Below are 243,675 nucleotides of genomic sequence, written 5' to 3'. Positions count from 1 at the left end.
TCATAGTCTGTGACTAAAAACCGTGACACTGTCTTTAGATGTGAGAGGATGTCAGTCTTTCAAAAGTCTTTTCAAAGTCTTCTGGTGTATGGTTATTACTCTCCCTGACGTGAAGAGCCGGTGGGCTTCTGTGGTTTTAAATGCTTTGAGAGACTCTGCAGAATAGGAAGAGGGGTTGTGTATCAGATACAAATAAATGTAAGGAAAACACAAATTTGGTACGTTTCTGCCAGTTTAAGTGGGGCCTGGAGTTCGAGGGGAAACACTGTCGCGGTAACATTTTCTCTTCCAAAGTAAGGTGAGTAATTTTAGCCATCTTTCACCTTTATTTACCTTTGTGCTGAGCAGCGATGGCAGAAATTCACAAATATGGCGGCCACAACAGAAAAATCACATGACTGAAACCCTATAGGATATAATGAACCATGAATGACGAATTGTTAATCGCAGTTATTTATATGACAATTAATCGTCAGCTCAAATTTCATGATCATGACTGGTACGAGACAGTTTTTGTTAAACCTTTTTGCTTACATGCTCTTCTGTGAGTTTGTTAGCTAGCTAATTTTGCTAAGCTAATTTTCAAGATAAACAGAAATTTGACCAGGGTCACATTTTTCACATGACTGTGTTCAGGTGAATCAGCACAGTTACACAGTTCAAGTGAATTAGCACAGTTGCAGTTTTACTAGGAATTTTTCAGCAATACTATTTCCGCTCCTGAGCATAACTGACACGATTACAATCAGTGGCTTCCATCAAGCAACGCTTCTTATTCATGCGTGAGCTAACGCTGCTCTGTCTCAGCTCTCTAACTTCTTCATACGTAAGGAGTGTGCTGTAGACGTAATCCTGCGGTAACATAAGCTTCCTCTTTTCCTTTTTTATAGCGAGTCACAGAACAGTAAGCATGTGAAAGTTGCTCTATATCAGCAGGTTCCACCAGCACTGCTCTGAAAGCCTGCCATCTTTGCTTTTAACAGTCATTTCTTGGCTGTGAAGAATTGAAATTGTACTTTTTAAATATTCTTCCAGAACATGGTTTTATAAACGGAAAGGGCTTTACAGATCTTCAGTCACTGTAAACAATGTGCCGTTCTACCGTCTTGAACTTTAATAATCCTCAGAAACACATTTTGGTGATAAATAAAACAAGATCACCCTCCAATTGTCATCTGTCCAAACCTGCTTCTCCAAAGTGAGGAACTAACACCTCCACTGTGAGATCACAATATTCCCTAAAGCTGCTCAGCACAATCACAGCCTGTTCTAGGTCGATAAATGTTCTGGGACAAACAGAGTGGCTGGTGTCCGTTCATAGCGGTGTTACATAATTCAATCATTTCATTATGCCTGTTCAAAATTAGTATATATTATCTTTGACCTTTTTGGAGCAAAGTTCTTTTTCCTGTGTTACAAAGTTCAACCAAAATCAACATTAAAGTAGACCCTTCATCAGAAAGTAAAATAAACTCTCACTTTTTCATTAGTTTGGCTCTTCTTACACCTGAAAATATTTTTCTGGGACACAGTTAATAAGTATGAAGATAAGATAAATAATTCAGTTCCCGAAAGCTCTTGGCTTAAAGACACAGAGTCTTAACTATACGTAATAATGCAGTTTCACAGTTAATGCATGTTTCTGCATATTGTTTTTAGTGTACTCTGTTTTGTCTGAAGCAAGTCACATTTCTGATAGATATAAAGGGTTTTATTCAGTAAATAGATTGCCCAAGAAAACTGCATTAAGAGCAAGTAGAAGGAAAAAGAGGCACCATGTCAAAATTTAACACCTTTTTATGTGCTAATGATTTAGCTCCCTGCAAGGTCTGCTTTACTTGTTACTGTCATCCTACATCATATTTGTACACACTGGTTCCTTAAAACAGATAACCCACAGGTTGTTTACATCACAGCAGACTCAACAGACACGCTCACAGATGGTCTGGTTGGTTGGATGGATGTTAAAGGCTTAATTTAGGTTCTCCCCCTCATATAATAAGTCATACTTAGCAGCCCAGTTTGCAGTTCCACTGAAAGATGTAAGCTACTGTTATCACAGAAATATAACAATAAAGAGCCAAAAGGTAAGGATTCTGACACAGACACACTTTAATGCACATACGCATGAGCTTATGCATCAGAAACAAACTGGCCCACATTACTGAATTTCAAATTTCCAAACTAAATTTATAGATTAACAGGCACACCAGAAAAACTTTTTCAATAGTGCTTCAACACTACAATCAATTTCATATCAATAAACATAAAATATAAACAAAAACAGTATACCAGGGCCTGTCTCATAGAGCACAACTTCTTGCTTAGTCAGTCAACTTTAAACTTTGGTTCAATTTAACCCTGAATTTTATGTCTTAACTAGCAACCCTGGAGGGGGGGGGCTTTAAGTCCCTGTCCTTTTGTCCTCAGACTGTACAAATATGCTACTGGTCAGTTTGCTCAGCCTCTCCTCAGGAATGGGTCAGCCTGGCTTCCACCAGCGTCTTTGGTTTTGTGCGTCCCCTCTAGAATTTGATCAAACACTGATAATGCCTCTAGAAGAAAGCTTCACAGTCCATAATCTGGTTAGTTTGAACAACAACCATTAATAACTTTTCTAAATCAAGCTCTTTGTTAACAGATCTTGAAGTTTGAGGCTAGGTGGACCTCTTAAAGACAGTTATAACTCATGTATCTCTAGTAATTAGATACTAGTTTAGTAGTTACCCCATAGCCATATCTATATGCTGGAGGCTGGGTTTCAACACCCTGGTCAGGCAGAAATAGAAAAAATCTAGACTGCTTTGGGAAAGACTCTCAACACTACATTTATGAGACAGTTTAAGAGACAGTTTCTCTTGCTAAGCATGGCTGCTATATGCTGTAAATTACATTAAAATTAATTCACGCCCAGGATGCACATTTTTCATTTGAGACCCTGCTCACAAAAATGTCTGTGCACAGGCCCGTGTCTCAAAATAGTGAGTGACTTTTAAGCAGGAAACATCGCCATGACAACTTCTGCTGCACATCCGACAGCTCTGAGGCAGGTTAATGCTGACTTCAAGTTCACAGACTTTTGCCTTTAAGTCTTCACAGAGGTGATGAGAACGGCATAATATGTGTTCAAAGGCTTTTGGTCAGTAACAAGATTGAAATAATACTTTTTTTGTTTACTTTTGTTTTTCTGTTGTCACAGAGAAAAAGGTTATTTTGCATTACTGCAACAAAATACAGACCAGAGGATGCGCAATGAGATGAGTAGATGAGTAATGCTGTTATCCAGTTAGAATCGTCTTACAGCATATCCTCTTATCTGGTATTTCACATGTAGATTTCTATTGCTTTTGCAGAAAGTCTGAGCTCATCAAAAATCCCAGTTTGCCACTAGTCATTAAAACACTGTGGTGGGGTTCACATGTGTATCGTGTAAGTACGATAAATTTTGGGCAAGTGAAGAAAACTTTTGGACAGAACTCCTTAAAACAAACCTGCAGTGAGAACAATGCTGGCAGTAAATTAGTCTGAATTAGATTAGGAAATGATGGGACAGTGTTACTGAGGAACACGTAATGCCTGACCCAAGTTATCTTCGTCATCTGGAGGGTGGTGCTGTTTTTATTTCATTCCTGAAGATGAAAAACTTTTGAATTAAACTCTGGAACATCACACTCACAGCTCAGTGGCAGAACTATCAACAGACAGATTTATGCTGGCTTGAAGGCAAGCTAATCTTTATTTGTTGTTTGATTGTATTTGTTAACACTCTTTTTAATGATGTCTAATGATAAATAACAAAACAGAACAATCAGTTATCCAATGTTAACTAGTTAGCTGCTAACAGTTGACTTGATAAATCAGTCAGATTAAACTGGACAGTGCAGGGTTCACATTTGTGAATATTATGCCATTCATTGTAATGTTGCATTCAAGTTAGCTTAAAAGACGACGAGGCTGGGGTTCAACTCCTCGCTCAGGCAGAAATGGAAAGATTTAGGCTGCATTGGGAAAAATGACTGCTAATGCTACATTTACTTTCCATTGAAACATGATAGGACAGTTTCTATTAATAAGCGTGGCTGCTGTATGCTGTAAATGAATATGCTGCAAAAATGTTGTGTAGCTTTAGCTTTAGCTTATCTGAAGGGACATGAAAATCTGCCGCTTTAACATCGAGGGACTAAACGACTTCCCTAGTTCATCACTTCTCAAAAATGTCTACACTGAACTGGCTTGTAGAGCCCGTTTATGTTTTAAATGTTTCAAACATACGTCTGTGTGCTCCTAAATTTTCCTTTGTGCTACTGAACTTCTTAGTACAAGTGTTATGGATGCTACCAGGCTGCTCAAGCTAAAGGTTTGATTGATGTTACAACAGTAACTAAAGACGACTTTATCAGAATTTTGTAAATGATGAATTAACACTTGAATCTCAACCAAGTGTATAATACATAAACAATGTAAAGCCAAAAACTGGATTAACAAAGAAATTTAACCCCCTTCATGAATCGCGTTACCCACGACCGTATTTGTTTGGTTTTGTGAAGCTGAAGCTCAATCAGGAAACCTGACCTAGTTAGCTGTGCTTTGTGGGACAGACCCAAGAACTCTGAACTTCAGCCATGATATGAATGTATGAAAATACACATATTCTGAATATCATGTATACAGTTCAAAACATGCATGAACATGTATTATGTACTCTATTGTAAACATACTGCGAATGAGAAAACAGCAAAGAAAATGACCCTCTTGCTGTGATTTTTGTTTACTTCGTTCAGTGAATCTTTTTGCTGATCTGAACGACCGTATACATTATACACACACATCACTCACCCACCACCACCAAGCACGATAGGTGCATTGTGCCTCAAGGACCTCAGTTCATTCCCTCCATTCTGGCAGATGGAACTTCCAGGATTTCTTATGACTGTCTTCTTTAAGTGGCTGCCTTTTAAGTTCTTTGTTCACATGTGTTATCCATAATGAGGAGTTCCCCTTCATGTATGGGTTCCATCCTGTATACGTTCCTCAAAGTATTTTCACTCAGTATGCTGCATAAATGTATCTAATTGGCCTCCAGCGCTAGCTCTTCTTGTCTCTATTGTTTATGTCAGTTCCATACATGAGAAGTCTATACTTTGTATGATGTATACTTATATGAAAGAAGTATATATTTCTGCCTTCGAGCTCAGTGATGGTTTTAGTCGGGAAATGTTTTTGGAAATCTGCTTAAGAAAAAGAAATGCTGGAGCAGAGGCCGGTTCCTGCCTCAAACCTCAAATGTCAACCATCAGTAATTGTCAAGACAGCAGTCCCTGAGAGTTACACCACATACACTACAAAATCAATAATTGTTTCAATCGGTTTTTGGAACAAAGATGAGCATATAGACATACACAAGGCATTAGTAAGGTATAACACTTGTGCTCATAACATAATAACCCGTACAAACACCTTTGGCCTGACATTTCCTCTTTCACCCTGCGGTTTGATGGAAATTCTTAGGAGAAACCACAGGTATTCAGATTTCAGTTTTGGTCTGGTGCAGCAGCGTCACCACTGAGGTTCCTACAGTATTGTCGATGGGTGCCACAGTTTCGTTAGAGTCCGTGCTGTAGCTGCCCTCGCATTTACAGCAACAGAGGGTGTGGCTGCAGGTCTCCACGACCTGTTGGATGCCTCGCTGGGCACTTTCGCTTACAAAGCAGTAGAGCACTGGGTCGGCCACACAGTTCAAGCTGGTGAGCAGCAGAGAGAAGTGGTAGGGGTTGAATATTTTCACAGTAAAGGAGCAGTCATGCTCTAAGGCTGTCCGCACCAGTAAGAAAACATGATACGGTGAGAAGCACACCAGGAAGATGATGATGGTGCTGGTCACCAAGTTCTTGATTCGGGTCTTCTGAGTCGTCTGTGTCCCAGCGCTCTTGCCCACCGCCCGCAGCACTCGGAAGTATGACAAGGATAAGATCCCCAGGGGGAACAGGAAGCCCACAAAGAAACGGTAAAGGTTGACCTCCCGTTCCCACGGCTGCATAGGGTAGTGCTCGAAGCACAATGAATGGTTGAATGTGTCTGTACTTAGTTCCTTATGGTGGATGAAGACCATGCTTACGCACAGTTCTTTGAGCCACACCACAGCACTGACCAGCATCGCCGCCTTCATGGTGCGGAGGGACGAGAAGCGCAGCGGGTAAACCACAGCCAGGTAGCGGTCGATGGAGATGCAGCAGAGGAAGCCGATGCTGATGTAGATGTTCTCATAGAGTAAGAATCCAAATATCTTGCACGCCAACTCGCCATACTGCCAGTTATCGCCCTGCAAGTAGAGGCAGAATTCCCCAAAACAAAAATATTACTCGGAGCAGTAGAATCATTTTTTTTGTCTGAATTTTCTTTGAATATTGAATCTTTTTTCCTCTGATATGATAGAAACTCTTCACTTTATAGATACTGCTGAACTAGTACACTTGAAAACAAAACGATGTCATGGTTATAATCATAAAAAATGTCAAATGCATCCATAACTAACAAAACTATCAAGGAAGCTGAAATGAAGAAAAATAAGATACAATTAACAGGCATTTAATTAGAATTCTGGGATGCTTGAGCCTCAGTCCAAGCAGTAAATATTTCCCACCCATTTCTAGTAAAGCAAGACCACTCTGAGGTTTTATCTAAATGCAAATATAAATAATTTGATATGCTAATAAAATCAAAATACAAATACACACAGCATGTCTCTGAACACCCCTACCCAGGGTTGGGAGGTGATGGAATACATGCAACAGCGTTACATAATCACAATACAAACAAGGTAATTGTTTTCCATTACAGTTACAGAAAATGACAGTAATCAGATTAATATACATTATAAAATTGGGTGATTACCAGCAGGATTACTTTAAAACCACTCTTATCGCTCATGCTGATTTCTTGTCTGTGTACGTCTTTAAAATGTGTCCAACAGTGTAGACATTAGACATTTAAAATAGAGTTGGGATGAAAACCTATCCATCAGAGAAAATGAATCTGAGAACGTGAGTATGTGGCTATTAGTGATAGCCTCATATCAGACTAAAACATGTAAGCAGCGTACTCAGCTTGGAAAGCCACATCATTTCTGGGAATTCAGTTTGAAGGGTGGGTTACCTTGCAGGACAAAACAGGAACATAAAGCTTATGGGGCCAAAATATTTTGTGACATTTTTAAAATGGATGTACACATTTTTGTTTACTTTGTTTTTGGTTAAAGGTGCAGTGTGTAAAATTTATTGGCATCACCCCTCCCTTTCCAAGCATGTAGTGGAACCCACAGTGGCCATCAGGTTTTCTGCTGTTACCTGTCCTGATTTTGTTTTGCTAATTTATGTTTTTTCCTCTTTCACTATGAGGATTTACCCTCCTTTGCATTTTTTTCTTTGCTAAACAGTAAGCACGACTGTCCGCCTGTCACTTCACAGAGCACAAAATAGTTGCAACATAAAAATGCATTCAGTCTGAAGAGTCCATGTGTCAAACACAAATCAATTCAATTTTCTGTCAATATTAGCATGCACTACAGTCCCCAGCATGCACTGCCACGTAACGTGCACTCTGACTCTCCTATCCCAACAGCGGCCTATGGGACAGCGGTTACACCTCAATTCTACACAATTGTCACCAAATGCACTAGCTGCATTTCAGCTGCAGTTCAACCAATATAAACACCTAATGTCAGCTTAGCAGCTCAGAAATTTAGCTCAAGTATTAATGAACATAATGCAAAGAAAGGATGCCAGGTGTCTAGTTCAAGCAAATAGGTAGGTTTAAGAGACCTAGCTCCCGGGGACATTTAAATTTTGAATATTTCAAGTATTCATGTAATATTTAAAGGTCTACTGCAAGTGCCTGTATTTTACTGCTGAAGTTTGTGTGTGTTTTCCATTTCCGTTCTGGGCTACTGTAAAAACATGGTGACGCAGCATGGCAGCCTCTGTTGGAAGAATCCCTACATATGAAGGGCTCATTCTAAACTAATGAAAACACAAAGATTAGTACTCACAGGTGATTATACACAAATGAAAACGTGGTTTTGTACAATGTATTTCACTTCTGCTAATAGTTCCCCCTAAATCTCTCTCACTGCACCTTTAAACTGTTCTTGATCAAGCAAAACAAGAGTAGTAGAAAGTACTTAGATTATGCTACTTTAATGTAGTAATCATTTGGATTAGTTACAAGTAATTTATTTATTTATTTATTTTTACAGGTAATCATTAATCTGCACCAGAATACATTTGTAACTACACCTCTCAACCCTGCACCTACCTGAAAGAAATACTGCAGCCAGAAGGGCAGTGAGGCCAGGTACAGCAGGTCAGACACGGTCAGGTTGAAGAGGTAGACGCCTAGCTCATTGCGGGCCCTCAGCTGCAGCCATGCGTGGTAGAGCGAGTATGCGTTGGCAGGAAGACCCACCAGCAGGACCAGGATGTAAGTTATGGGGAAAAGGTACTGGTGTATCTGGTATTCGATGGTACAATTCATTTTCTCCTCAGACATGTCTGTCATAGCACGCTCCTGTTTGAACCATGCCCACCGACTGAGGAAGGGGTGAGTGCAGCTTTAAGCACTCAGATTTGTCTATTGTCTCTCAGATATCTCTCATCAGATCTAAAAGAGACAAGCAAAACAATTTCATGTACACTTGTAAACAGCTGCAGTACTGATATCACTGTAATGACTGCTTTAACTACTTCTTAAAAAAACATAATGAATAAATAAGCTTCACACACTTGCAAACCATGTGGAACGGGTTTGCAAGTGTGTGAAGGTTGCACCGATAAGGGAACTGTGAGACAATGACAATAATTAACATTTTTAACTACATAGCTGCTGATGCTGATATATGAGCATTTATAAAATGTAGAAACTAGGACTAGATCCACCTGGATTAGCATGATAGAGTAATAAACACATCAGAAAACATTGGTTTGTCAGTCACTTATCTGCTGACACCAATGTAATTATGAAATCATTGCACCTTCCAAGTTTGTATTATGATACGCAATTTCAAGAGTTAAAGATGGCATTGTACATGCAAAATCTCTACGGCAGCTTGTTTGTCATGTTGTGCATTTTTAAATCATGCATTACACAGTAGTACTCTCAAACGTATGCATGCATCTCTGTATGCTACTCTAGTCTAATTCCAGATTAAACTCTGATAAAACAGTGAAGGCTGTGGAGTCTTTCAAGTTCTTGGGTAATACAATCACCCAAAGTGAGAGTGAGATATAAATAGCAACACTGTTGATAAATGATAAAAAAAAACAAACAAAACAAAACAAAACAAAAACTACAGTACATGTAATTCCCCAGCCAGCTGCAGTTCAACCTGCCAAAGAGCTGCTGGTTCAGTTCTTCGCAGCAATCCTAGACTGTGATCACCACCTCATTTAGTTTAACGCAGCTATGCCACCAACTGTGACAGTGCATCAGTAGGTCTGGAAAAAAAATGGCCATTTGTGGGAGTTTCTTTTAGGGATGTGCACGGGCACTGGGGTACTTCATTAACCATTCCATGTGGCAGTTATTCATGGCTCATCATGGAAAAACATGGAAGATATGCTAATAAAATGCAGAAAAATACAAATTTTATGTTTTGACAAGACATATTTGTGAGTATGTATACATTACATTCCGCTTCGCTACTTTCCTAGAGTGAACATATAATCAGATAACGATATACTTGCCACAACATAGTGCTACACACTGATTTGCATAGTTGGCAGCAGTGGGGTCACTTGTGTGGAGCTGCAGTTAGCCATGGAGATAACATTGCAGCTACCAAGCTAGCTAACTCGTCTAAAACAAACACTAAAACAAAAGCAAGAGTAAAATATAGCCCCCCACCTGACTGCATATAATGCAGTCTCTCTTTAATGTGTTTATTTAAAGGCAGAGGGGAGGAAACATTGAGGATGTGACTGAGAAGGCAGAGGTAGCGTTGTTGTTGTTTTCCTCCCTGCAGTTCACTGGATAAATATTCATTAACTATTGCAGACACTCAAATATCAAAACTAGTTAGAATACACGTCCCTTGTTTGTTTCCTCACGCCATAACGCTCATGCACAACCAAGGCACATAAGCATTGAGATATTTGACACATTATCTTTAACATTTCACACTGTGTATGATGAGCTACTGTATAACGGAAAACAAATTCCTTATGTGCAAACTAGTCCTGCACAATATGGACATAAAATGCGACATAAAATACCAAACAATATTGTTCAAAATGCAAAATAAAAATGAGTAGTAATAAAATACTAATAGCTTATTGGCTCATTTGTGTGTGTAATAATGTAATAATGCTGTTATAATGCTAAAAACAGCATTACTTGAACAGCTTTTTCAATATATGCCTACAAAAACAAATAAGTATACATTTAATTATTTAAAAAGCTCCTTATGGTGATGCAGCTTTGTTGTGACAGAACCCCCAATGTTTCACACACATTTTACACACAGCTCTGAGACTGACAATAGTCATCTGTGCCTGAGAACAGTCAATAGGCATTAAAGCATTTTTACAGACTAATAGTTGAGGATAGAGTAGTTGGTGAGCTGTGCATGTAAATAGTGTAAACTGGCTCTGTAAACAGTGTGGTTAAGTCACTCTGTAATCCCCCGCCAAAAAAAGTACTAATATTAGAAACAACTCCTACTCATCTTAATTGCGTCACTCAGATCTGCGCAATATCTTAAAATTTGACCCATTCGGTCATTGCAGCCCTTAAGAACATGTCTATCGCAGGAACTCATCATGATAACAATAGTAACATGATTAATCATGGAATGGCCAACAAAGCCAATGCTCTGATATTGATATGTCAGTCTAAGACAATACAGTACTTAGGTTCATTAATCTTAATAAATACAAGGAGTTACAAGTACCTGACTCAGTCATGAAGAGGATTTGCAAATTGCACCGAGACAAATGCTGCCGGTCACCTAAAAAAAGCAGAAGCATTTTGTCTGTGAGTAGCAGTCCATTGTAACACAGCAAATTTATCAGCTTGATGGAAAAACAGTCATCAGCAACACCTCCACAGTCTTTTACTAACCTACCGACCAGGTGATGAAAAGCTGTCAAGTATAACAGTCTTGTGTCCTTGGCTGCAGAGTCTAATCAAGCTTGCTGGAACAGCTCATAACAGAGTTCACATCAAACATGAAGGACACCATAGCCTATTGCATCACTTCCTCACCCACACTATGAAAAACCTACTCATGCTTGAAGTAGATAATAGCGTTGCAGGGCCAGGCAAACAGTGGGACTTATTTCACACATGAATCCGCCTCGCTAATTGCGATTCTAATCAAAGTTTCCAAACAACGTCGGGCGGTCTCCATCAATGACAGAAAATAGCCACAACGCCCACAAATATATATTCTTTTGTGCTCTCAGATAGATAAACAAATGTCACAAATCAAAGTTTTAGCATGTGGGTCAACTTATACCATGTTTTAAAGGGCCCCGGTCATGGAAAACTGAATTGGCCTTCTTTGTATCAATATTAGAACACTAGACAAAAGATCCCTATGTAAATATCAAAGCGCACACTTAGTGCATCCCTACTGTTCCAGATCTTTCTAATCTAGAGTTTGGAAATGTTATATTGGTCTTGTAATTGAGGGGTGGAAAAGGCTCTTGTTGTTGATTCTGTGGTCCACAGTCGTCTATCCTTAACTGCTCATTTGGGACCACTGGCACGAGAGAATGTGAATGGCATCGGCACCAGGCTGCAGTGTGGCCTGAGGGCAGCAGTCTGATCACAGCCAAACCAACATTCCACACACTAAAGAGCCACAAGAAAGCGCAGTCACGTTGTGAGGGAGACCCAAATATCCTACAAAGGAATCATCACACTTCTCTCACTGATGCATCACAGCCAGGCCTCGTTATGTTCACAGCAAGAAAGAAGCAATGTGATTATTCAATTTTTCGAGAGGATATCAGCATCATATCAGTATCGGCAGACGTTTGCTTAAAAATATATCGGCATATGATATATCAAACTATTATTTCTTGGTGTATTTATTTGTTGGCGTATACTTAAGTAGCTTTTGAGAAATATTGCTAAATTTCTGCCTTTTCTATTTTGACGCAGAGAAACCTGTTCATGCATTTGTTACAAGCAGAATTAATTACTGTAATGCTCTTCTTACCGGGCTTCCAAAGAAAACAATGCATCCTCTACAACTTGTACAAAATGCAGCAGCAAAGATCCTAACAAAAAGAAAAAAAAGAGCTCATATCGCTCCCATTTTAAAAGAACCGTTGATAGATTTCAAAGTTCTTCTTTTAGTTTTCAAGGGTCTAAATAACTTAAAGCACCGGCTTATGTCACAGGAAGTCTGTCTGTCTATGCTCCACGTGTTAGATCTGAAAATACTGGCTTCTACAAATACCTTTCACAAAATACATAAAAAGTGGAGAACCCTTTTTATCCTGCTTCTAAACTGTAGAACTCAACTCCACCTTTTATTAGACAGTCAAGCTCAGTGCTCACGTTTAAGAAACATTTAAAATGAATCTCTTTAACTTAATGTTTGATTACAACTCTGTGTCTCTTGGTATTTGTCTTTGATCAGTGTCATTGACTTATGTGATTTGAAACTAATGCGTATAGTTTCTTCTATTACTGTTTGTCCTTCTACTGTGTCTGTAAAGTATGTTGAGCTGCCACCAGTATGAAAAGTGCTCTATAAATAAAAGGTATTAACATTATTATTATTAAAATGTTTAGTTGGGTTTAGCTGGGTTTGATACATAACATTCATAAAATGTAGAAATTGGGATTAAATCTACTTGGATTAGCATTACAGAGCAGCATTTATTTGTAGAGGGTTACAAATACAGTAAAATGAATAAAATGCAAATATTTTAGCACAGCGCTGTCTAAACTAGAGTGCAACAGATGTGTCATTAAATACTGGTTTGAAATCTGTTCGGATGTGTATAGCTGTTTTAAGCAAATATCTGCAAAATATTCATATGATTTGTACAACCCTATGACAAATGGTGGATATCGACATCTGCCTACAATTCCCATAATGGTAGTTCCTTAATAAAGAATGCAGTAGTATTTTTAAGTTGTCAGAATCAGGCTGTGCTTAATGAACAAAAGTAAATGTAGTTAAGAATATAGGAGTGATTCACCTTATTAGTGTCTAATATTCAATATGGATATACAAACAGAGTTTGGCTGTAACGGAATACAAGTATAGGTAGGCTAATATTCAGAATACGGAAATTAAGTATCTGTATTCAGTCCAAGTTTCATTTTGTAAAGGCAGTGTTCAGAATGCACTTACCTTTTACATTTTTTAGAAAATACTTTTAGAATACTTACCCTCTAAGTTAAAAAAAATATATAATCTTTAAAAGAAGCACCATCAATGCTCATTTATTAACTATTTAGAATCAGCGCAAGGCAGATAGCAAACATGCTCATTAGACAAACTCTAAAGAGAAACTCAATTAATGGCTTCTTTTCAAACACTGAAGTTCCTGCTAAAGCCTGAGTAGACTGATAAACCACTGTGATGAGAAAGTTAATTAATCTCAGTGTTACTGAGCTCTTTTAAAGTTACGATCAAACTAATCGATCATCTCCTCAGTAAATTTGTGTTGTACTGGACTCATGTTCAGGGGGTTGTGGGCACAGCAGTGGACTGAAGCAGTGTGAGGAAAAAAAAGTTAAGAATTTTATAGAAATTCAATTTAAACGTTAAGTAAATTTTCATGAAACGTGTTTCAAGGAACAGAATCATTACATGAAGAGCGAAGAACAGTGTGAATTAAAAAATAATAATAATAATCCAATGTGCCTGTCCAAGATTTACTGTAAATGTATAATAAATGTCTTATAAATGTAGTCTGAATATGTTACTTTTTATGTATTGGAACACATTTAAGATGATGTATTCAATATTCAGGCATCACTACATTTTTAAAGTATTTTGCCCAACCCTGTATACAAATATTCTAAAAAGCCATTTTATCCCCTTGAACATCAGTTCTGAGGGACATATAGTTTTCTTTTGACATTTTAGAAACTTTAGGAATCACCTTGTAAAATAGCTTCAGTAAAGCTATAAGCAACAGCAAGTACGTCGAAAACGCCGTCATTAGCTCAGCTCTATTACATTTATCTAGCTGCAGTTTCACCACCAGTTACAAAGGAAATGATATCGATTTTGATTTTCACACAAGACTCTGAATAAGTAGCGTAGCAGTTACGTGGAGAGGTAATACACGTGGTAGCCTTCAATTTATTATACATATCTAAAAAGTCCTTTAGCTTTCCTGTAATAATTAAAAGCTTCTACAGTTCATAACAAAAGACAAAAAATAGCACTATCTATCCCTGTAAAGACTCATTGTGCCACTAACGACCCCTTGTTGGTGGGAGGAAGCGAAGTCAGTTCCACTGAAGCATGAACAGTTTATTAGCTTAACAGAAAAGTAATTGATTTATCTGTGTTATTCCCCAGTGAAAATATATACATACATACAATATAAAACTAAAAAAGAGACGAATTTATTTATTTATTTATTTTACCTTCTGTGTTTTCCTAACGGTCGTCCTGTCGCGTGGAGTCTTAGCACAGGCGAAACGCAACTAGTCCAACAGTCCTCACAGCGAGAGCACTTTCTCCTTCACCATCACCATCATCATCATCATCTCTCAGCTTCCAGCCAAATTGTACGAGCACACATCATCAGCGCGGCTCAGAACTGGAGAGATAACATTTCGCGGTTGTTCCGGGAAGCGCGAGCAGGCAATAAAAACGCCAGTGAAGCCATCAATTCAGGGCTCGACACGGAGCCACAGGCTGAGAGACTGATGGAGCAGAAGAAAGCGCAGTTCTGGACCTCCTCTGCTCAGCCTGCCCTCCAACACGTGGTCTGAGGAGAAGTGAAGTGACTGGCGCTTCATTCCGCTTCAGCTACAGCAGAACATTAGGCTAGAACATGTCACTTCAGCCAGGGTGGGGGGTTGGCTATTATTTCCATTGCGAGCAGTTTCACCTTAGACGTACACGAGAAAAGCCTTATTTGTCACTTGTCTCATGTCTCCCATTTCCGCCGTCTTGAGAGGGTTCAGAAGAAAATGACATATGACAGTATTTTCTCCACATAAGAGCGTATCTGATGATACTAAAATCGAATGTGGTCCTCATTCTTTATAGCGCTGTTATTGAATTTGAGGAGTTTCTTCCAATCAGTAGTAAATCTGAAATCTCATTTATATTTGTAAATGTATTCATTAGGCTTGTGCGCAATTCTAAGCTTAACGCAAAATAAGATGTATGATATTTGTGCTCAGACTTGTAAAGAATGTCACTGTAATTTGAAGAAACAGAATGTAGTATCTACCCTTTTATTTTAAATTATATTTTACCCATATTGAGTGTTTACACTGTAAAAGAAAATATGCAACTTTTTAAATAAAACAAAGTTTAATGAACTTCAAATAATAAGTCAACAAATGTAAAACAATTATTTTTCTGTTAATAGTGGTTTAATGACCTCAATTTTTTTTAGTTAACCAGGAAACATACATTTTTAGTTAAAAAGTTGCAGCATTTCTTACAGTGTATCAGCTTATTACCATCTGACTGTATCCCCCAGTCCCCCCATTGGCTGTGATTGGCTATTAGAATCTTGCTTTCTAATTGGCTGTTTGAAGCAGACATGACTGGCTATAGAAATCCTGCAATCTCATTAGCTGGTTAAATCCTGTGATCTGATTGGCTGGTTCCGTCCTGAGATCTGACTGACTTCTTGAATCTTGTGATCTGATTGGCTCCTGAAATTCTGGGAACTGACTGGCTTGTTTGAATCCTGTGATCTGATTGGCTGGTCTAACCATGTTATCTGATTGGCTACTGAAATCTTGCAATCTGATTGACAAAGTGAATCCAGACTCAATAGCGGGCTGTTACCTAAAATTCCATTTGTGAATTAATTTAACTGCATTATGCTCCTATTCTGAATTCAGATACTCTATATATGCAATTACGACCAACATGCTTCATGCAACACATGCAGAGCTTGCACATCACACAAGTCTGTACCAAATGCATGTGTTTAAACCAAGCCCCTTGAAGGTTTCTTGCCCTATAGGTCTGCACAATGCTGACCTCACCAAAGTGTGGACTTTACCACTGAGGAGGTACCTCTCTCCTAGCTCCTTATTTTGGATGGAGCGGGGAGAGCAGGGACTCTGGGCCAGAGCCGAGCCTTGCAGTGCCAGTGCTGGGAGGTGCTAGCCTCTGCACTGCACTGCTGCTGACAGCTGGCTAGATACCTGTCACAGCAGAATGAAAAGTCCTGAGGGTGGAGTTGGATTGATATTCAGCTCCTCCCATCACACATCCACTGGTTCAGGGGTGGAGTTCTGATCCAGCTCAACCAAATCACTGGATTTTCTTGCATTTTGCAGCTGCTGCTACCAAAGACTTGATATTGATGAAAACTTCTCCTTTCTGATATAAATTCACTCCATAACCCCAAAAAACAATGCAAGAAATAGTTACTTGCGGGGGCATCTTTAGTCAGAATCGCCTTCTGTAAACTCCTCTGTCTTTAGTAGCGGATGTTTACGCTGCTAGCGCCTGCCAAATGTTGGCATGACTGCCGTTAAAACACTGAGGTAGGCTATTAAGCAGATGCTCTTATCCAGAATCACTTATTAGGTGAATGTAGACTGTCCTAGCCAGACTCCTAATACATAAACTGTAACAGTCTATCACTGGGGTTCAGTGCTTTTCTGGGTACGTTTTATGTTCTAATGCGTGTCCGCAGTCCATTAACATGGATAATTTAGGCATTGGCCGTTCTGAATCCCAGCCTGTGGTCAACTCTTTTTGACACACATCAACTTTAAATACAACCACTCACTCTTCTGCAATCATCATGTTTTTCTAGTCATATTCAACCTGTTTTTCTATCAAGTTTTTTAAAAATTGCTATACAAAATTTGATTTATATTGAGCATGCCTATGAATACTAACCCACAAGTCAATCATATATTAATAATAATTAGGCTGCTTGCTTTACAATTGTATTTAACTCATTTTTAATCTAGTTTTAAAAATGGGATTTTTATTTAGCATGCATACAAATCCTAGCCTACACACCTGTTATGTATTGATAGTAAAGAGTGGAAGAGGACTCTATTTTCAAGAGTTAGCTCGATATGTGAAGAACGAAAACAGTTAATTCGGAAAGTCTTTATTACAAAGAGTTCAGTTTTTGGACAACAGCTTCTTCTATACAAAAGGACAGAGACACTCGTATCAATCACAGTGATCACACACACACACACACACACACACACACATCATATTGGGCGACTACTCCAAAAAAAAAAAAAAAAATTAAAAAATCAAATAAAAAAAACTTCACAGGTAACAATCAAGGTCTTTGTGAAGTAGTGTATGAAAATGGTGCATGTTTTTACATTGGTAACCGAAAGTGTGTTCAGATTGTGCCCCGATTACAATAAGTGCACTCATGTGGGTTTGCTGAGGGAGAACAAGAAGCACCTCACCTTACTGCCCTGACAAACAACACGTAAGCCAGAGAGCTTTTTCCTCAACACATGAAAGGTTAGACTAATTTAATTATTTGTACAATGTCCGAGCACCTATGGGAGCGATTCCTTCTTTTTTCCCCTCTTAAGCTTTTACAACATGGCAAAAGCCATGCTAATGAGGAGTGCCACTAATGAAACAGGACAGATCAGGGTGCTGTTCTAAACATATGCAAACAACACAGTCTACAAATTGCTGTGTGCACTGGGGCTTCCCTGCTTTAATTACACTGTGCCGTGTTTGTCACAACTCAGCTGCACGCTCCATATACTACACAACAAAGTGATTTGGGGGCAAACATGCACAAACACACACAGTGTCATTTAATTTGGGAGACAATAAATAAACCAGCACTTCAGAACATGGGAAGTTTTGCAGTGTTACTGGTACAGTAAAGACTAATCCAACACTAAAACAAACTCAAACCTAAGCAAAGAAAGGGCAAATGTGTCCAGTGTTAAGACTCCAGTTTAGACTCTGCCTTCTCCTGCTGGCATAGTGCTCTATCAATGTATTTACATATATAAAACCCACAGGTGTTGAAAAGTTAATTGTCTGATGACACACCATGTCTAGAAATGCCCCTGAGGACTAGAAATGCCTCAAACATAAATGAAAAAAACCCGAGAAGTTTTCCTCTCCAAGTCAACATGTCACTTCAGTGTAGAAAGTCCTGCTCTCTTTATTCTTCACCACCAACTTCATCTCAACGCTCTTTTACTTCCCTCTCTCTCTCTTACTCTATCATTTTCACCCTCTAGTTCATTATCTTCCATTTGTGTGCCCTCGAGCAACAGGCACAGCCAAAAGCCTGGTCCCTTAGCAAATAGGTGGTAACCCACAGCAGCGGAAAGGAGTTGAGCGCTAGGCTTGTCAGCAGGGAGCGAGAGCGAGGAGCCACTTCCAGTAACCGATCCCACCGAGGCTGTCTGAATGATGGACTTGCGCTGTCCCCTCTGCTTCCTAAAGATGGATACTGTAATTACTCTGTGATTATCCAGGGAGCGGTCCCTCACGCAAAAGCCCAATGTTTGATTTGCGCATTCAGAATAGAACTCAAACTGGCCGGCGCTGCCGTCCGCAGAGAGCTGCTGGAAATCAATGGTGTTCAATAGAGGAGAGGAGGGGGGAAAAAAAAGGAATACATTCTTAAGCTATGTCCATTCCCAAACACATTCCTTCGCCAAGCTTTGTATGAGTCCTGAACGTAGAACTGGGAGGTTTATAGAAAGCAGGCGAGCACACTCTGCATTGTTGGTTCAGTAGGTTTCACAAATGCTTTTTGGGGCTTTTAAATCTATTTGCTTTGTAGCTTTATCAGTCAAAAGTCAACAACCATCGCTGCCCCCAAATGCACTGTAGACAGAGTTGGCTGCAGCCTTCTGAGGGAGTGCTGACAGACTGACCTCACCTTAACCAACTCCTTTAGGTGGATGTCACCATTCCTTAAAGCCCTGATTAAGAATGTGAGATTGCTTGACCTAATTGTACAATGTCCAGGCACCTATGGGAGGGATTCCTCCACCTGGGTTACACGCAGCCATACTCATACCACACTGTCTGTGGGTCGTTGTTAGGGTCTGGGGAGGCCGGGGTGCTGATAGGCCGCTCCTCTACACCACAGTCCGACTTCTTTAGTGGCACAGGGTCAGCGTGCCTGGGCTCACGGTGCTCCTCCACCTCCTCCAGCCTGAGACTGGAGACGGCCCGCACGGGGGTCACTAGTGCCACCTCGCCGCGGTGGTGCTGTGGGACTGAACGTCCCTGAGCTGTCCCGGAACGGGTTCCTGCTGCACTGGGACGGCCTCCATAGCCCCAGTCTGCCTGAGGGGAGGCGGAGGATGCAGGCAAGAGCAGCTCATCTCTTGACTGGGCCAGAGAAAAGCGGCGGGGGTCCACCGACAGGTGGGTGGGGTCTCCGCTCACGGGCCTGGCAGACTGCGGCCTGTCCCGTTGTCTCCTCACGAACCCTTCAGCCTGACTAGGTGATCCCCCCTCAGCCCGGTAGCTATCAGGACCGTTAGAGTGGAGGAGGTCAGCTGAAGCCAGGCTGAAGGTGCGACTCAAGCTGCTGCTGCTACTTAAATTAGCCCCTCCGCGAGGTCCCGAGTGCTGCAGAGATGTTGGACGGCTCCCGGTTCCACGGTTAGGGAGTGTTTGAGACTGAGAAAGGGGTGTGGAAACCTCCGAAGGCCGGATGCTGGGCTTGACGCTGTGTCCTGGTTTGGAGGCTCGCCCGTCTCCTCCAGATGAGGTCGTTTTGACCGTTGGGGTGACATAACTGGTAGGGGTTTTGGCTCCGTCCCTCAGAGGTGCTGGTCGGCCTGCTCTGGTGAAATAGTCTGTCATCAGGTCCTCCCGACTCCCTGTCTGCACCTAGGAGAAAAAGAGACAAATATTTAAAAAGTAGTCACATACACAGCCTCGGGCCAGAACTATAGTAGCAGCTTGTTTGATTACAATAAACATAGGGCCAGAAACTCATTCTGTTTCATGTGCTTCAGGGCACAAACATAAAGCACTGTGAAGGTTGCTTGTTAAGTATTTTACACTGACACATTGGGCAGGCTGTGAGAGAGAGAGAGAGAGAGAGAGAGAGAGAGAGAGAGAGAGAGAGAGAGACACATGCAGAGCTATGCAGAGAGAGATGGTGGTAGATAATAAACCCCAGAGTATGTGCTGGCTTCCACAGTGACGTCTGAGCATATGCCTTCTGTGTAGTAAACATTTTTTTAGCACTTAGTGACATTAGCTTAATGGGCATCAATTACAAAACATCAATGCACTTTAAGCCCAAGCCAGGCAGAGCAGCTCAAAACAAACATCAAATATCAGATGGAATCAATAAGAAAGGCCATAAAAAGGTAGACACTATTGATTTTAGGTTGACTTCAAAAGTCCAGGGGAGGCTGTTGCTATGCCATAGCTGTGCTGGCAAGGTGCAGCCACAACTACCAGAAACCACAAGCTAGATTAGACGAAAGATGTTGGGGGGCGGGGGGGGATCTCACTGTTGACTTGAGGACCTGAGGCAGATCTGAGACAGGGTAATTTTCCATGCAAAAATTGCAACCTGCTGCAGAGCCATCGTTATTTATGGCTGAACCATCTTAACCCGTAAGGGTCTCTAATGGCCCTTAACTGTGTAAATAAAATGCCACCTTGAAGACGCCATAAATTGCAGACGTTTCATTCTATAGGTAATGAGATCCTGGCAACAAGAGATGTACATAACAACTGAGGCGAGCCTAAGTTTGCCTAGTTGTGATTTCAGTGTAAAGGTTAACTTTTATGCTACAACAAATTCATGTGCTGCCTCTGATGGGTAAAAGCATAGTATTCAAAAAGAAATTTTACTACATCTTAAAAGCTTAAAGAAGACCGAATACACCATTCAAATGAAAAGCTGACACTGAACATTTAGCCATAACTAATTTAGTTATTAAGCAAATAATTTGACGGTTAAATCTGCCTTAGTGGTTTCAACCATTCAGGATATGTGGTTGATACATGCTAAATGAATGCAAATGCATGAATCTGCAGAATCAACCGGACATTTTGTCAACACTTCACTCTCAATAACTGCACTCACGTTCAGCAGGAACGATGCTAAATCAGTAAGAACAGCATATTTCTACTGTTAAAATGTAGGTTTATTTATTTAATTGAATATTACAACATTTAATAAAACACAATACTACTACTACCAATAATAATAATAATAATAATTATAATAATAATAATAATGATTATTTCATTATTATCAATAGTAGCAATTGCGGTTTGTGGTGACAGATAAATTACTAATAAACACTGACTAAGCTGTGCTTAAATGAGTGTATTATCACTTCTTAACACAGGCCTTTCTAATTTTGCACCAATCAACATTTTTGTTTTCCTGTGTGTGTTCTTACAGTGGGGGGTGAGAGGGCATTGCTCTCCTGCAAGAACTCCTCCAGGGTGACCATCTCACTGCCCGGTGAGGCAGGGCGGACGGGGCCAGGGCGTAGCTTGGAGCGCTGAGTGGGCGGAGTCTCACAGGGTAAGGTGGAGCTCCGAGGCAGCAGAGAGGACTGACTGAGACGAGAGCCCTCATGACTGAGCCCGACTACATCATCACTGGAGAGACTGGCAGAACGGCCCTGCAGACGCTCCAGAGAACCTACAGGAGAGAAACACACAAACAAAAACCATCAGAATCAACAAAATGGTGAGATTGAGGAGAGAATGAGACACGACTAACAAGGAAGGAAGGGCCTTGTCTCAAAACTACGTCATCTACCTAGTCAGAAGTTAAAAGAAACATACACTTTAATTATATTACTTAAATACAACTGTCTTCAAAAAGACAATCTGCACATGGAGTGTTGACAGGGCAAGAAAACAGACCTGCTGACAATTTCAGAGGTGTTCATTGATGGTTCAATAGTAACCTTGTATTTCTGCAATTTGAATTTTTCCTTGCAATGCAATTTTATACAGGGGAATTCCATCAATGTTTCAAAAAAGTTGATATATCACTGAGATGGAAACAATCATTCAGAGTGGTCTGATATGAAATAGTTCACTGCAGAGACTTTTATCGGACTGATTTACAGTGGTGGTGATAGGAACCAGGGGTTGCCATGTCTATGAACCAAATACAGCCATTTTATTTACTATCAAAAACCACCAGTGAACCTACACGTCTCAAGTGTTTTATGTGTAATGCTGATAATCACAAAACTATCATAAAACAATGTCTCAGGAATCAGGCAGCATATTCAGAACTATTTCATTTAATAACTTTTTTGAGGGAGCTTTTAGAGGCATTAAAGGCTTCAGACATCTGGTTGGCTGTGAACAATTCTGACTCAGTAAGATGTGTATGAGCATGTTGATACTGACAAAAGCAAAACAGTACTACATCTCGAATGCGTGAACTAAATCACCTCATTGCTAGGGGACATGATGCTAGGAGGGTTGCTGAATTAAGTGCTTGTGTGCATCTATGAGTAAATGTGTGGCAGTGCTCTCAGAGGGCCACCCTGCCCCATATGTGTTGCATTTGATGCTACAGCCACAAAGCTGTTGTGTACTGACTAGATGTCAACAAATGTTTTCCATCTAGTACATGATGCTGGTTTTTCTCCAAAAATGATTTTATCCTGGTCTTTTTGTTATGACTAATGTGATACATTCACCATCATTTGAGGTGTCTCATATGGCTTGCTTAATCTCCGTGCCAGTAGTATTACAATCAATCGCAGTCTGCACAGTCTGTACTGTTGGGACAGATAATGTTAACTAAACTAAACTGACTACTGACTGATGTAGATTCACATACCTACATGACACAAATTCTTATTTCTTTAACTAAAAGGAAGCACTAGAACTGCACCATATGGACAAATAATGTGTGATACAGTTGTAGGATATCACCATGATGTGAAATTATGAATTAAATATACATTTTCAGTGTGTCTATGACTGGATGTGCAGCAAGTACAGACCCTTATTTTGTATATTTAATGTTTTTGTTTTGCTGTGTATCTTACATGTATTTTCCTGCTGATTAAAAGAGCATCACTGTAACCTCTTTAAAAAACAAAATGACAAATCTCTACTTATTACTGGGCAAAGTACAAAATAAAATTAATTAAATACTTACAGCTACCACAGCTACATAACTGCAAGCATATCTTTCTTGCACTGGGCTGCAGCCCTTTTGCTTTTATTTAGGCCAATAAAAACAAACAAACAAACAAACAAATAAATAACTAAATAAGTACATAATTATTTGAAAAGCTCCTTATGTTTTCCCCATGACATCTCTGATATCACGTTTTCCCCATTCTGATGGTTTATGTGAACATTACCTAAAGCTGCTGGCTCATATCTGCATGATTTTATGCACTGCTGCCACACGATTGGTTGACATTGTTCCACAGACAGCAAGCCTGTCGTTAGACTGTGGACGTAATGTTACACAATGTTATAAAACTAATGTGGCTGAAAAGAGTTTATTTTTCTTGGCTGAAAAAACTTCAATTAAGCATGTAGATGTGTGTCACATGCAGAGATCCAGCGGCAGATACAGTGAAGTTGACCTGTCATATGAGAACAATAGTACATGAGTGGGCTTTCGTAGGGGGGAGCTCACGCACCTTTGGAGTTGACAGGAGAGCTGCTGCTGGAGGTGTTGCGGCTGTAATCGGCAGAGCCAGGCCTGTGGCCTGCTGGAAGGACAGAAGGAGGGACAGATGAGGGATGCTTATTTGTTTGTCCACACAGCTGAGTAAATGAATGCCAGAGAAAGGCAGCAGTGAGGCTCAACACTTATTGATTTCAACTGGGGCTCCTACCTGCGTTTCCATGGCCACCAGACCCAAAGCCAGCATCAAGGGAGTGCAGACGCAAGTTCTCCTCAGAGATTAATCCTGCAGAACACAGGGAAGTGAGAATGAGTAAGTGGTGGCTGCATGTGTGGGACTGTGTGTGGTTCATTAGTCTTTTTTAATATGAAGTCCCTTCGCAGAAGATGTGAGAAGCGTAGGCGTATAATCCTAACCTCTCTCCTTCATTAGAGTCACTGAACAGAGTGACAGGAAATACTAGTGAACAGTGTCAGAAAGAGGAAATTCAGATGATTCATTACACTTTCAGCAATGCTACCAACGTCATAACACGTATATGGAAGCAAGGTAGTTTCTGTTCTTCTATGTTATTCAAATTAATTTTCACAGGATATTTTTTGCGTCATACAGTGCATTTTTTTTCAAGCATTTATTTTACATCATACTGTGCATTTTTCAGGCTTTTCTTCTGTATCATATCAAGCATTTTTACAAACTTCTGCATTATACCCAATTTTTTTCAGGCTTATCTTCTGCATCATACTGTGGATTTTTTTCTGGCTCAATTCTGAGGCGACAAATCTTAATCTAGTTTACAACCTTAATCATCCTATAAACCAATATATGTGTTCCCATCAAAAAGTGTTGCAGTGTTTACGTTTCATGCATAAACAAACATATAAAAAGCGCAGTAACATTGCACTGCAGCCTGAAGCTACTACTGTCTTCCTGTGTGTGTTTGGGTTTCCGTCCCGGCTTGCTTATGCAAGTGGATGGAGACGGAAGAACATTTCAGGCAATTCAAATAAACATTAAATCAGAGCGAAATCGCTGTTCTAACAGCAAGCTTAGTTAAGTGGAAGCCTTGACAGAATTATGCTTGTAAGATGACTCCTCTCAATGACAGCGAGAGCAGGGGTCAATCTCGCTTAGGTTTTATCAGCAATGTGTGCATACAAAGTGAAATAAAAGGTTTAATGACCAGCCAAAATAAGCCTGCTAACACAAAACACACCTAAAGCCAATTTTATTTAGGAGTTTGAATGTGTGTTCTCTTATCGTAATACCTGCAGAATGAGTTACAGATCTGCAGAAGAGTTTTCCAATCTCAGATATTAACCCTTTCACGCCCACAGACTTTAAAAAGTACAATAAAGAAACTGGCCCTCAATTTTTTTCTGTTTCACAGGAATAGCTCAAATTTTGCTTCAGGCCACTTTAAGGCTCCGCATATCCAATCAATATTTGACCATTTTAATGAACCCTATATATTTCATTCAAAGTTGGAAAAACAAGGGAAACATCCCAAAATAACTTTGGACTGTCCTTTCTCTCATAAATCAAGTCACATATCAAATTACATATATCCACAAGCCATATATTATTATTATTTGACTTGTGTGTATTGTGTTGCCATGCACGTGTGTGTATATTGTTCTAATACAGAACGGCTTCCAATGGAAATGTATTGGGTTCTCTTAGGCAGCACACACTAACTGTGTTTTATGTTTGCGTGTAAGGAGGTAATTTAAATAGTGATTTGCTATGATATTGGCCCATTCTTTCAGTCATGAAAAATGATCAAATTGTGACAAACAGAACATTTATATTTTATGAAAATATGTAAAATTTACAAAAACATAATCCTATTAGACTAAACACTGCATATAAAATATTGAAATAACCCTTTAAAGCCAATCAATACAGCATATCATATCATATCATATAATAGTATAGATACATGGTTTTAAACAGTTATTTAAACCTGTATTAAGACCTTTGTTAGACTAATAGATTATCAACATGCATTTCTGTTCGTGTCATGAACACAGGAGAACAGGGTATAATTTCAGAGTTTAGACAGTAATTTGAAATTCCACTACAATATATAACTAAATGCTACAGGGTGAGGATCTGTTTAAATTTACTCTGCAAAAACATCCTTGCTACATGTGAGTGATGTACAAAATGACTTCATTAAATAAAAAGTTTTCTTTTGGAGGAATAATTTGCAGTCAAAAACAGAAAAAAAAATACACTGCAAAATGTCATAACAAATCTTTATATTTCCTCACAGTCAATCACCCAGTTACCTATAGGCCTGCGCCCTGTCCGCGAGCTGGGGGGTGTGAAGCCTGGTGCAATGCGGGAATTATGGTCCAGTGGGGTTGAACAGGAGGCTCCTGGCTCTATGGCCCTCCGCCTGACCATCAGCTCCTCGTGTCCATTCACGTTCTCACTGCTGTCCCCTGCTGGCCTGTAAACCTCTCTGCATCTGGAAATGCCACTGTCACTAAAACCTGAGAAGGAGGAGGAGGAGGAAGAGGTAAAGTCAGGAGCTACATTAAATAATATCAGCACATAAGACTTAAACACAAACTGCTGAGCTCCTGCAGACGCGGTGAGCCGCTGCATGGGAGAGCGTGTTAGGACAAACGCTTGCACATGTAAGTGTTAGTACAGAACACATGTAGCACATTACTAGGGCTGTCACAATTACTCAAACAAATCTGCATGATCATAAAGCATACTGTTACTGCTGAACCACAATTAACTTTACAGGAAAACATATTTTCAACTTAGAATGGAAATTACCATTTAAACATGCATTTTTCCAAACTGCATTTGTATATACTGAAATCTAGGAAGTCTTTTTAAAGGCTTCTTTGTTGATCATTTTCTATTGATGTAATCAGGAACCTCAGCAAGTCTCTACATGGTTTGTTATTGTTCAAACACTGCATTTCTGTTGTTTGGCCATTTTAAAAACTCGAAAAATTATCAAAATAATCTGCAGATTGCTAATATAATCAATAGTGACAGCCCCAGACATCATACAGTCAACATGCAGGAGCCTGGTAGGATTTAAGCATATTACAGTTTGTCGACAAGTCAACAAGCAAATCCATCAGGTTCAGAGCATCTGCATCTAAAATCCTATGAGAGCCATTCTAACATTCAGTGTGTTCATACAAGCTACTGCAACTAACAAAGGCACAAATGAGATTAAAAAGCAATGCGCTTGATTGGAAAACATCCTGCACTTCCTGATATCACATAACAATAAACTATGTGATTCACTGCCATTATGGTTGAATTATTAGCATCCGTTTACAGCATAATATGGTATGAAGTTCAATACGACTACCATCAGCAGTTTTCAATCAACTTTCAGGGCTACACCAAAAGTGGTGCTATACCAGCACACCAGCAAAAGAGGTTACTGCACACATTTTTTTTTAACGATGGCAGGAAAAAACTGGTCACAGAGAAGGTGGCAAGCAGGTGTAATGTTAACCACCAACACATTTCACAGGAAACAGAATACTAAAGCTAGGTTGCACAAGCTTACAGAGAAAGCACTGTAAATATTTTGCTGCAAAGTTGGGCATTTTTAAGTCATTTGCTTTAAGATGGTCAGATCCAAGAACAAGCAGCTCTTTTAAGACTTTTCCAGACTTAGTCCTACAGTTCCATAATCTACAAACATGTGATATGAACAAGTGACTTTTCTTGTATAGTTAGGTTCTCAAACCTGGATGTCACAAGATAAATTAGGGGGGTCACCTTTGCTAACAATCTGTTAATTTTCTGTACTGGCTGCTTGTAACATTCTTAACACTGTTAACTTAATGTTCTCAGCTTAAAAAACCAAAATACTACAAATTTTTATTCTAAATTATCACTATATTACTAGATTAAGTAATATTTGAAGCCAGGCTAGATTGTAATTGTAATACCAACCACACTGTTTTACCTGCCAAACTTGTATGCTAAATTATTACTATATTACTACATTAAGGAATACTTGAAGCCAGCTTAGATTGTAATTATATTACCAAACACAACAGATCATGACGATATCGTTTATTGAAATAATGCTCCAGACAATAATAGTTGTCTAAATCTACATTACTTTCCAAGCATAACTGTCTGTAGTTGCTGTCTGAACAAAATCTTGCATTTCTATCTCTGTTTTTCATCTCATTTGAAAGTGATGCCCTTTACATTGCGCAAAAAGTTCATGAATACTGGACAAATAAAAATGGTCCAAAACTGCTTGATAAAAGTTTTACATTAACTCACTTCTCCTTTCCCCATAAAGTTGCCATTTTGGAGATACAAAGTCCATCAGTTTTATATACAATATGTAAAACTGCACTTCTTGGCTGTTTAGATAACTGGGATTTTACATTTAGCTGACAGTAATCTTCTCTTCTTCAACTGAACTTCCTGTAACTGGCCAGTGCACTCAGTGGACAGATGGGAGTGCTGCAAAAACCCGCATTTCCTGTGCAAAGAGAGGGCAAAGCCATACCTCTGGCAGGATGTGCAGGTGTGAAGTTTTCTTGTTCTTTTGAAAGCTGTGCCAAGACAATTCATCCAGCTAGCATCACATCATCATCTGGGTGGCATCTGTTATTTCCCCAGACACACCTCTATATCTCTCTAGAACAGCGTGAGCAGTGAGGTAGGCAGCACTGTGGCAGCTCAGGCACAAATCTTTATTTATTTATTTTTTTATGTATTTATTTATTTATTTTTTTAAACTTTTCCACCCCACAAACCCACTCTCCCTCAGACAAGAGTAATCACTGTCTAAACCAGCTGCACCAGGGCTGTCAAACATCCTTAAATGATGGCATATTACTCAAGCAATCCTATTTTCAAGCAATTAATCCAACACCTTTGTCAAAGACTGCTTATTCAGTGCATAGACGTGATGCTGCGGAGGTCAGTTAGGCACATGTGTAAATACATACGGTGTTTGCAGATTAAAATCATGGTGTATTCATGCATTCACATTGTATGCCAAAGGTCAAATGCACTGACAGTAAACTGGACAAGAAGACAAATAGCACAAGAGGCTGAGTGAGAACTAGATGAAAAGTATAGGGAAAAAAAAAGTTCAAGCAGTGGAAGCACATAAGTGTGCTTAATCAATTTGAGAATATGGGGTAAACACAGGCTGAGGGAAGGAAACACATATACAGATCAGGTGCAGATGCGCAGAGTGTGGACTGGACAGTACAGGCCATACAGTGCCCTCCACAAATATTGGCACCCCTGGTAATCATGAGCAAAATGAGCTACAAAAAATATTCTTAATTACTTATCCTTTTGATTTTTCATTCAAAATATTAGCAAAAATCTAACCTTTATTTAAGGTATAACGACAAAGAAAAAACTAAATCTGGCACCCCTTGGATTTCTTAAGAGTAAAATCTTACTAAAGGAAAAAAACTCTGTTTTAAGTTCACCTGAGCAATTAGGAACACTTTAAAGGGTCAGCCATGACTTCCTGATTCACTGCGGAATACATATGAGATGAAAAACAGGCCAAATTCAGGCCAGTTTGCCAAATGTTGCTGGAACTTTCAGTGGGACTGTCTTCTATGGTCAGATGAGGCCAAAATAGAGTTTTTTGGCAACAAACACCAGAGGTGAGTTTGGCGTGGACAGATGGACAGTCATTCTGACTGTGAAGAATGGTGGTGGATCTATGATACTGTGGGCCTCTTTTTCTTGCAAAGGCCCCAAACAATTCATTCGGATACATGGTATCCCAGACTCCATCAAGCACCAGCAGAAATAAAATTAACCTCTGGAGAGATTCTGTATGGGGGAATGGTCTGAGATCCTTTATATGTTCCATATGCCATGTGTTCTCCAGTCTCATTAAGCATTACAAGTGAAGACTCAGAGCTGTTATCTTTACAAAGGGAGGCTGCACAAAGTATTAAATGAAGGGCTGCCAACAATTGTGGCACACAAAGATTTGAGAAAATTATTTCCTAATAAGATTGAGTTTTTTTTGTTTGTGTTCAATCACTGTTCTTTACAGAAAGGTTAGATTTTTGGTAATATTTTTGAATGAAAGATCAAAATGATAAAGAAGAATGTTTACCAGGGGTGCCAATATTTGTGAAGAGCACTGTAGCTCACTCTTGCGTCTCTATAAGCAGAGCCCTCCTCTGATTAACTTATCCCTCATGCACCCCCTTGCTCCACACACTCAATTAGATTTCTATTGACTGGCCTGTTTAACACATGGCCTGCAGCTTTCAGTGACTGCCGTCACACACAGAGCCATTCATCTTCTTCATCCTTGGCTAGCATCGACACACAAACCCCACTGGTAATGTCAGGACAAAGTGCTTCTTTATTTTAGAGCTGGAGGTATGTTGCTAACAAACCCAAAGTCAATAATCAATCACCCAAATCTTTTCTGTAAATATATTCCTAAAACTTCCCTTAACTCACTCAATACACATCCAGCTCTTCTTTAGGCCAGAAACATATGCCATGCATGTACGCAAATACAGACGCTGAAAGTTAGGCAGACACAGTTTCAAGCATTGCTGCATTTAAAAATGTGTTACAGCGCAATTCAAAATGCAACACATGCACAAGCTGCATTCTGTGCATGACAGCAAGGGGCACTATAGTGACAGCCATACAGTCAAGCCTGGCTAAACTGTCTTGCAAGGCAAGACAAGTTTATTTATAGAGCACTTTTCATACACTGCAGTCTTTATTTATATAGCATTTTCATACACTGTAGTCTTTATATTCATAGCACTTTTCATACACTGCAGCCTTTACTTATATACATACACTAGTATGACTTACTAAAAAATAAACAAACTTCAGTGTATCCGAACGCTAAGGGCAGCCAGTTTCAACAGCAGAGCCCGTATTCCCGTGTATATGTTTGACAGTGGAGTTGGATTCTCCAGGGAAGTCAGAACTCAGCACAACACCTGTTGCCTAAAGTGTCGCCCACTGCATTTAGTTACACAGTGAAGTTTTTCATTTTTATAGTTCACAGCAAGTCATACTGTGTCCTAACCAGATCGACAAGCCTGCACGACCTTAATGAAGATCAGGATGCAGTTCAAGCGGGTTTAAAAGAGTTTTGGGAATGTATTTACTGTTTACTGTTGGGTGACTATTGACTTGCAGTGTTTGTTAGAAATGTAGCTCCAGTGCTAAAGAAGAAAACTTTGGACACCAGATATGTCTCAGCTGATAGACTACATCTGGGGTACATGGAAAAGATTTACATTTGATTTTCTTCTCAAACTATTGCGTTAACCTCACTAACGAAAGAGAAATAGCTTTGCCCTTTCAGTCTCAATAAATTAAATGATGTAGCTTTTGTAAAAAGAATTTTATAAAGTCAAGACCATTTTGTAAGCCTTGACATTGTAGGTTAGCTCCGTTTTTCTCTGTTATTCCTACAAAGTCATTTTTGACCTTAAAGCGCACAAAAAACAAACACGCACACAAGCAGGTGGCACAAACATCACTCAAGGAGCAAGAGCAAAGCCAGATGCATTCAGGTGCTCCACTTCAACACACAGCTACTTACGGCAACGTTCTACTCAGATCCCATTGGCCTGGACATCAGGGGTCCCCATAAGAGCGCTCATGCAGAGTTCAGCCTCTGTCTATGTGTGCTTATGTGTTTCCCTCGTGTGTGGACTGAGTTACTGAACCCAAGTAGTGTACAGTCATTATGCTATTATGGCTGTGACATCAGAAATACGTTCTGCGGTGTTCTTTGGCATTTGTTTGTTAGTGCGCACATTTATAAAAGAACTACAGAATACATCAAATTATTAAAAACAATCAAAATTCTAATTAAATAAATAAAAAAGACAGATTTAAAAAAAATCTAAACGCGAATAAACTGGAACAACGAGTGAGAATGACTGAGCTTATTGAGAGATATTATTGTTATGATGGTGCTGATGATGGAAGGTAATAGAGAGGCTAAAACTGGCCGATGTGCGAGAGCGACTCGCAGGGGGAGTTGGGCATGATGACGTCAGCAGAGGCCCAAAAACGCAGCCGTTTGGCCAGAGAGGGCCGTGAGGGTGGGGTTCGCGGCACCCGCATTTTCTCCTGGCTCTTACTCCGCAGAAAACGGAACCGCTTAGCTGTTGCAGGGGCTGAGTGTGTGTGTGTGTGTGTGTGTGTGTATGAAGGGGAATGAATTAATGTACATACAGCAACACCCAGAGAGGAAGAGAGAGAGAGAGAGAGAGACGGGGTCAGTGGAAGAGAGAAGATGAGTCAGAAAGTTAACACTATGAATGAAGTCCCAGCACCCTTAGAAGAAACAAATGCATTCGGATTAAGATTAGATGAAATGCATGCAAGATCACATATAGGTTAAAATGACTGACTTGGAGAGTTTTAAAAGACAGAAAAATGATAAATGATGCTAAAGATGAAGTCTAGAGGAATGGTTAGCAGAGCAGAGTTCTAGTGAAGTTTGAATGTAGGGATGTGGCCCCCTTGTGGAATAAAATGGTTATAGAGAACTAACGACTATTTCGGGTTTATGAAATCTTGGGTGTACGGTCAAGAATAATGCACTATAGAATGAATATTTCCAGTTCTAACATCTGACTGGTTGAGCCACTGTAAAATACTCGATATACACATATATGAATGCATACATTAACTGAATTCTGTAATGATACACCAAGTTATTGAAAACCATTGTGCTTTATACTACGGTTAACAAATGAAATTGCTAAGTTAAACTTGGTAGTTTACTACTAATAAATTACATACTAAAAATTGTATATCATCATACTGCATTTTGTCATAGTTTCATAAAAGCAATGCATTTACTGCTCTATCCCCAGTGGGATATCCAAATGTCTCAACACTTCATTTTCTGTACATACTGACTGCACTTTGGGCAGCTGGACAGGCAGTGTGGACTCACCTTTGTTATTGGTTGGGGGTGAGAAGACCGGGGACTGGACGTGGTTTTCCTCCACTGAGTGGTTCACTGATGAGTCTAGGCTAAGACGGGTCTGGCGAGGGGGTAGTGGAGGGGGAGGAAGAGGTGGGCTGCTGTCAGGGCAGTCTAAGGTGACAGGGATCTCTGGAAGAGGAATGTCTGGTGCACTGCGGATTCGCTCGCGAGTGCTCTCCGGCCTCTCACGGGAAGCATCCTTCTTGGGCTTAATCAGCTTGGCTATGGCTTTAGCTCCAACCCAGTGGCTCTTCCTGCAACATGAAAACACACACAAAAAATTTAATATTATATACACACACACACACACACACACACACACACACACACACATCATGAACAACAATCATCCTGGATCTATGAGGCTAATGCAGCTAACAAGCAATGGAAGATAATATTTAACACTTAGCATTCTGCACACTGTTTGCTTCAAGTTACTTCATGCATACTGAAAGCACAATGCTATACAGAACCTTTACTTGTTAGCTACATTGACCTCATAGTTAATGACTCTATTTTAATGTATGTCAACTATTCAAATGTTCTTGAACGCAACACGCAGCTTTTGTACTGTTCCATAATGTGTTTGGGTGAAACACTGTACTCAGGAGGGTCTCTGAGCTAGCCGAGCATCTTGCTTAACGATAGGTGGGCATGGTGGATAGAGTGAGTGAAACATGATATTATTGGTTCATGTTTCTCCTCCCACTGGTGCACAGTGATGTAATCAAAACTCAGAAGACATTTTAGAGGCAAAGGTAATTACAGAAAGTAAAGATAAAAGGTTTTATCCTTTAAATGATATTTGATGAATTGTGCTTAACATGACCAGTAACATGAACCAAGGCAAGTGAAGTGAGGTTAAAGAAATTTTGATTTTAGATTTTAAACTGGAGGGCTAATGCATGCGTAATGCTAAGTGTACAGCCAAGGATGAGCTCACTTTTTAGGAGTCGGGTCATAGAACTTGTACTGATCCATGATCTTCTCCTCCAGCTTCTCCTTCTGCCTCCGTAATGAGTTCAGCTTATCACTGCAGCCCACAGAGAAACAGGTTAAAACCACGCAATCACAACATGCTGGAACTGATGCCTCAACTGATGTCTACAACTGACTGTTCCAGACACTCACATGTACTGCTTCTGCTCCTCGTGGTAGAGCTCTTTGCTCTCCATGGTCCTCTCCAGCAGAGTTTGGTTCTGCTGGCTCAGCATCTGGATCTGGCTCAGGAGGTGATGGTTCTCCTCCTCTAGGTTCCCCTTCAGGCGGGTCAGCAGCTGCACAAGCACAGACAAATATTTCACACTCAACCGCTGCTTCCTGTAAACATGCAGCCCAGCAGCCCAGTACACACAGCCAAGAGGAGAAGTTTCAAAGGCTCAGCACTGGGATTTACTTATTTACTGTGCTGTAACAAAGGCTAACAATGGGCCTCTTGCCAAAAATCTTAATTTTCAGAGTTGTGGGATGTTGTTGAAAAAAGTACATAGCTGAGTGACAAAAGTCATATCAATTATTAAATTACAGTTAATTACAGATTACATCTCTAATTAAAGCTAAAACAGATTTTGTTGTTTTGTTTGGTTACAGAGGGTAATGACATAAAAAATAAACACTACTTTGCCCTGGAATTGTTTTTAACACTTCTTGACTGTGCTATGATCGTGTGTTGACGTATACCATAACAGTTACTTATAGGTGTTCCTTTTTCTTCTTAATTATAATCATATTCATCATTATAGGGCTTTTTTGCTATTTTTGTAATATATTGTTAAATATTGTGTAAAACATTAAAATAATATATTACAAATTATTAAACAAATTGCATATCAGACTAAATTTTAGTGACAATGGGAAAAAAGGAAACAGAATCTCTAACAAATATCTATTACTAATGCTGTTAACATTACTTGTTCTTGTGTTTTAATATTAATAAAGCATGTATAACTGTAGGCATACTTTGTTTGCAGTTTTACTTTTGAATTGCTCCTTCTGACATTGAACCCCCCCACCCCCCACCCCCAATGTCTATTTACAAATGAGATGAATGCATGTTTGGAACGGTAATTTTTGCCAAAAGGTGCCAAAAAAGCATAGAAGGCCACACATTTGTCTGAAAGTGTTGTAACTAAAATAACATCCTACAGAAAAATAAAAAAACAGGCAAATGCCACATGAAAATAAGTCGTTTGCACTTTGACATGTTGATACTAACATGATAATGTTACACAATAGCCTCAATTTCCAATTAATTTAACATCAACGCTAAATTAATAGTCAAGAACTAAATATGTCAAATATCAAAAACAGCATAATCTCAACATAATACAAAATGAAAATTTAAAAACAAACAATTTGTAAGCAAATGTTCGCTGCGCCTGCTTAAATGACATTTTGTTGATTTTCAGAGTGAAACTAAGTGAACACTTGTACTTATACTTTTATTTAGAAAATCAACAAAACGTCATTTGACTGGCGGTGTTTAAACCTTTGCATACGACTGTATGTGTAGGAAGTTTTCATGTGTAGGAGAACAGCAGACTAATTGCTGTAATATGACAGTTTTGAACCAATCCAAAATTCTCTTTGTGTCTAAGGGAAATATGTCATTATGGAACACTCAGTTGCCACTTACAAACAAATCTGAGATTCAGGCCCAATCCCATTTCACCCCTTGCCACTACCACTTAGCCCTTACCCCTCCCTTTTGCACATTCATGCCTAGGGGCAGGGTGTCCTGATTTTTGTTGAAACATATATAGAAGGGTAGGGCGAAGTGTTAGGGCTACATGGCCCACCAAATGTCTGAAGTCTCGGTAGCTAGCTAGCTGATTTTCCCATTTCACCTTAGCTGACGCTGGAATGTAACTGCTGCATTATTTAGGGTGGAATGGGGAAATCTGAACAAGAAGCTGGCAAATAGCCGACTTCAGATTCATATAACCAAAGACTTAGGAGTGGGTGATAATATATAATTGGTGCACCTCCCCGCCCTTTGAAGGTATATGATTCCCTAAATTAAACTAAAGCCCAGCAGTGAGGTTGCTGAACTTTACCCTCCTCTGCTATCACTGCAGACTGGCAGGGTTGCCTACAGAGCACCGCTAGTAGCCTATTAAAGAAGTAATGTTCTTTTTTATTTGAGGGTCCCATTTCATATAAAGATTTCAACCACTACAACTTGTAACTCAGCTCCAAGTAGCAAGGTGACATTCGAAAACAAGGGGTAGGGGTAAAAATAAGAAATGGGATTGGGCCTTAGAGTTGCAGTCAGTCCCCCTCTCACCTCACAGTGGTTGTCCAGTTTGGTCATGGAGATGTCCAGACCCTGATGCTGCTCTTTGAGCTGATCGTAGCGCGCCTGCCAGCGGTTCAGCTCCAGCTGAGACTCATTCAGAGACGTCTTCAGCTCCTTGGTCTGATGCTGCAGACTGTCATACTCCTGCTGCAGCTGCGCATGCGTGTGTGACAGCCTGCAAACACACAGCCATCATACATCACATTAGAAATATGATAGAGAACTACAGGTGCACATGTACAAGAGCATGTATTGAAAAACATTGATAAAAAAAGGGAAGTTATTTTCCAGTACAATGGATCTATGCTCACAGTTCACAACAACTTGAATATGATACGTGATGTAAATGTAATTCATTACAGAGTAACAAATGCACTTAATTATGGGACTGCACACTAATATATTAGCAATTAATGTGCTCCAAACATTCAATTGTAAGCAAAATCTTGGTTAAATTATATTTTGATTTTTCCTAAGTGAAAATAAGTAGACATCCTCTATAGAGAACACACTTCTGCATATTTTAATGCAGAATTACTGTTTGTTGGCTGTATCTAACATATTAGAATAAAATAATAGAATATTAAATGGGGCCTTTATAAAAGTTATGGCACATATTTTATGCCATGTTTTATTTTTTCTAATTGTTAAAATCAGTAAATAAATACAAGTTGTGCACTAAAATTTACAGAAAAATGTCATATATGTGTGTTGTCTATAGAGGAAGTGCTAACTTATTTTCACTTAGAAAAATCAACAAAATGTAATTTGACCGGGGGTGCTCAAACTTTTGACTGTAAAAACAACTATAATAACTTCTAAAGGTTTTAAAACTTGACATCAGTAACTACTAGTACGTGTCCGCAAGAACACTACAGTAATATTGTTTAACCAGCAGAGGGCAGCATTAGCCACTTGATTAACTGCCAGAATCCCTTCTTAGCTTGTACTACAGCCTTGAAGCAAAACTTGTGTGTATCTGTGAGGTCAGTTTGTAAGGCTGACCTGTCCATCTCGTCCCTCAGGCCGCGGTTCTCCTTTAGAATCAGAGTGTTTTTGCGGATTTCCTCGCCTAAACTCTCCCGTTCTCTCTGCAAAGACGCCTCCAGTGCCTCCATAGCGTCCTTCTGCTCCAGGAGCACCACATATCTGCACACAAACACACACACACACACACACACACACACACACAAACAGTTTAACACGGAAAGTAGCCTTCCTTTAGTGCACAACAGCTTCACACACGTTCACACAACACAATATACTTAAATAGATTTCTAACAGTCTTCACCCCCACTTTATGAAGCACAATGCAGCTGAGGGGGTCATTAGTCAACAGTGGGGGCATTAAAAAATGAAAGTCATGAAATATTGAGCATGGGTGACATGTGGTCTGTAGAATGCAGGGTGAAATCCCATCAACCCTCTGAGGCTCACGGCTGGCCGGTATCACAGCTGATTGGGCCCCTGACACCCGGCTGCTTTATCTGTGAGCTCTAGGTCTCTGGAGACCCACTGCTGCATTATTCATGAGAGACAGCAAAGGAGATACACACACACGCACTAGTTCTAAGCCTGACTAAACACCGCTCTGTTTTTCACCTCACTTCCATAAACAATAGGGAGAAATTTCCACTGAGCAGCATGGAAAAGTGCCGTGACGGGCACGTGTGCACACATTTGTGTGGATGCACTACAAGCACAAGCTTATTAATGTGTGACATGGACACAGACATAGTTAAAAATAAGGAAAGAAACACAAAACGCCTATTCCCTTTTACACAGTGCTGGCTCTACTGGGTCATCGCTCTCAGAACAAAACACTGTCTGTTTTCAGGAATCAGAAATGGAATAATTACTTTAAGTACAATGTATTGTAACATCATCGCATGCTTTAAGTAACATAATATACACTTGTCATTGCTGTTTTAGACATCAGAATTTTTAAGATGTATAAAGGGTAATGTATTTTTGTAAATATTTATATAATTATAATGCCTTATGAACGCATAACGTTATGTTATGAGTGTATGTACAGATTCTTGCAGACATGGTATTCATGTAAAGTGTTTGCAAAAATGAAAAATGAAACATTTGGTCCAAAAGAGACAATATGTATAAAAGGGGTTGTGATTATAAATAGCACTGATCTGATACCAGGTATTGAGCAGATAACAGCACAGAACACTGAATTGGACATTAGAGGAGAAAAAAGGAAAAGGAAAAGCGAAAAAATGGTATATATATATATATATATATATATATATATCAGGAAAAAATAACATAAAACATTAAATGTGGCCTGTGCAAAAGTTATTGCACATTTTACATTTTATATGTTTTGTATTTTTTTGTATTCATTTTAAACTTAGTAAAAAAGAATAAATAAAACTTAAACAAATCAACAAAACATGTAATTTGACCTGTGATGTTCAAACTTTTGCATATGACTATATAAAATACACGTTCATTTTTCAATACGGTCAGATACTATGAAAAAAATGGTTACACTGGAATGTTTCTGACACTAGGAAGCCAAACAGTGGCATCAACAGTTCAGTTAAGTTAAAGCAATTACAAAATCCAAGACCGGAAACTGAACTTAAGATCTGGATTTGAAGACATCTGGTCTAGGGATAAAAATCTTTACCAGGAGGTTTTGCCAAATAAATCTGTAATAAGCAACATTTCATTTGATTTGGTTTACGCACACTTAGAAGTTGCATTTTGTGTATTTAAATTTATTCATCTTCTAAGAAATTTACTCGTTTGTGTTAATTATGCTTTCACTAGGCGCTGCATTTGTTTGAATAAATGTCGATTTCCCATTTTAATTCTGCGGAAAAACAGTTTTGTATAATGGTTCAAAAACAATGCATCATATAGCCAAACTGTGATACTGTAAACATATAAAAATTCTCATGTAACATATCACAGACTCTCATAGGCTGACCTGGCCATTATAGTGAGATCGGCACAGCAGGTCTGGCTATATAATGCTGTATGTAATACTCCTATCTGAAATGTTTAAACAACAGTTATAATAGATACTTACAAAATGAATTCTAAGGCGTGTGTGCAAGTCGAGATTAAAAATGCTAAGCAATAATGTTAGTTTCACAAATGCAGATACGAAAGCAGATAAATTTTAGGTTTAGATGAGAATAAGCTGTTCAGACTGTGTCCTCTGCAGATTACTTATGTGGCAGAAGCAAAGCATTCTGGTTTCTTTGGAACAGACTTCAAAAACGACTCCAGTATGATCATATTAGATCAGGAGCTGCAGCATTAACATGTAGTGAGGCCACAATAGACCCATTTTGTTCAAACATATACACTATATGAGGAGCAGTTTTTACCTCAATACATACACACAGACTGTGTGAGATTATCTGTGTCACATTCTTAGGTTTAGCTCAAAAATATGTTTTGCACAGTACAGCTTTGCTGTCTTGGTATCAATGTCCACCCACTTCAAGCTGTAAGTGACCATTATAAGTCCTTCACTATTGTTCTGTCAGCAACCCTCACAGCTCAGTCACAGTGGCGTCTCCGTATAGACGAGACATGATTCATCACTCTAACATTACACACCTGCAGCACATACACAGGCAGCGTGGATGTCGCGCACTTTCGACACTTTCCATCACCTCACGCCTGAGCTAACAGACCAGCACAGGTCATTCTCCTAATGGAGAGAAACCTGATCATCAAGCTGACCTACGTTTGAACACTGAAATGATTTTTACATACTTTCTGTCAAAAGTTTGAGAACACCTAGCTTTCAAACATGTTTTAATGGGGATGCACAATCGGAATCATCAGATTTTCACTCAAAACACAAAACTGGCAATCGGCCAATTAATTGTTTCTATTTTGGCAGAACTGAGTTGCACTTTTATGATGTAAATACAGTGAGACAGGTAGGTGCAGCCACGCTGTATTTGAATGATGCTGCTACACCTATACCAAAATGTCATAGCATGATTATTAACACATTTATATTATAATATGACTCATTGTACTAAATAGCCAGTCGTCTTCTGCTTTCAATAAAGCACTTCATTTGATTCATGTTATTAAATAGGCAAATGACCAAAAAACTCAAATGCCTGTTTGGCCCATTAAACAGTGAATAAATGTTGTTTATGTTGCAAGTTTGGCTAATAGAAAACACACAGTGTGCGGTACAAAAAAAAGGTTAATAAAATCGTCCAAAAACAAGAGAAAACACAAAAGAAACTGGAATCCAAATGGGTCATAAAAATGAATGATCGGTGCTCCTTAGTTTTAATAAAGGAGATTTTGTCTGTTGTTTTGCTAATAAATTAAACAGAAAGCTGTTTATATCTTGCCTTTTTTCTTTGCAAAAACTGCACAGAAAAAGGAACAGCTGACAAAGGTGCTACCTTGGGTATTATATCCTACTCCACATGTTTTATTGGGTTGTGATGTCAGCTCTCATCAGCATTCAAACCATTCGGAGTTTAGACTGCCTTTAGGTCAAAAGGGTTTAGAAAAGAAGTCAAAAAAGGCTGTCTAAACAACATCGCAAACAGTCTTCATTAAATATGCCGGGAGACAATATTACCATCAATATTAGAAAAAGAAGACACATATTTAAAAAGAAAGAAAAAAAAAACATGGCCTATAGAACTAACTCCTTTAAAGCCTTTAAATGCCCATGCCATGGAAAACCAGAAAAGTTTGACACAGTGTGTAAATATTGTTCAAGTTTCAAAAAGTAACATTAATCCTCAGCACATACTGTCCATATATGGAAGCTGCAAAAAAGCCCATTTTGAAATTTTGTGAAATTTTGTGAAAAACAATGTGTTTACGTATCTCTGCCTATTTGGCCTACAAGAGTTTAACCTATCCACTTACGCTGTTAGTGTTTCAGTCTGGACTTCTTTATGAATGACAAACAGTACAGGTCAGCCAATAAGAACAGAGACAATTTACAGTCTAGTAGTATAGCAAGTAAAGTATAGTAAAGGACAAAAATAAATTGAAAAATGGTCATTTAAAAAATGAACTGTGTTTTTTGGTAAATAAACCCACAAATACATCATGTCAATTTTTACTATAAAAATGTAGGATTCCTAAAAATCAGAACTTTAAAATTTGGCCATGCGGTGCTGCTGAATAACTTCATGCAGCGCTCACTCGTGGCACATCTTTGATTACCTCGTTCCCTTTCAAATGAAACTAAGAACATTTCAAAAGGAGACTAAGTGTACCCCAACGGTCCCCCCCTTCAGGCAGAGTATAGCCGTACAGTAGCTGTGTAGGTCATGTTGCACTATGGAAACGTATACAGCAGCAATGCTGGTACTGACTTGTTCTCCAGTGCTCTGTGCTCCTGCTCCAGTGCTCTCTGGTTGCTCTTCAGAGCGGCATGCTGGGAGATGAGCTGCTCGTACTCAGCAGCCTGCCTCTCGTGGACGCCCATCAGTCGCTCATGGTCATGCGTGACGCTGTCCCGGGCCGCCCGCGCCTCCTCCCTCTGCTTCTGCAGCACCTCCGCCTCTGTCTCCACAGCCTGCAGCTGAGTCTGCAGAGCCCCGTACTGAGACAACAGAGAGGCGTTCTGAGAGCTCAGCGTGGAATTCTCCACCTGGACGCACACGCAGAGAGAGAAATATTAGTCTAGGGTGAGTGGTCAAGGGTGACCACTTCATCACAACTGCTACTTTAATGACCCTAAACTTCAGAGAGCTGTTTTCTTATTTGAATCCTGAGCCATGTGGACCAACTCCAACAGACGAGCACTCAACTGTTGAACATTTAGTGAAATCTGAACTGTAGATGTGCTCAGGCCTGTTTATCTTTAATCCTGCGCTCACCTCGCCTACACACACTGTCTACACCTGCCCAATACAGTATTTTGTAATAATAAACTGTGTCAATCCAAATCCTGAAAACAGGCCTGTCATAATGACTACACAATTATTTAAGCTGACCACAATTATTTTCCACAGTTACATCACACAAACAGAATTTAATTTGGGTGCATTTTCATCTGTTGGTTTGAGACAAACACATGCAAATGAAAGAAAGTAGAAAACTCATTTACTGAGACACATCATGGTTCTTGTGAAAAAAACAAACTTCTGCCTGATGCTATAACACCTTTAGAGGGCAGCGGTGAGTAATGTTTGTTTACTTAATATTTATTAATATCTGTAGAGGGCAGCAGTGAGTAATGTTTATTTATTTGGATTTATTTAATGACACCTTTAAAAGAAAAAGTTCTGCGTTCACTACTTTTTTGTGTGGTAATGCACAGTTCCACTTTGAACACAGACCACTTTGGGACAATCTGCATTTACGTATGTGAGGAGATGAGTATGAGTATGCACTGACATGGTAAGGAAAGAGGGAATCTGCGTAAGTAAGAACCCACAGCCTAACTGCATATTTCATATGATTCTTGTAGGCTAGCAATTAATGCTCAGTAAAATTAAACCCCTGTAGTGCTGGTTACCTGTAGTTTGGCGGTGTCTCTGTGCAGTGTGGTGTTCTGCTCCTGCAGTGTGGAGGCCTGTTTCTGCAAAGCCAGGGTCTGAGCGTTCAGCTGCGAGTTCTGAGAGTCCAGCTGCTTCAACTGCTCTTTCAGGAGGTGCTTCTCCGTCTGCAGGGCTGCATTCTGGGAACCAATGATGAAAATGAATGGTTAAGAAAAAAATCTCATTTACACAGTTTTGCCTTAATCCTAAATGTAGTTAATCAGCCAAGACATGTTTTCACCAGAAGTGTGCTTCTTTAATTTTGTGATTGGGATATGAGACTAGCAGCTATAAAAATGGACAGAAGTCTGAAAAAAACATGCTTTCTACAAAACCCTGGCTTCTACTTCTGTTTTAGCTATTCTTTATCTATTAAAATCAAAAAAATATAACAGTACAGTTTACAGTGTTAAAAAAAAAAACATTAAGTAAGATCACTTAACTTGGCAGAGTTTGAAAGTATTAAGGTGTGCAACTGGCATGAGGCTTCCAGTATTTGTTAGCTACACTAGCCTAGAAGTTCTAGTGCAAAACTAAGGAGGCAAACCTCACATACCATATGTCTTGAATTACAGACTACATTTAAGATAATGATAATATTGTATACCTTTGTTTTTTTTAAATGTTATTACTTTGTAGCGAAATTACAGCATTTTTAAAGAAATATCTACATAATCTGTTAAGATGCAAATAAAGTAACGCAGAGTGGTTTGATGTGAAATATGCCGTTCAAGAGATACTAAGAGTCCAACTCTTTCAGCGTTGTGGTGATAGAAAGCAAATATCCGAAGCATTTGATGCCTCTAAAATCTCCCTCACAGACAGTTATTACCAGACATTGTTATGAACACACTCCCTGATGCCTGAGAAATGGTTTTATGATAGTTCTGAAGTAAGATTATGGCCTAATGTGTATTTTTTAAAAGAACATTTGTACAGTAAATAAAAACGTGTTCTGTGTCTCTGTGCTCATAACTTACGTTCTTCTCTACATCAATTAGTCTGTCTTTGAGTTTGAGCAGCTCAGCGGTGGCCTCTCTCTGCTCCGTCTCCCATTTCTCTTGGCTGGGGCCACACCGGCCCTGCTCCACTGCCTTCTGGGAGATTTCAGAGTGAGCAGCCTCCTCCTCCTGCCTCTGCCGTAGGGCCTCTAGGGTCTTCTTCACCTGGAAAGGAGGAGTCATAAGTGGATCAGCATAAATAAAGGTGAAGCCTAAGTCCATTAAGTAGCTGTGTTTATGTATATGTATTTGTGTACTGTGCTCATACAGTAGTGAGCTCAGTGCGCAGTTGCTGGTTCAAGCTGCTGCTCTCCTCCAGCCGAGACTCCAGGCCCTGGATCTTCTCCTCCCTCAGCTCCAGAGTCTTCTTTAGTGTTGACTCGATCTTCGTCTCCAGGATTTTATATTTACTGAGGGGTCACACAGCAACTACTGTTAAAACGTTTAGATCTTACAGCAGTGCAAAATCAGCCAACAGATCTTATCATTAGCACAGAGCGGGGGGCTTATGAACAGATGACCTAGTTTAGCTGTGCTGTGTAAGAGTATGGAAACTGAGACTGCAGACTGAGCTTATTTTCTATAGCCATTTCATTTTTTCCATCATTAAATCACCACTAAATCCGCTATGGGCCAAAATGACTCAAATGAAAAGAATCCATGCAAGAGCAACTCAAGAGCATTCACACATGCACACAGCAGCAGATCTTATAGTGATTACACAGTGGTGATGGAATGTGACTGGTAATAGTAAATGTCTTTTGACATTAAGCGATTAGGAGCAGCTTGCGTTTCACTGAGCACTAACAGCCGTTGAGGAATGTAACTGTTTCCGCCCAGGCTTGTTAATCCTCTCTGATCACACTCTTCAACACATTACAAACAACACTTACCAGAACCCAGTCACACCATTCAGACCTCTATAAAATAACACACTGTGAGACAGACAGACAGACAGACAGATATATATATATATATATATATATATATATATATATATATATATATATATATGAAGAGCGGGAGAGAAAGAAAAAGAGTAATGGATAGAGAGAGAGGGGGACAGAAAAAGAAAGAAAGAAAGAAAGGAAGAAAAAAAGAAAAAGAAAGAAAGAAAGAAAGGAAGAAAAAAGGAATAGAGAGAGCAGGAGAGAGAGAGAGAGAGAGAAAGAGAGAGAGAGAGAGAGAGAGAGAGAGAGAGAGAGAGAGACAGACAGACAGACAAAGAGAGGAGAGATATAGAGATATAAATGAAGAGAGATAGAAATAAAGACTAACAGAGAGAGAAGGGAGAAAGGAGGAGAGAAAGAGAGTGGAGGGAGGGGGGGGTCCCCCTGAGACGACTCTCCAGGGTACATTCCAGAGAAGATTAATCAAAGAGCAGTACAGCCTCCAAACAGAGTGTTAGGCTGCTCTATAATTACACGTGTACCTTTATAATGGCCTCTATATGAGAAAATGATTACATGTGCTCCACCACACACGGCCCTGGCCTCGCCCCTCTCAGCACAAGCTTAGTCTGGGTCAGTACACCACACTATAGCTAGAGGCTGAGGCAACACACACTCTGAGGCAGGTTAAGAAAACAAGAGTGCAGAGAGTGAAGGCTAAATCTGAATGAACGCCACAGACAGAGAGAAGAAGACTAGCGTGAAACTGTCACTGGACAGTGGGTTATGCCCTGTTAACTCACCTGCTCCATCTGGAAGAGAAGGCAGCATTCACAAAACAAACAACCAATGGTCGGTAAAACATTCCTTTCATACGTACAATGCAGAAACTAAGCAATACTTTAGAGAAGTAAGTATCAGAGGGGTCACTGCAGTGGTCTGGTCACTTACTTGTCCTCACAACTGTGCTCTTCCTGTAGCAGCTTCTCTCGATTCAGCCCGATCTTCTCTAGTTCGTGACTGAGCTTCTCCAGCTCGTTACACTGTTGCTGCACCCTCAGCTTCTCATTCACCAGCTCCTACAGCACAGACACACAGCTTTGGGTTAACAGTGGTTACTAGACATTAACTACATTAACTTGAAGTTATTGTGCAGTAAAGAGCAGTATGGTTAAACAGAGCTGATAGTAACACAACTATATATATATATATACATATATATATATATATATATATATATATATATATATATATATATATATATATATATATATATACATATATACATACACACACACAGGATTCAAACAAATTAGCCTAGGCCTGGGCAATAAACTTAGTATAATTACAGTGTTTCTAAATCGATAATGCACATCTGTGGTGTTTTTCATAAAATAATCATCCTGTTCCTCAATCTGGCATTAGCAATAAAGGTTGGGAAGGGTGAAGTCTAGCTTTGTGTTGCAATTACTATGAGTAAAAAGGTTACAACTGTTCACATTACCACTGTTTTTTTCAGAGCCATGTGAACACACAAACCTTCTGAAACCGGATCTGAGACACTTTTACACAAGGTCCCAGATCAAATGCATATGCTGAGAGATCAGAATTAATGTGTTCTGTTCCACTGCACATGCACCGAATGTGGTTCATTCATGCGACACTATTGTTTTAGATGTGCGTATGCAGGTTGGGCGCAGGTGGTCTTCACTATGATGACAGATATGGGTCACTTTTACCCCACAAACGTAAAGTCAGAAAAATCAGAGTTGAACAATGAGGCTTAAAACGTGCATGTAGCCTTAAACAGTGAGTGGCTAACACTGTTTAACCTGGCAACACTGTCAATATGTACATTTGTTGCATATATATATATATATATATATATATATATATATATATATATATATATATATATATATATATCTTTGCAGGAGAAGTAAAAACATTCTGATAACACTTTATAATAACAGGCCTCAATAAATAGCAATTTAATAATTATGTAATAGTTTGTTAATTACTATTAGTAATTATATAATAGTTACATATACATTAATAAATGGTACCAATTGAACTACTAACCGTTTACTTAGTGACACATAAATAATCCGTAATTATTCTGAATTGTAGAAGTCCAATCATTCATTAGAGTGTGCTCTTAATGATTGTTATTTCATACTTATCATTTAAAAATTATATAACTTGAAATATTAAACATCTACTTAGTTGAACAAAAACAATTCATAATAATTATTGAATTGTCTACACCCTGTTTTAAATGATTAAGTATTTTTTTTTTTTTTTAATGTAGCATTAAGTGGTTAATATACAGTTTAAACATTATTAATCATTAACTGGGCCACTATTATAAAGTTGTTATAATGCATGTATTAAGATGTGTTACTTAGCACAGGTAAACATGATACACTTACAAAAAAACTTGTACAATGCTTTGAATTGTCAATTATTTTGTATGTAGTGCTTATTAACATGCAGCAATTTTATAATCATTAACTATCATTTACAAACTATATAGTTATATATATGGGTTTGTTATTATAAAGTGTTCTCAAAATTCTTATTTTAATTTTAGACCATTTGTGTTGGTCCATTGATCATAAAATGATGATATACTATAAACAGAAGCTGGTATTTTCAAATAATGTTTAAAAGAATAAAACAGCAAAAATAGAGATATCCACATGGAAAATAGATTGTTCTATATTTTATATTGCCAAACTTTGTAATGAATTTTGCCAAGATTCATTCATAATTTACATTTATTTAGCGTTTATTCGTCTAACTTTTTCATCCCAAGCAATACACAGATATACAATTTTCCTTGCTTTTGCTAGTGCCAGACTCTGTCAGGAGAGCTACAGCAACCACTGCAGTACCTCTCGGAGAGTGGCCAGGGTCCTCTTGTCGATGGTGACCTGCTTGTGCAGATCTTTGTTGTCCTTCTCCAATTCCTTGACTCTCCCAGCAGCTTCTCGGAGCCGCGCCAGCTCCCTGTTCATGGCTGTGCCCTCTTTCTCCATGCTGCTCAACCTGAGTGAGCTCTCCTCCAGCACCGCCTCCTTCGCTTCCAGCTGCCGCCTCAGCCTGTGTGCCTCCTTCTCTAGCTGCTTTCTCTCTTTTTCTGTCTGGCCCAACTCCTGCTCCATGCACCGCCTTTCCCTCTCTGCCTCCTCTGCTCGGCTCCCTGCCTGCTTTAGCTCCTCCAGCTCCCTCTGGAGCTCCTTGCTCTGGTTCTCGGCCTCCCGCAGTTCACTCTCCAGGTCCTGGATTTTAGCAGCACTGTTGTCCAGGCTTTGCTGCAGGCGTTGGTTCTCCTGACCCAGGCTGCTGCAGCTGAGCTCCAGCCTCTCACTGCGCTTGGCCTGGGCCCGGAGCTCTTCCACAGTGCCCTGAAGCTCCTGTCTCTCCCGCTCCAGCTCACTGTGCTCCAGCTGCAACTGGGCAAGGCGAGCAGCGGCCGGCCGGAGGCTCTCCAGGGCGCGCCGCTGCTCAAGGTTCTCTTCATACAGCTGCTGACGGTCCTTCTCTTTTGCAGCAAGGCGCACGTTAGCATTTTGCGCTGTGTCCGCCTGCTTCTTCAGCCGCCGGTTGTCCTGTTCCAGGATAGCGTTTTCGCGTTCCAGGGCCTCAGCACGCTCACTGGCGATCCTGAGCGAGGCTAGCTCTCGCTGAAGCTGCTCGCGACCACGTTCTAGACGTGCCACCTCCCGCTCCATCTCCTCACAGCGCTCACTGCGCTCCCGCAGGCCCTCCAGCTCCTTGGTGGCCTGACGCTTATCAGCTTCCAGCCGCACCAGCCGGCTGCCCGTCTCTGAGATGGTTTGGTGGAGGACGCGGTTCTCTGTCTCCACCTCCCGCACGCGGGCCTCGCTGTCTGCTTGGGCACGCTTTTGCAGTGCACTGACGGCCTGATTCAGGTGCTCCTTTTCCTGTTCCAGCTCTGAGATCTGGCAAATACAAATACACCATCATTATTTGTACACAGAAATGCATTCTTACATTTTCTATCAAACAATGAAAGCTTATACTCCACTAATTGGAGAACTACATGAGTGCAAGACTTCCAGCTTTTGGATCAACAGCATCCTCAATTCTCTCATTACCTACATAGTCGATCAGCCAAGACATGTCTGGTGCCCAAAGTTTGCTTCTATAGTATTGCACATGAGCTTTGAGGCCACTGTAGTTAACAAGTTGACACTACATGGCCAAAAGTTCAGTTTTTTTTTTGCCTCAGCTAACTGATAACAGGTGTATAAAATCAAGCACATAGCCATGCAATCTCCATAGATAAACAATGCCACAGTGGGTCGCACTGAAGAGCTTAGTGACTTTAAATGTGGTACTGTCATAGGATGCCACCTTTGCCACAAGTCAGTTACCTATATAACTATACTATATCTGTCTCAGTCAACGATAAATGCTATTATGAAGTGCATGCACCTAGCAATAACAACAGCTCAGACAAGAAACAGTAGACAAAGCAAACTCACAGAGTCCAGCATAAAAAAATTGCCTATACTCTGTTGTATCACTCACTACAGAGCCACAACTGGCTCTGGAAGTATCATCAGCACAAGAACTGTGTGTCAGGAGCTTCATGAAATGGGTTTTCATTGCAGATCAGCTGCGCACAAGCCTAAGATCACTAAGTGCAATTCCAAATGTCGGCTGGAGTGGCGTAAAGTGGTGGCAACCCCCACATACACGCTCCAAAATGCTATGCAAAGCCTTCCCAGAAGAGTAGAGGCTATGGAGCTGTGCAAAATGCTCAAAATGCTGTGCAAAGTAAGGGGTCAACTCCATAATAATGCCTATGTTTCTGGAATGGAATATGAGCTTGTTGAACATAGGTGTGATGGTCAGGTGTCCACATACTTTTGGACATATAGCGTAGCTTATACCAAGGTGCAAGTCTAAATAATCACACATATGCCCTAAACCATAGAAACAGAGAAAAGCACAACCAAATAGTGTCTGAAACCACATAAACAAGTACATTTAAGTCTATCATTTAGCAACTCAAGGTGATTTGAGGTAAATATGCAATGATTTAAGCATACCGTCTTAATTGGTGAGAAATATGATACCTTTATTATATTAACCTTTGCAGCTCTAGTGCAAAACTTAATGGGCCCAAACCATTTTTTTTGCTTTTCTAAAATAAATGTCTGATGTAATATGTACACATTGTTAAACTTAAAAACGTACCGTCAACTCCCCAGTCTATATGTTCCATTATCTTTCCTATATGGAAAATAAGCTGTCAAAACAGCCTGTTTGACAATCATTGTTGTTATGAAGTCACGAAAACACATTTACATATTCCTGCCTATCCAGCCTACAGCAGTTTAGCACCACCCATTCACACTGAAGTTATATGCAGTGATTCAGCCTGAACTGCTTCTTGAATGAGACATTATACAGGGCAGGCAGTCAGATATCATTTACATATATTACTCTTAAAGGGACAGTAACACAATCAGCCTGTTAAATTGTAAAGAAAAGTTGCATATATAAAAATGAATTGTGTGTTTTGTACATAATTGGACCTCATTGGAAAGAAAATACAATACACAAAAATGTAGAATGTGGGCCCTTTAAGAGGCAAGCTTTGGACACCAAACAAGTACTGGTTAATTGACTACATACGGAATATGGGGGGAAAAATGCGTAAACAAACTATTTTGTAAACACCCGTAGAGCGAAATGAAGAACGCGGCCCTTACTTGTTTGTCTTTTTCTGCCTGCAGCGTCTCCAGGGCTTTCTCCAGCCTTTGCTTTTCTTTGAGTAGCTCCTCTCCCAGGCTCTCCATGTCCTGTGTGGTCTGCTTCTCCTGGTCCAGTTGGGTCTGGAGACGCTCAAGCTGAGAAGAACAGACCGCAACTTGCGTCACAATACCATTCAAACAACATGAAACGCTTCAGGCACAAGGCTATGGTATCATAAGGAGCCAGGAGAGCCGAGATGTACCTTCTTGCTGAGGCCCTGGTTCTCCCTCTCTAGCTCCATGGCATGGAGCTGGCCTTCTTCCAGGCTGAGCGACGCCTCGCGCAGCTCCTGAATGGTGCTCTGCAGGCTCTGGTTCTCTTTCTCCAGCTTCAGCAATCGGCTGGACGTCGACTCGTTCAATTCAAACACAAATGACTTGCGCGCTGCAGGAGAACAGAAGCATTCTGCACTTTCACTTTCTAGTACAAGGAATTCTATCAAGCTCTGATATGAGATCAGAACATGCCTCAAAGGCTCAAAGAGCTAGACAGAGTTCAAGAACCATTAAGCACTGAGAAACCTCAGCACTACAAAGGACAGCATTTTAAAAGACTTGTTATGAAGGCTATAAATGGGTAATCTATGTGCTTAACCCAAATATGTTAATAAATAATGTTGGATCATTCTCAAAAGGAATTGTGATAGAAGGGCTTACTTCTTTTTGAGAACATCTGATGAAGGAAAGTCCAAGTAACTGTTATAGAACATATTATCCTGAGTGTGCAATCTTGGGCATTGTAGTGGGGAGGCATTCATTTTTAACACTGGCCAAAGTACACCAGCCTATCAAGGTAAAACATTCAGATCTATCTCTCACATATATTGTTGATATGGATTTAATGGCCAACTCAATCAGCAGCTTTAGCATATCAACACTTAATGCAACTAAATATAACCTGAGCATTGTCTTTATGATTGATTTGTTTTGATTTATTGCAGATTTAAATTGAACTAATCATGCTGCTCTCTGCAAACAACTGTAGAATTAAGTGCAGTGTGTCTCATCTTGATGGCAGCATAGGCTACAGGGAGAAACTGTTTAGAAACTCAAGCACACATAATGTTCATTTCTTCAAATCAAAGGATGGTGAACAGGCAACTGTGACAACCAGCACTAATAGATCCATCATGTCATGCACCCATGCTAGGCTGAGAAGAAGGGGGGTTGGCGTGGTGTGCCCCCAACCACCCTTTAAATTACGTTCTGGAGCTCCCGAATGGAGCAAGCATCTAAGCGCTAGCCCTATCATCAGTTGTCATGAGTTTGATCCTCGGCAATGCCACAGCCATCTTTGGCTGGGAGTCCAAGAGAGCATAACTGGCCTCGCTCTCTATGGGTGGGTAGGATGGATATCTGTTGTACGAAAACTGACAGCTAATGTTCTCTTCTAAGTGTGTTAAGCTGTCCAATCAAGTTGCACAAGAAAGTAACTTTATTTATGTGACACTTTTCTAAGCCAAGTCTACAAAATATCAAAGCATACTAAGACTAAACCTACCTAAAACAAACTGAAACAATAGAAACATCATATACGACAAACATAAAAACTCCACACAATTATGTATTGCATTTGATCACAACTCTTAAGCTAACTTTACCTTAGCGATGCCTGTTTCAGTTTTTACACTGAGCTGAGTGTGGTCTTCCACACAGCTGAATCCAAAACTTATACAGATTCCAGATGATCAAGATTATGTCTGTCTGAATTATTCTTTCCCAAGTTACACCTTTTCCCCATCTTTAGCCTAATAAACATGACTGAGTTACTGCCACTGTCGTTCTCAGTGCAGGTTTGTTGTGAGTAGTTTTGTCAGAGTTTTCCCTCAGTGCTCAGAGATGGTTGTGATTACCAAACATTATTTTGCCAAAAAAAAGCATTCAGTGGTCCATGCCATGCATTGGGGTGCTGTAATATGCATAACTGTCTCTTTGACTGACCTTCATTGACCTCATTGTTCTTAGCCAGCTGCTCCAGCTCCCAGCCCAAGTGAGCAGACTCGTTCATGCTTTGCTTCTGTGAGATCTCCAGCAGCATGTTCTCTTCCAGCAGCTCCTCCAAACGTTTCTTATCACTATCCCTATCCTGCAGTACACAAAAGAGCAGGCCCAATCAGCACCCATTCAGCCTTACACCCACACGTAATCAGCACCGACTATTCTACTTACAATCTCCATGTCGTGCAGTTTGGAGCGAAGGTGCAGATTCTCCTTCTCCAGCTCGTGTAGCTTATCACAGCGCCCCCTAGCTGTGCTCAGCTGCTCCTCTAGCATGGCCTTAGTCTCGAGCAGAGTCATGTTGTCCTCTCTCAGCTCCTACAGGAGAGACAGGGGAAGATATGTAAGAAAATAGAAGGATAACACAGTTAAACAGAAAGAGTCAGATGCCTGTCACTGACAGCTGTGGAGCCCAGCTGAGCCTTAAAGCTTTACGCCTGCCTAACAAAGCCAGCAGGGGCTCTCAGAGCCAGACAGCATATAAAGGAGCTACATTATTGATGTAGAGGTCAGTTAACACCTCTAAACACAGTATTATTTCAAGACAATGGCAAAATGAGGTTACCTCCACGCGGGCTTTGTAGAAGTGGACATCGTGCAGTTTCTCTTTGAACCGGGCCAGTTCTGTTTCAAGCCTATCCACTCTCCCTGCACGCTCCCTCAGAGCGTCTACCTCATCACGATATGCCCGTACAGACCGTGCCTCGGCCAGCAGCTGAGTGTTCTGTACATAAACGAACAGTTAGTTCGACTCATATACATAATACATATGCATAACCACTAATCTACAGAAGCATATCGTTGCTGTCCAAGAAAGTATCTCCAAAAACTTTACAGGAGAAGGCAAAAACATTTATTACATGTAATGTAAGTTCATGTAAACAGATTTTGTTCCAAGCAATTTGGGAGCATTTGTATTGGTACATTCATTATAAACTTTTCCCACAATGTCAAGAGTAGCTGCTGTGTTCAAATGATTTTGAAAAATTAAAATCAGAAAAAATAAATAAATTAAGTTTGGAAGCTGAAGATAAGGATTGATATTAACACTTAATATGAGGCTTAATACCAAGATTAAGGTATAGCCCTCCATTTAAAGTTATTGGAACCACAGCGCATTTGCAGTAGCATGTTCTACAGCATTTAAAACATATTTTTTTTATTTTTCTGAAGTCTAATGAGGAAAGGCCCGAGCAAGGAGTGCAGAAACAGCCAGGACACACTAACCTCTTGCTTCAGTTTCTGCATCTCTGCATCAAGCCGTTCCAGTTCATTCTTGGTGTCCATCAGGTGCTCAGTCTTCTCCTCTCTGTGTGCAAGAGCAGATATGTTTTATATATATTTTTATATATGTTTTTTAACTGGATCATCCAGTGCCTGAAGAAACCATGGAGACATTTATGAAACCGTTATGCAGCTGATGTCTTGTTGAAATACATATAATTCTATGCTCACTCTGACTAATGCAAAGCAGGTATTTATGGGGATGCGCCGATATGGGATATTTTGGGTCAATGCCAATATGTAATATTTTTTTAAATTTACATATCTGCCAATGCATTTATAAAACATAAAAATTGAGACATGTAACATTTATTTCAGCAGGATGTCAAATGCATTAAAATAAATATACTGAAGCCCAGTAGCTCAGTGTCCCCTAAACATTCTGCTCTTTCAGAATACAACAAATATGTCATCAAATACTGGTTTGAAATATTGGTCAAATGTAAACAACGGTCCAGTGCAGGTAATTTTTTAAAGCAATTATCTGTTGATACTGATATGATTCTGGTATCATTGTGCATCCGTAGACATTTATGCTATCAACAGAAGGATATAGTGCTGTTGCTCACAGTTCTTGGCGGGAGCGGCGCAGTTTGGCCTTGGTGTCAGCGAGCTCCACTGCCAGGTGCTGACGGTCCTCTTTGGAGAGCACAGAGAGCTGGGAGGGCCGCTCAGGGCTGGAGAAGCTCACGGGGCTAGGGGGCTGCTGGGACTGCAGGTAATCCCTCTCCTGGGTCAGATCCAAAATCGTCTAACAACATGACACACAGCAAATTCAGTTAGACTCTGGATTCAATCACAGTCTGCTCCATAACTGAAACAGCTTTTGGGACATTCCCTAGTCCAGCGCTCCATAGTAACTTCATCAAATAATGTGAAATCTTTTTACATTTAAATTGAATTGCCCTTTTACAAAAAATAATAAATAATCTGTTTATATTTCAAAGATAAACAAATTAGGGAGCTCAAAATTTTGCAGAGACAAGGTAACATGTCTTTTACATACAGTGTCATTAATGAAACTAAAGCTTTAGTGCAGAGAGTAAACAATCGTTAAGTCAGTTGACTGGGCTGAATATGGGCCAGCTATGGGCCAGCTACTTGGTATCAATGTAGGCTTATACAAATTAGCAATGTACACTCATAAAAACCATCATATTCAATAAACACTTGGCACATACAACAAACCTTGAAAACATGATGTGAAATAAAGCTAATAGAATACAGAATTTTACAGACAATTTAATTAAAAAGTCCATCTCCTGCAGTTTCCTTATACTTTATCTTTTCCCCTGTGGTCCACTTATTATATTTATGTGGTTTTACATACCAAAAACAGTCATAATTAATTTTTACGTGATCATTTTTCAGGCTCTCTTTAACCCTTATTAATTAAAACAGACGCTTTTGTTACAGTGCCTTTAAAACTGCTAACTTATATGTAAATGAGATCTGTCTGGGCTGGAACACTCATCATGAATGGGCATTGCTAAACTGCTCCAGGCTGAATAAGTAGAAAAATGCAAATGCACTGGTTTTTATGACATCAAAAAAACGGTGTTTTGCAGCTTTGTTACTATGTATGGACTGTATGCAGTGTGGAGTGAATGGTATGTTTTGAAATGTTTACATACTACATCAAACTCTTGTTTAAAAGAAAAAAGGGGGGGAAATTCAGTTTTCCAATCTATAGGTTCTTTAATGTTAATGACAAAAAGCCCTTTGCCCAACAGATGAGGGAAACCCATTTGTTCACCCAAACACATGGAGCCGAGACTGAGCTGAGAATCAAAGTTACCTCTGAGTACTCATCCCTCTCGTCGATGAGCTTGCGGAGGTGAAAGGCCATGGTTCGGGACAGAGGATCCAGCTCTTCAGCCGGCAGCTCCCCCACCTCCAGCCACTGCAGGTCCAGAACGTTCTCCTGGTTGTGGGTCACCTAAACAGAAAGATGCTTAGACCTTCATTGACACTAAAACCTCAGATTTTTAATCAAAACTTTGACTGAAAACTCAAAAGGATTTAAAATCTATGCAAACCTCTTGGATATGGGAGACTATGGCTGCTTGTGTTTCGATGTCTAGCAGCTTAATCTTCTCAATGATCTCTTCTTTACGCTCGCACTGGAGATAAAAAATACAGCAAAAGAGAAAGAAAGGGATGAGTGCTGGTGCACAAAGGCATGTCTGGTTCTGCCATGCGTTTTCTGCTGAGGTTAAGACTTGCCTGTAGTTTTTCAGAGACAAGAATTAGCTAAGCATTCCTAACTGGGATTTGATGACAATGATGATGATTAGCCAGACGAATGCTTTACAGGAGATGAAAGGGCTGAAGTCAGACACTTTGGTCTTCATTACATTAAAGACTAGGAAGGAGCTTCTCAGGATGAAGCAAGAGGCCTTTGTTATTGCTGTATTAAAGCTGTATTAAAGCTAAACACTACAGAGATTCAGAAGCACTCTGGTATGTAATACTGCTTCAGTCTATCCATGCTGTTTACCATCTATACAGAGAACAGGAAAAACCTGTGGAGTAAGAGAGGGAGCGAGAGAGGGAGAGCTGGAGAAAAAAGAGCTGTGTGGCATAAGAGATAGAGCGATAGAGCTAGAGTAAAGCAGGCAGTGAACAGCCGGGACCTGCACAGAACAGAAATCAGTCTCTTCCACAGAAAGAAATCTTAGCTGAAGTGCAGAGGCTATAATCAGACTGATTTATGAAACTCTTTGTGAAAATCAGTGTTTGTGTTTGATTTGGAAGGGAAAAGGACAGGCATGTTCAGACAGGGTGATTCTACTGCTGCTTCCTGGTTGGAGGTGTGGAAGCGAAGGGCAAACGGCTCAGTTTACCTGAACAGCGCAGCCCAGGAGCAGCAGCAGCAGCCTCTTCATCTCCTCCATGCTCTTCCCTGCAGACCAAAATTATTCATCAGCATCAAGCATAAACACATACATTGGAGGCTCAAAGTTTGGAAGTCCATGCCAGTTTGTAAGAGCTTTACAGATTACTGTGTCTCCCCATTCTTCTTTGCAAAACCTACAAAATCTGAAAATACTACTTTATAAACAATGCAAAGTTCAATGCACTTTTATCATCTTGTTGTAGAGTAAGGTGAAAAAGTCAGAGACTACCCTTTTGCACGCACAATTTACATTCAAAATGACCTTTAAGGCCAGCTTTTTTTTTAAATTCTGTATAGGTACATGGTTAAGACATAAACAAAGTCATTCAGTGTGGTTTAATGTAAAATGCTTCGTTGTAGAGAAACAGAACCAGAATTTTTCAATGTTGGTAACAAAAACCATATGTCTAAAGCACTTAATGCCATTAAGAGCTCCCTCACAAACAGTTATTGCATGAGACTGGTTGTGCATACACTGCCCGAGTTGTTTCATAACAGCTTTTAGATAAGATTTTGGCCTAGAACATATTTTTAAAAATCCAGCAGCGTGTTGTAACGAAAAGTAGCAGACAGAAAAACTTTTTTTTCCAGATTTATCACTGTTTTATCACTATCAACATTACATTTAAAACTCTACATGTGCTGGTTCACTGGTCGGCAAGTTTCTCTATAACGCACATCCCATTTCCCATCAAACCAACCTGAATTACTTTGTTTACATCTCTGTGATTTAATTACCGAAAACCTTCAAAAAATCAGTGGAATTCCCTTTCAAGTAAAAGTTATTCATTCACTGCAGTGTCAGACATTTGCGCCCCTTACTGCCATGTTAACTCTTCCATCCTTCCAATCTTAAATCCAGCAGTTATTAAAGGAGTCATTGACATTGTGGTGCCCTTCAAAGAAACAAGCAACTACCCAAACACACCTCAGCTACATTGCAGATTTGTTTCTCATGTGCACCTACAATGGCTAAAGGAGATATTTCTGATTAGTTACAAGATAATCCACTTGCATAACAAAGCGAAAAGTCAAAGGAAAAATAACTGACAAAAATAATTTTCCAAAATTAGTGTTAAGAAATTATTAAAATTTAAAATGTTAAAATATTATTCTAACAACTGTGTAAGACCTGGTAGACCACCAAAACTGTCACCATCAGATACACCGTACTTAAAGCTTTGATTTTTGAGACAGTGGAGAAAATCAAGCTCTATCTTTGCTTCCTAAGATTCCTAAGAACATTGTTTAAACCATTTATATTGATGATAAGTGTGGTTTTGCCAGTAATAATAAAATATGATATATGATGTCTTACTAGTAGAATAAAAGGCATAAATACATAAGCATAAATACAGTAAAAAAGTAACAAGAATTTTTTAATTTGAAAAAAATAGCCGCTGTCTTGTGAGCTCGTTTGAAGTACAAAGTTTGCTTTCAGATTTCTCCTGGACGCCCCAGCCATCGCATGGATTTCTTAAATTCCATCACCATCACACTTGATTTAGCATAATCAAGCACTGACGAGCCAAATCAGGTATTAGGTAACTAAGTAATACTAGTCTTTCTTGAGGAGAAGATTAGAAACAGTTATATAAACACATTGACATACATAAAAACACAACTTGCTGCATTAAATGTTATTTGTATTTATTCTGAGGAAATAAACAGTTACTTTCTGGACAAATTTGCACACCACTGCCCGTTTTCACATTTTTTCCTGATTCAGAAAAATGAATTACTAATGGTCAGTTTGACTGGAAATCAAATGAATGAAGGGTGGTCTTTGATTTTTGCATGGTACTGTATGTGGTGCCTTGTTGAAGCAAAAACTTTTCAATGCATACTTTCAACAAATGACATTTATTTGATGAACATGAAGCTGAGTGTCAGAGAATATACTCAAAGTATCAGCAGCTGTTTTATCTTTACAAAACCCTAATTTAACTGAACAGTGTTAGTGAAAAATCAAACTCTAAAAATGTTAATAGGCTTGGCCATGACCTTTGATCCCTCAGATGGTGCCGCATTAAAAACCAGAAGGTTTCTGTAATGGACATCATCACACGGGCTCAGAAAATACTATGACAAACTGTTGTCAATAAACACTGTTTGTTGCTACATCTACAAATGCAAGTTAAAACTGCACTATGAACAGCGGAAGCCATATGTCAACAACGTCCAGAAATGCTGACAACTACTCTGGGCCAGAGGTCATCTGAAATGGACTGATGAACAGTGTAAATGTGTATTGCTCATAAAAATAATGGGCGTTGTGTTCTCTGGGCCAGAGAAGTAAAAGACCATTCAGATTGCCACCAGCATGAAGTTCAAAGGCCAGGGTCTGTCATAGTACTGTGGGGAAGGAATAAGTGGGTAACTTGCATTTATGAAGGCACATTTTGGAGCAACACATGCTGCCTTTAAGTCATCCAGATTTTGATTATGTCCTACCAGTTAATCCCTGATGACAGTTCTCTGAAGCCCCCCTTTGCCCCCACTGCCTTACAGTAGCCCTGAAGCCACAGGCTCTGTGCCACGTTTATTAGTCAGTCCTGACCCATTATTAGTGGGTCAGTCTGCACAGCACACCACACATGGTTCAATGTGTGCAATCTATTACACCGTGGCTTCATTTTTTGCATATGTCACACACATCCATCACAGTTTATAGTCTGCCAGTCCTTCAGCTGACTGAGTCACTATTCTATCTGTGTATCATACAAGTTTATAATGCATAATTACAGGCATAATATTGTAGAGAAAAAGGAAAACAGATGTTAGTTTTATGACAAAATGCTTAAATGGCAAAATTTAGACAGCATTACAATATAATTACTTAAAGGGCCCATTTCCTACATGCTTGTTATAGTTTACTGTTTTCACTCATGATGTTCCTTGGCTGCCCTCCTCCGCACAGGTTCAATGTGAAAGGGTGGGGTTAAACCACTGTAGGTCAAAAAGGTAGATATGTGTAAATGTGCTGGTTTTTGTGATATTACAAAAATACTACATTCAAAACGGACTGTTTTTGAAGTTTCGTTTCCACTGCAGTTTGAACTGCATGAAATGTTTAACAATGTTGACATATTACATTAAATACTTTGTCTTTTTTGACATCAAAACAAATGGAAAAAGTATGAAGTACAGATTTGAACCTGTAACTATGGGATTATGTAAACTGAATGTATAGCAAAAAGACTGCAGTAACTAGAGACTTCAAAGCATTAATACAAATAAGGTGTGTACATGTGTGCGTGGCGGGGTGAGTGTTTTTCTGCCCATGTGTCTTGGACTAACACTCTGGGGAGAATAGGAGGGAGTTGTCATGGAGACCGTGCCCTGCCCTGCCCCACAGCGTACCCCATTCATACAGAGAACAGAACTCACTGCAATAGAGCTGAAGCACTTTCACTATTACTGTCCACTCTTACTGTAACCGCACAGTAACGCACAAACGTCACCAGCTTTGATGTAATTTGCATGCCCACGCATGTCCATTCATTTCTGCACACAAAGTCAGTACTATTCCTCATATGGATATGTTTCCATAAACACATTTATCTTCATAGAGTTCTTTTCTACAACATGCTTTCTGTATTATACTATTAGGCCATATAGCTTTTCAATGATAATGTATGGTTTAAATTCTCCAAGCAGTCTATTTTACAGTAAGAAACATGATAGATGCACCCATTTATATGCATATTTTGCCATATAGTATATTTATTATTTAATACATTAAGTCTTTTTCTTTAGCTTTTTACAATCAAATATCTTAGAAACCCTGAAATGCTATTCAAAGCTTTTGTTCATTAAAGCCCATTTTTACTGTTTGGTCTTTTGTCCAAAAGCATTGTTACTCGATTAATCATCAAATTAATCAGTGGATTACTCAGTTGCTAATATAATCCATAGCGCCAGCCCTACTTAGCAACTAATGTTTGGTCAAGGATGGGCCGTCTGGGCTACCTGCCGTTATTATCTGAAAAAACATATCGTGAAAATCTCTGGTCTGGTTCTCGATTACCCATCACAGGAAGCAAACGAAGCTGCGGGAGTGACTGTGATAAAGGTTATTTTGATCCCCTGCAGGAACCTGCATGCAAAACCAGCATGCGTCAGACTCCCAAGCACATACAATCAAAGCACCACCAAAAATACAACAGACTGTAAACACAAACCAGCAGCCGAGCCACGCTCAGCGTCATCCCGCTGATCACTATCTCACCACAGACTTGCAACACAAGGGCCTCATCGTCCACTCTGTTTTTAGCATCGCAAGTGGTCAGCAGTTATGTAACAGACTGAATAAAAGACAGTGTACGAGTTAGGATCAGCTGCAAGTGGTCTTAAAGTGTGAAAGCCATGTAATGTCTTGTAATAAATACTATGGCTGACCTAACACAGAACACTTAAGCTACACTGTCACTTAGACATTTTGCTACAAATAGCAAAATTCACATATCAAAGCAACAGCTTGACAAAAAAATCTAATGCCCTCACATCAATTACTCAAGATATGTTTGGATTCCAAAGTTTTTCTTTACTTTTGTTCTTTCCAAATTTTTGCCCATTTAATAGAAACAGTAAGTCACTCAGAGTCATGAACATAATGATGCCTACTTGATATTACTTCACTCAGTGCAGTTTCAGGTTAGTATGTGATGATGCAGACATGCAGCTTGTGCAGTGATAACTGGTGCGTCAAAAGCTTCCATTACCTGTTAGCTGCAATAGCTTTGTAGCTCCAGTGCAAAGCTAAAGAAACAAGCTTTGGACACCAAATAGGTCTTTTAACTACATTAGAATTAAAGAAAAAATTGGGCAAATATAAGTTAATCCCACCCCCATCCTCCACACTGTCACTTCAAAGTAATCTGAAAACAAAACTTTTTTCCCTTATTAGTTTATGTTTCTGGCCGTAATTATTAATCTCGACTCATCAAATAATTTAAAAGACAAAATTGTTTTACTGTAATCTTTCATTAAAGATGAACTCAAGGGTTAAATTTATTGTCATCTATTAGGTGTAGCATCTACTCTCAACTAACGCTCTGAGTTCAGTTCATGAAGGTCTTCTTAATTAGCTCATTAGATGAATCAGGTGTGTTTAATGAGGCAGTGTGCTCAAGTCTGTGGTGTTTTGGCCTGCAAGGACTAAAGCCTGACACATGGTTTCGTGGATGCTGCCCAATCCAGTACCGCACCAAATCATGGCCTGACAAGCCTCTTATTGCTGAAATCTTTGTCTAGCAAATGAAGAACTGCCAAGTGAACAACATTGGTTGCTGTTGCAGGCTCTATTTAACCGGTTTACACCTTATATCCTCTGTAACTGAACTATTTTCTACCCTCACTAGATGAGGCCAGCAGGTAGCTAACATGCTAACAGTCTGTTTGGATAATACTGAGAAACAGGCTTCAAATTTAGGGCTTTCCAGAGGAGTTTTCAGTTGTTCACATACTTTGAAAATGCCTGTTGCCCTTTACATTGTGTGTAAATTTCATGATGAATGGACCAAAAGAAATGGCCCAAAATAACTTGGAAAAAAAGTCTGGTTATTTTGACTTATATTAAAAGTTTTTTCGTTCTCCTGTAAAGTTATCATTTTGGAGATATGAGGTTTTGTTCTGACAGGAGTGATATACAGAGTAAAGAATACTTTACATGTATTTACTTTACAGCTTTACATAAGCTTCACTAGGGGTGGGAATCTCTAGGCACCTCACGATTCGATTCGATTACGATTCAGAGGGCTGCGATGTGATTATAAAACGATTATCGATGCATCTCGATGCATCTTTTTTTCTATATAGCATTTATATTTTCTCACTGTGTGAGCTCAAGTTTCGAGTTCAAGTTTCAAGTTTATTTGTCATTTGCACAACATGTCAGGACATTTATGCATGAAATGCTTGTGGTGAGGCTCAGCTAATCACTCTACAGAAAGTAAATAAGTAAACATAAAAATACAAGAAAAAACAACTGAAATATATTAAATATACACAAAATATACACAGAATATAGAGACAATATACATTTTAAAATGACTAAGTAACTCGGTGTTGTTGTTATTTAAAGTGACTTGGTACTTGTAAAGCAAAGTATTTGTAATGATCCATAATGAATTTACTTCCAATATCTTCTTTAATAAAACAAATGGAAGTGATGTGGCAAGTGAACTAGAAGGCTCTCATTCAGTGCTCTTGTTTGGAGCACGAGACGCTGCTGCTACTCATCTGTGATAAAATGCGCAGTTACGGTGAAATAAGATCCTGTGGTAATGGATCTCCACGCAGCACGTTACAGCTATTCTACCCGTTTTCTTTAGTGATTTTAGAACTTCGGTTTTGGTCTCGTTGTAGAGACGGGGGGGATCGCTGTGTTAGTAAAGTATCTTTGAGACGGGACATAGCGCGAGAGCCCTGTTTTGCAACGACTGAGAACCCGGCGTGCAAACTGCAGGTCACATAGCAGCGATGCGTCATTCGCATTTATAAGCAGCGCAGTTGGTTTCCTGGTACATTAAATCTGCAACGAGAGACTGTCGCACACTAAAAAGTGGCGAAGCTGAAGTCGCTTCTCTTTCGAATTCTTCCGTTCCATCTTAAATGGTGCCGCATTTACATTCGGCGCCTCAGTTAGAATTTAAGGTGGAACGGGTAAATTCGAACACGAAGCTGGAGAATAAGAAGCAACTTCAGCCTCGTAAAACAGTCGAATCAGTTTTCTGGCGGAGATGGGAGGAAAGCGGCTATAGCTGAGCTAAAGCTTAAAGCAGAGCGAAGTAAATCTGCGTTTTCGTTTATATTTTTAGCCCATACTAAGACATTATCACATACTGAGACATACTGGACATTAAACGTTGTGGCTCCCCAAGGTGGTCTGATTTTTGATGAAAGGACAAAATGGCTCTTCTTATCATTTGTGTTGTGACTCCTGATCTAACCTGGCTTTTAATGCAGAGGGAGCCGGTCGGATTTCTCACTCATCCAGTTGTGTTTTTTTTTTTTATGTGCCGCCACAGACTGTCCGGGCGCTGCACTTCCGCACTTCCAAGTTCCGCCTTTTGCGTTCCGTCAACATTATGTTATAAATTAAATATTTAGAAAATCGATTTTTGACATATGAATTGATATGAATTGATTCAGAATCGTTCACGTCCGCGTCGCGATGCATCTAAGAATCGATTTTTTCCCGCACCCCTAAGCTTCACTTGCCGTGTTTAAGCTAGCATTACATATAACATCGCCACAAACTGATGGCAGTAGAAATTAGCCTCATGCTAGCAGCTAATTAGACATTGCAAGGCTCCTTATAAAACAAATTACAAGGTCTCAGCATTAAACACTGCCATATTAAACACATACAGTACAGGCTTGTGCAAGCTGGAATTAGTTCTGACCTGCTGCTTTAGAACAGGAGAAACAAGTAGGGAAAAATCTCCCTCTTTACTGTGCCTTCTTCTCTGCATGTGGTAGCGTTAGCAGTTTCTCCAGGTGATAGCACACCATCCACTTCATGAATTATGAATATTACATATTACTTGTCATGTCACACTACATTGCATTGTACAACTTGGACTGTATCTTTTAAATAAAATGATTTAGTCTTCATATTCTACCATCCCAGTACAAGAAATAGGTGATACATATTAAATGAATATATATCGAATGATGTAATGAGTAAAGATAGACAGTTGTGAGCACTCTGTATGCTGAACGGCCGAGGCTGTCAACAGCTGCTAACAAACTCTCTCTCTCTCTGTCAGTATCTGAGCTGTGTGTCCACTGATCAAGCCAGCGATCTGTCAACAGCAGGTCCTGCAATCAGCGCTCAGCCTTGGCCAGGCCCCTGCAGCGTCCTTCCTCCAGTCCTTCCCTCTTCCTCCAGCTATTATGAGCCTAAAACATGTGCTTCCTCCCCCTTAGAGGCAGCGTCCAGGTCCGCAGGTGAGAGCTTGTTTATGACTGCTGGACTGCCAGTGAGGGAGGAGGCTACTCCAGGAAGCTACTGCCCTTGGAAAAGGGAAACTGGGAACATTCTTTATCTTTTGGGAGAGACATCGGACATTACCTATCATGTAGTCTTAAAGCTATGGCTCAGTGAAAAATTTATCAGCATATTGATATAAGTTTCCATTTTCTTGCTAGGACAAAAAGAAAATAGCTATCAATGACAGCAATGACAATCCAAAGACACAAAAAACTCTGTTCACTACCTGACAAAGGGTCCTTAGCGATGGTCAGTACGTTGGGCAAAGTCATCAGAATGAGCTGCTGTAGACTCTCCTGTGTGGGGAAAAGAGAAGAGAGCTTAACTCTACAGCTCTGTATGCATAAAATAAACAAAGGAATTCAGTTTAGATCCAGCAGCTAGTCTGCTGCCAGTTTTATTCACTCTCCATTGACTGAGGAGCTGACCATAAGTAGAGGTCATGTTAGGGCAGTGGGACGAATCCTCCACTGGCATGGAATGCCTGCATTAGAGCTGTTCAGGATTAAACAGGCCTGGTGCAGGCTCCAGCCAGCAGGGGAGCTGACTGAAGCAGGCTGGAAAACACAAGCCGAGGTCATAAACTAGGATCTCCAGTAAGGTGGGAACAGAAACTTTGCTGGAAATGGCAGGCATTAGCAGGCATGTTTGGGGAGGGGAACTCATCACAATCAACAATGATTCAAGCCTGGGGTGATAGAAACAGGATGGGCAGGACTGTATTCATACAGAACACAAAATAATGTGCGCCCATAGTACAGTATGAATGTACAGTGCTTTGTGAAAGTCAGAGACCACTGTTCTTTTATTTAGTTTACATTAAGCATAGCCATTAAATAGAAGCCATTCATTATTCAGATTAGATATACATTGATCCAATTGCACAAAGGAAAAATTTAAAAAAGCGAAAACAACATGTAGAACAAAAAAATTATTAAAAGATATAGAAAAGTTGGAACTCCAAAGACCACCAAACCTTTCACCATCAGATAAACAGTACTTAAAACTTTCATCTTTGAGAGAGGAGAATATCAAGCTCCACTCTTGATTCAGATCTGAACAATTCCACAAGTACTTCTGTCCATCCTTCCACTGTGAGAAGACAACTCAGTGCTGTGTGTCTGAAAGAATATGCAGCTGTCAAGAAGCTGTTACTGAGAAAAAGTGATAGATAAAAAGAAGAAAATTTGCACTGAATGTGTTTGGGATTACTTGGATCATGAGAAGCACAATATGCAATCAACTTCTCAGACTGAACTTTGCTTTTGGTGTGTAAAAATATCCCTGCATTTCTTCAAAAAACTGAAAGCAAGTCTAACCAAAAGAATGCAATAAAACAAAGTGTATACAAGAAAATCCTGAAAAAATATATATTGAAAATGTTATATTTACTTATTATTATACATCTGTGTAATATTCTTTTAAAATACACATTTGTGCTTTTTTCCTGAATCTGAAAAAGTAATAACTTGTACTCAATGGCCATTTTGACTGGAAATTAAATTTTTAAAAAAATGGCGCTCTCTGACTTTTGCACAGTACAGTACAGAACACTAAGTCTTGGACACAGTGCTGTTTTACTCTTGCATGCCAACACAGTGTTCCTGAAGAAAGTTCAGTGGTAGTACTCATCTGTGCGTATGTACTCACGTGTCCCAGTGGACCTAACCTCAGGGACAATGGCCTCCATGGCAACCGAACGCAACACTCAGTGTACACAATAGACAAGACCTAACAGGTTCATATGACCTTAACCCCTCATTCCATCACATACACACGCAGAGACAGTTATACTAGCAATACAACCAAATAGCCAGTACTGAAGCTGTGCTGTTAAACGATCACTGTATACAGCATATGGGTGTGGTGGAATGCAGAAAAGAATGAGTATTCACTGAGCTGAAAGCTAAGATGTGGATCTTGATGGGAAAGTTATGGGAGAGTGCTTAGGATTTGCCCCACAGAATAACATCACATCAGTGATGGTCCCTTTATACAGAATTTGAGTGACACAGATGCTGTTTTTAGTTATTAGAAAACTGGTAGGTGTGGATGAAATGGCAATACAATATCATGATACTTGAAGGCATTTTCATGATAAACATGTACAATGATATTTAGTTTTTCTGAGGGTTGATAAGTTGGACTAGACAGAACGCTCCAGCAGTACTATCAAAAACAACGAAAACTTTGTTGTGCTGCAATAAACTTAGGACTACTTATGGTCTCTGAAACATTCAGTTATTCAGTTATTTAACTACAGAAGATATCAGCAATATGCTCAGAAAAGCATATGTGGCATGTTTGTAATGTAGTTATCACGATATGATAAAATACTGCCCACCTTTACCTTCTAGGACAATATAATTAAAAAAATTTGTACAATGCTAAGGAGTCTTCTGAAGTTGGATTGGTGCATCCCTACATAACGTAAAGTGTAATATCTTTTTTTTTGTACTTTGGAGAAGATAAACATTCATTCACCAATTCTTTTTTTTCTTTGTTTGAACACTGGATGCTATGTACACATCGATTTTACTAATCCCCCCTCATTACATACTGTCTCAGATGTAGCACTTGATTTACTCTGCAGTTAAGGTGCATTAGTGCTCCCCTGAGTACCAGCGGTAGAGGTGGTTCAGATAAGTCATCCATTATGTCAAAACTGGATTAGCTTGACCTCTTTACAGGACAAATCACACCATATTAAAGCTGCCTCAGATCCACTACAAGTCACCAGTGTAAAGATGAGTGAATAAGATAAACAAAGCAAAGACTACGGAACTGGTGGACTCCTCTCAGTTTTTAAAGGGATATACTCCTGATGATAAACAGGCAACTAAGAGGTTTAACAAGCCAAAGAAGATGCTATGGTCAATAAGAGTGGTCAATTGACTTATCCATGCTCTGCCTACAAATGCATTTGTTTGTAGTAAATGTTGTAAGACGGGACTAATCTAATCTAATGACCTCCTATTATCTATGGGGTCAATTTGACCCCGTTCAATGTTTAACGTCTAAACACTTTTTTTAAGCACCTGACACAAACTTGGGTAACAATTTTAATTATAATCATTTTCTGGAGGTTCAAATCGCTGAGGTCAAACTGACCCCAAGGATGTCAGTGAATTTGAAGATAACTGAAGAGATTTTATCAAAATAACCTAAATTTAGAGTGTTGCTTACTTCAAATGAGTTTCTAAAGGCATGTGAGCAGTAACAATAGTGTAGAACAGACATAGACTTTTGTAGTGTAACTGAGCATTAGGGATGTGCATGAGTATTTGAGTGATTGGTTAACAGTTCGAGGTGCCAGGACTCAAACTTTGCTATTATGAAATGCGAGTGCCTGATGGTCAGCAGTTTGCTAAGGGCACATCATTAAGGATGTGACATAAAAGGCGGAGACAGAGCAGCTTTTATGGCTAAAAAGGCCATATGTCCAGAAAAGAAGACAATGACCAGCATTACAGTCTGAATAGGGCTCATGTTATGCATGGAACTCCATGGAATTTTGCTAAAATTGCCAATATGTAGTCAAAACACCACAGCAACGTTACTTAATGATGAGGTTGTGACAACCTTGATGAGACAACATGCTGGGTTGCCATTGTTTTTCTCTTTCTCTGTGGTTAACCAGATATCAGTTCGTGAATTCGAATTATGGTTGCTCGAATATCATAATTCATTGGAGTGCACATGCCCAGTTGGCATGGTGGCAAATCGGTCACTGTCATTTCCAACCTGCCTAGTTTCAATTAGCTACAAATGGAGCTGCACAGTTTTGGCAAATTATCTGTGATGTTTCTGACCAAAACTGCAAATGCAAATTACAATTGTGAATCAAATGCAGTTAAATTTTCTTAATTAAGCTTCAGGACTATTTTTTGCCAAGAAGACTAGCATTCCCATTGTTTTGGAGTTGAATCTAGATTGCTGAATGTAGTACGCTAGACTCCCAGTTCACATGCCCTGTATTATTAGATTAAACTTCCCCATTAAAAACTTTAGACAATGTTGAATAATGAAGTATTTATAATTGCAGCTCTTGCAAACTGAAAACTGCACTCCTTCAAACTGCGATTTTGATTGAAATGGTTAATCATTCAGCCCTGGCTGCAACAATATAATCCAGCTCGGCAGTACAGCATTTTAAACCAGAAACTCTAAGTTACCAAAGATACTGTAAACACTGTGCTACAATCTTCCATTAAGTTAAATTATATTTTGACCAACATTAAGTGAAGCAACAACATTTCCTATGGGCAGATCATGAAGAAGCCACTTAATGTGCAGTAGTCTCTTTAATAAACGAAAAACACTAGAGTGGAACACACATATAGGCCCAGTACTACAGCTACAGCTTTCTAGTATCTGATAGAAGCTGAAATCATATGAGCTCACAGGACCAGTCTGCTGCTGAGATGGTGCAGTGGTTTCCTATGACATCATCTTAAATCTCTGGCCTCCCTACAGACCCCCAACTGACAGCTTAATCTGGCCCTGAGAGGAATGAGTCCCGCAGGAGGGCTTTGTGTTCAGGAGCTGATGGGGACCGCTACTCTCCCTGATTACAATAGAGGCTCCTCAGCTGAGGCCCAGGCCTGGCCAACACTGTCTTTGTAAGGTAGGACCCTCTGAATGGCCTATTGGTTTCTCCTGTCATATGCTTGACCTTCCCTGCACTTCACACAAATACAAATAGTTCAGACTTCTCAAGACCACCTCCTCTCATCACTCATACCAACACACACTACATTTCACTGATGACTGAGTGTCCAGCACAGCAGTCGTGGTTCTGACTTCTCTGTAAAGAGTTTTTCAAATGCATAACTGCAAACTGTCTTCATAAACCAACAAAGATCCATACTGAGAATCTGTCAACATTGTATTGGATCACGAAAGCAGTGAAAGCTAGTACTGAGCTAATAAAAGTGGTTTCTTTTCAAGCTAACTAATAGCAAATATGGAATTATTATACACACACACACACACACACACACATACAATACATACCATACAATACATACCATACATACATACATACATACATACATACCATACATACATACCATACATACATACATACAAAAATAATATACCAATGGCAAACAATGAAATGTGTTGTACTTCATTCTCCTAAACAAAAAATAGAAGAGGGACAAAAATACCTAAAGCTTTCTCATGTGTTCTTTTTTTATCCTTAACTTGCGTGGACATCATTTCATCAATTGCTTTGAATCCAGAGTAATCCTATCATTCTTTTGTGTTCAGGACCACTGGTTCGTGACTGTTTCTTTGGTGACCACGCACCACAGCACTCAAGAGAGCCTCTGGGAGATAAAAACACCAGTGGCTTCATCTGACAGCTCAGTGGCATCTGCTGCTTGAGCAGCCTGCAAGGGAACAATTAGCTGAAAGCCTGTGCGTTCCAACACGAAAGACAGGAGAAAACCATTACACTATTTGATATGACAGCCATAGAATTATGAGGTGGCTAATATCACTATGAAAAGGCATGGCGTCAACACTTTCCTGCTACTTGAGATGATTATTATGAGTGCTACCACTCCTAAGAAGGATCATTATTAGCGCTGAGGCATCTGCCAGACCAGGAGGCCTTTGTGTTTCTTAGCATCATGTTACAGCTAACAGCTGAGGATGGAGAACACTGAGGAGGATCAGCTATCACTGTATCTTCTATGGCCTGGCTGATAACCATGTCTACTGAAGCTAATTCGACTGGACTGCTTATACAGTAGCACTGTCACTACTACTGTCACTACACACCACACACACACATTTAGGCCAAAACATAACCTCAACTTTAAAACTATTTATCAGACACCAGACATCATATTAATAACCATATCATATAATAGCTGTCTGTGATGTAAGAGGCCATTTAACTCTTCAGACGTCTGATTCCCATCAACACCACTATGACCAATTTTGACTCAGCAAGTTTCTATATGGGTGCATTTCACATCAAACCATTCTCAATGACTGTTCCCCTTTAAGCCCTTAAATGCCAAATGTCCAGCCTCCATTCCTCACTCTTGTTACTTAAGAATAACACATGTACTTTGCCCTTTTATAACAGAATGACACTCCACTGCTTTCACAAACCCTGAGCTATCCCAATGAAACAGACAGCAACCGTAAATTAAATATTAGCAGTGAAAAACAGATGGCACCCATATCTGAGCACATACTGACAGCGAGAGAGACCCTAAGCTGTAGTTCTATCAGACAGATAGCATAACAGACCAGATGTACATGCACGAACACGCACGCACACATTCTCTCTCTCTTGCACAAACACACACCCCTATCTTAATTATTAACAAGTGAAGATCAATTTCCCAAAGCAAGAGAGGTGTAAGTGCAGCTTGCGGAGAGCTTCTGTTGTATAACTATGAAAAGTCAGCATCAGAAGCGGCACTAATGCTACCTACAAATGAAGGAAATACCTTAACACCAGACACAATAGAGCTGATAGATGAGATTAATGATATAGACGTGAGGAGTGTTGTGTTTGGCTGCCCTCCTTTACCTGTACAGCTTCCCTCAGTGACACTAGAATGCTCTTCAAACAGCACTTTCCACATTTTCTGCTTTATTTTCAGGAAAACAAAGTGGAGAGTGTTAGGATCTGTCCTACATTCCGCAATCCCAATGGACATACAATAATTACTGTATGGAAAATGCAATGGAAGGATAGTTTATTCGTACTATGCTATTGTCTGATTTCATGACCTTCCTGGAAAGTTTCCTCAGTGACCGAAAACTTTCATGAGGCAATTTCCTCTGCCTCTACAAAAGAACAACTGCTCTGTTCCATCTGTCTGGTTTAGAACCTCTGGGACCGTCCGATGTGGGAATTTCACACCTCCTGTCTGTCCACTCTCCTGCTGGCCTTAGTCCAGGGCAGTAGGATCAAAATGAGAATATTATGCTCATACTCATTATAGTAGGTTACCACTGGAAATTACCACATTTTAATACAGCTGCAAGAAACAAAGTAATCCAAAAGAAATTTACACAAAAGGTAACTACACATCTTTATTGTTCATTTATTAATCATTTAACAGTCCCTCCAGAAACTTGCAATCACAAAATTCACACAAATTAATCCAATCCTTGTGGACCACAATTGAAAATGCACAACTGTCTCCCACTTTTCCACCATAAAACTTGATTTCTGTGGACTTTTATTGACGATTTTCACTGCATTGATTGTTGCAAAGAATGTAAGATGCTGCATTCAGACTAGTTCAGAGTCAGACAGTACTGGTGTGTGTTCTACTGAAAATGAGTTAGAGAAAATACATTATTGTGCTACTTTTTCTCAACTTACTTGAATATTTGACTGCTGCTTGTTCCGTTTACAATTAGTTTCATTCCATAATTTCTGCATAAAAAGCTAAAAAAAATGGACTTTCAGACTATGTATGTTGGTCCACAAACCTATACTTGATTTCCATTTTTTCCTGTCTTGATTTTATCAGGACCTAACTACATTCAAAACAAACTGACAACCACAAATTTCTACATTTATTGCAATAGCCTGTAAGCACACAACTCAGCTTTTGTCAAAATACTGAGAATTTATATAAATATGATTTCAAATCATATTTATTTTGATTGCATGTATAAGATAATGCTGTTAGGATACATGTGATGTTTTTTTGTTGCGTAATTAAGCTAACATTAGCATGGTGGCACATTCCTTGTCATTTCCTGCAAACCTGCAAAGTTTTACTTAGCTACAACTACATAGTCCAGTTCGGCAGCATAACATTTTAAACTGGAAATTCAATGTTATGTAGCCACTGTAAACAAAGATTGCCTAAGTATGTCATTAGGTTGATTGGGATCTTTGTTAATATTACGTAAAACTTGTCTCACCTGGAAACACTTGATAGAAAAGAATGCATTTGTGGGTGAAGCATGGATAGATCACACATAACATTCATTAGGGGCAGAGGAGGAAAGGCACAGCGTCATACTGTGAAGGGTGGAAAGAGAAAAAAGGGTGAGTGCACTTCAAAGATGAAAGGAGAGATGGAGAGAGGGATTGTGGAGGAGAGATATCAGAGGAAGCAGTGCATGCCCCACCCTCCACCAATCAATGAGACAGCATAGGATCAACACAGTACTGTCAATCACACAACTCCCTCAGGCTGTTGAGCAATAACGAACTCTCTGATTGCGCAGTCACTTTGGGAACCATCCAGCAGACCTGTTGGGTGCTTTTGAATTCCATTTCAGAATCCCAGACCAGCTTGCAGATGGAGAGACGATAAGAAATTAAGGTCAAACCTCTGCAACTCCACACAATGCAATACTTGTGTATTACCAGCTATTGTGGGCTTTTCAAAGCTTACTTGGTGCCCTTCAACTGTTTCCTCTTTGATTCCCATTTCAAGCAAATATATTGAATGCAAGGCAAGGAGGCTGAGTGCAGAGTGAATGGATACAGCCTTATCACAAAGAGGGTGTACTCAAAACAGCCAGGCTAGGATAAATACAACGTTCTGCTATAAAAAGGCCACTTTGTGTTCCATTCAGAGACTCCTAAACTCCAGACAGTGTGGAAAGGAAGTGAGGACAAAGGTCACTACTGAGGAAGACTGTCGACACTGAAGTGCACAGAGTAATTCACACGCAAACACACACCCTCCAGAGCGGAGGTTTCCTGGTTATTGTGGTAAGTGCTTGAGCTGTGTTTGTTTACCTTCTGCAGGTATAAATATACAGTAACAGCAGCATTATGCTGCAGCGCTTCATGTGTGACCAAGCTGTTTGTGTTGTAAACACCTGCAGTTGTAGTCTATATTGCCACTGATAAAAGCTGGAGGTCTATCTATGTTAGGCTTATCTATGTTCATTTATAATGACTGACATGGCTGAAGATTCATCACACACTATACATACTCTCATGCAAATCAAATTTACTAAATTAAACTTCAAAGAGAAATAGTACCTTATGCATTCCTTGATGTTCCACATACACACGTCTAAAGCCTAAAGTATATATTTTAAAATTCATTATTTGAGAAGTATAGGCAATCTATGCGTACATATTTTTCTAAGGATTTGAGTGGCCTTCATGCCTCTTCTGGTGGCCTCAATGACATAATAATAATAATGTTAAAAGGCCAAATAGCTTTTGCCCTTAGCTACCAAAATTTAAGGCTAAATGCAAGTTCATCATGTCCTCTTTTCACGTTGACAGTCCTTTTGCATGAAGTGGGCATCTTGCTTCAAGGGCCCAAACCATAGAAAACTGAACTGTCCACGCTTTGTACAACACAAAAAGAGCTTGATGTAAGACGTAGACATTGTTTTAATTTTAAAATATACTGTTAACTCCATTCAGTCTATATATGGATATTTAGCTGCAAAAATGGCTCTTTGTAAATTCACTGTTTTTATGAAGTCACCACATATCCACCTACACATCCTACAGTAGTTTAACCCTGCCCACTCACGCTGAAGTTATAAAGAGTGCTTTAGCCTGGACTGCTTTTTAAATGAAACTCAATACAAGCCCACCAATCAGAAAAGAGGTAATTTACATATACCAGTTTAAAGGCACAGTAACCAAAACAACCTATCGGCATCAATGAGTATCACTATCAGGCGGAAAAAAATTAATCTGTTCACGTAACAAATCTACCCTGAAATAGCATGTGCTCACATTGTGTGATATGATGTTAGCTGTGTTTTTCTTCCTGTGGGGTAGTAGTGTGTTTGAATAGTTTGAACATGATAGCCTACTTTTAGATGCTCTTCAGTGCTTCAATTGAAAATAACTTACTTCAAGTTCAATATTGGTATCGGCAGAGAAAAAGTGATATAGTGCCGTTTCTAATTACAGCTGTTTTCACTGCATAAACAGAGACATCATAAGTGGACCTAAGAAAGAACATGAAAAAAAAGCAAAATAAAATATGTAAAATGTGGGTCCTTTTCATCATCTGTGTGCATTTTCCGACCTCAGCCTCAGATTCAGTGCACTGAGGATGATTGTGGTGTACTTTCCATTTGCTCCAGTTATATTTTTTAGCTAGATAAAAGATCTGTTGCCAGCATGTCTCTGCATCATCCATGATTTCCACACACAGAATTAAATTCCAAACACCATAAACTACTCATTGGAGTCACATAACAACCTCACGGCAATTTACATGAAGGAAAACTGGAGAGAGAAGTCTATGTGTGGAAAAAAGGCAAACGAAGTAGGTGTAAAGGGAAGGCAAATGTGCCTCCACCAATTCAAAAAGGAGTAATACATGGTCAGTGGAGCACACCCTGATAAGAACTTCAGTGCTACAATGACCCATATTGGAGCACAGCCTGAGGCCTGCAGTTCAGTGAGCAGTGGAACAGCCCTGCACAATCAATATTCAATCCACCAGCCTGACACCAATCATCGCTTGAGGGGGTCAACTCACAGCAATTAGCGATGACACACTGTGCAAGCAGGTTCATTTCTACAATAATTGTTCTCCTGCCAAAATTTTTCAGCTTAAGCACAAAGTTGCCTCTGAAAGCTATAAGAAGTCTGAATGAGTAGAAACAAACCATTCAAACCAAAAAAGGGTACCAGACCACAATCCCTACGGTTGCTTTGGCCCTGTTCTCAAAGCCCTTTCTTTAAAACGGCTGATGCTGTAAAGTTCCTACCCTGCTGCTCAACTCAAAGCCCTTTTATAGATGCCACAGAAGCCTTGAGACTGGAGTGAGTGGGCGCAGAAACATGAGGAGAATTCAAAGCAACATTACCCACCACCATTAATCAAAGATAAGAGTACAATCAACAGGTGGAAACAAAGGGAGCAAACACACACAGAGGCCAGGTGAGGGCTGCAACCACGTGACTAAAACCTCACAGGGCATGCCACAACTTCCTGTTACATGGGCTTCTCCTCAGACTGCCTTTTGTGTGCTCTCTTTATGAAGCACCACAAACAGATAGAAAGGGTGGTGTGCTGTGTTCAAGCCAAGTTCAGGTTTGAGGAGTCATGAAAAATCACTCATCATATAGATTGGGTGTAGAGGATGAGTTTACAAAAAAAAACAAATAATAATAATAATAATAATAATAATTGTGTTTGTTACAACACGAGTCATTTTAGAGCACGTCTTGGGGTTATTTCACAAAGCAAGACTTTTCAAGGTACAAAGTGAAATTAAAAAGTGCCCAATAAACAGGCTCCATGTTTTGGCTGAGATACAATGTGAGAGAGAGAGAGAGAGAGAGAGAGAGAGAGAGAGAGAGAGAGAGAGACAAACTCACTTTCTCTGCTTATTAACTCAGAAGACAACAACAGGAGAGTGAGAATGAAAGAGAGAACAGGAGACGAACGAAAGACAATGAAAGACAAATAGAATGAAAGAAAAACAGAAAAAGAAAGAATGCAAGAGAAACAGAAAGAGGGAAGAAAGACACAAAGGAGGAGAGGTAAGAAAGAAAGAAAGAAAGAAAGAAAGAAAGAAAGAAAGAAAGAAAGGAGAGAGAGAGAGAGAGAGAGAGAGAGACTGAATGAGAAACAAAGACAGAAAGAAAGACAGAACGAAAGAAAAAGAGGGAGAGGGGGAGAGAGAGGGACAGAAAAGGAAAGAGAGCGAGACTGAAAAAGAGAGAGAGAGAAATTGAACGAGAAACAAATAGACAGAAAGACAGAGAGAGAGAAAGAAAAACAGGAAGGAGAGAAATTAGCAGACAAAGAGAGAGACAGAATAAGCGTGAGAGAAAGAGAGACCAGTAACAGACCGACAGAAAAAAACAGAAGGAGAAAGACATTCCAGACTCCGTGGCAACTCCCTTGGTCACTTTCTATTGACCCAAAGTAGCGGACACCTCCTCTCTCTTGCCCTGCACCCCAGTCTCCATTAAACAGACGCAGCTCCGTGGAGCTCCCCAGACTCAGTGACTGTGTAGGTGTGTTCACAGTTCAAACAGCCCTCATTAAACACCACCACCAATATATCTGTGCGGCTTACCGTACCAGACGACACAGCCAGTACAGCTTCAGGGTTTAACTCATTACTTTAATCATTTACTTTTAAAAGAGGGGCTGATCTTTGCCCAGCGGCCCACACGACAGGTCTGCTATACATGATCTGCTCAGAGGAAACAGATGTCTATCAAAAGACCAGGAGAAACCACACGAAAGGCTACAACTCTTCCATATGGCAGTTAAAACACTGAGGAACCTTCACCCAGCAGCAATCTGGAACAGAAACAATGACTGACATCAGCTCCACAATAGAGGCCACACAAACACAGCTCACCCACTAAAACAATAACTGCACCACACTGACCCAGTTCTGCTTACGATCACAACTTAGCAGCAAACACTATTCATGAATTAGTCAATTCTGCATGGGTTCAAATAGTAATCAGGTGTGTAACATTATTTATCAGGCGTAAAAATAAGACTGTTAATACATTTGATCATATTTATTACGGCCCAAAGGCAGCCAACTTTTAGGTCTATATGTTGCTGCTTTTGGAACAAAACCTTGTATCTCCATTTTTGCCGTTTTTCATTTTTTGACATAATTTGAAAATGCCTGTTGTCCTTTATATTGTGTGTAAATTTCACAATGAATGAACCAAAAGAAACAGCCAAAAATTACTTGGAAGTCTCATTGAATTGACTGACATCAAAAATAAAGTACGTTTTTTGCTTCTCCTGTAAAGTTCTCATTTTGAAGATACAAGGTTTTGTTCTGACAGAAGCGATATACTGTCTGTAAATTCATTTAATGAAACGCTCTACAGGTGAACAGGGTACCTTTCTAAAACAAAAGATAATCATAAATTATCTCTGAGATGATTACTGGCAGATTATTAATGACATAAGTACTTTAGGTATTTAAGGTTTTTCAAAAAAAAAAAATTCTATATGGATTTTTTTTACTAAACTTGAAAGAAATGGTCTTATTGGGTCAAAATGAAAAAACACGCTAAAATAAACTGGCTTTGAAAGTAGAGATCAACTGATTTTGAGAAAAACAATTTTAAGAATCAGCATTAGCCAGAGATAGATGAGAAAACGTGTCATTTGTGGGAAAGTTGTTGTTCGTACAAAAGAAATTGACATATTTGGATATTCAGAAAGGTTCTACAAGAAAAAAAGCCATGTGCAGGCATAGCTAAGCCTTCAATGTTGCTAACTTTAGCATATAGCATAATAGTCTGATGTGAGTGGATGCAACTGACAAAAACACTGAAATAAACATTTACAGTTAAAGAAGATGTCAAAGATACAATTTATCCAAAATTAAAAAAAAACTGTTTACATTTACTTTACTCAAGGACAGCATGTGTACAACTGCATGACACCTACATAAGCCATTTTAAGACAACCAATATAAACCTACATTAACAGTTATAAAGGTTTATTCCGACAAACACTAGCTGCTTTAGTCAATTTTGATATCATTTCAGCCCAGAAAGTGTTATGATACTGAGGCACTGGGGCTTGTTGGAACAAGCTTTCATTAATCTAAATGTATAGGTCAGTTGTCATGAAAGGCTTATGCAGGAGTCATGTAGAGTTTTTTTTTACATTTACATTTACGGCATTTTGGCAGACGCTCTTATCCAGAGCGACTTACAATTTGATCATTTTACACAGGAAGGCGAAGGTAGTGTTAGGAGTCTTGCCCAAGGACTCTTACTGGTATAGTGTAGGGTGTTTACCCAGGCAGGGATTGAACCCCAGTCTACAGCATAGAAGGCAGAGGTGTCACCCACTACACTATACCAACCACTGGTATGGTATTTGGTTTTTGAATACTGCCTTTCAGTAGTGTTACAAAAATACGATTGATGGGACCAAAATCATAATTTCTGCCTGTAGTGTCTTCCCTTAAATTCAAATAACAGCCTGCAAAACAACAGAGTTACTAAGCCTGAGTGTTACGACGGTCTACTATTAAAGCCTGTATCTTTTACTCAGCATAACTGCAGCACTACCATCACTCAGTACAAGCCTGTCTGACATATAGGTCAGAGTTTTGGTCTGCAGGTTAAAAAGGTTGAGCTCAAGCTTAGCTATCATATATATTATGTTACACAAAGAGCGAGGCAGGCTTACGTCATGCAGTTGGCTTAGTTACGGGTTACAAAATCTGTATGCATGATGCTACTCAGTTTATCAAGCCTAGGTTTATTCCTGTTCAATTGTGTGTACATTCACTGAAGAGCTACAGTGCTTCACACTACTCTGAAACTGTGCCAGAACTCATATCTATGTAGGTTAAGTAAGAGTGCACTCAGATCTGCTCTGCAGGCAATGCTTTGCTGTCAGTTTCCATGTTGGGTTATGGGAGGTCCAGGAAAAGGGGGATGCAGTAAATATACTCGGGAAGACAGAGGAGAGAGAAAAGTGAGGGTTTAACACACATGTAAGGGCTTTGTTTCTGGCTTTCCCACGGCAGCGTGTCTCAAGAGGGGCTTTCTAGTGCTCTGGACTGGAAGATGCACACTCGTCTGTGCCTTCCAGAGGTAATGAGAGTTGTCCAAGTGGATGTGAGAGAGAGAGAGAGAGAGAGAGACAGACACAGTTGACATATCAGAGGTATGAAGGATAGAATAGGGAAAAGATGGGAGAAGAGAAGAGAAAGTAGGAGAGAGAAGGCAAGAAAGCAACTGGAGGAGTGTCTGAGGCTCTGGTTGCAGTCTCCAGGGCTGTACAGGTGTGTAGCAGTGGAGAAACTGTACACCTCTGGGAAAAAGACGTTACTTAGCCTATGAGCACATAAACGAACAAAGGGAGTTAGCAGGCTAACTAGCAATAAAGAAACCCATTCCCCTTAAAGGAACAATTCCCAATAATAATGTTCCCATTATTACTTTAAATATATGCCCAAACTTTGCTTCTTTAGCTTTGGACTTGAGCTACAATGCTAATGTAGTTAAACTGGAAGCTTATATCCAATTAGCATCACCCAAATGGTAAGTCACACTGAATCATCTTACACGTATTAATTCATCTCAAATATATGGTTTATAGCAGACAGTTACCTATAAAAATCGACAAAAGCATATCATAGCTAAAACAGTAGTATCAGCCAACTTCAATTGATAAATAACAATGATTTAGGCGTGTAATTTGCACGATGCTAATACAGGGGTACAAGCTTGTTGATTGTTAGCTACATTAGTCTCACTAAAGAAGATAAATTCTTAGACCAAACACATCTTGGCTGATCAAATATATTGTAAGTTGGATTTTTTGTTGAACTGTCATTTGAAGATTGTAGTACATAGAACTTTGAACAGGCACAGTATTAAGACTAGTGTCATGCCTCACAAAATCACAATGGTCCCCAGTGAAAATGCTTACAAGTGTTACTTAAAGACGCGTACCACTGATTTTTCAAGATTTTTGCAAAATTTAACAATGTTGAGATGTGAACAAAGCCAGTCACTCAGAGAGGTTTGATGTGAAATGCTGTGTTGTAAAGAAACTTAAAGATTGAGATTTTCTTCACAAAAAATGTGACAAGAATCAGCAGTCAAAATGTCTATGATGCATACAAAGCCATGTTATTTGCTATCTGAAACAGACAGTGAACCAACATCCATCCATCCATCCATCCATCATCTAAACCGCTTATCCTTCTGGGTCGCGGTGAGGTGCTGGAGCCTATCCCAGCTGTCATTGGGCGGAAGGCAGGATACACCCTGGACAGGTCGCCAGTCCATCGCAGGGCAGACAGACAGACATACATACACATTCACACACACACACTCACACCAAGGGGCAATTTAGCATATCCAATTAGCTTAACTGCATGTTTTTGGACCGTGGGAGGAAACCGGAGTACCCGGAGGAAACCCACGCAGACACGGGGAGGTGAACCAACATGTATGTTCAGAATTGTATTGGTAATTGTAAAATATGAGCAAACTGGTACACATCTTTGGGTACTGTTTTGCCCTACAACACTCTGCATACACCTTTCTGCTATAAAAAATATGTTTTAGGCCAAAGCCTTATCTCAGAACTATGGTAAAACATTGTATCAGGCATCAGGTAACACACTGGTAATGATTTCATGCAATAGCTTTCTGTGAGCATGTTTTTCGAGGCAATAAACTCTTCAGACGTCTGGTTCCCATCACCACCACTGAGGGCAATTCGGACTTGGTAAGTTTCTGTAGAATGGCACATTTCACATCCAACAGCTCTGAATGATTCTGACAGACCACCACAGTTACAGAATCCCAGCAGTGTCAGTGTCCAGCTGTTGACAGAGAATATAATCAAACTGAGCTCTTCAGAATGAAAGAGGTACAGGAGTGGTTCACTCAGTTCACTCTATATGAAAGTGAGTGAAGGCAGTTGACCACTTCAGATATGTTGAGATGTTTTAGCCAAAGAGTGGATAAATGCTGACAACAACAGTTATACAACAAACTATTTCTAATATACCACTGGTAACACTGCCACTATGAATGGAACCATAAACAAACACTGGTCAAAGGGGCAACGTCTGTGGCTAGCGGTGCTTTGGCCTGCTCTGGTTCATTACACCCAGACTCAGAGCAAGGGCCCCAGACAGGTCACATCTTTCATAGCGCAGCTTGGAGAGGAGTCAGCTTACAGTGGCTCAGCTTCATACACGCTTTTCCTCTAGACAATAGACTGGGAGGATCCAACATGGCACCCCTCCCCCCTGGAGGCCCTTTGTCCTGGTCGCCTGCACCTCCGTCTCTCTGAGGGGACAGTTTCTGGTGATTGAGTATGCAGACACTGCAGAGCTAATCTAATTTTTGGGGGTTGGAGGGTTAAAGGGGGGGAATGTAGACAGATCCCTGCCCATGAACACGGCTGGCATGGCGGGGCCCCTGACCTACAGCATGGCAGAATAGCAGCACATGGATCATCCTGATCAGGGGTGGCACATATTTACAATTCCTCAATGAATCTGGGGCAGTGCTAGTCTGCATAGATTAAGCCCCCAAATGTGCCATGGGCTTTAGGTTTAAGGCTGAATCCAGGCTAAGCTGGATGAATTAATATTTTGAGCAGTAGGTTTGGAAGTTAGGCTTAATCCGGAATGCCACCACGCCCCTGACCTAATGCACCATATCTAGTCACCTAAAGAATATACTTTCTCTTTCAGCAGTACTGAAACACCTACCACAGAGTTCATACATGAAGCTAGTATAGTCAGAGTTTTATATCAAAGCCAACAAGTCCCTCTAGAAACCTGTGATCACAAATTCATGCAACCAACCATTGCAATACTTGCAAGGGCTTCCAATTTTGTCCAATTACTGCATTATTTCTGCATTAAATATATAAACACTATAGGTTCACAATTATTGTAAGAGATGCAAAGATGATCACATCTGTCTTGCAACATCGTTGTGCACCACAAACGAAAGTCAAAGTTTTTTTTTCATCATGAGAATTTTTCTGTGAGCGATTATATAATAGATCGATAATTATATCGCTAATCACGCTAATTATTTTTAGCCTATAAATCGCCCAGGCCTAGTACAGAGTCACAAAGTGCTACTGAATGTTCTACCAAATAAGCCTTAGAGCGCTTTATTTTACTTCTTTTCTTCAGTTTTCCTGAATTCGATTGTAGCGATATGGTGCTTATTTTGTAACAATTCAGCCTAACGATTCAGTTAAACGTGACGGTTCTGCTCATATTCGCAAATCTTATGTTGTACTACTCTAAAACACGAGTGCCTGAAAGTGAGCATATTGCCAAGGATAATGACTCAATAAAGCAGGCAGATGTAGTGCGGCTTTATTGCTAGCAAAGCTAGCTAACTACTCTGGTTGATGCTAGCTAGTTCCAAAAACAATGGAAATATATTTCTCTGACAAATTTACATGTTGGCACATGGTCCACTAAGGAGAAAATACTTGAAAATACTTGAATACTTGAATTGTTGAAGACAATGGGTCACTTCTTAGCTTTGTTAGCTTTTGTTGAGGCAACCTGTGTTACTCATCCAACACAAAAACCTATCGAGGTCCCTCTGTTGTTTTCATTTCTGCTATATTTTTGTCCAACACCAGAGCTATCACCTAACAAGGTAAGCCTACAGCCCCATTATTTTTGGCCTGCTAGTACCAATATAAGATGAAATTCAAGGTTTCATGTATCAGCATCAGTATCAGAAAAGAAAAACTGGTGCTGTGCTATCTCTAGCTGACAATACATGCTGAACTGACTTACACAAGTGTGTAAAACATTTGCTGTTCTGACTTCACGGAAATGATAAGATATTGCATAAGATATACAAGATATTGAATAGCTGAAAGTGATTTGCCTGTCTGCAGATCAGCTAATAAGAAAGAAAAAAGTTGGGGGAAAAAAAAAAAGACTCAAAGCTGACAGGTCAAGGGTCCTTAAATCATCCTGCATAGTCCAGCTCATTATGATGTATAATTATAATAAATAGATGAAAATGTTTTTTACAAGTTCAGTGGTGAGAAGTGTTTTTCAGCTTAACTTAATCATGTTTCATCAGACACGTTTCCTGCATGAGTGACACCTACGCACACTCCGCTGACATCTCAGAACCCAACAGCAGCTCAACGGCTCAATCAGATCTGTGTCATGTAACTTTCTGATCAGTAAACTTTGCAGGTCACAGACCAAATTAGGATCTTATGTTAATGTTAAGCTTGCTTATATTGTCTTCTTGCCACAAAGTCATGCACATGAAAGAGCAATCTCCACCCACTGCTTATCTCCCAGACCTCCTGGGCCTATCACAATAATTAATGGGTGCGCGGTGATATCTTTGCAGGGACCAATAGCAACAGCCAGCAACATGATGGTTTATGGCTATTAGGAGAGGCTCCGCGTGCATCAGAGTGGTTATCTCGATGACGAAGGTGCCGAGGGTGGATTTTACACCAAAACTGAGGTCAGCAGCAGCAGCTCATGTCATAAGCAAAAAATTAATATTTCTCATATCAGGGCAACTCTAGTTATACATACATACTCTATGAATTCTAAAAGTTTAAATGCACTACCAATGAAAAAAGAGAAAAATCTTATTTTTAAGTAATGTGGTCAGCTATGTGCCTTTCCACCCTGTGCCATGTGTAATTAGCAGATCATGCACTGACTGGCCAGGCTGAAATAACTTGAAATTAAGAAAGAGCTAACACAACAAGCAACCATGGCAGTTCTGAAACAGAGACGCTTTGGGCACTGCATTATTACAGGGATTTGGAACAGATCCATCACATCGATCTACTAAGATTTCAAGGTCAATCTAACTTTGCAGAAGTAGGATGTAAACAAATTGATCTGTCCTTACATTTTGGAAGTAGGGCTGGATATCCAATACAGTATTGATGCCTCAGATTGAATACTGATACCAAAACTTCAATGTACACCCCATATCATTCTAATAAATATAAATAACTCACACATTTTGAGGAGAGTGCAGTTTGAACTTACCTATCCACGGCATGAATTCATTTTAACCTAAAATATTTAACAACTAGTATGACAGCACAGATGTTAAATGGGCTTCTGGGATGTCTAGAAAACTCTTAGTTGTATAGTTCACATCTTCCCAAGAGTATTACACCTCAACGCTTATTATTCAGTAATTACATGCAAGACAATGCTAACTAAGTTATTCTGAATGGGCCCATATCTTTTCTTTTTCTTGTATGAATTTTTTTGCCCTGATAGCCATTTCCAACCTCTCTTCATTGTGCCTAATTCAAAAAGAAGTCCAGGTTACAACACTCCTTATAACTTCAAGGTGAATGGGAAAAGCTAAACTGCTGTGGGCTGAATAGGCAGCTATACATAAATGTGTTGGTTTGGATTTGCTAGCTTTATTGTTTCATTTTCAAGCAACCAATGTCAATAACCTCCAAAGACATCCATATTAGCTGATTAATCTCAGCTTTTAGTTAATTCTTTGTTTTGTAGAGATGAGAATGTAGCTAGCTGGCTACCGAGCTCACTAAGCTAAAAAAAACTTAGCAAACAATAGCAATTGCTAGCTAAATAACTACTTCTAACTTTAAAAAAGCCTATATTTTGAATTAGTTAGCAATACACTTTTAAATTAACTTTAGCTACTCTAATTTCTTACCAAATTGTTAAAAAGGTCTAAAGGCTAATTTAACTAGGTCTCATAGCCAAGCTATAAGCTCTCTAAACTTGGGTAAAACATGGTTTGATCGGTTATCTCACATTTACCAGCTGCACTGATTGGGCTGAGTGTGTCTCTTCAAGCAGAAACTTTTTACTTTATACACCTTCAACTTCTGCAGCTACAACCTCAGCTGAAGATGTACAAACTGCATCTATATGCATCTATATGGTAAGTGGACCTCATAAAAATGTACGAGTGTACTACAAGGTGGCCAGAGAGTGTATATTGTATATGTATATAGCAGTATTGTAAATCACAATCAAAATAGTGTCCTTGGAAACACTTATCACAAGTTTGCAATATACAAATGAACCGTCCAAGAAATCACAAAATATTCCTGACCATGTCCAACATTCCAGGCAAATGTGTTGTGTTTTCAATATACGCAAAGCACATAATAATATGCAGCAGTTGATCTGCAATATGGTATTTCTTCTGTCCACATTGCGAAGCCCACATATTAGGCAGCGTTATCTTGTATGGGGCAGTTTAAGTGGAGCTACACTGTTTCTGGAGAGGGTGTAAGAGTGGAGAAGAGAGTGAGAGGAAGCAGACTGGCATCAGGTTCGAATAACAGAGAGGAAAATGAAAAAGGATTTTAATCTAAAGTGAGAGGGCTAATGCATTACAAGAGCTAAGCGTTTCCGCTGACCACTGTCCGGATATCCTCAAAACAGCTCCTGAGGGGGCTTTAGAGCCTTTATTTATCAAATTACACCAACCCACCCCCACCACACAAGAACCTGCAAGTGAGGGTCTACAGGGTTGTGATCAACATAAGCTAAGACAACACATCTGTTCTTGATCAGGAGTGCAATGACCCACACAAGACCTCCAGATGTTGCCTTTCTGAAGCTCCCCCATTCACCCACATTTCAACAGTTAGACTGGACACTTCACATGGTCTTTAGCTTAACCTCATGAGACAAAACACACACACACATACAAACACACACACACACACACACACACACACACACACACACAACACTGGCACTTCTTTGCTATTGTAAAAAACCTTGTATCTCTGAAAAGGAAATGCTTTATGAGAAGACTATCTTGCTGGAACACCTCAAACACTACTACCCCACAGGAAGAAATACACAGCTTACAACATATTACACAATATATGTGTGGCTATTTCAACCTAGATTTGTTGCAGGATAGGATCAGATTCATTCCTTTTTCCTTCCAATATCCAATCCAGCATTTTCTTCTGATACACTATATCGGATTAGTGCCATCTTGAGTACAATTTTATTTCAAGTAATTTTTGTACTGGTAATGTTTGTTTATTTGATGTTTGTTAATAATACCTTTAGAGGACAATGGTAAGCTTGAGCTGTTTTAGCTGTTAATATTAACAGCTAAAAAGCAAGACAGCTAATCAGTTTATATGTCCACTTTATTCTTGTACTAACAGTTGAAAAAAATTCCAATTATTTCTATGGCAATAAATAATCAGCTAAAATTTCATGATCATGAGAGTGCTTGTGTCTCGACAGCCACTATGTTGTACTACAGAACAATGGTGTCCATCTATTTCACTTTCAGAATATGAGAAAAGTATAGCTGAGCAGGTTCTTGCCCAATGCGTCTGAGCTGATAGCCTAAGGGACACTGGCTACACACAGAGGATCTCTGTTAAGACATGTATAAGTGCTTTCTTTAGAGTGCATTTACCCCAAAGTGAGCACACCTCTAAATAACCACACATACTGAAATATATACACTGTTACTTCTAGCGAAAACCCAAACAGAGGCCCTACAAAACAGTAGCACTCAGACATCTGAGTGCAGAGTTTCAGAGAGCTCTAAAAGGAGCACTGTATGTGTTAGATTCTCACTGTCAATAAAGACAACATAGCTCTACAACTGAGAGGCACTTCACACAACATTCTGAAAAATAACAACCCCTTGAATGAGATGACACCTTCTCTGATATGAACTGAGGGTGAGGTGAGAAAGAGCGAGCAAGTTAGGAACGTCAGACACTAAAAACACAAACCTAAAGAAAAACTGCAGTAGAATGTAATTATATGTAGTTAGGCATGCACATATTCCCTGCATGCTTTTTATTATTTATAGGAAACTTACATATGTGTAAGAGAAAATAACAAACATGTAAGGCATGTGTACACACAGTGCCTTGCAGAAGTATTCAACCCCCTTAAAGGGAATCAGACTCATCTTGATTACAAATGATACTTCATGCTGTGCCATAGTTTATTAAAAAAGGACCCTAAATATTCAACCCATGTGCTGTGAAACCTTCAAGTTTATACAGATGAAAGATAATGCTCCTGTACACTGCCCTGTGAGGAGTTGGGGTGGCTAGAGAGGAGCCATTAGTGAAGAAAAAACAAAATCAAAGCACAGCTAGATTTTGCTAGAAAGAAAGCATCAGATGGACTCACCTAAAATGTGGGATATGGTTTTGTGGTCAGATGACAGATTTTTAGCCAAAATTCAAAAGGCTGTGTGTGGTGCATATGTAACACTACCCATTCGCTAACCATCCCAGCAGTGAAGCATGGGGGTGGCAGCACCATGTTGTCAGGATACTTTTCCTCAGCGGGGACTGGCTATCTCGTTAAAACTGAAGGACGTATGGATGGTGCAGTGAGACAACCTGCTTCAATCTGCAGAACAATGATCCCAAGCACAAAGCCAAAGCAACACAGGAGTGGCTGAAAGGGATGAATGATTTTTTTTTCCTCTGTTGACAAATAAGAAATTTTACTTAAGAACATACTGATTTGTAATAAAAATACTGGCTAGAACAATCTGTGTAAGCATCATTTGTAATCTGGCGAATCTGATAACTTTTAAGGCGGGTTTAATACTTTTGAAAGGCACTGCATTTGGATGTCCTACAGTGTAGCAGTTGAGTTGAGAAACTGTACGGTCAGGAAAGGAATGCTGGAGGAGAAGGGTCAGCCATGAGATAGGGTTTCAGATTTGGCAAACGGCTACTTAAAGGCCGAGGCACTGCCCAAAACCAACCAAAAGATTGCTGGCTTACAAAACCAACTCACGTCCACCCACAAAATTACACTCGCTTCCTAGAAATGTCTTCTCTGAAATCGTACATCACGCTGCACGATGAAGCTGCTGCATTTGTTCTAAAAAGTGCTTTGCCACACTCTCTCACTTTTATCCCTCTCTGACTCACTCTGACTCCTATCATTACAATCATTACAGGTCTAGTAAAACTTTCAGAAATTCAGAGACCACCCTCAACCACATTACGTCTTTCCAGCTCTATGAAACACTTCATGTCAACTTCAGTGGTTTCACCCCATAAACTCTCACAGTAGTGGTCACAAAGTATTGCTTGTTGTTGAATAATAAGATGCACAGATGTGCTCCACGTCCTCTTTATAAACATCAGCACACGTACACAGCCACGGTGTAATCTAACCCTCAGTGTATCGATGATACACTATTCAAAGTGTCCAGGAAGTGAGATGCTGTTGAAGCAGGAAGTGGTGCAGTGATCTTACCTGGTAGTAGTTTTTGATGTGTCTGATAACAGTGCTAAGGTTCTGGATCCTTAGGTTGACATCGTTGTTCACCTGCTTGTTCACCCGGTGGTTTGTAGGATTTGGATCTCTGTTAGAAAGACAGTCAACTTGTTAATATAATCATATATATCATAGAATATAATCCACTACAGATGACTCTGCAAACAAAAACAGACATGCTGTAAACATCTATTGACTTATCAACCAAACTAGGGATACATGATGATATCTGAATATCAGTATCAGATAACTGCCTAAAAATGTAAAAATGTCAGCATTGTAAAGATGCTGACCAGTATTTGAAACTGATATTTGGTGTTCAGGCAACACTGGGCTACTGCACTAAAATAGCTGCACAGTATTCATTTTATTGCGTTTGAACCTTCCTAGAAGTGTTACGTTTCTCTGTAGTGCTATTCTGGGTGAATCTACTGCCAATTTGTACTTTTAGAAAATGTTTACGTAATCAGCATTGGTAGATATGAAAAGTCATATGCAACAGTTAAATATGGCATTTTTCTGCAATTATAGTGCACATTTTTTATTTGATGAATTTAACATAAAAAATAAATAAAATATAAAACGTGCCACACCTTTTGCACAGGCCATATTTTATGTTTTATTTTTTCCAATATGTTAAACTGAAAAAAAAAGAAATAAATAGTAATTGTGTGTTAAAATGTTCTCTGTAGAGGATGTTGTTAACATTTCACTTAGAAAATCAACAGAACATGTCATTGACCCGGGCGCCCAAACTTTTGCACACGACTGCATACAGAAAAATATTGGATATTGTAACTGGTACTGAATTCCACACCAAAAATAAACGTATCGTTGCCATCATGTCAAAACTCCGTAACTCCATTCTTATTTTTTCACGATTCAAAAATGCCAGCTGTCCTTTACAATACATGAACATTTCATGATGACAGGCCAGTAGAACTGGCCCAAAACTGCTTGCAATGAAGTCTCGTTACATTTAAGAACACTTTGAAAATCTCCTGTGAAAGTTAACATTTCTCAGTGCATGTGTCTGAGTTTTTATAATATTTGTCATGTTGGTAATAGTAATATAGTGATAAATCTTAGAAAATGAGTTTTTTGGGGTACTATTTTGCCTTACAACACCATCAATACACCAGGGAGTGTATTTGTAACCATTCGTGTGCTAACTCTGTGAGCTAACTTTTTGAAGCATTAAACTCTTCAAATGTCTGGTTCCCATCACCACCACTGCAAACACTTTTGACTAATTTTGTCTAGAATGGAGCATTTTACATGACTTTGTTTACACCATAATGATTTCATTTTGTGGAGATTATTTTTATAAAATAGACATAATTCCTTTTTAACTTCATGCCCTCTAGGTACAGCTTTCCTTTAAAAAAAAAATAAAAATCACTGTTTTATTTCCATGTTGTGGAAGTGGTCAGGGCTTTAGCTGTCCGTGCCGTGTGTGTGTGTGTGTGTGTGTGTGTGTGTGCGCGCTGCATGCCTGGTGGACAGTCTCCACCACACGCACGTTGGCGCTCCCGCACAGGCGTTATTTGTCCTCCCCTCATTTACATTTGCTTTGTGAGACTGGCATGCAAATCCTGCCAGCCTGGCTCACAATTCCTACTTGCTTGTGAAAGAACCATAGTTAAGAGCAGAGACCGTTTTTCAACTCTGCTGTCGCCTTCAAATGTTTTGTGTAGCCCTCAGGCCAGGACAACTGCCATGTGATTCACCTTCAGAGCCTTTTTACAGCCATAGACACAGCGACTGACAGAGGGGCCGGGAAAAACAAGAGCTAGTTTGGTGAGAGAATGTGGGGAAAGGGTGTGTTTGGAGTGGAGAATGGATAGGGTGCACGTAAAGGCCATCTGCCAGATGGGATTTGTTAGCATGACGGATTTTTTACCACAGGGGTCACTTTGTACTATACTATATAGATCTGAAGATATGCTGATAAGGATATACGTATCACATACCTGAAATGAGCTGCAACATTATTACAGTATACTAAAACTACAAAATGGACTAGAGCTAATAAAATTCTACACACATCTTTTACATTTAGATACTGTTCAAAAGTCAGACACCCTGCATTTAATTAACGTCCTTTAAAACAGCCATTAAGCTATGCAAGTTATTTATTTTTAGCATCAGAAAAAGTCAGAAAAACTTATTCAAATTCACAGAAGCCTCAATAACTACTGCCTAGTTTGTCCAGCCTTTGTCTTTATTACAGCTTCCATTATTTTTACAAGACTTGTTTCAGTTTTTCAAAGAAATCTGCTTGGATATTTTTGCACACCTCCAAAATTCAGTTTTAGAAGTTATTTTTGTATTTTCTGCTTGTATTTTCTGCTTATCATGATCCAAGCAATCTCAAACGTATTCAATGACACTGAGGTCTGGACTCTGGAGTGGTCAATCTATTGTTCTAAGAACAGCAGCAGATCCTTTGTTTGTTTTTGCACATTCTGTTCTTCTTTGTTAATTTCTTTCTCCTCCAGTAATGGCATCTTGACAGCTACACATCCTTTCACACCCACAGCACTGAGTTGCCTTCTCACAGTGGAAGGATGGACAGAAAGACCTGTCCATTTTTCTGATTGTGACAGTTATGCTGGTCTACCAGGTCTTGCATGGTTGTTGGGAGTCAAATATTCTTTTAATAATTTTTCCACTTTTTTCCCTCTGACTTTCCTCTTCCTAATGCATGTCAGCTAGTATTTCTAATCTCTTTAGAAATACATACATACATACATACATACATACATACATACATACATACATACATACATACATAATCTAAACCGCTTATCCTTCTGGGTCGCAGTGGGGTGCTGGAGCCTATCCCAGCTGACATTGGGCAGAAGGCTCATTAGAAATATATAATAATATAAAATAATATGTACTTAACAGCTGTTTTTCTTAAAAATAATTTAAATGAGAGGTGGTCTCTGATTTTGCACAGTACTGTACATATAGAAATTGTATGCACGTGTGTGTAAACGTAATGAGGAGACAAACCTACACCTAATGATGCACTGCAAAAGATCACAAGAGACAGGAAGAGGTGTGAGTATTCTTAGTATTTGGTTTGTCACCCTGTTGCTGTAAGCACTAAAGCTGGCATGGACTCGTTTGCAGGTTTGTGCAACAGTCTCTGAAGAAAGGCTTTAACATGGTCATTTTCACCATCTTGCTTTAATGTGAAAAGTGACCAAGAAATTTCAAATATTTCTTCTTCATTTTAATTTAATCTTGGACTTCTGAACTCCACTGTAGCTCAGGTCATTTGTGTGTGTGTGTGTGTGCATACAAACATATACACACACACATAAAACACTTGACATCTATGAGCTCTATTACAGTAATAAAGGCATCACAGACAGTAACACTGTTCAATCTGTACAGGATTTAACAGGACATCTTAAACAGGAAATCAGAGCAGGTGTAATAAGGCGCACACACAGACACGGATGCCGTCTGAGAGGAACTCATGCATAACACAGTCACACGCGTCATCCGCTAATCTGACGGGGGCATTTTACCCCACCCTGACACACAACCCCCCCCTTTATGAGGAAAATATTTTCTTTGTCTGAGGGAGGACAGTATTTAAGCCTACTCATTAATAAAGAGGAGGCGTGGGCAGCTTGGGGGAAAGTGGGTTAAAGGACATTACTGCATGGGGGGCAGGGTTAGCGAGGGGCACTACGGTTAGCACAGCTGGGAAGAGCACAAAAACACAGACACAGAGCAAGAGAGTGGGACAGAAAGAGGGAGAAAGTGTAAAACTGACTCTCACGACCACGAAAGAAAGAGTGCAGTTCAGTCAAGTGAGCTGCACTTCTAACATAAAAAAATGAATATTTGTTTTAAACCACAGATTCCCAGCCCTGGTCCTGGAGTAGCCCACCCTGCACATTTTAGTTTTTCATGGCTCCCAACATACCTATTTCAAGTCATGAAGGGCTTGTTAATGAGCTGATTAGTTTGATCAGGTGTGCTGGGAGCAGGGGGAAGCACTAAAACGTGCAGAGCAGGCGGTTCTTCAGAACCAGGTTTGGGAACCACAGATTAAGGGTCAAGCTGGGTCAAGTAATCATTACCCAGAAGTGACCATAGTTGCCAGCTTCACACACTTTTCTAGGCTGTACGATTGTGATTCTGAGAGAAGTGCAACAACACTATGAAAAGTTTACACGTAAGGAAATGAGATGCAAACTAGTATGAATGTATCACAACAAACGTATCACAACGAACGTATCACAACAATTAAAGTTCAAATCTGCATTTTTTACTTTCATGTTCACAAACTTTAATACATCTACAATCCAGAATTTACAGTTAAGGTACAGATTCTGATAGCAGTACAACAATATTGCCAAAAGTTAGCACATAACAAATTGAAACACAGACTTCAAGTTGATCTGAATGAATGAAAAGTACAAAAGGTAGTCAAAATGCAAATTTGCACATCTAAAAACTGAATGAAGACCCCAAAATGACTCATGTAACTCACTTTTTATAGTTGCACTTTAATAAATTTAAAAAGCTGATGTACACTTTCAAAATCACAATTCACGAATACAACATGTTTTGGCTTAAATCCTCCTCACTCCTTACTAAACGTTGGATTTATTGTCTGGTGCAGTCTGAATAATCTTCCTACAGCTCTGGACAGCTCACATTAATGCTGCATTCACATCTGCATCGAAGAAAACATCGTTCTGCCAGTGAACATGTAGTGAGCAGAATTGCCACTCAATAATGCCTATTGGGTTTGTCTAACACTAGAGGGCGCTCCCGAGCGAGTCCAAAATGAATGGGTTAATATGGAGCATTTGAACAAAATCAAAGTTTTAAGTGCTTTTTAATGTAAAAAAATGCATTAATGTCCTGAACATACAACAGCGGAAAACATTTTAACATCACTGTTAAAAATATTTTCGAACACTTCTGAATTTCAGTTATAGGACTTTTTAACGGTGCCTCGTGTATGTTCATTAAGTTTTCTTTGTTTTTTGTTTTTTTTTATTAAATACATCGCTCTACTTTCCAGAATTAAAGGAAGGTCCTAGACAAATGGTCAAAAGCTGTTTTAATAATTTATTTTTAGCCGTTAACGACATTCAACTCCATTCACTGAGGACTCACGGGCGTCCTCTGACGTTCTGCAGAACGCTGTCACTGGTACATATTTTTTCAAACTTTTTCAAATTTTTAAATTATTTTTTATTATTTTTAAATTATTTTTTATTTTAAATTACCCACTCCTTGTTGATGCCTCAGCAGCTTCATGAGCAAGTTCGCAAAGGCTTCAGAAGCCACGGTTTACAAAGAATGTTGTCAAATAAGCAGTTTTAGCTCGAAAATGTGTTTTGAGTTACTGGATAGGAACACTTTTTCTCAAGGGTTCTGTACAGATTTGAGCAGGGCAGTGTACTTTCAGCACTTCTTCAGCTTTAATACTGCCACTTTACTGCACATATGGAAACTTTTCCTGGAGTGTCAGAAGTGGGTATGGGCAACCTGACATTAAAGCAACGTATATTTGAAAAAAATAGCTGACAAGTATGCAACAACAGGATATCACACTACCTACTATGACCTGCTAAACAGCAATTGCCTTGCAAAGCCACTTTCAGAGCAGCTCCATCATGTTTCGTATAACTTCACAAATTTTCTGTCTAAGGACTTGCAAAGCACAGACTTTGAAAGCCACCTGTGTCACTCTTTTTACACACACGCGCTACTTCTGAGGTGACAGCAGAGCAAACCGAAACTTCTCAAGAGCCACTTTCAGTTAGAAAAATGGCGCCAAATAAAAGGTCCATGCAGTGACCCCTTTGACCCCTATCTTACACCTCACTGTCCCCATTGAGCCTTTACTAGCAGATACAGGCTGTTAAACACTGAAGAGATTCAGTAATCAAACAAAGACAGACACTCAGCTTCAGGGCCCATTAAAAACTAAGACTGACAGTCTGATGAAGCGTGAAGGCACTGATGGTGTCTCTGCACAGTTTGATATGAGGCAGAAGGGGATAGGATGTGGTTTCAGAACGACAAACGGTACAACAGCTGCAAGATTAAACCACACACACACACATACAGACACACTACACACTGCTGGCGGGAACACTCACATGTGGGTCATGATCTTATGCAGGAAGACCCCATCCACTAGCTCCATGAACATGGAGAGCTTGTCATCCGAGTTAGAGGCCAGTGGCCCAAAGGTCTTCACCTGAAAAACAGGAGCACTTTAGTTAGGGCAGGATAATATGATTAGTGCATATCAATGAATGACGCTAGGCCTGTCACGGTCATGCAGTCTAAGCTGATATTTCATTTGCGATTAACTAATTAACTGACTCATGTTCAATGTTAAAACCTATTCGGCCTACTTCCTAGCTTCCGATCATCAACTGATGACAGACACAGCACAAGCTCAAATAAACAAACGTAACTCACGACTGACCTCTAAATATATTATAGCACTGGCCAGAAGTAATGCATAAGGCATGCCTTTCCTTTCTTGCCTCTCTTTTTATTTACATATATGGATAAAAACCAATTCCCATTCTGTTCGTTGCATAACTGTATGTAAACGTATGACGTATGTAAAAGCTAACAACTGCAGAAAATTGTGGTCAGCTCAAAAAATCCAAACACACTGACAATACCATGAACTGTTAGCAGTGGCCCGAGGCCTTTCATGTGGAGGCTCTGTGTAGCCCTCTGAGATGAATTATTACATAGAAAGACAAAGGCCAGAGGATACAGAGAGAAAGCAGTAGGGTGGTCAGCCAAACAGGACGCAAGGCCAGGGTGAAGGGGTCATGGGAAGTTCCACAGGTTTCACTCAAATATTCTCAGCGAGTGCCATCGTCTTCCCACAAAACAGTTAAATACACTACACATCAATGTTTCTCAATAACATAAGATTCTGCTGCTGGGCTCTGGACATCACTTTTGTGTTTGTTACAAGATCATAAGGCCTCAGAAACACTGTAATGCTTGTTCATGTTTAGGAAGAGGGAAATATGGGGTTTGATTATTTGAACGAGCATCCTGAAAGTACATATATACATACTGTGCGCAGAGGTATTCAGACAACCTTTCTAATTAGTTAATTATAAGGTGCACCCACTGCTGACACATGCATCCAACCGCATACACACAGCTTCTAAAATCTATCTTAATCTACAGAAATACACTGGCAGTAGAACAGGATGCTCTGGAGCAGCTGTACATTCGCCTGAGGTCACCAAGACCAGTGCCAAGTGTTGAGTAGAGCGGTATAAAGCTCTACTGGGCTGTGGAGCAGTGGAAGTGCATTTTCTGGAAAGATGGAACACCATGCAATACTATTGAGTGGAGCTTGAGGGGCATTTGAGATCCCGAACTAATCATCTAACACCAGTACCTGACTTCACTGATGAGTGATGTGGAAGTAGGGGTGGGCGATATGGCAAAAATATATCACAATACTTCAAGATATTTTTTACATACACTGGAACAAACAAAATAGAACTTGTAATGCCACATGTAAAATACAACAACAACAATAATAACCACTACAATTATTTTATTCAGTGTTTTCCAAACTGCACTGCACTGAATCCAGTTAAACAGGCCTAACTGTGCTCACTCCGTAATGAAACTTGTAGTTGGCCAGTGTTCCTTAAGTACTGATGAGATATTAAAGATGTGCTCAGTAAAGGGTATTTTGACATAATTTATAAGGCTAATAATAAAACCTCCTTACATTGCCCACCCCTGTGTGGAAGCAATCAAATAATCACAGCAATGTTCCATTTTCCAGTGTTAGTGCAGGAAAGGGGGGGATAATCTCTCCATAAGTATCCTTGATTTCAGAAGAAACGATGGATGAGCAGGTGTCAAACTTGTGACATACTAGTGTGTGCATTGTACAGATAGACAGACAGATAAAACTCAAGTTTCAAACCTATATAACACCATGTTTACCAGATGCTCAGCCCACTAAAAGGCAGTTTAAAGGGATTTAATTGATTATTCTACAGCATCTATTCAGGCCTGAGCCAAAGCATGACCTCATCTGCTCTTTTCCCACTAACACTACCAAAATCCAGATAAAGAAAAATCCAAAGACGTAAACTGTTTAAGTCTGCTGGTCTTGGCGGCTGCCAATTTTAGCCTACTTTTGCCGACTAAAGCCTCACAGAACTACTAAATTCTGGGTAATCCACAATTTAGGTCTTCCAAACCAGGGCAGGGAAATCAGCAGGAAGGAGCAGGTGCCATGTCTTCATGTCCCATCTAATTCCTTTTTACTTACCCAAACCACCAGCGGGGACTCCATGAAGTTCGCCATCAGTTCAGACACGGTAATATCCATTTTGAGAAGCTGTAAGAAACTCCAGAAGCGCTTGAACACGTGAGTTTACTGCCTAAATGTAAGTGCACACATTCCTGGACGTTACAGGCTCCACAGTGCTGCTGCTGGCGGAGCAGAACAATCAGAACAATGCCGCTGGTGCTGGTGATCGCCCGGAATCACGCCAGCGGCTCAAGTAAGAAACATAGTAATCCTGCACGGCTAGAAGGACGTTTTCTCCAGAAAAGGCAGACGTGAAAAAACACGGTACTTTCCATCCACTTGAGCGCGGCGCTGTGGCTGTGAGATGTTCGCTGACAAACTTTTACGGCACCATTTCCGACTGAAGCTCGAACAGAGCGATCAGAGGGTCCCGGACAAAGTGAAGCGCAGACTACAAACTAACTACTAGTCTCACGAAAAGATCCACACCGCGAATAAAGAAGGGGCGATCTCAAGCCACACATCCACACCCTGACCTAATAAGCCAACGGGTGAGTGTGTGGGAAAAGTTCAAAGGAAAAGTTATGGCCGCGATAGATTAAAGTTCATCTCCAGCCCGCTCTCCACTCCTCTCCTCTCCTCTCAGCTCAGCACGCTTGGCTTGCGTTACTTTGTTACCGAGCATTCAACCTGTGCTCGGCGTGAATAGCGCGGCACAATGACATCCCTGGGAGCCAATCAGAAACGTGCGTGCACCTAAAAGGGGTGAGAAGATAACCAATGAGTGACTCCTGGGAGCTGGGGTTCATTCAAAATGACGTAACCAACAGATCAAATTGTATTGCGGACCACTGAATCTCCACGTTTTAGCTCAGTTGCTCCCTCTGCTGTTTAATCTTTACTCTTTAGTCCTCAGGGCCAACCAGACCGTCCACGTTCACGTCCCAGCCAAATAATGACCTTAATTGCCCCCTCCACACTAATTCTGCTCTCTGCTAGTGTGCATGTCTAAGCTGGCTGCCAGTACACCAGTACCAGGTATTTAGTGTATTTAGTGGCCTTGTTTAGCTGTACTGGGGGCTTGGATAAAGCAGTCTGTCTCATGGGCCCCCAGAACACTAGGACTGGGTTGACAAGTGGTAGTGCTCTCTTGATGAAGTATTTTGTAATTACCTCATGAATTCAATGTTATTTTAATGCATTTATTTTAATTACTGTACTCCTAATTTAATAAAAGATATTTTTGTGGATGAATGTTTGTGGGAAAAAAAAACACCACACATTGGTATGGAATAAAAAGCCATCCCCACCAAGGAGAAGAGAAAAAAAATTGTAGTTTCTGGAAGCAGAATGTTGAAACTTTGAATGAATACCCCAAAATAACAACTTAATATCTCATATGAATGACATTGTTTCTCAATTAATTTTGCAAAGTAATATTGAGCTACAATGTTAAAATAAAGACTGGTTTTCTCAAACTTTTGATTTACTGTATATAATGTAGTATTCTGAAATATTTAATTTTCTCAAAATGTTACACATAACTTTTTTTAAATTTTGAGTTACTATGTTGAAATAATGACATTTTCTTGACATTACTGATTTCCTTGAAATTTTGAATTATTATGTCAGTTATCATTTAGTATCTCAAAATAATGACGTATTTTCACTGCATTTTGACATACTAAGTCAAAATAATGACGTAAATATTTAATTATCTAATATTTTCTCATTATTTTGACACAGTATGTTGGGATTTCACTTCAATAAATCAACATCCAGAGAAATAAGCGATTATTTTCAAGATACTTTGTGCATATTTGGAGAAAATAAGTAATTATTTTAAGACACAAAGTCAAAATGTGATATACTGCTGCCAGAAACAGAAGGAGAAAAATAAACCCTAGCAATGTTTTCTCCTCTACCTGGTGAGAACAGGTTTCCATAGATTTGGCATGTCTTACCACCAAATCAAACTAAAGCTTGATACAGTAGCAGCTTTTGGAAAATGATAGGAACATATAAAACATTTGATATAAACAAAAATATTTTTACATATGAGTGAATGTGACTTTCAATGTATTCTGAACACCAAACAAATGACAAACTCGACTGCAAACAAAGAGTTTATTGATTCTGCAAAGTTCCTCTCTTCATACTTGGCCTTACTGTAAAGGTTTCTGCACTGAGTATGCAAATATGAAAGGAGAGAAGAGAAAGTGGAAAAGATAGATCAACCCTGAAGTGAGTGACACAGACATGGATCACACAATATATGTTCCAATACTAGAGTGTTTCTAACAGACCTTTTAATAATCACACCAACCCTGTTAGAAACCCATTCTGTTTACCAGGAAGACAGAAGAATCAAGAGCGTGTTAAAACTGACCTAAAATGTACTGACTGGGCAGCCCACGGTACGGAGTGAGTGTTAAGCAGGTTTAGTACACTGAGGGGTGCTGACTGAAACACATAAGAAGAAGCATTTCAGCCAGCTCAGATCTTATCATTAATGACACAAGATATTATACATATTCTTAACAATTGTTATGCACTAAATATAGATGTGATTTACAAGTATTTATGATCAACTGTCTGAGAATTTTACATTTTTTTCTATACAAAATTCTGTATCCCTGTTGGATTTGACTAAAGATATGTTTTCCTTTCCTTTCCTTTGACTTTGCTTCCTCTCGTATTACATTCATACTGACTTTACACATTCTTTCCAGGTACATTCTGAGTAACTGCAATGGGAGGACTGCTGTGTTTCATTGGCTGAATGGCACAGACCAAATACTACATTTGCATAACTTTACATAATGTGATATTAATATGTTTGTGATGAAAACGAGACCGGTTTACGCTTTTGTCAGCTGTAGTAACAGCACTGGCCAATCGAGATTAGAGATCCACAAACCAAAGAGCCTGAGAGGTATGAGAGGGTAAAACATGGTATGTAATCACGTAGCACCATATTAAATAAACACATCCGTTCATGCATTAAAAACATATGTTTAGGCATACTGGAGGTTTAAGAGAATATTTAGTACCCCTTCATCCTCTGCCTTACAAGCATATTACTCTATTATACCAATCCTAATTCCATTATTATTACCATAATGGAAAATAAAGCCACTGTTAATACTTGAAAAATAATAATGCACACTGACCACTGTGCTTACTGCATTTGTGCTGATTCTATACAGTAGTGTACAGTGTATAAACCAAACCTCACAACTAAACCTCTGTATGGCTTACAACAAACTCTCTAATGTCCAATTCTATGTAAATTCTACAAGTTCCAACACAAAAGAGCACAGTATCACATTTCGCAACCATTATCTGGAAGAGTAAGGCAGATTGACAAAAAAATGCTTATTATGTGATTAAAATATACTACATAATATAAAGAAAGCATGCTCAGAAGAAGATCAAGTAATGAAAACAAAAGAGAAAAAAATTTACAATCTTTGGTTGAAGTGTGAAAACAGCATTCTGGTGCTTTTATTTGGATACAATGTGAATCTGGTATCTATTTTAGGGGAAAAGAGTAAAAGTAAAGAAAACATGGACCTTCACAACAGTTCACTGGCTTACATACAGGCAGGAGTGACATTTTCAATCATACAAATGAATATAATGTTTAAAAAACTCTTCTTTTCTCCACCTGCCCACTGTGTCCTACGTGTTTTGTTCTTTTTGAGGTCCTGGAGTGTTGGGGCTCCCCTCACTTCTTCTTGGTGAATAAACTGAACCTCTTCTCCTTGTCCTTCTTGGCAGAGGGGGCTTCTGGCATGGTGGAGGAGGACGGTGGGGGTAGGCTCCGGGCTCGAGGCTGTGAGGGTCCTGCCACTGGTTCCTCTGTATCAGGCTGTGCTGCCTTCTCTATGGCCTGAGTCCATGTCTGCAGCTCATCCTGTGGAAGAACACATTGCACAGTTAAAAGATGTTACTGGCTCTGCTGAAAATTTGACTGGGATTACATTTAAGTGACCGAAAGATGAGTGAAATCGTCATGCTTTGAGAAAAAAACTGACCTCATCTTTACACTGGAACAGGTACTCACTGCCGTCTCCAAGCCTAAGAAATACAGAGAAGAGCGAACAGTCAGTGGTCACAGTGTTGGTCACAGTGTACAAAATGTAGCCTTTTACCTCATTAACAACAAAACACATTAGCAAGGCCTTTGTGACGCTTCAAGGGTGCTCGAGCCCTCGATCAACCATTTGAGGTGGCAGTGTCTGGATACACAACTAACTATTTGGGTATTCATTCCATTTCGTATTTCTGTTCATGAAGTTGTCTGTGGACAGTAGTCATTGAAAAATCCCCACCTGACTCCTGAAGAGTGTTTCTGGTCTGTTGGTCAGGGGTATAGAGATTTTTCTTCATTATGCTATGTCATCAGCTGTGGAGGTCTTCCTTGGCCTACCAGTTCGTTTATGGTCACTAAGCTCACCATTTCTCTCTTTCTTCTTAATAATGTTCCAAACATTTTAGTAAGCCTAAGGCTTGGCTAGCCTTCTAATGGTTTCCTTGACTTTCACTGGCACAACTCTGGTCTTCATGCTGACAAATAGCAAAAGCTAAAGGTAACCAAAAGCTTATTATGAAGACTAAATGATGAAAGCTCTCTTATACCTGCACTAATGAAGCAATTAAATACACCTGAGTAATCACAAAGATCTGTTAGTCCATATGTGTTGTTACCTACGGTTAAATGGCTATATTTGCACTGTAGACATAGTGACCCCTTGTTCTTATCACCACTATGAACAACTTCACATCAAAACATTCTCAATTATTTACAACAATTGAATGGGCAAAAATTTGGAAAATTTGGTGGAATTCCCCTTTAACTTTTTAATTCTTTTAATTCTTTAGCAAGAATCTGAGGACATTAGAAAATAGCATCAATAATGATAATAAATAATGATAATACTGGTTTAAGCCGTAACAAATACTGATATTCTTACCATAATTTAAACACCTGTTTCTTCTTTTTGTAACTGGTCAGCACCTCACATGTGGCATTGCTGAGTGACAGCGGGTCTTCACCATGGAATGTGACACCATGGCTGTAGCTCTTGCCATCCTTGTAGGCCCAGAGCTGCCCAGGTTTTAACACACAGTAGATGTTGTTCCAGGACCTGAGACAAGAGAATAGGTGACAAAATCTGCATTAAGATGCATCACAAATGCAAATTAAAGGGGAAATTCAGTTCAGAGGTTTTTCAAAAACCTCTGCAAGTTGGCTTTAAAAAGCTTGTTGTCTGGTTCCATTCACCACTACTGTGAACAATTCTGAGTTCACATTAAACCACTCTGACTGACCTTGTTTACATCTTGAACATTTCATAATGCAAAAAAATTACAAAATCAGTGAATTTCCCCTGATGATGGCTTCATTTTTGGCTACAGTATCCTCAATTTTTTATAACATTTTTAGAAAAAATAGTTCAAACCCAACAAAACTGATGTCAGATTAAAATCAATCACCTGTTAGATGCCTTTTTATTGGGTCCCTCCATCTCATGTTTACGTGCTAGTGTTCCCTCCAGCAGGGTTGCCTGAGGTCGTGGAGGCTCCACAGGGAGAGTGGCAGCTCGCTCAGTCTCCTTGGTGACCTGGATGGATGGGTCTGTGATTGGGTCCAGTTCCAAGGAGCCACTCTCCTGAATTTCTGAAATGATGGGCACTGTCGAATCTCCTGCGGTGCCATCACCGTGACCTGAGCTGGGCTCCACTGCTGCAATGCCAGACTAAACAAAAACACAAAATTAAATATGCAAAGTAAAGGAAAAGCTTGGGAAATTTAACACTGAAAAAGAGAACAGTATGTTATATATCATTTTCTGAAGAAAACCTATAATGTCTTCAAAATGATCAATTTAACTGAGAAACAGAAAACATTATTAATTTAATGTCTGCTTATATCATTAAAAACAATATTAAAGATTTTCTCTATGAAATCTCTATTGATCCATCCAACATAAAATTCAACAGCCACAATCTTAAAAGTTAATTTCCAAAATGGTTCTTGGCTTGGGTGTACAGATCTTGTTGGTACAGAAAATGCACATTATGTGAAAGGTTCCTTTGTGCTGAAAGGGGTTAATTAACTTTAAAAAGGTTATTCTCATTTATATCATAAATATTGTATATTATAAATGTACACCTATGTCATTTCACATAAAGTGTAGAAAATTCAATGCTTAATCTCTACGCCTGTCATTTTAAGAACATTTTATGAAGATTGTTTGTGGAGCCAAAAACAGATTTTAAAAGAATCATCTATTGAAAGGTGGTTCCTATATGGCAGAAACAGTGCAACAAACTGAAATCTTACATTGCAATCCTTCATTTTGAAATAAAATCTGTATTTTTCTGAGCTGGACCAGCATATCATTGGAACTGTAGAATCGAGATATTTTTAACATGTGAAATATCAAAAATCTAATCAAATCATAAAAAAAATGAAAATGGAGTGAAATGGAGTAGAAAGATGATTAGAATCTTTGTGAACTAACCAGAGACGGTTCCTCTACTGTGTAGAGTTGTGAAGACTCCTCTGCAAAGCCTGTGTCTTCCTTCCTGTGGGCCAGAGTTATGGGTCAATAAGGTAAAACTGAGGCCTGGAGCATGAACTGTAAAGATGTGTCTTGTATTTGATGTTACCTGCTGTCCTTTTCCTCTTCATCTCTGTACTGCTGCATTTCTTCACGATACTTTCTAATCTCAAGCTAGGACAAAACAATACCCAATAACTATGTGCATGAACACTGTCTCACACAGTTTGAAGACACCTTGCCTTCTTCATTCAACATTTAGTAAGGTAGATTTTGTTTAAAACATGATTCAGTATTCCCAAAGTAGAACTTGTTTGTTTCTTCAGTTTAGCAGTTTCCGCAAAGAGAAGATTTAAGCAGCTTTCTGTTTGATATGTTAAGTTATTGCAAACCGACATTTATAAAAAACTGCCTGAAAAGCTAATGACAACCATATACACATAGCACTAATTCCCTTACTCTTGTCAGGCGCTCCAGTGCAGAGAAGCGCTCCTCCCAGGCTGCAGTGGACTTCTCAAAGGCCTCGTGCCTCTTGAGGAGCTTCTCCACCTCATCTACGGTCTTGCCGAGGTCCCTGCTGGCCACATATGGCTCCTGAGCTACCAGCCAGGCCTCTGCCACAGATGCATCCCGAGCAAACTGGCACACCTCCAACACTAGGGGGAGACAGTACTGTAACTTGGGGAACTGTACTTTACGAGTGAAGTGTAATTGTATGTGATGATGCTTGTGGGTATAACTCAGAACCTGTTTACACCTGGTCACTTCATGTAACTAGTATCTGGATTGTATACTGATAAGTACACATGCATTTACACTTGGTAGTTAAATGCATCTCTGGTTAGTTGAACTGAAATCAAATTGCTGTGTGGGACATAATATGCAAATCCCCTCGTTACGTGGCAACCAATTGTTTATCCTTTCAGCCTCTTCATCTACAGTTTGTTTTGCACAGTAGTGTCTGTCCATATTGCTATTAAGCATTTTATTTTGTCCAGTCCCCAACTATTTGTGCCCTCCATGATTATCCTCCTTGCAGACATGAATCAGTGACGTACTGCAAGGGGAGGAGTTTCCGTTGTACTGGGAGGGGTTTTGGTTGTTGAATGTGTATTGGGGAGAAGAATGCGTTTACACTGCTATAAGATGTGGCCCAAATATGTCTCAGACCACCTCCTGAAGTGATTTGAGTGATCAGATTTGTATCTGTGTCTTGGGTGTGTTTACACTTGCATTTTTATGTGGCTTGGCCTTATCCAGATATAATCCTGATACTTAAGACGCATGAAGTGACCACGTGTAAATAGGGTCTCAGTGAACACCTACTCAGGCTAAGGCAGTCCCATGTGCTGTCCCACTTCCATAACATTTCTTCCTTCTTCTCTTTCAGCTGAATCAGCTTCTCTTTGATCTATAAAAGACAGGTGGGACAAAAGACAGACATGACAAAAACGCAATGAACAAATCACAGCTTCTGGACATTCCTCTAACAAGTAAGCCCAAACACTGTTCTTTGTCTTCTCACCTCATCTGAGTCTTTGTGTTTCCGTGCCAGGAGGGTCCGACCTAGCACCTCACAATCATTGAACTTTGGCTCTCGAGTCACAATCTCTGCACGGATCCCTTGGTGATACTTCATTAGTAACTCCACTGATGACACATCTCTAGAGTTGTGAACAGGACAAACTCAATTAGAAGTTCAGGTGATGCATGACATTTTTAAAGATGGCACAATTCTACTTTTTCTTTACCAATAATGATACTGATATTGAAACCTTTTCTATCAGCTGATTCCAGTATTTCTGTAAAAACTACTATGTTTTTTTAAAAAGTTATTTTTAACTGAAGCTCTTTGTTTAACCACCTATAAGTAGGCTATCATGCTCACACAACTGAAGATTTGTTACAGGGTTAAATCAGATTCATTCTTTTTCTCCCTCCGATATCTGATCCAGGATTTTCTGCTGATAACTGCCAAGTTATCGGAACGGTGCCATGTCTAGACACTTTGTAACAAAACTCAGTTTATTCTTCTCCTGCAGGACCTCCTTCTCACCTTGGTTTCTCTAGGGTTTCTATCTGCTGGATGATGCTTTCCATCCATGCCATTAGGTCCTTAACCATGGTGAAGAAGCGGAACTTGCTGGCTGTCTCCTCTAGCTGTTTCCGCCTTCCTGCGCAGGCAGCAAGTAGACCCTTCCAGGCATCTACCACCTCCTTCTCTGTTGTCTGGATGGCAACAGCCTGGTCCCCAGCATACTGGGCAAACAGACGAGCTGCTGTCTCCTGGCACTGGTGTACCTGCAGACAGAAATATACAAAGAGAAAAAGAGACTTTACATTTGATATACATCTGATATGGATAAGTTGAAACATGCACTGGTGCTATCTTGCTTGGATTACTGTAATTCTCTATATATGGGTTTTTGTCAGTCTTCCTACTACAATGCTACTACATAGTTACTCTGTGATCCTATCTCAAAGATAACAGATGTTAGCCTCACTTCATCACCTCAATTTTTCTGTTCATTTTAGAATCCAGCAAATATTATAATGTTTATTTTTTAAGATGTTTACAGACTGCCTTCCTCTTACATTACCAGTCAGCTAAACGTACTAGTTCTTTCTTAGTTGCAATCAAAATCAAAAACCTTTATCCTTATCAAATCTTATTCAGGATTTTTGAGGCAAAAAGGAAAGAGGGGTAAATGGTAAGGATGCTAAGGTAATCCAAGTATTCAGTACTTGCTTTACCTGTTTGCCCAGAGTGCTGATGTCTCTTTCAAAGGCAGCATGCATGCGATGGAAAGACTCTGCTTTACTGAAATCCTCTCCCAGATCTTCAGGAAGCTCATTCTGTTTCTCATTGATCTGAACCACCAGCTCCTTCCCATCATAGAAGTACCTGGACAAGGTGACAGGTAATAATTTATTCTTCTGTACTTCTCCATTCCATGGCCGCAATATACAGTGGATACAAAGGAAAGTGAACTTGTTATTCTTTTGTTATCTGTATTACGCACTGGATAGATGCGAAATGAAACACTGGGTCGATGAAACCTTGACAGATAACTCACTTAAGAAGGTCATAAGAAGCAGTGAGGAGCTGGTTTCGGGTGTCGATGAGCTCCAAGAGATCCGCCCAGCTCTCGTTCACTCCATCCTTCCATTCAGCCAAGGTAACTGACTCACTGTGGCCAGCCTCTATCAGCTCATCAATGATCTGATTCACAGCATCCACCCGCTCTTGTCCCACAGTTCCTGTCTCCCTTGCAAACTCCCTGAACTTATCCCGCAGGATCTGAGGGACATTCAAACAGTCATGTGATGCAAACGTGAGTGAAAGAAAATAGGTAATAGCATACACTACTGCTCAAAAGGTAAGTTATACCTAGTCAGCCTTGAAATCTGACCAGCACCTTTGAAATACGAATCAAATGCATTCTGATTATTAATACATATAGGTATGAGGTGTAATTCCTATATGTCTTGGATCACGGTTTGTGTGACTTTGTGTGTTCTGCAGTACCGTGACATGGTCAAGGTCCTGGCCCATCTCCTGTGATGAAGCCACCACATCACGCTCAGCAATCCATTGCTCCAGATCCTCCACTTCCCGGCTTAGCAGGAAGTGATGGTAGGTGTGGTCGAGTTTCTTCCTTCGGTCTTCAGCCAGCTCCTTCAGCCCTGCGTACTGTTTATCCACCTGACCCTGTCTCCTGATGATGGCCTCCCTGCAGAGAAAGACATGAAATGTAAATCAAGAAATTGTAACATGCCTTTTGTTAGGGATTACTTCATAGCTAAAACTGCCATCAGCCCAGCACACCCTTCTGGATGCTCCTCAGCCAACATCTTCTGAGCACGATCAGCCAGCTGCTGGACGGAGTCTGCATAGTCATCCACAGTTTGCTTCAGAATCAAGTGCCGCTTCAGCAGGACCATAGCACTCTGCTCATCCTACAGAGCAAGGAAGATAATGAAGAGTGATCTTTAAAGCATGTGCTACCTTTTAAAGGTCTGTAACAAATCAGCCAAGATCTGCTATTTTGGCCCAAACACACAATCATTCAGGTTGTACTTGCACTATATTTGAATGCAGTTACTCCACTTAAAAAATCAGCCAACGGCCAATTTAGCTGTTAAAAAAACTGGAATTGGCCATAAAAATTCATGACTAATGCATCCCTATTTTTAACCACTGGTAATATTAATCAGTTTGCTTTTTTATTTGATAACAATTTAGATTGAAATATTTTTAGATATCAACTGGTATTTTTAGATTTTAGCACTGCTTTGCACTGATGGATATTAGTTTTAGGGATGAACAAAGTACAAAACATCCGTACTTTCTGTACTATAAAAGTAGAAATACTACAGGTAAAATATTACTGTGTGAAGGTAGAAGTATTCTATCTACATTTCTGCTTGAGAAACAATACAAAAGTACTTGCTTTTAAATGTACTAAAAGTAAAAGTATAGTGGGTTATATTTATTATTATGTTGTATTATTAACAAATTATGTTATACTATTTTGAGGTTCGGTTAAGTAGACCTGTGAGGTTGCCAGCATGAAGAGCAAACTGAGTTCTTCTTATCTGCAGTGAAACAGGTCTACTTACTAGAATTTGTTTATCAAATTAAAATGATGTAGTACTCATAATACTTTCATCTGTACATTTAAGCAAGTACTTTTTTCTAATTTTATGCAATTAGATATGTAGATAGAAAAGATACTGTACGTTTTCAAAGCAATCCAATAACAATGTTCACAAAAAATAGCCAATCAATCAAATCATATATGCTGTCTTACAGGTAGCAGTCTCCTCTTCCTTAACAGGCTCACCTTTGCTTTCTCATCAGCAATCATGTAGAGTTCCTGCTCGCCGATCCAGGCTTCAGCTTCATCTGCATCGTTGTAGTACTGCTGGGCTTTGTTGGAGCCATTGAGCCGAGCCCGACGCTTTTCCATTTCATCCTGCAGTCGTGCCCACACCTCCTCCAACTTCTTAATTTCCTCAGACATGTGCTCTGCTTCTGGACTTCCTGCTGCAGCTGCCATCATACGCCGACCGCGCTCCAGCACCTCATCAACACGTGGCTGGTGACCTTCAATCTCCTTCTGGAGAGTCTGTGCTGGGACAAGGATGGTTAATGTAGACAAGATCAAAAGCTAAGCTACTGAAAAACACTGTGCTGTGGTCTAAAAGCATGGCAGAACGAAGCGAAATGTATGGAACTGAAAGAAGTAGTTCACCTGATTTTTCTTCAGGAGAAGCTGGACTGTTTGAAGATTGTTTCCATGTTCTTGTGACATGGCCATGGGCAGTCTCTCCTCAACCCAGAGCTAAAACACAGAGAGCAACAAAAGAAAAGGTCAAGCGAGTGTCTCTTAAAATGAGCAGATGATCCTGTGGCGGTAAATTCGAACTTACTATTTCATCTGCCAGGTCTCTGTAGAACTGATGCACGGCTTTGGCTGCCTCCAGTTTGCCTTTACGTTGGGCCAGAGGTGTAAGAATCTGCTGAAAGTCACCCTGAAGGGCCTGTAGCTCGACCTCCAGCTCAGGCTGGTCTTCTCTTAAGGGGGCATGCTGTTGCACAGCCTCCTGCAGCTCCTCAAGTTCCCGTGCCCGATCTCTAACCTGATTCTCGGTCAACTGCAGAAGCACGGGGTCAAGTTAAAAGACATGAAAGAAGAGTCAGAAAGGAGAAATAAAACAAACAAATGTCATCAGAGAAGGAGAAAGGACTAGCATAGTGCAGAGGTTTTCAACTTCTGTAACTTTTATTGATTTTCTAATCACTCGTAGGTTTGATACTAGGTGTTAGGTATCAGATACATCAACAGTATAAATAACTGCCTGTGATTAAAAAATACAGGACGAGGATGACTGAAGGTTTGATTTCTCAATTACTGCCGTAAAAGTAAGAATCATTGTGCAAGACTCCCAACACTAAATTTGCTCAACAATGTCACAGTGGAATAAGAGTGTCTTCTAAATATATCAATGTAAGATAAATTATTTATTTATTGAAAGACAAACATGAATATATACCTGGTGCTTTTTAAGCAGGATATTAGCACTGGTGAGATCTTTAACCTCTTCATCCACATCGCCCTGGAGCTGCTGCTGCAGATTACCAAGACACTTCTTCAAGTCAGCCAAGCTCTGATCGAACAGCTCAGAGCGGTTAGCATCAAACAGGAGTCGGGCCTTCTCCTCTGTGGTCTGTTCCAGCTTGTCCCACAACTCATGAAGTTTAGCCAGACGTTCCCTCACAATGGGCTCAAATTCCGGCTTGGATGCCATCAACTCTTCACCCTCCTAAATATGTAGACAACATTTAGAGGTCATGTTCTAAAGTTACATTCCAAGGCTCTGAATAGCAGAACTGGAACAGGATGGATTTGCGGCATTTGTGACCAGTATGTGACATTAAGCTCAGTCATATACCTGATCAATGTTGTTGAGCCAGTCCTTGTTGGATGCCAGCTCAGCCATGAAGGCCTGGTGTTTCTGCCATTTGCTGTGGAGATTGCGAGCCTCATCATAGGAGGTGTCCTGAGCAGTCAGCATCTTTTCATTTATCCAGAGAGTAAGCTGAGAAAAACAGAGATAGGAATCATGCATGTTAAAAGTACAGTGAGAATATTTAATTAGGACTGAAAGCTTGAAACTGTTTACATGCAAATTCATTAACTTTGCAAAAAGAAATTTGACTCACATCTTGAGTGTTCTGAAGAAAGTGCTGCAGGTCTCTGTTGTCTTTGAGTTTCCCAGAGACTTCCTTTGCTTTGTCTTGGTTCTTCTCATGTCTGCAAAAATACACACGCATACAGGTTTGTTAATGGCACTTTTCCAGAGCAGACAAATAAAAAAACATAGTTTTACCTTCTTATGTAACCTCACTGTACTGTTCCAGACTCACAGTGAAGAGGTTTCACTGTTTACAGAGCAATGCTCTGCTCTCACAGAGGTGCACTCTTACTACGAGATCAATACCCATCAGAGCAGGCGCCCATCTCTTACTACAGCAGACGCCTTCCACTTATGGAGAAAATATAGGCTTCCCCTCTACTGCCTATTGCTTCTGTTTCAGTGCTGACATAGCAACAGTCAACAGAGCCAGCACCCTCTAAGTAATCTCACTAACCCTAGATGCTGAAGGAAATGCTAATGGACACTTCCAAAGCAGTATTTCTTTATAAAAATGATTCTCAAATCCAGTCCTGTAACTCTTGGTTATTGTCTCCGTACTAGCAACCCCAATTCAGCTAATACATGTGGTATAAAAATTTAATGCCAGTGAGCTGAAACAAGTGCATTAGGGCAAGGGAAACAGGAAGATTCCGGTACTGCAGGGGTGGGTTCCTGCCGGTTCCTGACGTTTGATGATTTTCCTTCCTGCTCAGACACACCTGATTTAACTCATCAGATTTAGTTTTTGTGTCAGAACACATAAATCACCAAACTGTACTGAACTCCGGCCCTCGTTTCCCTATTCCTGGAGTGCTGGGACTGAGAAATACTGCTCTGCTAACTGAGTTTTACAATGCTTTCTGCAATACTCTTTGTATAGCTGAGCTTAAACAATAAAGAAATGAACAAATAATGTGTAAATCAAATTTTTTTTCTTGTGGACCCACATTGTGTTTAAGCTGTTTCATCATATCTGACTCTGCTAATAAAGGACTTGATAATTACCTAAAACATTTGACCTAAATAAAAAAATGTCAATTGCATTGATTGATCAAGAACCCCTTAATGTAAATCCACGTACCTTAAAGTTAATGCTATTTAACACATAGAATACAGTCATATGCAAAAGTCTGAACAACCCTGGTGAAATTACATGTTTTGTTGATTTTGTAAGTAAATTTTTTTTAAGTTAACACATCCTCTACAAGGAACAAACTTAATTATGGATTTTTTTTCTGCTAATTTTAGTGCACAATTTCTATTTATTTGCTGAGTTTAACAAATTGTTAAAAAAATAAAACATATAAAATGTGCCACAGACTTGTGGCACTTTTTATTTGTGTGTCTGTCGTTGAATTTAAAACAGGAAACACTGCATATACTTAGCAGAACAATTATTTAAATGCTCTGACCTGTCTTGGATGGAGTTCATCTTGTCCTGCACCTTTGCTGAGTAAAGGTTTCCACTGTTCACTAGCCTCTGACCTCCTTCTAGTGTAGTCGCTATCTTGTCCTTGTTAGCATCCATGGTGGTGACAAAGTCCTCATGCTTCTTCAAGGCCTTTTCTGCCCCATCCAGGGTGTCAGGCTGGTCCAAGTGGGCTAGAGTGTACTCCTAGTAAATGGAAATATAGATAAGATTGTGGGTTTAAGTTTTCACCACAAATTAATCTGGAATGTAAAGAAAAAGACCAGCAACATCCTCACCTGGTTGTTCAAGATGGTTTCAGCTTGCTTTGCATCTCTCAAGAATTGCTGGAAGCCTAGACCCTGGTCCAGAAAGTTTTTCCGGCTGTCCCATATTTTGTGTAGCTCATCCCAGCCCTTGTCCAGGCCCTTTAGCCTCTGCTCCAGTTGCTGGTACTGAGGATCGTCTTCTTGGCCTTGAGTTACAGCTGCTCCAGTGTCTCTTACGCGGTGGTAGTCCTCTTCATGGCCATCCATGTCTCCCTTCACTGCATCATGGAGGCTCAGGAGCTCCTCTGCCTCTGAGAGACTTGTAGGCATCTCCTCAGATGCAATAGCCTTCTGAGTCTTGAAAAGCCAGGCTTGGAAATCATCCATATCCTGCAGGAAGGTTTGGAGCTTGCTGACTTCACCCAGAGAGTCCTCTCGGTCCTTTAGCGTGTGCTTCAAAGTATTCCAAGCTGTGTCTAGCTCTGCTTGTCGGGCCCGGATGTCAGCGGCATGCTCTGGATGATCCTTTGCAAGCTTTTGGGCCTCACCATCCAGGAAGTCCAGCTTATCCTGAATAGCAGCCAGGTCTCTCTCTATTCCAAAGAGCTTCCTTTGGATGGTTATTACTGCAGCCAGGTCATTCCCAAGGTCTTGTGTGGACTCGATGACTCGTGTTTTGTCCTTGATCCATGCCCCTGTCTCATCGCATTCAAGCCCATAGTTGTGGAGACTGAGCGCTGAATCTACCTTATGCTTTTTATCTTCCACCATTGCCTTAAAGGCCTCCCACCTGCAAAGGGGAGCAGATGACACATCAAAGTTTGTGGTGCACCTAAATTGACCGAACATAACTTGAAAATCAATTCGTAGGTAGCTGCTCTTACCTCTTATTGAGACGAGCTTGACAATCTTTCACCTCCTTTGTTCGTGGGTGTCTGCTGTCCTCTAGTTGCTTGGCTGCTTTGTTGACATTGTCTACCCTTGTCTGCATGTTGCCCATTTCTTGAGCGAGGATGCTTAACCTAACAACAAATGAGAAATTATCCATGTGAGAAAACTGCATCAGTAAATAATCTTCCACAGTTTTGTGCTTGCTGGAATTGGAATGGCATGACTCTCAACAATGCCCCTATATTATTAGAATAGAAGCGCTTAATGTCCCTCCACCAGTGTACACTTGTCACATTACAACCCTAAGATGTTTCAAACATAGAAAATAATGTACCTGTTCTGAACCACCTCTAGATCTTCTAATTTCTCGGGTGTTTCTAGTCCCACAAGCCATGTCTCTTTCTGACCCATCCAGAGCTCGCAAGCATCTGTCTCACTGAAAATGGTGTACAATGCCATAGTGTCATCCAACTTCTTCTGCCGTAGATCTGAGAGAGAGAGCAGCTCCATGTACAGATCTTTGATGTCCTTCAGACGCCTTTGGATGTCTGGTGTATTCTTCAGCTCCTCAGGCAGTGAATTGGCCTGTTTGTTCAGAGCGTCAATGGTGGCCCCATTCTTAGCTGCTTCATCTCTCAGGGCATAATGCCTCTTTAGTAGTCTCTGTGTGGTGTACTCATCATGCCCAACGTCTTCGCTGTTCATCTGCCGCATAGCATCCAACAACCAGGCCTTAAGGTCATCAGCATCACCCTGGAACTGGAAGAAACGCTGGGTGTCTTGGAGGTTCTGCTTGCGGAAAGCAGCCAGTTCCTCCAGCTGCTGCCACTGTCTCTGTACGTCATCCATGCGCTGCTGCACCTTGGGAGCACCAAAGTGTTTGGCCTTCACCATACTCTCACCCTCACCCATCACCTGCTTCAGGTGTTCACGCCGGGCCCCCAGCTCATCTTCAAAGGCACTGTGTTTACTCTGCAGAACCAGCACACTGGTCAGGTCCTTGCCGTAGTCGAGAGAAGAAAAGATGTGCTCCTTTTCCCGGATCCAGCTTTCCAGCTCTGCAGTCTCCCAGAAGAAGTTCCAGAGACGACGAGACTGCTCTAAGCGGGCCTTGCGCTGGGCAGCGAGCGCACACAATTCCTGATAGCAAAGGTCCAAGTGCTGTACCCGATCTCGAATCACTTGTGGGTCACAAGGTTTGTAGGCTGGTCAGGGAGGCAGATAGCAATAATTAGTCCAAATGCAAATGGAATATTTTATGGAATATTTTACAATTATGCTACAATTATGTTATAAACCTTAAAAAATGGGACAGTATGTGAAATTCAAATAAAAACATATAGTAGTTGTGAATCCACCTTGACCTATATTCAAATGTAAACAGTACAAATATAAGGTATTTAATGTTTTACCTTATCAGCTTCATTGTTTTTTGAGATGTGGCAATTTAAGAATGCAGTCATGCTTGGGAAAAAAGGAGCATCAAGGTGAGGTTTCGTCTTATATGAGCAAAGATGGGTCAAGGCTCTCTACTTTGCCAAAAAATGCATCAGCGAATAATACAATTTAAAAACAGTGTTCCCCAACAAGCGAGTGCATATCATCAAAAAATTCAGGGAACCCGGGGAAATCCCTGTGCATGGCTAAAAAAAACATAATTGAATTTGTGTGACCTCCTTCACATTGCACTGCATTAAAAACCAGCATGTTTGTGTCATGGACATCACCACATGGGCTCGGGAATACTTCTAGACTACATCTTTTTTAGACATGTAAATGCTTATTTCAGCATTCTGTGTTGGTTACAACAGCATGGATGCATAATTACATGGTGTGGGTACTGAACTGGCCTACCTGCACTCCAAATACAACAATTAAGGCCCCATATGGTTGCAAAGATAAAGACTTAGATAACAGAAGAATTTAAAAAAACTCCCACTTTCAAAACTGAATCAACTGGTGTCGTTAGTCCCCAACTGATTAATAACTGCTGCAAAAAGGAAATGGGATATGAATATGCCCTTGTTCTGTTTTTTGAGATGTGCTCACAAAAAACAAGACAATAAAAATCATATGGTAAAATATCAAACATCATGTTTGTGTTTTCAGTTTAATACAGGTCAAACTAAATGTATTAATCACTGCTTTCAACTTTTTTAGAACTGAGGTTTGTAATCATTTAAATACACAAAATCTAAGCTAGGTTTAAGTGTTTTATACCTACCACAACTAAATAAATTACAAGGCAACAATCTTGATGCTAACAGCATGTGAGTTAGGAATAAAAGTAAACATTTAAAAGGTCTGTTCTACTCACTGTCTCCATTGGCAAACTTGAGAGCAGCTGCATTTGCAGAGCGCACTCTCTCTGCCTGCACAGCAATGTCTGCCTCCACCAAAGCATGCTTCTGTAGAAGGTCCTCCACCTCCAGCAAGTGCTTCCCAAAGTCAGGAGACAAGAGACGACCCTGAGGAAAAACAACAGTTAAGTTACAAACAAAATAGAGACGCTAAAACCTAAAAATACGTCTGAGCATTAAAATGAGATTTTTGCCAGAATAATCTGACACAGTAATGTAGCAGACCAGCACTAGTGTGTTTGTACCTTCATCTCGTCCATCCAATTTATGATGTAAAGCATCTCCTGGAAGATCCTCTGCAGGGTGAGATTTTTCTCCAGACGGCCCCTGCGAGCACTTAAAAGCTCCTGGAGGTAGTCCCATAACCTCAGAATGTTATCTTTTCTTGCATCAATGCGTTTAGCATCGTGGTACTTCTCTGTTTCCAGCTCTTTAGACAAGGCTACCAAGGCTTGCACACGTTCTTCATATGCAGCAATGTCTGTCTCTATGGCATCATGCTTCTTCTTTGCTGCCTCTACTGCTGGAAGATCATACCCAAAATTGTCCTTCAAAAGAAAATGTACATCACACACTGTTGGATTGTGACATACGGACACAGAGTTTTGTTAATGTGCTTACTTTTGATACATTTTCAGTTTTTACATCATTTGCCAGCTCTTAGCGATGTAAGTATGAAGTTCTGAGGGCCAATACAATACATACAATACAAACTCATCTCCATTTGACCAAGTAACATTTGTGCATCATAAAACTTACCTGTGATACCAGTCTCTGGTTCTCTATCAGCCAGGTTTCTCTCATGGCAGCCTTCCTGTCGAAGCGGCGGGCCATTTGCTCCAGCTTTTCTTGTCTGATGAGCTCATCTCTCAGTACACGCTCTCTTTCATGTTCAGCCCGCTCAAGTCTCTCCCATGCCTAGGCCAAGTGATAAACACTTAATGCACTCAAGAACAGTGCTGTGCAGTCTGAGGTATGACTGATGTTGCCATAGTATAATTTTACAGGGCTGTCATGAAACCTAAAGACATTTGTTATTGCTGGAACTGTGCCTCACCCTGTTGATGTCTGACACCAGTGCACCTTCTTTAGGGGTATAAACTCTCTGATTGTTGGCCCTCATTCTGCTCTGGATGGTGAAGAGCAGCACTTCAAGGTTGCCCTTCTCTTGAAATCTTTAAATTGAGAGTTAATGTGAAGTAATTAGAAGTTATCTTCAAGATAAAATTAAAAAAGGGCAGCTAAGGTGTTGGTGCTCTTACTTGGGAGGCTTCTCCACTGTACGATAGGAGTTGAAGGCCTGCAGCTGTTGCTGGACGCCAGAGAGAGAGTTGGCGAGTTTGCGATTGTTCAGGATAACGATGGTCTGTTCGATCCATGTTAACAGGTCTGAAGAAAGTGTCTCATACTTATCAATCATCTTCTCTGTCTCAATGGCATGGTCCAGCACCTGGAGAATTACATGCTTAGTCAGCACAAGTTATGTGAATCACACATGTGAAAACAGAACTGTCTTTTTTTACCTTCCCAACTCGTTTGCCTTCAACTGCCAGAGCTTTCATTTTGGAGAAGTAGTGGTAGAACGCAACAACATACGTGATGATGGACTTCTCATCTGGGTTCTCGGTAAACACATCTGCAAGCGGCAAAAGACATAGAAATAAACTCTTTTAAAATAAACCACTGCTAAAGGCACTGTTTGCATGGGTTGTCTTTGGTATATGAAGGATATTCTTGCCTTCTGGGTCTAGGAGCTTGGTAACTCCAAGCTGTCGCTCAGCCACGTTGAAAGCTTGCTGTAGATTGTGGGTTGGGTTGGATCTCTGCAGGTTGCCATAGTCCACCAGATCTGGCCTAAGGAAGGGAAAATTACAGAAATATAGCTTCAGTATTTTCTGAAAGCAAATAATTCTTTCATTTTTGAAAGCAGTTTGTTAATTCCCAGCACCTGTGTTTGTGTATAAGGGCATTGAAAGCCAAGCCGTCCTTCCAACTTGTGGTAAAGTTGGTGATGTTTACATTCGGGTACCTAAAAATAAAAAAGAATACCAATTACCAACACAGCCACTCTAATCATCAGTATTTGATATGTTGGTAGTACTGGGGAGAAGGATGACATTTACCCAGCAGTCTTCATTTGACACCAAAGGAGCAGTGCATCTTTGGCTGAGCGTGTCTCCTGCTTTCCTGTCTGGTCAGCTTGTCCTGTTTCCACCACAATGTCTTGAATCTGATCAAGGCCAAGGAAATAATAAAAACATCAAGCACTTCAAATTTTCATCATGCATTACTTTTTACAAGCAGATGTGTGGAGAACTGGTAGCATATATGTGCATAATGTAGAAGCATTCTGTAACATTCATATTATGTTCTTTAATGCTATTTGAGTTTGCCTTCTTTCCAACTGAGACTGTTATTTTCCCACACAGCTTTCTATTAATTGGAAGATCTAATTGACTGCAAGCCTTCAGCTCTGGGAGATGTAGAGGCATTGGAGGCTAAATATAGATATGCCCATTTTCTCTTTAGTTTGTATACTGCTGAGGGATACAGGCAGAAGAAAGGATAGACAACTACTTTCTTCTCTCTCCTCTGCTTTCCCCTTTTTTCGGAGAGATTGAATTATGCAGCATATTGTTTGAACTAGCTGAGCTAAAAATACACTGGCTGTCAAATCGAGAGATTAAAAATACATACAAGCCGTGCCCAACATCAGACGACACAAAACAAAAATCTTGTTGCCGTGGGTCTTACTGTAACACCAGATAAGGATGCTTGGTGTCTGGACAAACTGCAGTAAGTGGTGGAACAACTGGATAGCTTGAGGATTGTATTACTTTACATCTCTCTACAGTAACAGCGCTAGTTGCCTTCAGCTACAGCATGTAATTAAAGCTGCACATAAACAACATCACTGAGGGACTTACTTAATTGTGTCCAAGTGGAGTGCAGTTTAAACTTAATCATTTTACCTGGAAGCGAAGAATGATGGTCCAGATGAGGCCCAGGATCAGGCGGTGGTTGCCATCGACAATGTCATGTGATCCCATATTCTCCAAGTGCACCCTTTGCTCCTTTAGAAACTGCAATGCCTTGTCTACGTTCTCCAGACAGTGGATCCTCATTCGGCCCTTGGTGGGCCTGGGCTGGAATAATAAAAAGCGATTTCAGGTTAGAGCTTAATAAAGGGGGCATTAACATGTTCACATTAGGTTGTTATTAACTTCAGCTTGGTTGCATCAGCAGATACTCACCAGCCTTTCCCCTGACAGAACCTCCAGCAGTTTGATGAGCATCCTCCCATCCCTCAGGTCTAGATAGAGGTCTGAAATCCGGCAGCTGACTCTGGCCAGGATGGAGTTCACCCATTTTGTGAAGGTCTTCTTTTGCACAGCCTCTCGCTCATCTGGTAAGTAAGATGAATGGAAATTGTTAAGCTAACAGAGACTGAGTCTGCTGATGTTTTTCCTTGTCCATATGTTCACTTTTTGACATAGATTTATGAGTTTGGGAGCTCTATCACAACAGTGCAGACAGATTTTGTTATGCAGATGGCAGGGGTTTTTGTGTATCTGTGGTGGATCCAAATGTGCAAAGACTTTGGCTGCAAACTGTTTTAATGGAATAAGTGGAATACAGGGACTTTCCAAACAGCAGGGGGCTTAAAATTGTTACTGCTAAACACAAGGATAGAAGCATACTGCAGGACCATATGATGTCTACTTTAAACTTTGAGAAACTCTTCCAACTTGAAGACATCACTGACCACCATGTGACTAATTCCAGTTATTTATTATCACATTATCATTCAAACTCATGAATGGTATGTAAGTTTGATATTGTATGCTTATTTACTTCTGGATGCTTAATTCCTCCTCCACTCTTATTCCTGGCCCTTCCAAACAACAGTTCAAAATACTGCATCCTTAATGATGTGTTTTATAAATGATTCAGGCCTCATGGCAATGGAAAAACAGGGAGTGAGAAAGAGCAGTAAGAAAGGTAGCATTGCAGGGAAAGCATCTGAAGGGAAAGTATTAGAATGTGGTAGAGAGGCAGAGAGCGAGGACCCATGCTTTTAAGCCTCGGCTCCACGAGACCCTTGAGAGTAGCGAGACATTAGCCTACTCCTTTTTCCCTTTCAGCTACAGGAAAACAGTGCGGCAGTGTAGTCAGACCATATCTGTCATGTGTGGCCCTGTTCCACCAAAAAAGAACGCAGAGTTTTACATTGGCAAAAGAAAGTCCTGGTCGCTGAATAAAACATGTTTGATCCTGCATTTCGCACAGAGGCGGGGGAAAACTGCAGCACGCTAAGCCTGCCGCACCAACCAGGACCACCCATGCATGAAAAAGACATGACAATTAGAACATGCAAATAATGTTTGAAAACGTCTTCCTGCGCTAAGGAGGTTAGAGCTGGAGCTCCATTAAGATCCTTGGCCCTGCCAGAACACATCAGAACAATCTGCATCACTGCTCTCCTGGTCCTACCACCAACATGCACGGATAGGGCAATCTGATTATAAAGGCAAGGGCCTCAGATGTCACAGTTAACCATAGGTAGATGTTAATTTCTGTATCCAGCTGTTCATTTTGTTTAAGAAGAGAAAGATAATGTCATGTTGAGCAAACTCTGCACTAATCTCTGCTAAAGAAAGCTCCCTCTCAGGTGGGATGAGCTCTGCATCTGTTGGAGTAACATGTGTGATGATATAGGTATTCAGCTGGCACAGTGCTAATTGCTCATTGGGATATAAACGTCCATTACTCCACTACATGTTAGCTTTGTTTGACTCATAGCTCCAGCGCAAAACTAAAGAAGGAAACTTTAGACACCAAACATGCTCTGGCTGCATTCAGAGTCAGAGGAAATTTTTTGTAACATTGCAACTATTGCTGTAACAAAGTTGTGTCTGACTGTGAGTTGATCTGAGCCATCCAGCCATCAATTATGCTCCTGGATGAAAAGTCAAAGTCATGTTGAACAAACTCTGCTCTACATGTTATCAGTGTGCAGTCTGGAAACAGCGCTCCAGATGTCCTAAAACATGGAAAGAGCCCATTCAGTTCAACGGGACTACTGCATTTTTCATCATCCATCAGCCCCCTGCATCTCACTAGTCTCTGCTCTCACTAGTGTGAAGCAATGTAAATCAGGTGAGATCTGCTCTGCATCAATGGAAGCCTAAACGCTCCTCAGCTTCACATGGCTTGGGCTGGTCTCAAATCTCCTCTCAAGCTCTTGCGACAGGCCACTGAATTATTCATACTGATGGACTTTCCCTGTACAAAGCAAGCCTGTGTCTTTTCCCACAGTCAGCGCTTGCAGTGGTCCCATTCAGTGCATCTAAAGCCCCATCCAAAAAAAAACATCACTGCACACTTGTGAACTTTCACAATGTTGGCATGTGCCTGAAAGTCATTACACTCTCAGAAAAAATTGTATGAAACTATCACTAGGGCGGTACAGCTCTTGTCGTTGGGGTGGTACCCCCAAGAGTACATATTCAGTACCTTCAGTTAGGGAACATAATTGTACCACAATCCGTTGAAATTATATATTTCTAAGTTGTATTGACTTCACATAGCCCGTCTCATCTCCAGTGTTTTTATGTTATTGTTCTGTTTTCAAACATTAGGTTATGAACAGGTACAAATATGTACCTTTCTTCTGGGACAAACTTATGTAAAGGACACAGTTGGACCTTAAAGGCATTGTTTTACCTTTGAAGGTACATTTCCATTGTTTGTACCTTGATGAATGAAAATGTCTAACAGTGTACTAGTGAGGGGATGGTGTTTCACAAAGGAAGTCAGCATTGGTGCTCGTACAGAATATTCAGTTGAAAAAAAAAAAACAGAGAAAGATATTACTCAAATATAAGCCACAAAATGTATACACGTTACCAATAAGTAAATATATCAGCTGACACTTTCAAGGAATACTTCTGCAAAATTGTGGTTAATCAGCAGACATGTCTGCTTCTTCAGTTTAATACTAGAGATACAAGGCTATAACCCATGATTAACCATTGTGCAAACTGCATGCCTAAATCTTTACAACCATGCTGAGATGTTAAGTAATCTCAAACAGACATGCTTATGCAGTTTCTGACACCATGACATACCGTTATTTATAGAAATACACCAAATTATGGCTTCACGACAGCTGTTACTACTGTTTTCAGCTATGCAACCAACCGTGAATTTTTATATGTATTTTTTGTCTATATTAAGGCAGAAGAATATTGCTGTGCTGTTGCAAGGCTCTTCTTACGAAGTGAAAATTCAAGACATAGCACTTGGGTAAATCTGATCTCTCTAAGGCTACATCTTTCTTGTTTCCTGTAATGGTGGATAGATTGGCAGAGCGAGGGTTGAAGCTGTAAATTTTTCAACACCAAAACACTTTTTCACATTCACAAAGGGGTTTCTGGCAGTGAAACTTAACAAGAGTGTCACTTGAAACAAAGGCATAGTGACCAGAGAGGAGTATGAGACAGGGCCTATAGGTGTCAATGACTAAATGCTCTGACTAAATTAGTTAAAAGGTAATGATAAGGGAAAGATAAGGGAAGCATGTGGAGAGAGTAGAGGTGAACATAAAAGGAAAAAAGGCATATTGAAACGCTGTCCCATCTTTTAGACCAGCCCCCAAAATAACAGCCAGTAAGGAAATGCTGAGACAGTTCATTGCACTGCTAAGAAAACAGTATTAAAAAAAGTAAAATCAACTTTAATTTGTGCATCTCGTCCTGCCTACCAAAGCACTGCTGGTACCAAGAACAAAAGCTGGGTTTACGCAAATTCATGGTGATACTTGTCTCTAAAAATAAGCATAACATGAGCCAGTGGAAACAAAGGTTGGGAAATGATGCTGAATATCAAAATACCCACTTGCTTCAAATCTCAGGGAGAGGAGATGAGAAAGGAAGAAAGAGAAAGACAGATTGTGTCAGGGAGATAATGGAATAACACGCAAGATAAATTAGTGTGAAGGGAGTTTACTCTAGAGACATGAAGTGTGGACACGAAACAAAACACAGAGAAAAAAAACAAAAACATATAAAACTCTGGCTTATAGAGTCTTATGCAAAAGTCAAATTGCAAATTGTGTGGATTTTCCAAGTGAAAATTAGTACACATCATCTATATAGAACACACTTCTGCACGTTTAATGCACAAGTACTGTTTATTTGCTGAATGTAACATAATGGGAAAAATGTGAAAATGAGGCCTATTTGTATTTTATGTTGAATTCAGCAAAATCCCACAACAACAAAAAAATAAAAATAGAATGTTTGCTCTAAAATTTACAGATTAATGCCATATTTAATTTGTTCCCTGTAGAGGATATTTTAACTTTTTTTCCCACTTAGAAAATCAAAAAAACATGTAATTTGACTAGAGGCGTTTAAACTTTTGCATTCGATCCTAGGTTCAAAGAAAATGTATTAAACAACATTTGTAGAGTCGTGCCATTAAATATTTAGTGTTAAACCAGTGAACAATTGGGGCATATGCTCAACATCAGAAATGAATTAGTTAAGAGTACATTTAAAAAGAGCCACAAGCATGAAAGCACAGCTATACACTCCCTCTTCAGTAACCACATCAGCAGACTCCAAAAGCGTAAACCTTCCTCCTTCTCTCACTACACCCAGGAGACGGGGAGGAGGGGCATGCCTTTTTGTCCCATGGAGGGAGGGGGCAGGATTGAGCTGAGAAAGAACTCTACCTTGAAGTTGCCTAAACCTCCCATCCAAGATGGAGTTGAAGCAGATGTTGGAGGTGCTGTAGCTCAGCCAGCGAGCACGCCTCATGCCCTGGGAGGAAAACGATGATGAAGATGAAGGAGGCAGGTGCGAAGGAGAGAGCCGGGTCAGACTCGGGGTGTAGGAGGACGATGAGGAGGAAGAAGAGAAGGCAGACAGGGTCAGGGGGGCTGCGGGTGATGGGACATCCAGCAACGTGCCATTCCTTTCAGGCAGATGCTCGGGTTTGTGCCCATTGGTCTTGGGTCCTTTCTTGCCGTCAGGACGCTGGGCCCGGTAAACGGGAGGGGTGCTCCTGCTCCGGCTGGGGTTGCTACTGACCCGAATCGGCACCTCTTTTCCAGTAGAATATGTCCGGCTGCTGATCTCCCGTACCACATTGGACCGAATAGTGCTGGCCTCTCTGCTGGTCTTCAGGCTGAGCTTGACCTCCCGCAGCCGACTCTGGCTGACCGGTACAGGGCGGCAAAGGCACGGGCTACTCATCCTTATTCGAGAAAGTCCGTCAGACGCAGAGTGTCCCGCTTCCCTCCTTCCCTCTCTGAGTGCTCCTCTTCTCTCTTTTCCTCTGTCCTACTACTCTATCCCTCTCTCTCCCTCTTTCTCTCTCTCTCACTCTCTTGTCCTGAGCGACACGCCTCTGCCTCTCCAAGGCAGCGTGAGGAACAAAGTGGTTCTCCAGTGCCTCGCTCATGCATATAATATATCCCTGCTTGCTTCTCCTCGCCACAAACTAACACACACACACCCACACACACACATAGCAATGATGTCATCAATTGGGAAACATGAGGCTTCATGATTTGAGACTGATTCACTAATGTATGGTGTGTAAAATTTTATTAGAAAATGATTCAACGTGTTATGAAATCTCAAATTTCTGATTCCAATTTCTTTATAGTCAGAACTGCCAACTGCTGATTTATTAGCCGATTTTTATTATTTTTTCTAATATCCAAAACTCAGAGTAAGGGTAAAGGAATGTATGATACACACTAACACATTTCCAGTACTTTCTATTAGCTGAACTTGCAATAATTGTAAAATAATTGCTGTTTATAGGGCCAAACTGGCATTTAAATTAGTTGCCTTTGAAATGAGTCAATTAAAAGGTGTATAATTATGCTGATATAGGTGTAGCAGCCACATTGAAAAACACGGTGAGTTCACTTACATGCCTCACAATATTTATGTCATAACATTTCAACGCAGATCTGGCAAAATAAAAACAATAAATTGGCCAATTGCTGATTCCATGCTCTGAGCAAAAATCTGCTGATTCTGATTTTGGCTGATTCAGATCCTCCCTACAGAATACACAAATGTAACTACTGAACTTCTCACAGTAGTCAATAAAAACAATAGAAATCAATAGACAGTACACAATAAAAACAATATGAAAAATACCTTCAGAATTTAATTTTGGTTAAAAAAAAAGATCATGCAATATTATTTTAATCAATTATAATCGATTCTTGAATCTCTGCCTTCAGATTTGTGTATCAAGATAGATTTTTTGTACCTATTAATGTAGGAATTACAAGACACTTGTAAACTTAAAAAAAATAAAACGAGTATGAGATAATGAGCGTGAAAGTGTTCTTCTCACTTTGTGTGTGTTGATTGTGTATGTTGGAAATGTCATATCTCTATTACCATGTGTGATAAGAAGTGTCTGTGTGAGGATTAGCTCAGACAAGTATGCCTACTGCCAAAGACCCTGAAGGGGTACAGCAATTTGCCAAATTCAGAAACCACTTCTAATTTATTTGATTTCCACTCAAAATGGCCATTAGGTACAATTTTTTAGAAGATATTTCCGAGGAGAATAAATATAAGATAACCCACTTGAATAAAGAATGGGAATGTCAAAGGAAGATAAGTGAAAAAGCTTCCAAAGCAGAATTTTAAAAAATGATTAGAGAAAAGATAAGAGAAAATCAAGATCCACTCTTGCTTCAGATGAAGGATGTGTAGCTGTCAAGATGCTTTTAGTAAAAAGAAACCGGACAAAAAAGAAGAAAATTCAGATCAAACAAAGAAGCTGCTCAGAACAATGGACTGACCACCCAGAATCCAGGCCTTAACATCACTGAATGTGTTTGGGATTACTCGGATTGTGAGAAGCAGAAAATGCAACCAACTTCAAAGACTGAACTTTGGAGGTCTGGAAAAATATCCCTGCAGATTTTTTTTTTTTGAAAAACTGAAAATAGTTTAAAAAGAATTTAGTTGTTGAGGCTTCTGAGTCATTTTCTGTTACATATGTTTTCTTTTTCCTGATGATGAAAAATGAATAGCTTAATGCTCTTTTTGACTGTAAATGAATTAAATGAAGGGTGATGTCACGCACATTACTGTACATGTCTACATAATGTGAAACACATGTCTTTCTTAGTGTGTTCTGAAATGCTGGGTTATTTACACGCACAAAAGATCCGTCTGCTGCTCCCTCCATTTTCGCCCCCTTCTCCTGCTCAGTCTCTGCCTGTCTTAGGCATGAAGCTCTAATTGAATCACAGAAACATCTCTGCACGCACAGAACACATCAAACACCAGCTCTCACCCAGCCTCATGTTCCAGCCTTAAAGACTCAGACAACAGGAGCAACAAACAAACATACCAACGAAATTCAGACTGCAACATGGTTACTATTACTGTTTTAGGTATCCATACTTTTGTGCATTTTAATAGACAGCAGTATATTACACAGTGCCAGAAACCACATAAGCCAATTTGACATGGTTGTACTTTTCATGATGCTGAACTGCTGGCTATTTGCTTCCATTGCTTGTTCGTTGCATTAAATTCACAGCTCCAGCCTAAAACTAGAGACAAACTTCAGGCACAACAAACCTCTTGGCTGATACACATTGTGTACATTTAATTTTTGGCCAAACTGTTGCTTTAAGATGAGTTTTGAAGATAGAAAGACTGTTTAATGAAGGTAGTTCCAAAGTCAAGATGCTGCTGTAGAAAATGCTTGATCGCAGAGTTAATAAAGTTAGAAAGAGGGACAGTATACACATCAAAAGAAGATGATCTAAGAGTACGGAGAGGTTTAAAGGGGAAAAAGAGATGAAAAACATGAAAATTAATTTTAATTAATCAATTTATTAATTTATTCTGTACATTTAAGCTTGGACTGCTTTTTGAATGAGGTACAATACACAGCTGCCAGTCTGAATAGAGTTCATTTATGTACATCAGTTTTAAAGCCAAAGTATGAAGAACTGCCAGCTTAATTCTACACAGTACAGATATGTTGGAAAATTGTCATGTATAAATGAATTATGACTGGTGCTCGAATGTTTAAATAATTTCAAGGGGGACGGTGGGTTACAACAACTAGGTGTATGTGGGGGTACACCAAATACATTGAAGGCAAAATTCAAATATGTATCTTAAGTCACTTAATAATAAGTAATCATCACTTAACAACACTAATACAAAGGGTATGGAATGGGGTATGGCATGATTTTCAGTATTATGTTGATTTTGCATTCCTAAATATCAAGGCAGACCTTCTTTTTGAGTCTTTGTGTGTGTGACTTTAATATGTAAAGACGTATGATAAAAAACTCCTGCAAAATCTGTCCCGACACCTCTGACTTTTAAAATATTATTGCAGGCTTTATAGGTTGGCTTGTACACACAAGTGCTGTTTTGGCATTGAGCTACGATTTTGGTCTTACAACGAGTTTAATCCAAACCTTTCTCAGCTTTTGGAATGCCAAAAACATTCCCACCTTCAAGTCGATCAGGACAGTGTGTGTTTGAATTACTCAGCTGATGTTTCTCAGCAAAACATCTCATCTTTGATTTGATGCAAATTTGTGGACCTTTTATTATTCCCCTAAAATGTTTTGGGTAGTAAGGTTTTAGCGATTCCTCACCAAAGTCGATTAGCTGATGGTGATGTTAATTATGGAAGATGTCATTTAATTAAAATCTTCTATAATGCTCTATAATGTCCATATGCTATGGGTTTTCCAACAGATAAAGGAGGGATCTGCTCATTGTACAGATCTGAATGATGGCAGCACTGTAATGGAAGCAAAGCAAGAAGAAACAGCAGAAGGCATAACAGTTCGCTTTTTCAAAAAATCGATTGGTTAATCAATTATAGACATAACTGTTACTTGAAGCTCTAATGTATATCACATGTGTAGCGTAGGATTCTGTAATCAAATATTCCAGCCAGCTGTCTCTGTTTGAGATAACCCGGTCAGTGTAGCTGGGTTTCTGGAACACCTATGAGTCTATGGCCTCATGCAGAGCTATTTTAAGGCCCCTTTTGCAGTGCAGCCACCCCACAGGTGTGGCAGCAATGACAGGCTCTCAGTGCCCACAGTGCTGAGCCTTGGGCGTAGACAGGCAGGGCAGCTGTCCAGCCCCATCATACTGAGGCATGCTGGGCATGCGGCAGCGATCTTAGTGCGTGAAGGGGGAGGAGAAGAGAATGAGGGGAAAGGGTTGAGTCGCCCAGATTCATAAACTCATACCCAGAGTTACCCAGAGTTAGAGGAAAATAATATAGACCCACAAGAAGCCCAATGTATTGAACCCGGATACAGTAACGTTAAGACCATTTGATGTATTCCACACAGTAATACACTTAGCAGCAATGTAGCATGTAAGGGAAAAAGTCTGGGAATGATCCATTAAAGAGAATACTATGACAAGCATATATATGCTCTGGTTCTCTATCATTTTGACAAGGACTCCAGAGAGATTATAGTTATCATTTAAAATACCTTAAAGAAAAAGGTCCTCCACCCAAAAGGGCAGTTGTCCAGAACTCACCTGCAAGAGCTTTGATGCGTGAGCGCTCAAAGCGCCGGGCTGAGCTGTTGTCATTGTCCAGCTCTTCATCGGACAACTCAAAGCGTGTGTTGATGCGGCTATACTGCTGAGTGATCTCAGCATTGTCAAAGTCGGTGGTGGTGGTGGCGGTGGTCATGGCTGCTGGAGACAGAGAGGGGGACGGGAAGGCCAGAAGACCTCAGGAGGAGGTGTACTGGGGCAAAGGACGGTCTGAAAAGAGAAATGAGACAGTGATTCATTTACTGGTTTTATGTGAAACCACAAATAGGCCTCTAAGTGACACTGCAACCTCATCAGACGTGTAACATCCTACATTTAAACATACAAACATCTCGACTCTAAGATCGTGTTTCACTCTGAATAAATACTGCCTAAAAATGCCTTCCAACCACATGCTATTCACAGTTCAAACAAAGTACCCTAAAACACAGTTATATGCAGAAGTCACACACAGTTTAGACTCTTATATGCTGTTATTAAACACATAAGTCTCCAAACCTTTGGCTGATACTCATATGCCAGATTACAGGGCTCAAGTAGCAAGGCTACTGCAGTATGAGTAAACAATGTCTGATTTGAGAGACTTAATAAAAATCAAATCAAATGTAGTCAATAAGCTGAGCCACGTTTGGTGTCTGAAATCTGCTTTAGTAGTTTTGTACTAGAGTTGAGACTAATGTAGCTAACAATAATGGAAGCTTATATCACACCACTTAGCATTGTGCAAACCTCATGCCTAAATCGTCACACGCTTTCCTCAAACCACACTGAGTTGAGCAGTCTCAAATAGACTTCAGAATCAAAATCTTTCAGTAGATGCTTTTCAGAGAATCGATTTGGTAAATGTGGGGGTGAAGAACCTTTTTTAACGTTTTAAGAACCACCAGTTCTAAGAAGATCCCTTAAAGCTGCACAACGGAAGATTTGGAGACCTCTCTGGTGAAAATGTGTAATTGCATGCAACATGCAGAAGAACACTGTGTAATGCTGGTTGTGCTTTGGACTCCTTCCCTGATTGGATGAATCTGATGTTTGCGAGTGTGTTAAATTAATATAAAAAGAGAAGTCACTAAGCCAAAACTTAGCAAAGGACATGTGACTCACAGCAGCGCACACAAAACATATTTAGCCTGTTTTTTTTTTCTCCAGACTCAGTAATAATACTTCTTTTAATTTAAACAAAACATCTTACAGAGTGATACTTTGCATTAGTAAAGAACTTTTATATTATATAAGAGTCTTTAAGCCTTTAAAAGGTTCTTAACACTCATGAATCTCTTTAGAAAACCAGAAAAGTGATCAGTCAATAAACGCTTTGTGCGCTTATGTGTTTTTGAAACTATATTACATACTGCTATCTTTAAAAATGGAGAAAATCACATGGCTAAGAAAAACAGTAGCTTGAATTCAGGCCCAGTGTGCAGGGATCACAGCCAATCATCATGCCCCACTAAACGCACTACTTTTACATGCTTCGATAGCAGCAGATGGCAAAAAACAATCAGTGATATCAAACTCTGTGCACGTTACCTATAAAAGGCTACATCGATAGGGTGCATTCAGACAGCAGGGCATATTTCACTCAAAACAGTATGACGTGGTTTCAGAGTTGAAAAATTTTGCGTTTAAGTGGATTCACTGTTCACCATTCAAAATAAGAGTGAGTAAAATTCAACCAGATCAGACGCCCTATATTGGCTGCATTACAGAGATATGCTGTATGTTGTGCTGTATTGACTAAACTATGTAAAACTATCTTTTTAGCTATTCCTTTAACTTCCAGTGTGGCTATTGTGTTTTTTTACACAACAAAACACACTGCTGTCATATATGAGAGCTCACCAAGCATCACAAACAAATAACATGAAACAGCACGACAACCCACATGCATCAAGTGCTCATATTGCACAGGCCGCCATTTTCAGCATGCCATGTCCCTTGACTGGCTCAGAATGAGGGTGTGTGTGCGCGTGCCTCTGTGGAATGGTGGGTGAAGGTTAGCAGCTAAGATAGCTCATATCTTCGTGAGGCATGCCACTCTTGACTGGCCTTATCACCCCCACACAGGGGCTGGGCAACCCCTCTGAGTAAAATAACGCAGAACTGTACAAACGTCTTCGTCACACGCTACGTTTGTTAGCGCTAATTTACACACGTCTGCTGATGGTTCAAGCTTAAAACACAGCTCAAGAGCTGTGATTCAGACATGCGTATTCAGACTAAGAAACAAGTGCTATCAAATTACTTATCTAGAACCCTAATTGCTGGTCTACTTGGCTCCTAGCCACATTAGCTGTTAAACTAGCAACACTGCACTTGTTGGCTGCACAACTGCTTGGCTTCAAACACTAGACTGGCTTCATGCTTTTTGAAAAACTGAACCAAATGTACTGTAAATACTCCACTACCCAGAACTAAAAAGATTTATATTTCCTGATCTAGATGTACCTGTAGCTTTAGCCCCTTGAACTGCAAGTGGGCCCACACTTCAATTCCTCACTCTGATGGCTACATAACTTACATATTATTCTAACAGCAGTTACTGAATAATTTGTTGTGGTTACTGAATAAGTCTTAACGTGAATAAGCCTACAGTTTAAAGGGTTAAACAGAGTAAGGTTATCACATTTATCTGCAAAGACCTCTCCTTTACAATTAGCATTTGGCTACTGAGCTCTACAAGAAGGAAAAGACAAAAGAGTCAAGGTCTGTTGAGAGAAGGGGCCCTGATGCTGCTCCTTCTCTTCTCTCCTACTCTCTCCTGTATCAGGAGCTTGCAGGGGGGATGTTATCAGAGAATGACGCGCCCTCCCTCGGCGGGAATTCCCTTATCACAGCCCACAGGGCCCGCTCCTTATGCCTCTACATACGTTTACGCTCAAACACACAGCACGCGAGGTACCTCCGTCTATCTAGATGAGAGAAGCTTGTTTAACATTTACAACATGAGAATGTCAACGGCAAGAAAGAAAGTGGAGAAATAAAGATAAGTAATCGAAGTTCTGTCAGAGTTTAAAACAGGTATTAATTTAGACTACATAAGCGATAAGTGCTGTCTGAAATGCTTAACCACAAGCAGCAACACAATATGTACAGTGGGAAGGCACAGTGGAATATTTCTGACGTCTGTGAAGTTTGAAACTGGAGATGGGTGTAACTCGATTACACTTGGTGTATGCGATGGTGGTGTACGTCTTCTTCTACAATGTTATTTACAAGCAAACAAGAGGGGAACTCCACCAATTTTTGAATTTTCTGCATAATTCAAAAGCTGAGATCTGAACAGTTATTCACAGTGGTTTGATGTAAAGTAATGCCTTGCAGAGAAACTTCTTCAGATGTTTTTACAGTGGTGGTGATTGGAACCAGGGGTCACAATGTCTACAAGGGAAATGTAGCCATATTGTTGGCAATGTAATGTTACATGTAACATTAATAATAGTAAATCTGAAAAATAAGTTTTCTTTGGGTACTGTTTCGCCATACAGCACTCTGCGTGTACCTCTCTAACATTAATTTATTTTAAAAATCAGTTTAGGCCAAACCCAAGCATCTAACTCTGGTTCCTCTCACCACCACTATGAATAATTCTAACTCTGTAAGAACAGACCATTTCACATCAAACCGCTTTGAACAATCTAAATGATTTCATAATGCAGAAATGCTGAAAAAAGGGGAAGATTTTCCTGTTAACACTTCAAGGTCAGGGAGCATAAAGAGTTAAAGTCGAAATCAGAAACCGCCAAAAGAGCAGCAAAGTCACTAACAGAGAGCAATGTTTTAATAGGTGTTGCATTGTTTTTCAGAAACCTATGTTGCTGCAGTACTTTAACCTGGCCTTGAGGTTGCAGCTATTCCTGAAAGCGGATTTAACAGCACGCGTGTATGGATCTGACGGAGGCTGCGAGCCAGGAGAACAGAAATGGAAGGACGATCAATGGAAAACTATTCCTGGTGTATATTTACTGTAATTCAGTGTGGATTTAGGCTGTGAACATTAGTGTGCAGAGTTTCCCTTATAAGGTGAGGCCTAGGCCACACATTTAATTTCATTGTTATTTCAAAGGCTCAGTGACAGCACACAGCTGTTATTCTTTCACTGATATTGTGAAGCTACACTGTTTATTTAATAGAGAGAGAAAGGCAGGGAGGGAGCAATGGAGAGAACACAGAGTGAAAGAGAGAGAGAGAGAGAAAGAGAGAGACTTCAGAGCAGGCATGTGTATTAAAGTGATTAACCTGGACAGTGAGGAAAAACAATACTGTATATTGTAATATGAGATTTAATATATTGATCAACATATAGCATCCGCCAGCATAGGAACAAATGTGCTTCTTTGGGAACACATTAACGCTAAATGCATATTCAACAGCACAAAATTATTCTAGTGTAGAAACAAGGTCTCTCAGCCTTCCAACACATGTAAGCTATGTAACTACCAAATGAACACCCATAAGAGAGCAACATTCTACAGGTTTGTTAGACATTTAATTTGGTTAAAAAATTCAATAAGAATTAAGTTAATAATTTCATAATATTAAGGGTGTTGCAGACAGAATAATAAGACGTAGCTAATGAATTAGCTATCTGCAGCGAGTACATTACTTTAAGTCAGACTTAACTGACAATATAGTCAGTTATAAACATAATAAAATTCACTTATCAAAAAAAAAAATTAAATAACATCATATTTATATGCACTCAACAGACTGTGAAGGACAATTCTAGAAATATAACGTTATTTTCAGTACTGAAAAATTCCAATTTAAAAGTAGTAATATTAGCCGAAGTATTACGTAGGGCTGCTAATGCTAGCTGTCAATAACAATGCACAGCCTGCTATGTATGTCTGTTAAGGACAATTATATATATAATATATATAATATATTTTCAGTATTAAGAAAAAAATCAATTCAAAAAGTTACTTAGCTAATAATATTAGCCGAAGTATTACGTGCGTCTGCTAAAGCTAGCTGTAAATAACACTGTTAAGTTTGCTAAGTAAGTATGAGGCTTTTTTACTGTTGTGCACTGAACTCCAAGGTTAACACGAAGCTAAAGTCAGCTTCTTGTTTAATTTTTCCCGTTCCACCTTAAATAGTGCAGCAGTTCCATTCTGGCGCCAGAGGCTGTGATAAACCTGAGGCACCAGAATGTCACTGCTGCACCACTTAAGGTGGAACGGGAAATTCGAACAAGAAGCTGGGGAATAAGAATCCTCAGCCTCGTGAGCTTAACGGTCTAGAAGTTAGTCACACTTACCAAGACAATTTTACAAACTTTGGGCAGGTTGGAGTCCTCGCTCTGTAGCCTTTCTGAATAAAATCCTTTATTTCTGCGCTGATTAGAATCCCATGAGAGGCGCCGGGGTGCGGGTCAGGGTCGTGGTGGTGAAGGGGGCTGGGAGGGGGGCCTGCTGCTGCAACATGGATCCTCTGGGCACGTAACGGCTCATTGCCCTGAGCCGCCGCTCGACCCACCCAGAGGGTTTAAAAATAAAGCGACGCGGAGAGCGCTGCCTCGCTGCGCACAGGACGCACATTCCTGTCCAGAGACACTGCCTTTAAATGGCAGATAGGCACTTCAGGACGCTACGCCCCCCACCCCCACCCACAAGGGCGCTATGCTGTAGTGCCACTGCCCGCCCTGCTTCAGCCCACTCTCACCTCTGAGGAGACCCTGCAGACCAACAGTGCACTGCGCGCGCCAAGTTTAACTATCAGCAGGTATCATATGAAACTGCGTGGCATCAGGACTGTGGAGCAATGAGGAGAAAGAGAGAGGGAGGCTGGAGAGCTTATTATATCTGTCCGTGACCCTTTCAGGAGCACTTTACACCCTGAGACTACATGTTTTTCTTTATAAATTATCAATAAAATAGTTACTTCTGCAAAAATATGAGCAAAAAAATGCAATTAAAATGTTCAACAAACAAATGCTATATTTGACATAATGAATAGACTGACTGGCCACTTCAATAAAACCACCTCCTTGTTTCTACACCCTCCATTTTACCAGCTCCACTTACCATATAGGTGCACTTGTACAGCTCTGCATACTTTGTTAGTCCCCTTTCACTCTCTTCTTCAGTGGTCAGGACCCCCACAGAACCACCACAGAGCACGTATCATTTGAGTGGTGCATCATTCTCAGCACTGCAGTGACACTGACATGATGGTGGTGTGTTAGTGTGCGTTGTGGTAGTATGAGTGGATCAGACACAGCAGTGCTGCTGGAGATTTTAAACATCCCAGTGTCATTGCTGGACTAAGAACAGTCCACCAACCACACATATCCAGACAACAGCATCCTTTGACCACTGATACAGGACAAGAGGATGAACTGTGCAGCAACAGACAAGCTACTGTCTTTGACCTTACATCCACAAGATGTACCAACAAAGTAGAAGTGTCTAATAGAGTGGACAGTTAGTGGACACAGTTTAAAAACTCCAGCAGCACTGCTGTGTCTGATCCACTCAGACTACCACAACACACACTAACACACTACCACCACATCAGTGTTACTGTAGTGCTGAGAATGATCCACCACCCAAAATAATACCCGCTCTGTGGTGGTCCTGTGGGGGTCCTGACCACAGAAAAACAGGGTGTAAGGGGGCTAACAAATATGCGATATAATGGACAAAGAGTGTAGAAAAAAAGGAGGTGGCTTTAATGAATATAGTCCTTTGTTGTCTGTGTACAATAATGTATTTGCTACATGTGCATTTAAGTTAGACAGTAAGGGATGATTAACAATGCTTTGTAGTGACTAATAGAGATGCGAAAGCAGATTTGATCAATTTGATCAGTGAACTCTATTGAAAAACACAAATTCTGCCTTCATTTGGTACATAGCCTATATTCACATTCTTTTACACTTTCTCTGAATATCCAAAAACATACTGTATACATACCAAAAAGTTGTAGGACTAATGTACAGGACCAAGAGTGCAACACTTAACATGGTACACATTTCTTCACCTTTTAAAAAGCACTTCTACTTTTTGTCTATTAAGTAAAGAAAAACAAGCATGAATAAGTTGTGAATTTTATCAATTAAAAAAATCTGCATAAATCAACCATTAAGATGTAAACAAAGTCATTCAGTGGTTTGATGTAAAACTTAGCAAGTCAGAATTGTACACAGTGATTCTGATAGGAACCAGGCATGTGAAGAGTTTAATGGCTCTAAAAGCCATGTCACAGAAACATTTCTCTTCACTGGAACTAAGGGACCTAGGCCAACCCCTGAAAACAACCCCATAGTATTATTCCTCCTCCACCAAACATTACAGTTGGCACAATGCAGTCAGGCAGGTAACGTTCCTTTGGCATTCGCCAAACCCAGACTCGTCCATCAGACTGCCAGACAGAGGAGCATGATGTCACTTCAGACTACGTTTCCACTGCTCCAGAGTCCAGTGGTGGCATGCTTTACACAGCCCCACCTTTAGTGAGCGATTCAACAGAGGATAGGCCCTGTGCACATCAGCGCTTGTCGGCCCCAGTCTGTGACTTTGTGTCATCTACCGCTCTGTGTCTAAGCTGTTGTTGCTCCTAGGTGCTTCCATTTCACAATAACAGCACTTACAGTTGACGGGCAGATCTAGCAAGACAGAAATTTCACAAACTGACTTGTGGCAGAGGTGGCTATCCTATGAGAGTGCCATGTTTAAAGTCACTGAGCTCATCAGTATGATCCATTCTACTGCCAGTGTTTGTCTATCGAGATTGCAAGGCTATGTGCCTAATTTTATCCACCAGTTAGCAATGGGTGTGGCTGAAACACCTGAACTCAAGAATTAGGAGGGGTGTCCCAATACTTTTGTCTATATAGTATAGGGTCTCTGAGCTAAGTAGGCATTAGGGGGTGGTAGAAGTGAGAGATTAAATGTGATGTTAATAAAAGTTTAATATATCTACCTGCTCACTGTCACACAGTGACATAATAACTCTCAAGACACTTTTGAGGAGGGCAAATGTCATAACACTTGTTTATGGGAAAGCATTTTTTTTAAATGGCATGGTATGATATATTACACTTAATATGATCAGGGACATGAACTAACCTGGTTAACAAATAGGAAAAAAAGGTCAATTTTGGTTGACTTTAGTTGCAGTCCAATTATACTGTGCTGTGATTTTTGAAGATCTTTGCTTTCATCAGCTCGGTCCCACACACTGGACTTAAGTCAGTTCCTTCCAGCTGTCCTGAAAACTCTGTGCAACTTTCTCTCCCCATCCTGAACCAGCATAATGTTTTGCCATACTGTTTAACTCACGGTTGATTGCTGATGCAAAGCACTGCTCTTTCGAAGCGTGAAAAGCTATTTGAGTGCTAATGGCAACAAAGTGTGGACAGCTGTAGATTGCTAAACGTGAGTGAGTGTGTTACAATTCAGTTACGTGAGGTGCCTCGCATCTACAAATAATCATACTGTAAAGAAATATAATTGAGATTTACATGTGGAAAATGAAGTAGCAGCATGAGGTTTTGCACTAAAATCCAAATTGCTTATTCTGTGTCTAAATCTCGTCATATAGGGGAAAATTTATCAACTGCGGAGTCTCCATCAATGGACCAGGTGTGTAGAGTGTGCCTTAAATAGACAGACTTCCTAGAAAATGATGTTAGAACACTGGAAATTAGACTGTCTACACAAACAGCATGTACACTAATACACCACATCACTGCTACTTAGACCATGTTGTCTATGGAAGAAGAACTCTATGAAAACAGACAATGAACAAAGTAGTTTGGAAAAAGTCAAATATATTTAAGAAAATAATATTTTTGCATATAAATTAAATGTCAGTGAAAGAATTTTACTTCAACAAAAGTATAAAACATAAAAAAAAAAATATTTAAACCAACCACAAGAAAAGTCAACAAAAAAATAATAATTATTTTACATTAAATGCGACACAGATTAGATATAACCATTGCATCAGGTTGCTGGTTTGCACAATAATATAAATCTAACAAAGGAACAGATAACAGAGATAACAGGAAAACTATTATTCTTTCTGTTTTAGTGGAAACAGACTGCTTCAGGTCCTTCATGCTGGGGTCCAGATGTACTACTCACATTCTACAGTGCATAAAGAAAAAAAAAACTTAGTCAAGAAGTCATTATTAGCTTTATCTACAAAGCGTTCATAGCTATAGTGTATATTGCCATTACTGCAGTCAGTTTCTAGTCAGTACTACCTGAATATGCTTGAGCAATGAGAGTGAATGAGCTCCTTCATTTTAATAAAAGGATGCATGTCTTGAATAGAACTGATTCAATTTCTCCTAATGAATCAAATAATGACAGAGACTGGGGGGGGGTGTATTTTATGCCACGATGCCACTGATCAGATTTGATCCATTATGTTAGACAGACATCCTTGCCCGACTGCCCCCTCACACGTTTATCAAAGTCAGATGTCTGTATCTGACTTCTAATTAGCAGAGTTGGATGTTTCAAAAGCAAATTGTCTTGTTTTTGGTATAAACTCTTTTCATCCCAAGGGCTGATTCTATTTCAGTGGTGCTGCATATTCACTGACATTTACATTTTGCCATTTTTCTGACATAGTGGCCCAAAGCAAGTTGCACTGTTCAAATGCACAAAGTTGTCCTGAAGCAACTTTAGGGCTATTGCCTGGAAATTGTGTCCAACGCTGCAAAGACTGAAGATACAGTAGATAATAGATGTAGTAACAACAGTAAGGTTTGCTATGAGCCCAGGTATAATTCAACTATTTGCTTCAGTTTTCTACAGGAGTACAAGCTTACAAAAACATTGCATATTTCTTAAAAGGAAAAAGGAAATACTGAAAAAGTCCTCAAATGGATGACTGCCATTTAAAGTGCACTCTTAAAAATGAAGGTGCCAAAAAGGGTTTGTTGTGCAATGTCATAAACAAACCACTTTTGATTACCTAAAAAACCTCTTTTGTACATTTAAATGGTTTAAATCGAATAGGTTCACCACAAATCTCACTTTTTCAAACATGGTTCTTTATGGAAAGAAAATGGTTCTTCTATGGCATCACTCAAAGAACCATTTGTGGCACCTTTTTTTAAAAGTGTTGTTTAAAATCCTCCTTATTACAAAGTCCTTATAATAAGAATCCCTCTCAGCATCATATGATAGCTTTAGTGCAGGAAATTGGTCCTTTTAGGCTACAAGTGTGCTCTACCTAATACTAAATCACTTTATCAAACTACAGTGGACACGCATTGTGCATGCAGAAGCACTGTACTGCATATTATACATTCTGACACGCTCAGGCGTCTTTGTAATTTCTGTTAAATTCAAGTTTCACATATTGGAGCTTAGTTTTGGAAGCTTGGTTAAACTAGCTTCATAACACTATAATGCTATGCACCTACGGAATACTGGATTGATCTGATCCAAATATGCCTAATTTTGATTCGCAGAGCTACTTACAGAGTTATTTATGTCAAGTACTTTTCATAAGTTATGTATGAGAAAAAATACAAAAAATGCAAATGAAGCTTCAGCATTAAAACTCCTGTTCACACTTTGGTATAAGGAAGCACCATAAAAAGTATACAAAAACTACAAAAAAAGCATACAGATAAAACACGTAAATAATTTCAGAAAACACACAATCAGTGCACTGTGAAAAAGAAACAGGTCAAGGAAAAACAATGAGGTGCAAATTTTAGCAAAGACCTATAGAATAAGTGCTCACTGCTACGTGGAAACCTAGCATGTCAGGAGAAGGAGAAAAAGGAATCGAGGTCCGCAATTACAGCTGCCTGCTTTCTAGCCACTGTGCTCAGCAACCTCTGAGGCAGGGACGGAGTGCCTAAATCCACCTGTGGAGGGAGACACATTGTTCATAGCAAAAAAGTATTTTTATTATTATTATTTTTAACATCACACATGCCCACATTCTAAGACTTACTATTCAGTCTGGGCCAGAAATGTTACTGGTGTAGCTAAATGACAAAACACATCAGATAGGAGGAGTATGGAGCATAAGGATAGAAAGCGCACCTGCAGTAGATAGATAACTATGACCACATCTCGACCCTGTCGCTGACTGGGCTGAAGGAACCAGGCACTGGGAAGCATTTCTCCACGTATTGTGTCCACACTGGGGCGAGGGAGAGACTCCTCAAACACGGACTGCATGGCCAACACCCACATATCATCCTGATTTGGTGGGAGGGGGGTGGAGGGTTGGAGAGGGTGAAGAGATAAGCAATAAGTCTATTTTTCAGGAACAAAACCTAAACTAAACATGAAGTTTAATAAATTGGTAAACCCCCTGAGGCCTTGCATTACAGTGACAACCTTCGAACAAGCCATACTTCAAATTTTCCACAGGTAGGTATGTCAGCAAATAAACAGTAATTGTGCATTAAATTGTGCATTAAAAAGATGTGTTTATTAATTGTCACTTAATAATTAAGAATAATCACAATGAACAATTATTTCACCAAGAAATGTAGTTTGTTTATAGCAGGGTACTGTTGCCAAGCAATTATGGGCTGCTACATCTCCACCCCATCCTACCCCAAATTAAATGACATTGCATGAAAGCAAGTCTACTATTAAACTTCATCACTAGTATATAATAACACCAGTAACTAATACTGCAGTCTAAAACTTCCAAAGCCTCCAAACTACCACACTTGACAAAGCTTACTGGGTTGTGTGGGGTATTTTGGTGAGGTTGCCAGTCTTCTGATGTCAATTCAGTGTGCAGCAGTGTTAACTTGCATGTGGCAACAGTCCTATTTCCGCTCTTTAATGACCTAGCAATTCAGGGGATCTGGCAACCTTCCGAGTAAAACCGTCCACATGGCAAAATTTATCAGCTTTGGAACATTTTAGTTACCACAGGACGTAGAGAAAACCACCTTAGACCCAGAGTTCCTTAAACAGGCATCATGTATATTGTAATTATTTCATTTATATTCAATGATAATGCTAATTTTCACTAGCTTAATGTGATTTCCATTTTTATGTTAGCATCAAACTAATAGTGTCACATTTGTTTTCCCACACTGGGTTTAATACTACTTAAGGCAGATTAAACCAAAAACACAGACATTTGAGGCATGTAAGACATTCAAAGAATATTTTTACTTGACTTTTAATTCAAAGCCTGAATATTAGGGGAGCAGCAGTTTATCCCATTTAGCCAAACTATTAAGAAAAAAAGAAAATACCTTTGTTTAAACTAAATAAGATTCTTGCATGTATCAGTACACTTGGTGGTCCATGCGTGCAGTGTAACATTCCATTCACAGCCCAATTGTATTTAGAGACTTGGCGCAACAATACAGAATTGAACTGTTGTGAGGTGAACCGTGGGTGTGTGTATACTGTGTATTTTACAGTGTTATTGAACGCCAATCAGATTTTAAGACTGGAACTACCCATTTTGTAAGTTACATTTTCTGTCACTAAATCTTCACATAACATGATAAGAACACTGCTATACTTCAGTAAACTCAGTTGGTATAAAAAGAAAGCATGCAGCAGGCATGCTTAAGGCTAGCTCTGTATAATCCTTAAAGCTCCATTCAGATTGTTTAGCAGATGGTAGAGCAACTGAAGGAGAATACGCACCTGTCTGGACTCAGTGCTCAGACAACAAAAATCCCGCGGCTGTTTCAGCTCACAGTTGGACGGATCAGTCAACAGGTACACTAATGAAAGCAATAGAATCATTAGCTACAAACAGCAAGTATTCTCACATTCTCTTGAATAAGACTTTCCCTGTCATTTGTTGTAACCACATGTAGTTTGTTACCTAGTTGTGTGCTGTCGTCCAGTGGTCGCGTCCAGGCAGACTTGAGAGACTCATTATAGAAATGCGTTTTGGAGTGGTCTCGGATCAAACACCAGAGACTGGCCAAGGGTCTCTCTAGCTCTACAGCCCCCAGAAACCCATGAGCTGAGGGTCTAGAGGAGGGCCTGTGGAAGGTCTGGACCCCTCGCTCCATGCCCTGATGCCTAAATAATAACATGATGGTGGCAATAAGGCAACTAACTTCTATTTTGAACATCCTGCATCACCTTAGGTTGTACATTGCAAAAAATGATATGATCTCAATATAGAATTATTTAAGTTATACATTAATTAAGTTATACATAATATGTATTATAAGAATATTATTGAAGATTATTCAACCTATTTCTAAAAAACATTATATAAATGTTTTTTATAATATAAATTATAAAATAAAAGCAAAAATGTCTAGAAACTGGCTGAATTATATTGTAATTTTCTTGCAGCATTCTTATTAAAGGAAACATTAGACACATAGGCTAGATTCATGGTGTTTACTTGCCAACATGTTATTTTTTTGCAGTGTACAGGTTTATATCATGTGATATACTTCACATTACTGACCTCCAGCCAGCTGCAGCCTTCCCTGCTAGGAGATTCCTCAGGTCTCCACCAGAGGCTAAATGAACCTGAGACACAGAAACCTAAATGAAGCCTTGGTTGCACATTTGATATCACTCAATTACTATTCAAAGTTGGACAGGCTCAAAAATATTATGTCAAAACCTGATATACCTCGGATATAGCACTGGCAAGAGTGCAGTCTGCAATGTCTTGGTACGATGTAGAAAGAGATGAGGGAGAGCTGAAAGAAAAGGTGCGCTGCCGTGCAGGGGGAGATGACGGAGAGGAGGAGGACAGAAGCTCATATCCAGAAGAGGAGGTTTCCAGGCGAATATCTGAGGAGAATTTCTGCTTAGATCAAATTCAAAATGCACAACTAGAGCTTCTTCAAAAGGTCACCACTCACCCTGAGCTGATAGCCATGCACGTGGGGCCTTTACGCTTTGAGGGGGAATCATGGGGGGTCGAGTCTTGACTCTCAATCCTACCTCTGAGACTCCAGTGATCTTAGGAACATAAGCAAAGAAAACAGCATCTTTAAAGAGGTCATATATTCTACATTTTTCAAAAAACTGTCCAGGCTGAAAATATAGAACAAACTGTTAACCTCGGACTGAAATCCTCAGGGACATTGGAAAAAATATTCATTTGCTTTCCAACAGCCATGAACAGCACAACATTTAATAATTTCCCCAGCATCTTCTGCTCAGGTAACTCTGTTACAAGCTGTCTGCAGTATCAACACTTCTCGCTTCTTACTTCACCATGAATGGGTAAAATAAACTGCTTAGCCTATAGTGGTGGTCATATGTAAATCTGTTCTTGGTTGTGACGTGTCAACCATGAGGAATCCAAAAAGCATGTTAAAATAGCATGTTTGAAAAAAGCATGTTAAAACAGCATGTTCAAAACTTTAACAAAATTTACACAGTATACCAAATCTTACTTAAAAACAAATATTGATAATGTGTTTTTCCATGATTTCCTTTAAATACTGTTCACCTGTTATTACTGGTATCAGTGATATAAATTTTTTTTTGTCTCACCTGTATTGATGGTGAGGTACTGTCTTTCAGTAGAGCTGCATTGCTGCTGTTGTAGCCAGATGTAGGTCCAGAGGAGAGACTTAGATTGGAACCAGTGCACAAGGTGCTGTTGCTGAAACGTGTGTGAAGTCTCAGGTCGTCCTACATGAGTAATAGGGGAAAAATGAAACATGATCCCAAGTTGGGAAATAGTAAATACTACCATAGCCATAATGTAATACTACCATAGCTTTTCTTACATTTAACAGTATGCTGTTTTAAAACCAACATTAACATTAATATTCAACATGCATGAGGATGAACAAAAGGACAACAAAGAGAGAACAACAACAAACAAACAAAAAACAAAGGGCCAGATTCATAAATGCACTGCCAGATGTACCATGATGTTAAGCACAAACAGCATCATGGTAAGATGTGCTCATTCAGAAATAAGGACTACAGCCCATTTTGACTGCTTGCTTGATGTGAGGCGTAGATGTGCTATTATCTCATTTACATGTGACGGTAGCGATTAATAACATGACACAACGGCACACAAAATAATGCCTGAACCACCTTGGCATTAATGTTCTCCGATGGGAAGCTGACGTAAACTAAATCATATTTTCTGCAGTGTTTCAAGACATATTTGGTCCCACATGCAAGTCATCAACACATTATGCAAGTTTATGTGCTCAGCTGATTAACCATTATATTTAAAAGGCAGGTCTTGATCTGTTTGGACTGAGCATCACGGCAAACCTTCTACCTTCTTGCTTGAGATTTTAGATTTAACTGACACTGTACTTAAAACAGCCTGAATTGATTTTAATGCAGGCAGTTTTAGCTTTCAATCTTAGCTTTTAATTGTTTAATTATTTAATTACCTAATTATGTTATTTTTTAAAATTCATAGCTCTGTTTCTGAGAATTTTGTTTTTCTTTGTTTCTTTGATCGTATCCATTTTGGCAGCTAACTGGAGCTGCTACGGATGGCTGCATTTTTGGCACTCACCTTCACAGCCTGTGTAAGAGCCTGTTGCTGTAACCTCCTTTTCTCCTGCTCTGTCCTCTCACGAAGCCGTTCTCGCGCTCGGGCAATCTCCGTCCTTGCTTCTTCTCGTGCGCGACTGTAGTCACGCAGCAGCAGCTCAATATCGGAAGGACACTGACCTCCCCTTTTTGGTGGATCAGGAACTCTGGGAAGGGACATTTTGGTTAATTATTAAAAAATTTTGATATATGTAGCTCTTCTAGACTGACACTGCCACTGTGTCACTTGGCGAGAGAGAGAGAGAGAGAGAGAGAGAGAGAGAGAGAGAGAGAGAGAGAGATTTATGTAGTCCTTCACCTGCTCATCTGCACTACTTCTTGGCGGAGCTGCTGCAGATATTCCCTCCGTCGGCTTGGCAGATCTGAGGGTCTTTGAGACTTCTCTGTCTCGTGACTTGATGAGTTAGGGTGTTTGCTGGGGCTGAGGCTTCGAGCCCGGCGGCAATTTTGTAGACGGGCTTCTCTCTCCTTCCTCAAACCATCAATACTCCTCCTGTGCCTGAGGAAGTACAGACCATTCTTTTACAGACTTTTAACTGTAGAAATACTTTGAAAAACTGCATAAAACTGAACATATGACCATATTATTGCTAGTAATCAGGGTCTCTGAGCTAGCTCAATGATAGTGTTTTGCTCAATGATAGGTGAAAGTGGTAGAAGGGGAGGTGAAATATGCTATTATTGGTTAATATTATTTTTCCTCCCCACTGTTCCATGATGATGTAATCAAAAATCTAAAAAACATTTTAGTGGCAGGCAAAAGTCATTACAATTTGATGGAAGATTTTTCTTTTAAAAATGTTGACTTCGATGAATTGTGCTTAATATGACCAGGTACATAAACTGACAAGGTCTATTTTGATTTCAGGTTGACTTTAATGGGTTTGGGCAATCTGTGTGAAATCACACATTGCCTACAGACAGACTGTCTAAGATTAGCTCAATACTTCCAGAAAATAATGTCACTGAGCCCAACAGATAGTGTGCACTTTATGCTTGAATAGTTATTAGTTTCTGAAATATAAAGGCTGTTAAAAAAAGGAAAAAAACAGGAAAAATAGGTTTTGTGAAAATCATTTTCAACTATTGATGCTAGGTTCTTTCATTTTGCAGGGCTTATTCTTTAGACTTAACTACTAAAATTGAAAATACAGATATTCATGTTACCCATTTTATGACTTGCTTTTGATGAATCTCATGGATCTGTCTCTTCTATTTCAAATGTCAAACACACCAAAACCACTAAAGAATAAGCCATTAAAATTTCCTGCAACTAGCACAATAGTTTTAAGGTAAAAATTAGAGCCACCCACGTTTTAAAGCCTCTGAATCTCAAAAACAAATTAAAAGATTAGCATTATTTCCTCAATGTAATATTGTTAATCAGTCAGAATGTTTTTTTCTGAAATTTGACGATTTGAGATAAATTGACCCATTTTCTAGTTTTTGCTGGACCACCATCAGCTGCATGGCAAGTGAAAATCAAAAGGTTCTTCTTTCTAACTAGCGGCCCACACAACTGACCACGAAAGCTTTTGCGGCCCACAAGCCGACCAGATCATTTAACAAGCAAACAAACAAAATACAAAAAGCAATGTAGCCTGTCAGTTTTGTTTGACCTTATATTATAACGCAACACAGTAAGCACTAATAAATAATGGAATATTTTCTAATTCACATAATGAGTTAGCTGATGTTATTTGGCAGCTACCAAGGGCTGCACGAAGCACTTGGTAGCTTAAGAAATCAAAGTTGTGAAAGGAGGTCTGGTTCATTTCAGGGGATTTAGATGCATATTTGTTTAGCCTCTTAATGATGGTGTAATTTGTTTGGCTTGAAAGCTTTATTTACAAAAGACCTCTGAGCAACACAGCATAGACGCTCATTTCTGTTCTTGGACACTTGATTTATTCGTGCAATGTTTTCAGATGACGGTAAATTATTTCGAAATCTTCAAAAACAGCTCTAACGGGGCTCAAACTGAGTTACAAACAGAGTTGTATCTGAAACTCTAGCTTCTGAATGAGGTTGTGAAACTCTCTCTGCTCTTTTTACTTTTTCACAATGGAAAGAAGCTCAATCAGTGTCAATCTGACCTTTTTTGGGGAGCAAAAAATATAAGACTTGATACGCATTGCTGTATTTTTCTTCATTTCTGTTTGTAACTATTTATGCATGATACATGAATTTCATACGAATGTAAACACAGTGACTAATAAATGAGGTAAAAAAAAACAAAAAAGGGCCAGTGTGGCCCACAGGTTGAAAACCACTGTTTAAATAAATCAAATTACCCTGTCTAAACATTACGGTTTAAATAAGGCAATTTGATTTACTTACACAAATACTCCTGTGGATGGAAAGTAGGTTTTGCGTGTAATCCAAATAAATAAAGAGTAATCAGACATGTTGAGATTCTAGTTCCGTATTTGAATTGATTTTAATGCAGGCAGTTTTAGCTTTTAATCTTAGCTTTTAATTGTTTAATTATTTAATTACCTAATCATTTAATTATGTTATTTTTTAACTTAAAATTCATAGCTCTGTTTCTGAGAATTTTGTTGAAAACCACTGTTTAAATAAATCAAATTACCCTGTCTAAACATTACGGTTTAAATACGGCAATTTGATTTACTTATTACAAATACTGAACATGCTACCTATTATAATTATTATTATTTATTTTATTTTTGAAATTATTTTTAATTATGATGATACAATCGTCATCATGTGCTGGTAAAGAAGTACTAGCTGTTATCCATGCATTTGTTTGATAATACAGTAAATAGCTCTAGACATTAAGGGCGCGGGAAAAAATCGATTCTTAGATGCATCGCGATTCTGAATCGATTCACAAATGTCAAAAATTGATTTTCTAAATATTTATTCATAACGTAACGTTGACGGAACGGAAGTGCGGAAGTGCAGCGCCGGACAGTCTGTGGCGGCACATAACAAAAACACCACTGGATGAGTGAGAAATCCGACCGGCTCCCTCTGCATTAAAAGCCAGGTTAGGTCAGGAGTCACAACAGAAATGTTAAGAAGAGCCATTTTGTCCTTTCAACAAAAATCAGACCACCTTGGGAGCCACAACGTTTAATGTCCAGTATGTCTCAGTATGTGATAATGTCCTAGTATAGGCTAAACAATATAAACGAGAGCGCAGATTTACTTCGCTCTGCTTTAAGCTTTAGCTACAGCCGCTTTCCTCCGCCAGAAAACTTTTCCTCAGAAGTAGATCAGTTAAATGTCTCTCAACGTTCGGCTGTTTTACGAGGCTGAAGTCGCTTCTTATTCTCCAGCTTCTTGTTTGAATTTACCCGTTCCACCTTAAATTCTAACTGAGGCGCCGAATGTAAATGCTGCACCATTTAAGGTGGAACGGGAAAATTCGAAAGAGAAGTGACTTCAGCTTCGCCACTTTTTAGCGTGCGACAGTCTCTCGTTGCAGATTTAATGTACCAGGAAACCAACTGCAGTGCTTATAAATGCGAATGACGCATCGCTGCTTTGTGACCTGCAGTTTGCACGCCGGGTTCTCAGTTGTTGCGAAACAGGGCTTTCGTACTATGTTTCACACGTCCCGTCTCAAAGATACTTTACTAACACAGCGATCCCCCCCGTCTCTACAACGAGACCAAAACCGAAGTTCTAAAATCACTAAAGAAAACGGGTAGAATAGCTGTAACGTGCTGCGTGGAGATCCATTACCACAGGATCTTATTTCACCGTAACTGCGCATTGAGTAGCAGCAGCGTCTCGTGCTCCAAACAAGAGCACTGAATGAGAGCCTTCTAGTTCACTTGCCACATCACTTCCATTTGTTTTATTAAAGAAGATATTGGAAGTAAATTCATTATGGATCATTACAAATACTTTGCTTTAAAAATACCAAGTCACTTTAAATAACAACAACACCGAGTTACTTAGTCACTTTAAAATGTATATTGTCTCTATATTCTGTGTATATTTTGTGTATATGTAATATATTTCAGTTGGTTTTTCTTGTATTTTTATTTTTACTTATTTACTTTCTGTAGAGTGATTAGCTGAGCCTCACCACAAGCATTTCAATGCATAAATGTCCTGACATGTTGTGCAATAACTTGAAACTTGAACTCGAAACTTGAGCTCACACAGTGAGAAAATATAAATGCTATATAGAAAAAAAAGATGCATCGTTTTATAATCGCTTCGCAGCCCTCTGAATAGTAACTGAATCGAATCATGAGGTGCCTAGAGATTCCCACCCCTACTAGACATGGTGTGTCCACTGCTATGCCATAAATGAATTCATGAGGACATGATGCACTTACTGATCATATATAAGTACTCACTGGTGTTATTTAACACGTTATTACGTTTTCATAAGAGCTATGTGTTTCAATGAATATGTTTCCACTTTCTTCCATTATTTATTAACTTACACTGGTAGTGTCAGTATGGGTATGAAAGTGACATTTTTATACTGTATACAGTCACTTGTTACTACGTTTGCACATGCATGTTTCAAAAATGGTCATTAGTTAATCAGTCAGTGACTCAGTAAGACTCATAGAACAAAAATACACACCTGTCATAGAGCTGCTGTTTGGCAGAGATGGCAGACTCCTCTCTGGGGCTGGACTGCAGCATCTTTAGAAGAGTATCTGTCTGCCCCAGGCCATAATGTAACTTGGCTTCTGTAAGCTCGACACTCAATTGTTGAGGACTCATGTCAAGGCGCACAGAGGCCAGAACCTGCTCCCGTTCTTTCCGTAGCCTCTCAATTTCCCTTGTCTTTCTATTAGCCCCTTCCAAGAACTGTGGTTTATGTCTAGACTCTGCTGAATAGGGTTGACTGCTTTCTGGAGATTTGTCCATGCGTGGATTGCAATCATTACTGAGCCTTGCTGGTGACTGTTGGTTGATGCCTGACCAATTGGTAAACTTGTTGTGCACTGGCAGGTCTTCAGGGATCCACTGGTCCTCTTTGAGAGGACTGGTTTCAATGAGAGGGTCTATGCTGACGAGGATATCCGTATTGCACTCACTTGGAGCCAGTGACACCACATCTTCCTCTTTGTACTGAAAATTACTTTTACTCAGATCACTCCAGCACTTCACTGAATCTTGTGAAAGTCTGTGGTTATGTTTTAGCATGCTGCTTCTATAGCTTTGATTGATGGGTGTTGAGGATTGATATATATTTTGTCTGCTATCTTCATGCTGCCCATGTTTATCTGAGGAAGTGCAAGAAGATAGGGGACAACGTAAAACAGGCTGACTCACTCCTCGCATGTGAACTCCTTGAACGAACTTCTTTCCTCCATTCTGGGTGAATCTGCCAGATAAGGATACGATCTCAGAGTACACATCAGATCCATTTCCATTAGTGCAATTAAGGTCACTAAAGTTTTCAAGAGACACAGATGAAACTGATTTGTTTTCACAAACCCTTTCATTCTGATATGTGTAAGAAGCCAGTGCTTTAATTTCAGCGGTAGACATTTGTTTTCTTTCAAGTGGATTTTTGAAGGACCTTGAGACTTGTTTCTCAGTGGGGTTGTGCATTTTAGTTGGCTTGTGGTTTGATGAGGACTGAGCAGATTTTGCCTTCCCATTCTGGGAGTGACTCAACACCTCCACAGTGAGAATAGGTGAAGAGGCACGGTCCATAAATAATACCTGTTTGTCAGGGCAATTCTTTGGCTTCAGTCTCATTTGATGTGTGTGATTGTCCCTTGCCAACATATCAGAAGTGCGTTTGCTGTAAGCATCTCCAAAGCAGTTGGAAGACCGCCTAATAGGTGCATGGTCTACAGTGGTATTAGTTAAGGTCTTGGGGTCAGGAAAGTTCTGATTTGGTACAACGGTCTCTAGGGAGAGTACTTTTGAAGCTGAAACCTCTAATGTTCGAACCAGTTGCTCAGAGAGAGGTGAGGTGTTGGGACGCAGGTCAGGCATACTTTTAATAATTTCAAAGCTCTGTCTGTTTTCATATTGATCTCTAATGCACTTGATTCTGGCCTGGTTTGAATCACTGCAAACATCTGAGCCAATCACTTTGACAATTACGTTAACTTCATGACCCTTGGGATTCTGTACAGATGGGCTTTCAGGGGTAACTTTGCTTTGCTTCATTAGAAATGGAGCTTCAGTCTGGATCCCAATATCTACAGCAGTTTGGGTGGAACCATCTCTCTTACAATGCTTGTCAGAGTGAACCTTTAAAACTTTACTGCAGGTTTTTAGCGGATGCTCATATTTCAGACCCCTATCTCCTGTTCTCATACACTGAATATTCCCCAGAAGGTCAGATGTATTGAGAATCAACTCAGAGAGATGTTCAGACATATTCTGTAGACTCGCCCATGTGGTTGATGTTTCATGTGCCTGTCTGGACACAGGAACCTGGGTGTTGCTCCTCCTGTGTCTACTTCTCTTCTTCAGGTCCTCATCAAACATGATTGTCTGAGTGCCATGGTCACATTTTCTTGAACTCTCTTGAGTTTCATGTTCAGAAGAGTAGACCAGAACTATTTCATCAACTTGGCCTGAGCTATGGCCCAAGTCTGAGGTATCATTGTAAGAGTCACTGCTCGAAGCTGCTAAGGTCTTATCACTAGAAACCAAGGTATGATGGACTTCCTTCAGCTGGGACTCCTTGGAAATATGCTGTTTGGAATCTTCAACACTGCTTAACGTGCTAGAAAGCCCTTTGTGGTTTGCATAAGTGCTCAAATGAGAATTAAAAGGAGAATTCTGGACATTCAGGCCATTGTCCACACTGCAACATCTAGTTATACGCTTGTCACAGTCTTCTATCTGAGACAGCTGGCTGGATATATTGACAGCACTTCCAAAGGCTTGATGTCTGTTCACAGCTTTCAGCAACTCATCACTTTTCCTTGCATGAATAAAGGGGTTGATGTCACTTGAAGCAAAATGCAGCGTAGGTTCTCGCATAGGATCAGTCTTATGCAGCTGTGTTCTTTCAGGTGTATGTTCATGTGAAATCTGTTTAGAACAATTGATCCTGGTTACACTGACTGTTTCATCCTTTAACAGACTATTTGAATTTGAAATTTCAGCAGTGAGATGCGATTGTCTCTGTCTGGGACGACTCTCCTTCTCCGCTATATCTGTGGTGACTTCCTCACCACTGCCAGCACCAAGACAGTGGTGTTCTCTTGGACCAATAACTGGAGACAAAGATGTATGTGGTTCATCAGGTGCAACATTCCCTGCTCTACTCTGAGCAACTATATTTGGTCTTCCAAGAGCAGTTGTGCTAGGTTTGGCTCGAGTGACTGCACTACAATGATGGACTCTGGTTTTGGGAATCTCATCAAAGGATGAATCAGCAGAGTCTGTAGATGAACTCAGAGGAGCTCTAAAATGGGCTCTTCTGTATTTTTTTGTCTTCAGTCTCTGTCGGTCATCATTATGGCTGCAATGATTCAGTCTTGCACCAACTACTCTTACATGATCTTCCACTCCAGTAGCCTTTTCAGTGGATTCAGGTTTGTGTTTTTGTTCTTTTGGGTTTATATTTAATGGCCTGGTTTCCTCAGATGCAGCTGAAGATCTGAGGTCAGGTTTATGTGCCTCTCTCCTGTCTGTCTGGTTTCCTTCTTCTGACCCAACTGCAGAGTCAATGCAAATGGATGACTCTAGAACTTGCAGTTGTTTTGCACGTGTTGGCGTCTCTTCACCTTGAATATCCCTAGATTGTCCCAGAATACTGGTTCTATGATTCTTGTGGTCACCTCCACATGTTGACTGATCTTCTGGTTGAAAATTGTTATAAGCTCCGTTCATAATGACCCTTTGGGTGATTTGGTATGTTTGATCATCACTGCTAGGCTGTGATGAAGTACAGGATTTCAAAAGATCCTGGCTAGAATTAGAAATAGCGTTTTCTTTATTTAGTTCTCCAGAACAAGTGTTGTTTATGAGATCTACTGGTTTGTTATCGCTATCATCTCTAGTAATAATGTTACTGGAAGTATTTGTGCTCTGCTCACCATAACGTTGACTTTGGGTGTTACTAATGTGGTCTTTTCCACTTCTTTCTAAAAGAGAACATCTTTCATGTGCTAGCTTGTTAAATGGTCTAGAATCAGTGGCCTGAAAATTTTCAGCTGATTTGTGGCAAAACTCTGGATTAAATGAATATTCATTCTCCTTTTTCATCAGACTCTTCGAGTCAGTACTGACTTCCATGTTCTGCTTAAATTCAGAAGTCATATCTCCTTCGCTAACAGATTCACTGTTAGCAACCTCCTTGTGCACTTCTGAAGCAATGCTGTATTCCACAGGATGCGAGACTTGTAGAACACCACTTTCTTTTGGTGAATCTGAGACCTCTGAAAAGTTGCTTCCTACAGGAGGAAGATATGATGGCAGAACAACTTCACAGCTTTTGATCCTTACAGAGGTACTTGCAAGAAAGGAACTATCACATGCGTTTTGGATGGATGTAGGATTCAATTTCTGCAGCACACAGTGATCAGCTGTTTTATCTTTCGCAGTGTTAGGACAGGTGACAGATTCAGGACTTGGAGTAACTTTGGGACATGTACATGAGGGCCGTATATAAGCAGACATCACGGTCCTCTGACTGGGTGTGTAGCTTTCAATGACCAATTTATCAATTAAACCACGCTGATAGCCAGTATTTAAAGAATCAAGATCATTATCTGATTCAGAATGCAGGACAATGGAATCTACAGTACAATCCTCTACTGACTGAGAAGGGCAATTACTAATGAGTCCACTCTCCGTGTGTTGCAATATAGTTTCTTTCTCCATTGGAGAACATTTGACACAATATTCCCCTTTGAGACAGCAACTTTCCCTGCCATCATCATTAGGAGACTTTGTCACAAGTGGAAATATCTGGCTTTTGCAAGGTTCTGTTTGTGAACCTTCCAATGTAGCTTCATGAATGTTAACATCAGCCATGCTAATTGCTGGGGATCTTTCGCTAACTGTCTCTGGTTCTCCATTACTCTCTTCACCTCTGTCCACAGTCAGAGACATGCTGAGGTGTTCTTTCACAACTTCTGATATCTTCTCATTTATTGTAGGGTCCATTTTTCGACACTTTCTGTCATCAAACATTCCTCTGTCAGTAACTTCAACAAGGGCTGTATCATATTTTACCTCCTCCATACTCATGTCATTTCTATTCACAAGATAGCTGGACGCTTTCTTTTTTTCAGGGGCTGTAAACGCAGGTCCAAGAGCACATTTATTGCAGTTTTGGTTCATAGTGTTTCTGTCCGCAGATGGCACTGTGGAATCTTGCTCTAAGTCAGCCCATTTGCAGGCACTAGATGAACTGGCAGACATCTCCTTTTCTTTTGATGACAGTTTTCCTGTTGTGTCTCTGCTCGTACTAAAACTGTCAACCTTCATTGCCTCATTTTCCTCTACAACAGCTGAGTCACTTGGAGCAAAGGTTCCTACACAACATGTCTTTGGAATTTTCAAATTGTTTGTTGTTACATCATGAGAATCTTCGCTCTTTTTTCCTGTGTGCTTACATGGTACACCAACAGCTTCATGATCTAGCTTGACAAAAGAGTGTTTGGACACATCAGCTCCTTCACTGGAATTCTCTGACTTCATGATTGTTTTAGAAGTGCAGCCTTTGGTATTTCTTGTAACATAGATCTCTGTACAGTTTGCTGTTAAGGGCAAATCACTCAGTTCTTGATCCTGCAAAACTTTGCCATCACCCACAGCTTTTTCTATATGGTTATCCAAATGCTCAACTCTTCCTTGAGATTCATGTGAAAATTCATTGTGTATTTCTGACCTCTGCATTACTGAGTGCTGAAGTTCCTCAGTCGAGGTTATGAAGGACTGGTTACTATCATTTTTTATAACAGATGGAAATTGGGAAGCACTATCACAGTGGGAAACTTCTAAAGATGCATCATGTTCACTCTGTTTCAAGGCACAATTAATGCTCCTGGAGGGGCTGCTGGCAAGCTCAACAGCATCAACTTTTTCTGCACATTGTGTTCCTTGTTGAAACTGTGTAAAGTGCTCTTGTGTTGCATATTTTTCCGCAAATAAACTCTCACTGCCTGAAACAACATGTCCCTCATATAAGAGAGCCTGATTCATTGTACTGCTTTGCATATCCTTACAAAGGGATTTATCTGGGGAGCATCCTGAAGAGCCTGGCAATACCTCTCTATCTTTGGAATAAGCATTGACCACATTAACATCACAACCATCCAGGACCTCTGATTCTGGTGGGACTTCATTGTTAGAACTATATGCATCCTTTCCATGAATATCTGTAGAAGCACTTGTATACAGTTTGTATATATACTTCTCAACAGTGCAAGGCTCTTCTGTGCACTGTGTATTGTAATTACTCAACTGCCCACTGCTCTCATGCAATAAGTTGTTCTCATGTGTGGAACATACTGTTGAATTGGGATCACTCCAAAAAGAATTCAAGTTTGTTTCCATGTCAGAAGATGTCTGACTTTGTTCCTCAAGTGTTTCACCCTCTGTGGAATCAGAACGAGGTGATCTTTGGCCTTCAGACTCATTCATTGTACTAGACAGATCCAGGCTAGTTGCACTTTGGCTGCTACTGCTCTCTGCTGGCTTGTGTAGTGCTCGTTTCAACAAACCCTCTGAGACTCTGAGGCTTCGGGGACTATCTGCTGCATCAGTGGAAGACCACGCATCGGTAAGTGCAAGTAAATTCTCTGGTTCTTTGACACTGGCATTACTTGAGGGTCTGGACACAAACACTAGCTCAGAGATGTGTGAAGACTCATTTACTACTTGAGACTCATTTTGTCTTTCGGGCTTAGGATTATCATCTATTTTCCAGAAAACCTCTGCAGGTATTTCTTTGGATTTCTGTATTTTTTCTTTAGCTATTGTTGATTGAAGACTGGATGAGGTATGGAAACTATGACTCAGAGAGTAACTAGGCTTCAGCGCTGGCCATGCAGTAATGTGTTTCCCACTACTCTCCATGACAAGAGAGTCCTTAGACATCTGACTGTCCTCACTTTCTGCCTCGCTTGGCTCACACTCTTCCTGCTGAAGTTGCTCTGCCAAAGCTATGGCGTAAGCTGATGAGAGCGAGTCCACTGAGAAAAGGCTGTCACAATCTGAAGAGCCATCAATCTCCTCCTCCTCATCATTTTCTACACATCCAGTCAGCTCTTGCTGCATCCTGACCCATTTTTTGGTTTTATTTGTCAGGGCCTCAGCACTGTGCCAGCGCCTCTGCCTCTGTGCCTTGTCTTTTATTGAGGTAAGGTGCTCCAAACCTTCACAAGACACTGTTGTTTTAATACAGCACTTTTGCTGCTTTGTCTCCATGTTTCCAACAACTTTATCTTTGTTTCCTTCCCCAACAAACTGAGCTTTTGCTTTGTTAGAAGTCTTAGTACCTCTTCCACCCCGCAATCCTAAAGGAGGCTTCCGGAACACCCTTGATAAGGCTGTTTTTATCCCAGAGCCAACTGATCGAGAAAGCGCTTTGCGGATTGTCTCTAAGCCCTTACTTCTACCATGGGCAAAAGTCTTTCCACCCTTGGCTGAGGCTTTTTGTGTACTTGATTGTTTTATTATTGGCAGTACCTTTTTTGTGTCACTGTTATTTGAATCTTGTGCAGATTGTGAGGATATATTATGATTTCCTGTAGGATTCCAGACTGATGATTCAGGATTAGACGCAAGTGTTTTTCTCTCAGTCATTCCACCAGATGGTACATCATCTTTTGGTAAGGTTTTGAGGTTCTCTGATGAACCCATTCTGCTTGAGGTCCCTTGACTATATCTTGAGGGCATAGTGTTGGAGCGGCCTCTAGTCTTTTGATCAGGTAGAAATTCATCAGACACCCATTTCCTAGGACAGGTAAACTCAGAGAGAGATGATGTGGATTCAGATGATCTGTTCCTCCTTAGAAACTGTCTGTTAGGTTAAAATCGAAAGTTCGAAAAAGTTTGAATCTAGTTTTCTGAAGGATTTTCTTTATTTACTTAAAACATCAACATTTTTTTACAGTGTTTTACCTCTATAAAGGACTTTTCTCATGATAGCCAATTTAAACAGCCTTTACTTACCTAAAAATAGACGTATGCTGAGGGTAAAGTCGAGACAAAAGGTCAGCAGAAAACGAGTGCCTTCGTAAGGCCAATGGATGTCCTCTGCACTTTGAGGGGGACCCTAACTCAGGGGATGAGGGTCCGTCCGCTCCAAATGAAAGGGTGTTCTCTAGCCTCTGAAGTTCCCGCTTTGCCTCCAACAGGTGTCTCTTACAAGCAATTCTCTCCAGCTGGTAGTGCAGCCTTTTGCGGCGGATGCGATTCTCGGCTCTTCGAAGCGCATGGTGTTTCAGGAGCTCCTCTTGCACCACTTGTTTCCCAACTCCCACAATCAGTGATGGACCCACTGTTTCTGCATCACCCTCATCCAGAGAGTTCTGATTACCACCTGCCAGTACAGGCAGCGGAATGAGATCTGTCTGCACTCCTGACTCCAGTGTTCCCCTCTCCCTGATGGCAGCAAGACGTTGCTTTTCTTGCAAGATCCACTGCTGAACTGCAAGGCACAGACAAGACATAGTTTCACTATTAACATGAAAAATTAATAGGGAGGATAGTTTAATGAATTGATTTGACATAAGATCATGTTTAAAAATTCAGATGTCATTAAATTTAGCTCTTTAGACAGTGTGCTCATTTTGCATAATAATTCCTCTCTTAATAATGAAGCAGCAGTCAAGTCCATAATTCATGTGATAAAAGGAAGTAAAAATGATAAAATAAAAAGTAATGCATAACTTTCTTTCAAAAATTGGAAAGAAGGGTAAACATTACACTGACTGTGATTCTGTGTTTAAGTAAAAATTGTATGCATTTGCAACATTCCACTTTGCAGAGAGGCTACAGCCTACAGCACTAAAAATTAGGCAGAGTACTTACTCTCAGTGTGCTGCTGGCGAAGATGAGCCTGTTCTCTTTCGAGGTCTTTCTCAGCTCGTCTCTGTTCCACCTGGATCTTTTCCCACAGACACTCCACGTAATGCTGCTGCTCTTCCAGCCGCTGTCTGTAAGCTGGGCCGTCACTAAGGTCCAGACCACCAGCTCCCACCGTCCTAAACACATAACAAGAAAAACATAGAACTTAAAGATTACAGAAATGTCTATCATTTAGTAATGTATCAGGACAGACAACTATCCTCTTAATACATACTATAATACTTACATGCGCAATATATTACCATATTTATTCGACGTTTTAGAGAAATTGCAGAAAATCTACAGAAAATCTACTACACTAAAAGTGTCTGGTATAAGAAGACAACTGACTCCCTGCCTCAGTAAATGAGGCTTGCCTACATTCAGCGTCCTTCAGTTACCAAGTAACCCCAGTCGATCTTAGGAACAAGATAATGGTCCTCTAGAGAACTCATTACTGGCCCAACACTTCCAGTCACTAGCACTGCAAACTTGCACCATGTTATAAAACTTAACATTACATATGTAAAAGTATGACTGATTCTAGATCCTTGCTGACATTCTCAATGGTATACCAAGAAACCCAAAAATGGGTAACGCTTTCTACGACTACCATGTCTATGAGAAACTATAAACACACTCATAACATGTTATAATACTTTCATAAGACATTTTAAATATTGTTGTAAATAATTATAAAAATACTTTGTACATGATAACTATGTTTATTATGCATTATGAATCGTTAAATTAATGTTAAATAATATGCCTCACAAACATAGCTTACAGGTTCTTATAGAAGTGTTATATCATATGTTTATCAATATGAGTCTTTGCTTGAAGCTTCCAAAGACATTACATTCAATACATATTCTACATTAAATGTACATTAAATAACAACAACAAGACATAGAAGAAGTAGTAAACAATTTATATTACATATTAAAAACAGCCAATGTCTAATACATTTCATAAATATTTATAGCCATGTTTATAGTGCCTTACGAATGCATTATAACATCTTTAATGTGCTCAGAGATTTTTTATAGACATGGTTTTCATAGAGTGTTACTGAATGTTCTGTAGGTAAGAATTTATCTTACCTTGAGAACGTGCTGAAAGAAGAGTCACAAAGTAAGCCTGCTTCACTGGTCTGTAAAAGAAAACCAATATTTGGCTTTATTATCTGTATAGCTTTTCATTTTTTGATCAATAAAAAAGAAGCAGTATGTTAATTTGGCAAATAATTTCCTGACATTACCAGCAGGTTGCATTAAGTTAAAAACGCATATATATATATATATATATATAAAATGTCCCATGTATATGCCATGCTGAAGGCTCTGCTAGTACAGATAATGAGGTACAGAATAGGATGATTAATTGTACCCGTCTCCTCTCTCTCAGCACAGCTGCCTCTGCAGGATGATTGAACCTGAACTTGTTGAGCCCTCCTACCATTATCACTGCACCTTAAGGATCATAAAAAATAAAACCATGTGTCACTCCACAAAAAGAGTGTCATTTCAGTCCATAACATTTGTGCTTTTCAAGCTTAAATATATGAATTCAAATTTCATTACTAACATGATTTTCTTTTTATTGAAAGGCATTTTGTTCATGTCTATAGAGTTTTCAAATTTCATCCCAAATATTAATAAATGTTATTAGCATTATTATGTATTAACATTAAACCTTGTTTAGATCTATACCACACTACCTGTTCATATAATATAAAAACATTTTAAGTAAAACTAATACTAAAAATAATTCATCTTTCTCCGTAAAGCCGCACTATGTAAGATTATTCTGTTTTGTTTGAGTCAGGATGCAAGGATACAAAATGTTCTCCCATGCATTTTATGCAATTACACATTTTCACCAAAGACTCTCCAAATACCCACAACTAACATAGTGCAGCTTTCCTTTACACCCCAATCACACCAAATTATTTAGTTGCGAAAATAATGTACTGTCACATTAAGTAACAAGCTGTAGAGTATGTGAAATCATTTAAGTCGTCAGAGGAGTTTTGTTTAACGGCTGGTAAGTTTTGCTTTTATTCAACAATGATGATTTATTGTTGTCTCCATTCTTGACAGGGTTTGTCAAGCATAATGAGCACACAAAATAGACAGTGAACACAGTTGATGATTTTTGAGCACTTTCATATTCCATTCATACTCACACATACCCCACTGTGTATGACTTCCACAGATTCAGTTCACATTATATTCAGACTGATATTTCAGGCATCTTTATTAATAAGCTGCAAGAAATGAGTGTTCCTGTAAATGAGCATGTGTCTATTGTATTTACCTTGTGCAAGTCTACAGGCTTCAGTGACCTCCCTGTCATTGACCATGCAGATGCTGTGTGGGAGGGGTCTGAGGGTCACCACTCCATTCTGATTCTCAATTTCACACGCTGAACCCTCTGACAGGACTGAGACATTATAGTGCAACAGATTAATCATAAAGTTACAGCCTTTTTATCTACATACATGAATTTCCTTTACATTTTTAATTGCCCAGGAACTGCCAAGCGGGATGAAGGCTGTTGTAAGAAAATGATCGTAAGAAGTTACATTAAGTTACACATTTCTCTGCAGCCAAACTGGGTTTATATTGTTTTATACTGCTTATATTAAAACCTGATTATAAATGTCTGAACAGTAGTGTATAAAAATAAAGCAATACCTATATGAGGTTCCTCCTCATTCTGGTCCTGAGGTCCAATTCTGGTGACCCCTTCCTGTGACACACAGAAGGTTGAGTGCTGATAAGGACATTTCAGAGAAGTGTGCAGCTGGCTGTGCCCATAACAAACCATGTTTCATAACTACTCTGACGATAGTGTTACAGTCTTTGTTTTCTCTAAGCTCTGGCACTAATCACATCTCAAAGGCATGCATGGGGATTTGTTTAGGGTTTCTGTGAGGGACTAAAAGCTTGCTTATGTAAGTCCAGAGGCACCATGGGCACAGACTTGCTCCCAGTGGCATTAACTTTTAACACATGGAAAAATGCTGAAACTGCAGAGCCTGGGGCCACTTTTGTCTTCAGAACTGCCCCTCACTGAGCTTACAGAAATCTACCAAGCCTCTGCAGTAAAGCCTGTGTAAACCTTCGCCAGCCCTAAACTGCTAAACATGCACAACATGAAAGGGAAGGAAAGGAAAGAGAGAGAAGGAAAACCCACAGTAGGATTAACCTGCTGCAGACAACCAGGGTTACTGTACCTGCCTGTGGGGGGCATCTCAAAGAGTTTTGCAGAGAGCAAGAAAGAGAAAGAGAGGAATAAATGCAGGAAGAACATGAACAAAAAGAGTTAGTTAGAGAGCAGAAATTAAGAGAAAGGCTAAAAGGTGCTGAACAGGTCCAATGAGATAAAAAGTGACCTTTAACTTCTCAATGTCACAGTTAGGCACACAACAAAGCCATGTTTAAAATGAACGGATTCTGTAAAAAGTGCAGATTCCAAATATTCCATTAACATTTGTGCTTATAAGTAGAAGAAGAGATATTTGTTCATGATTTAAATTTCATCAAAAGTTGCTGAGTTGCTCAAAGCTGTTGATACAGAGTATAAACTGAAAGTAAATGTAAATCAGTGTGTTACTCACCATGTGATTAAATATCTTATGTAATTACAGCACTGTGCAAAAGTGACCACCTGTCATTTATTTAATTTCCAGTTAAAATAACCATTCTGTAATTTATTTTTCATCAAAAAAGCCAAAAACAGAAAATTACACAGAAGCCTCCACAACTAAGTATAATTTATTTCAGTATTTAGTGTGTCCACTCTTTGTCTTCATTACAGCTTATGCTCTTTTCAGGAGACTTGCTTTTAGTTTTTCTGCTCAGAAAACACCAGCAGCTTCTTTTTTTGCAAATGTTCTTCCTTTTTGTCTGTTTTATTTCTCAGTAACAGCTTCTTGACAGCTACACATCCTTTCAGACTCAGTGTTGAGTTGTTTTCTCACAGTGGAAGGATGGAGAGAAACACCTGTCGACATTTTCAGATCTGAATAAAGAGTGGAGCTTGCTTTTCTCCTCTCATTGAAAGATTAAGGCTTTAGATTCTGTTTATCTGATGGTGAGTTTTGGTGGTCTAACAGGTCTTGCACAGTCGTTAGGAGTCATTTTTATCACTAATTATTTTTAAACACCAGTTTTGGAAACTCCTTTTCTACTGTTTTCCCCTTTGGCTTCTCCCTTTGTTGTGCAGGTAGATTACATTACTCCTCAGAAATATCTCCTGAAAAAATGAATAACTAATTGTACTTAATGGCTGTTTTACTGGAAACGAAACAAACGGGTGGGGGGTCTCTGACTTTTACACAGCACTGTCCATGTGAATAGTACAGCAAAATGAAGTAACTCTCTAAGGACTGATTGGATCAGTACCCGAAGGTGGTAGATAGTGACTCCTGTACTAAGGACATCTGGCTCCAAGGAGATGAGATGGGGCAGCAGAGAATGGATCTGAACTCCTGCTCTGTTCTCATTTATATCCACACTGTACTCCTCCAGCAATGAACGCTTATGCCGCCAACTGTCTGACCAGTCTTTAGTCAGCTGCTCCACCTGGACAGAGGAAAAGATAATGACTATTTGTGACTTAACCTGAAAGAAGAAGCAGTTAATATCCAGGGCTTTAGGCACAGACCTTTATTTCATTCTGTAGGACTATATCAGAAAAGCTGCCATCTCTCTCATCGCTCAGCGACGGGCTTGGGTTCCTCTGCTGTGGACACAACAAATAATCAGCCAAAATGACCATCTGTGTGAGTTATCATTTTTTCATCTGTTCACTGGCCACTTTATTAGAAACACCAACCTTTCGGGCCCACTTCGTTACTGTAGAGATATGACAACAGCTGACATATAGTCTGTTGTTGTACATCTACACTGCCAGACAAAAGTGCTAACGTCCACCCACATGATTTATCCCCTTGTTGTGATGTCAGCACTCTCACCTTTCAGTTATTTAAACCAAATTTGGTCTAAAAAAAACTTGTATGTGCTTTTAACAATAGTTTAAAGAGGGAAAAACAGTCAAAGCATCAATTATTATTTAAAAATTTTATTACCATTATCATGTTTTATTATTATTTTTAGATGTCATTTATATTACTTATTTACTTCGAATTGGAAAAAAAAGATTAAAGCTGTCCTCAAACTTTCAATGTGCATTGTATATAGTGGACCTACAGATTAAATGCAATACATAAGTGTAAGGTGGGTGTTTCTAATAAAGTGAATGGAGAGTGCAGAGAGCATCTCCCATAGAACATAGAAGAATACCATAGAGAAGTTCAGCAACATGCTCTTCAGCCGATCAATCTCCTCCCGAAGTTCCCTGATCAGCCTCACGTTGGCATCCTGAGAACAATAAAGGCTCTCATTTTTGGCAGATGTATCACCAGTGAATTGCAGCAATCAGAACAAAATTCAAACCATACAACAATTCAAACGACATACAAACCTACCTCATTCACTCTTGGCTTGTTGACAATGTTCCTAGCATGAGCTGCATAGCGCAGGGTGCTGAGAGTTTCATTATAGCTGCTATAAGAAGGGGATATTGCTGCAGGATATTTAACAAAGAGTGAGAGTTAGAAAAAAATGACTGACTACATATTATATTTGTCTTTTTCTTTCAGGTATACTGCAAAGCAAATGCATGGCAAATGTATAGAGTAGAACTTGTAAAGGATACATTTGTATGCAAACATTCAAACACCTCCAGTTGAATTCTATGTTTTATGAATTCTTTTATTAAAATAAGTGAAAATAAGTTAACAAATCCTTTACAGGTATAAACTTAAATAATGCATTTTTATGTAAATTTTAGTCTACAATTTCTGTTTATTAACACATTGGAAAAAAATCTCTTCCTGTGCATCAAAATGTGCAGAAGTGTGTTCTCTGTAGAGGATGTGTTAACTAATTTTCACCTAGAAAATCAACAAATCATGTCATTTGACCAGGTGCGCTGGTTTATCCAAACTCACTTGCTATCATGATGGTTTTGGAGTTGCCACCGAGGCTGTCTTTAAGCAGCCAGGTGAGGACGGAGTCTCTGTAGGGGATGAAGCAGTGCCTGCGACCACTGCTGGACAGCGAGCTGGAATGACTGCCCACAGTACTGCCCTCCCCCTCACTCAGCATGCTGTTAATGCTCTGACTGCTGCTGCACATCTGAGAGTTCTGGGCTGGAGGAGGATAAAGGCAAGAGAGTTAGGGAAGGACTGAGGAAACAAAGAGCAAGAAAGAGTACAGGGCTGAAGACTGCAGTATTTTCCATACCAAGGGCTGAGATAACAATGCCCAGAGTCACCAGTGACTTGTTGATGTTGGCTCCTTCAGTGATGCGGTCTCTGCAGTATTGAGGGTCTGCTCTCTCACTGACAAACAAACAAGAACACACAACAGAGTGCTGACAATCAAGTATCTCCACTAGGGGGCAACCTAAACAGTCACAAGTGAGGTTTACAGCATGAGTAAATAAACAGAAGATAATCAGGTTATGACATGCAAAGTGGTTGTACTTGAACACCACAGCAGTTTAAGGCTGATGGTTGAAAGAACTTTATGTAGTGGATGCAAGCAATCACCAACCTGCCAGCCAGGTCCACCAGGTTGATTTTGCTGACTATTTCAGATGGAAGGTTGTTCTCTAAAATAGCCTACAAAAGACAGTTTAACACAAATGCTATAAGTGCACTTCAAAATTCAAAGGCAGGAATATAGAGTGAAACAGAGAAGAACACACTACTGTTCAAAAGTTTGGAATTGCTGTTCAAAAGTCCGGAATCAATATTTTCAACAATAATTTCTGTGGAAAATTCTAAAATAACTGTAAAAGCTGTGTAACAGAGAATTAAATTAAAATGAAATTCATATCCAGGATTGGCCATATTGCAAAAGAAGAGATCAAACCTGACGGATGACTTGAGAAAGTATTTATTTAAATAGATAATTCACAAAAAATAAAATCTTGTGGTGAATAATTTTTTTGTACATAAAATACTAAAAATTGTTAACAGCACAAGTGATTTCACTTCACACTTTTGAATGGCAGTGTAGCTATTACAAAATTAGATTAATTAGAAACTTTCATTATTAGTTTATTCAACCCTTTCTCCAGAAATCAAATTTACACATTTTTTTTCCCTGACCCCAGATGTAACCAGTGAAGGTGTTTGGTATCTAAATTTTGCTTCTGTAGTTTTGCACTGGACATAAGGGCTAATGTAGATAAGAAGTGGTAATGGAAGTTTACAGCCAGTAGGTTACCATCATGCAAACTGTAATTTTTATAGAGAACAGTATGTTGTACAGTGTCAGAAACCATATAAGCCAGCCTACCTAACAATTGGACACAGTTCAAGGCAAGCAGTGGCCATAAGCTTTCAAGACTTATTGGCTACATTAGTCTTGTAGCTCCAGAATGAAACCTAAAGAAACACACTTAGACAACAAACATGTCTTGGCTAATAAATAACATTTGGGGTAGGAAGAAAACTGTCAATTTGATTATTGGCTGAACTATCACTTTAAGCAACTGGGCAAAAAACAGCTACTATATGTGTGGTGACAGAAGATTCTACTGATCACAAGAGTGGCCATGCTTTATTATTGGGTTTTGCTAAATTTGGAAAAGGGGTAATGGCAAATCTGACGTGAGCTCAGCTGGTGCTGTTTAGTGGTTGTGTGATTGGGACCTGCGTGTACTGGATGCTAAAGATGGCGTGTGACCGGCTGCTGGCGTCATGAACATGCGTGGCTGCTGTGATGCGGTTAGAGATGCCCTCCTTCAGCAGATGTTCTGCTTGCTTGTAGTCTGACACTACATGCTGAGAGAGACCTGGAACACAGACATCATAAAAAATCCATCATTCATCATCATATTCCTCTCTTTCTTAGACATGAGTCATTTCTAATCTCTTCCTGTTCCAGAAAGACTATGATACTATTATATAACACTTAACCTTGACCTACGTAGAAGCTGGAAAACATGATAGATCACTCTACTATTCATGCAGTTGTTAGAATAAGTTTTCATATCAATAGTAATTTAGGCTCAGATGGACTTAAAGGTCTTTCAAGCTGGAGGTTCTGACCACTTTTGTGTAACACATGCAGAGAAAGAGAGAGAGAGAGAGGTGAAGTCTGTATGTATTCCACTGGTCTTCTACCAGCCACAGGAAGGTGAGGTCACTTCCTTTGCTGTTCTGGGGTTTCTCCTGATACACACAATGACTGGATGTTGGCCGCTGGACAAAAAGAAAGGGGGTGGGGAAATGGAGGAGGGGCCAATGTGCGACACTGCGAGCAGCACTGATTTTAGATGAGAGTTCAGCTGCGAATACAGTACAAAAATGGACATTCATTCACACACAGTTACCACAAAACTAAAAATACACAACCATCCATCAAAGCCCACTCATTTCTCTAATGCTGAAAACCTTTTGAATAGAGTGAGTTGGGATACACAAGGTGAGAGAACAGGTCATTTAAAGGTTACTGACTCATGGTTTCCTCCAGGTTTGGCTGAGGTAAGAGAATTATTTTGAAAGCTGTTCAAACGGTGTACAGTGAACTCTCACCCTGCACATATGGGCCCTTCTCTGGGTGCTCCCTCACACGGAGAGGGGCCGGCTTCTTCTGGTCATTCCCTCTCAGCAGATCACGCACACGCTCATTATAGATCTCTAAAAAGCTAAAGAAGGATAACGAAAGAAAAATACTGAGATCATTGCAATACGTTTGGGCAAAATAACTATGTTATCATTATCATGATAAAGTACTTCACCCTTCAATATTCAATTTTAATTTTAATTTCAATATTTAATAAAAATCATAACAGACATTAAGTACAAGTTATTATTTTTTTAACTTTGGGAAAACACCACATTACACCTTGAAGCCTCAACTACTATTCATAATATTATTTTTCAGTATGTAGTGTGTCCACCTTTTGCCTTTATTACAGCTTCCATTTCAGAAGACTTGCTTCAGTTTTTTGAAGAAATCTGCAGGGATATTTTTCCACACCTCCAAAGTTTAGTCTTTTGGTTGCACTTTCTGCTTCTCATGATCCAAGTAATCCCAAACACATTCATGATGATGAGGTCTGGACTCTGGATGGTCAGTCCAATGTTTTGAGAACACAAATAGCTTCTTTGCTTGATTATCAATTGTTCTCTCCATTTCCTTTTCTCAGTAAAGGCTTCTTAACAGTTACACGTCCTTTCAGACCCACAGCGTTGAGTTGTCTTCTCACAGTGGAAGAATGGAATGACTTTTCTTATCTCTTAATAATGAAAGCATTAAGTGCTGTTTACCTGATGGTGCCAGTTTTGGAGGTCTCCCAGATCTCGCATGGTCCAATTTTCTGAACTTCTACCCCCATCTAATTCTCTCAGAAATATCTTCTAAAAAATGAATAACTTAATGGCTGTTTTGACAGGATGTCTCTGACTTTTGCATAATACTGTATCATAAAAAGTCAGTAGATTCGGATGTCAACTCAGTATTTCATTATCTTATTTTATTCTTTTCTTATTCTTGTTTTTTAAACCAATTATTTGATTTTTCTCTTGCTCTGTCTAATATTGTGATACATACCATGTATCAGGACAAAGTGTATTTTTGTGATATGATATTTTTAGCATATTGCCTTACCTCACCTTTCAGCATATTACAGTTTGGCCCAAATAAAGAGCTTAAATCCAACTCATGCACAAATATGTATTGGTATTAGGAGTTGCCTCTCACCTTATTTCAACCCTGCAGTTCTGCCCATCTGGAGAGTCCATATCAGATTGGAAAAGCCCCTGAAGTTAGGGAGAGACAGGCACAGCCAGTGAAAAGACTCTAAATGGCTCAAATGTTGCTACAGGCATTTCTCTTCACATTAAAATATCATAGCAAGCATTACAATTCATATCAGAGACTTACTTGACAGATCCTAGGTGTCAATCCAGTAGAGTCCTGCACAAGGAAGTACGTGAAAAGTTAACATCTGAGTAATGTAATCCTAGTTTCAACACTCTCATCGATGTACCAAATCAAGACTGCACTGAGTGACTCACTGGAGTGCCCATCATGGTGTAGGTCTTCCCTGAGCCTGTCTGTCCATACGCAAACAGACAGATGTTGTAGCCCTCAGCTGCCCCAGCCAGCACTGACACACCCAGGTCATGGAACACCTACAGCAGGAGAGGACATTGAGGGTCATTCTCATTCCCACTCACTCAGTAGAATTACATAAACTGAAGGGACCTGAACTTGAGTTATATTCACAAGCTTTCATTGTGAAGATCATTAGTTCTAAACAGCTCTTAGCTGTTCATGTTCATGATTAGGTGAGGAGGTGAATAAAGGCAGGTGCTACAGCATTACTAGGGCAGAAACCTTAAGTTTGCTGCTGCTGCCTCACTGCCAACCCTGGATCATGAAAGTAGTATGTGCATGCACATTGGAGGGGGGAAAAAAAACGCATGAATACCATCTGACCACTTTAAGGTTGCATGACCACAAATCAGATATGGATTCGATCTAGGACCACATGAAAGTAGCTCAGAGCTGATTTGAAAAGAAGTCTCTGCAGCCTTGAAAACATCAGATATGTTTAACATTAAGTCAATACACATTGGATTTGTGCCACTTTGGTAAAGCAAACATTAGTACTATTTTTCTCTGATAATGGCAGCACAAAGTTGAAATAGATTCTTCACTGTGTGGATGCACAATAAAAAACCTGGTTTCTAATGTGACATTGGTGTCTAAATGTGACGCTGCAGTGAAAGTACCATCACACCACACTAGAAATGAGCAGAATTCACATATCGCAAATACTTTGAATTTGAGACAGATGATAATTACATAATTTTGTGCATTATCAATGCATGAAAAAATACTCTGCAAATGTCATCAATCATTTCAAACTAAAAGGGATGGAGGCAACTCATCAAATACATCAACTAAAGGGGCTGAAACAGCTCACTTTCATGGTAATGGTAACATGTAAATGGTTTTGTTATAAATGATCTTACTGGTCTACTCCTAAGGTACTATATAACAAAGCTGTGTGTGTGCGCGTGTGTGTGTTTGTGTGTTTTAGGCCTTTTCTTGCAGTCATTGAGCTCTACTGAAATCTCAATTTTCCTTTCACAGTATCAAGCAGCTGTTACTGTTAGCCGGTGTTAGTAGTTATATTTTAGACTACACTGCTGAAGCAAAACTGTTTACTTGAATAATAAAAACAAATCTTATAATATCATTAATGATATTATAGGTCTTGTATAAGTATTTTGTTAAATACCTGAAAAGCCCATAAGGGGCTAAAATCCCATTATTTGTTTTAATTGTTAACACTCACATAAATTGGTTTTAGTAAAGGACTGTCTGCTGAATGGTTTCTGTTTTTGCTGTGGTACAGAATGAAGTATCAACAAACAATTTCATTGGTATTGACTATCAAATTTCTAGTACTGTGTCAACTCTATTCCAAACACAAGCCCGAAGACCCTGTTAGCATTTTAGCTGGCAACTCCTTGTTGCATGTCTTTTGGTAAGCAGCAAAGGGGTCAGGTAAAGCTAAAGAAAGCACATCAGCTTGAGAAACACAGGAGAGATGGAGTGGAAAGAGGAGGAAAGCAAGAGAGGCAGGAAAATAAATGAGTGTTGGGGGGCTGGTAGAGGCTCAGGGAGGTCCTGAGCTGAAGCTGCTGTTTTCTTTCCTCCTCTTCTTACAGCAGCAGAGTGGCTCTCACAGCCGAGGGCGCACCCTTCACATACACTGCCAGACTAGTACAAACACAAATGGTACCAACACAGCACATTCTCCATACACACACACATACAAAGACAGGCAAGATAGAAGGTAAGAGTTTGACTAGCCAGATTAAACACCCCCTCAAAGTAGATCCAATCCATATGGATATTCCACTGTACAGAAAATGATTCAAACACACAGCCACCGGCTGGTCCTGTGAGATCAACACATATGGTGAAAAATTTATGAAACCTTTACTTTTAGTAAAAATTTTTTTTACTGCAGTAGTGAAGTTTAATAGTTAATAAGCAAGAAGGAAAAACAAAATGTTAACTTTCAAATTGATTCAAAAACCAATATTGACATAGTACAGTGCTACAGAGACACGAATTCAAATGACCTTGCCCTACACATTAATCACGCACTAGTAACAGTGAGAGTCATGGCAAAACACCACATGCACACTGGCTCAAAACTAGGTTTAAAAATGCATCATTTTGAAGGTACCGATGTGGCAAGTGTGAAATGTTTATCATTTATAATAATATTTACTAAACGTATGCCTTCACTTTGGTCCAAACTCTAAAATTATTTTTTTTAAAAGTAAACATAAAGTTGTTTTTTTTTTTAACCAAAGTGAAACTTTAAGGGCCTTTTAAGCCTTCAGAGAAGGTCTAATGATTCTGTGCACTGTTTGTTGTATTTAAATTCTGCATTTACTGTATTAATGCTCTTAATTCATTGTTAGATTTTGTTTAAAAAGAGAAAGGTTCAAATCTTGAAAAGAAGAAAAAAAAAATTATCCAATTAGAACATTTTTCCATTTGGTATTTGGTACATACAACTATGTGAGCTCTTCCATTGGTTTGGGGAGCTGGACAGAAGGCCATTACATTAACTGCGTACATGATTAGGAAGTGATGGTGGAATCAACCAATCACATTTTGGTTTACAGTAGGTGTAAAAAAAAAAAAGAAAAGAAAATCACTTTAGGCATTCTAGAAAGGTCTAACTACAGATATAGGTGGCAGTCAGTCATTTGTTAGAATTGAAAAACCGTGGCTGGAGTTCTATTGCAGAGCTCTATTCTTTACTGAAACAGCCACTGTGAAAAACTGAAAACTGTCTTATACTACTTTCTAATGTCTGTGTTTGCAGTAACATACTAACTAATTAGGTTCCACTGCCCTTAGAACATTCAGTGTTGAATTCAGATGATGCACTGAATTGTCTCATACAGAACCATAAGTGAATCAAAACCTTGGTAGGATGTATATATATATATATATATATATATATATATATATATATATATATATATATATATATAAAAACCTGCTCATAACTGGCTTTGGAAACAGTGGAGAAAAAAAAAAAGCTGACATGCATCCGGCACACCTCTGCGCTTCAAACAATACAAGGCCGTTCATCTCCCGTGCTGTGTACAAAAGGTGTGGGAGGGAGCTGGTAAGATGAAGAAATCTGACCTCCCAAACAGGAGCCATTCTGAAGCTACTGGAAAGCAGGTATGTTTGGCTGTAACATGATTTGAGTTGCAGTCCTGCGGTCCAGCAGATTCCGTCCTCCTCAGTGGACAACCTGAATGGGGGCTAATTGGCATGCCGTCTGCAGAGAGGGAGCAGACCAGCAGCAGCTTCACAAAGAACTCTGCTGATCAGCAAGAACTCGACTCCTCTGCCTTGAAGCAGCAGCGAGGAGCTTCTTACAACAGCCTGTCCTAAATCACACTCCACTGAGCCAGGGTCACACAAGGGGCCTTCCTGTTACACCACAAAGAGTGAAGAACTCTATTTCATTCTTTCTGTGAATCCAGCCCACACTTCTGCAATTCATCATAGACAACAGGCAGACACATACAAACTTTATCATGCTTATAGTGATACTTCAGCAAAAAATCAAGCGTACACAATTTCTTCAATTTGATTCAAATGTAGTTGATTAGCCAAGACATGTCTGGTGTAAATTTACTTGTTTAGTTTTGCACTGGAGCTACAAGGCGAATGGAAGCAAATAATGGAGGATTAAGCTACATTCAAGTGCAGCGGTTATAACCAAGGCTGGACGCGTTCATGTGGCTTATGTGAGAAGTAAACAACACACATGGAGGTGGCTGAAGTTTTTACCTAGCAATCAGCTTGAGTCTATAAATTGTGGCCTGTTTAATAGGTGCTCTTGAACACACATAGTAAAAATGAAATATGGGCTAAATGTATATGTTTTAACATTTACTTTGTCATTACTTCTATATTTGTAAAGTGTCTTCAGATTATTTTCACTGTTGGACTGTCAGCTTCTTTTCCCAGGAAGATGAAAACTTAGCTGATGTCAAAACTTAGTCAATTCATGTTGCATTGAAAATTTGAGCTTCATCACCCGACTTGGAAAGGTGCTCATGTGGTTCCTCTGGGTGGGAAACTACTGGAAGACCACTTGGAAGCAGCATTATGTGCATTACGTGTATTTTATGTTATTATACATCACACACTTGCTTCAAAACAAATTGAGCTGTTAAGTAACTTAACAGATGTCAAACAGACTTTTCTTGTGGTTTCTGACACTGTATGACACACAGTAACAGCAATGTAACAGTTTTTGTCTATTTGTATGTATATGTATATATACACACACTGTCAGAAACCACATAAGCAAGTCTGTTTGAGATTATTTAACAACTCAGCACAGTTTGAGGCAACTGTGTGAGTCTTTAGGCAAGCTGTTTGCACAATGCTAATTGATAGTGTATAAGCTTTTATTACTTGTTAGCTATCAGCTATTAGCCTCATAGCTTGAGAGCAAAATTAAAGAAGCAAACTTCGTACACCAAATGTTTTCGCTAACTGAGCACATTTGGGGTTGGGGGAAAATGGTACTATTTTGATTCCTGCTAAGGCTCAATGTAATACTTAACTGAATTTGTTTAAATATTCTGCGTAGCAGTATTCATCCAGACTGTGGTATTCCTGCCATTGTCCTACATCATTATTACACTCCATTAATTTGGCAATTGCTGCATGGTAACAGCAGCCTCTATTGTGCACAGGACGACTGATATTCACTTAGATCACCAGTGTCCAACAATAGGCTCTCACTGACCAACCTACTTTCCAGGCTCTACATAGAGATGGCAAAACAAAGCAAGTAGCAGGCACAGTGCGGTGAAGTGCAGTGATGGGGTTCCAGGGTTGCAGTAGGCACAGCCAGAATGGAGGCAGCAAAGCATATGAAAACAAGCCCAGAAAGACTAAACACTGCCATCAATAGGAAGGCCACAGCCAGGAGCCAGTGTGAGTGCGTGTGCTCCTAAAGGAAATTCATCAGAAAACAATAATACGCACATAACCCACCTACAGCCTTAGTTTTTCTTCCTCTTTTCTGGCCTCCAATGTGAGCAAAATATGGTCTTGGAGCAGCCAGATGTTAACTTGTAATGAGAAGTTTTGGGGGCAGCAACAAGAAGGTTTGGGTTAAAGTAATTGTGAACAAACTGAGTGAAATTTCGGAACCAGTCCTCATAAAGGTGGAGTTCAGAGTAGGGGGCGATGGTGAGTTCAGCCCCTGCTGTAAGCTCAACAATATTGTCAGATGAACAATCCAGTCATTAGGCCTTTGAAGCTACATAAAGCTGTGGCTGTGGCACATAAGCATGGTTTCCACTCCATTTATAAGCTTCATATCGCTGCTGTCGGAAACAAAACTTTGTATCTGAAAAAACATACTTTACTTTTAATGTAAGTCAGTGGAACCAGAGTAATTTTGGGCCATTTCTTTCGGTTCAGTGATCACGAAATTTACACACAATGTAAAGGGCAACAGGTATTTTCAAATTATGTCAAAAACTGAAACAACAAAAATGGAGATACGAGATCTTGTTCCAACATGATTCCAACATGACAGCGATATGATTCTAGTGTGTGCCACTTTTTCTGTCTAAAATCAGCTCAAACAGCAATATTCTGTCATATCATAAATGCCATGTCGGAAATCAGTGCAAACCCTGGCAAAGAATGGTAAAAGTGAAATGTATTTTCTGAATCCACCAGTGGCATCTTCCTCAATTAGGACAGCTTATTGTGACGTTATTAATTGCAGAAAGGCTGTGCAACAATTTACATAAGAGCTGGTAAAGCTTTGCCTTTGCTGCTATGTAAAAAACAGAGAGCCGGCACAGGTAAACAGAGCACACCCTTCAACAAGTGGTCCCCAGACATGTTTTCTTGTTACGATATCAGGACCAGCTCTGCAAGGCTAAGCAGAATAAAGCTAGCGTTCTGCAGAGAAAGTGTGGAACGAGGGGCTGCCTGCTGAGGAAAAGTCAGTCAGAGAAGGGTGTGTCCAGAAGTGGGTCAATACAAAACATGAGGTCAGATGGTCAGATAGGCATAGAGAAACGTTATGTTTCCATAACAAATGCCAAAAAGACCAGCAGTGTTTTTACGTGCCTCACTACAACAGCTTGAGCACTACATCTAGACTGATCAGGTTCATAGTGGAGGGCTTACTGATGAAATGGGTGCACAACAGTGAAAGCAAGAGTTAAGATAAAGGGGAAAAAACTCAAAGGAGAGGGTAAACTCCTATTAAGTAGCTGCTGGATGTGCGTAAAGGGTCCACCTTAAAGAAAGGCCTGTAATCACAATCTGTGGTAGAGTGCAGATAGGAGACTGGTTTGTGTGGCCTGCTCTACAGCAGGCCCTGGGAAACTCCTTATTACCCCAGGATCTCTCCAGGAAAAGTAACTGAAGCCTATCCAAGGCAAGCACCAGTCCCCAACCACAGCCCAGTACGTCAGCTCCGCCTTACTCTTTTAGGAAAAAAAATGGGGACAAAGCTTTCCCCAATTTTTATTGCATCATTCTGTAGAGCACAACATGGATAAAATACCATATTGTGATTGCAGTATAGTAAAAAGTCACAGACCGCTATTAACTTATTTACCAAATCAAACAAAGCTGCATATTGTCTCTTAGCGCTAACAGTGGCTTTGACCATTCAGACTAAGCCTGGAAGGTTTTACAGAACAGCTGACAAATAACACAAGCACCATGAAATGAGAAAGACAAGTGTTGAAAAATGTGGAGTCACACAGTTGCACTGGGATTTCAACTGGCTCATTAAAATACTTATTTCTGTGTACTTTCCTAAAAGTTTTAATGTTATGGTTTAAAGTTTTGGCTTAGTTTCAAGCATCGGCTGAGTCCGAGATCCTGTTTATATCCTCATGCGAGCCAGGAAAACAGGAGCAAAGAGGACGCACAAATAGAGCTGGGGGGATGCATGTGTGGGAGCGAGAGATTGAGAGAGGGAGTTCACTGGCAGGGATTCAACTTGCCTCTCATCGGTCATACTTTCGTAGAATTTTGTAGGTCAGATTTGCATGGTGGAGGGGAATTTCGGGTGCTGTACAGCTAGACAGGACTCCACTGCTAACTCAAAGGGGGTTTGGGAGGGTCTGGAGGTTCTTCAGCAGGCATTCTTAGCCAACAAATGCTGCTGAAAGTGGCCATCAAAATTAAGGCCAGACTAAAAGGGGTAAAGAAAGTGAAAGAAAGTCTCTTGCTTCTCCTCCTCCATGGTAAAAGGCATCCATGTGCAGCAGCTCTTATAAGGGAAAATGACTTTTCCACTCTTGGGGATAGCTTCAGAAGCTGCAGCGAAAAACTGTGGGACTAAAAAATGTTTTGGACACTAAAACATAGTGCAAAACAGCTGCAATTCACAACATTATTGGCCTGGGTTAGTCTATTTAGCATGATTACTAAACTAGATCATCTGTTTACTACTCCAGCACAGTGTGATTTGCATTGGCTCTCCAGAGGTTATTCTTTGGGATGTTAATCATGGAGACATGGCTACAAATTCAAATGTCACTCTCTGAAATCGCTGACCAGTGCGTGTGCAGTGACGGGAGCACTTGAAGAAAAATGCACGCACAGCGCAGCTATTCTTTTTGAGACTAGCACGCCATACTGACACACAAACCCAGAAATACCAAGAGCATAATCAAACCTCACACAGAATCCAAAGGAAGAGAGTGAGAGGGGGAGAGAGTGAAGAGAGACAGAACAGAGCTGACTTCACTTGGAAAAGAAAACCGGCATTGTGTGTCGGCTCTTCTCCAGTGACGTCCACGCGGCGCAATCTGACTGTGAAAAATCATTCACTAATGCAGCTGTGCCTTTTGGCTAGAGAGGGACTCCAGCACCCCCCTCTCCTCCCACCGACACCCCCCTCTCCACATATGCGCACACACACACAAACAGCTCTGCACTTTCTGCTTTGTTCCACAGTCTAACTCAGACACAGGACACTTGCTCCAATACTTACTTTAAAGCAGATGTCTGCATACCTCTGCTTAATGCCCAAACATCTGCAATATGCTGATATCCAAAAAGAAATGGAAATGATTTTGGACAGGCATTGTCTAAAATACAAAGCTGTAAGGCAGAATTTTAGCCTTGCCTGCCTTAGCCCACATCAGCACGACAGCTGGCTTCCATTATTCCACTTTATCTGCCCTCCTCAAATGCGTAGTCCACCTCTCCGATCCCCTCATATCTCTCTAACTCTAAAACTGAATGTATACACATCTAACAGCCTCTAATACATCTGACCACAATGAAAAAACATGACAGGAAAAAATAGTGATAAATACTTTAGCAAAATACCTTGACAATAAATGCGATGATGTTTAAGAGAAGAAAGAAACATTAACTACTGATGCAACATTCATACAGGCAACAAATGATCATAACACAGTAAATTACTTTTACCGCACTTGTAAATGTCTCAGTAATAGACTGCTGTCTTGTAGCCAAGACTGGAGTTGGCCGATTTTGTGCTCCAAATGAGCAATCAGCAAACAGACATTTATTTCACTTATTTATTTATGTTTGTGTAGCAATTTTATGACAGCGTCAGCCAATTAAGTGCACTCCTGCTGTATCTGAAAGCATAACTCATTGTGCTAAATAGACAGCTGCCTCTTACTTTTGATGTAGCACTTTATTTGAAGTTGTTTAAATAGGCAACTGTTTTTTTCATTTAAGAATTTAAAATGCCAGTTTGGCTCATTTAAGAGAAAGTAATGTTATTTATGTTGCAGCTAGGGCTAACAGAAAGTAATACAAAAATAGGCCATCGACCTATCAGAATGGGCCATAAAAGGATTTGTATTCTTTTCACATAAGACCTACCAATGCAGCTGCAGTAAAACTAAGAATAATATATGTTAACCCTTAGAAATTCAGACAAATTCAATTTACATTCTTTATAGACTGTATCTGTATTCAGAGTCCGTTTGCAACTGTACTTCTGACTTTTTTCTTTCCGCAACACAAGACTGAGTGCATAACAATGACTTCATCAATTCAATTCATACTACAATCTCTCCTATTCTACTCACCAACACGAATGCAGTATCAATATAAGGTTTAGAATCTGCACTTTCAACGGAAATTCACCACTTTTTTAACAAGCTATGAGTAAGAAAGAATTATGTTAAATTACACTATTTTTTAGCTCTTACCAGCAAAAACTGGTAAGAGCTAAAAAAAAAATACATCATAAAAAGTACCTTTGTTAAATGAAACAACATATTGACATTAGGGAATTATCGCCCAGCTCTACACATATCCACACCAGGGTGGAGGTGCAGAGGGGCAGAGACGAGGAAACGGGTTCCAAGAGAGCTGAGAGTAAAGCTAGTTCCCCCTCCAGTGGGGGTTTTACGTTGAATTTGTCTCTAAGGATTGCCCACGGAGGAGCACTAACAGAATGACTCCAGATCCATCCTACTGCTGGCAGAGCCTCACTTCACAGCTGCACTCTCAAACCCAATTACACAGTAACATACTGCTTCATGAGTGCCTGACACCAAAAAACAATTCAACTTAAGATTATAAAACTTCTGCACTACCGGGGGGGGCAGTAATTTGGGATGGACATCGTCATGACTGAAAGGTGAAAGCAATTAGCATTTTCTCAACACTGTTCAAAAGCAGAAGCAAAGACACTGAAACTGACCCCATGCACGTTTTAAAGCCTTTTTATCTTACTGCTTTGTGCAGACTACAATCCAAGATTGACTGAGTGCAGTATGTTTGACGCTAAGCAGATTTTGGATCTTGGAGCGGTTGTCTAGTTTTACTGGGTCAGATCCTCCTCCTTCCCACTGGACTCCACAAAGAGGTCAGTCTTTGCTGCTGACCAGTCGTAGGTCGCATGAGGAATGCAAGCTTTAGGCCTCTGTTGGAAGCTCTGACTTGGCAGAATTGAGAGAGGCAAAGAGCGAGAAAGACAGAGAGAGAGAGAGAGAGAGAGAGAGAGAGAGAGAGAGAGAGAGATGCTGTCTGAGTCGGGTACTTGGTGCCATCCGCTGTGTGTGGGCCAACACAACTCTGTCTTTCAGGCTTAGCACACAAAGAGTTTTCTGAAGAGGGAGACTAGGGAGGGGCTTAGAGGAAGAGGACTCATGCTGATCTAAACACCCAATCAGCTAAAGAAAGATTCAAAGGGCCCATATTCCACATTTTTGTTCTAGGCAATGACACATTTCACTGCTGTTGTAACAAAACCACTCTGGAAAAACCACTCTGTGAAAAGTCTGACAGGAGGGTTGCCAAACAAACCCGTTAATTAACAATAAAAGTATGTTTCCTCTATCTAATTTCCTAGAAATACTGCATTTTACTATAATGGAGCAGCATAAAAGTGTGAAAAAAGCAAAAAAAAAAAGCAAACAAAAGAAGAAAGGAAAGACAAAATTAGGGTGCGACTCTAAGCTTACTTTTTGGATGGTAGAACTGGAGGCTAAATTTTGAAACATCACAAATAGCTGACAGAAATCGGTAGGTTTTGTGAGAAGAGCTAATGACCTTGCACTAACTTGTACAATGTTGAATGACGATGAGCATGAAAAGTCTTCTACACAAGGTCATTTCTCCTCAGTGGACGACGTGCCAACATGTTAGTTTGTCAGAAAAATATATTTTTGCTGTTTCTGGACCTAGCTAACATCAGCTAAAGTAGTTAGCGAAAAAGCCGCGCCAGAGCTGGCTGCCCTACACATCTGACACACTCACATTAAGGCATTCATGTTTCATAATCGCGAAGAGTAACATAATCTATATACTCACTAATGCAAACAAAACTGTCACATTTTTACAGTCCTTTTAAAACAAAGTCAGAGTTTCCCTGAACTGTTTCCCTGAGCCTGTATAATGGCAAAAATCTGTATACTTTCTCTGTCTTTCTGTGATGAAACTTACTTGATCAAGGTCGACAATCAACTGATATTTCTGTTTCCAAGCAACCCCCGATACACAAACAGCAGTACAAACGTAATCAAAACAATGTTAAAAATGTAAGCTAAAACTCAAGTGATTAAGAGAAAGTTAAGAATACCGTTTTCTCTTGAATACTATTTTCTTACCTTGAGTTTGGATAAGATTATGAAGTTAAGAACTGGTCTTCTGTAATAGCTACAGTCCTAAATTCAGTCCTAACTGATGCTGTCGCTGCCATAATTGGGTAACTGTAACCTAATCCAAAGGATTACTATATGTCAGTAATGTAATCTGATTACTTTCTGTTACTTTTGGATCTCTTGTTTTTAATTAAAGTGATTTTAACAGGAAAAAAATAAAGAAAACTGAAGTGAGGCTGAAAGTTCTTAGACTTCCAGCACATTGGATCAAATGGAATATATCTCTGGTCGTGGCGTGGCAAGCTGACAGGCCCTTTTTCTTTATACACTGATTTAAAAATTTTGAACAGCACTGTAGGTAGATGGGTGCATGGCTGTGATATTGCAACCATACATTTAAGAGTTTTGTGTGTCATCGTTTCCGTATGTGGACAGTGTGGAGTGAATAGTACATTTTAAAATGTTAACAATGCTGACTTGGTGCATCAAACTCTTCAATTTCAACAAAACAATGTTGTTTTCCCAGGATTTTGGCCCTTTAAAATAACTGGAGCAGACTGTAAAAAAGAGGCACCCCTGGGACACTGATAGTGCTAACAGCCTCTCCTCAGAGAAACACTTTAAAAACATTGTGTTCTGATTCTTTGAAGGACAGTATTTTGCTTCCTTGCATCCAGAAGTTTTGATTGCCTTCGTGTCCCAGAGCTGTTTGGTTGGTACGTACCAATCTTAACCCAAGAGACACAAGGGCAAAACAAGGGTCATCAACATCATGTTGGTGGGGTAAACATGTGCGAGATGCAGCTCACCTCCTCTTGTGAGGCATAGTTGGGCGCCTCGGGGTTCACAGACCAGTAACAGTAATCAAAACCAAACTCCAGAAGCCTCTCTCTGGAGTCACCTGGAGCCTCCACTCGCCCATCCAGACGCCCATCCAGCTGCAGAGCGAGAGAGAGAGAACGTGAACATGAGAGGCAGGGAAAGAAAGTTTGAAAACAGAGAGAGACAGAGAGAGAAAGAGAAAGAGAAAGAGAGAGAGAGAGAGAGAGAGAGCGAGAGAGAGAGAGAGAGAGAGAGAGAGAGAGAGAGAGAGAGAACACATCATGTCTCCCACCAAAGCACCAATGAGGTCATGTTTTCTGTGGGAGTAATTGGGGAGAGGTCTTTAAGCCTGTTTTAAACATCAAATTACTGACAGCAAACACTCAGACATTTATTTTCCTCTCTTACTCTCATTTAATGACAGATGTAAACTCCTAACCGTTTATGTATTCAAGTTTCACTTAAGGCAATAAAATAACATAACGTCTGACATCTGAAGTCTGATTCTTTAGTTTTGCACTGGACCTACACAGCTAATATAGCTAACAAGTAATGGAAGCTTATATATCCCACTAATTAGCACTGGGCTAACTGTATGCCTAAATTATCACACACTTGCCTCAAACTGGTGTAAAGTTTTCAAGTAATCTCAACAGACTTGCGCATGTGGTTACTGCATGATACTGACACTGCATGACATACTGTTATCTACAAAAATGGATGAAGGTACGTCACAAACAATATATAGCAGCCTTAATTTTGTTTGTACTTTTCTTCATGCAGAGGTATAAATTTCCATTAACTGTTCTCTATACTAGAGATCTCCACAGGCATGAAACTAAAGCCTGAACCCGACCCATATCCATTACTTTGAGAGTCTGTTTACAACCTTGCATTAACCAGATCGTATCTGGATGAACCTTTGCTGGATTCCATTTACACTTATTATTGTTATTTTTTTTAATGAAAAAGTTTTTTTTTTACCTTTTGTTAATAAAAATGCACTTGTTTTAAAATCTGTGCACATTAATTTCAGGGAGTGAATCATGTGTGAATATGTGAAAATGTACATGCAATGTCAAATACTCACTGTCCCTCATAACTCCACCACCCATACAGTCTCCAGTATTATCATCCACACTATGTGAAAATGTACATGCAATGTCAAATACTCTTTGTGGGGCGATTAACAGATAATGCAGTTGGTTAAATCTGGACTCTAAGCGATAAAGCACAGGTTTTGAACAGGATCTATGTAGAAAAACATTACTAACTCCTCACAGTATGCCAGAAAATACATATAAGAATAAGTATCACAGTTACATGTACACAGGCAATGGTAACTATTATTTTGGGTTTTTAAAAATATTTTACCCTGCATAAACCTCTGATTTAAATCACTTTTTCACAGTTAAAGACTTTTTATATCTCCACTGTATTGGTTTACTTTTTCATCCCAAGAATTCCTAAGAAGTTAACTACTTCTAAACATGTTTATAATTATTCATTCTATATTAAACCCATTCTTGCTTCTATATATGGCTTTTTAATTATACGCTTTTTTAAATTTTTCACGCGGTCAAATGAAATCCGAATGTGATCTGATCACCAACAATGCATGTTAATGCATGGTATAAACAGGCAGTGAGATCCGACCCGTCCTGACTGGTACTGCTAAGGCGTTATAGCACCAGACGGATGTTTTGTAAAACCACATATGTATCTACATTAAAAAGGAAACATTTTACAGGAAATTACACAGAAGCTGCAACAACTACATACAATTTTTTCAAAAAGTGTATAGTGTGTCCACCCTTTGTCTTTATTACAGCTTCCATTTTTATTCCTTTCAGTAGACTTGCTTCCAGTTTTTCAAAGAAATTGTATTTTTCCACATCTCGAGGGTTTAGTCTCAGGAGCTGGTTGGGTTTTCTGTTTCTCATCACCCAAGCAATCCCAAACACATTAAGTGATGTTGAGGTCTGGACTGACAATACCAGCAGCTACTTTGTTTGATTTTCAATTTTTTTGTTTTTGTTGATTTCCTTTTCTCAGTTACAGCTTCTTGACAGCTAAACATTCTTTCAGACTCATAGTGTTGAGCTGTCTCCTCACAGTGGAAGGATGGACAGAACCACACGTAGATTTTTTAGATCTGAAGCAAGAGTGGAGCTTTATTTTCTCCTATCTCTCAAAGACAAAAGCTTTCAGTACTCTTTATCTGACTGTGATAGTTTTGGTGGTCTAAAAGGTCTTGCAAAGTTGTTAGGAGTCCCATTTTCTCTTTTAGTACTCTAGTTTTGTAAACTTTTTGTAAAAGTTCTGTAAACGTTTTTTCACTTATTTTGTTTTGATTTCCTTATCCAAACCCAAGCCTGATGGCAAAAACCCAGCCTGAAAGGCTATACTTTGTTGGCCCCTTCAGAGTCTGGTAGCAGACATCTAAGCTACATTAGACTATAATTGGAGAAAGTGGAAAATTCTGCAAATTGGATTTACTGGCAAAATATTCCTTTGAAAGTGTACTATCAGGTAATTTACTTATGCTATAATATTTAATAGCTGTTGGAGGACTTGCACTGTAAGGTTTAATAGACCTTAAATAAAGCAAAGCTTAAAGGCAAAATCTGATATACAGCCTGTGCTTGAGGTGGCCAAACGTTTAAGTAGAGCAGGTTATGACAAGAATATTCCAGACGATTCTAAAGCCTATTAGGAGAAATTAATGATTTGACCATCCATGAATAACACCCTGCTGACATATAGGAAACCGCTATTCCATTTACTGTCAGCATAAAGCATTAACACACACCAGTGCAGAGATGAAATGTACACACACACATGAATTTCTCAGCACTTTATCAGCATTACACACGCCTGAGCAGCGGCTGTGCATCTGTATATGTGTTTTATTGACACTATGAGGCTTCAGGCCAAGACGGCAGGACAGGAGCGTGCAGAAACTTGCCCGAGCATGGGCATCCATTGCCCCTGGCAACGCTGTGTTTACAATTGTAGTGCTGCACTTTCCTGTCTCTGTTCAGTGCTGGTTACCTCACTACACTACGCTGACCCACAGCTTTACTAATGAGCCTTGGCACTCGGCTGTTATATATACATCCAGCAGTTTTTACAAAGTGAGTTTATATAATGCGTCCAGTTACAGTAATCATTGTGCTACATCTTATAAGAGTAAAAATTATTTTACAAATTTATAGGCACAGTTAAGCCAGGAATAATACTGGGTTTTCATTCAAACAATGCAAGGGAGAGCAACAGTCTGTTTCTTGACCTGGTTTCTCTTGTGATCCTCCACACAGAGAATCCCACATGATGTGGAGCAGGCTAATTTAGGATCAATCTATAAAAGTGAAACTCCTATCCGCTAATGCAACATAAACAAAACTATACCAGAGCTTACTCAAACTGATGCATTTCAGCTTAAGTCTACTTCAGCCTAAGCTCAAATGGATCTGTTTGGACAAGCTGCAATATAGTTTTGCTTATTTTGCATTAGGCTTTACTTTATATATTTATATATTGTGTCAGTAATTTGCACCCATAAATCAATTATTAGGCTTGTTTTCTTCCTCTTTGCTCACTTAGGATGGCTCTTCAGCTCTTAAAGTCCATCAGAATGTTAAAGGCAAAATGATGGAAGACCAGCAATCTAAAACGTTTGATATATGGTTGTATGCCAATATTTAGGTGTCTCTGGTCCAATTATATTTTATGTTCATGTTACAAGTGAAAATAGGTTAACACATCGTCTACAGAGAAGACATTTTAATTCACAGTTCCTCTTTGGTTGCTGAATTTAACATATTGGGGGGGGGGTACATAAAACTTGGTCTGTGTAAAAATTAGGGAACATTATGCTTTTTTTTCCCCAATATCTTAAACTCAGCAAATAAACAGAAATCAGGCACTAGAACTTGCAGAAAATGCCATGACTATGTGTGTTTTCTGTTCATTTATTTTCACTTGGAAAATCACCAAAATATGTTCAAAAGTGTGATTGCCACTTCATTTTCAGGACAATGGCTCTGTGATTGATAACTTACCCTCCGACTGCTAAAGTACACGGACCCAGCACTGGATCAAGAACCATTAATGTGCATGCACCACTTTTTCCTAACTTTGTATCTCCAGTCCCATGCCTGCGATAGCCAATCATTTTTCTCTCAACTGCCCTACATTCTCTAAATAACTCCTCTTGGGACGAATCTGAGCTACACTCTTTGTTTTTGTTTCCTCCCTCATTCTTTTTCCGCACTGACAGCAGGTCACCAGATGTGAGACTTGTCATCCATTAACCCCTTAATCAAAAGAACAGTTTGATATTTGGGTCTAACTAATATCTAGTGCATATATAATAAAGAATTCATTATACATTAAATCTTCCATTTGTGCAGATTTGCTCTTTGGCAAGGCTTAGACCAACTTCACTTTAAATCACTAGCAAAACCTGAGGCAGTGTGCAGAGAAGACATGCTTATTGTCAAATTAGAGCTGCAAAACCTGCTTAACATGCTCTAGTAACACTCACATTTAGGTTTAAATGTATCTAAATATTACATTTTGGTATCAGGAGATAAAAAGACAGAATTGGCATCAGTTTAAAATTGTTGTAACTATGGGTGTTACTATGAGTTCTACAAGTAATCTAATGATTACTTTGACAAGTAATTGAGTAACCAGATTAAAAAAGTAGAACAATAAAACAGTAAAACAATAAAACAGTAGATATGGACTTTACATAACAATAACGAACCTTGCACAGCCTTTCAAAAATTCCTATTGAATTCTCAAACTGAAAAAGATCAAACGTGGAAGCCTTTAAAAAATCTGTATAAATCAAATCTGTATTAATCAATATTAACACAATTTGGCACAAAATGCATATAAAATGGGGTGGGTACAGCCAAAGCTTACTTAGTCAAAACTTTGTGGACGACATGTCTTCTGAGGACGTGAGGAAGTGAATTATCTACTATCGTCATTGTGTTTTCATCAGCTGATTTTGCATTCGGGTCTGCACATGCAACGTTAATACGCAAAGACACAAAGACATCTGCAAACTCTGATACCTCTGACTTTTAAATTCTTATTTTAGGTTTTATGGAGTGACACACAGACCATATTTTAGCATGTTTTATTGCCTCGACTCAGTAATGCTACTTCTCTTAGTTTTAACAAAAAAAAAAAATTACATTGTGCAGCTTTAAAACGTATTTTTAAGTCAAGTACTCAAGTTTAATTGCGTAAACGTGACTACCCAAGATGTACCCCTGCATTCTAATGCTGCAGTAAGCATTCACAAATCTGCACTTTGAAGAATGTGTTCCAAAGTTCGTCAGTAGAAACAGACACTTTTTCTACACAGTCATCCCACAAATCAGGTTTAGAAGCAGTTGTTTCAGTCAGAACAATAAAGTGTGGAATTCAGGTAAGTATGCCTCTGCAGTGTTTACTCTGACTGTGAGGCTGTTGAGCGAAAGTGTGTGTATGGAAGCATTAATGAGGTAGAGCTGATGTCTCTGTGTTTGGACGGTTGGACTCAGTATACTTTGAATAAACAGCAGAGTAATCAAGCAGGAAGTGGATAATCTTCACTGTAAACTTCCTGTTGCTGAGATCTCCTCAGAGTAACATTCCACTGCCCAGTCACTCCTCCCCTCACCACCTCTTTTAACACTGGGCATGTGTAAACAGTAGACTCCTCCTTCAGCTCCATTTTATTACACAAAACTACTCTTTTTAATGTGTTAAAGCTAACAGCACTATTAACTCACTATGCTCAATGCCAAAGCATTAGTAATACTGTGAAACAACACCCTCATTAACAGTAGCACACAACTTACCTTTACATTTCTCACTCTCACCACTTTGTCCTCCACCTGTACAGCTATCCTCCCTCCATCCACACTCTCCCTGTGGAAGACAAACAACATGTAGTGTCTGAAAAGATTATCAAAAATCATATTTTCTATAAACCAAAATTAAAAGGATTAAAATTCAACAGAACAGCAGAGGTTATTTTCATTGTAGTTACACTGAAACACAATGAATAATGACTTTAATCAAAGTCTTTTTAGGAAAGTCTGTCCACTCGGCAGCCATCTTTGCATCGCTATGGGGCAGACATTTTTAGTCATACGAATCCAGTCTCCTATCTCTTTGAATGGGCAGAGACTAAAATACTCAAAAGTGAAGGCCAAATTACTGCTTTTAAAACATTTGAACTTACTGGTAAAATCTGACAAAAACCTCAAACGGTTTGTAGCGTTTGGCTCAATAACGCACAAACAAAACATGTTTCTCGAGTAGTTCTGGCTACTGAGCTTGTACAGATTTTGACAACAAGGGGGGCTTTCCCTGCTCCTGGCATAACCAGCAAGATGATTGGCTCTTTTTAATTAATAGTGGGACTTTCCCCATAAACAGATGCCATGTTGAGCATTACGAGATTTCCCATTCTCATTTCAGCCCATGACTGGTCTCCTCTTTCATAACGTCTTTGCTTTAATACTCCATGAGCTAAATGCGAGTTTAAAAGAGATCCCAGAGGAAAGAAATATTCTAAATGAGATTTCCTCTTGATCTCAGCTTCTTCTCTTAGACAAGGTTAAATCCAGTTTGAAATCAGAGTGAGACTTAAGCCATTTTCTCCTGTTTCTGAAATTTGGCTCCTGAGAAATAAAACTCAGATTTTCTCACTTTGATCAAAATGTTGTCACACATGTGGCTTAACTGTTTAGTGTCTGACTCGTCTCAGCTATGTAATATTTCCATAAGAATAGTGTCATCTCATTGTCATCTGTCAGGGCAGAAGGAGAATTCATGTTTTTCTCCTTCATCACCAAAAAGTCTTATAGTGAAACACTGATGTTAATCTCCTCTTTCTCCTAAGGGGGGTTAGGAGAAACATTTCAGAAATCAGTGATCCTTCATTACTATATTACTGAGATCAGCTTTATTTTTTCTGAGACAATCTTAAGAAAGATTTTTTTTCCTCTGGGATGACAAGAGATGGCAGAAATCAAACTTCCCCTTACCCCAAATGTAGTCAATCTTTTAAAACATGTTTGAGGTCCAAAATATCTTTAGTTTTGCACCGGAGCTATGAAGCTAATGTAGCTAATAGGGACGTACATTTTGACTAATTTTGATATTCTGAGTATCTATATTTTGAGTATCTGTAAGTGTTCATGAAAGGTTTAATAAAAAAAAAACAAAACAAGAAATGGATGTTGGATGACATTAATGTAGGTCTGTGGACTTACCCTTTATATGACAGCACTGGTGTTGCACAAAAAACAAGCAGCAGACAGAGGAATACATTTGAAAACATCTTTGATTATTCAAAAATGGGGAAATTAGTATGTTTTGTGTTGGATAGGTAAGTTAAGTAAGTTACTATCCTAAAAAGGTATGCCCAAAATAGTACACTACCATTACAAGTCACTCCTTAGTATAGTATGCATAGTATGTATGTGGTTTTGGGTGCAGCCTTGGATAAAAAGTCAAGTTTTAGGATGGCTGCTGCTGCAATTGTTTTTAGCTAAGCAACACAGCTGTGTTCATTTATATACATAACAATGTCATACAGTATCAGAAACCACATGCTAACCTATCAGCATCATGCAAAATGTAAGCTTCAAATCATGTAAATAAAATTTTTTAGACAGACCTGCTTATAGACATTACACCATAAAAATGGACAAAAGTCTTCAGGCTGGTTGCTACTTGATTTTAGCTATATTATTAGCGATATATACATTTTTTGTCTATTTTCAGAGATCACAGTACGTCACAGTGTCAAACCTGTGTTTACTACAATTTGACAGCAACATAAGTGTGAGCAATTTGGCACTTAACCCCTATTACCCTGATCTGCCTGGTGATTCTGTGCTGTACCCAGACAGGCATTGCTAGGCAGCAAAATGACACCTTTCTGCTGAACAACTGATCAATTAGTATAACTTTAAATTGTGCACATCTTGGCCAAATTTAATGTAATTAAACACTAAGCCAAAATACTTTTTAATGAAAAAAGTCAAACTTCTAAGTTTCTCTTTGGTGACCTTATCCAAACACAGGTCAAAACAGCGAGAGGCCGTGAGGCTGTAGGAGAGCGCTCTGCATCTGCAGCACTGCACTACGCACTTCAGAGTAGGTCAAACAAAAACCAAAACAGACCAAGGAAGGACTCCATGAGCTGCACAGCTGAGAAAAAGGAGACACATGCGAGTATGAGTGTGTGTTTATGTGTAAGAGAGAAGAGAGAGGAGCAGAGACAGCTGTGTGTGCACTCCAGCTGCCGGGTCCGGATAAGACTGATGCAAGAGAGTGAAATCTGAGACCGGCGCCGAGCTGTGTGAATCTGAACTTTGAGCATGAATAAGACTGAATTAAAATTCGCCTGAGAGGCCTTTGGGTTCGCAGCAAGACCACTGAAAGTTAGGGTCAACTGGATATGCTGTCAAAATTAGGAAAATAGGTCTATGATGATTTCACAGCTGGTCAGTACCTTTTTTTACTTAAACGTAAAAAAAGTCATTTGGTCCAGCTAGATTTAAATGATCAAAAAACCCTTATCATAGTCAGGGGTGAAAGTGTACTGTAGGATGGCATGTCTTGTGAATTCAGATGCATAAAAATGGAAATATATAGAAAATAAAGGGAATGAAAATGTGGACGATTCACAACTGTTATTGTGTGAACACGAAGTTAACTTGCCTTTTTTGTCCCAAGCTTCGAGATCTGACGTCACTGGCAGGGCTGTTTATTGCTAAAAACAGTTGCTGAGGGGCCCCCTAAGCCACCAGGGGTCCCACAAGTACGTTCTTTCTTTCCCCATTTCAAATGATTTTTTCATGTTTTTCTTCCCTGTTCAAAATGAATAAAGTATTCATTCTTTTTCTTTCATGCACAGGATGTTGTTTATAGCCCCCAAATGTTTAAGTTACAGCAGTGACGACTGCCCTGATCTGCCGCATCTCTCATGGGGACCTATTTGACGCCCCTAACTGAGCCTGTGCAGTACCATGCAGACATATCTTTCCGCCAGCCCCAAAATTTAGGCCCTGCCCAAAACCTCAGCAGTCTGCCTGTCTGTTTGTCTCAGACCCTGCTGGCCAGGAAAAAAGACTGGAAGCAGGGTGATGGAGGGGAAATTTGTTTTAAGGAAAATACACATTACTTGGACCACTGAGCACTGGCCATGAAGTGCCACCTGTGAATATATCAGAACAGCATGGACTGTGATCAAGTTTCAAATGAATTTTAATTTGACTAAGACAGGAAGGAAAGAGGAACAAACAGCAACAGAATCTGTTGTCATCTGCATGCTATGCTTGTACAGAATCATGCTCATAAACAAAGACATCTCCATTCATACAACAGGAACAGTAAACTCTGAGGTCATCCTTTGTTATGCACGCTGTGAGAGGCAGTTTAAACGTCAAGGCCGGAAAGACAGCAGCGCAGTGGACAGGCTAGGCACATGCAAAAGCCGGTGCAGTTGGCAGCTCTTTGTGACTTGATGTGTTCAGGGTTTCTTTACCTCCTGTACACCACCCCCTCCAGCACCCCACTCAGCCTGACCCCAACATACTGTTGTAATTTGGCCCAGGCTGGTGGGTGGGGTAGCGAGTTCTCATGGGGCACACTACTGCTACAGCAGAGCTTGGCTACCTCAAGTCTGGCTTTTATTGGTGCTGTTTGGGAGCTGAAGGAAAACACATTTTTTCCACAAGTTATTAGCACAGAGTGTAATTAGGTTTGTGACGTAAAGTTGCTCCATGAAAACAAGAGCTTAACGCGCAGACACTGAACAGTTAAGAGGCTGGATCTACTGACCTTTAACCCCATGGAGGCCTACAGTGATTGCCAACCCAATTTTGCCAACCATTTTTGTTCAAAACAAAATTCCTAAGTCAAATTGCCAGGAAATATAACTTACTATGTGCAGTACTCCACATTTAGCAGCCGTTATACTTACTGCTATAGACACCCGACCATAAAAGTCTCAGTTAGCTCAACTGTACTTTAGCAAGAGCAACACACTAACGTCACTTCAACTAGTAAGAGGAACCACGGACTCGTTTGTTTCGGAGGCAGTGCTGTGGCTGTCAACGACGTCCAATTCCCACACATAGCAACAATACTAACACGACAAAAGGGACTTTCAGTTACTCAGTTTTCAGTACATACAATATACTACAGAAAAGCTAACACAGCAAGCGAGTAATGAGAAAACTACACACATAATTTTCTTACCTTGAGTTTAACGGACGGACTCGAATCGCGACTTTCACGTTTGCCATTCGTGCTCTGGAGCAGCACGGAGGGAATCGCTGGAGTGAATTCGGAGGTTAGAGTCCATATAACGAGATCACATCCCTCACCTCTTCATCCGGATAAAATGAGTGGAAACGACGACGACGAGCTTTGAAAATCGTGCCATTCATCCCCGCGTGGAACAAACGCACGGCACGCGCGCGCGACTGCGCTGCTGAAACTTCCTGCAGTCTCGAGCAGAGGAGAAGGAGGAGGGAAGGATTTGTTGGCTACAGGAGTCATCAGAGCCGCTTTCTCCTCCTCCAAAACAATGATCATACTCACTGCACACATGCGAACAAGATCTCTCAGATCTTGTGTGGTGTTAATAAAATGCTTCCAAATATATCGCTGCATCAGATAATACTTAGGTTTGAGTCCATAAAGTTAGAGTAGCAGCACTTCTACACTCTCCATAAAGATGGTTCTTCGAGGGTTTTTAAATAAAGACAATCGGTCTATACAAGCTTAACACTAACAACAGAAGAACCTTTTTTGGTATTATATAGAATCAGTATAGAATAATATATTTTCAATAAATGTGTTGCATATAAAACCATATATAACACTTTCTCCATCAATCCGAAGAACTATTTAAGCATGAAATGGTTCTACATAGAACCATTTGCTTTACTAAAACACCCTTGAAAAACTCCAAAACTCCAAAGTCCAAAATGGTAACTTATTTAAGATATTAAATAAGATAATATAACACTATTTTATTGCATGCAATTTATGGCCTTTTCCTTTAGTCTGTTTGTCATGAAAGTTTGACAAAAAATAAAGGGCAGTTGGCAGTTTCAAAAACAAACAAATGGGATATCAGTACAGGTGATACATCACCCAACACTGAGTTTGGCATGAAATTACTAGTTACGAAACATTCATATACCAAATTTATTATATTCCTTAAATTTGACATTAAACAGGTTAAAACCAACCAATAATATTAACATTATGTCCAACATGAACCAAGAGTTCATTAAAAGTTGCATCCAAAAGCATTTATAGCAACAATGCATAACAACAAATGCATAGATGCATGTAGACATACACCTGAAGCAGCAATCAGAAAATGTTTCCATGGTTAAAGCATAATCATGAATACAAAGCAAATATCTAAGATAACATGATGTGCATAAGTGTCTTAAACTACATGCCATTTTAGGCCTATATGTCACAGGTGCACAAAACAGCTCTATTTTTTGTAGCAGAGGAACTGGCTTTATGCACCAACATAACTTTCTGACAATAAGAAAAACCAGCCTTGATTTCCAAGCAACAGTACAGCCCGGATCTACTGCATCACGGCACCTCCCTATCTGAAGTGGGAGCCTTAGACTAAATCCAAAGTCCAAAACTTTCATTGCATTAGACATTCTTGAATATCAATTTGTTCCAGAATACAGACAACATTGTCTTTCAATTTTTACTAATAACACTGATTGGAGGCAGCATTTTACTGTTTTGCGTCCATTGCTCCACTTTCATACCGTTATATTACTACTATACAGTTGTTTTTCAAAGCCAACCAATCAGATTCTAGTACACTTGATTGCACTGTGACAGTGTAGCATAGCCAGATGAATTTGCCATAATCAAGGCTAGGCACAACACGAAACTTAAGTCAAGAGGCTGTGGCATTAAGGCTGCACCCAAAGAGGGCTTTTTGAAAGAAATTAATGTCACTTCTGGCATTGTTTTGGCACAAATATCTGCAGTGTCATATACTCTCCATGTTATGAACTAAGTGGTAACTTTTTTTTGTTAAGTGATAAATGAAGAATCACTGTGGTCTTAATTGTTTTCCTGTACGCAAGTGTTTTGCCTGAATCGATCCCTCATGTAGTGTAGGGTGGCTCCATCTGCTGGTCATGGTGCGACTTGCAGTATGTCACTATGTTTGACTGAAGGCACTGGTGAAGCAGAGGCCAACGAAAGCTTCTGAAACTTCTCAACAGATTCCTAAGATAAAGCAGGGTGAAGAGAGAGCTCATTATTATTTGGTGACTGTGAACATAGTATAAACCTTGCTTTTTTTTTTCCTCCCCTGGATGTGTGTATGTATGAGACCATTACCACTGGCCAGGATAACTCCGATAGCTTTATCCAGTGACGGCCTACATCCTCCTCTTTTAGAAGCCCTTTCTCTATGAGCAGCATAACCAAGACCAAGTAGTTACGCCTCTAAAGACAGAGGAATAAAATAGTTTTCAACTTGCTGTACATGGTCAGTAACTACACATTCAGGACATGGAAATCTAAGATCTAAGCTTCAAAGAATCTCCACTGCTTTCCACATCATCAAATCTACCATGATAGACAGTCACCTGCACATCACTGGCATGGAGAACAGCTGTGAGTGTAGGCTCACTGAGGAGAAGGTGCAAAGGTGCAGGAGCAGAAGGAATATGAGTCCACAGAAGAACAAAGTCCTCCAATAGAGAACTAACATCAACACCTGCTCTCCTGGTACTCTCAAATGAGGACACCAAAGGTAGCTCTCCTAATACTGTATACACAGACAAAAACACATATGCAAAATATTACACAAAGACAACTCTTTCATTCAGTTATTCTTCCTGGACCATTTTTTAATACAAAATTACCTAGTTTGGAGGCCAACAGGACAGTACAACGCAACAGCATCTGCTCAGCTAGTGAAGACATGAACTAAAAAGAGACCACAAGAAAGAGGGTAAATGAGGTGATTACACATTTGAGATTTCTTATAAGAAAAAGAAAAATGTAGAGAGAATAAAACTGAGAGAAGAGGTGTGACTGGTGGACTATACTTTTCTGCATCTCAGTGTCTGCCCCACTTTATGTAGTAGAGTGTCAATCTGCTGAACTGTTAAAACCTCTTCTTCAGTCCTGGGTCCTACTGCAATGCTCAGCACCTCCTGAAATAGTGCAAATCAGTTAACACATGCCTTCCCAACCTGTGCATTGTGTGGACAATAAAAATCCTATCTTTATGCCTGGGTTTATTAGCAAAAGAATAAGGCAGAAATCAAACTAAAATAAAACTAGGTATCCAAACCTTGCTTGCAAGTTTAGGCACTGTTTTTATTAGCATTAGCCATTCTTGATAATGTAAGATAATACACCTTTATAACAGGAGTAATTAAACCAGGTTTGTTTTGTTCATTTTGCAGGGGATACTGTTGTTCTTTCGTTCTACATGATTTTATTTTGAAAAAAAAGAGAGATTAAAAACTTAATACAAACATTTACCACATATAGTTATTAGTATAGAGATTTTCCCTCCTTTTTCAAATATAAAGTACATCACAGTTCAGAACTTGCCAAAGAGTGTGTTATATGATTAACACCTTGCTTGCATTTTTTATCCATACCTTTATCTCGATAATAACATCTGACGACAGTGGAGCTTTGTGGGTGCAATCTGGAGGGCATGAGGACCTAGCATCCTGTCCTGAGGAGCTCCTTAGCATCTGCAGGCTCTGGCCTGTTCCCTCTGTATCTGCAGACTCTGTATTAGCTGGGCACGGCACACTTTTCATCACCCGCTCAAAACTGCTTTTCCACTCCCTTTTTATCAGAGCTGAGTAAAAACACATGCACAAAGCATTCATCAGTTCATCTATGTAAGGACATCATTCTATGTTGACCTGTAATACACTATCCTAGATAACTGTTCCAATTATTGTAAGTGCTTTGGTACTTGTGATATTGGAGGAGAGCCAGCTACAAGCTTTCTCCGTGGCCAGTCGGGTGGTGATGCTTTCTGCTGTGGTCATAACCTGTAAGACATTAGTTCTGTGTTTAGAGTTATGGATGAATGCTATGATAATGAAGACACTTTACAAGTTCACTTACAGTTTGAGATGTCTCCTCAGGCAGAAGAACCCTGACAGCTCTAGGAGCATTTGCGCTGCAAAACCTAGTAAAAAACATACATACAATTTTAAAGAGAAAATCTACACTTTCAACATGTTCCTGCCTACATATGACTGGAAAAGGACTATAGAGGTGAAGCTCTGACCTGGTGGCTCTCTCTAGGGCCTGCATGCCCACATCACAGAGCTGAGCACAGATAGAGTCATTCAGCTTGGCTGCACTAACGCCTTCTGAGCCCAAACCGTCCCTGAGAGTCTTCTCTCCACCCTGCACCAGCTCTGACACCAGTGTGGCCCTAATTCACATGTAGACATACACAAAACTACATAAAATACAAAGTACAGACATGCTCCAAGACCAAGACTATTCCAACATGTATTAATTAATACATAAACACACAAAATAGACAATATGGAACAGTAGGAATTGTGAAGTGAGACAGACTTGATGTGTTTGACACAGTTGGATCCGACTCTTTCCGCCACAAATTCCACAGTGCGTTTCAGTGAGGGAGGCTGGTTATGAAAAAAAGCCTGCTCCAGGTCCAGCTACAATAAAAAAGACAAAGGATGCATTCAGACAGCAACCTGTAATGCTTAAGTCAGACTTCTTGTTCCATTTTACTTCTACTGACCTCCAGAAGAGGTGTAATACTCATTTTGTGCATTCTGATTTACATTTACATCTTATGTCATACAATGACAAGACACAGGACACATTAAGTAAAACAAATGCCCTGCTCAAGAGTCAAGTGTGGCATCTGCACCTGGATAGTCTTCACTCTCCCCACGCATCTGAAAGTCTGTTGAGGAAATTGCACTTCTGGACTAAACAGGCCATTTCACCTTTAGTCCAAATAGCAGGGGTATAAAATCAATTGTAACACTGTGATAACTCAATGCAAAACTATGAAATGCGCATTGTGAATGCATGGTGAAGAATGGACAATTTATTAAATATGACATCTAAAGCAAATACATTATCTGAACAACTAGATACTAATCAGCACCAATCAACAACTCACTTTAGTAGTCCTCCTGCCTGCCAGCTCTAGTGTTGCTGAATTGTGCAACAATATGATTATAGTAATCACCTTTCTTCACTGTAATTCTATTCAAAATATCATGAGAATGCTCAACTGTGAACACAGTATCACCAATCGTGGGCTGAGTGTACTGTTACACCCCACTAATGAGCACCTTCTACCGGTGATTACCTTAACTAAACGTATGTGGGAGCTGTGCTGTCTGTGGTGGAGTCTAAATGAGTCTAGCATCACATTAATCCAGCATTTCTCCTTAAGGTCTTATCTGCCAAATATGTTCAAAAAACGTACTGAATTATCTTACATCACAGACAAACACCCACTTTTTTACATGGATGTCACTGGTAACATTTGTCTGACAGATCCTTCATTTTGGACTGTTCATTTCTGACAGACCATTCAGGGACTTCTCATTTGAAAAAGGCTTTCGCACCATAGCCACTATGGCCTAATAACACATTTGAGCAGGGTATTTGTAGTAATGTCCTTATCACATGGTCTTGTTATTCAGGAATACGCATTTGTTATTACCATTGCATTCACAATTTTGAAGAACTGCCATAACTGACTATGTGAATGAATATGTATGCTTCCACAAGGAGAACCGATAATGGACTGAATATGTGCTTTCTGACTCATATAACTGATACAATTATGTGGTCCAAATCAAATCTGGAGTAAGCAAGTTTCATATGATTTTCTGTGGTTTAGACTTTAAAGTGAAAGAATTCAATAACACGATAAAGCCCACTCTAGGACTGAACCCTCTTGCTCTTCTGCAAATGTCACCCCAACAAAAAAAGTCAAAAGTCTTCATATTACATGGAGTTTCTGCTGGGAGCGGTTGGTGGGGGGTCCTCTGGGCTCTGCAGATGTGGGCGTGATCTTGCGGATCAAGCCTCCGGTCTTGGATGCACTTCCTGACACAAATGCAGCCAGCAGCTTGCGAAACTCCCCTGACAAGGTCATTTGGAATTTTTTCATTCCATTTTAGACTCAAATATAAGCAAACATATATGAAAAATAACACTCAATCTACTTAAACAAATGCTTTAAGCAAGACATAATTTGTAGCCAGTACTGAACTTACCTAAATATGGGCAACAGGTATAGAGAAGCTGTTGATCCACTAAAGGCAGACAGTCCTGAAAAGAAAATATACATCAAATTAAACAGACTCTTTACTCCAGGCAAATCAAAAACTGTAGAAAATGACAGGTATGCTCACAGCACAGACTGCTGTCAGACTTCACTTTATATCTATTGTTATTATTGTTAGTAATATATATTTTTTTTTAGGGATGCATGCTAAAAGTCTTTAATACCATTTTTGTTGTTAATATTATTATTTTGTTTTTTAAAGTCTTAGATTTTGACACTTCATTGTAGGCCTATTTAATCTTTTTTCCCTAGTTAAAAGTTCTGGCCTTTTTTTCCTTTTTAAAAATTTTCAGTGGCCAAAATTTCAGTTAGAGGTATTCAGCTGATACACAAGCACATTTGTGGCCAAGCACAAAACCACCTTTACTTCAATCATAGTAAAAGAACCTGGAAATGTTTGTCAGCAGTAGCCCCACATTTTCATATGCAATTTTACCCAAAAGAATGCAGCATAAAAGGAATGACGTTCATGTAATTGCTTATAATCATGCATTAACCTATCTGCTACAATAAACCTTAAGGTTATTATAGAAGTATCATGATCAGGTTACTGGAATACTAGCATTTATTCACCAGTCCTTGGATGCTAGTGTGATTCTCCAATTCCTCCAGTTCATCTTTTACATCCACACTAAAGAACATGTCCTCAGGAAAGACTGGGATCTAAGGCAGAGTAGAGAGAGAATGCAAGAGAGTGCCAGAGTGTGAGAGAGAGATTAGACAGAGACAGAGAGAGTGTGAGGGAGTGATTTAGTGATTTAGATCTTGAATGGGAACCTGTTCAAGTGTGTTCCAACTCATATTAGAGGAAGGTGTCTCACCTGGAAAAGCCAGCCCAGCACTGCCACCAAGAGCAGCTGATTCAAGTAAAACTGCCCTTGACTTAACCTCATCTGCCTGGAGACACACACACGCGCACACACAATTACAACACTTTAGAGACATAAGCTCACCGAACAAAATGATGCATGCATGATTTTTTTTCTAATACTCAATGACCCCTTGCCTTACTAACAGCACAAATCCTGCCAGGTAAAGATTACACCAGTCTCTTGAGATCCTGATCATTCTAGCCCACTCTATCACAAACTGGGTGCACATTACAGACAGATTAAGTTTGTGCCTGTTTCAACATGTCACCTACTGTTCCAAGTTGAGAACTGGGACTGACATCTGGTGCTAGTGCTCAAACTGCCCCAGTGTTCCATTATATCTCTTGAACTAGTCACCCTACAGTTGTCATCCTGGAATGTGGGATTGTCAACGTTGTGTTCTACTTGAACATGAAGCACAAAGTTAGTGGAACAGTGGTCTAAAATAGCCAGCGCTCCAGAGACTGGTATAGGGATGGCAAGTGGAAGATTTGTCTATTTCGCCATAAAAAAGAACGGTGATTGCTACTACATGTTAAAAATACATTAATTATAGCTAGTTTAGTTCAGGCATCCACTTCAACTCGCTTCAGAGCAGCACAAACTGCACCGCTTTTCATGTAACCATTAAGGCTAAAAGAGCAAAGACATCTGTAAAATCACGTGTGAGAATACATTACTAAACAATAAGAAATATGCTGGGTGCAAAATTTACGGTACAAGACTGGTACGAAAACCAGGTTGATGAAGCTCAAATACATAAGTATAGCAATACTTATCCAAAGTACCACTAATCTCTGGTGAGGACAAAAAAACAGGGAGCTCAGAGCCTCAAAACAGTTTGTTGCCGTGAAGTCTGGCACAGGTGAAGGAGGGGAACACTTTACTGCTGCTGTTACTTCTGTTGCCACATCAGGGGTGGTGCTCCTCATGTTTAAATGGGCCTCCAAAAGCTCCTCAATCCTCTGCTCCGCTCTCTGTAGCTCAACTCGGCCTGCATGTCGCTCTCATCTCATTAGCTATGCCATTCTCTCTTCATCTGGGGTCGACCAGAGGAGGATGGGTTCCTCCCTTGAGCCTGGGTTCCTCTTGAGGTTTCTTCATCTTACTCCAAGTTTTTTTTTTTTTGCCACTGTCACCTCTGGCTTGTTCATGGGGGGCTTGGACCCAATTTCAGTTCCTTACATCTATACATGGACTCCTTTTTTTTTTCTTTTTTATTCTTTTGATCCTACCATAAACTGCTTTCCTGTAGAGCTGCTATGAGACAACATTAGTTGTAAAAAGCGCTATACAACAAATAATGTTGTTGTTGTTGTTGTCGTCTTTCCGTTAAAAAAATAAAACTGGGAACTGATCAAGTAAAACAACTAAAAAATAAATAAATAAAAGCAACAAAATAAAATAAAAACTGTGATGATGATAAATAAAATAATTATAATTAAAAGCTGTGTTTGAACAAAAGAGCTGCAATCATGGCTTACATAGCATCATATGACATGCAAGCAACCAGGCTTCACCCTAACTACAAACACATTGTTGCTGACTAGTGGATATATTCTGATCTGCAGCAATGAACATACTTTAATTTAGGGTTAAATATACTTCTTTTTTAATTATAATTAATTAATTGTAAATATTACTATTTTTAGGGTGATTTATGAAATGAGTATTACTTGCTCAAAAATACGAACAAGTACTGAAAGCCTGTAAACTACAATCATTACCTGACGGGATTGGTGCTGTTAATAAGGCAATTGGATGCTTAACTAAGTATTAGACAATAAATGATTCATGCAACTTTTTGTTTAGGGAGCTTACAATGTTTTGTTTGTGTTTTTGTGAGTGATAAACCTGTAGAGCCGAAGTAGTAGACCCAGGGCAGTCCTGTAGCAAGGCAGAAATGGGCCGGTGTAGTCCAGCATGGACAGGAACTCTACCAGCCATGGGACAGTCAGCACAGTACGCTTCCTATGCACGCAACTCCTTAACACTCCACAGACATCCAGAACCGGAGCACTCTGAAATATACAAAGAAGGTAAATCCACTCCTCCACATGCAAACATTTCACCAACTACCCACATAAGACTTTCAAAACAACTCCGAGAAGCCAAATGACATTTGTCTCTCATGCTTTGTGAATGCTTACCATGCTGCGGAGAGCAATGGCAGCCTCCTGGATCTCTCTGGATGGAGCCTCAGAGGTCTGGTAGGGCAGGAAGGAGATAAAGCCCAGGAACTTAGCCAGCAGTCGAGCCACAAGCAGTACAGAAGAGAACCGCTGCTTCTCATCCTGTAAAAAGAGGAAGCCGTGTAATTGACTGAGAGCTCAGATTTCAAACACTGTTAGTTTGAATGGAAAATGGCTTAAAATTTGCATCACTAATTTGGCACCTACTACAAAAATTATGCACAAGTGCATTATAAGTTACACTCCTATTCTTCTTGCCCTAGTCACATGGTTCTGACCTGCTGTTCCATGTCCCCATCTGCCCCCTCCTCTCCTGCAGCTGAGGTGGCCTCAGGGCCCAGGATAGACACTTCATTCAGCTGCAGCAGCTGCTGACACAACCCATCCTTCAAGTGCTGGTTCAACTGGCAGCTAGGTCAGAGAAACAGAGGATAAAGATTAGACGACATGCAATCAAACCATAACAAAACTAAAATATAGAAAGTTAGTAATTGATAAATCCTGGTTAATTTTATATGCTAAAAAGGAATGGAGTAACACTTTACAGTGGGGTACTGTTCATAAGGCTATATAACACCTAGATAAGACGACTGACATAACCTTACATAAATGTTTTTTAAAGCTTATTCCAAAAAGCGTCATTCACTATAAAGGTAACATTTGGCATTTTTTGATCAAAGTTAACTAAAGCAGCCTTTATGACAGATGCCTATTAGAATAAACATTAATAAACATTTATGTAGGGTTATGTCAGTCGTCATGACAAGCTTATGTAGGTGTCAAGTAGCCTTATGAATAATACCTTACAATAATGTGTTACCTAGGAGTGGTAATGTTTATAAAAAACCTGTTTGACTTTTCAGATATTAATAACTTCAGTGGTTAGCTATAGATTGGTGAGCTGTATTACAAGAAAAGCACCCATGGAAAACTGACTTTTCCTTGCCTTTTTTTTACGTGTTACATCAAACAACAGTTTGATGTAACACGTAAACATTGTTAAAAAAAAAAAAAAACTGTTCACTCCCCAGTACATATAGTACAATAAATACAAAACATAAGCATATGGAAACTGAGCTACCAAATAATTCCATTTGGAATTAACTGTTTTTTGTGATATCATGAAAACCAACAGATTTACATTTAACCATTTATTCAAACTACAGCAGTTTAGTCCCACCATGAAAACCAGCAGATTTACATTTAACCATCTACTCAAATTACAGCAGTTTAGTCCCACCCATTGACACTAAAGTTATAAGGAGTGTTTCAACCCAGAGTGCTTTTTGAACATGCTACGCATTACTAGACAGATGATCAGAACAAAAATCATTTACACATTTCATGGTCTCAAAGGCACAGCAAGAAAACAGCTTTTTAAAAACCTTTTAATTTTAAAGAGAGGTTGGAAAATGGTCATGTAGAAAATGAATTACCACACAAACACCATAAGTGGACTTCAGAGAAAATAAAATAAGAGAGAAAGGATGTATGTACGATATGGGATTTTATTTAGAATTTTATATCGGATTTTAAGTAGCTCTTCTGTAGTCTGCACATTTAAATCACTGCACTAAACTGTAAACAAGCAATAAAGCTCATGAATGCCATAGACTGATTAAGCAAAATCCCATTAGACATGCTTACAGGAAAGAATGTAAACCAAAAGCATGAAATCTCACCAGCTGGCTGTCTGCAGAAAGTCTTTGAAGAACTCTTGGTGCCCAGGAAATGATGGTGGAGGACAGGGTCCACTTAGAGCCTGTGGCTGGATCAGACGCTCCTGCAAGCGTTTGAGACGCCCCAGACTGTCTGCCCCCACCATGCCCAGAAGGTCTGCATCTGGAGCATCACTAGGAGATCCCAGCACCCTGGGACCCTTACACATCTAAAGCAAGAAGCACAGTGCATGCACAGTCTGGTCCATAAATATTTGATACAGAGAAAGTTATTTTAGCTGTCTCCCACAGCAACTTTCAGCTTTAATTTGACGGCATTAACGTCCAAATTGACAATGGAAAACAACTGTAGCGAACTGCAGAAAAAAACCCTTTACAACAGACTGCCAGATCGAGAACACCCTTCAGGAAGTAAGTGTGTCTGGGTCAAAGTCAACAATCAAAAGAACTTCACCAGAGTAAATACAGAGAGTTTAACACAAGATGTAAATATCTGACAAGTCTTAAAAACAGAAAGACCAGATTGCAGTTGGCCAAAATTTTATAAAGCCTGTACAGCTCTGATACATCATCTTATGAACAGATGAGTCAAAGATCAACTTGTACCAGAATGATGGGAAGAGAAGGGTACAAAGAAGTAAAGGAATTGCTCATGATCCAAAGCATTCCACCTGGTGGAGGTAGTGTTATGTATGACTACAGGTTTCCTACCTTGTTCACTCTGGTTCCCTTGCATTTGTTGATGTGACTGCTAATAAAAGCAATAGGTAAATTCTGAAGTTTAACCAGATCCTTCAAAATTCATTGGACAGCGCTTCACAACACAAATGGATCCTTACTCGTAGCATACTGCAAAAGCAACCCAAGACTTTAAGCTAAAGAGATGGAATGTTGTGTAGTGGCTAGTGTAGTCAAGACTGTCATGACAGAGACCAATTATTATTTTTTTCAAAATATAAAACTAAAAAGATAAAAAATATACCTTTGTTATAATAAAATAAAACAAAAAAAACATATTCAGCAGTGGTTTTCAACTTGTGGGCTGCTTGCCTCCAGTAAGCTATGGTGGTACTTTTTTTAATTAAAAAATTCAAGAACAAGCAGGAACTGAAGACAGCTGCAGTAAAGGCCTGGCAGAGCATCAACGGGGAAGAAACCTAGCATCTAGTGATGTCTATGGGTTTCAGACTAACAGTTAACCACATGTGACTTTAAATATGACAAATATTGTAAATTTTTTGCAAAAACAAAACATTTTAATTATACCAAGCTCATTAATTATTCTGGCAAAACGTTAGCTATGTTTATATTTTCAGTGCAAGCATAAACCATACTGGAGTAAATACAGCAGTGAATATGTAGCTTCAACTGTGCGGGAACTGGAGTTACGACAGCTCTGTACTGTTTGCTCTGGATTGTTTCAAAAGAAGCTTTGAAACCCAACAATTTACACCATCACTTAGAGATTATACATAGTGAATATGTATCTAAACCTGTCAAACTGAGCCAGAACTCCATTTTCAGCTTTCCTCTCTTTAGCCTAACATCCAGCACTCAGTAGCCGCCAAATCTGATTAGGTGAGCCAAAAAACATACTGATTGCCTGAATCTGCAGAACCTTTTGTGGTACTTTGTGTGGGCTTTGAGTTGCAGTTTCAAGTTTAGGAACCCCTGATATGGAGAAAGGACTTTTATTTTGTTTATTTTGTTGATATTTAATAATAATTAAGTTTCCAGTTACCTCAAACGGAGGCATTACATTCAGTTGGTCTCGACAACAACTTCCGAGTGCACCCTACCCCGTGACTGAGACAAGACTGCTGCAAGTCCAAATGAGATGAGACTGATAGTTTCGAGCAAGCATTTTACTTAATGAAGTCAAAACTGAAAGTAAAAGACACCAAGACCAAGCAGGAACCGAAGACAGCTGTAGTAAAGGTTTGGCAGAGCATCAACAGGGTAGAAACCCAGCATCTAGTGATGCCTATTGGTTTCAGACTTCAGGTAGGCATTGACTGCCAAGGATTTGCAAACAAGTATTAAAATGACAATGTAAATTATGATCATGCTATTTTATCCAATTACTTTTGCTCCCCCTATGCATTAAAGTATTTGTACTTCCTAACCCCATTAGGACGTAAATGCCCTCAAATTCAAGTTTACACTTTGAGCTCATATTCATCATTTAATTTTAACTCCAATATACAGTGGTAGACAGCTGAATAACAATACCTTTGTCAATGTCCAAATAGTTATAGGCCTCACTATGTTGGCAAATGAACAAACATAAGAGAACCAATTTTGACTTACCTGGACCAGTTGTTTCTGGAAAAGCCTAGCAAAATGACAGTGGTTTCCTGCTGCGCTTAGCTGACTGACCATCGCCCTGTGAGAAATAAATCAGGAGAATATAACAAAAACTGTTATCAAAAAATGTTTACACATTTATAAACATAAATGGATTTGCCAAAAAATAAAATAAAAATCCTTACCTGACTCTGTGGCCTAGTGCTGCCTCAAACTCCCACCCAGGCTCCTTATGGTAATCCTCCCACTCTCTCAGTAACTCATAAAATATATCTCTGTAATAGCATATAAGCACAAAAGACACAAATGATTAGTATGACGTAGCACTAGTCTGAATATGCTTGCTGTTTTGTACCCTTCTGCACCACATAAAAGACTGAATTAAGTCTCCACTGTACTCTACCTTTGCTTCTTAAAGATATGAAAGGCTTTGTCACTGCTGAAGTTGGTGCGGTTGTCAGTTGCTGGCTGGAACGGTACTGAATGTATGAACGTGGTGGGATCAGGGAGAACCTAAAAGACAATACAGACAAAATGCTACAATTTAAGAAGAACTGCACAAGTAGTCCTTTTAAAAAAATATGGCCTGGCTTGATTTCTCAATGCAATATAAACCAAGACAGAGTCTCGTTTGAAGCATCTACACTCAAAAACAATGTGCATGCAAACAACGCATAAAACAGGGCTTCTTTTACACTTATTCAGTATGACTACTGACTATAGACATCATGCTTCAAGCACAGGATGCATGAGTCTATAAAAAGAAGAGGATAGCAATGTTTTTTGACATGCCAGGAGTGAATTTCAAAACAAATAATCTAATTTGTTAATTACTTAATTGCTTTGATAACACTGACTGTTCGGTCTTCTGACCTCACTTTGTTATTTGACTTGTTACCTTGTTACTAGAGGTGAGCAAAAGTCAGTTCACTTGGATCAAAGATTATGAGAAAACAATAATTTTGTCTTTTAAATAGTATGTCCTTAATATGAGCAGAGACATGAACTAACAAGGGAAAAGGGTCAATTTTGATTTTAAAGATTGTAGTAGTAGCAGCACTGTTTCGGTTTTAAACAAGATACTTACACTATGTGTCCAAAAGTATGCAGTCTGCTAATTATTGAGTTCAAGTGTTTCAAAAATGTGATGTCAAGCTTGTAACAACCAGAGAATCCTTTTTGGTACAATATAGAACCATTTTCAATAAAATGTAAGTGCTATTATGAAATGGAAGCATCAAGGAGCAACAAGAGCTCAGCTACAGCAACAGTTTGGGGAAAGCCCTTTCCAGTTCCAGCATGACTGTGCCCATGTGCACAAAGCAAGGTCCATAAAGACATGGTTTAATGAGTTTAGTGTGGAGAAACTCCAGTGACCTGCACAGAGCCCAGACCTCAACTCCTGATGAGCACCTTTGGGATGAACTGGAGCGTCAACTGCAAGCCAGGCTGTCTCAGCGAACATCAATATCTGATGCTTTTTTAATTGAACGAGCACAATTTCCCCTCAGACACACTCCAAAATCTCCAGAAAAGTGGAGGCTGTTATAGTCACAGACAGGTGGCCAACTCCACACTAATGCCCACAGCCTTGGAATGGGATGCCCAACAAACTCATACAGATGTGATTGTCAGATGTGCACATATTTTTGACCATATACACATGTATGTAAGGCTCTCTGAGCTATTTTTTTCAGTAATAAATCTATCATATTTGATCTATGAGCTGCTATGATGCAAGTTACGAAATGTAACAACTAAATAAAAATATATTGCTGTTGTCGGCAGAAAACCTCATATCTCCATTTCTGACATTTTTAATTTTTCTTTACATAAAATTTGAAAATACCTGTTACCCTTTACATTGTACGTAATTTCACGATGAATGGACTAAAAGAACTGACCCAGAATAACTGACCCATTGACTTACATTAAAAGTAAAGTTGTTTTTTTCCTTTTCCTGTAAAGTTACCATTTTGGAGATACAAGGTTTTCTTCCGACAACAGCGATATGTTGTTCTTTACAAAACTGGGGCGTGGAAGAATCTTAAGTAAGAAGCCAATTAAAGCCAAAAAACCTCATGATTCACATTTAATCCATGCAGCCCTAATATTTTTAAATCTGAAATTTAATGGAAACAAAAGAGTATTTTTAAACCACATTAAGTAATTTCATACTTTAGCTGTGCAGGTGTCTTGAGTCTGTACCAGGCGATCCCGCAAGGCTGGAGAGAATGCCCCCACTCTTTCATTCTCCGCCAGGAGGCGTAGTGTACAGCGATCCAGGTGTGAGAGCAGCCTGAGAGACAGAATGCAAGTGTGGGGTGAGTCAGGACACAGAGCAAAGAAGAGGCTGACACTCAGTGTGGAGAGGATAAACAAACTCACGCAAAATGATTCTCCAGAACTCGCACTGCAAAATACACACAGTTGTGTACATTTCCAAGATAAGCTCTCTCAAGGGCATCTGTAACATGACATGGGCAAGAGGAAGGAATAAGTGAGAATAAGCGGTGACAAAAAATGGCTGACTGATGAGAACATGATAGCGGTACAATAACCAACCTGTTTTTCTTACACGCACGCTGTGGTCCTGTTCCACGGTTTCAGAGGCAACCACACTGCGTGTGGTCAGCAACTGCAGCACAAAGAACAGCTCCAGGAACACACACGGCACCAAGTTCTCTATAATGACAACAGTTCCAAACAAAATGATCACCGTTCATCAAACCATACAAAAATCACATCCACAGAAATCATTAAAATAAAAAAAAATGCAATTTTTCCCAAAATGTAGTTGATCAACCAAGACATGTTTGATTTCTTAAGTTAGTTTTGCCCCTGGAACTATGAGGCTAATGTTGCTAGTAAGCAAAGCACTTTATTTTTCATTTTTCACCACCGCACACACGTACGTACCCAGCTATTATGCAACAGCATTTTTTTGTGAACAACAGATCATGGCTTTGACAGGGTATATGTAACAATATTATGCACAGCAGTGTTTTTCATGTACTCATCTGCATACATTTTGTCTGTCCAGAGGACCTGTCCAAAGAGTGCAGGTCAGGGCCAAAACACTCCTGTCCGGCCCAAAAATACCCATCATTGTTTATCATAAGAAAAACAGCAGAAGTGGCTGTTGTAATTGACATTACATAGTAGCGTACAGCCTCTACCAGTTATGTTAGTACTGCATCTGGCAGGTGTGTTGTGTTAATTTCTGAGGACACGCACAACCAACGTTCCGAACAAAGGGAGGAGAGGGTGAGCTAGGCTTGTGCCCGGTGACAGTTAACCGAGTTATTGCAGTAACAGCCCATAGGACGGGTAAACAACGTACTTTACCTCCGGTTTAAAAATGTTGTTCATTTATTGATTTACTTATTAATTTCCATGCAAAGCACAGCGAGACACTAGTATTCCCACACTTTTGTAACTTTTAACCATGCTGGTGAGTTCTTTCTTTAATATCACATTCATTGCACCTTGTCCAGATAAGACTGTTCTCAAAATGTGGCCATGCTGTGTAAATGTGCTTGGTGTGGTAGACAGATATTATGCCTGTACAAAAGCCGGCTATGTTAAGGTGTGCATTTTAAGACGTCCTCAGACCACACCATTAGGTTTCACACATCTGAAAAAATGACTTTGAAGCATGTTAAAATTGGACTGCAATAAAGTCTCAGCTCTTGTACATTAGGTGGAACAGGCCTTTTCAAACAACCTCAGGCGAAATGGCTATGGAGGAGAAGGCATCAGACAAAGCAACCATGAACTTTTGAACAATGAAATTCATGTGACATTCACAATTTTTAGATTAAGGTTTCACAGATGACAGTATACTATGCAAGTCACATTACTGGACAAAAAGGTAAAGAAAAGAAAAATACCCTCCAACAAACCCTGTATGACTGCTGTAATTTCCCACACCCAAATAAGAGGGCTCTGTTACTGGCACAGGTCTAGGAGGAGCCAGCTTGTGCATACACTAAAATAACTAAAATGAAACAAAAAGTAGCCACAAATCATCAAACACACTACACTGAGCTGTTAAGGAATCTCAAACACTCACACTGTATGACACACAAACGAAATTTGTGCTAATCTGATTTTTTGCCAAACTATCGCTTTTACGTTTGCAATGTCTTTACTATATTGCTCTAGGGCAGCCCCTGGTGGTGCCTCACCTGAAATGCAGGCACAGTATAGCTCAGCTAAAAGTTTTAGCTCCGATGCATTAGTCACTTTGGCAGGGTCAGGGCAGGGTGCATGGGGATCAGGAGTTGCTTTGGGGCCTGGTCTCACTGGTCTGGTGGGGGTGCAAACACCTGGGATGGGCTTCAGGGGAGAGCTGGTTTGCTGTGCAAGTTTAGATCTAAAAAAAAATGTAACGAAAAAATTGAGATGGGGCAACAGAGAATAAAGAAATGAAGGAAGATACCATTAAGAATTCGACCAATGTATTCTCAAGTCGCATGAATACCTTTCTTTCTTTAGTAGCTCCCTCTCTTCTTGCAAACAGAGGGGACTCGCAGCACTTGGTGCTGTACCCATGGACTCTGGCATGGAAGGAGGACTGCATGGTTGGCTGAGGGGTGTGGAGGTGAAGCAGCTTTTGGGCTTGGAGTTTGGTCGTTCTGCACTGACAGGAGTTGGGTTGATCCTCCGGGATGGTTTAGTTGCTCTGGGAAAAAAAGAAGATAGAAAAAATTTATGTACACTTTTAACTTCATGCCAGTGATGCCAATAAGACCGTGATACTCTGAGTAAGATACCATCATCCCATGAATAAGACCCTGACATCATAGTTTGACTTGAATTTGAACTTACCTTTCAACTGCAAGTGAAGTTCGAATGAAATAGAAGAAACTTGGCAGAAAATACATTTGCTCATCACACGTCCACCGTAATAGCTGTCATAGTACTTTGCTGAAGTAAATAATCTCAAAGTAGCTGAAATGAGTATTTCAGAGCTTTCATTATCTAATAAATTAGATTAAACACAAAAGAGAAAACAAATTAAGTTTTAATCACTCACATAGGTGAGACAAGGGATGTGCCCACTGGCGGAAAGTCCTCCAAATTGTTGAAGTTGAGCTCTACTTGTGTGGGTGGTGACAGTGGCTCACTAATCTTTCCTCCACCTTTGCCCTTCCTCCCTGCACCATCCCACCGACCACTGTCTTCCGACTGGCCGCTACGAGCTCCCATCTGTCGATTAGCGGCAGACGCTCCGAATGGCCCACTCCTCCTGCGCCCTCGATGCTGCTGCAAGGTGGGGCTGGGCTGGGTCTCTGGGGGTGAGGTCATAAAGTCAGCAAGACAGGGGCGCTGGGCAGATCTACGCTCGGAAGGCGTGTGTCTTGCAGCAGGGCTCCACCCTGAGCTGAATGAGGGGCTGCTGAAAGTACTAATGCCAGTAAGGCCCTGAGAGCCAATGAGCTGAGTGTCCAGCTCATTTGGGTTGTCCACTTGGGATGTGTGGCTAGCAGGTGAGAAGAGCTGGACTCGACTAGCGCTGCGGGATCCTTGCCCTGTCGATGACCTGTTTCCCCTGCGCTCATTAGAAGAGCCCTGGGCCCTGAGAGGCCTGGAAGAACTAGGGGTTTTGGCAGGGGTAGTAGGGCCATGGGTCAAAGTGTTACTGCTCTGGTCCCTCAGGAAATTCAGAAGGAAAGGCACAAACTCCTCCTTTCTAACTTTTAGCAGCAGATAATGGTCATCATTTTCACATCCCTGCCATGGCACAAAAGTAAACCGTGAGCTTGTGCAAGAACATATATTACTATATGAAATAATACAGAATGTACATTTGGAAATGACTTCACTGCAAGACAATACAACACGAAAGCACTATAAAAAGGTAAACATAAAACTGGCATAGCCTATTGAAACGCCTCTTTTAAACAGTCATGAAAGTCAATCTAATTGTATCCTAAAACTTAAAATTGTGTAATTAACGTTACATAAAAGCAGCAGTTTTTAAAAATGCATTTCCTTTTAAAAAAAAAAAAGTTAACTTAATAACCCAGCTACATTTCTGCCAGATTGCGAAGTGAAGTGCATGTCACCTCATTAGCTAACCTATAGCTTTGCTAGTTAGCACATTTGTTGCTTTTAACTAGCCTAAGTTGCGATCTAGATCCATTTTTTTCCTTTCTATGTCATGACAACACAATCTTATTTTCCCACAACGAAGGTATTAGTTGTCGCAATTAAATACAGGACGAAGTCCTTACTTTTTGTCTTCTCAGCCAGTTTAACGCCCTGTTCAACTCCACCTCACTTTGGAGCAGCGATTCCAAAAGAGCCGCCATTCTGTACTATGGACCGAGATGCTAGAAACAAGACGACACACGTCAATAACAAATACATTTCTTCAAAATAAAAGTCCATACCGCTGCTCTGTTGTGTACGTTACGAAAGTACAGAATATGGGACTGAGCTTTTTTCAGACAAGTAGATAGCTCTCATTCTCAATAATAAAAAATAATAAATAAATAAATAAATGCAGTGTCACTCTATGACTGGGAAGAAGTGCAGTACCTTTTTACATGCCGCATGTACGTAATAGGTTTGAATTTAACCAATTTAACAATCGCTAAAACATTTCTTACATTACACTTCATGTAATAAAACTTACTGAATGTGTCACAAGGTATGTCAGTGTCACAGAAAGTCTAGTCCATAGCAATTCAGCTGTTTCTGAGATTAAGCTGAAGGCATAAAAAACAATCGCGAAAAAAATCATCTAGCTTTCATTCATTATAGCAACATCTGCCCAATTACAGCGACCTATACCTTTGATATATTTTAATAAATCATTCAGTTCAATTAGAAATACTTTAAAAGCTGGAGCTACTTTAGAATCCGCTTACAATACTCGAAATTCGTAAAATAAGTCATGTAAAAGAGATTTATCTTTAATAAGTATTGTATGAGGATTCTAAAGTAGCTCCACATTTTAAATTATTAAAGGCAATAACTACCTGAACAACCACAACTAAATGTAAGTAATAACCACATAATAAACGTTTACTTAAACCACAAAACAGATATTCTGTTTCATGCTCTGGTTTGTCTAGCCCTAGACTGTGCTCTATACGTCGTAATTGTAGTCAGCGGTACTAAAGGGCAAAATGTTTTATTCTACCATCTGAAGCAGTTTGACCAGTTTTGCCGCGCTCCAGGACCCACTTCCTTCGCTCTTATTCTAACCTTCATTATTGTGGGGAACCTGCACATTTGTGTTGACACCAGCTCAGGAGAACAATGTAGGAAGACGTTGTAAAGACGGCGCATGGTCCACCAGAGCTCTAGATTCAGGATTTTGCTCGACAACCTCACTAGGCGTTTCTGTTAGGGGGACTTGGTCGGTCGGTGCGTGTAGGGAGCATTATTATTTCTATGGGCAGTGCTTTGCTATTAGTAGCAACAGTGCAGTGGTAACGTTATAGGTGTAAGTTAGCGTGCCAGCCTGTCCTTTGCTTTCGAGTATGCAGTTATTGTACTCGTCTTTTCTGTCCTGTTTACCTTAATTATTTTAATGTAACGCCGCTTATGGATTAGTGTGAGTCGCTGAATTCATTATTTCACGCCATAGACCCCTAATTTAGCGGCTGCGCTTGCTGCTAGCAAGGAAACCGTGGCTGGCGCTCGGAAAATGCCGTCTTCGAAGGAAGGCTTAACGGGAGAAGGTGACCTGGTTACTGTGAAACATGAACTTACAAACGGTAAGTCAGTGTTAGTAAGATATATGTGATTCTCGACTCATGCGTAACTAAGTCACTCATCTTGGCAGTCAGTTTACTCGCTAGCCAAGTTAGCGTTGGTGCGAGCTAGCCTTAACCGCCCTCTGAACTGTCATAGGTGGTGCAGGCGGACTGTACATGCACGGCATCAATAACATTGTAATACACTCTCAGGCATGGCTTCAGCTTGTCAGCAGGTTTGATACTGAAGTTGCCTGATCTTTCTACTTCTCTGAGAGCAGTTGTTAGGACTGCCGTTGCTGTAATCGCAATATTCTGGCCTAGCTAGGAAGAGCAAGTAGAAAGCACCCTCTCTGTTTCTGGTTGTCAGTCAGGGACACTTGAGGACCAGCTGCTGTGTTAGCTCACCTTGGGTTGCTGAGAAATGTGAAGCTAAATGTGAGATAGTCAGTCCTGCAGATGTGTGTTTTACCTGCATTGTTAGCATAGTCGCTAAGGTAGCTGCTTTGCTGGTTGTTGGGGGTCGCATAACTCCTGTCAGCTCAGTGTAGGTTTTTCAAACTTTTCCCCAGCAGTACCAGTAACGTTAGCTAACTGTGAAGGCAGCTAATTTGCCTCACGGGGCCTCGCCTTATTTCACTCAGCCGTCCAGGCGCCTGTCAAACCTCTCAGACCATTATAATAAACTGGAGACTGAGCTGGATGAGAGGCGTGTCATGTTCTCCGTTCTGTCCACTTACTGCAGAGCACCAGTTGGCCACATTTTTGATTGTCTGACACTGTTAAAGTGAAATTCCACCGATTTTTCAAAATTTCATAATTCAGGGGTTGAGATATAAACAAAGTCATTCGGATTGGTTTGATGTGAAACGGTTTATTTGTAGCGATACTCACCGACTCGTTTTCCTTACGGTGATGGAGATGGGAACCCGATGTCTACCGCACCAATATAACTGTTTTATTTACTATCCAAAACCACCAGTTCAGTGTTGATGATAATACAATGATGGTTAGTCTGAAAAGAAGAGTTTTCTTTGACCTTAGAATACCCTTTTTGTATTCCTCCACCATGAGTGACTTAAAATAAATCAATTAAAATACTTTTAGTTTTAGTTTTAATACTGTTTTAGACCAACACTTTATCACAAAACTACCATAAATTGACATCTCAGACATCAGGCAATGTATTAATAACCATTTCATGTAATAACCTTCTGCGAGTGAGCTTTCAGAGGCATTACACTCCCCATTCGTCTGGTTCCTATCACCACTGCTGTTAACAATTGTGACTCTTTGCAAAATTTGGTGGAGTTCCCCTTTAAGGGCATTTTAAGAAGAATCTCATGGCTTGCTTCTAACTAAGCGCAGGCTGAGTGGTTTTTTAGCAATAGATTTTTTATTCTTAGCAGGTACAATCTGTTGTGAAGCATTGCTTTATTGTTACTGGTACTTTCAAAGCATGGCTTTACCAGAACTAGGATTCAAATAACAGATTCTTTTAGGTGGGCTGTAATTCTTTAAAGGAGAATTCTACTGTTTTTCCAAATTAACATACAAATACAAAGTCATCGTAAAACAATGTCTCAGTCATCAGGCAGTGCATTCGTAACTATTTCATGTAAGAATGTTTTGTGAGGGGGCTTATAGAGGCATTAAACTCTTTAGATATTTGCTTCCAAGACCACCACTGTCAACAATCCTGACTATGTATGTGTCTCTTGAATGGAGCATTTTAAACCACACCGAATGACTTTGTTTACATCTTATACTCTATGCATAAATGTTGAAACACTGGACTACAGCTTATGCAGTGAGTTCTATCTACAGATTGTCCTAGGCATTTGGTATATGCTGTTTTAGGCACTTTATTTTAGTATGAAGCTGGCCAAACCTATAGCCTTACTTCTGTGAGTGTGTTCTCTTTTTTCACCAAGGAATTCTTCCCATAATCCTGAATTATGGGTGGTGTCAGCAGTAGGGAGTGTGTCATGGCTACCTTCCATATGGCACACTCCTTCTTAAGCATTAACAGATTCACCTTTTGATAATTTAGCCAGCGCTCATAACTTGTCTTTTCAGAGCTCAGTTGACCAATACAGTGATTTCATTTTTCAGACAAAACAAAAGGCTTGTATAAAGAAATTAGATGAGTGAAAGTGGGTGTGTGAAGGGAAAGTAAAAGAAAAAAAAGAAAAAGAAAAAGTGTCTGTGTGCGGAACAAGCAAGAAAAAAGAGGAATACCAAAAAAGAACAAAAACGAAAGTGGCAGTTCTATCTGGAAAAACAAAACACTGCAGACATATCAGGATAGTTTGAGTTGAAAAGAAAATGAAATAAGCTCTCTTTTTAGGAGGGAGTCTTGGCCCCAAATCTCTTGTCATTTTTGTAATAATTTCAGTAGAGAACTATTTTGAGCTGTGTTGATTTCTCTAAACATGGAAGTGAGATCATTTCTAGTTTGTAGTTCCTTTAAGAATCCCCTGGTTAGGTTCCAGTATCCTCCTTTGTAACTCTGTGGCTGCGACTCATTTGTTTGATCATCTCACTGGACATTATACACATTTTCTGAGTTAACATTAAAATACAAGATTTCATTTTGCTATACTGTTCAAATTAATTGCATAATCGACTGAGATGATACTCTATTGTCAGATTTCTCTAAAATGTGTCTTGAATTAAAGCAGCTCTATTACATAAACACCTACAGTGGATTCCAAAAGTCTGAGACCACTAGTGAAAATGCTTCTGTTTGGCATTCTTTTCTAGCTTATTACAAAGTCATTCATTGCAATTTATACCATCAACATAATTTTAATGAAAAGTAGAATCTTTGAAATTTTAACATGAATTCCAAAATTATGTACTGTTTGATATCTTCCTAAGCCTATTAGGTCTCTACGTTGGTGTGTGTACAACTCATATATAATTTCAATGGATTATGGTACATTTATGTTCCCAGACTAAAGGTACAGAGATGTACCCTAAAGGGTACCGCCCCAGTGACAAGAGGGGTACTGCCCCAGTGACAGTTTCATACCTTTATTTCTGAGAGTGTATGAACAGTTTCATGTTCACTTGTGCAACTTTTACATTTGTGTTGATGATAGAAAATGACAGAAACATGCTGATATAAAGCATGTTTATCCTGCAAAAAAAGATTCTGGGTACATCAATAACTTCAATAACTTCATCAAGTTCAAATCGTGATAAAATATTCCCTCTTCTACTCACAAGCACAAATGTGGTATCGATTGTATGTTTAGAACCCAAACTTTCAACAGAATTGCTCCATTTGTGGGGTATGAATATTACCATAGATAAGAGCTAAGGGTTAAAAGTGTTTTCTGCAGTGTTCTGTCAGCAGGCGAATGACATTTTGGAGCTGTGGAACTGAGTGTTTGATTATCACCCCTTTAGCCCCTTAAACAAAAATCATCAAAAACACACATTGGTGATTGTGCAATCCACACTCTTACTTTAAAGTTTACTCACACCTATGGTACAGTCTGCATTTTGTCCAATCAGAGAGCAGGTGGCTGCGGTAGCCAGAGATGCCACAGAGAAGATAAAAAAACAGCAAGCTTTACATTTATTTTGTGAGCTTGTGGCTTATGTTAGGCTGAGTTTATTTCCTTATAATATCAGATGCTCTGTAGCTCTGCATGAGTCAAAACCACATTGTTGGCCTCAGCAGTTTATCAAGCGAGTCGTGACAGCACTTTAATTTAGTAGCACACATGCTTCTTCACAATTAAGCATTTTTAGGAGAGATGGCGCGATACCACTTTTCCGATACAGATACTGAAACCTTGACTACGGGCTGATACCGATACCAGTGTTTTTTCTCTAAAAACTACTAAGCTTTACAATGACATTTCATTTATGTACTATGCATGTTTGTATTGTGTTTCGGTTTGCATTTGGTTGTAATCCTGCTGGTAATCACCCTGTTTTCATAATGTACCTGTAATGATTACTGTCTTTTTTTCTGTAACTGTAACAGATTGGAGTTATCCTGATTACGTAACGCTGTTACATGTATTCCATTACTACCCAAACCTGTATACAGTACTGAGACCTTCATTTATTTAATGTTTAGTGAAAACAACCAAGGTGTAATTTGCAAGATGTTCTAGATATATTATAAAATATAAGTATGATTAATATTTCCTGTTTTTTTCCATTAAAAGATGTACAGCAAATAAGTAACACCTGGTAGACCACTGGTCTTAAACCACAGTTCTTAAAACTTTCATCTTTGAGAGATAGAAGAAAGTCAAGCTCCAGTCTTGCTTCACATCTGAAAAAGCAGGTGTTTTTTGTCCATCTTTCCACTGTGAGAACACAGCTCAACACTATGTGTCTAAAAAGGATGTGTAGATGTGTAAAAGAAGAGAAAAGGAAATAGAGAAAAAAGAAGAAAAGCTGCCGGTGTTCTCAGAGCGATAACCTGACCACCTCAGAGTCTGGACCTCAACATCACTGAATGTGTTTAGGATTACTTGGATTATGAGAAGCAGAAAATGCAACCAACTTATAAGATTGAACTTCAGAGATGTGGAAAACATTCCTCTTTGAAAAACAAAAAGAAAGTCTGCGAAAAAAATGGAAATTGAAATGCAAAGTGTGGACACACTAAATACTGAAAAATCTGATATTATATTTACTTGTTGAGAATTCTGTGCAATTTTCTGTTATGTATATGTTTTCTGCTTTTTGCCTGACACTGAAAAATGAATAGATTGCGCTTAGCAGCTGTTTTTATACAGCTTTTATACAGTTACAGGTATAGCATGCTCAAACACTCTGCTACCCCACCCTTACTGTTATCATGTAACATTATCATGTAGTTACTGATGTTATAACATGACCTACTTTACCTCATTTTACATTGTTCAGGGTTACAAGCAATTCTGGGATATTTCAGGCTAGATTTGTGACATAATTGGATCAAATTCATATATTTTTTCCTCTCTAATGTCCAGTTCTGCCTTTTCTGCTGTTGTCAAGTGTCAAGTCTTTGAGGAACCTCTAATCAAGCACTTGTGCCTCTAAACTTGAAACAGTCTTCCCCGTGATTTTAGACTCTCTGATTCCTTTACTACTTATAAGCGACGACTTGTAACCCATTGTTATTCTTCAGCTTTCATGAGTTGTGATCACAGGTAGCATGCTTAATTGTGTGTTATTTTGTTGTGTTTATTATTTATGATGTTTTCTATTGTTTTTGTTTGTTTTAAATAGTCCTAATGTGCTTTGTATTTATTGTGGTTTCCTCCCCCTTATTTTTATTGTTATAATATCTTATTGTGAAGCTCTTTCGAACATTGGCTTAAAAAAGAGATATATAAATAAAGTTGACTTACTTACTTACTAATCATCCCAATACCGATACCTGGTATCAGATTAGAGACATCTCTAATTTTTTAGTGGCCCACAGTATTAATGCAAATACCTAAAGAATCACTTTTGCTGTGTATGTTTGAGACTGTATACTGAAACACATATGTGAAATAATAGTTTCCAAAGCACAATTTTACAGATTGGCTTACTTTTAAGTAACTCTGGCCAAATTACATGTTTTGTTGATTTTCTAGGTGAAAATAAGTGAACACATCCTCTACAGAGAACACATATCTACACATTATAATGCACAATTATTGCTTCTTTGCTGAATTTAACATTTTCAAAGCAATATATAAGTCATATAAAAATTGATAGCATATTTTATATTTTGGTTTTTTTTTCCATTATGTTAAACTAAGCAAATAAATAGCAATTGTGCAGAAAATTTTGCAGAAAACTGTCATATTAACTTATTTTCACTTAGAAAATCAACAAAACATGTAATTTGACTGTAAGTTTTACGTATGACTCTATTTTATTAATGTGGAAATAGTGTACTCATTTGAATCAAGTAAATTCAGTGCAGTCCTATGCTGTGTTATTGAGACTGAAAGTGTCGAGAGATTAGTTGCAGTGTGTGGCTGATGCGGTGTGCAGCTCTCTCGTGTGTGCGTGCTTGGAACGAGTGTGACAGCAGGAATCCGTTCACCTCAGTGGGCACACTCATAACAGACACACGTAGTAGCATATGACCTCACTACTCGTACACTCCAGACAGCACACTAACATGCATGTCTGCTCTTCTCAGACAGTCTAGCACATGTTCATTTGTGCTTCATTCACTCTCATTACAGCCCTCTCTTCAACACTGATGTTCAGACATCTACATCTAACGCACTGATTTATGTATGTGAGGGAGAATTTCAACAATATATTCTTTTAATATTTACATGCTAAACATGCTATGGCAAGTCAAAAGTCACTTCTAGGCCTTCTGACTATTATAAAGACAGTAGAGCAGTCTCAGATGTAGTTGAATAGTTACACTGATATTCCTAAAAAGAGAAGTGAAATCATCTTGGAAAGTGAACTTTTGCTACTTTTATTGCCACATCCTACTGAAAGAAGTGACGAATCTCTTGTGTGACATATCTACAGAAAGCTAAAGCGTTTTGTATGTTTCTGTGCTAATCAACACTTAGAAGTCACAGTTATTGCCACCAATAACGTAGTGTAATTCATTAATAATGGGAATTCCACCGATTTTTCAATATTTCTACATAAGTCTCTCGTGATGATGTAAACATGTTGTGATGTAAGCAAAATGATTCAGAGTGGTTTGATGTGAAATAGTGCACTGTAGCGAAACCTGCTGACTCAGACTTTCTTAACAAAACTATAACACATTTGGGTACTATTTTGTCTTACCTACCCTGCATGTTCCTCTCTGTCCAGTCTGTATATTTAAAAATATGTTTTAGGCCAAAACCATATGTAAAAAGCTTATCGTAAAATGAAATATCAAGCATTAGACAGTATATTCATTACCATTTTGTGTGATAGCTTTCCGTGAGTTAGCCTTGAGAAATGTCTGCTTCCTGTCATTAGCACTGTGAACAATTCTGATTGATAATTTGATAATAATTTACATTGTTTATTTTAACCAGCTGAGAAATTCTGTAGAAAGTGTGGATTCTAAGCTTTAACTTTAAAACCTTCAGTCATTACCACATATTTGTAATGAGACGAGCAAATGTTTTATTATGACATGAATTTAATGAAACGTTATTGGTGTGAATGCAATGTTGTTTTGTTAAAAAAAAAAGATAGTCTTGGCACTGAAACAAATAAAAAAGCACAGACTTGAACCTGTTGACCCAAAATGTAAATTGAGTCTAAATGTAATTCATTATGTAATTAAAGGGGAATTTCAGATGATTACGTTTCTGCATAATTTAAGGTGAGACATCAGCCAGTTTTGATGTGAAATTCACCACTAGAGAAACCTACCGAGTCATTATAGTCCACAGTGGGAGTGGACCAGATGTTTGCAGTGTTTGTCTTTAAAAGCAACCTCACAGGAAGTTATTACACAAAATGGTTACAGTTAAATTGTGTGATGCCTGAGATATTGTTTCATGATCGTTTTTGAGATACAGTTTTGGCCTGAAATATATGTTTTTAAAGTACTTTCATGGTGGAGATGTATATGCAGGCCATAAAATTCATTTTTACAGATTTACCACTGTTTCATTGTCAGCATTATTTATAAAACCTCAGAAGACTTGTGTAGGTTCACTGATGGTTTTGGACAGTAAATAACATGGCTATATTTGCGTTGTAGACGTCGCAATAAACTCATGAGTGAGTTTGTTTGCATCTTAAGTAGTAAATTCTCAGGGTTAATAACAGAATTGGTTTCTTTTTTTTCAGCAAAAACTGGCGGCATAGAAATAGAGGTTCTTTTGATATGCATACCTAAGTCTTTGATTTTCATATATCCTACTTAGTGTGCCTACTACTTGTCAGATTACTGCACCATGTCATGAAGTAAGCTCATCCACGTGGTTGGAAACACACCTAAAGCAGTTCTTTAAGATGATTTCTGTCAGTTGTTAAATTGAAAGATGATATGGAAGCATTTAGGTGTTTGAACCTCTTGTTTTTTCTCTCCAGCCAACCTGACAGGTCATGTGGAACGTGTAGGCATCGAGAACTTTGAGCTGCTGAAGGTCCTGGGGACAGGAGGTGAGTTCCAGGATGTTCTCTTAACGCCATACCTGGCTTTGTCTGTTCTCCTTAGGTGCACCTAAACTAAAACATTGTTCATCTTATCCACATAGCCTATGGGAAAGTGTTTTTGGTGCGCAAGGTGAGTGGGCATGATTCAGGCAAGCTGTACGCCATGAAGGTGCTGAAAAAAGCCACCATCGTGCAGAAGGCGAAGACGGCTGAGCACACACGCACAGAGAGGCAGGTCCTGGAGCACATCAGGCAGTCCCCATTCCTTGTTACCCTGCACTATGCCTTCCAGACAGACACCAAGCTGCACCTCATCTTGGGTAGGCTCTTTCTGCTTCTGCTTTCCTGCTAAGGCTATGTTGCTACATATTGTGATTGTGACACAAATGCAGTAGTGAATCAATGATGCGACATGATAGGCTTGCCTTATTTTGACCAAGATAATATTGTTTTGTTTAAATGCATGAACCTATCAGTTCCTTAAAAACTGTGATGGCTCTTAAATGCCTCTAGCACAGTGAAAAAAGCGTTTTACATCAGTATTGCAAAAGCACATAATGATAAATAAGTGATATATTGTGCAACCATGTCTCTTGCCCTGGTAAAAATATCATATCACATATCAGATAACTTTAAAAAAAGTCATTTCTAAGTGCCCAATTGAGTGCTATACAGTGATTTTATTATACAAATAGATCTCTTTAACCCTTAGAAATTGCCAGAGATAATTATTTTTTTAGCTCATTAAAACAAGCAGAGTAATTCCGTTAAGAGCGCAGATTCTTACTTTTCAATTAATACCACATTTTATCATAATTTGAATTTGATGCCATCCTTATCCCTCATCCCATATTTTTGTCATTGTTGGTCACACTAATGGAAAAAAAAAAATTAGACTTAAACCTCACAATACAGAATGCAAATCATATGTAAATGTAATTAATTAGATAATTCAGTAATTCATTTAGTTTCATAACAATTACATAGTTACATTAATAATGCAATTGAATGTATAGAAAAATTACTATAAACTCTAGATTTCTAAGGATTAAATAATGAAACCTGTGCACCACAATAAGTTAATAACTGATGTTTATTGTTACCCATACAAAATGTAATGTATTTAATATTTACAATAATTTAGGAAGCATCATTACCAGTTTATAAATGTTTTATTTTGGTAAAAGCAGTGTTCTATGTCACTTATAAAATACACTAAGCTTATATGAATGGCATTTACTGGTTTTGAATGGTTTGATTTGTCTGATTTTTAATGGTTTCTTAGAATGGTTTATTTTTAAATGCCTCATTAAAATTGATTAATTGAAATACTTGCTGGTTGTGCCTTCCCACAAAAGTGTTACAGATTTTGTAATGAGCATTTTACTACTTTATTACTGTCTCAAGCATGATATATTGCCATTAGAGCTTTAATCAGGCCTGAAATGTTGATCCAAACCCAAATACAGCATGAGAATTTTTTGTCTAAGCCGGCATGCAGCGTGCCGTTTTGAGTCCAAACCCAACCTGAGACAGAATTCTGTCCGAAAATGCTCCGTACCAGCCCATCATCACCCGAAGTGTTGGTCTGACAGGATAGCTGTGTAGTGACAACAATAGTTGTGATTAGATCATGGATAAATGATATATAAAACAATATAAAATAATATGCTATATTAAAATAATTAGCTGAAGAAAAAAGAAGTTTAAATTCTGCTTTAATACATTTATTCATCAAGCAATTTTTTTTATTCTGGATAAATTTCCATACTGCGCTGTTCTCACGCTTGCAGTGCTGATATAGCATGATATTAGTCTTCACCTGGTTAATCCGAAAACTCTTTCTGCACATAGAAAATGCTGCATAGAACATATTGAATATATTACATATAAATATTTTATGGCCAAACTAAAATATTTTTATTAAATGTCTTTTTGGCTGCACTAAACTATACTTTTCTCAATCAGTTCACTGTTTATGTCCCATGGGTGACAAGATAGTAAATTAGTAAACTATAAAGTAAGGAGTAAAGCAAAATTGGGTCAAATGCAGTTAAAATCTGTTAAAAGTGTGAGGTGGGCTGTTAAATCCCGAACATGAAATTTGAACACAACACATATTTGAGAAATTATGTCCGAACCTGAAGTGAGCAGTCAGGTCTCATTGGGTTTGGACACATATTTAAAGCTTTATGGTATCAGTGTTTTCTGTTGCTGGTACTGATACTATATTTAAGTGCCGGTCTGATACTGTTACGGTATCGGTATCTGTGCAACATTAATCATAATATATTCTGTTTGGATTTTGGAATAGACCGACAACACATTGCAGTACGTTCTGCTTTCATATGGTTGTGTTTATTCAGGATCATTTTGTTAACAGTATTGGAGAGCTTTCTTAGTAGCAAAAACTAAGCCATCTGCAATCAGCAGTGAGTTTAGGCTGATGCCAGGCTCTGATTGCAGACTATGTGAATGGGGGAGAGCTCTTCACACACTTGGTGCAAAGGGTCCGCTTCAAAGAGCAAGAGGTTGCTTTGTACAGCGGCGAGATCGTACTGGCACTGGAACACTTGCACCAGGTAAGGAGTATGGCAACAGCTGTGTGATGTAAGCAGATTTGAATCCTTAATTACTGTGTTGATGTTTTGTTTGTGAATCTATTGAATATGTTATTTAATGGTTTGGCTTGACTTTGTTCGAGAGTTAATGTTAAAGTAGCTCCTTGCTTACCTCACCAGGCCCTTCACTTCTCCCCTGTCATCACATATCGCTTCTGCTCCATTTCTGATGTGGCAGAGTATCCAGGCCAGCCAATTTAATGGGCACAGATATAGCTGGAGTGTTCTCCAAACTTCTCTAAGGCTTTGTTTACTGAAAAGGAAAGAGCAGTATTTTTGCTTCTTGCTGATTCCCTGCACAGCTGCAATTACCGAGGGGGGAAAATGTTGCCCAGGGGGCTTTCTGCTGGCCTGGTCCAAAACAGACAGAACAAATTAGGTTTTCATTTTCATTGCAGGCTACACTGTTTATCAAACAAATGTGGTGTTATATTACCCATGTGAATCATTTTAAAACCCAAGAGCTTCATACAGGCTGCTATTCTGATGATGCTGTTGTGATATTCAGTTTTCCTTCAGTACAGTAGGGGAGAAATATGAAATAGCAGCAGTTTTTCAGCTGTCTTTTTCACAAAAAAGCTAAAATGATTATAAAAAAGATCATGTCTTTTTTTCTTTTTTTAGCTAGAGGTTGTCTACAGAGACCTGAAACTGGAGAACATTCTTCTGGACTCAAATGGACACATCGTCTTAACAGACTTTGGTCTTAGCAAAGAGTTTGATGAGGTAAGGCAATTCCCTCATTACTAGGACCCTATTCATTATCTCTTACTTAAAAGACAGCAAGCGCACAATTGCCTCAAAGCAGCTTGTAGCTTAAAAGTTTGGGCTTTCTGGGACACACTAAGGGAAGTATTACTTTGAATTTACTTGATTCAAATATGTACACATATTTCCAGATTAATAAAATATATTATACAAACACAATTATTGCCAAAAGTCAGTAGACTGGAAGACAAAACGGTTGTTGTAATATATCCATGTGGAAAGGATGTACACATTTGAAGAGATGACTTATAGTGGGAGTTCAAAAGTCTAAGACCACATTGAAAATTTGGGATGTTTTTTCTATCTAAATCCAGATATACAGAAAGTTTTACAAATTGGAAAAATTAAAAACAAAGAAATGAAGAAGAAATATTCAGTATTCTGCAATATTCTGTAAAATATATATGACTTTTCTGTATTTGAGTTTCAGGTTGTCACCATTATATAATGGACAAAAAAAAGTAATAGGAGTGTACCGATTTACAGAATTCATAATTCAGTTCAATGTGATACAATGGTTTCTCTCAGTGTCGTTGCATCCTTGGAGAACATGTTGTTCACCAAGTTTTGACTGAGTTCTCTGTGAATACTCTTTCAATGTACTCACAATCATCAGATTCATCCACTTGGGGGAGAGGTCTGAAGCACAACTGACATTACAAAATGTTTTTTAGCACATTGCATGTAATTACATATTTACACCACAAAGGTCCCCAAATCCCAAAATTACATAGTGCAGCTTTAATATCTTAATGTTTCCATTTTCAGTTTGTTAGCATGTTCAGCATTATACAACTACATTAATTAAGACTTTAGAATGGCACAGTGGAGTTTTGCCTGAACCATTCAGACTGATTCCTTAGCAGCATATAAATATTAATAAGAGCAGCGAGCTAACACGCTAGCCATGATACAGTAAGACACATTACAAAACAATACAATACATTGTACTGTTAAACCACTTCACTGTTACAGGTGATACATTTACATTGATGACTTTGTAAGAGATATAAAGCAAAGAGCTAAAGACTCTAGGAATGTTGTCTCATATTAAAATTTTAAAATGGTCAACAAAATGTCAGCCAGACTTGCAGTCTCCTGACCGAGGCTTACAGCCCATTAAAAGTGCATTTTTCTCTGTTAATGGATGAGTGTTTACTCCTGGCCAGAGACCACCCAGCCTCTTCGGTTGCAGGTCCTGGCATGCTCTGCTATGTGGAAGTTAAACAGTGCACCTCTAGTTGACCCATAGTTACAATATGCAATGTTGATCTTTGATGTAATTCATGTTTTTTGTGTTCGTTTTGCTGTGTGTATTTGGACTGCATGACTCTTCTGTACAGTCTAGGTTGTTTGTTTTAACTGTAGTGTAAATTGAGAAGCATGTGCGTGCAGCTGTCTCCCCCCTCTAAACTTCCTTTATCTTTCCTTTGTAGGTAGAGAGGGCTTACTCTATCTGTGGCACAATAGAATACATGGCCCCTGAGATTGTAGAAGGAGGAGAATCTGGACATGACAAGGTACAGTCTTTCAGATCTCACATTCCTTTTCTGCTTTATCTACTGCCACATATTCCAGTCGTTGACAGTGGGTTTCATTATGTTACTCTGGAGTCTGGTGTTATCATTGCATTCAATTTAAATAATTAATGAAATGTAATGAAACAGTTAATTACTTCATTAGTTACATAATAAATTACATTTACTTTCAAATTCATGTTCTGTTTGAAAAGGTCCAAGTCTGCACTTCTGCCAATCTTCTGTTTGTACTGGAAAACAAAACTGTATGCACAGCATTAAATTGAAATCATTACAAAACATCTCCTCTTCTATTAACACAAATGTGGTATCCACTGAAAGTCAATCGACTTTTCAGCAGAAATTCTCCGCTCATTTCAGTGACAACTGAGAAATAATTGCACAATGCTTTTGTTAACATTATCAGTTTATATTAAACGTTAGTGAAATGTGAAGAACGAAAGCTCTATAGGTGTTTGGTAGAAAGCTGCCGTCTCCATGCTGTGAGCATGTGCTTTTGCGGTTATAGGCAGTGGACTGGTGGAGTCTTGGAGTTCTGATGTACGAGCTCATGACAGGCGGCTCTCCTTTCACCGTGGATGGAGATGAAAACTCCCACTCTGACATAGCTAAGTAAATACACACAGAAATTCTTACATGATTTTGATGTCAGTGATTTCCTATAATTTTTGTACGGTCGAATGCAAAAGTTTGGGCGCTCCTGGTTGAATTACATGAAGTTGATGAAGTGAAAATAAATGCACATCCTCTAATATCCTCTACAGAGAACACACTGCATATTTTAATGCGCAGTTATTGTTTATGTGCTGAATTTTACATCTTGGAAAAACAAATAAAATATAAAATGTGACCTGTGCAAATGTTATGGCACATTTTATATTTTATGTTTGATTTTTTCCAATATGTTAAACTCAAATAAATGGAAATTGTGCACTAAATTAGCAGAAAAAAATGGCTCGTTTAAGTTTGTTCTCTATAGAGGATGTGTTAAATTATTTTCACTTAGAAAATCAACAAAACACGTATTTTGATCAGGGATGTTCATACGTTTTCAAAAACTGTAGTAGACCAGGGCTTACTATGTGTGAAAATTAGGGCTGGGCCAAACAGCATTTTACAGGCTTTTAATACTTGTTGATATTTCTGAACAAGTGATGTCAAAATCACACCTAAAAACAGTAACATTTGAAGTGTTTTAGTCATCTGTCTGTCTATGGAACAAATATACTTCCATTTTAAGAATGTTTGTTGTGCTTTGAGGCGAGTCTTAATACTCAAGTCTTCAAAGTATTCAGGCCAGCCCTTGTTAAAATACAGCCAGTTTAAGTGTTTCAGTCACATTAAACACTTCACTTTTTCCTGTAACTGACTATGTTTAATGGTCACAGACATACCAGGGATCAAACGACTATTGATCCTTGATACTATTTCAGTGCACGCATGCCCTTAGAATAATTTGCATAGCATTTTGGTTCATGAATTCATGAGCAAAAAAACAAGTAACAAAGTGTCATTTTGCTTCAGTCCTAAACTTGATGGTTTCTTGCTTATTCTTACCTCGTAGGAGAATCTTGAAGAAGGATCCTCCTTACCCCAAAGACATGGGGCCTCTGGCCAAAGACATCATTCAGCAACTCCTTATTAAGGACCCAAAGGAAAGGCTGGGATCTGGGCCCTCAGGGGCCCAGAATGTTAAGAGCCATCCATTCTACCAGGCAAGAAAAATCCTGTTAGAAATGTTAATGTGGAGATTCTTGACTCGGGACAATACAGCATTACCAGGCTATTTGTGCTAATAGCATGGAGTAACAGAACAAAAACACTTTTGTCTGATTCAGAAAATTAACTGGGAGGATTTGGCTGCCAAGAAGGTGCCTGCTCCCTTCAAGCCCGTGATCCGGGATGAGCTGGATGTGAGTAATTTTGCAGAGGAGTTCACAGAGATGGACCCCACTTATTCCCCTGCCGCACTGCCTCAGAACTGTGACCGTATCTTCAAGGTGAGGGTCAGAGAGTAAAGATGTAAATGTGCTCTCGCTGTCATTCATTTAATCTCTTTAATCTCTTTTAAATCTTTTCATGCTGTATTCTATAGTTGGGTTTTGATTTTAAATGCTGAACTCGTTTATAGATTATGATTTGGACTGATTTTTGCACAAGATGGGATTCTTAATAAGGTTAGTTTGTGTGATTCTGGAGTTGACCCTCTATTTGCCTTTGGAGGAAAGTAAAGAGCGGTATTTGACATTCTATAATGATCATGTAAATAATGTAAGCCTGGCAGTCTGTGTTGGTATTGAAATGAGCAGGAGGGCTGTTTAGAGACATGTAATTATGCTGATGTGGAGATGGATTTGAGTATCAGATGTGAATGACTATTTTTGATGCGACTTGAACCGTAATGTTGCCTATAACATGATGCCAGCTGATGTCGGCGGCATTGAATGGGATCGCATCTATGATTGCCTTCTGGATCCTCCACTCCGCAGGATCAATAGCTCCATTAACGACACTGTCATGCAGTGAAAGGTCTGCGTCTGCTAGAATAACCATGCCTGCCTCGATTACTCCTTCAACCTCTGATTACCAACTTCAGCTTGCCTTTTTTTTTCTAAACGCTCCCCTTTCATGTACTGTGGAATTTTGATCCTTCGTAATTTGCAGGCGTTGCGGCGATTGCGTCTGCAGTGATAACTTTCAACTCGCGTCTCTCGCCCACCCCCCCCTTTGCCTCTTCCCTCCCCCCGCCCCCAAAACTCTTCACAAAACCAAATTAAGTTGCATTAGAGGACCGTGGTGTGATTTGAAAAGCAGAGCAATCAAACAGCGCGGCTTGGCAGTTAAGAGCATTTCACCCATTCATCCCTCCATCCTTCCGTCCATCCATCCACTCCTCCACCCGATGTGGCACCCACAGCTGCAGGCTGAGTGTGCGAGGGGGCCACTGCTGTCTGAGGCTTTTATGCAGCGACAGCAAGGCTAAATGCCACAGATGATGCAATTATCACAGATGGACAACAAATGTGACTTTGTGACTTGAACACTCAGCGTGGAGGAGGAGAAAAGAAAGAGATCCCACAGGCCTGTTCCTCAGAAGTTATGCCTGCTTGGCTTCTGGATTCAATATTAAATGTAGCCAATGAAACTTGCTATTTGCAAGATTTCAGGATACAATTAAGTCTACTGATCACAGGCCAAACAAATAACCTTTTTAAAAAGAGCCCTGATGTGTAACATGTTTATTGGACATGTTTTATTGTTTACCGTATGCTAAAAATGTGCATAAAACTGTTGTTTAAGTCTTGCTTGTGAGGCAACCTGAATGACCTCTAGGTAGTAGCAAGCTTGTCTGCGTATAGGCTTGTAACAAGTATTGTTGCAGGGTGGGTTGAAATGCTGTACATTACTGTGCAAAAGTAAGAAAGCACCCTTCATTTATTTAATTTCCAGTCAAAAATGGCAACAAAGTACTTCTTATTTATTTTTCAGGAGATATTTCTGAGAAGATCAGATATAACATAATGCACTTACATAATGCAGGGGTAAGTCAAATGAAAATAGGAATTTCCAAAAATGGAAGTTCAAGAACATGTTTCATCTTTAAGAGAGAGCTCCATTCTTGCTGGAAGCAAGTCTTACTAAAAGAATAAAGACAAACTGTGGACACACTAAATACTGAAAACGTTTAAATTATATTTAGTTGTCAAGGCTTCTGTGTAATTGTCTGTTAAGTATGTTTTCTGCTTTTTTCTTGATGCTGAAAATGTATATAAATGAAGAGTGGTCTCTGACCTTTGCAGATTACTATATTTTCCTTAGCCTACATGAAATGTTCACCTTTGGCTTTGTATTTGTGTATTTGTGCTGGCTGCTGCAGGGCTACTCTTTCATTGCTCCCTCCATCCTGTTCAAGAGGAATGTGGTGATGGATGACCCTATTCAGCTGTGTGGTGGAGTAGACAGGCCTGGATCTGCTGCAGTAGCACGCAGTGCCATGATGAAGGTAACAGAGCACACTATCTCCTATTATCTTAAGGAATTCTGAGAATTAGGAAATGTAATGTGTTACGTGTGTTGTGTGAACATGTCCTCTGTTTTGTGTTGTGTTTCATGCAGGACTCCCCATTCTATATAAACTATGAGATGGACCTGAAGGAGACAGCACTGGGGGAGGGCAGCTTCTCTATTTGCAGGCAGTGCACACACAAGAAGAGTGGACAGAAATATGCAGTGAAGATTGTTAGTAAAAGGTACCACCTATAGCATGCATGCACACACAGTATTTACAGTATTAGATACAGTTGTATGCATAAGTTTGGAAGCCTCTGGTTAAATTACATGTTCATTAATTTTAGTAAAAATAAGTACACACCCTGTACAGAGAACACACATTTTAATGCACCACATGTTTGCTGATGCCAATACTGACACTGATAAAATATTTATAAATTGTAGAAACTGGGATCAAATCAACTTGGATTAGAAGGCAATAAAATGAATAAAATGTAGTCATTTTAACTTAGAAGCTCAGCATCGTCTAAACAGTCTACTGTTCTGGGGTAAATTTCTTTTTAAAAATTTCTGCAGATATTATTCTAATATCATTTTGCATCCCTAGTGTTAGATGTCTTGTGCATAGATTATGAATTTGAGAGTCTTATAAGAATAAGCAACACATCATACAGTGTGCTTCATGATAAATTTACTACATAGAAAAAAAGGGACGCACTGAGTTTCAACATGAATAAAATAATGTTAACACAATTATTGCCAAAAGTAATTAGTCATGTTGTAAGACAAAATGGTGTTGGTGTATTTTTTGTTATATTCTTGTGGTTTATGTTTTATTCATGTGGAAATTAAAGCATCAAATAAACTTGACTGTTTTCAATATATTGTATATTTTGCCATATTAGGACTGTATTATAAAATGTATGTAAGTGACATTGCATGCCATACAGTACAGAGTAAAAATGAATATCTGGAGCTATTTGCAGCATCTCTGCGGTGCATTAGCATACTGTAGGCTATGTGGTGTTCAGTGCTTCTGTATCTCACTTTAAAAGCAGTACATTAATAAATGCACAGTTTTTATGTAAAATAACTTGCATATATTTTCTCTCTTTCTGAAGAATGGAGGCACAAACGCAGAAAGAGATAGCTGCTCTTAAACTGTGTGACGGACACCCCAACATAGTCAAGCTACATGAGATCTACCATGACCAGGTATTGTGCGCTGGGTGTGCGTATGTGAGTGAGAGAAACAGATAGGCTATTAGGCTGTAGAGCAGCTCTAGGCATGCTGCAGCCTCATTCAGTCAGGGGAAGTAGAGCACAGTGAAAGTATTTGAATCCTCTCGCCTCAGCATTGCCCTACATTCACAGTCCAACACTTCCTGGCAGTCATAGCTTCTCACCACTGTGTTTTCTAACCACGTAAACTCCTAACTTTTTATTTTGTTATTAATCCTTAGGCTTATTACTCAGCAACTACAATAAATAATTCATTAACTACTGTTAAACTAATATGTATGTCATTATGAGAGTGAGAAATTTAGATGCAGCCCCACGTGCAGACCCTTATGCTGCGTTTACATTATGATGGTAGACGGTCGACGGCAAACTCGATATTCCATTGTTTTTAGTGGAGCAGGACTGGAAAATTCCACCACTGCCATTGCCAGCAGCAACGGAAACATACCACAACGGTCAGTGGAATGTTCTGTCAAGAGTTCAGTTTTCCCAACTTTCACCGTCGACCATGGTGGAGTAAACCAGATGCTGACATTTTTTAGGGCAGCTGTGAATGGCGAACGTCTCGTTGTTGAAGTCCGAGCACACCCAGTAGTATTATGCCTTGTTGCCGTCTTCAGTCGACACTGCTAGAGCTCTCTTCTGACAGTCATCCATTTTCACCGATAATGCTGTCACCATGAGAACGTTTCCATGGCTGCATGCCACCATTGGTCGCATACAGCTGTGAGGCAAAGAACAACGTTTTTTTTCCACTGCCAACATGTAAACGCAGCATTACTGTTTAATGGGTCAAACTATTTAGTAATAGGCACAAGTAATCATCTGTTTCACTAATAAAATATGACTCACAATTTGCAAACTGATTAGTTACAATTGAATCCTTATCTTGACAGCGTTGCTAGGCTACATTTCCTGTTATCATCGAGTCTGGTTGGTTTCGTCGCTTAATTGTGTACAAGATCCACTTCCTGAAAGGACCATTTGTATTAGCTGCTATACACTATGCCTGGGCTAGTGAAAATTTTTTCTGCTTCTTTACTTTTGTTTACCTCTCCTCTCACACAATTATGTTTGTCTGTTTGTGTGCGCAGCTGCATACATATCTAGTTCTGGAGCTGCTCCGAGGGGGTGAGCTGCTGGAGCGGATCCGAAGGAAGCAGCACTTCAGTGAGACGGAGGCAAGTCGGATCATGCGCAGGCTGGTGTCCGCTGTGAGCCACATGCACGATGTGGGCGTGGTGCACCGAGACCTGAAACCTGAGGTACCTCTATATTCCACTGCCAGTGCAGTTAAAGTGATGATTCTTCTAAAAATCTAAATATTCAGTTTTTCACTTACCCCAAATGTCAGATCAAGTCAAGTGGTCTTTATTTGTCTATATAATTTGTATGCATTGAAAATAGCACATTACACAGGAACACATAAAGTGCAGATACACAGCAGTGTGAAGCGAGTGCAGCGGACACTATCACACAGGCCAGTAAATACACTACACAGTAAATATACATGATGCTGACTAGACAGGACAAAAAAAAACATTATATATAAATGGGCATCACATATATGGATGAGCTTTAATGCAGTATATGACTGGAGGAAGCAGTGCAAACCATCTTAACTGTAAACTGTACAGAAGATTGGGGTAAAAGTGTCAAATAGTAGCATTTAAAGAATTTAAAGTGCAGGTGTGGAGTCATCGTAGTCGTTCAGCCAAGGCATGTTTGGTGTGTGATATTTGCTTCTATAGAAACTTTTCTTAACAAACTTATACTCCACCAAGCTTAGTAATGCTGTTATCTATAAAAATAGACAAAAGTCCTGACAAAATTCAGATGTTAAGATGGCTGCCACTACTTTTTTAGGAATGCACTGTACTTTTGTCTATTTCATGTTGTTCAAACAACAGTATGGCATACAAACAAATTTCACGCACCAATTGTTTACATTTGACTTTTTCACCAGACTATTGCTTTAACTCTGAGCTCCATCCTCACACATGCCTCTCCTTTGAGGCACTGAAGAACCTGTTTAACAACTGAACAAATAATGGGTGCTGTTTTTTTATGAGCTGAATATAGATGATGTCATGACATTAGTCTTCTTATGACAGTATCTTGGCAGAGTGTGTTTGTGTGGTTGCTGATAAGTGTTTGTGAATGTTTTGTGAGGGTGTGTATGTCCTAAAGGCGAAGTTTATACAGCAAAGGTCATCCACATTAAATGAACGCCTACATGGTGTAACAAGTGTACACCTGTGGTTTCAATAGTCTCCAGATCAAATGTGTTAATGTAGCTTTTGTGAATTGAATATATTCACTTAGTCTTACTTATGTTCTTATTCTGGTGGCAAATGGGAGGTGTTGTTGTATAACAGTTTTTGTTATTCAAATATCCACATTTATACATGAATAGAATTTGAATATTCAAACAAGAAAATACTTCATGTTGTTCTCAATAAAAAAACAAAAAACAGAAACAAAAAGAAACCAATATTGCAAAATATCTGTGTAATTCAATCGTTGAAATGTAGACAGTGTCATTCAGCCAGTCTATTAGTGAACATACACATCTGAATTTTTATAAATAATATTGATAATAATAAAATAGTGATAAAATAGGGGAGAAAATTGTTTTCTTATGGTGCTATTTTGCCATGTAGTTCTCCGCCATGGATAGATTAAAAATGTATATATGTGCTATAGGTCAAAAGCTTATCTCAAAACAATAGGAAAACAGTGTCTCATACATCAGGAAGTGTATTAGTAACAATTTCCTGTAATAACTTTCTGTGATGTTGCTTTCACACTCATTAAACACATCAGATATCTGGTTCCTACTGTGAACAATTCTGACAAAGTTTCTCTAGAATGGAGTATTTCACATCAAACCACTCTGAATGACTCTGAGTAACAATTGCTTTATGAACAGTTTTTGAAAAATCAGTGGAATTTCCCTTTAACATTAGTCTGTTGCATGCTGCTGTCATGAGAGGTGATCTGTACCAGATCATTCTGTTGTTTTAGTAATTTATCTTTGTGTTTTAGGTGTTTGTGACCTAATACACCACTAACTGTTGTACAGAACTTGCACAACATAAACTGTACAAATTTGTCACTGTTACGTTTAAAATATTTCTGTATAGCTCTGCTTAGAATTCACTGTTTCTCTTAACGTAAGACACAAACTCAGCTGTTTGTGTCCCGACGTAGACCACAGTTTTACCTTACAGGCTCAATGAGAAAAAGTAATTAAAATTAGCCTTCAAGAGAACTTAAATTATATTCAACATTTCATTCCAAACTACGCATGCCTTATTCAAATGTTTGAGCAAATAAATGAGTATTAAGATGAATATGGATATCCATATATTTGAATACCTGTCATATTCAGGTGATGTTAATGGTTTGACTGTTGTGCGTTGAAGTTGGCATTTAATCTCCCTAATATTTCCTCAGAACCTGCTGTTCACTGACGAGAGCGAGAACTCAGAGATCAAAATCATTGATTTTGGCTTTGCTCGACTCAAACCACCTGACAATCAGCTTCTGAAGACACCCTGCTTCACCCTACAGTACGCTGCTCCGGAGATCCTCACCTATGATGGCTACGATGAGTCCTGTGATCTCTGGAGTCTAGGGGTCATACTGGTAAGAGTGTGCTTGTATGTTTGCGCAGGGGACACTGGCACATTTGCATTATGACCTTGTGGCCAGTTGTTGGCAGGAATGTAAGCAGTGAGCTTGTATTATTAGGGATGGGCACGGGCACATGCATACTCAAGTACTCACATGCCTCACATTACTATTTGGTCTGCAGCTATTGCGTGGTGAGGAGGTAGTGGTTTTCACACATGATGTTCTAATTAAAAGTTTGGGTGCCCCTGGTCAATTACATGTTCTGTTGATTTTCTAAGTGAAAATAAGTTACCACAATTTATTCTTGAAATAAAAGGCATTATTATTATTATTATTATTATTATTATTGATGCCTCACGCTTCAATAAACAATTGGTTAAATTTAATTGGAAGCTAGATTCGTAGATCAAACCATTTTTGCTGTAGTGAGGTGATGTTTGCATATAAAAGTGAAAGAAGTCAATATTAACTGCATTGTCCACTGAATTGATTGTCCCAGAAAGCATCAAAAGGTCAGCTTTCCCGACAAGACAAGTGATTTTCAACACTGCTGTCCCAGGTTAGCGTTTCACTTTGTCCGTGTATTCGCGCACTCGTTAATGTTAAACTTCGGGCCCATCGAAGTCCCACTGCTATAGTGAGAAATCATCTTCCCATGAAACATGAGGGAATAGTAGTCTGAGACAGAAATAATCTTTTGGCTTTTGCCTAATAATTATGAGGTAGTTTAGGAATGTAAAGGGAATGTTCTTGAATGTGATGTAGGCTAAAATAGCTCTGTCTGAATTTTATTGTTTTTAGCTTGGCAAACCTAATTTAATTTTGGTGTACTTTTTTAGTTTTGAGAGTCCACTGGTTTTGTGATTTTACAACAATATATACAGTTAACATATACAGTATGCGGTTTAAATAAATTATACTAAAAAATGAATGAAACTTCTAATGTTACAGTGTAAGTTAGTAACAACAATCTACAGCTATTTAAAAAGGTCCATACAGACGTCATGTGGTTATATAAGGTGCAGTAACTGAATTCACATCTGCACTGATCTGGAGTGTGGAATCTTTTTATGAGCAGATTATCCATGTTATGTAGATTTTAATATTCATGTATGTGAAGGCTCTCCTAATACTCTATACTGTGGCTGCGTTCTATGTGCTGTTAAAGCAAACTGCGCTACATGAAGATAAGAAGAGAGGTTCAGATACTGATAGTGGTTTTGATGTGAGTTATGGTGGCTTCCCTTCAGCTGAAATATTAGTCCAGTTCAACTGCCTTCCACTGAGCACGAGAGCTCTCTTTCTCTTGCTCTGTCTCTATCTTGCTTGTCTCTCTGTATGTGCATGTCTGTGGAACTGTTAACCCTTGCTGCAGCCCCCTGGGGGCTGAGTGGGGTAGTGCATTGGGCAGTACTGATGAGATACTCTCAGACAAGTCAAGAGAGGCCCCGCAGCACTGAATGCAAGAGAGAGTGTATGCATGGACAGTCGAGTAGCTGATTCTCTATCTCTCTGAGCGAAAGCATGAAAAGAAGGAAGCCAAAAAACTAAAGGAAGTGAAATTTAGTTTTAGAAAAACTTTAGTCGGTAATAAGTAATGGCATTCTTTGAATCAGTCACATATTTCTTTTTTCACTTATAATGGATCTCTATTGCTGCTTCTGTTTATTTTTTTCTGGGTATTTTTAAACAGTATAACAGCATCTCAGAATGTTCCATATCCAGTTTGTTTGTAAACTAGTGCAGCTACATGATAGATTTGCTCATTGCCAGATCAAAGGATCATTTTGTGATCACATGGCTTTTTGCGTGCTGTGTGATTGTGTTGCAGTACACTATGCTGTCTGGGCAGGTGCCCTTTCAGTGTCAGGAGAAGAGTCTGACCCACACCAGTGCAGAAGAGATCATGAAGAAGATCAAACAGGGAGATTTCTCGTTCCAGGGAGAAGCCTGGAGGAACGTATCCCAACAGGCCAAGGAGCTAATTCAAGGTGAGAGTGACATAGTTACGAGTTGGTTCAGTTACTGTGCTTTAGGAATTAATTTGGTGCTTTTATTGGATTTGATTATGATTTTTTTGCTTCACAATTCATTTTATAAATACACAGATTTTAATTTAGACAGTAGTGGAATACAAATAACACGAGCTATTTGGCAAATATCCTAAGAATTTTGTTTTGGTGAAAAACTGAGCACATACAGTACAGTGGAAAAGTCAGAGATCTCCCTTCATTTATTTAATTTCCAGTAAAAATGGCCATTAAGTACAAGTTATTCATTTTTCAGGTGATATTTCTGAGAAGATTAAATATGAGATAATCTGTCTGAAAAAACAGGAGTTTCCAAAACTGAAGTTCAGAATTGATTAAAAGATAATTTAATAGGGAATAACAACCATGCAAGACCTGATAGACCACCAAACCTGTCACCATCAGATAAACAGCACTTAAAGCTTTCATCAAACTCCACTTTTGAGAAAGTCAAGCTCCACTCTTGCTTCAGATCTAAAAAATAAAAAACACAGATGTTTCTGTGAGAAGAGTGAGTAGTTGTCAAGAAGCAGTTACTAAGAAAAGGAAATAGACAAAAATGTGCAAATCAAACATAAAAGCTGCTGGTCTCTCAACAATGGATTGACCACTCCAGAGTCCAGACCTTAACATCATTAAATGGATTTGGGATTGCTTGGATCATGAGAAGCACAAAATGTTTGTCCTTTTTTTCTGATGCTGAAAAATGAATAACTTGTACATAATGTCCATTTTACTGAAAATAAATGAATGATGGATGGTCTCTGATCTTTGCACAGTACTATATTTTATTAATTATTACTACAATCAGTTATAAACAGAGTATAGTGGGAGCAATTAGTGTGTCTGTAAGTGGAGCTGGTGTATGTTCCTAAGAAGTAAATGTCTGTTTGTGCAACAGAGCTCCTGACTGTGGACCCTAATAAGCGGATAAAGATGTGTGAGCTGCGCTACAATGCCTGGCTGCAGGACGACAGTCAGCTCTCCTCCAACCCCCTCATGACCCCGGACATCCTGGGCCTGTCCACTGCCTCTGTACACACCTGCGTCAAAGCCACCTTCAATGTGAGAGCAAGCAATGGGTAGAAGGAGAAATACATGAAGGGAGGGAGAGAGAGGGGAGAAAGAGGGTTGTGCAAAGTTATGCAAAGTTGTTTAATTAACCACCACTGAACTGTCAACTTAATATTGAGTTATTAAGTTTAAAACTCAGTAACCTCTAGGATTATTTGGTGACTGTTATGAAACTCGATGCAAATTGGGAACTGAAGTGTGGGTCCATATGGGCATTTGCTGCAGTTTAAGGAGATTAAGCTGTTTTGTGTGAGAGAGAAAAAAGGAAAAACAGCCTTATGCATATAGTCTTGTTTCACATTATTTTATTTGGCACTGAAACAAATGTAAAAAATCTGAAAAATTCAGATTCAAATTTGTCAACGCAGAGTATTAATTGAATGTAAATGTAGTTCCTTATGTAACTAAGCATATTTAGCTTAACTTTTACAAGTGCTTAGCATACTTGTAAAAACTACAGACATTAAGATTCTTGTTGATGGTCACTTAAAATACAGCACCTCCCCATGTAAAACTAATGTAGTTCAGATAGTGCTCATGTAACTAATTACGTAATTATTACATTTAAATAGTTTTGCAAAATTACTTTAATAAATTGTAGACTTATAAGGGCTGAAGTGTAATTGTTCAACCAGAAAGTCATTATACCATGCACTAATTATAATAATATATAAGGCTGTTTTGTGAAGCAGTGTGCTGTCCTCCACAGGCCTTCAACAAGTGTAAGCGGGAGGGCTTCCGACTGCAGACGGTGGATAAAGCTCCCCTGGCTAAGCGCAGGAAGATGAAAAAGACCAGCACCAGCACAGAGACGCGCAGCAGCTCCAGTGAGAGCACACACTCATCCACTTCTTCCTCACAGTCTCAGGAGAAGACGCCGCCAGGTGGACAGATGGCCACCATGCCACAGCCGTCCATCAGCACTCCCCTCACGCTGGGGCCTGATGACGACGAGCCTTCCCAGAGCCAGCCCCAGTCTGCCTTCACTTTCTCTGAGTGAGACATGCATAAAAAACACCCGTCACACCCTCTGTCTGTCTCTTGGGCTTTCCTCTGTCACACATGGCCCTAGCGCACTCTTCTGTACCAAGCATGCGGGGGTACAGAAGCCCCAGCCAAAGTCCCGCCCCTCTCAAGCCCTTGGCTAGCAATAGATGAGTAACGCAGGGCCCAGCAGCGTGGGAGAGTCTGAGAAAGGCTTTGATCGCTGGCTTGGACCAGGCCTAGTCCCACGCTCCTGACCCAAAATGACCAGGCCTCCAGCATCTGCTGTATCTCACACACGGAGTTTCACTCCAAAAGCATGAGACCACCCCCTAACTGTATTGAAGGGTCCAGTTACTTGCGCTGTCCTGCCACTTCAGGCTAAGCCAAAAGAAAAAAAAGAAAAAAAATTAATGAAGAAAGAGTATTTATTCTAAAAGAACATAGAACATATAAGAAGAAGTTTATATACTGAGCTTTATTGTTTATATGTTAAGTTATTATTCTTATATCAGACTGTCCCAGTCAGAAGATGTCCTTGTGAAAATACTTGTGAAGTCTGTTCTCACTGACCACTGTGCAGGTCAGAACTACGTGGTACTGTAGCTTTTGCTTGATTTCGTGCAGGCCTGTTAAGTCTGAAGCTTCTTCCATACCGAGTTTAACGGTGAAGTAGCAGTGATTTGTTTGAGTGAATTCAAACAAATCTTTTTTTTCTACCCTTGACAAGGAAGGCCAGATAACAGCCTGTTTCGAAGTTGTAATTTGTCATTTTAAGCAGTTAAAGTAGAGGCGTTATTTTTGAGTAAAGAGGGTTATTTTGTACTTGAAACTTATTCTAAAAAAATGCAGAAGGAAAAACACATGTAAGGACAGCCACTGTATGACAGCACACAGTGCTAGATAAGGGCAAAATAGTGTTGAGAAGATGCAATCAGTCAAACATTTTTTCTTCATTCCAACTCCAGCTGTGGATTGTCTCTAGCAAGTTGTTTGCTATGGCTGGAGTTTTTAATTGACTGGTGAGGATTGAGGCTCTGCTTTTTGGCAGCCAGAATAAAGAATAAGTGTTTAACAACCTGCTTTAAAGGTACAAGAAAACGTTTTAACCAGATGTAGGGATGTCCCAGTCTAGTTCTTTTTGCCTCCAATCCATCCAATCCAAGTACTTTATTGCTATATATTGGCCAATACCGCTCCAACTACTAACTGCTAACTGCTAACGCCACTTAAAAGTGGCCAAATCGTGGAAGACAAAATTTTCAGTCAAGTCTACAGCGGTTTAACTCCGCCTATTTGTGCTGAAGTTGAATAGTGTTTCCGTGATAGTTTCGTTTTTAACCAGGTGCGACTCTTGAGTGAAAAACGTGGCAGGGATTTATTTTTTTACTTGCTTCTAGTGGAATACCACTAATGGTATTGACAGAAAGTAGACTGGAAGAATAATAAATGCTTGCTCACAGTTTATGTGTCAGTGTTTAGAACGTCAAATATGATTAGTTAACTGTAAAATAGTTAAACACTGCACACATGTAGATCTCTAACTATATTTTAACAAATAACACATGCTTGGATTGGCTCAGGATCCTTTGGACCAGATCTGGAGGTCCCTACATTGGCAGCAGTTATGGTGACGTGAATAAGATATTGCAGCAGTCAGAAAACAATGTTCTATGGAGGCTTATAGACTATTAGATATTTCTAGACTGAGAATTTATTTTTTTTTTACTCTGGTCAGGTTGAAAGTGGATATTGCCTCATTTTACAATATCAAATCGAGCAGCAAGTCAATGTGACTGCTGAGTTAAACATAAATCTAAGGTACCTTTAAAGTTATATGAGCCAAGTATTGTATTATAGAACTGAGAAAAGTAACTATCATCAATGTGCCATTTTCTAAGTAATAAACTAGCAGAGTGGTGTTCAGAGTACTGTGTAGAACAAAAGATAGCTTCACCATGTGATCAGGGCTCATATGCATGGCTGGTTGCCTCTACATATTACATGACCTGTATCAATCGCAGAGCACTTCTCTCTACCTCCCATGCTCAAAGCAGGATTGGTGGTAATTGAACTAAGTTTGCATCTTCTTCCTCTTTGCATCCTGAGTTTTTTCCCCTATCGTGTTGAATTGTTGACAGCACACCAGCATGCAATCACCTTAAAGGATTCTCCTTATTATAAAATGCTTGGCACAGTACAAGCACATTCTACTCTTGCAAGCACTACAAAGGCTTCCCACTGATAACCGAAGGCACTAAACTCATTAACGTTGTTGACTTGCTATGCAAAAACAGCCACTTTCCTTCCTTCAGCATTAACTTTTATGAATAGCCTATCTGCAAGGGCCATTATGCATTATAAACGAGTGAGCAAAAAATATCATGCCTCATGAAGGCTCTTTAAAGCTGACCAGCCAGCATGTTAACACCATCCTACAGTAGGACCTTCAGTGGTTCAACCCCTTAAACTAAAGGGCCTGTACGGGAGGTACCCTAATAACTATACAACCTGTATATTAGCTACATTAGGTACTTACCTAATGATTTATAGTTGTTACTGAATAATAAATCTTAATGTTAACAACTGAATAATAAGCCTGCAGTTTAAGGGGTTAAACAGTTCTTCTGTCTGTGCACTGAAGAAAGCCATGACATCCACAAGCTTAAATAAGGAAGGCTCGTCTAGAGTCTGCCACAGATACACACACGTTGCACGTACAAATGTTCATGCATGACAGCACTGGTGCTCCTGCTTATATGACATTGCAACAGCAATAAGAACATCCATAATGCAGCTCACTACAGTGTCGCAGAGAGTTTCTCTGTTAGGCTTGTTCAGCTCTACTCCATTGCCACTCTGTGCCACTCCCCTGGAGCTCCATCATTACTGCTCCACTCTTTCTGTTTTTGGTGTATTAATAGAAGAGAAGAGAGAAAGAGTGTGTGTGGGTGTGTGGGTGTGTGTGTGTGTGTGTGTGTGTGTGTGCGCGTCCTACATTGAACCCTCCTCAGGGAGTGGAGGCTTTATTAGTTGCTTTGCTGCGGTCCTGTTTGTCCTCGGGGACATTAAGCAGCCCAGCTTGTTCTCCCACTGCAAAGGACACAGAGATGAACTACATGGGAACATAGAGTGAAGAGCAGTCAAGGTTTTTAGGATTAGAAATAAGCTGAGATAAGGGTGGGCAATATGACAATATGTTATTGTTATTGTGTGTAGAGATGGCACTGATCAGATACCAGGTGGATCAGATATTGAAGGGGAAAAAAAATTGAGTCCAGTCCAATAATGTAACAAATCTAGCCTGAAATAGCTCACGTTGCATGGTCATGTTTGTTGTCATTGTGCTTAGAGATGGCACAGATACAACAGCAGGTATCAGTATCGAGCCGAAATCAAAAGTAAATACTGAATCGGATATCAGAGGGGAAAAGGAATTAATTCAATCCCGTCTTCTAACAGTTCTAGCTTGAAATAACTCACATTGTTTGATTTCATGTTGTGGACAAAATGGTAATATATTATCACTATTGGTCCGATATGTGCAGAAAATGCTGGATCGGATATTAGAGAGGAAAAAAGAGTGAATCTGATCCAAATCAATCTGATCTTACCCTGAAGTAGCCACACTCACACTGTGAGTATTTCTTACTTTGTGAGGTAGTAGAGAATTAGATTAGTCTAGCATGATAGCCCACTTTTAGATACTGGTTTTAATTGAAGTACTTCAATTAAAAATAGCTCATTTTAGTTTTTAAAAAAGAAACATCGGATTAGTTCGGCCAATGCTCAAGCACATCAGTATTGGTATTGGAAAACAAAAAAGTGGTCTTGTGCCTTTGCTAATCATGATAGATTACAAGGTGCTTTTTTGAGCATGTCTTGGATGTCAACAGTACTTGAGAAATACTTCTAGTTAATAACTGCATGTTATAAAAAAAAACTATGGTCTACTATGTAGACCAGCTCAGCTATTCAAAGTGTGTTATTTTCAAATGATATTTATTTTGTATGCCCATGAAAGGTTACACTGGTAACTTACAACAACACGGTCCAAGTAGGCACATGTGCTGAAAAGCATAGCATTTAAACTGGAAACTAGAAACGAAATGTGCTACATTTTCTCATTAAATTGAATGGGATGCCAGCATCCTGTAAAGCTTGTCCATTCTGGTTATGAAAGAACGCATTTGTTGGCAGAGCATGGATAGTTCATTTACAGAGAGCCGGTATGCAACAACAAAAGCAACCAGTGTTTAGTAACTGCATAGTAACAAGTAGGGGATCAGATGTCAGCCCATTGTATAGCATTATTTTATTTTATTAATTTATGTTAGCAATTTTTGATTTTCCCTCCTGTTCCTTCTTAATAAGTTTATTTTTGCAAAAAAAAAAAATCAATTTAGTCAGTTTTTTTAGTCACTGTCTTTTACAAAGGCATCTATAAATGTAATATAATAAATCACAAATCTCAGAAACATTATGGTATATATCATGTATAGTGAAAGTGTGTATGACAATATTATTTTTTTGCATATTGTCCACCCTTGTGAGAGCTTGTCTTTGATGAAGATGTGCCGGAGCTGTTTGGACTTGATGTCAGGGCCTGTGCCTCTCTTACAGACTGTGAGGTCAGCACTCTGTTCTACTGTTTCATTCATCTGTAAAACACTTCTGTTTGGAGTCCGCCGGTGCCATGAGCTTTAGGTTTGGCTGGCTGCGTGAGGGTTTCATGTATAGTCTAGTGGGTACCATTTACCGTTTGCTGAGGTAGAGAGAACACATAACGTAACTGCGTGCCCTTGAAAAGAGCTCGTTCTCTTTGATCTGAGCACTCCTTCATCACGAGTTATTGTTGGCCTACTTTAATGCTCTCAGGAGCTTGGTTAATTGTGTGGCCCTTTTTTCCTGCTATTGTAGCAGAGGTTCCAGTGTGAGTACGTATCTCTTCTGCGCTGGCAGCGGTCAGCCCTGCCAGCTCACTCTTTCATCTACCCGCGGAGGTGGAGTGATGCTCCATGATGATGTGGGCAGAGAGAGCGTCAACATAGCTCTCAGGCGTTCAGTCCTGCACATTGCAGCCTGTTTAGCCTGTTTTTTAGAGAGAATGTGGCTCTAGTATGCTTGTTTTTTATTGTTGTGGTGTTGTGGTACGGTTTGTTGCATTATGGAATGCATACAATGCATATTATGTTGGATAAAGGAAGACTGAAAAAAATGTGTGACTTTACAAAATACAAATGTGTGCATCATTCCCCAATGAATAAAATATATTACATCAACATAATTTTGTTTTTCAGTTTGCTTACATTTGGCAACAATAGTGTTGATTTATTTTATCCATGTGGAAATGATGAATCTAGGACTGTCACTATAGGCTACATTAGTGATCCAGTAATATACATGCAATTTATAACAGTAGACATTTATTTTTGCTTCATATATGTGAAATTTGTGACTACAAAGTTGTATTAATGCGATCCTGCTGGTGTGGCTTTACTCTATTTCAATGATTAGCACAAAAGCGATTTGACAGCTAACGTTCAGACTGCTGAACACAGCTTTACAGTGACCTGTGGATACCCTTCTTATCACTCAAATGGCAAAGTAACTACTAAGCCAATTTATTAAAATTGTATATTTCAATAGATTAATATTTCTAATTGAGTTTTTTCAATCAATTTGAATTGATTTTAAATGATTAATCGTGACAGCCCTGGATGTATCAAGTAAATTCAACACATTCCTTTTTTCAGTGTGGCCTAAAAAGGTGGTTTTAAGTGATGAGTCATTTTTTAAAAGTGGCTAGGGAACAAAAATTTACCTCTCATGCACTTCCAAAGGCCATGGATGGGACATTGAGCTGGTCTTGCAGTACCTTCCCTTTTTTATAATAGTGAGTAAGCAACATTGCTGAGCAATTATTCTCAGTAAAAAATGGTTGATGTGCTTATGTGCTTCTGTGTGGGAAATCAAGCTTTTTAAGAAGGGCAGTTGATTGTTTCAAAAATAGGAAAAAGTCCAGACTTTAGGTGATATGAGTTTTATCCAGCTACATAAGCTGCCTACACTCCCACACTGTGTAATCTTGTCTCTGAACTCTGGAGGTTGTGTTTGCATTTCTTTTGAAAAGCCTTCTGTGTTTCTCTCCAGTGTTGGAAGACGCCGTAGCCCCAGGTGGGCTAGTGTCTCCTCTCAATGTGAAAGAAAAAAATCATTTATGGAATTTCATTTTATACATATTTTATCCATTTATTTGATTTTTTATTTTGCTTGCCAAAGCTTTGATCTGTAGCACTGAAGCTTGATGCAAATCCTCAGCTTCATACAACAAAAACAAGCTTTAAACCTCTGTTCTGTATTATCACGTCTTTCAAAACCTTCTGTTTGACATCAGGTCAGAACTAATTTATATTGAAATTGAGAAAAATTGTGCTTCCCTCTGGCAGAAGTGTCCAGCGGTCACTGCTGGACCGCGCTGGTTTATATTGACACACACATCACTGTACTTCTGAGTGTTTAAATGTCATAAGAATGGCTCAGCATATCTATAATGAATAACTAGCATGAAAATTTCACATCACTGTGACCTCCGTACAGGTTGAAAGCCAAAGAGGTGACTCAAACACACTCACAGTCTGCATTCACTAGCTACACGTGTATTCTTGGCATAACAAAACAAATGGCATATCTAATTTGCTTGAGGTGAACCCTTTGACCTCTCTTTTAGCAGATTATCGAAGTCTGAGATTGAAGTTATGTTCTTCATCTTTTTATTTTGCCTTTCTTCTTTGCTTTATTCCCATTTAGAAATTTGGAATCACTTACCATATTAAAAATTTTTGTTGTTTTATATACAATAAAAACATATACTGATTTCAATACTACAAACTATTCACCAAAAAGTATGTTTAGATGTTTGATTTATTATTTCAGGAAAGACAAGCGAATAAATGACAAACATTATTGAATTCTGGATGTTATTTTGGTGACACTTTATTTTGAGTGGTCCTTCTTAGTTGAAACAAACACTCAACAGACTCTCAGTAACATGTCAAAAACATATGAGGGTTAGAATTAAGTTTTGGGTTGAGGTTAAGGTTAGGGTTCGGATTAGGGCCAAGGTTAGGGTTAGGTTTTGGGTAAGGTTGGGTAAGGTTAGGTTTTGCATAATGCATGTAACATATTAACAATACATCTACTTAATGTAAGTAATTTATAAACAACACATCTACAAGATATTTACTTCAATGTATTCAGATGTTTCACTACTGCTACTTCACTAATATGTTGTTGATGTGCTACTGATAATCTGTTAAGAGTTTATTAATCATCTACAAAGAACCACTCCAAATAAAGTGTTACCATTAATTTTATTGTAACTTAATTCTCAAAGCTGTACAGCAGGACTGCCCATTTTTTTAGCATAGGGGCCAAAGTGAAATATTTATGGTGGGCTGAGGGCCAAAAAAACAGAATATACAAATAAGAAGGTATTTGTATATTTCTGCAAGAGTTTTTATAAAAAGAAGATATGAATTAAATAAGTAAAATGTGTTCTCTAAAGGCGTGAGGGGGGTGGGTTAGAGTAACCTTCTGTTGGGCAAAATCAAACGTCCTCAGGGGCAAATTTTGGGCTGCCATGCTCTACAGCTTTCAGAGTCATTTTAGAGCCTTCTACAGCTCTGTTCTTCATTCTGGACACATCTAACAAGTTTTCATTTTTTATTCACAGCTTCATTCAGTCTTATTAGAATCAATGTATACACTTGTGTGCTTCCAAATTTGTTTTACATTGCATAAAACATTGATTCCAAATTTTTAAATGGTAATGTTTATCAGATGTACACCATTAAGGTAGTGGATGCAAAGGGAAAAGTATTCAAAGGGATCTGAGGCTATTCTACAGCCAATTGTGCAATCAAGAACTGCCACCAAGGGGCAGTGTTTACATAGAATTCAGTGGATAGCTTGCTATGAGGGACATTTCAACTCGACCTACTTGAATAGGAGAAGGCTTTCCTGTGTCCTAGATCATTCACCAGTGCTCACTGTGCAACATCAGCTGTTCTGCACAGAAAAAAGGGAGTTCTAACCTTGGAAAGTTCAATTTTATCATGTAATTATATTCATTATCTAGCTGGGCTAGACGTATCGTTCTTTTAAACTTATTTAAAGTGAGTTATCAGATTCTTAGATGAATATAAAATTATATTTAAAAAAAAAGAACCAAAATAAGAAGATATTTATGGTGGGTCTTGATGCTGTATATATTTTGTAAATGCTAAGCCATATATATACTAATTACATAGTAACATCTCAACCTCCTTTATGTGTCCTACTGTTTCCTCTCTAAACAGTGTTTCCCAAAATATGAGAACACATATGAGGTAGAGAACTTTAATGTTTTAAAAATGAGGATCATAATCTTGTCAAAGTATATCGTACGTTTGGAAACTTGAGATTCAAATTTGATTTTTCTAGGCATGAGTGTTCAAAACTCCGATGAGTTGAATCAACTCGGATTGATCACGAGAGAACACACTCCATTTGTTCACTAGTCTTGTTAGCAGGTGTTTTTTCGCTTGTTTTGTGGTTCACATGTTTGAGGTGTTTATGAAAAGAATAAAGGGCTTTAAAGTTTTGAATACCTATGGAACAAAACCTATGTTACCAGTCGTCAAATGTAATAAAAA

The 243,675-nt window shown here is 39.4% G+C and overlaps 6 protein-coding genes across 10 annotated transcripts; 1 reads left to right on the top strand and 5 right to left on the bottom strand.

Moving 5' to 3' along the window:
- Positions 1-4,021: 4,021 nt before the first annotated feature.
- Positions 4,022-14,948, bottom strand: LOC118823331 (ovarian cancer G-protein coupled receptor 1). 3 transcript variants are annotated; one of them, XM_036592859.1, is made up of 4 exons: positions 14,617-14,948; positions 10,943-10,999; positions 8,311-8,655; positions 4,022-6,319 (listed from the first exon to the last, which is right to left on the bottom strand). In XM_036592859.1, the coding sequence occupies exons 3-4, from the start codon at positions 8,551-8,553 to the stop codon at positions 5,525-5,527; spliced, it is 1,038 nt and encodes a 345-aa protein (XP_036448752.1). In that variant the 5' UTR covers positions 8,554-8,655; positions 10,943-10,999; positions 14,617-14,948; the 3' UTR covers positions 4,022-5,524. The 3 variants fall into 3 exon arrangements, with proteins under 3 accessions (XP_036448752.1, XP_036448753.1, XP_036448754.1); XM_036592860.1 differs by lacking the exon at positions 14,617-14,948 and adding an exon at positions 11,117-11,205; XM_036592861.1 differs by lacking the exon at positions 10,943-10,999.
- A 2,330-nt stretch (positions 14,949-17,278) lies between these two features.
- ccdc88c (coiled-coil domain containing 88C) lies at positions 17,279-97,162 on the bottom strand. Its single transcript, XM_036592851.1, has 30 exons — positions 96,482-97,162; positions 94,305-94,405; positions 88,138-88,246; positions 64,670-64,739; positions 56,392-56,450; positions 55,585-55,668; positions 55,344-55,484; positions 54,115-54,296; positions 53,489-53,570; positions 52,827-52,985; positions 52,433-52,579; positions 52,205-52,349; positions 50,467-50,648; positions 50,222-50,359; positions 47,369-48,439; positions 45,423-45,550; positions 43,850-43,991; positions 43,561-43,746; positions 42,559-42,720; positions 41,411-41,688; positions 37,074-37,217; positions 36,057-36,243; positions 33,902-34,047; positions 33,714-33,803; positions 32,738-33,024; positions 26,085-26,291; positions 24,001-24,075; positions 23,803-23,874; positions 21,571-21,818; positions 17,279-20,032 (listed from the first exon to the last, which is right to left on the bottom strand). The coding sequence occupies exons 1-30, from the start codon at positions 96,539-96,541 to the stop codon at positions 19,187-19,189; spliced, it is 5,928 nt and encodes a 1,975-aa protein (XP_036448744.1). The 5' UTR covers positions 96,542-97,162; the 3' UTR covers positions 17,279-19,186.
- A 1,409-nt stretch (positions 97,163-98,571) lies between these two features.
- sptb (spectrin, beta, erythrocytic) lies at positions 98,572-132,808 on the bottom strand. 2 transcript variants are annotated; one of them, XM_036592607.1, is made up of 37 exons: positions 132,537-132,808; positions 127,253-127,483; positions 117,923-118,074; positions 117,641-117,814; positions 116,792-116,898; positions 116,617-116,697; positions 116,407-116,522; positions 116,192-116,304; positions 115,931-116,118; positions 115,726-115,843; positions 115,428-115,586; positions 114,914-115,216; positions 114,626-114,776; positions 112,643-113,513; positions 112,302-112,439; positions 111,448-112,207; positions 111,153-111,355; positions 109,766-109,856; positions 109,495-109,641; positions 109,096-109,365; positions 108,472-108,696; positions 108,294-108,383; positions 107,883-108,167; positions 106,865-106,995; positions 106,565-106,769; positions 106,113-106,336; positions 105,790-105,940; positions 105,092-105,336; positions 104,561-104,699; positions 104,362-104,446; positions 103,495-103,691; positions 103,145-103,209; positions 102,997-103,060; positions 101,966-102,228; positions 101,443-101,616; positions 100,504-100,546; positions 98,572-100,382 (listed from the first exon to the last, which is right to left on the bottom strand). In XM_036592607.1, the coding sequence occupies exons 2-37, from the start codon at positions 127,407-127,409 to the stop codon at positions 100,194-100,196; spliced, it is 7,074 nt and encodes a 2,357-aa protein (XP_036448500.1). In that variant the 5' UTR covers positions 127,410-127,483; positions 132,537-132,808; the 3' UTR covers positions 98,572-100,193. The 2 variants fall into 2 exon arrangements, with proteins under 2 accessions (XP_036448500.1, XP_036448501.1); XM_036592608.1 differs by lacking the exons at positions 127,253-127,483; positions 132,537-132,808 and adding an exon at positions 122,410-123,063.
- A 3,230-nt stretch (positions 132,809-136,038) lies between these two features.
- Positions 136,039-188,374, bottom strand: stard9 (StAR-related lipid transfer (START) domain containing 9). Of its 2 annotated transcripts, none has more exons than XM_036592900.1 (32): positions 188,090-188,374; positions 183,670-183,739; positions 177,793-177,921; positions 165,854-165,970; positions 165,720-165,752; positions 165,537-165,595; positions 164,366-164,478; positions 163,481-163,623; positions 162,375-162,442; positions 162,063-162,160; positions 161,768-161,968; positions 161,243-161,340; positions 161,058-161,135; positions 160,420-160,497; positions 160,158-160,337; positions 158,445-158,499; positions 158,065-158,190; positions 157,135-157,217; positions 156,849-156,898; positions 155,710-155,882; positions 154,849-155,326; positions 147,326-154,696; positions 143,048-143,248; positions 142,712-142,895; positions 141,715-141,855; positions 141,075-141,174; positions 140,840-141,003; positions 140,669-140,733; positions 140,066-140,268; positions 139,882-139,961; positions 138,298-138,456; positions 136,039-138,116 (listed from the first exon to the last, which is right to left on the bottom strand). In XM_036592900.1, exons 1-32 carry the CDS (start codon positions 188,134-188,136, stop codon positions 138,012-138,014), a joined length of 11,250 nt encoding a protein of 3,749 aa, XP_036448793.1. In that variant the 5' UTR covers positions 188,137-188,374; the 3' UTR covers positions 136,039-138,011. The 2 variants fall into 2 exon arrangements, with proteins under 2 accessions (XP_036448793.1, XP_036448794.1); XM_036592901.1 differs by having other exon boundaries at positions 160,420-160,494.
- Positions 188,375-189,032: 658 nt separating this feature from the next.
- cdan1 (codanin 1) lies at positions 189,033-209,643 on the bottom strand. Its single transcript, XM_036592904.1, has 29 exons — positions 209,457-209,643; positions 207,512-207,610; positions 206,311-207,008; positions 205,756-205,956; positions 205,460-205,647; positions 203,835-203,954; positions 203,658-203,736; positions 203,448-203,568; positions 201,673-201,782; positions 201,455-201,544; positions 201,273-201,348; positions 198,966-199,171; positions 197,562-197,694; positions 197,242-197,385; positions 196,946-197,112; positions 195,041-195,116; positions 194,793-194,882; positions 194,149-194,203; positions 193,881-194,014; positions 192,458-192,561; positions 192,159-192,308; positions 191,993-192,056; positions 191,838-191,916; positions 191,509-191,717; positions 190,945-191,052; positions 190,759-190,822; positions 190,480-190,661; positions 190,229-190,336; positions 189,033-190,114 (listed from the first exon to the last, which is right to left on the bottom strand). The coding sequence occupies exons 2-29, from the start codon at positions 207,587-207,589 to the stop codon at positions 190,022-190,024; spliced, it is 3,927 nt and encodes a 1,308-aa protein (XP_036448797.1). The 5' UTR covers positions 207,590-207,610; positions 209,457-209,643; the 3' UTR covers positions 189,033-190,021.
- rps6ka5 (ribosomal protein S6 kinase, polypeptide 5) lies at positions 208,439-241,482 on the top strand. The gene is made up of 17 exons (XM_036592905.1): positions 208,439-209,005; positions 217,007-217,078; positions 217,174-217,392; positions 219,539-219,654; positions 220,318-220,419; positions 221,898-221,981; positions 222,508-222,611; positions 223,564-223,714; positions 223,838-223,999; positions 225,877-226,002; positions 226,116-226,249; positions 227,132-227,225; positions 228,347-228,517; positions 230,712-230,903; positions 232,723-232,882; positions 233,823-233,986; positions 234,705-241,482. Exons 1-17 carry the CDS (start codon positions 208,936-208,938, stop codon positions 234,993-234,995), a joined length of 2,412 nt encoding a protein of 803 aa, XP_036448798.1. The 5' UTR covers positions 208,439-208,935; the 3' UTR covers positions 234,996-241,482.
- Positions 241,483-243,675: the final 2,193 nt, after the last annotated feature.

Source organism: Colossoma macropomum, unplaced genomic scaffold (assembly GCF_904425465.1).
Source record: "Colossoma macropomum unplaced genomic scaffold, Colossoma_macropomum, whole genome shotgun sequence".
Taxonomy (NCBI): Eukaryota; Metazoa; Chordata; class Actinopteri; order Characiformes; family Serrasalmidae; genus Colossoma; species Colossoma macropomum.
The sequence above is the reverse complement of the archived record's forward strand: the minus strand, read 5'-3'. Positions and strand labels throughout refer to the sequence as shown.

Excerpts from the sequence above, each read along its gene's own strand:
- LOC118823331 (XM_036592859.1), bottom strand. The coding sequence starts at position 8,553 with ATGACAGACATGTCTGAGGAGAAAATGAATTGTACCATCGAATACCAG. Across the intron at positions 6,320-8,310 it reads GGCTGCAGTATTTCTTTCAG|GGCGATAACTGGCAGTATGG; the intron begins GTAGGTGCAGGG and ends CTCTACTTGCAG.
- ccdc88c (XM_036592851.1), bottom strand. The coding sequence starts at position 96,541 with ATGGATATTACCGTGTCTGAACTGATGGCGAACTTCATGGAGTCCCCG. Across the intron at positions 37,218-41,410 it reads CACAGAGCACTGGAGAACAA|ATATGTGGTGCTCCTGGAGC; the intron begins GTCAGTACCAGC and ends GTTTGTGTGCAG. Across the intron at positions 34,048-36,056 it reads AACTGGACAACCACTGTGAG|CTGCTGACCCGCCTGAAGGG; the intron begins GTGAGAGGGGGA and ends GTGCTTGTGCAG.
- sptb (XM_036592608.1), bottom strand. The coding sequence starts at position 122,932 with ATGAGTAGCCCGTGCCTTTGCCGCCCTGTACCGGTCAGCCAGAGTCGG. Across the intron at positions 116,899-117,640 it reads CCATCATTCTTCGCTTCCAG|ATTCAAGACATTGTGGTGGA; the intron begins GTAAAATGATTA and ends GGCCTTGATCAG. Across the intron at positions 100,383-100,503 it reads TGTTCCAGTGTAAAGATGAG|GATGAGCTGCAGACATGGAC; the intron begins GTCAGTTTTTTT and ends GTTCTTCCACAG.
- stard9 (XM_036592900.1), bottom strand. The coding sequence starts at position 188,136 with ATGGCAAACGTGAAAGTCGCGATTCGAGTCCGTCCGTTAAACTCAAG. Across the intron at positions 161,969-162,062 it reads CATTGTTATCTCAGCCCTTG|CCCAGAACTCTCAGATGTGC; the intron begins GTATGGAAAATA and ends ATCCTCCTCCAG. Across the intron at positions 158,500-160,157 it reads TCACTATCTACCACCTTCGG|GAAGGGGTCACCAGAATTGG; the intron begins GTACTGATCCAA and ends TGTGTGTCACAG.
- cdan1 (XM_036592904.1), bottom strand. The coding sequence starts at position 207,589 with ATGGCGGCTCTTTTGGAATCGCTGCTCCAAAGTGAGGTGGAGTTGAAC. Across the intron at positions 201,349-201,454 it reads GCACTAGGCCACAGAGTCAG|GGCGATGGTCAGTCAGCTAA; the intron begins GTAAGGATTTTT and ends TATTTCTCACAG. Across the intron at positions 190,662-190,758 it reads CCTGTTGGCCTCCAAACTAG|TATTAGGAGAGCTACCTTTG; the intron begins GTAATTTTGTAT and ends CTGTGTATACAG.
- rps6ka5 (XM_036592905.1), top strand. The coding sequence starts at position 208,936 with ATGCCGTCTTCGAAGGAAGGCTTAACGGGAGAAGGTGACCTGGTTACT. Across the intron at positions 209,006-217,006 it reads GAAACATGAACTTACAAACG|CCAACCTGACAGGTCATGTG; the intron begins GTAAGTCAGTGT and ends TTTTCTCTCCAG. Across the intron at positions 222,612-223,563 it reads TCCCACTCTGACATAGCTAA|GAGAATCTTGAAGAAGGATC; the intron begins GTAAATACACAC and ends CTTACCTCGTAG.